Genomic DNA, 240,921 nt, shown 5'->3' with positions numbered 1-240,921 from the left:
ATAAGAAGGCAAAACTAAACTAAATAACTGCTCATTATAACCAAGGTATGCAACTCTGAAAACACACTAAAGCAGCAGAAAACCTTCCTGTCAGCTATGGGCAGGAAACCAAGGTTTAGAAATGCTCGACAAAAGTGGACAATGCAAGACTGGACAACATCTGATGAGTCGCAATTTTTCATGCGTGTAAAATTTGGTACAAGATGAAAGCATGGATCCATCCTGCCTTGTATCAACAAGGTGGTGTAATGTGTGGGGGATAATTACTTGCCACACTTTGAGCTGCTTAGTATCAACTGAGCATTATTTAAACACCACAGCTTTCCTAAATATTGTTGTCGGCCATGTCCATCCCTTTATAACCACAGTGCACTCTTCTTCTGATTACACCATGTCATCTTAAACTGGATTCTTGAACATAATGAGTTCACAATCCAATAAAGCGCCTTTGGGTTGTGGAGGAACAGGAGATCCTCATCATGGATGTGCGGCCAACAAGTCCGCAGCAACTGTGTGATGCTATCATGTCAACATGAACCAAACTCTCTGAGAATGTGCCATGAAGAGTTAATACATTTCTGAAGGATAAAGATGGTGTCCAACCCAGTACTATAGCAAGGTGCACCTGATTCAGTAAAGGACTAGATGTTACAATCCCTGAAATTCCATTGCTTTAAATGGCGAAAATCTCGAGGGATGGCTGTTATGAGGCAGCCCAGAAACTTTACCAGTGGTGCACATTGTTGTGTGCCTCAACTTTCGGTCTTTTACTTGAGCTAATCTGCCATTTTTTTCCTTGGTTAAGTTTAGGGATTAGAGATCTGATCTAGATGATCATATTCAAATTTGGGACACATCGTCAGTAGTGGACCTTGGATTCACCGGGTGTTTCGGCCATTATCACTAGAAACCCTCATCCAAGGAGGCCCTGCCAGGGTTGATCAGGCCCTGGAGAGTTATTTGTTTTCTACAGTTTATTTTCTTTGATCTATTCACTGCAACTGAGAAATAATATTTACCTCTTTAACATTTATGGAGCCTCACTTCTTCAAAGGGATTGAAAAGGTGATAGAGACAAGTAAGACAAAGGGGACAAGAGAGGAGAGAACAGAGAGGAGAACTGGAAGGGGGGCACTTAATCTGGCTTCCCACACCTCCCCGCCGGATCGGGCTGTACAAAGCTGTTTGCTCGATGTAAATTGATTTATTGGCAGACATGTACAGATAAAGAAATTTTTTTAGTAAAAAGGGAGGAAGAGAAAAACCTAGAAATGATACTATTATATGTTGAAAATGTTACAATTTTACTAGAAAATGTATTTAGTTTTATTTAGAGGTGAAATGTTTTTTTGCTGGAACGTCGGATTTTAGTTCCCTGCCCTCATGCTTGCCTTTAAGGATCAAACTTGATGGACTTGCCGCCGGTGCGTCGAGCTACCTGGGGGGCTCTTCAACTGGTGGGGGAGGTTGTCACATCTTGCAGGAGCTTTCCTCTCTTCAGGAACTCTCTCTGCAGGAGGGGGAGATACAGGAGAGGTGGAGGAAGATCTCAGCCTGGGCGTCTATTGTCTTATGTAGTCTGGAAGATGAGTGGATGGTGGGGTGGGTGCAGTTTTCTCTGTGGTGGGGTTGGGTGGACTGTCCCGGGCTCTGTGGGGCCGGGCGGCGCTGCTGCACTGGGCCCCGGTCTGGATGGGCCTGGGCCCCCTTTCCCTGGCGGGTCGGGGAGTATGGGGGTGCCTACTGGGGTCAGCGGGGGAGCTGACCCCAGGGAGGGGTCACTTCCCCCTCCCTTCCTTCCCTCCCCATCTCCAGCTGCCTCCCTCTTCCCGCTCCACCACAACCACCCACACATGCAGGGCCTTGGAGTAGGGGTGTGTCACCAGGGTGCAGACGAGGCTAGCTCCATGCCCTCCTGGGTTTTAAATGCACCTTAGAACACACATGCATCAACACTACAATGAGCGGGTGGAGGGAGGTTTGGAGTCTTCTCTCACCCCCGTTCTCTGTGGCCTGCTGGAGCGGGGGGGCTAGGAGGAGGAGTTGGCCGTCCGACTGCGGTCTGGAGTGTGGGGCCTCCCTGCTGCTGTGGAGTTGGGGCGGTCTGCCTCCCCCCACACACACCGCAGGGAAAAGGGTAACACCACCTGGGTCTGGGTGCAGTTCCCCCCTCCAGGGGCAAGGGTACCTAGACCCGGTTCGTAGAGTACGCTTGGGGAGTGTGATCGTGTGTACAGCGTCTCTTTATGTCTGTCTCCACGTTGGTTGAGTGTGGAGTAAGTGCATATGAGAGCATGAGGGTGGGAATGGATGTTTGTGTCTGTGTGTGCCTGTATGTCTGTGTCTATATGTCAGGTTGGGTGTCAGACGCCACCTCTCTGGGGACATCTCAGGCCCTCCAAGGTATGGAGGCCTATGTCCCCCTACCACCACTTCCCCTGCCAGTGGCGGATTCCCTCAGACATCGGTGCGTTGGCGGTTCTTTGTGTCCGGGGATGGGCGTCCAGGTACACACCGGCTCACTCCTTGGCGGCCGCTTGTCGGGGCCTGGAGCCTGGGGCTCGCTCGGGCCACTTCGGAGGTGGGGTGCCCCCGGCCTCTCGGCCTGGGGCTCGGTCACTCAGGCACAGCTGGCGGCCGGCGGAGCTCACGGGTGCGTCACTGCAACTCCCCCTGGCTTCTGCTCCGCGGCTGCTGAGTGAGCCCTCATCTGGGACTCTCCTCAGCTCTTACTGGGACAGTGGCGCGGCTGCCCCTCTGTTGGTCTTCCTTGATCTCTTGTGTTCTGGGGGCCTCTGAATGTCTGGAGTTTTGATCTCCTCCATACCTGCTTCACGCCCTGGAGGACGGGGCAGTGGCCCCCCCACACCCTCTAGCAGATCATTACATGAAGGAACCTTTTAAAAAAAACAAGCGCGTCCATGCTCACAGGTGGACACACGGGTGATCACACCCACAAACTACACCCTTTTTGGCTCCTACCTCAAAGCACACTGTGTTCTGTTGATCTTATGTGCTGCACAATAATGTTTAACATTTAGTATTTACTGTCATATTCCCATATATCATTGTGATGTTGTTTATTCTATTACTCTTGTTCTCTTCTGCTGGTTTTCTTTTTTCTTTCTCAGCAGGTGACCCAGGTTATCGATATATGCATTTTTTTTCTTTCTTTTTTTTTGCTGCCCATTCTGTTGGTTTTTGTTTTGTGCCCTTCTCCCCCGTCCCTCTTCTCAGCTGTTTCTCTTTCCCTCTTTCTTTCTCCCCTTCTTTCCCCCAGTCAAGTCTGTCCCGTATTCAGCAAGTGAAAATAAAATAAACAATAAAAGGTGAATCAAATGGACCATTACGGCAAGGCTGGGATGGTCAATTTGGTAAAGTAAATCCGTTGGGTATCTTTCTTCGCCTTTAGACAATAATTCTGATGGCAAAAGAGCCAAACGGGACAGGCAAAAAGAAAAAAAAAGAAAAAGAAAAAAAGATCAAACTTGATAAGAAAGATCTGTGATGCAGTGCTCCATCTAGTGGACCACTGATAGAGCTGCTGTGTCACTTTACTGTAGGCAGACTGCTCACGCCGAGACTGATCAACAAGTCAAATGCGCTTCTAAACATTTCTGAAGTTGCTCTTTCAGACTGAATTTCAAAATAAAAAACTAATAATTGGCATTTTTTAGTCTGTAGATGTCAGGTTTGCATATTTACAGAGCAGTCCCATAAGAAATAGTTTCTCCATTAATTATAACAACAGGTAAATGTTAAATTTCAGTCAGGTTTGGCTGGCATTTCGCCTGAGCTGTTGAAAGCCAACCACTGCTGTGCCAAATCTCCTGATGTCTGCATACATAGTGTAAGCACAATCCCTGGCCTAAAAATATACCCAGAACCTCTGGAGAGTAACTGAAAGTCAATATTATTGAGGCTTAGCAATGAGGCAATATTTGAATTTCAAATGAGTCTCAGACAGTAGAGAAAGGAAGCATTCAGTCACACAGACAGGAGTGCACACAGATGATGAAAAAGCGGGCACGTGACCCAGCGCTGTCAAATAGCCAGCGCATTATGCGTAAAGAGAAACACTGTTTCTGTGAGAGGAAATGGGATAATTGATCCAAATTAGGAGAGAGTGACCTAAAGCGAGGGCCAGTGAAAGGCAGAACATAAGCAGTGTTAATACGTCTCCAGGTCCATACAACGCTGTGACAGGAGCGAATGAATTTAAATTCAGCACCACCTCTTGAAGACACTTAATTTTTATGGTTTCCCAGTTATTTCAGTGTTTTAGTGCATCTTAAATCAGACCTATAATCAAATCAAAGTCCTCAAAATCACGAAACAAAATTGTAATCTTAATTGCTGGCTGTCTTCTCAGTGCATCCCCTATCCAACGCTTCACCCTTCCATATTTATTTTCCCTCGCTGACGGTGCGTTCCAACTCTGAGTGAGGGATTACACGCACGGCTTGGCCTACATCCTACAGCCTCTGCTGAGACTAGTGCTGCCACCCACCACAGGACTTCGGCTGCTCCGGGGGGCTACCAGCATGGCTGGGGTGTGGGTTCGCAAATGATCCAGGACGAGGCGCCATGCAGTGCCACCCTTTAAGCAGGCTCCTTAAAGAAAAGACCTCCGATAGGCTTGTAAAGAGTGCACATGTTGACACCAGCTGGATGACAGAGTTGCATAACTTAAACACACACACACACACACACACACACACACATTAGCTGCAACATGTGTATTCTGTTATACACAGTTATTTTCTGTCAGTCTCCTTTTGAACGTGAGCTGACTGCTGGTACACGGGCCAACCAGTTCATTCTTTCAAAAATTTAAACGTTCTCTATGAAATGTAAGTTTTTTAGGTCAAATTAGAATATGTGATGAAATCTTTCAAGGAATTTTACACATTCAGTCAACAAGCAACAAAAAACAAGAATAACCCATTATCATTTATTTGTTTTAGTTTCAAATGAGAGAAAAAACAAAATCAGATATCGAGTGAGTTGCAACATCTAAATGAACAAGCAGGTTGGGATAGGGGGTCAGTGGTTAGCACGGTCGACTCACAGAAAAAAGGTTCTGGGTTTGAACCCACTGACCTTTCTCTATGGAGTTTACATATCTGTGTGTGTGGGTTACCTCAGGGTGCTCTCTGACTTCCTCCCACAGACCAAAAACGTGCATGCTGTGTGACTGTGAGAGTGTGTGGTTGTCTGTCTCTCTGTGTTGGCCCCGTATTCCATCCTACGTCAACCCCCTCCCTCGTTACGACGTTAAACTGGAGGAACAGAAGAAAGCGAATCGCTGGAACAGATGAAATAACCTTTAATTTGTTGCTGATGAAAACAAGAAAAAAGAAAGTAACACAAAAACTATGATGAAATATATTGCCACTTTCGCCAACGAATAAAAATGAGATGAAAATGTTCTGCAGAGATGAGATCCAATCAGAAGTCATCTCCATGTGCAGTAAAGTTGATCTGCCCCCGAGACACGGTACATAATGTCAAAATGTCAACGCTTGGAAGCAAGAGAAAAGCAGCCATATGGACACGTTTCACATTTTATGTCAATAAATAAGACACTTTATTAACCACGTGGAGATGATCTCTAAAGGGCCCCAAAATGAGCAAAATAAAATGCCAAAATCCATAAAAATCCATGCAGCTGATCAAATAAACTTTAGATTCAAATTCTAATTCAAAAGACAGGGGTAGGTGAACACCGCTGGAAATCAACATGAAGCTTTACAGCTATTTTTTCTCCATTACTTCCTGTACAGGATGCCTGAAGCCTCGGCTAATTAATAGTGAGTTCAATATAATAAGAAGTGTAAGAGCAGCAAAAATAAAGTGTAAGATTTTTCAGTATGAGGGTTGCAGATAAGTACAGGGAGTGCAGAATTATTAGGCAAATGAGTATTTTGTCCACATCATCCTCTTCATGCATGTTGTCTTACTCCAAGCTGTATAGGCTCGAAAGCCTACTACCAATTAAGCATATTAGGTGATGTGCAACTCTGTAATGAGAAGGGGTGTGGTCTAATGACATCAACACCCTATATCAGGTGTGCATAATTATTAGGCAACGTCCTTTCCTTTGGCAAAATGGGTCAAAAGAAGGACTTGACAGGCTCAGAAAAGTCAAAAATACTGAGATATCTTGCAGAGGGATGCAGCAGTCTCAAAATTGCAAAGCTTCTGAAGCGTGATCATCGAACAATCAAGCGTTTCATTCAAAATAGTCAACAGGGTCGCAAGAAGCGTGTGGAAAAACCAAGGTGCAAAATAACTGCCCATGACCTGAGAAAAGTCAAGCGTGCAGCTGCCAAGATGCCACTTGCCACCAGTTTGGCCATATTTCAGAGCTGCAACATCACTGGAGTGCCCAAAAGCACAAGGTGTGCAATACTCAGAGACATGGCCAAGGTAAGAAAGGCTGAAAGACGACCACCACTGAACAAGACACACAAGCTGAAACGTCAAGACTGGGCCAAGAAATATCTCAAGACTGATTTTTCTAAGGTTTTATGGACTGATGAAATGAGACTGAGTCTTGATGGGCCAGATGGATGGGCTCGTGGCTGGATTGGTAAAGGGCAGAGAGCTCCAGTCCGACTCAGACGCCAGCAAGGTGGAGGTGGAGTACTGGTTTGGGCTGGTATCATCAAAGATGAGCTTGTGGGGCCTTTTCGGGTTGAGGATGGAGTCAAGCTCAACTCCCAGTCCTACTGCCAGTTTCTGGAAGACCACAGCAAATTCAAAAGTGTTAAATGTTTTGGTGTTAGTAGTCTTCTTGCAAAATTAGAGTTAATTTTACTCTAAGCAGAGTCACATTCTTTTAATGTAACTCTGAGGTGTAAAATGATAGTAGTTAAAATCGAGTGTTAAAAATGAGTGTTTCTCTGTCAAATCTGGAGGTGTTACAATGGAAACATTAACTCTTGACCTTAACTCTGAACTCCTACAGGGGCTATGACACCAATAGAGTAAATTCACAGACTCCGCCCCCCGCACGGCTCCAATCGAAGCTGAAATGAAGCCGTTTCAGAACATTTTGCTCTACATATTTGAGTTGTTTGCCATGCTTGGTAAGTCATTTTTTCAAAGATTGTTTCAATTATTTCTATTAGCTTTTACTTCTGTGGCTCTTTGGAGTTGAGACAAAGCTGTGTGAAAGGCATTAGCCATGTTGCTCGCTGATAGCATAATATTCTGTTTTAGCTAGCTGAAAGGTATTGTTTGCGGGCAAATACCACAGCATTGAAAAAAGCTTGCATGTGAATTTTCAGTCAAACTTTTGGTCAAATACACCTAAAACAATGTCTAGAATGTGAAATGTTGGTATAATGGTGCTACTTGAAGCCTGAAAACGATCGCCCATTAAAAAAAAATAAAAATAAAAACGAGCAAACAGCAGTAGCTGACGTCCTGACTCGATTCTACGTTAGCATAGATCCCTCCAGAGTTTGGTGCACACGGTTTAGGTAAAAATTAAAAAGGTTGAGGTTTTACATTTAGTTCAGTATTACCTGTTGCCTGTGTCCTTGTCTTTTGGGAAAATACTTTACACAAGTAATGGCTCAAAGAGGATTCCTTTTTTTTTTTTTTTTTTTTTTTTTACTGTGCTGCAATTGTTTACTGGATTATTTGTGCCATTTAATTAATGTCAACAAATTTTTATTCAATCTCCGCACAGGATATGCTTGTGAAGATGGAATATGGGGGAGAGCAGAAGTGCGCTGAAGTTCCACAAAGGGATGAATGAAGGACATGCATATTGTATTGAAGAAATAAGTGATGAGATGCTGTTATTTGCATTTACCATGTCAGACCTTTTGATAAACAAAATTCTAATGAAAGTGAGAACATGTACACTGTTGCATCTTTCAGAAAATGTTTTGAAATTGTGGTGCACAGTTCAGAATAAATGTTTTTCAAAAACCATTGCGTCTTTTTAGTAAATGTTTATTTCCAAAAATTTCTAGAAGTTCAGAACAGTAAAATTCCCGCTTTTTAGAATGAATTAGAAGATAACTCTTACGTAGTTAAACTAAAATACTCTTTGAGAGTTAATATATAAACTCTTAACACCAAGTGTTAAATTATCAACTCCAGACAGATTTGGTGTTTAACACTAAATCAGAGTTAACGTACCAACTCTCCAAAAAGAGTTAAATTAACACTCTCTGGTGTGGACCCATATAGACACTTTAATAGTGTTGAAATCAAATCCGACAGTGTTAATTTGGACATGCTGGATTTGCTGTGCACCTTCTTCAAGCAGTGGTACAGGAAGAAGTCTGCATCCTTCAAGAAAAACATGATTTTCATGCAGGACAATGCTCCATCACACGCGTCCAAGTACTCCACAGCGTGGCTGGCAAGAAAGGGTATAAAAGAAGACAAACTAATGACATGGCCACCTTGTTCACCTGATCTGAACCCCATTGAGAACCTGTGGTCCATCATCAAATGTGAGATTTACAAGGAGGGAAAACAGTACACCTCTCTGAACAGTGTCTGGGAGGCTGTGGTTGCTCCTGCACACAATGTTGATGGTGAACAGATCAAAACACTGACAGAATCCATGGATGGCAGGCTTTTGAGTGTCCTTGCAAAGAAAGGTGGCTATATTGGTCGCTGATTTGCTTTTGTTTTGTTTTTGAATGTCAGAAATGTATATTTGTGAATGTGGAGATGTTATATTGGTTTCACTGGTAAAAATAAATAATTGAAATGGGTATATATTTGTTTTTTGTTAAGTTGCCTAATAATTATGCACAGTAATAGTCACCTGCACACACAGATATCCCCCTAAAATAGCTAAAACTAAAAACAAACTAAAAACTACTTCCAAAAACATTCAGCTTTGATATTAATGAGTTTTTTGGGTTCATTGAGAACATGGTTGTTGTTCAATAATAAAATTATTCCTCAAAAATACAACTTGCCTAATAATCCTGCACTCCCTGTACAGTAAACACTGCTGGTTATTGGATATCTCTGTGGGGGAGGACTAACTGACCTTATTATATAAGATGCAGTGGTGAGTGTTGTAATTATCTCCAGTAATGAAGCTGTAAAAGTCTATGAGTATGGACTGTGGAGATAGGAGCGTGTCTATAAATGGCATCCGCTTGATGCCGAACTCTTTCTGTACAGCAGAGTCGTTGCAGAGCAGCAGATTCTGCATAAACCACTAAATTTACTCTTTTTTGTGTGTTTTATTTGATTTTTTTCCTAGCAAGTGGCTGAATCCTCACCAGAAATTAATTTTGATGAGAAGTGCTGAAACTGTGCACCCAGACAAGTGTGTCCTAATTAAAAAGTTTGCAAAGTTGTGAAGCTTTTTTTTTCTTCTTTTTTTCCAAAACGTCCATGAGTGCGGCCGTATTTCAAACTAGCTTTTTTTTTTTTTTTTAAATGGCACAAGTCTTATTGTACTACCAGAGAAGGTCCTCGGAGTTCAGCTGTAAATGTAAAACACGGCGCTATGATTCCCACACTCCTGCTTGATTGAAGAGATGTTGATTACAATCATCTCATCTCCTCTGGTTGATTTTAATTTGCACTCGGTGCATTTGACCCAATTTTGTTCTAATGAAGTTGGCATTTTCAGCAAAGTTCACATGCCTGAAATGCTTTGGCAGGGACAACTTTCTGGTTTGTGTCGGGAGGTTTTGTAGCTTTTTTTAAAAAGATTTTTACCACAAATTAACTGCTCAAACTTTCTAAATATCACCACTGTGCTTGTGCTTCTCATGACAACTTAACACCTCTCCCTCCTCAGCTGACGTCCACGTAATAACGACTTGATCCAGCATATGGGCACACAAACAGGGGCTTGTTCACGTTTTGTGTGACTGTGGTGCAAACCTCTAACCCACGCTGTTTGAGCGTTTTTTTTGTCATCAATAACCCCTATTTAGCAGATTTTCCACAATTACTCTTCCACGGGGTATAAGGTGACTGTCATCCAACATTGTGTAAGTAATATTCTGTCACAAGCATTCTCACAAGTTGTTTATAATGCTCTCTTAGTTCTTCCCACCTAATCTTGACGTTTCCTCTTCTCTCTTTGACCGCTGAGGCGTTTATTTTTTTCTTTTTATTGTGCCGAGAGGATGAAGTCTAAGCTCTTAATTGCAGGTGGTTGTGTGGGTACGATGTTCCCAATCCCAACCCCTTTTGTTCCCATCGCTGTGGGAGAAACAAAGGTTCCTATTTTTTCTTCTTTTTACTCCCTGCCTTGACTCTCAGAAGTAGTGTGGGGATGAAGAAAGGATTAAGTTAACATTTCTCATGACCTCTGAGGCCTGGGGTTGAAGAGGAAGCCGGCATAGCACTTACAATAAAATAAATAAAAAAACTGTGTGTGTACGTGAGAGTATACGCACACACACATCTGTCAAAATTGGCTGAAAAATTACCCAAAGATGGATACCTACAAATCTAACTCCCTTTAACATCATTTTATCTTTCACAACCTATTAGCGCGCTAAATGCTCACACATTCCCTCAAAACAGTAATCAAGTGCTAATATAATTCGGAGCAGTGCTGCTCTGGAAATCTCTCCCACTGAGACTGAATGAGTCATACCGCATGGCGAAGGCTGCTACAGTTAACTGTTGTTGTTCATTTGTTTCCCATTACAGAAGCTCCATTTTAGCTAATTAGTCTTGACAGTAACTTTTCCCTGCGGTGTTGATTAGATCTAATTAATGACTGCAGGCAAGATGGAGGACCGGTGCCCTGAAGGAGCCATTTTCGCACATCAATGGATAATTAAGGCTATTTTTTTTCTGAAACAAAGAAAAATTATTCTTATTTTTTTCTCATTGGCATCTAAAACTTTTAATCAATACTCTCGATAATCTACATATATTCTCAAATTACAGCATCATTTTTGAGCATTTTAAAAGGGTGCACAGCAGCACTATTGATTTTATGCAGTGTTGTGTCCCTGCAGTTGCACCTGTTTGCAAAGCACCGATTCCCCAACTTTGCTTCAAGAGGATGAATATGAAGCAGGCTGCAGAGGGACAAAGAAGAGCAAACACAAGCAAACTTCCTTTGGATTGAATTTAAATGAGCAAATGAATTTAAATCAGCTGCTGCAAGGTTACAGTGTTGTGACATGACTTTTTAAGGAAACCAAAGCTTCTTTGGACGTTTTGCTGTCAGGCTTTCTTTGACCTCAGCCCCTTTCTTTGACATTGCGTCACATGATCATAATCTTTCAGTTGTAGCTCATCCACAGCTGCCTTCCACCTCCCATCAGTTCAGTGAACATGGAGTGGAGAGCTGAAGGGGATTAGATCTGAGGCAAATGTCTCATAGGAAAACACCATGGCAAAGTATGCATGTTGCATGGGAGCAGATCGCCTGGACGATCTGATTAACAGTGTGAAAATGTTCCTTATCTGTGATTAAAACCTCCATACAAATGCAGCAACACCCAGGGAGAGAAGAACATGAGATTAGATGATTGCGGAGGATATGGATTTTGTCACGTATGTACAGCATCTGCCAACAATGTACAGCAACAATTTTTCAGATTTTCAGTTCTGATCACAACGTGATGTAAAAGGTTATCTTTGTGTGTGTGAAACCAAAGGAGAAGATGGAAAACCTATTTTACTATGTATACAATAGGACACTTTCCTGACAGATTCTCTCAACTTTTTCTAAAGCAGCCTTTCCAAAGTCAAGAGCGCCGCAGTCCACTTGAAAAACAGAAAATCTCATCGGGCCCACGCAATCTTAAATCTTCACTCTAACCAAAATACAAGCGATAGTGATGCACTTCCTTGAACATTTTATTCAAAAACCATAAACAACATGCTATAACCTGTGACCCACCTGCCACTGGGACATAAACTGCGTTTGCGTGGGTTTTCTCTGAGTACTCCGGCTTCCTCCCACAGTCCAAAGACATGCAATTAGTGGGGTTAATTTAATTGGGGTTTAATTGGTGAATCTAAAATTGCCCATAGATGTGAGTGTGTGTAAAATGGTTGCCCATCTCTCTGTATTATCTCTGTTACAGATTCCCAGTGGGGTACTGGATGGGTGGCCTAGTAGCTAGGCCACAGCCTCCCCACCCCGCAACCCTGATTAGGATAAGTGAAGAAAAACGGATATCTGGAATTATGTAATGTAGCTGGGAAATTTCAAACGGAATTTCTGTTATCTCTGTGACCCACCTGCAGTACCTCAGTACCCTTACTTTGGGAATCATTATCCTAAAGAATTGAATTCATGTTCATCAGTTAAATAAATCAGTTAAAGAAAATCATGTTGACTTATTTTTTAACCTAATCATAGCCAGTACTTGCTAACTCTAGCATGAGACCAAATGTTCACCATAGTCTTCATACTGTATAAAAAAAAATAGACGTAGTCACTGCAACAATACCTGTTGTGTTGTTGACAAGTATTTTGAAGCATCAAATTTTTTCAATGTTTGTTTTTTATAAGCCTGACATGACCATAGTGAGAGACCAGGAAGTTGTTAGTTAGCTAGTGCTGGCTAGCTAGTTAGCAAGGTATATTTGCAATCTACTATGATAGCAAACTGAATTCCTGCCTCTTAGCTAGCAAGAGACAGGCCTAAAACAAAATGTACTTATTCTACTTCTAGTCGAAGTTGTACAGTGAAAAAATACATATTGTTGTTAGAAAGCTAAAAATGTGACAAAATCACCTGCATACAATGATCACAAACAAAGAGATTCTTATGATAAAACATTTCTGTCCAGCTGGTAATGATGTTTAAAATTTCCCAATTGTTTGGGGACTCTGTAGAGGCCAACAGTGAGATTCTGCATGTAGAAACCCAGTAAATAGTTTCACAGGGTTTTCGATTATGAGCAATGATGATCTAACTATGGAAAGTAACATCAGGTGAGCGACAACATTGTGAAACAATGGTATATGTTCTATTAGAAACTACAAGTCTGTATGATATGAACCTCTGTGATATCAGTCCTATATCAAAAAACTGTAATCTTTGAATGTTGGAAGTCACTGTTAGTATGGAAATGTTTAAACCTGCAAAAATCAGGTTGTTTAATGAGCACTAGATATCAGAAAATACCATGTGGGACACTGGTGTAGCTCACTGGGTTGAACAGGCAATCCATATGTTGTAAATCTAGCACAGAGGCCTGAGTTTGAATCTGCCCTCAGGTTATTTTTTATATTTTTCCCCAGTCTTTCTTCCAGCTTTCCTATCTTCTCTCCACTCCCCTAGTTCAACACACAAAAAATATTACAAACACGCCTTTGTATTGATTACAATCGAGAACAAATGTTTTACTACACAACATGAACAGCAAATTATATATGAGCGCAATTATGGAACGCTGGTAGTAAACAAATAAACACAACTGTAATGAAACTGATTACATTTGAGAATGGTAGAAGTCATTCGCTGCAGAGTCTAGGATTTGCTGTGTGTTATGGAACAGTAGTTATTCCACCTTAAAATAAAGTATGTACACAGTATTGAGTGTTTGCCTTTTTTTTATAGTTATTTTTTTTAATCAAAATATGAATGACTGTGAAAAAAAAGGTTCTGGTCCCCACAACGCAAGCAATACAAGTAGACACACACGTATATCTGGGGTTACATGTGAGTACATTGATTGAAATAACCCGTTCCAAGCCTCTTTCAATGACCACCTGATTTAAGTGTTAACCTCTGGAGGCCCATTTCCACCACTAAAAAAAGAAAATGTATCCATAACTTGAAATTTTGAGTTATGTTTCTCAAAATTTCGACTTATTAACTTGAAATTTCAAGTCAGCGCTGCCAATCAGTAATCTACATGAATTACATCATTTCCTTGTTACCCAGAAGCTGAAGCCCTCAGCTATAAATGCTACAGCTAAGCTACCAGCATTACAGCCAGTCATGAATGCACAAATTACTAAGTATTTTCAGCGTGGCTTCACAAATGATAAAATCTTTGTGTTATTAGATGAATCACGTGGCGTTACTATCAGCAAAGGTACTCTTGGAAGTGCCAGTTTGTTGCCATACATTGGTAGCTCACGATCCGGTTTTGATTCCTCTGCGCTATATCCTTCCAGGTAACAAGAAAATGATGTCATTCACATAGATGACTGATTGACAGCGCTAACTTGAAATTTTGAGTTACTTTTCAAAATTTCGAGAAAGATAAGTATCTGTTGCCTCCCTAAGATGATGACCAGAGGGGCAACTGGTTTCCTGTTCAACAACGTGTGGCGCTGTGATAAAGAATAGAAAAAGGGACACACGTTGAGCTGATGCCAGTTTCACAACAGGAAGGTTTATTCTTCACAACAGCTTAGAACAGCTTCAGGTATCACCATACTAACTGCAAAGAAATGGCCTTATGTTTCAGTCCAGTTTACCATACATGGCCACAGTTCCATGAGCTAGAGACTGTATAAATCCCTCAATACAACTTTGACAAAACATAAACAAAATGTTGCTTAAATCCATTGATAATATCAGATCCACAATGTATCACAATAAACACATTTGTTTTACAAAGATAAACAAAACACAATAGTGTACTCTGTACTTCATTTTTAACTACATTTACAAACATCGTAAATTTACTCATTTTAATTCTTGTTCAGCACTAAATTATTTATGTGAAATGTATTTCCACTGTACTGACAATGTAACTTCTGTTTTTTTAAATATAGCTATTTTACTCTTTACAAGGAAATAATGTCTTTGACATAAAACAGACATATTCACTGTTCTGATACAACCTACAACTATATAGAGTGCAATGCTCCTTTAACAGCGTTCACTACTACTGTGCAGTCAGCATTGATCAAACAGTTTCCTTATAACACTTTATAAATGTCTTTGTATTAAACCACAAACTTGTTCTTATAACCACAAGATCAACCAGAAGAATAAAACGTAGTATGAAGCCCATTTATCAGAGTGCATAATACATCAAGAGTTCAGTCCAGAAATCTCTCACAGGTCAGATTAGCTTCCCCACACACACTCCGTATTCCACATTAGCCAAGTCCGCTAGCATTAGCATCATTTAGCCTGCAGCCTTAACCCACAATTCAGACACAACTCAGAATGAATCCATTTCTTTAGCGAGTTGCGCTCATTACCCACATAAACAACATCGTCCGTTTGTAAGGTCTGCAGTATACATTCATTTAAATGCATTTACTAACCTGTGATAAAGAATAGAAAAAGGGACACACGTTGAGCTGATGCCAGTTTCACAACAGGAAGGTTTATTCTTCCTCTGTGCCCCAAAACGCTACTCGATACCACTGCGCGTAATGCGCCCTCTAGCGGCTGGATGTAGGATAGCATCTTAAATGACAGGTACAAAGATACAATCACAACAAAACACAACAACAACTGGGCTGTTTTCCCCAGCTTAATTCTGATACTAGATTTTACTAGAAAGCTATTTTCAACTCTCTACATATCCATAACTCTAACTAAATTTTAAATTATGGATACTTTTTTTTCATTTTAGCGGCGTAAACAGGATTACATATTAACAAAAGATTAAGCCCAGAGTTAACTTTAAAACAAGACGGTGGTGTGGAAAGTAAGGGTTAACCAAAAGGTCTTCACTTCTCCACAATGACCTCACTCTGATCATCTAAAAGTCAAGCTGGTCCTCACTATGATATTTGGACTCTCATGTTTTTCACAGTAAAGACGAACTATAGCTATCATATTACATAATATTTCAAAAGACACTGATGAATAATTTCACATTAATTTTCATACTGACAGTGATTGAGATGACTATGCTTGATCTGATGCTAATAGAGAGAGGTCCTCATTTACAAATATTTTAGCATCTTTCATTGGCATAAATATCATAAACATATATATCAAACTAAAGAACATAGTGGAAAGCTTAGGAAGTAAAGAGACAAAGGTGTCCATCTGTCAGATGCCTCCATGCCAGACAGAAACATTGCTTTATAGAGGGTAATACCATCTAGTATGACCAAGTGGTAGCAGTGGTATAAGACTACTGTGCATTATGTGCTTTTGGGATAGTCCAGTTTCTTGTGTGGGGAAATGGCATTTCCTACTTTCAGCTTTGGGGCCAAGACAGGGCCAATGCCAACTGTTATAAGGTCAGGAGGTAAGAGGCAGTGTAAACCGTGGATAGGTCACCAATCTATCACAGGGCTAATAAAGAGAGAAAAATAACAAAAACAGCCAGTTTGGAATCACCAGTCAACCTAATGTTCTCTATGTCTTTGGGAGGAGGCCAGACTACCTGGAGGGGACCCATGCAGACAGTAGAAGAACATGCAATCAAACCCAACAACTTCTTTCTGCCAGGTGACAGAGCTAACCACCATACCAGTCAACTGATGCTAAATTTTGTCAAATAAGAGAAACGTTTTGAATCCATAATCCAAGTTCTTTTTGTTTATGAATGAAAAATTAACTTGCATCTGCCATCATTTTATAGATATGACATTAATAACCCGGCAAGTCGTGCACCAACATTTTTGCAAACCTTCTAAGCTGTTGTTCAGACTTGAGCTAGTGTGATTTTTTTCTTTTTAACAGACACCAGTTTTACTGTTACAGAATAAACTTACCCTTTCACTCCACTAATGCTTCCAATTTGAAAGAAAACCTCTATTTTCCTATGCTGGTGTAAGTCATAACCCAGAGCAGAGTACACTATTTCGCCAGCTCCATGTAGTGTATAATTGCATGGTTGAGGAGAGACATGGTGGTTCCTGATGAGCGTTGTACAGACTGGTGTAGGTGTGTCCCTGATGATTATCTCGAGGTACTCTGGAGTCTGATCACGGACTCCCCTACTTCCATCACCACCTGCTTGCAGAAATCCAAATAATTACTAGCGTGTTAATGTGGGTGGTGGTCCTTATCTGCAACCAATCGCACCGAAGCATGATGGAACTGCTGCTATTGCTCATGGCATTGCTCATTTCTTCCAAGAAGACGAGCAGAGCGAATCTCATTAAGGAGAGAGATTTCATGAAACGAATGTAAAAGCTTTGTTCAGTGACCATTAGTTGTTATTTTAAAGCTGAAGTTGTAGATTCATTTATGTGATTTTTAAAAATCCATTTCCTTTTTGTTGCATCAAATATTGACAAAAAGATTAAACCTACTCAGGCCTGACATGACAAGCTGATGATTCAGATCTTGAAGATGTGAAATAGTGACAGACGGAACAGATTCAATCATGAGCAATAGCCTTTAAATGACTCTTTCAGTATGATTCAAAGAGACGAAGACTTTTTCAGCCCATTTCTAAAATGGTTTGAAGATAGTTGTTAATGTGTATGTCTTGTTTATTCTTATAGGTTTATTCGTTTCATGCAGAATAGTGTTGCATGTAGTCTATTGAGTCTTGTTCAGCTTTCTCACTAAATACGACTTTGAACTGAGATGATTGAAATGATTTTTAGGGAACTATTTTATTTGGGTATCCTGGAGCGAGAGAGAGTTTCTCAGCAATAATCATATAATTAAAGAATCTGTAGATCCTTTAGGGGAACTATGTGGCCTTGGTTTGACTGACAGAAGGCTAGCTCAGTTTTCCCTTTTGGCAGATCTGGTCAATCCTGCTTCAGCGGTATCTCTCCACCTGTTTAAACCCTGCTCCTCCCACCACTTTAAATGCACAGCATGACACACATACAACTGTGAACCTTCCTCAAACACAGAGGAAACACTTGGGGATTACAACGTTAGTTTTTCAGAGTCAATCACCTAGAAAATAGAGCCCTGAATGGGTGCCCGAACCAATATACGGTCACTTAGGCACAGAGGGCTGACCAAAGAACACAGCCAAGTGGAAGGAATACAGGCATGCTGGGAGTTGAGAATGTAAATTAAAACATGCCCGAGGATTAAAAAAAGTGGAACAACCGTTCTCACGTTTCCAGATCCCCTCACAATAGCTGGCAAACTGACATAAGTTAATTGTTGCTCAGATATGCAGGGCAAGAAAGGAAAGTAGTAGTGAATAACTTGCCTATTATTCTTATTGTGCTGTGGTGTAATTTCACATTTCTTTAGCCAGAAATGATACGATACCCTCCACACATACGCACACACACAAATTCTCATTGTCGATGACTCTGCTTTACAATTCCTCTGAGCTGTGGATTATTCATGAGATTGGAATCTCTCGAGCATGTGTCACTTAGAAACTCACATTGCATACATACACTTCGTGACATTGCACATACTGACATGAATGGCAATTATTGTTCATCTGTGTTGAGCAGAATTTAGTCAAACATGGTCAAGGAACCCTCAGTACAAAGATGCTTACATTTCCCAAGGGCCTAAACAAAAAATCCCACCTCGTTATGCAGTGTGTGCTGGAAAATCTGACCATGATTAAACTAATGTGGATGTCTAATTGAGATTAGCATTGTTTTACTGTTGTTATCACATGCCTGTATTGACACTCCTATACACTGCTAAATTTGGGGAATGTACTGCAGTATGACTCCCACACTTCACTGCAGCCCATTAATAAGCATTCATGTGCATGGCAAAATCTGATTACCCGAGGCACTTAACTCCTTCTGTAAGTCTCTGGAATTTCACTGTGAGATCACGTTTGAATTCCTTCCAGTATAGGATTAAGTGCAATCTATTTTCTGCGCTGTCTACTTTTTTTTGGCACTATTAACCTCTACAGATTTGCTAGCATTGTGTATTTTTACAATAATTACTGTCTTTTAGCATATTTTTCAGTAGTGACTTGGTTCGCAAACTATATATTTATATTAAAGTGTCATTTCACTGTTTGTTGTTTGGTATTTTTACATGTTTGTTTTACTTAATACGTTGTAATGCATTTGATCTTGTCTTAGGATGTCGTCTTCCTATATTCATGTGCAAAAAAGGAGCCCCGTTTACTCAAACAATCCTTGTTTGGGAAATGTCTTTATTGCCTTATTAACAGAAGCTCGTCATTTAAAGTTTCACGTGGACTAAGGAGCGATCAGATTTCACAGTCAGGTAAATCCACCTGTGAAAAGTGAACAAAAGCTCTGCAACAACCTAGAAATTGTTAAACAATCTGGTTTGACAGGAGATTTTGGCAAGGACGATTATTTAGCTCTCGTTTAATGACTTTTAGTAGTTGTAAAACAATCTTTTTAAAAATCTTATAATATGTACTTTATTCACCTTGTTAAATTAGGCAGATACTTTTTTCATTACACTTTGCTGACGGTGGGTTATCCTCCTTTTGCCTTCAGAACACTTGTCGGCTACACATCCATGATGTAAATCTCCAGTTCCACCACATCCCAGAGCTGCTTTATTGGACTGAGATCTGTTTGAGTCCAGTGAAATCCACCCCGATACTTGTGGTCTGTGTTTAAGAGACAGGAAGCTTCCAGGGAGGTGCACGTCAGGTTATGCGCACGTAATAGGGTTTTGTGGTTACGACGTACCTTCACCACAGAGTTAACACAGAAGCATAAATCTCCTGTTGATGTTGCATTTCTATCAGCTGAAATCAGCCTGGCCGTTCTCCTCTGATCTCCGGCATGAGCAAGGCATCTTGACCCAGAGAACAGCTGCTCACTGGATTTTTTTCTCTGTTTTCTGATCATCTGTTAACCCTGGGAATGGTTGTGCAGGACAATCCCAGCAGTTTAGCAGTTTCTGAAATACTCAGACACGTCTGTCTGACCCCAAAAGCCATGCCACGTTTAAAGTCACCTTTCTTTTGGGGTGCCAGTTTAGCTCAGTTGGATGAGCAGGCAACCATATGCTGCGTGGCTGAGAGCGGCCGGCCCCGGTTTGAGTACCGCATGTGTTTTCCTGTCAGTCTTCACTGTATTTGCCTAATAAAACCAGTAAAAAGCAACAAAAATAACTGAAATTTCTGTTTGAAGACACAGTAAAGATGGCAGGTCATCTTTACTGTGTCTACATGCCTAAATACACTGAGTTGCTGCCATGTCATTGCCTGGTTAGATATTTGTATATGTATACTTGCATATCCGTGTATAAATATCTAATTCGATAGTATCAGCTATCAACGTTGAGATGTACAAAATTTATGTAGGAACAAAATGTAATTTTACTTTATTAGGAAACACAAGCAGCAGTGTGGAGCAGATTTTACTTTAAACCACTGAAAAAGTTGCTGAAAGTGGGACCAAAGCACTGCAAACGGTGTAATAGGTGAGAGTGCACTCAGCTCACTGTTGTGAATAGTATCACACTCTGCATTCAGGAGTTAGAGACAACTGTAGCGCTTACCAGCTATGTGGTATTTACCTGAAAATTCACCTGCATTTTTCTCTGTGGGCACAAATTGGCGTCTCCCTCCCTCGACGAAAATCCCACTTTGATGTTTTTCCCTGTTGTGTTTGGCCTTTGTTGCATGTGGACTGCCCATCTTTATTCTGTGCTAGCAGGGTAGCTGGGCTTCAGAAGCCTTTCAAACCACTATTTTCATGGTTTAAAGCTTTCATCTCATTTGCTGGTTGAGGAAATGTCACGCTGCTGTTGAGTAGGGTGTTGTTTTGTTGTGTGGGGGCAGGCTTGGCTTGTTTCCCTCACTGGGGGGTGAAAAGCGCCTGTCTTGCTGTAGGGAACCAGGCTGGCCTTAATCACACAAAGTCTACGGTCTGATTTTAACAAAATAGTATTTGGGATTAGATGTTGCAGTACAAGCAAATCACAGCTGGGGTAAAAGCAATTCTCCCATCAGGGGGCAGTCATCCCTTTGGGAGCTCTTGTACCCCCTGCCTGCCTGATAGGATCAAAGCCAGGTCTTGAGAGAAATTTGTCAAATTGTAAGGTGAAAACCAAATCCTGCTATTCAGAGTTAGAACAGTAAATAAGCTTTAGCTTGTCAGTGTAACAGGCTAAAAGATAATTACAACAGTTGTGTCTAGTATTGTTAGATAGGTTGGTATTTGGTGATTTTATCACTTACAGTTTTGAATAAACTCCATCTGCTCAGGAAGACGGTGAGATGTGGTACACACTTCCAAAACAAAGTTTTGTGTTTCTTTATTGTTTCTTTGTCAGCTTTTCTGTCATTGGGTGAATTTTACCCTCAATTTCATGTAGTCACTTAAGTCAGGAAATACTACTTAACGGACGGTAAAATGCAAATGCAACAGCTCTTAAAAAATTTAATGAGTACACACCACACCGAAGTTAATCTCTTGCCAAAGAGCTCATTATTATAGGAAGGGGCGCAGGCCTGACAAGAAACAGACAAAAGCAACACAACAGAGGTGCTTTAGCTTGAGTGGGACGCTCTGATGGTGCTGGGGTGACATCAGCAGCCTGTTAAGCTGTCTTTTGTATCCTTTCCCCCTCGTTCTTACCAGCAGGCTGTTTTCGCGTCCTAGCTTTAAACTCTGATCGCAAAATTAAAAGTTCCTCCGAAAGCCAGCACGCGTGACCTTGCCGTGACCTCGCGTTAAGGAAGAGACAACGAGATGTCTCGGTGACAGGTATACCAACCTGTTTCCCCAGGAGAGTGTTTATAGTCAGCTGGAGAGCTCTGCCACATGCACTTTGGAGGATGCTTGATTGTGTCCTGGATTGTGTCCACATTTTTGCTACACTTTTTTTCTGGTCTACAGAAACCAGATACTAGTTAAAATAAAGGCTAAAATACAGTAACTTGTCACAGTAACTTTCATACTTAATCGCAGTTAAGTAACATGTAAGTAAGTGCTAGCATTGCTTGCATAACAGCATTAACAATGCAGTAATCCTGCTTTTGATAAATATTGTGTTAATACTGCGCGTTAATAATAATGTAAATAATGTATTTTCGTATACTTATAGTTGCAGATACTTGAACTGAACCAATGAAACAGCAACAAAAACAAAGATTGAAATCAGTCGATGAAGTTGTTATTATTTTTTTGTTTTCTAATGTCATTTTGTACATGGGCCGAAAATCAGATTTTGTTGCAGTCCTGTTTGGTCTCAGCTTATCTGTGGCTGCATTACTATTTGTGTTTGGCTGTTTTCTGTCTTGACTCATTTATTTTTGTTTATATTTATTAATCTGTGTTTGTAACATTTTGGCAGAAGGCTGCAGAGGAAGAGTAGCCAACTGGCTTGCATTTTAAGAAAAGCTGATAATAAAAATAATCTATTGTTTCTTGTTAATGCAGGAAAATAGACGATTCAAGCATATTTTAATAGATCGGTACCCACTATACTAAAGCAGATCAACACTCACAACATGGATCACACTGCTGCTTGCAGTTTCCATATTAAAGGGATATTTAAAGAGTCACTATGTTTTTTTTATATACATTTTTTTATTTACAACTTTTTATAAAATTTACTATAAAAAAATCGTTCTATATAAAAAATATAGAACGATTAAAAAAAGGTTATTTAATTTCTAAATGAATACTAATGAAGAAAACTATCTAGATGTGAACACTGGAGCTGTTTTGTTTTTCAGCTTTCTCTGTCATCTGTAAAAAAACTAAGTATTCTGGGTAAACTAAGAGGCGCCTGTTAACAATCAGCCTGTGTTCTCTGGGTCACGGTGTTGTTTCAGTATTTACAGGTTATGTTTTTTAATGCATGACTAATAGTGTGTCGTTGTTTCACTTTAAACACTGCACATTCTGTTTTAATTCAATCAAAACATCCCAATCTGTCAAGTCATCCTTAACTTTCACATCAACAACAAAGTTCATTTGTGTTTCCCACAAGATAAAACCAACTGGTTCCCTTATTGGAACACAAAGCACTGATACATACCAGAGGCTCGTCTGAAAGGAAACACTGACTGCTAAATACCTTGTTGCCTAATCCTTCCTGTCTGACACTAAAGTTTCTCACCGACTGCAGACCAACAATGAAAACACATTAGTGTCTGCGCTCCTCATTGATTCTACATTTCTAGCTAACACAGCCGAGTTTTAATTAAGCACACCATTCATTTCACACACTTTGCAATCTACCAAAAGCTTTACGTAGTTTGCAAACAGTTTCACAACTTCAAATAAGTTAGAGGACTTTCTCACACCTCCTAAAGCTCAACGAGGAAGATCTTTACTAAAATGCGAACGATCACAACGATAAGCTGTGTGTCATGATCAGATAAATTCCCTTAAGCCTGTGAACTTATGGTTGCTTTTCTTAGACTCTGAAGCCCGCATTGATGTTGGAACTCCAGTTGTACAATTATACAACATCTAAACTGATAAAAGATTCCATTTATCTTCAGGTTTGTAGATGAGAAGGGGTAGGATCTTCAAAACGTTCCCCCCTAACATCAGTGCAGTCCCCCATTTGGAAGTGTTTTTGAAAATAGTGCTTTGTTCACACCTGTGGTCAGTGCTGTATTTTGTATTTTACCTTTATCAGAGTTTCATCTGCATGCAGCCAGCATTTTGCAGTCTATAGTTCTGAATAGACTCCAGTGCACATTGTTATCTCTGCCTCTGCCTCTGTACCTGACTCGCTGTGGTTCCCAGTGGCTTTGAACCATAAACAGGTGCTAGTCCGTGTACATGCACATCGCTATGATTTAATGCCAAATACACTAAATGTGATGGAAACAGTCTTACCTCAAAGAAGGGTCTTCACTTTGCCTATCATTTATGTAAAACACCAGTAAATAATTCCTCTATCCGGTCGTTCAGTGATGACGTGACGAATCCTACTTCCGGGCCTAAAGTAGTCTGCGTTTAATATGGCTTTTGTGTTGTTAACATGTTTAATGTTTTGTATTTTCTTTTATTTAATCTCAAAAAGCTCCTAAAACAGTCAGTGATCACTGTTGACCTCCCTCGGATTACCGCTAATCATTTATTTAAGCTCAGTTTTTAAAACCTTAGGATGTAACTACAGCCCAGCCCATGCAGCAGTATATGAATGACTAACCTCGTATTGTAGATGGATTATCTCAGTTGTTCTCCTGGCTGAAGTTTGGTCCTTTTACAGCATCCTGCCATGCGATTACATTTGTTCCTGACCACCGAGAACACTCACGTTAACTTTTATCGAGTGGAAAAAAAGTTAGCTTGTTTATATATGCTAACATAGCTGTGTCGCTAGCGGTCACGTAGCACATCATTATATACCAGCTAGCCCAACTTCAGTAACCCTACAAACATCACTGCTGTTTAGTTTTCTGTCTTCATTTATGTTGGAAGTGATAACAGAGCTGTACGTTTTAATTTGTTTCCAAAACCCCGCAGTCAGGACATGTTATATTGTATTTAGATAGAAGCTAGCGAGCTAACTTCCTGTTAACTTCTAACTCCGTTAAATGTCATAAATTCCGTTTTTCATGGATGCCTGGATGTTAAACTTAATTGTTACACCTGGTAGAGCAGAACGCTGATCATTTTATTAAAGATGAAAGACTTTAGACAGTTTTTCAACTCTCAGTAATGCCATAGTGATCGTTTGATATATGGACCTGCAGCGGAGTTTAGGCCCAGACACGGCTAGTGACGTCAGACTTAACGACCGGATAGTGATATTGGACAAGCTTGGCCCAGTGCTGAAGATTTCCTACTGTAAACGAATAAAAGTGATCATTTATCAGAGTGCAACAACAACTGAAATAAATAGCAGGCACTCATTTGGCAATCATGGAAGCGTGTAAAGTGTGACACATTAAAGTCTTTTGCCTGCCCTACTTACAGTAAGCCTAACTCTGTAAGTCCCAAAATAGCGGAACGAGCCAACTGTAGTAAAAATCACTACCAACAGCCAAGGTGTATGATTAATATGGCAGTTAAAATCGTTAATTTCCCAGAAAAAACAACAAAATCACTCTTTACTTTCTTAGGCTACGTCTACACTAATGTGTTTTTGTTTTCTCTCCGCTTTGGCCTCCCATCCACACTGAGACGGCGTTTTCGCTCATGGAAAACGCAGCGTTTTCAAAACGCTCTCGAAAACGCATTCATTTGAAAATGCTGTGGCAGTGTGGACAGCGAAAAGGCAGACTTTCTAAAGCGATGACGCATATTAGTCATATGATGCAGTCATGTGACCAATTAAACTAAGATAGCGGAGGGCATTATACAGCAGCTGTTTTGTTTGCTCTCAATTTTGACAGCCCTTTTAAAGATTAATATCACTCCGTACATGCTTCAGATAGATTTTCTTCAAATTCTTTAACTCTCACTCGCTTTTGCAACTTTGTACTTTTGTGTTCTCTCACAGCAACAACTCCACCTCATTGTTAGTCCATTTAAAAAACTCGGTGCTTTTCCTCAACATTTTGCCGTGACGTTTCAAAGAGCCGGAAAGTAAATAAGCGGCAGACAGACAGAAACGAGGCAGGTCGAATCTTCTTGTGTTTCACGAATGCGCAGTACTAGAACGTAAGCTTTTTCGGCTGTTTCAATGTGGATGCACAACTCTGTGAAAACAACTGAAAATGCTAGCGTGGACGCGGAGCGTTTTCAGATGAAAACGCCATTTTCAAATCTATCCGGGCTAGTGTGGACGTAGCATTATTATCAGTAGCAGCTAAAGTCCAAATATGGTCATTTGGACAAAGAAGCATGAGAAACATGAGACTTCTTTTATCTTTATACAATGCTGCATATAAAGAAATTATAATTATAAGAATTGAATTCATTTTTTATGATTAAGGAATATCCCCACATAATTACTTAGTTAGCTTCTTGTCTTCTTGTCAAGGCAGCCAGGACAGGACTTTCTTAAAAATATGTCATTCCTTCAGCTTATATTGACTTTCATCTGTAGACTTGTGGTGCACCTGTAGGTGACATCAGTTTAGAGGCTCCAGCTTTCACATAAATATCACTATAAAATCAAATCAGAGATCCATCCAGACAGCAGCCATTTAAAGTTGGGGCGACTTAATTTAACGTTTCTTCTACGATCAGCAAAGATCTCTTCTAGTGTCTCCATGGAGACTTCCACCAACTTGTTTAGATTAGTCACATGTGAAAAGTTTAAGACAGTGTATGTTTGCATACGTGCTTCTCTGCACCACCGTTTGATTTTATGCCAACTAACACGATGAGATAAAATAAGGCATTGTGATCTTTTTGTTCATCTGTAACAGATTTATCATGTCTCAGTGGTTTCCTTTGTGAGAAATGGATAGAGTTCATGTGAAACTTGAACAGCTTGAGCATGCTGGGTGTAAAGAAGGCAATGCAGGCTTCAAAATCTTTTCATTGAGGTTTAAACCACATGTAATGCTTAATTTATTTTACCAACTGTCCTGTTCACTATGGCTTTTCAGATGATTGGATATCGAATTGTTTTTTAATGCATGTACAGGAAATATGTAACAAAGCACGCTGGACATAGCTGGACATCATCCCCATGAACTAACATCTAGAAGCTTCTTCTCTTGTGGTTTCATTTTTCCTCTATTCTGAGTAGCAGCTCCCATCTGATCTTTTTACGGATGCCGGTTGCTATCAGAGACAATGTTAACAATTTCTAATCTGTTATTGTCTGTTTCTGAAAGCCCAGAATATTTTCCCATAGCACCCTGGCAGAGATGTACAGCACTGATGTCTCTCCCCGTGCTCGACGTTCATCTGATAGCACAATCACCTTCTTTCTGCTTCACCTCCTTTTTCCTTGTTTGTCGTTGTGTTCTCAACGCTCCCCTGCACTTTTAATATGCTTATTGCAAAGTGGACATGTTTAACATTGTTTCAGTATTCCCTGGTATTGCAACACTGAGACGCTTAGTTAGTGTTGCTTTTCAGGATCCGTGAGATTGCAGTAACAAGATTCATTCATTACAGCATTCATCATTAGAAGCTAGGCATGGTGGTGGAACTATTATGAATTGTGCTTAATTGGAGAAGTGAATCCTTATCAAACTAGTAAAACCAACAAGAGGAATGACTGACCCAAAGGTCATATCTGAATCCCACTGAAGTGTTGGACCAAATGGGAAGAGTACATTTTGCAAAGGAAGGATTTTTGCTTGGAAGAGTGGTCGGGTAAATGTTTTTTTTTATGATTGAAAAGTCAAAATTTCCTTGTAGCATGTTTATTTATATGAACTCAATCAAAAAGATTCAAACATTTGTTTGTCTAACACCAGTTTCCTTGCACTAATTATTCACACCTTTGCATATCATTAAATTTCTTGTCAGTCATCAATTTTTAATTTCTAAGTACGAATAATAGCTTTTGTTTACACAGAGGATGTTTACAGCTCCCTAATCTGATAGCAAAGGCATGTGAAGGCCCTCACAGCTGGAAGCAAATCCCTTCGACAAACAGAAATTACCCAGAATCCTTTCCCATTAGGACGACGAGAGATCCTTTCACTCGAGGCGCAGCAAACAACGCTTTGGAGGTCTGATTTGGAGGCGTGCAGGCTGAATTCCTTTTCAGTTCAGAGACAAGACAAACTATTGCAACTCTTCTGCCCAGCTTGAATGAGAGCTACTGTATATACATACAGAACTCTAGAGTCAACTTCGTGCACAGAACTTATAAAGTCTTCATAATCATGAAGCACTAATAGCGAGTTACTTGTGCACTCATGTTCTTGTTGATACGTTTTTCTTTAACATTCTATCAAATTTCACTTTTTTTTAAAATTAAAAAGCATTTGCAGAAACCCGATTCTTCAAATCCCTCTGAAAGGGTTTTTCCTCATCTGCCACTGAGTTATGCATTGTTGAGCTGCTGAGCACTCCTTGCAAGTGTATCACTGAGTAAAGAAGTGCCATTGACAGGAAACAAACAGAGAGTGTAGCCAGAGTAAGCACACTAGAACAAGGAGCTGTCTGGGTTCAATCCTAACCTGCTTAAGCTGCATTCACTGGCAGATGACCCGAACCTTTCAAGGTACTAATGTTCCCCAACACCCCACTACTACTACTACTGCACGCACACACACACACACACACACACACACACACACACACAGAACAATAACACTATAAAATGTATATACAAGCATTTGGAGTGAACCAGCATGGAAAAGTGAACCTGCATTTCCTTATGCAAACATCATGTTGATGCAGATGTAATATGCATGATTTAAAACATAGCCAGGGGGTTCACACACAACCCACCCACCCCGTTTCAAACACACACTAACACACACTCACACCCATGAGCAAACTTGACTGTCTTTGGCCCACTATTGTTCATTGGCACTGAAGCATTGCTGGGCTAAGTGAGGGGCCCTGATAGATACCTACCAGGCTCAGACCACCAATAAAGGTGTGAGAGAGGAGGAGACAAGGAGCAAATGGAGGAATATTGAATAGGGGACTAGAAGATGGTAGGAGATAAGAGCATGTAAACTCTGATGGGATAGGCATGGTGAAAAGAAGTGAAAAGAAAATCTATTGTTCCATGTATTCAAATGCACAGGTGTGTATACAAGTATAATATGGATGCTTCTCCTCGCTGCGTATATGTGAAATCAGATTCCGGTTATCTTTACAGAACAGAAACCCTGATCTGGGTTGTATGATTTTTGAGGTGCAACACAGGTATCATATGACATTTCATAGATTTTTTTTTTTCCTCTGTGAAAAAAGCAGCAGTGGAATATTTCAGCTCACTGCAATAAAGGCTGAAATAATTGTTTCTAAATGTAAAACAGTGAGGTTTGCTTGGTACTGGTTAGGTTAGCTTAGCAACTGTAAGCAGTGTGAAAATTTAAATAAAAAGGGAAATTAATATAAAAGGTATTATTGTTACCAGGGTGCAGTTATTATTCGCTGTACATTTAGCTGGAATCCTAGTTTTTGACCTCAGTACTTTGCTCTCAGACTGGAGGCTTACTTTCTAAATTTAACTCAGTTTTATTTATATAGCACCAAATCACAACAAATTCTTTGTGGTTCCCGGGGTAATTTAAAAGTAAAATAGGAGACAGGATCTTCAGCTTTCAGGCCTCTCTTTTGTGAAACCAGCTCCCACTTTAGAGTCAGGAGACAGAAACCCTCTCTACTTCAACATTGCCTTTTTGCTTAACATGGCAGATGGCTGTCCCTTCCCGAGCCTGGTTCTAATGGAGGTTTCTTCCTGTTAAAAGGGAGTTTTTTCTTCCCACTGTCGCCAAGTGCTTGCTCACAGGGTGTTGTCTGATTGTTGGGGTTTTTCTCTGTATTATTGTAGGCCTTATAGATTGTAATATATAAAGAAAATTCAATTAAATTGAATAGTTTTTGGTAGAGAGGGGAAAAAAATCCAGAATAAAAGGTATTTCCTAGGAGAACTGAACATCTAACTCTTTATATTGCTTTACTACAACCTAATTCTGAACAATTAAATAGTAGTTCTGACCAAGGTTATTACCAAACCTGCTTTTGTTTTGAAAATGATCTCTATCTATCCATCTGTCATAAAAGGACAAAAGTATGTCAGTCGCTGCCAAGAGCATGTCAAAACTGATGGTGAGATGACCCTAAGCTCAAAGAAAATGTTGTCCAACTGGAAGCCTACAAACTGTAACAGGGTGCACGGTGTGATGTCAAAAAGGAGTTAAAGGCACACACCTTTGATGTTGCGAGACGAAATCTGCATTTTCCTTGTCCACATGTAGACACAGAAACTGAGTTTCTGAAAACTTCGAGCTGGAAGATTTGAGTTGTAAAGTCTTTCAAAAGCTCCTTAGTCGCTTAAAACCTATGGGCAGGGTCTGAGAAACTAACCAATAATAACAACCCTAGGACTAAGACTAGAGCTCAGTCCCCAACCGTCAGGTGAGGTCAACCCTAGTCTCACACCCATTTTCCAGTAGTACCTACTCGGTTTACCACAGTTTTCAAGGTTTTCCATTAGGTCAGAGTGCCTGGTACCAGGTACTTTTTAGTAAAATGCGTCTTCGTCAGACTGCATGCCACCAATTGGCTGGTCAGTTGGTCACTCGATGAGTCACGAGAGCGTCTCGTTCACAAAAATCAAAACCACCATTTTTGAAACCCAGCAAACAGAGAGATTGCTACAAAAACCAACGCCGTGGTCCCCGAGTCTGACAAAAGCCACAGACCGAGCAGCAGGTATATCGTTGCCTTGACGTCTACCTTTGTTGTAGCTTTCATGTTGCATACTAATTACGTCATGGGACGCTCGCCTTCATTGCTACAACCACGCACATTAAGTGGTACTCGTTTGTAATGGAAAACCACTCAATCCGAGCCGCGCAGTGGTGATCCAAGTAGGTACTAATGGAAATGGTAGGGTAATGGTAGGTACTAGTTACTCATTTGCAATAGATTAATAATTTTGGTTAAGTTATTTTCACCCGCTGTTGGTGCCCTTGTGAACGATTGTGTAGCTGGAACAACTGCTGGCACATTCTGCACTTTTGTGCCACTTCAGCCGGGCATGCACTGTGCAGCTGGAGTTACACAAGTATGCGATCGTGTTGTTTTTTACACGATATCAACTGATATCAACTCAGATATTCCCGAGGGAGAGAGGGAGAGAGGGAGATGTGATAACAGGTAGAAAAGGTGAGACTTTCAAAACAACAACAACAGGAAAAAAAAACCCAAGAAAAAATACTCATTTACTTCCTGTTTCCTCTTTCCATACCAGCACTGATACAGAGGCTTTGTCTGACTGATGACATCAGTAATGACAATATCAGGTTTCATTCATTTAACAGTTTTTTGAGAATTACTTTGCAGCTATTGTTACAGGTCAAATAAAGTACCCAAAAAAATAGATATTGTTGGGTACCGCTATCAATTTCCAGGTATCGGTACCTGTATCAGTACTCTAAAAGCAAAAGGTACTCGACCCTACTTATGACATCACATGCTCATAAGGTAGCCACTTTACAGTCACAGAAAAGCCGCACCCTAAAACAAGCCCTGGGTTATCATCTGTTTTACACGAAATATGACCAAAACTTACAAAACAAGCAACAAGCAATATTAAAGAAGATTTGGAACAAGTGATTGAGACCATAAACTTATTAGGATAATGTTTACTGAAGTAAAAAATAAAGTGAGAGGTAGGATCATTTTCTCATAGACTTCTGTACAGTCGAACTCTGTTTTTACAACCAGTTGAGTCACCCCCTGCTGGCTTTTAAATATAAGGCAGGTTCACGTTTCAGGCTGGAGGCTTCATTTATTTTATTTTTTTAAATGGGCTAAATACCTGCAATCATATGTAATATTGTACTTTTAATATGGAACCATGAGTGATTTTGCAGAGTGATATAAGATTTATTTTGCAGCAGCTCTCCAAACATATTTCAGTGTGATTTTTCTTTTTGCACCTTGAAGTGAGCTATTAGTCTGATCTCCAGAGAGACTTGTGTCAGAATGTTTCCGTAGGATGCGGCGCTGGCAAAGGCGTAACTTATGCCCCAGGCGTTGTAAACACAGACACCAAGTCCAACAGCACAGCAACAGTCAACATCCCCTGGCACAAAAATAAAAACAGAGGCAACAGTCTTGAAAGCTCCACTAAAAGCAAAGTTGCCAGTTGAACTCCGCCGAGGCCACACACGTCACACGAATAAGTGTTTTTTTCCCCTTCGTTTTTTCTTCTTTTTATTTATTATTTTTTTACTTCCACGGGGCTTTAATACAAAAAAGTGTCAGTGGCATATAAGGCTAAAGTGAAGAGAAAGCTATGTTCACACAAAATAAGGGAACACACTTTCATTTTGAGAATGCGACACACAACAAGTTCAAGCAGTCTGAACATCACCGGCAACCGTTCGACCCAAAGTGGAGTGAAGCGGAAGTTGCTGTGCGCCACTTCGGCAACAAGGGCGTGAAGTGACACATGAGAAAACAAACACGTGAAGGTCGAGACCTTTCTTCTCCTGAAGGAGAGGGGAATTTGTTGTAACTCGAGTGCCGTGCGTTCAGAAACAATGCCGCTGTCTTAAAGCCGAATTCACGGAAACTCGGGCCGCGTCATGATCTCTCTGGTGATGTTGATTCATAGCTGGCAGCTGTAACACGACCTGATTTTCTTCCCTTTGTGCATTAAGACTCACAACCTGTGGACACGATCCAAGTATACAAAGTAGGATCTTTGAGGATATATGTTATTATATGGAAATTGTCAAGTCAGAACTTCCCTTTCTCAGAGCTTTACCCTCTTACCTCTCCACCCACACTCCCCCCACCCTACATCTCTCTGACAGTGGGAGACATAATCAGGTTTTGCTAGATTTGGGAGTAGATTAGCAGCCACCTTGCTTCAGATAAGAAGCTGCACTGATAAAGCCTGTCCTGGAAGGCACATGTCTGTGATGAAACACCATATCTGACAGGAGCAGATCTGTTAAGAACACAGTTAAGACACTGTCTACCCATATCTACTCTAACGGGACTTATCCCTGCCGATCTCTCCGTTCTGTGTTGGTGATGAGGTTGAAAATTTCCAAATACAGCCAGATGATCCATACAAATGTGAAACTAGACTAAAAAAGTTTTTTTAAAACAAGGCAGAGATAACAGCGGTGTATTCAAGTTTCTTGTGTGTAAGATTATGATTTAAACTACTTGGAGGAGGGGGAAAAAAAGAAACTCTTTCTTTTAGATGATGTGGTTTAAAGGCACTTTAAATAACCAGCCTGGCTTAGCCTCGTAATCCTGTGATCCGCAGACAAACAGAAGAGGCAGTAAATATAACACTACAGCTTTTATCCATAATCCAGTTTATGGAGGCTTTTACCCCTAAACCTAACCCTCCCCATTTCCTCCTCTGGGTAATTACAAAATAGGACTGGAACAGAGCCCTACAAAAAGCTCAAGATATAGTGACGTGCATTTACACAGGCATGATGCAGCGCCGCTTCCAGCCTCCATCCATGAAAAAGCTGTAAGTGGTCTGTATAAACCACCTAAGTGGTCTGTGCAGTGAAAGAATGAAGAAGAAGAAGAAGAAGAAGAAGAAGAAGAAGAAGAAGAAGAAGAAGAAGAAGAAGAAGAAGAAGAAGAAGAAGAAGAGAGAAGAAGCAGCCAGGTGGGAGCAGCTTAATGTGTCTGGATAAACTTGCCAGCCACAAATCCAAACATCAAATTCCACTTCACAGTGGATGAAATGATAAAGAAATAAAACCCAAAACAAGCAAAGAAAAAAACTGCATGTGCGTCCACACAGCATCTGCATCACCGGCATTTATTTATGCTTTAAGCACACTCACTCTGTGTTGATGGATGCATTTCAGATTACCTTCCTGTCCTGCACGGCTGGAGTGAGCGTGCACCAGCCCTTATCTATCGAGGCCCATAAGTAATGGAACATCTTTCTGCAAATAGCAGACTCACTTCTCAAAGCCTCATCTGCACAAATCATTATCTGGATGCTTTATTTATTCAGTTTACAAGACAAAGCCTGTATACAAGTCAGAGCCTTTGCACAATATGTCTGCACTTAGCTTTTACGCAAGCATGGCCGCTGTGCAGGTGTGCGTGTAGCTTTTCTCCCCGCACAGCAAAATAGCGTTCAGATAAGATCCATCACTTGGGAAACGACAAAGGAGGCAACTGTGTGAAGAAGACATGGGAAAAAAAAGAAAGTCCCAGTAACTCAGATAATTTAGTTTCAAAAACAGTTATCTTCTTTTATCAGCAAGTTGAAACACCTACGAGTCTCCATTTGTGATAACTAACATTAATCACCGTTAGTTATGTCTGCGATTTCCCATGCCAGTGTCGTGGTAGATCTGCCTCAAAGATGCACGTCAGGGAATCTTTATCTTAAATGAAAAGCCAGGGGACCAAGTGCTTCCATCCACAAGGTTATTGTTGGTTTTTCTTCTTTGATTCACATGCATTATTCAGATGGAGTCAAAACTACAGGCAGAGCAAGTCTGTAGACGATCAGGGGATGGTATCATGTGTGGCATTTGATTTATCATTTCACTCTGTTTGCGCAGATAAGTATGGACAAAGTAAGAGACACACCTTGAAGAAAGGCAGTTTAGCAGTAGTTTAGAGCAGGGATGTCAAAGTCGCGGGCCACATACGTCCCACACGGACCAACGTAAAGTCAGTGTTAAGTAGTTTAAACTCAGTGTAAGAAAACAAAGTCTTTCTCAGTTTTCTCTACATGAAGATCTTTTTGTGATTTCACAGAAAATATCCATCCAGCTGGTCAAGAAGGCTTAGCAGTGGCTATATTTCCTGAGGAGGCTGAGGAAATTTGGTATGTCGGCCAAGATCCTGCGCAGGTTCTACAGCTGCATTGTGGAGAGCACACCGACCAGCTGCATGACTGCATGGTACGGCAGCACTACTGCTACGGACCGCAAACGCCTGCAGAGAGTGATAACAGGACTCCGCTGCCCTCTCTGCAGAACATCTACCATTGCAGAGTCCAGAGGAGAGCTGCCTCCATCCTCAAAGACCCCACACCCCCAATGCGGACTGTTCACACGAAGGTTCAGAAGTGTGAAATCCAGAACATGCAGCCTCAACAACTCCTTCTTCCCCACTACCAGACTCTTGAACAGCTGACCCATTTTGAACAGTAATAATGTTGTTGTTTTTTTGCACATCAGGTCATCTTACATATTAAGCTATAGCTCTTCTGCACACATCTCTGTTTCAAATCTCCATATTTTGTCTCCTTTTCTGTCTTCACTTATTTGTACTATTTGTATTTATATGTTCTATTTCTATTGTGTATGTATTAATCGGCATCTGTGGTTGAACAGCAAAGAAAGGATTTCATTGCACAGAGAAATGCCGTTTCTTTTGTGACACATGACAATAAACACTTTGAATCTTGAATCTTTGTCAGTGGAAACTGTAAAATTTATGACAACACAGCTAAAAGGTTTTGTCACATTTTCTAAATCCTTCCAGTGGGCCGGATTGGACTTTTTGCCGGCCGAGTCTGGCCCCCCGAGCCTTATGTTTGTTTTGGACACACATAACATGACTGGATTCATTTCATAGAGTACTGAACTGAACAATAGGGTTCGCATCATGATACCCCCCCCCCCCCACACACACACACACATATTTGCTAATTTCTGCCTAACGATATTTTTTTTCCTCGTGGCGTTGCCCTTGGTGACTGACACTGCGCTTGTCACATTATGCTCAAGTTGCTTCTCTTGTCATAACGGCAAAGCAATCTGGTGCGTGTAACCGGATCCTGTTTGAATGCAGGGAAATGAATGAAACATGTGACAAGGTGTGATTAGGTATTCGCCAATCTCGCTGGGTGTTTGTTGACAGATGGGTCTTTTGTCAGAGTAATTTGTTCAACAGAACAACCAAGCAGATAATTACCTGTTTCTTTTGTGGCTATTAGGCCCATTGTTGTGTTGAGGGGGGGAAAAACATCCTAATAGTGAATATTCATCACACATTAGGGCAACCGAATGGAAGCTGGCCTGAGGCAACATGTTTTTCTTTCTTATTTTCTAATAATGCTTGTTTTGTAACACGCTGGCCTTGTTCGATCCACCTTCTGTGCCTACTACTTTATGTTATTATAACGTCTGTGCGAATTTGCATGTCATTTCAAACAGAGCGCAGTTTTGATTTTATTTCCAAAAAGAGAGTTTTTTTTTTATCTGGTCTTGATAAGCTTCAAGTTTTTATTGAAATTTTATTTGTCCTTTCACTCTATGGCCGCATGCAGTTGCAGATTAGACCCCCGCCCATTCATCCGGGATGCAAATAAACATGATAGGGCATTAAGAGGCTTGAGCGGAAAGGGGTGTGACTAAGGTGTTGTGTTTCAACTCAAACCACCTGGCGAGGAGACACTTAAGGCGCGCAGGTTCAGCGTGCTGGCGCATTACAGAGACACCAGTCGCTCAGAGAAGTCCAAAACACCTTAATGATTTCACCGTAAACAGTTTTGCAGGACTCGTAGACTTTTTTTTTTAACCCTCTCTTCTGAGCGATGGAAAATAGGATCCGACCCCTTGGTCTGACCGATCATACCTCCGGCCCGCTCGGTAGCCTGCCGGTACCCCCTTCCCTTCTGCGTCCTCCGCCTCTCTTCCTCCAGACTTGCAACCCCACGCTGGAGAGGGGATACCCCCGAACCCCGAAGTGTGCCAGGTGCAGGAACCACGGCGTGGTCTCTGCGCTCAAAGGCCACAAGCGGTTTTGTCGCTGGAGAGACTGCGTGTGCGCAAAGTGCACACTGATTGCAGAGAGGCAGCGGGTGATGGCCGCGCAGGTGGCGTTGAGGAGGCAGCAGGCTCAGGAAGAGAGCGAGGCCCGGGATCTTCGGCTCTTGTACCCCTGCACTGGGATCGGAGGGGAAGCGGGGATCCCTCAGAGATCGTCCATTAGCGCCGGGGTACCCGTATCTGCCAGCAGTACTCCTGCAGCTCCCTGTTTCGATGTTTTTGGGAGTGAGAATCAGAAAGACGGTGAGTTGAAATGTGAGACTGTATACTTTGTCTTCATAACTATTTTAATACACAACAATGTTCTTCTTTTTGGTTCCTCTGCAGCTTTGGTGAACTTTGATTACCCCGTGCGCATTTAATTTAAAAGCTGTTGTCCCTTTTCTTTCATCCTTAGTTACAGTTTCAGAGGACAAATTACGCAAATACAACTTTTACAACGGATTCATGGGCCGACCCCTGTTTGCACCCCATTCTCCACGGCTGCCCTCTCCAAGTGACAAGAAAGAGCTGTCTTCCAGCAAGGACAGCGGCGGAAATCAATCCCCTGCGATGGATCACCGCTCAGACCACACAGAGAGCCCGCAGAGGTCACTTCCCTCCTCGGATCCAGAGTCGGGGAGCGAGTCGGAGAAGCCCAATGAGTATCTGAGCCCGGACCGTGACCCCACCGACATCATGGCTAAGATCTTCCCCCATCAGAAACGGGACACTCTGGAGTCTATGGTGAGAACGTGCAAAGGTGACATTGTCAAATCCATTGAGCTGGCGTTGAACTCCAAAGAGAACAAAATTGACGCTGACAGCGCGCGCAGGCCTTCTGCGGGACTGCCCGGAGGGCTCGGTGCTCTGGGGGCCAAGTCTGCTTTCTCCCCGCTGCACATACCCGCGTCCCCAGGGGGAGACAGCCTGTACGGCCTCAGCCCTCGCCTGGGCGTCAGCCCCCTGCGGCTGGCCTATCCCTCCGCTAACGGCGGCATGGCAGGCTTCATGTCTCCATACATGACATCAGGACTGATGCCAGTGTTCCCACTGCGTCCACCCTTGGACTCTTATTCCCTCCCCGGCATGATCCGAGACCTGTCTTACATCCAAAGCAAGGAGTCTCTATGCAATGCTGGCCTGTACACACGGCTAAACAGCGAGACCAAATAAAAAAGGGACACATGGAAATAAATAAATAATAAAAAGTTAACTGTAGCTTTTAAATAACCGCTTTTCAAGTGCCTCGAACCACAATGGTGTACTAAAATCTGACGACTAAATGCTTTTTTTCTTAATGTAAATTTTGCAGATTGTTTATTATGAAGAGTTATCTTTTCTCGTTTTACACATTTTGTATTCATTTCGTGCAGATATATAAAATGATGAAGTGAGTCTTTTGTCGATGTGTTTTTTGTTTGTTTGTTTTTTTTAGCAGATAAAAAAAAGAAAATGGAAAAACAACTGCATGTGTGGCACTCAAAACTAACAAAAACCGGACTTTGTCCCACGATAAGTCTTCTGTTTCTTTCTTGTTTTTTTTTTTTTTTTAAACACTAGGAGGGGAGGAAGGAAATCTACTATCTTTTTTTTTTTTTTTTTTTTTTTTTTTTTTTTTTTCTTCCCTGTTTCGTTTCACACATTTTAGTTCAGGCTTATTTAAGTGCAGTAGTCGTAAATATGTTATATGTGGAAGTGACCTTGGTGATGTCTGCGCTTGTGAAGGAGCTCCAGCTGACTACAAAAGATGTCTGCTGGCTCTCTAAAAAAGGCTACACTTAAAGTGCTTCAACTTTACACTCCCATTTCTAAAATGTAAATAAAGCCGTAAGTGCAGTAAATCTTAATCAAATTCGTCCTCTTTTTCGCCTCAGCTGCCGTTCTCCCCTGCGATTGGTCGGTGGATGATCACACGAACCTTAAACTAGAAACCAATAGAAAGCCTCAGAAGCGCCACGAGACCGCGTGTTTCAGGAAGTCGGGACACGGCAGTTTGAGATGCTGGCGGTGCAGTGTTTGAAACAGCCTTGAGCGGGATTTTATGAGGCAGGAGGCGCTGACATGCGTGTCTACATTATTGTCGCTGCTGTGTTTTGGTGTGGTTATGTGGACTCGCGGAAAGTAAGAGGAATATCCTCGTCCTGTAAGTCCATTCTTCCCTTTTAGCTTCCAGCTAGGTAGCTGCCAAATATATACAGAAACAGCTACATGGTGCTGAAGCTTTGGCAGCTCCTGGTTTCAGACGCAGGCAGCACGTTACAAGCTGTGATAACAGAGTACACAGCATAATAATGGTACACAACATGAGTGTGTAGTAGCAACACAACACAAACCTGCTGTTTTACCCTCCCCAGAGGATCCGTGCTAAGACACTATAAGCGCTCACACTGATGCACAATGTTTGGCTACAATTCTGGTTGCACCTCAGAGCCAGCAGCGATTACAAAAGTGGGCGTTTGCTTTTATTTTGTAACAGATAAAAGGTTCTACAGGGAGAGGAAGTCGTTTCTGTGCATAGATGGGTCGAGAATGATCCCATTTGAGCAGGTGAACGACGATTACTGCGACTGTGAAGATGGCTCAGATGAACCAGGTAAAAGGTTAATCAGTGGGGCCAGCGGGCCTCTGTCTGTCAGTCTGTCTGGTCACTGTGACTCTGTTGGAAAATCAGTGTTTTACTTTAAAGACTTTTGAAGTTTTCTGCGCTCAGATCAGCTGCATGTGTTTTGGAGGGCAAAACACATGCAGCTGATCTGCAAAAAGCAGACGCCGATTTTAAAAGTGCATGCTTTTACATCCTGGGAAGTGTGAGGGGAAAAACTGTACACAACAAAAACATAGACTGTCAATACCGAAGACGTGCACTGCGTGGACAAAACAATAAACCATGTAAACAAGAAGCCATGAGAACAAGAACCCCCACCAAGGCAGCTCACTCTCTGGGAAGTATTTACTTTGTATTTTGTACATATTCATATTGTTTTCTATGTTATTTTTAAACATACTTCTAGAAGTCTGTAGTTAAGTAAAAGCAAGTGCAAAGTGCAGGCTTTTGTTGTTTGCCCTGCTGAAACCCATTTTAATATGCTTGGCGTAATTTTGATTGCAATACTAAAAAACTAAAAATTATACATTGTAATGTAGTCAAATTGTTATGTATTTAATGATTACAATCTACATAATTACAATCTATTATTGTGATGTAAATGGAAAAGTAAGAATAAATTTATTCAGCTAAAGTCAAATAGCATCTCTTGGCAACATGTTTTTGTCAGTCTGAAAACGTATTGTTATTTTAAATAGCTTTATATAGCATTATTATCACTTTACCTGCAGATTAATCTACTAACCTTTGAAGGAGAGGTCAGAGATCAAATGTGACATGATATTTTAAATTGTTAAATCCTACTTTATATGCTGACAACACCCAGCATTCTTGAAGAATCATAGTTTGTAGGTTATACTTTTTTTTTTCTTTCAGTTTTCGACCAATAAATCATTAAATTGATCTTGAAGACTTTGGTGGACGTAAACCAAGTTTTAATAGATTGTTAACATGACCCTGCCCTACATAGCTACAAAGTTTTTTCAGAATTATCTCAAAACTTTTCAAGCTATCGTGATATGCAAACTCTACCATACCCTCCTTAGCAAACATAGTTACTGGATATTTTGCAGGGTTTAAATATTAAAAGATAGATGGCATTTTCTCTTGTGTAGCAAAAACGGGAAAAGACAGAGGAGACACATCCCCGATTTCATTATGCAGTTGTGGCTTTTATCGTTATGCTTTAAATCAAAGTCACACATCATTTACAGTTTGTATGTGGGGCACAGGGCTGCGGCTAACCTCTGCCAACACTAACCAGATTTTGAAATTTTAAAAAGACACACACACAGAATAATGATTAAAAACAAAAAAAAAAACCCCATCAAGAATACAAATAAATGTTTAAAAGTTTGAATTTTTGGAAACAGTAATCAGGTGCAGTGGCTAATGTCTTTGCAAGCGTTGTGAACAGTTTAAGGTAAATTCATTTGTTTCTGCACATTAGTTTATAATGCAGTGCTGACCAGTTTTCCTTGCTCCATGTAGGCACTTCAGCCTGTCCTCATGGCCGATTCTACTGCACCAATCTGGGTTTTCGCCCGCACTACATCCCATCATCCAGAGTCAATGATGGCATCTGTGGTAAGGCTGTGGTTTAATATTGTGTCTTACTGTCGGCTGGTAGCCGCCTTTTCTGATTGGATGTCAACTTGCGGTCCTGGAAATCCCCTCTGAGTGGAAACTACTGCAGAGGCGGGTTGAGTAACTTGGCAGGTATTCATAGATTAAAGCCTACAGCCGTCATAGAGCACAGGGAACATTGTCCTATCACAGATACTGTATATCAGTTTTAATGTTTGGTTATGAAGATATGTTAATACTTTTATTTTCACATGTTGGACATATTATAGCTGAGGAGAATAAAGCCTGACTGATTTATTGTCAGGCTGATATTCTCTATTTGTCGTTGATTACTTTAGGCATTTAAAATAGATGATAAATGAAAATTAAAACAGTAAAGAACAGATGGGAGAAACGCCCTTCAGGCATGTTATGAATGTTGATGTTACATAGTTTATTCACCAGAGGGCACTGTGCAACTTTAGCATGCCTCAGACACAAACACTATGCTGAGGGGAAACAGGTAAGTACATAACTGAACAAAACAAACAGCGAAATCTCGTTATGTTTTATATGTCTGAAAGAAAAAAAATTGGAATATCGGATTTTCATATCACAAAATATCGGTCTCAAAAACACGGTCGAGCTGTGAATACAACAGATAAATGTTGGCAACCTCCATCATTAAATTCCTCTTATTTACTGATACATGGCTGATGTTAGTGAGTTTGGGTGATATATCAGTGTTACAGAAGGTCATCTACTATTAAGAAGGTTAGTGGTTTGATCCCTGGCTGCTCCAGTCTGCATGTCAAAGTGTCCTTGGGCAAGTTGCTCTCCGATGTGTTGTTAGAAAGGACATCTCTCTATTAGTCTGTTTACCATCCAGCTGTGGTCTTCCACTTACCTGACTGTTGGTCCCTGGTGGGTGGGGCTGAAAGTCTGTCCAATTTGAAAAATCATAGATAGACTTTTTTTTAACTCCCTAAAACTTAGCATTGTTATTGGTACCAAAGTAATGGTAAATGGCCTGTATGTGTATAGCGCTTTACTAGTCCTTAAGGACCCCAAAGCGCTTTACACATCCAGTCATCCACACATTCACACACTCGTGATAGCAAGCTACGTTGTAGCCACAGCCACCCTGGGGCGCACTGACAGAGGCGTGGCTGCCGGACACTGGCGCCACCGGGCCCTCAGACCACCACCAGTAGGCAACGGGTGAAGTGTCTTGCCCAAGGACACAACGACTGAGACTGACCAAGCCGGGTCTCGAACCGGCAACCTTCCGATTACAAGGCGAACTCCCAACTCTTGAGCCACGATCGCCCCATATGAGTTATCTCTCAAGTTTTTTTTCTACGTCTCTTTGTGTATTTTGTTAATGCAATAGCATCACAACCACGTAATCATAAACACGCTGTCAGGTCTTCATCAAAATAACTTAAAGTCCTGATTTTACCGAGTAAAAACTTGTTGTTTACTTTCCCTCTTGTGCATTTTGCAGACACGGGCAGGAATTTATGTTTTGCTCGATGTGCAGATGCTGACATGTGGATGTACGCACTCTCAGTCTTTTTTGTAGCACAAACAAACGATGTAGCTTCAACAAACAGAACATGGCTGCCTTCACACAAATGCAGATGCGTCCATACAGTCACTTCCCTCGCTCAGCTTTCCTTGAAAAACATCCTGCTTCTATTATTCTCAAGGCTTTCTTCCATTCTTTCTTGCCACATGCGCTGCCTAATCAGGTAGTTTTTCAGCCTCCCTTTCTTTTCCACTTTTGTTCTCCAGTAGCTCGCCACTTTGGATAAATTCAATACATTCTGCTGCTGACATCTCTGCTCTGTCACCAGCTCGTTCTGCAGCAGTAGCAATAGACGGCATGTAACCATCGCAGGAAATAAAGCTGAAGGAATGAAGCATGATAGAGCGGCAGGAGAATATTTCCCAAAGCCGCCCTCACCCTTTCCTCTTTCCTTTTATTCTGCTCCCACTTGTCTTCTTCTCATACCTTCTCTGCTTTGAATGGAGCCACTTAATAGCTAATTCATCATCGCTTTTCCTCTTTGACTGGTTGTTCAGAGACATTCATTGGCTTCCCTTTTTGGACTGTAATGCTCTCTTTCGATGGGTCACCAATGGGGTTCTGGATAATTGAGAGATTTCACACTGTGCCCACTCTCTTGGGTGAAACATCAGAGAAAGAGCCAGATCTGAGCACTTACAAAACACCATGCAGCTGATGTTATAAGTGGCTGAAATCAAGAGACCTTCTTCGAAGCGCAGAGAGATGTCACGCAGACCTAAAGATTTAATCTTCAACTTTAAGGACGAAGATTTCCTGGGTAGCTCAACATGAAAGAGAGTATACATTTGTCAGCATAATTAATTAAATTTTAATCGTGTGGCTTCTCGTGATTAAATGAACACGATGCTGTAAATGTGTGCTCGACCAGAAGAACACAAAGCAAAAGCCAGGAAAGCGCGCCCTAAATCATCGCTTTATGACCTGCCTGCTTATGCCAATCACAGCTGTTCCCTGCACCGCACAGCACGAGCTTTCCCAAATGCACTTGACCGCAGTGATATACTCTAGATAAAAGGCCATTACTGCAAAGCAACACAACTGTCATATTCAACTGCCTCAAAACACAACACAAGCTGCAGAATGATGAAAACCGAGAAAAACATTGCAACAGCTGCTAATGTGAATCATCCGGCTTCAGCTCAGACGTCGATACTTTATTATTATTATTGTTATTACTGTCATTACACAGAAATGTTTTGTTTTATGCAGTGTGTTGAAGTTTTAAAGGATAATCTGATAGAGCATGACTGATATGGGATTTTTAAAAAGCGCACCGATATTTGGTGATTTAAAAATCCGATATTTTGATGCACTGGTTAATTTTTTTTTTCTTTCACACACAATAAATGTAACAATATAATTACACATAACAATAGCACATTGTTATATGTAGCGATATTCCGTTGCACTGCTCGTCTTTGCTGGGATCGTCTGATTGTTTTTGGTCTTGCCTATAGAAAAGTTCCGGAGGTGCCCTCTTGTGGATAAGCTATGCAACTGCAACCCTTGTAACATTGTTGAAGGGCATTTCTTCTTTACTTTTTAAATTTGAATTTTGTGTCAAATGCTGATGCTTATATAAAGGCAAAGAGCTAATATTGACTCGTGATATTGCGTTGTCTGACACTCTGGGAGATACACTTCTTTGAGTTAGTGGTGGCAAAAACCTGCAATCCTCAAGGCACCACATGGGGCTGCATCCAAAATGAAGTCACTCTTGAAACAGTCTCATGTTAAAATAGGCAACTGAACTTAAGCAAGAAAGAAAAATTATATTTACATGCTGGTAGAAAAAAAGTTTTGCTCCATAAACATAATCTACACCCAATTGAAGTCGCTGAACTTGACCTTTCAACCACATTTATGGTGCTGGTGCTTTTTGGAGCTCTATTACTGGAGTTGTCTGAGCTATATTATCCAATAACATGCATTGCTGTGTCGTTAATTGAACTGACAGCCTATCCAAGATGTCTGTGCTTCAGCAAGTGAAATTCTATTTTATTTTTATGTTGCTTAGCAGTGTCTGCGCTGCACCCATACACTGAGCTGATGCACTTTTCTAACCAGCGTTTTCAGCCATGGTCACTTCTGGTTCCAAAAACCCCCCAACAGCTTTAAACCTGAGCTTCACAAAGCGCTGTCAGATGTCACAGTGGATACATCACCATGGTTTCTAGCCTTAGTGCTGTGCTAAGCTACAGTACTGTGCAGAAGTCTTCTGTCCTCCAGTATGTACAGAAGAGGTCAATTGAATAATTGGTATAATAGTGAGTGTTTGTCTGTAAAACTTAGTGCAGGCTCTGTTATGGGCTGTATTTCAGCCAGTTTTGTTGGGGATCAAAATCGATGGTATTATGAACACAGAAAAGTATCATCAGATGTTGATTCACTGTGCAATACCATCTGGAACAAGTCAGCTTCATATTTGAGCATGACAACGATCCCAAACGTGCTGCCAATGCAGTAAAACGAGTCATGGATTGGCCTCCCCAGAGTCTGGAGCTCAACATTATTGAAGAAGAGTGGGATCAGAAAACAGAATAAACAGCAGCCAACATCCAACGAGCTTTGAATGTCCTTTAAGAGGTCTAGAGAACTATTCCTGAAGACTACTTAAAGAAATTCCAAGAAAGCTGCCTAAGACGGTTCAGGGTGTGTTAAAGATGCCGTCGAAGTTTCTCTTGACTCACTACAAGAATTCATTGGCTTAAAGTTTCAGCTCAGTTTTCCTGTAGCATATTTGTGTTTATTGTTTGTTATCGTTTTAATGAAAAAAACTGTGTATTATATGTGGGAAAGCAAAATATTGCTTTTGCAGAAAGCATCTTGTATTTTTTTTGTTGTGTATGAGTTAAAAAAACAAACAAACTTTGATCTGTTGTGTAGTAATTGAGTAAGACATTGTAAACATCTCCGTTCTGACAATGTGGTATGCTTTTCCTGTTTTGGTCTGTGTGCATTGGATTGGTTTCTCCTGTGTGTCTTTGCCAGATTGCTGCGATGCTTCCGATGAATACAACAGCCACACTCGCTGCCAGAACACTTGCTGGTCAGTCGATTCAAAATTGAGATTCGGTATTTATGTATTAACACGTGTGCAGTTTGACTCGAAATATGTCGCCAGACGCCAGAGGGTCCAGTTATTTAAAAACAAATATCCTAATGTGAAAAGATATTCATGCGGTCTGATAAAAAACAGATCTTTGAGGGGAATTCACCATCATCTGAATAGAAAGCTGCTTATCGTAGCAGCAGTATGATGGACTCTGCAGTGAATCGGTTACTGTGCCACCAGGGGGCATGGTGTCACTGTGATTTAAAAACTCAGGGCTGTGTGTGCATCACAAAATTGTGTTGAAGAGTTCATCTGTTAAATGCAAATGTGACTCACGACCTTCTTGCAAATTTTTCCTCCTCCTCCTTTTTGCTTTAAACTGCTCCCACCACCCAGAGACTTTTTGTTCCTGGGAGATAATTTAGATAAGTTATAAATTACACGGCGCAAAGGTGGAAGGTCCCTGAATACAGATGTTTATAAGAATTCATTTTCCTGCCGCGATGTATTTATCATGTTTTTCTGAGCTGAGCTGCAAAGATGGACGATGCTGCGGCGCAGAAACGCAGCCCGCTGTGTATATGTCGCTAACCCACTTCTTTTGTTGACAGTCCTCTATTATTTCATTCACCGCGCCATTCGTCTCGAAGCCGCGTACAAGCAGAGTGTATCTCATTATGTTTTCACAAGGTCCGCACTCATATTGTGTTTGCCAGGCTTCAGAAACAATTTAGCTGAGCCGCGGAGCATCGGCCCCCATCTTATTTACTCTTCTATTTTCCCATTTGGATTCCTGCTGCATCGCAGGCCCTTAAAAATTGGATTGCGCCATCTCGGTGACCATAACAGGAGCGGCTGGCGTTTTCTCAGTAATGATGGGACTGTGCTTCCTCTCTTTCTCTCGCTCGCCTTTCCTCCAGGAATCTAGGACAGAGAGAGAGGGCGTACGTGGAGGGCCAGATGAGGACCTTGGATGAAGGTTTGCGACTCAAGCAGCAGCTGATTGAGGAGGGAGTGCTGCTCTGGAGGGAGAAACAGGTAAAAAAAAATTCTTGTAGAAGTTCCAGCTATTATACGGCATGTGTTTGAAAACCACCCGAAAAGTAGATCAGTTCGTGTTCACACTGGAACTAAGTCGTCGTCTAAGCACGGCCTCTACGTCAGGAGAAAACTTGGAGAACTTTTGTGATTTCGAGTTTAGAGGTTACAAAACTATTACAGAACTGATTAACAGGTTTGAAGCAGTCTTCCTCAAAGCAAAGAGTTAAATTAGTGATACAGCAGGGTAACATTACACTGAGTTGGTTTCTCTCACCTGTCTAGTTCAGCATCAAAGTGGAATTGGAGAATCACCTGTTAACCTAACATGCATGTCTTTGGACTGCTGGAGTGATTGGAGGGAAATTGCACATGCACACAAGAAGGCCCCCAGCTGGTGGCTTCAGCACCACCGTGAGTCTATAGGGTCCAATAGGAGGTGCATGACCCTCATAGGGCTTAAAATCTGCGACTCTCCACCAGTTGTTCTTAGAACTGAAGAAGCTTCTTGGATGAGAGGTGAAACATCTTCAAGGAAACTTAAACAAGAGTAGACACTTTTCTTTTCAAGCTCCATAGATTATGATGACCTGGATGACTGAGAACCTTCAGACGAGTCTAGAGACACATTTGTAAAGCGCTTTGAACCAACAGCTGGCTAAGATGAATGTGGTGGCTCTAATAAGAAAAGCTAGTGGATTATATCGTACAGGAAAGCAGTTCTGGTTAGGGGACTAAAGGTAAATGTACAGTGCTTGTAGTTAGGATATAAAGATACTTGGTTAAGTGTTGTTCTGCGTGTGCTGCCATACAGTGGCTTCTACAGCGTTTTTTAGCTAACAGTTGACGGAAAGGTTAATTTGCTTTCATATATGCTGCGCTCAGAGCATTGCTATTGAGCAGTGAGCAGCTTGTGATGCCGTTTTGATCATACATGTTCGCAGCACCTGCTGCTACAGGCGTCTGTTGTGCTCCCAGCACCAGTTTCCAGCACCAGCCTTAGCCTGCTGTGCAGGTACTTTTTGCCTTATCACAGTAAGAAGCTCGCTGCTTCCTAGCTGTCAAAAAAAAAAGCCCTGCTATTTTCCTCCCTCCATTATGTTACTTGGATCGTGTCGTTTTAGTTGATCAATTCATGTCATTTCCTGCTGAGTGGCCTCCAGTTTTAGCACAAGAGACATCACTATGCTATATAATGCGTCACGTCTCAGATTCGAATTCTAGTTCGTACTGTCATCTGTAACCCATAAACATCATCATGCTCTGCTCCTGCCACCTTACTTTGCATTTTATTGTGTCTCTTAAGGAATTCAGCTGTGACTATACTTCATTTGCCGTCGCTTTAAAGCAGTAAGGAGTAAATGGCTGGGTGTAAATCAGCACCAGTAAACAAGTACGTGAGCAATCAGGCCTTTTTTTTCTCTCTTTTTGACTCCTTTGCAGAACTTGGGGTCGAGCAGCGACTGCTTTACCGTTTTTCCTCTCCATTTGCACATTTACTTCAGCGAGCACTGAGCCAATTTAGAGACGGACTCCTGAAGTTTGGTGCAAATTATATGGTAAATTTGGCAGCTGCGGATCTCCGAGGACGCTTCAGTGGTCTCATTACTTAATGCATTAGTGGCCTTTAGAAACTACAAGTTACTTTCCAACACTGCAGCACCTACAGCTTTAAGTGTATTAGCGATTGAAATGGCAGCAACTGAGTGTTGTTCATCATCATTATTTGGATTTTGGACTCTTTGTTGATGCAGCACATTTACACTGTTCTGACTTTTTTCAGGGCTGCTATGAATCCTTGTTATTTCCTGCCCTGATTATTCATTTCTAAGGTATCTTGAAGGATACAGCTGTTTAAATCTTGCAGCGCTTATAAAAGATGTCAGGGAAAGAAAAGAGAAAGAAACCACTTGTTTACAGCACAGATTTGTCTGAAGGCCACTTTTTATCACACTCACATGTGCGAGCTCACACATGTCTGATTTGCCAGCTGGTGATCCCTGGGTTTTTACCCTGCACTCTGCTCTATTTTCCTTTCTTTCCTCCCCCCCCCCCCCCCCCCCCCCCCCTCCGTGTTCTTTTCGGTGGCAGCTGATTGGCAGATCGAGGCTGAAGTGTCACCCGGTCCTCCTAGCCCTGCCGCACTTTGCGATCCTCTTTTCTCAGCGTGTCTCTGTTGATATGGCAGGGTTACCTCCGGGGCCTCGTGTTGGAAACCTTACACAATGACTCAAAAATGAACCCTTCCTGTGGTTCAAGAGGAAACTGTTAAAGAAAACACTTGCGATCAAACTTTAACCAAAAAAAAAAAATCAAATTAGAAGCTGAGCGTGGCGTTGTAGCCTCACGTGCCACAGAACAAGCAGAAATGGGAATGCTGCTGTTAATTGAATACAAATTGGTATTCAATAAAACCCATTTCACGATGTTTGCTGTTTATTGGCCCACTCTTAAAAGTACATGTTAAAGCAGGAAATGAAGTGCAGCGTCAGCCGTTCCTTATCCTCAGAATCACTTTTCTCTACTTTTTTTGTTTTTAATTCTTTGAAGAATTTGCAACAGCGAGAAGCTTTATATTAGTTTCTGGTGTTTTCTACTTCTTTTCTTACACAATGGAAGAACTTTTGGCATGTTATGGGTGTTTTTTCCACAAGTAAATATGTTCTTGTACTCCTCATAATGGCGCCCATAAATCACCGCTGCAAGCTGAAGGTGTCTAAGCAAGCAGCATGGCCTAGAAAGGTAGTCATCCCTAGCTGAACCTCGCAGAATCCATCACTGCATTATGAGAGTCTCTGAGGACAGATTGGAAGGCAGAGTTGACACACACACATGTGCACACACACATGCACGCGAACAAGGAGCTGCTGCTCTTTCATATTAATTGGTCCATTACAGAGAGTGATGATAGGTTACGCTTGGTTGTCAAAAGCTGTCGTATTTGGTGTGACAGCAACACCTCCTGATGCAAGTGATTTAAATAGTCCATTGTGCAGGCCCGGCTGCTGCGGTACAAGTTTTTGTAAATACACGGTGTTGGTTGGTTCTCTTCCGGAGCTAGACGAGGAAACGGAAAGAGAGAACAGGGAAATTCTCGTGCTTCTGTTTGTCTGTCAGTTTATCTCTCAATAATAGTCTCTGTGCTTTGTTTATCATTAAGAATGTTATTATAATGATGTTAGCATATGTCTGCGTGTAGCCTATGGCCTCCTTAACTGGTGGGCCAATATCAGTGAAACTTTGCATGATCATAGTCACATGAATAGTGATTATTAACATTTATATGTTTTCAAAAAGATTTATTACAAATCCCAGTTCTTTTGATTTATGCATTCATCACCTGCCTGCAAATACAATGTTAGGTTAGTGCGTTTGTTTCATGTGCGACTGTCAACATATACTTCCAAAACATGTATCAGCTAAATACGGGATGAAGAACTTTACAAAGTGCCACGAGTCTGCTAGTGTCTATAATCACAGTGTACACAGGAATGAAATGGTTTTGAGTGCTAAACATCAACATCCACACATGCTTGCTTCAACAGTGCTAACATGCTGCTATCAAGCAGGTGGGAGGTTTTCTTATGGACATACAGCAGCTGCTCTGACATTAACCACTGGTTTGTGAAATCCTATTTCGATGCCTCGATAGAATTTGAGTTCTAACACATCACACTATAATTAGCTATAGAGAGCAAAAGGGCTATATGTACTAATCTATAAATATGTTAATTTCATTATTAAAGCTTTTAAGATGGTTGACTCAAATGCCCTCAAGTGGCCATTCAATGAACTGCGGTTTTTGGCATTTCTGCGTTGGCTTCGTTTTACTGCTCTGGAGGTTTATAATTGTATTTTCCATGCTACCATTAAAGGACTAAGCACGAAAACTGGATGGTGTTGGCATTCTCATTAGTTCTGTAGGTATTTGAAATGCTGAGCAAAATAAAACTTTGATTCGATGATGCTGCTAGATATGCATCGGTGGATCATCAACATTATTACAACTTATTCATGCTCACTCTGTGGTTGACGTTCAAGTCCGTGTCAAATTTGATTCCAACGCATCTGTTAGTTGCTGAAACATTTCACCTTAAACTGCAACTGTTGGTTCCATGTACCAAAAAGTTGAGTCTGTTCATCTGGACGTAGCGTTTTCAGTGGGAGAGTGGTTGAGTTAAACAGAAACAGCCTGTTTCCAAAATGTTTAGAGTCGATATCTGGAAACATTGTATAATAAAGTAATGAGCCAACCAAACGACAGAGAAATTAACATTACTTAAGAAACGGTCTCTGTTTTTTAAAAAGTGTGGCAGTACTGTGTAGGTTGTCCCAATCTGTAACAACAGTACAAGCCTAATACGAAATGTTGTAATGTCGCTTTACTTTTCTGGGCTTGTTTCTGTGCGTTGTCTTTCTGCAGCCACTATCCAATACTTAAGACTTATTAAACTGAACAATAGCCAAATTTATGAACATCACATATGAACGCTAATGTTCTTTGGGCTAGTGCAGCTTGCATGAAAGTTATATTTCCAAAGGACGTTGATTAAAAAAACCCCACAGTTAGATTCAAGATTGTAATCAATCAGATTTAAGACCAATGCAAACTGTTGCTGCTATCTTGCATGCTGACTGTAAGGTATAGTTATAAATAGCTATAAATTTGACAAAGTTGGCCATGTTTTTTCTATTTTCTGTTTTCATTTCATCTCATTAGGCCCAGCTCAGAGAGCTCCAGCAGGTGGCAGAAGACCTGCAGGTCAAGTTGGAGGAACACAGGAGGAAAAAACACGAAGCCGACCGACTCAAAGAGCAAACATTAAAGGCACTGGAAGCAGGGAACGGTGGTAAGGGTCGTGCCATTTTTAATCGGAGTCATTTAAATCTATTTGCTCCTTTCACCAAATTGCTTCAGTTTGTGGACAGTAGTTAGGCAATTTTAGCAGCTGCAGGGCAACTTTCATTTCATTTCAGCTCGATCTTGCATTGAGCAAAAGTAAATTGGCCTGAGAACCTCAGGTCACACGGTCAGGATGACAAATGGTAAAAGATAGGGAGGAGCTGGAAGGGTTAAATACAGATGCCTGTGTCGTTGAAATAAGCGGACTGGGAGAGGATTGCTGAGCAACAGCATATTGCATTTCCCCCAGCTCTCTTTTTAGGTTCCACAAGCCTTCGGAGAGAAGTTGCTTATGACTCACTGGAAAATTCCCTTATCACTGCAAGCACAAGCTGGCTCGGCATTTAAATGACGTTCAGACTTGTGTATGTGAACGTATTGAAAGTAGTGAGGCTGGATGGGAAACGGGCTCAGTCGTTTTTAGCTCTGTAGTCCACGTGGATTTAGAATCATTAAGTCTGTGTTGGGAAGGCAGGGCATGGAGACCGTTTGGGTTAAGTTCGCTTAATTTTAGATTTAGTTTTAGATTTCTAGCTTGTTGCAGCACAGATATTAAAACAGTCCTTCATGTTATGCCTCATAACACACAGAAATAGGATTTATTAATGTTTTAAACTTCTGTCTTATTCTTTGCTCATCCATATATCAAACAGCACACACCTAGATATTGTATAGTGCTGGTAATTGATTCTGCCTTGTGTGTTCAAAATAAAAGTTCTGATTGCAATAAAGGTCATTTGACTTTGGAGCTTCTCAGAGCGCACATCCATCATGGCTCCCAAGGTGTGCAAGCTGACCTTTGCTAGTCGTCACCCCCCCCCCACGTGTTCCCTGCGCCATCATCATTCACTTCCGTTACTGCTCATCTTCAAGTTTTTGCAACCATCAGTTTTCATTTCTGTGGTCGTGTTGGCAGGTGTTGTCTATGTTTTGTCATCCATCTGGGGTCTTATTTTGCAGTTTTAATAAATGTGTGAGTTCATGTGTGTGTATGGCTTCTTCAAAGTTCCAGTCTTTGTCCTGCTTATGACATTACTTGTTGGTGAATGTTCATTTATCTGCTAACAATAGGAGCTGAAAAATGTATTGATGTGACGGTGTATCTTATTGACTTTTTTCTCTTTCGCTGTGGTGTGGATTCACTGCTGCCAAATCCTGATATCTTTATTTAAAGATTGCAGGTGCTCTAGATGGATTCCCACAGCAGTTAAACTCCTTGAATCACTGCATTATGACTCATTGAGGTGGTGCTTATTAAATGAATGAGTGTAAGTGAACAGAAGTTAAACAACTCCGGCTAAAGAAGAAGGAACTCATGGAGGACAGTTAGGACAATGCATGCAACCAGCTCTATTTTCTCCTTTTTTAGTGGCATTTTTCAGATGTTGTAGCGACGTACTGCAGGATTACTGTATCGCAGTATAATTGTTATTATTATGGAATATCATGATAGTATTTGTATAATGAGTTAAGGCCTTTAAACACCGGATATGTAAATTCTGTAAATTCTTAATGCAGACGGTCACACCAACTATGTAATTCACATGACAAATTTGCGACATTTATTCTTTCGAACCAAGCTCGCTTTTTACAAATGATCAGATCTGGATAAACAGATCTGACCAGTCAAACCGCTGCATTTGGTAACAAGTGCGCCTGTAGCTCAAAATGAACACCACTACTGAATATAGAAATAATAAAATGGTTCAGTTTTACCTTAGACACTCTTGGACTCTTGAACAAGAGTTCAGAGTACAAAAGTGGCCATGATACAGTGTCAACTCCTGGACCAAACAATGAAATTTCCCCCCGTTGCTGCCTTCTTTTAAGAATTGGACATACCCAGAATCTCCGTTTCCTCCTTTTCTTGTTTAGAAACATTAGGACTAGCTCATCATCGCTTGGTGCAGACTTCATTTCTTTCACAGAGGGTTTCTTGAAGACAAATTTTTGCAAAAAATACAACATTTTGGCATGTATATACAGTGGGGCAAAAAAGTATTTAGTCAGCCACCGATTGTGCAAGTTCCCCCACTTAAAATGATGACAGAGGTCAGTAATTTGCACCAGAGGTACACTTCAACTGTGAGAGACAGAATGTGAAAAAAAAATCCATGAATTCACATGGTAGGATTTGTAAAGAATTTATTCGTAAATCAGGATGGAAAATAAGTATTTGGTCACCTCAAACAAGGAAAATCTCTGGCTCTCACAGACCTGTAACATCTTCTGTAAGAAGCTTTTCTGTCCCCCACTCGTTACCTGTATGAATGGCACCTGTTTGAACTCATCATCTGTATAAAAGACACCTGTCCACAGCCTCAAACAGTCAGACTCCAAACTCCGCCATGGCCAAGACCAAAGAGCTTTCGAAGGACACCAGGAAAAGTATTGTAGACCTGCACCAGACTGGGAAGAGTGAATCTACAATAGGCAAGCAGCTTGGTGTGAAAAAATCAACTGTGGGAGCAATCATCAGAAAATGGAAGACATACAAGACCACTGATAATCTCCCTCGATCTGGGGCTCCACGCAAGATCTCATCCCGTGGGGTCAAAATGATCATGAGAACGGTGAGCAAAGATCCCAGAACCACACGGGGGGACCTGGTGAATGACCTGCAGAGAGCTGGGACCAAAGTAACAAAGGTCACCATCAGTAACACACTACAACGGCAGGGAATCAAATCCCGCAGTGCCAGACGTGTTCCGCTGCTGAAGCCAGTGCATGTCCAGGCCCGTCTGAAGTTTGCCAGAGAGCACATGGATGATACAGCAGAGGATTGGGAGAATGTCATGTGGTCAGATGAAACCAAAGTAGAACTTTTTGGTATAAACTCAACTCGTCGTGTTTGGAGGACGAAGAATACTGAGTTGCATCCCAAGAACACCATACCTACTGTGAAGCATGGGGGTGGAAACATCATGCTATGGGGCTGTTTTTCTGCCAAGGGGACAGGACGACTGATCCGTGTTAAGGACAGAATGAATGGGGCCATGTATCGTGAGATTTTGAGCCAAAACCTCCTTCCATCAGTGAGAACTTTGAAGATGAAACGAGGCTGGGTCTTCCAACATGACAATGATCCAAAACACACCGCCCGGGCAACAAAGGAGTGGCTCTGTAAGAAGCATTTGAAAGTCCTGGAGTGGCCTAGCCAGTCTCCAGACCTCAACCCCATAGAAAATCTGTGGCGGGAGTTGAAAGTCCGTGTTTCTCGGCGACAGCCCCAAAACATCACTGCTCTCGAGAAGATCTGCATGGAGGAATGGGCCAAAATACCAGCTACTGTGTGTGCAAACCTGGTAAAGACCTATAGTAAACGTTTGACCTCTGTTATTGCCAACAAAGGTTATGTTACAAAGTATTGAGTTGTATTTTTGTTATTGACCAAATACTTATTTTCCACCCTGATTTACGAATAAATTCTTTACAAATCCTACCATGTGGATTCATGGATTTTTTTTTCACATTCTGTCTCTCACAGTTGAAGTGTACCTCTGGTGCAAATTACTGACCTCTGTCATCATTTTAAGTGGGGGAACTTGCACAATCGGTGGCTGACTAAATACTTTTTTGCCCCACTGTATGTCACACAACAAGTTTGGATCTGAAAAATCCAGAATTTCCTGTCATGTTTTTCCAACAGGCTCCGTGTGTGATGGCCTTCACTTTGTAATTTGCACTACTGATCTATAACTTGATGGCTATGATTTGGCTAAAACATAATTTCAGGAACCACCTGCCTTTAAAAACAACAAAAAAACAAACAAACAAACTCTAGGATGTAATTTAAGGGTCACCAGTTTTACTCCAGTTTCAAATTAAATCATTATTACTCATTGTTTTGTTTTTACAATTGTTACTTTTACAAACACATTTTCATTACATAGGGTTAATCTCAGGTCTACAGGAAAATTGCAAAACATAATGAACTAAATTACCACATTTTCTTTTATGTCACTGTAACTCTGCAGCATGTTTGTCAATAGTGTCACAGTTGTGAAATAATAATTAAGAAAGCCTCTTCAGTTAGTTACCTTAATTATGCATTTGAGTCGCAAGAAACAGTCGATAAAACAATTGCCTTAAACGACCTTTTAACGTTGTACTCGTGAGGACACGCATTGAGTTACAAACAAATATAGAAACATCACAACGAGACAGACACTTTTTTTCCACGAATATCTCGTCTTTCCATTTCTGACCTGTCAGTCGCATGAGTCAAAATAAGAATGAAAAGCCAGAAGAACAACCAGCTGAGCCTGCAAAGTAGAACTTAACAGTCTCTCCCTTTACAGCGCCTGTCGCTCAAACGTGTCTCCAGGGCTTCACGCGCAGTTATTGAGAAGTTTTAAAGGGCCAGGTTATTTGTACCCTCAAAGAAAATTAGTTTCTTGTGGCACATTGTGTGCGATACAGTGAAAGAAATATTGCAGGACTTTTTGCGGGTCTCAGACGTGACAGGACAACATTCTAAGTCGTATTGATTTCGATATGTGTGGTATATAGTTCATGCGTTTATTAGATTCTAAACAAGCACCGTGCATTTGCTATTTTCCTTCTTTTAAATTATCAAGTTAGTTTGTTAAGGAACTAAAACTCAGTCAATGAGTCCAACCTTCACATATGTCCCATTTTTATTAGGAATATGCTTGTTCATAGACACAGCTGGGTTACTCAGTGCTCTTCTTTTAGCAAAGCAGTGGGCTTGATTTTCCTTTTTTTTCCCATTTTGCCGAGCATGTTGGGAAATCAGGAGTAAATCCTCACTGAATAGCAAAGACTTTGTTATTCCCAGCTAATGAGAAAGGACGCTGATCGTGTGCGGTTGTTTTCTTTCCGTCTTAATGGCATCCATGATAAGCCTTGGGTTCACGTCGAGGTCTCCTCCCTGTTTAATGATGTTTGCTTGATATTAACTCCATCATATAGAGGCACAGTGTACGACTCGTGCTAGTTTTTCTCTTTTACTGTACATCCAGTAATGCAAAGCTACGCAGACTTGAAGTTCATCCATAGTTTGAGGGGATTTCCTCAAGTTCATTGGTAATCCACTGGTTGACCTGATTTCTCTAGCAGACCGCTTTGCAAACCACTTCCATTCTGCTCGTGTGCAGTTGTGGATGGCCTGTAGCATGAATACAGAGATTGCAGAATGCCAAGGCGGCCAAATAGGCTTAGTTTGCTGTCGTTATAGCACACCACACACATTTTCCACATGTAATTCAAAGAGTTCATCAAAGGCTGGTTATATTTAAAAAGTACACTCATACATTTTGGGTGTAAACAGTAAAACTCCAAATGGGGAAAATATTCTGGACCACGCAGTTCAACCCACTTTATAATTATATTGAAACAGAGTCGACTCAGATGTTTGATGTGTGGGCGTACCTGAATACATTAGTTGCTAAATACATCTTAAAAAAAAAATACACATAATGTGTTCAACAAGCGTAGCTATTTTTTACAGCGATTTGTACAGCTGCCATGAACATAAGGACGACCCAAACTTTTGTAACACGGATAATTTTAATAATCACTTTATCTAACAGTTATTTCTTCTGTTTATTTAACTTTTTTTTTTTTTAATTCAACCAATTCAATGTCGTTTTGTTTTTTCAAAATTGCTCTTCCACGTTTCGTCAATCTGGAGCAACGAAAGTGATCTTTGTAAGAGGCAAACATCCAAAGCTACTTACAGTTTTGCATCTTATAACTAAAATAGAGTGTTAGGATTGTTTTCAGAGAAGTTAGGATGGTGTAAATGTTGAATTTAAAAAAAAAAGTTTGCTGCTTTATCCAAAATATTATCGCCTCTACCATATCTGCTTAACATGAACATAGTATGCAGTGTTGGGAAGGTTACTTACTACAGATTACATGCCCCAAAATGTATTTTGTAACGTATTCCGTTACGTTACTCAATAAGAGTAACATATTCTGAATACTTTGGATTACTTAATATATTATCATGCTTTTTACAACTACATGAATTTATTTATTTGAATTTATTTATTTATTGCTGTGTGATTTATTGCTATTACTAAATGGATACTCGCCATACCAATACCAACTAGATTTTTAAATCCTAACATAAAATGAGTAACAGTAGGGTGGACATTAGGTAAGGCAGCACTTTTTGCAGCGATCTCATATAGAAAACTATTCCGCACGTATCTAAAACATGTCCGTGGCTCCGAACCATAATAAAAGGACCTCTGGCTAATATAGAGCATAGTATGTGTGTGATACAAGCTTATTGTCTTTATTCCTGAAGGCATCAAATAAAGATGGGATTCAGTATCCTTTATTTAATTTCTTTTAAGTGGACTTTGACTTGCTGTGTAAAAGTCTTGAGCCACCCCTCATTTCTTTGTATTTTAATTTCCTGTTATTTTTATTGAAGTTTCCTTGAGAAACAGTTGTTTTGACTTTACGAAGGTCTTTTAAAGCTTTACAGATTTATGAATCACTGAAGGATTAAAAAAGGCACCTAACTCAAGGGATAAACCAGTGTCGTGTCGACACATAGCAGACAGCTCATCAAAGAACCAAATGTAAATTGTATCTTTGTATCCAAATGTAAACACTTTGTTACCAACATCTCGTCAAAAACCTCATTATTTGTTCACATTTCTTTAGTTGAATTTCTGAAAAATGCAGTAAGTAGTATTAAAAACAGTAAAAAAAAAAACTAATTTTTTTAACAGCATCATTCATAAAGAACTGCTAGCCATAAACTTGGCTTATTGTATGAAGTATGAGGAAATGTAGGACTAGTATTTGCTTGTTAGAATTTTACAAATTTTGGTTTAGATACTGTATTTCCATGTGTGTTTGTACATATTTGAATAAACTGATATACTCTTTTCCCATTTTCCAAGCAAAATATAAAGAAATTGAGTGTCGCTCAAGAGTTTTGCACAGTACTGTATATGTAAGGAAATCTCTGTATAAAAATTGTTTGAAGGAGAAATAGACTATAAGCCCTTTAGCCATATATGATTACGCTTCCCTGTCTTTAATGTGCATTCACATGTAAATGCAAATACTAATAGTAGGTTAGAATAGGAAGAGATTAACTGAATCCAACAAAATATGTATTGTTGGAATATATTAATATAGAGAATGTCTGTATCTTTGTATATGAAGGATGTACTAAGCACTTAGAGTGTCTGCTATCTTGCCTCTGAGGATTCGAGTAGTTCCCCTGAGCTAACCTATATGGACCAGATCCAGTCATAAACATTGGCTGTATCATATTCTCTGGAAACCAGGGTCCATTATGAATTCAAAAGACTACAAGTTCTTGATCTTTATTTCTAATAAAACATGATTTGCACAAAGGAAAATAACAAAAATTCTTGTCTACCTGACTTTAGACTTTATAAAACTTATGTCTTCTTGAAATAATGCAGTAACACGTGTTGCAGTAGGCATTGTCTTCTTGTTCTGAACTCTAACAGAGCGCTTCATATCCCCGCTTATATGTCTTCTCTCCAGATAAGGAAACGCTTGATTGTCCTTGTAGAGCAAAACAAACAGTGTCAAACATAAAAGAGTTCAGAAGGTCCCATAAGGCTTGACATTTTCAGTCAAGCAGCAAAAGCCCAAACTGAAAACGGAGCTTCACTCTGAAATTCCATTAAATTTGATATATTTTTAAAGTATTCTTGTGGTAATTTAGTCCTAAAGCAGGACTGAGTGATGGTAGCTCTGCTAAGCTCTCCACAGAGAATGTAGACTAGTTTTATTCTTTCATCTTTATTAATTGTACCTTGTAATTTAAAAGTTGATTTTTCGAGTTACGAATACCCGAGCTTCCTTGCAGCACAATCATTTATCTCATTTGTAAAACCTGCGTGTCATATCAGTTTCAGGTTGTTAAAAAAATTCCTGGAAAAATCACTCACAGCCATGTGGGAACCTTGAAAAGAGTTCTGGGAATAAGGCAATTAGCTCAGCAACTGTAATCACAACCTTGATGAATTTATGAGCAAACTCTAATGAGTAAGATATTGATTTTGTACACTGCAACGCTCTCATTGTGCTGCAGTGTTTTTTCATTTTTTCATTCTGATGCTCACCGTTAAACGCACCGTTTAGCTTCAAATATTTATTTTCAGGTTTCTATCAGTATTTCCAGTCTTGTCATCCCATCGATAAAGCAAAAACAAAAAAAGATTCTACCTGCAGCGTTTGATCTATTTCCATTTCAAAGTATTTTTTTTTTTCATACAGAAAACTGTAATTTCCCTTCTTGGAAATCTTGCCTATGGTATATAAAAGACAGGACAATGTGTGTTTTCTTAGCCTTGGAGTGCAGCGCGAGCCTACAATAACAAAGCTCTGTGTGGATAACATGGTCTGTAGGCTAGGCGTAGATCTGCAGTCTCCCGCTGATATGTTCCATTTCCCTCTGTTCTCTTTGTGCCTCTCTTTTATTTTACGAGTGTGCCGTGATATTGCCCGAGCAACATGGGTGGATGACTGATGGTGTCCATTAGTAAACATAGTCCCCTATATGTGCCGTCGGCCTAAAGAGCCAATGTCTTGAACCTCTTTCCCCAATTTTTCTTTTTTTTTGTTTGTTCTCCCTCCTCCTCTCTCCTCTTTTATTTTCCCCATTCCTCTCGACTCTTCCTCTTACCTTTTACCAACCAACCCCCACCCCACCCACCGCCCTCCAATCCCCTGCATCCACTCTATCTTTTTTTTCTTCCCCTGCCTTCGTCTCCATCCATCCTCCTTATGGTTGTTTTTCATAGCTATGGCTCTGCAGTAGAGCGAGGGATGAGACCATTTCTCTTGCTCCTTTAGTGCGCTCACTTTTTTTTTTTTTTTTGCGAGACAGAGCGGCCAGAGGATGGGTTGAGAATGTCAAGCATTAGGTTGGGAATAGAGTGCTGTTCAAACAAAGGAATAAGCCACTAATATGACAGATGCTGTGTGTATTGCAGGAGAATATTAGCAAATCTTGTTTAACTCCCGGGGTTGAATACAGTCAACAAACAGAGGGTGGGGTGACGGGAATCTGGCTTCTCCGTAGACGTTTGCAGCTCCCGGTCATGTTTCGGGTGTCAAGGAGTGGCGTAGGATCTAGCATCTTTTAAAACTTTTAATCCCACAAACAGCATGCCTTAATAAATATGGATTTATTTTGGCAAAGATGGGTTTGAGAAAAGGGATCATTTTTTAAACCCCCCTGCATCACACACTTAACACAGTTGCTTTACTGTACACTGGGAAGAAATGGTAATTTCAAAATGAGCTTTTCTGTAATTAGTACAGAAAGATAATTGCGGCGGATGTGCAATTAGCATTATGTAAAGTGTTTTTCCCCAGACTTAGGGGCCAATCAGTTTACCCCTCGTACATTCTCTGCTCTGCCGATGACACGGGAGATGCTCAGTGCTGAACATAAGAGAACTTCCTCTCCTTTCCACTTGCAGTGAATGCGGATTCACAGAATGAATCGGTTGGGGTCACATGCTCGCTGGAAAAAGGGGGTTGAGGAAGTTTTTGCGTCTCCTTTTCATCTGCCTGTGTACATGAATGGAGAAGAGGGAAATCACTGTCATACCAGCCGTTACAGCACAAAGCCTCCTGATTGCATTCTGGACTCTGCCATGCTTTTTTCTTTTTTTTTCTTTTCCTACAGGGAAACCAAATGTTCTTGCACAGCGTGACTGACTCATTGCCTGATTGCCCTCCACACCCCCCCACACCCCATATTTTTTAAATCCAGCTCCATCCTTTTCTTCATTCCTGCCTCTCAGTTTGCATTCAGATGGAAGTGGTTGCTATTTAAACAATCTCATAATTCTACAGTAACACGTGATTTTTTTTATTTTATTTTTATTTTAGGTCTCATCAGACATCAGAACAGCTCCGTTACCAGCATTTTCCATTTATTGGACACCAATAAAGATGGCAGGTAAATAACTTGTATTCAGACTCTTTTGAGTCCTGTTTTTGTTTTCATGTTCTGGCCAGTGCTGCCCATTCTAGTGAGTCCAGAAACCTGCACTCATATGCGTATGAAGTGTCAGCCTTATAATGCTAACCCCACCCCACCCCCAAGCTAGAACCATATTCTATTAATACTTTGTTGATTACGCAGGCAAAGTTTTGCATAATAAAGATCCACTGATTCAGGTTTTGAAGGCTACCAGTGATGTTTTTATACTGAAATAGTTTTTCCTTGTTGGGTTCTGCTCTTGCCAGGGTGAATGGGCTTTTTGTCGCATTATTTCATTGCTAAGAAATCTAATACTACAAAAAAAAATATTATGTCGTCATCCAGCACTCTGCAGAAGTCTTCAGCCACCCCTTATTTCTTTATATATTGCTTCCAAGGAGCCAGACTTCAATGTAATTTGTTTAAAGTGACCTTGTGCAATATTTCTTCAGGCTTTCTGAAGAGCTATTAAACAGAAACTTGATATATTGGAATGGTGTGTGGTGTCTCCCTGCGACCTCCCCTGTACACTTAATGATGGGTTTTCACACCTCACGATTTATCAGTAAAGTCGTGGTTTGACTACCATTGCAATACTTTCTGGGTTTTTCCAAAAGAAGCTGCGTAGGCAGCGACTACAGTGACTAACTTCTAATGCAAACCCAGTTATCTTGTTCTATAAACAGGCCTGAAATATAACAGAAACCACTCAGTTCTGAAAAATATTTCAAGGCTTATTCATAAAGACTTCAGAAATAGGACAAATTCAGCAAAGACCTGATACAGGATGTGAGTGATGTATCTGGCCTTTCAACTGATCCAAAAGGCCATTCTTAAGGATGGGAAACAGGGTATGCCAGTTTACACAAGAACGGGACTGAAGATCCATTGCAACAGGTCTAACGGAGTGATGACTCTTGTCAATAGGTGTTGGGGATCTTGTCAAAATGTATGAAATTATGACCATGGAAAAGCATGGTTAGAGTTCGATACACCTTGTAAGACAATCTGGAAAGCATCTGATTCGCTATGGCTGCCAACACACTGCCAAAGCAGTAATACCATACCTGGATAGAAACACTATCAGTCATGGATTGGCCTCCCCCAGAACCCGGACCACTGCATTCTTGGAGCGGTGTGGGATCATCTAGCAGCCAAGATCCAAAGAAGAGCTTTGAATGTCCTTCAAGAAGTCTGGGGAAATAGTAATTTCTTGTAATTACAGAAAGGACAAGAAAGCTGCATAAGAGAGCTAAAGTTAAGTGCTGAATTTAAATCGTTTGTTACATTTTATCTTTTTTTCCTGACAAATGATCGCCTGTCTTTGAACATTGTTCTCTCCAAATTGATTGGTGACAAAAGCCAGTCATTAATTTACCGGCCACTAGCAGTCAAATGAAACTGTAACACAAAACACGAAATAACAACCACAAAAAAAAAAATACTGTTGAAGAAGTTCCTTTAAATTCCGGCAGACTGAATCGGAGAGTTTTAGGAAATATTATCATGTCAGATACCCTCAAGAGAAATTCTGCTAATGCAGCAGAGTGAAACCAAAACAACATGAAATATGATAAAGAGAATCCATAACACTGGATTAAAACTATAGGTTGTCACTCGCATTTATTCTGTCTTGCATTACTCGTGCTATAAAATAAATGGGTGTTCACATCAATATGAATATGGATTACACTCATTAGTTCCACCTTAACTTGTGGAGCAGTGAAGTCTCATCAGTCTGAGTCGAATGCGCGCATCTCATTCCCTGGAACTCCTACACCTATTTATTCTCCAGCAAGCCTCAAAAAGTATTTCTTCTCCTTATTTGCATTGTTCAATCTTCAAGTCTCAGCAGGCTCACTTGTTGCTCCGCTTTCCAATCTCCCGGCCTTCCTTGCATCTACACAGACGAACTAAGTTGCTGTCAGGATCGGCGTCTGACGGCGGCCAGCTTTAAAGGGAATGGCATCCGTTTTGCTGCCAGGGAAGATATGTAAATTTTTCTAGTGGCTTGCAGAAAAACGGAGTCCATGATATCCAATGAGCCTGTCCCCCTTCATGCTTTTTCTCCACAGCCATCCACACCCTCACATCCTCACTTTCCCACAACATGCTTGAAGTTAAAACAAAATCGATACTTCTTAAGCTAACTGGGCATATTCTTCCGGAAAGCAAGCTGGCCCAAGCATAGTAAACTGAAAGTGCTATAAAACATATGGCCGCATCGAGGACGAACTGCTTGTGCAGCGATTTTCTGGCAGAGCGCTATATGCCCACTTATGCATTCCTGCAATTGGATGCAAACCATTATTCAAGCCCTCCTGCCCACCCCCTCCCAGCCACAGTCCCTTCCTTCCCCGGCTCTGCCTCCATCCATCCACTCCATCCAAAGCACCGCCTCGCACTTAAACAAACACATTACTAAGCTGAAATATCTGCAAGTGTCGCTCATTTCTATCCAGCCATTGTCTCAGCCTGTCAGCATGTGGATTCGGTGAGCTGGCTATCTTGATGCAGGACGTGTCCTGATGCCCATTTGAATAAAGCAGGTGAAGGCTTTGCGCTTGTGTGCTACATCACCAGTCCTCCCCTCCCCGTGTGGCTCTGCGGCTCACATGCCCGAGTGTCAAGCTTGATTTAGTCGCCGTTTTATAATAAATGCAAATTTGCTGGTATACCTGACGCTTGCACGTTGCCGGGGACTTTGATCGAGATTAGCATGCACACTACAGGCTCTTTATCGTGCACAAAGCAGGGGGAAAAAAAGCTCTTGGCTTTGTCCCAAATGACACTTAGCGAAATGTTATCCCATTCTTAATCCACTTGATTGGAATTGCTAATTATCTTTAATGCAGATTCACAGATAATTGTTCTCTCATTTATACTGTGAGCTAATCTCATTTTTGTGTCACCAGTAATTGCTTCATGCAACCTGTTTTTTTTTTTTCTTCCTTTTTTTCCTTTAAAGTTTAGAATCTGCTCTGATGTGCATGAAGGAACCTGTCAGTGGTAGAGATGTCGCTGATTATCACCACAGTTTGTACTTAATACTAATATTAATTCTGTATAAATATTGCTACTGCGAGTTACGCAGCATGCATCTTTGCATGCAGCATTTCCAATATTTCGGTCACACCTCAAGTTTATATATCTGCAGTCTCACAGATTCATATTGCATTATAGGGGGGTAAATTATTCCCCCACACTTTGTTCATTAAGGTAGATTCTTGCCTTCCTCACGATTATTTCAACCCAAACCTTCCTGAGCACCACACACAAGTGCAACCCACTGTGCCAGCTGGCAAGCAGTTGGCAGCCCAGTGCAGGATTAACTGGTACCAGTATGCTGGCCTATAAATAGAGTCTACCAACTGCTTCAGGAAATGAACCATGATGGAGCCTCCCAAAGGCCCATGAACAGGTTGTGCTTTTTATCCCCTCCCCTCTGTCAGGATTCATCAGTGCATGTGTGTGAGTTACCAATATTTTTACTGTCTTTCTCAGGGAAACCTAGCAAAGCACCTGCTCTCAAGATCAGGTCTGCATCTGCCCTCAGTGATTGGGGGCAAAGCCGGTTTTCCTCACACCAAATTCTATTTATTTCTTTATTTTTTAGAGGCGTCATTGTGTGCAGCTCGACAATGCAGAGAGATCATTGCTTTTCTCCAGCACTTACCCCTAGCATTGATCCTCTGTAGTGGAACAAGCTATTTGCTTTGTATGTTTGCCTGCACGTCCGCTTTTGATGGACTCCTAGGATTGATCCTGGCCATGCAGTCATTATCTCCATTCAGTTTAGTGCTGGTTTACGTAAAACCTGAGGAAGGAAGACACCAGCGGTGAAGAATGGCCATAGAAAAAAGATCTAAATGCTGTAGGATAATAGGTGGCATGAGAGATTTTGACTGCACTGTGTGCTGCTTTATGTTTTGTGCAGTTTAAACTGCGATAGGGTAAAAGGAAAGAGAAGTGCTCAGCTCAGAGCAGAACATCCTTGATCGCAAAATGTATTGTTGGTTCAATGCAGTCGGTTTGTGTTACTGACTGGTTGTGCATCTGATCAAAAAGTTTAGTATTTGTTTCTTTTGTGCAAACTTTGAATCCCTGCCACAGGAAATGAGACTGAAATGTGACTCAGTGGGCCTCAGGTGCTTGTGAATGCTGTGCTGATGACATGTTATGTGGATCATGATGAAATCAACTTATTATACTGGGCAAAAAAACCAATATTGGGATAAATACTAAAATGCTTCCTGATTTTGTACCCTCTGCAGTTTGACAGTGGATGAAATCAAGGCTAAAGTGGTGCTTGTCCACGATGAGCAGCGTGTTCTCTCTGAGGGTGAAGCACTGGTAAGTTCATCTTTATTCATAGTTTATGCTACAACTCTGCAGGTAATATTTTTTAATGATTATTTGATGCTGGATGGGGAAACAGCCCAGTGCTACACCTGTGTAACTAAAAGTTTCTTGGTCGTCCACATCGTGTGCGGCTCTCCAAAGTTCCCTTCAACTGCCATTTCCTAATGACAGCTGGAAGCTTTTTGATATCTTTTTATAGCCTAGCCCAATCCTGGAAGCCTCAATTAGCTTTGCAGTTTCTTAGAGAAGCCCGTGGTTGTTGAGTGCTAACACAAGAGTTGAAGAGTGTGGAGGATTTATCAGCTCTGAATTGTCACCAGCTGATGATTCCCTTAATTAAGGCCAAATAAGTTAATGAGGGTCTGAGGCTTTTTATGTGAAACTGTTACCTTGGAATCTTTTGCCTAGTCTCACACCAAAGTATGCCACATTTATTGTTGGCAATAAAATTTTGTATTTTCAAAAATAAACTAGCTGGGTTTTTTTTGCTTTGTACCCGTTCTTTCTTTGTTGGAAAATAAAGCTTTTCTAACATGTATGACGTTTTAAAAGAAGTATCCTTTAACCTAAATACTAACTAAAACATTTTGTTGTCTAATCTGATTAAACAGTGAGTGAAAATGATGATAATAATAATAATAATGATAATAATATACAGGAAATTAACCCAAGTCTCATCAGAGCAGCTTTTATGACTTGTGCCACTGCCATCCATCCATCCAACCTCCTAATGCAGTCTTTGTTGGCTTTTCTGTGTGCACCGGGGTTGTCACAACACTGGAATTTCACACTCAATAGTGGCACCCAGGAGTATAATTTTTCATAGAAGTTAAGACATTAAAAAGCATCTTTTTTTGTATTCAGCTACAGTCCTGTTTATGTGTCTGGTGACTTCTCACCGTACTACTTCTGCTGATCAAACAGCCTTTTCTCAGCTTCAGTCAGGGACTTTAAGAGAAGTGTAATAATTTTCAAACACAAATAACTTTGTAATGCTGTGAAATTCACTTTATTGATTCTGCAGATGGGAGGAATTGATTACATTTGCTGCTTAGCTCCCAGTAGCAGTAGCAGTAGTAGTACCTACTACCTTAATAACAACAGATGACTTAATGTGCCAAGGTGTGCGGTGGCCAGGTTAATGTTTATGATAATGTTTTAATACTTTAGTGTTGTTGAAACAGGAAATTCCTCATAAAGATGAGGGTGTCAGTTTGTTTCAAGCAGTGTTCAGCTGCTAGTGAGGGGAGGGGCTGTGAGCTGTCTGTATGCAGGGTGCTGAGGTTGTGTGTCAGCTAGAGGCAAACACGGCACTGTTCAATATTGTTGCAAATGAGTATCCATTTGCAACAATATGTTGCAAATGGATACTTTTTTGTAACAATTAGTATCTGAGAGTGCAGGTAGACAGTCACAGGACATCTACGTAAGCCCCACCCTCTCATTTTATGATAAAACTAATGAGTACTTCACCGCATTGCAGGTGGGTTGAAACTTATGCACCTACTGGAGTTGTTTTTTATTCTTTGATATATTTATTATTGATTTATTGATTGATTTATTTTAATTTGGGGGAAAAAGTAACAGTGTGTTAAAAGTAATGTTTGAGGAAATGCTAACTGATCTAATCTAATTGATTTCTGTTATTATGATTGGTTTTAACATGCTTTATGCTACTTTCATTCATTTTTCAAGAAGTTATTTTAAAAAAAGTGGAAGTTATTGCATTTTAATTAGTAAACTTAAGTGGCACAAAAACACTTTACTCCTCAACATTACTGAAAACCATCATGAAAACACAGACAAACCCATAGCTTCCACACCGTGTCTACACCATCAACAACAGGACATTCTGCATATTTGCATCCAGATATTCTGCTGAATTACCGCTCGTCAATTTTGCTGCCAGAAGAGATTACCCTTTTAGTGCGCGTCAGACTACAGGACTTTATAGCAGATTTGCCTTTGATTCCTTTCCTTATCCCGACATTCAAATGTGAGTCCGGACCCCGTCAGTGCTGATGTTCGACCCATTATCTGGTACTTTGTAGGGTTTATAGAAGCATTCTTAAAGCCTACAAAAGTGCTTCTGGACTCATCGGGGCTGTCTTGATGTTTGATGTTTAATCGTTACAATCTTGATTGTTACACATATAATTGCTTCAGCATGTACACAGCAGACAGTGAAAATAACAGTGGCAAAGTGAAACAACAAGGTAGTCTTCATGTGCTTTGGGAAGACAGAGATGGAGCAAGCTGAACAACTTAGTAGAGACTCTCAAAGACTTTCAAGTTATTTCTAGAGCAGCTGACTGTAATGTGAAGCAACATAAGCGTTTTAGTCTTTGATGCTAATGTTGTGTTTGGATACTATTGCTAATTACTACCAATCTGAGCCAGTTGTCTTTGATGATTCATCAATGGATATGTGAATGTATATAATTTTGGGGTTGTGTATTTCTCTACGTCATTAAATCCATTACATATGAATAAATACATATATGAGGAAATATTATTCCATATCTCTAAACAGTATTGCTGGAGCGCCTTGAGGCAACTGTTGTTGTGATTTGGTGCTTGTGGCAGGACTTGACTTAAGCGGTCAAAGAAGAGCATGAGACTGATGCTGTCCAGTGTAGCAAGTGATTTATTCACCATTTTGTGACCCAAACAATATTTACAAAGAAACCAATAAAAAACTCAACTCTAAATTAACTCAGTTCAGCTAAATAAAACTGAAGTTAAATCAACGGAAATTAAGGTCAAACTGCGCACAGCTACACTGACCTGAACCTTTCTTCTCAAACACCTGAGTTCTGCTTAAATAGTCCACTTAACCAAACAATCTCTCCTCTGGACTATTCCATTCAGTAGGTAAGATGAACATGATTATATTCAAACCTCTACTGCTACTCTTTACTGGCAACATAAACTCTATGGTGTAATCAATACATATTACATCATTAAATCTATTTATCCCTAAACACTCTAAAATAAACTTTATGAAATTACAAGAATTCTTCCCCTTCTGCACTTGGTCTCATCCTGTGACCTCAGATGAACCCAGAAGCTATAAAGCAGGAAGTAAAACTACATTTCCTCCTTTTGTTTCTAGAAGACAGGTAGGTAAGGTTCTAAATAATACAAATTAACAGTTGAAATAAATAACATGTTAACTTAAACTTGTAGGAATTGATTTAAACCAAGATGTTATATTATATAATCTGTAAAAGTGCAAAACGTAAACAAACCCGGGATAGTAGATGTTTGCCTGTTGCAGATTACATGTGAAATATGGTTAAATCAAAACAAGAATGTTAACTAAGAATATGGACAAACGGTGTTGTCACCCACTTTGTCACAGTGCTACATAAATAAAACTGAATTGAACAAAATTGAATTGAATTTCCGCATCCGCCAGGGTCCACTCAAGTCTGAATGACAGAAATTTTATCCTAAGATGATGAGTGCAAGCGTCCATGGGGATGTCCGCGTGCCTGCTTGTTTTTTGTGCACTTACAACTTTGCGGACGCTCCAGGCTAGTGGACTAGTATAGGAAAGCAGGAATTACTTCTCAGCCAACATGTCTCCAGCTGTCCATTTCCATGTCTGCCACAGAGTATAATCTAGGCTTTCTTCCCCCCTCCATGCTCCTTGAAAGAGTCTGAAGTTATGCCACAGACCTCTACTCTCTTTCTGCAGTTCAAATCTCACCTCCAGTTCTCACTGACAAATACACAACCTTGCTTAACCTGCTCTCACCGATCTCTTTATCATCCATACTCTTGAAGCAGCCTGCTTTTTCTCATTGCACAGTGTTGCTAAAGTTCCAGCAAAACACATGTAGATACACACTCCGTGTTATTTGGGATTTGACAGAAAGAAAATCTGTGAATCTGTAAAGTTTCTTGTTATATGTATGACTCAGTTTTAAAAATGAGTTATTATTACTGACGTCATGCTGCAGACTGCCACATAAACAAAATGATTATGATTGGGGAATTTGCAATCGCACTCTCTCCGTTAGTTGGTTTAAAGATGGGAACCTTGACCATGATCACTCGCAGCCTTTGGTTGCTGTCTTCAAAGCAACTGTCAGGGTGTCGGGATGCCAGTAAAATGGCAATAAGATCAAATCAGTCTGCTATCAGTTTGTGATTGACTGGTTTCAAGTTGGTAATTATATGGAAACTGTTATATAGCAATTAACTGTAATAAATTGCAAATCTGTTGCTGTCTAAATACACAAAAGTCCATAATCATCATACTTCATAGTTACATTGACAGTCCAGCCAGAACTTCACAAATTAATAACAGAAATTCTGAAATTCCACCAGGAAGAGTGACATAGTTTCTGCAGGATAGCAAAGGCACTTATATAATACAATCAGCATGAAATCAGAATACAACCAGAATACAACCAGTTGGCAACTAGTTGCATCAAGTCCTCCATTGCAAATGTTGCAAATGTTGCAAACTGCACTGCAGTTATTTACAAACCTTCACCATTCTGTCGACGCAGCCAGCTGTTAAAATCAGTCTGAGTCAGACTGCAGCTACCTGCAATCAGTTGCCATTTGTGAAAGAATTCAATGGAGTCACAAGGCAATATCATTTTTTCTCTTTTGGTTGCAAGAAAGTAGTTGTGCTATTTTGTAAATGTGAATAAACTACAACAATATATTCGAATTATATCAATTAATAACATTTTGAAAAAGGTATAGGTAGTTTTCCAAAACACCTGGAGTAAGTACTGCATTTACTTGGGAGTACTTTCATCTGTGGATCAGTGCACAGCTGGTGCACTGGTGAGTATTTATAGCATCTGGACCGTAGGTAGGAATGTCAGACCTGTCAACCTGCCTACTGCATAAGAACACCATCGAACATATCCCTTTTATGTCTAAATAGTAGTTTAGTAGTTTTATCTTAGTATACTATATAGCGCTATCTCAAAATCAAATATTGATTTAATCTGCTGTTGCACTGTCTGCAAGTTTGCTATCTGGTTTCGATCAGCTGTGCGCTTCCCTGACTGGTTCGATGTTTTTCCCCCACTTATACAACAGGGTTCCTTCCACAGTCATTTGAATTCCGAACAGGAAGCGCACAGTGATTTTCCCTCAAGCTGCTGTGTGCGAGAACGCGGCTGTCTGCTTCACTCTAAACTTGTTGAGCCTCCCTCTTACCAGGCAGTACATACTAAAAATCTCTGGCTGTAAACAAAAATGGCCAACGCTTAAATTTTCCTCTGCCTTTTCCCTCCTGTAAATCATATGCACAATAATAAACAAACATGCAAATTACAATAAAAATAAAATCAAAGCACGTCTGCTGGGTTCTCCCACTGCAGGGCATGAGGAGTTGAGCCTTTGGGTAGGTTCTCACTAGGCCGAAAATGTGTTTACAGATATTTTCACAAATTAGTTTGTCTGTATTTAGTTGGAGTTGGACTGTCCTCCACTCCATAAGGGGTGACGGTGTGTATTTTTTGCTTTGGCTTGCTAATTTTAGCCTCTGTAAAATTCTACCGTATACGTTTGTTGTGTCGGCACGCAACGGAAAACAAACCCGTGCAGCTCCAGCGCTTTAACCAACATGAAGGACTCAAAAAAAATCTGTGCTCATTTGTTGTTGTTGGGTTTTTTTTCTCACGTTTTTCTCCCCTGCTTGCTAACGGGGAGACATTCCTAATGAATTCAGCTGCATCTGAAGAGGATGAATCAGTTTGAATATGCATGAATATGAAAATGTGTACTTAACTGCAACCACAACAAACCGTGATCAAACTGGGCAAATTAAGTAGGGTGCCATTGACAGTGGTTACCGGGCAATTTACACTAGAACTGACAAGCGGCCCCACGTTAGCACCTTAATCAAGGTCCAGGGGCAGCAACAGGTGTGCCTTTAAAAGTTAATTGCGTGTATTGGTGCGGGTTTACGTAAAAGGTGTTGTTTTTAAACCCTCTTATTGATTCTTTGGTGTTTCTGTCTTAGAAACACATTTTCTGGCGACTTTAACGTTGCCGTTACTTCACTATACAGCTTGTGCGTACTCTAAATGTGTTTCCTCACGACAAAGAAAGAAAGTAATAACACCAAAGTACCTGTTTTCCTCCCTCCATATGAACAAAGACAAAAGAAAACTTTCCTCCTTGTCGGTTCTCGGCTGTAACGTCTGAAGACCTTGATAAGTTTTCTCCTGTCGGGGCGGTATAGGTTTTTGGCACGCTTATTCAATTTGTGTCATTTTCACATCTTTTTATTTCCCCGCTTCTCCCCTTTCTCTTAAGAAGCTTTGGTCTCCACAGAAAATTCAACTTCCACTTCAGCGGCCCAGATAATTCAAGAACAGAGAGGATTTTCAGGAGAACAATTTGATGATCAAAGGAGGCGCTGAGCTCGGGAGGGAGAAGGGATATTTTGAAGTGGCTCTCTGTCGCTATTCTGTCATTATATTATAGCCGTCCACTCCTGTAAAAAAAAAAAAAAAAAGAGCTGATAATGTAGGTCCACTCGTGTTTGAAAGGTAATCATGCTGATGAAGGAGAATGTTTTTCGTTGTTAAATAAAAAAAAAAAGCAGCTGAGATTTATGTTGTGCTGTTGCTATTCTCTGAACGTCAGATGCAGCCGTCGTCTGAACAGAAATGATTTCAATACTCAAACCGAAACATTTGCACTAAATCAGACGGAACTGTTATTTCTTTGGGTATTACCTGTAGGACAATACATTTTCAGGAGCACCAGTGTGTAACCAAGCTTGGACTCCAGCAATGTGCTTGTGAACTAGAGCTAGAGGAAATTGCCTTCTCTCAAGCTATAGACATTTGTGCCGAGGTGAATTTCACTTATCCATCTACTACCCACTCGCTTCTCTTAAAGCCCCGTACTCAGTCTACCAGAAATGGAAAGAGATGGAGAAAATAACATGTTTTTCCTTTTCTTTTGAACATGAGGACAAAACCCCCCGGATTTAACGGGGGGGAGAAAAGTCAGTTGCTGTTTGGTGGTGATAAGAGAGAAAAGTTGAGGAAATTTCACATTTTTGTGTGTAGCTGGGAAAGGTCGGGGGTTTCCCCATAACGGCCTGCCTAGTGTGTATGGAAATCCTGCTTGTTTCACAGTTTTATAATATTGACCATGCCCTAGGGTTCCCTAGTAGACGAGCTGACAGTGCCTTGGTGGTAACGAGGCAGAAATTATGACGCTGTGGTGTAGTTGGGAGGTAGCAGTGCGTAGACAACCGGGGGCAACATTTAAGATGTCAGAGCTCTTTGGGTTACCTTCACTAAGTTTTTCAAGTAAGATTTTTATCTCTGTGGTTGTTTCATCATTTTAAAAATAATCATTAAATGTCTAGATTTAATTTTTAACATTTCAACATTTTCATTGAAGTCTAAACTTACCTTAATTAAGTTTTATCCATCTATCGATCTATCGATATGTTAGTACTGTCAGCGTTAATGTCATTAAATGATGTTAATGTAATTACCGCATTAATGGCGCTAACGCGTTAAGGAGCTAACCGCGCTAACACATTGACGTATGTATGTTTTTATATATATATATATATATATATATATGTATGTATGTATATATATATATGTATGTATGTATGTATATATGTATGTATGTATGTATATATGTATGTATGTATGTATATATGTATGTATGTATATATGTATGTATGTATATATATATGTGTATGTATATGTGTGTGTATGTATGTATGTATATATATATATATATATATATATATATATAACACGTTAATCTCGTTAAAATGATATATATATCCTGTTTATCCATAGAAATATCAAAAACATTCCTATGCTGTTCATCCAATCCCAACATTTTTCTGTCATGGTGGCAGCTTGACAACATCCCTCAGAGCCTAAAAGCACCTGCAAAGCAAAGCAAGCAGCCCTGACGTCACTTTACCTCCCCATCTTGGCAACAACACTCGGCTCTCTTGATGTTCACAACATCCACTGAAAACAAACACCGGATGCCGGTGTTGCGTTGTCATTCCACCCCTAGTCAGTCCCGAACCAAGGTCAGCCTCTCAGCTCGGCTCTTAACACCATCTGTTTGAGCTGGTTGACATTTGGCCCCGGCCAACGCTTAAATCTCACTTCAGAGGGGGCCCGGCATGTTTGCATTCTGTTTTTGTATTGTGTGTCAAGAGGGCAGATTTCACTTAGATTTCGTCTCAAATCCACAAGATAACATCTTATTAAATGTATGTTAGATGTTGGTGAAGTGAGAGACTGTGACATGTACTGAATACATGTTTAGGCTATTTAGGGTGTAATTGCTTTTGTCTTTTCATACAGTGCTAGGTGCAAATGGCTTATTACATCAGGGGTCTGCATATCATCGTGATGGTAATTTTTGCACATTTGGTCAAGTGAAGAGTCCCGAACAGGAAGAGCATATGAATACTTGTGAACAGGAAAGCAGAGTTTTATTTGCTCTGGGATGTCTTCCTGGCCACCAGAAGGGGGCAGCAGGCCTCTAAGTTGAGCAAGAGCTGATGGCAAAATGGAAAGTCACATTCACAGGTCATTTAATCTCTTTGTTTTGTCATGGGCTGGGCCTCTGGTGCTGTTTTCTTGCCTTGCTCCCTCCTCTTTCGAAAAGGAGAGAGATCCCTCCTGCTCAGAAAAATCTCATCTGCCTCCAAGAACTTCCTTTTTCATCCTTTTGGATGGTGGTTTCATAAGCTTGCAGTGATTCCAGGATTAAATGTGTGTGTTCAGAGGAGATTCTCGAATCTGGATGCGACTGTAAGGGAGCTTTTGTGTTTTTACAGTTTGTATTTAACTTTGTCAAAATGCCTTTTTTTGGGGGGAGCAATGTGTGCTCTTGCGTCACTGAGCACAACCTAGAAGTCTAATATCTGCAGACCTAAGCTGTGCTTAGGATTCCGCTCTTAGTTAAGTGTACAGTAACACTGTGGGTCTACATCCCTACAGTCATTGTATGCACAGGCTTACCATCCCATGCAGTGTTTGCTTGGGGATTATAAAGTTGTTAAGGTAAACCGTACGCGGCTTACGCTGCGTTATGGTGAAGCAAGCAATGTGTTCGTAGTAAACAAGCAGTTGAAGACAGGTTTTCCATTTCCGCTTGTGCATCCAAAACAGTACTTACAGTCCCGTGTTAAAAAGCCAGCTAGATGTATGAAGTCATACCGTAGCAGGCTGGTGTACACCTTTCCCCTCTCCGTACCGTTCATCATCTACCATCGAACACATCACGTTTTTTTGCTCCCCAGCTGGAGTGCTTTCAAGTTATATAATGTAAAATGACAAGCTGTAACCACAGGTGGACTGATATGTGGTTTGTAGAGCTGAGGTAGAGAAAACTTACCTCCTAGGAAAAGGAAAAAAGTGCTGTTATGTGTCATGTTCTTTTGAAATAGGAGGACAGCAAGGGTCTTCAAAGGAGGGTGGGATGTCGAATGATTTTAGTTGGTAACTGTGAAAGACTTTTTTTTTTTTATTTGTTTCAGGCTGCACACCTGGCACTTCTCAATCTCTTGCCTTGCCCTCTCCCTCTGCACCTTTAATCTCCTCCGCATTCGTCTTTTGTTATGTAACTGCCAAGATTGGATGTGCTCAAGGTCGCGCGGGTGATACAGGTAATGGAACCAGTGGGAGGTCAAAGGCAAGAGAGGGAAGGAGCAAAGTGAAGAGGCATCATTTTTGTGCAGATCCAACAAGTCTTGACAGAGGTGTCTTATATCAAGAGCTATCTGTGTGCCTGAGTCCATGTGTTTACCGCCTGCATCTGTTTGCCAGTTTGCTTTTTTTTAAACAATCAAATCAGTTTTTTCTCTCTCAAAATATAAAAACTAACAAAAGCAAAAGAAAAAAATTATGTGGTTTATGTTTATATATACAAAAAAAGAGAGTCAGATTTAAAATATTTGAATCACACAGCTGTGTTTGTATCACTTTGACTCCAACACTGGTACTGCTGTCTTACAAGCTGTACTGACAAACCAGCCTTAAAGCAAGCTCAAGGCAATCATTCGAATTTTTATCAGCCTTATCCACTTGACAAATACTATTAATGTTGCAGTTGCCAGTCAGCAGAGTACAAAGACAATAGACTTCTGTTTCCAACTGGATGATCTGTGCTTGTGTCTCCTATGTGAACACATTGATTACTGTATTTACTGTCTTTTACTGTGTTCAAGGTTTTTAAAAACTCTTTAAAATATCTTATTTACATATACTAATTTGCAATACTAATAAAAGGTCTTAGAAATTACCACATTGTCCTCAATTTCAGTTGCATCGCTGCAAGAATTTGCGGCACACAATGCTGTTATTTCTGCTCTGAGTATTTAAACTATGCAGTGCATCTGGATTGTTAACGCCTTGATTTTTGGTTCACCTAAACCTTCCCTGCTGTTTTTGTGTGTAAAAACGATGTCTGAAACAGTAGGCTGATAAGTTACATTAAGCCTTTAGTGACATAGGCTCGGAGACCAGTTGGTAACCCCTTGGTAACTGCCAGTTGCTCAAAAAAAAAAAGGATGTTCCCCATATTATCCAAATTGAACGTAGCTGAACGTTGGTTTGTGAAGGTTTTTGAAGCCTTTCCACTATAAAGAAAAAAATGGATGGACGAGTGGAACTGGCTTTGAAACTTGGCCAGCAAGTTAACAGTTTGTTAGCCAATGAGTGAGCAGTTTCATAACACAGATCCATTTGGGTATACAGTATGGTATGACCAAGATTTTCAATGTAGACATTTTTATTCAGCGTGATCCAAAAAAAGTAACTGAGCTCATAAATTCATCAGAAAAGTGTTTACAGAGGTCAAGTCAGAAAGCTGTTTCCCCATAGACTTCCTATAGCAACTGCAGCTGTCCCCATCTGGTGGCCCTAAATAATGCAGTTTAATGGCACTCTCTGCATTGACTTCAGGATTTGTTTGTTTTTTACCCTCTATGGTATCTGCTGACCAGTTGGTGAATAATTGCTGGAGGTCACTGGTTATCGCCAGTCAATAGGATGCTGCACCAAAAACAACCTTGTGATTTCTTTGGTCACTATCAAATTGCCACTGTCGAAGACACCAACTTGTCTGCAATCATTCGCTAGTTACTATCCAAGCTGTTGCAAAACTTGAAAAATAAAAGTTTGCAACACAAATGATAGAAAAATAGATAAATTGTGCCGTATCACTGCTACCAACGTATTTCAAAAGATGCAACTTTGAAAAGTATTGAAAGTTTTACTATTGCCTGTTGAGTAGTTTGCAAGTGTTTGCAGACAAGTCAGTGTCTTGCATGCAAACTACTGGCAAACAATGCAAGTGCATGGAAGTTTCTGGTGCAGCACCATATCCAAAAGTAAGTTAACACAACTGTATTTATATAGCATCTTTCAAGACAAAGATTAGGCCCCTTGGTGACGAGTTTCACATTAGCGATTACCAGCAACCACTCCCCAACTTGTTGCAAAATGCACATTTTATAAGGTGGATAAGGTTTTGAAAAGCAATGACGTTTTTGTTGTCATTTCACATTAAGACATTTGGGATCATTTTTTAAAATAAGCTCAATACTTGCAAGTGGATGGCATGGCTGTAGCAGGCAGGTCTTGAGAGCCAAGCTGATGCCAAAGCATCTCAAATGTGCAATAATTTTAGTGACTATTGAGAAGCAACCCCTCTGGTTGCAAAACGGCTTCTGGTTGTATGAAGTCTATGGGAAAACAGCCCTCGACTGCCCTACTCTTTAAACTCAGAAAACACTTTGCTAATGACTTTATGGTCGTTAGTTTCAAGCAGAGATGGGCAGCAAAGTAACGTGTTACTGTAATCCGATTACTTTTTTCAAGTAACGAGTAAAGTAAGGGATTACTATTGCAAAAAAGGTAATTAGATTACGGTTACTTTCCCATAAGCACGCCTGCGTTACTGCGTTACTAAAACAGTGTTTTTTTTGCGAGAATGTCTCATGACAGTGACGTAAGCGAGTGCGACGTTCGTGACAACAGCTGTGTGCAGATCAACAATGGATCACATATCGATTGTGGGAGAGAGTATGAGCGTGCAGCGTTTAAAGCGTGGAAGTACTGACCTTACTTTGAGTTTGATTCCATAAAAAGTGACAAAAACATTAGCGTCCATCATGCGTGGGAAGAAAACTTCTTTTTACAGCAAAAAAACCCCCTAAACTTCCAAACAAGCACCAAGTGCGCTACCACGTAATGGGAAATTCACAGAAAGTCGCGGATTCTTCCACTGACCGCAGCACACCTGCACCAGGGTAAACCTCCGCCTACGTCAGTCCTGCTTTACAGGTGAAAATAGAGCAACAGGACCGCTGAGTCTTTGACTTTATTTATTTTCTGCTGTGTTTTACTTGCATCTATTTGAAAGACTGAGTGTAAACACAAAAATATAATTATTTTATTTTATGTGCTGGAATGTGCAGAAAATAGGTTTAAATGTTAAACTAATTTATTCCAGTCAGAGAATGTTGCATATAATTGAATTTTTGCTTGATGCATAAAGTTAAAAGATTAAAACTGATAAAACAAGTTAAAAAAAAGAGACTTTTCCATTTGATTACATTTTGTATGATGGATTATGTAGAAAAAGTAGAATTGGGCTGAAAGATCTATCGCTTTATCACCTCTTCAGGTTGTAAATCGTGTTTTTAAAAAGTAACTAAGTAATTAATTACTTTTGAAAATAAGTAATCAGTAAAGTAACAGGATTACTTTTTGGGGGAAGTAATCAGGAATTAATTACTGATTACTTTTTTTCGAGTAACTTGACCAACACTGGTTTCAAGTCATGTTAAATAAAATGTAAAGATCATTTTGCAACTTTTGGTCATTATTGGAGTCACAAAGGCAGGTTATCCAAGACTTGCTAATGACAGTTTCAACTAGAGATGGCACGATACCACTTCTTTATGTCCGATACCGATACCGATATCATAAATTTGGATATCTGCCGATACCGATATGAATCCGATATAGTGTTTTTTAATCAACAAAACTGTTTTTTAAAATATCTTGCTGCATTTTGCAAGTCTGCAAGTTCATACTCAAGTTTAAAACAACAACTACACTAAAGCTATTCTGTTATACCTGTATACAAAAAAAATATTTCATAGTTCAGCAATACTGATCAATCTAATAAACTTAAACCTACACCATCCTCCCTATTCTGGTATTTTAAAGAGTACTTAGCGTAAATATTAAGCAACCTAAAAGAAATAAATAAAAAATAAGGAACCACCCCTCCACCTCATGATGCTTAATCGACGTAATCAACCTTAATTTGATGCAGTGTGAAAAAAAATGCATAGAAATCAATTATTTTTCAAGAAATATTAAATAGATTCAACATCTTTCTTCAACAAAATTGCAGACTGCACAGATGGTACCTTCCCAAAGTAAAAAGTACTATAGCTTACTAGGGTATATATTAGACTTAATAGTCACTATATACAGTAATTGACTTCTATTCATTTTACATCAAATTAAAACTTTGGGTGTCAGATAATTATTTATTAAAAGCTAGACATTTTAAATGAGAATAAGAAAGAAAAGTATGTCTTTGTGCCCCCTTTTCCCTGTTCATGCCCTATCGGCCCCCCTGGCTAAACTTTGCTAGATCCGCCCCTGCACAGTTACCAGCCGTCAGCTACGTAGAAAAAGATCCTCGAGTAGAAAGTAATAATAAATAAATTGTAACAACAGCTGATCAAGCTTAAACGTGCTGCTGTTGTTCAGCCGCTGGTTTCCTCTTTCTGGTGCAAAGTGGGCCAAAAACAAACAAGAGACACGGACTCGCGACAGAAAAGCCGATCAGCTGATCATTTAAGCAGTTTCACGATTGAAGTAGCAGCCGGAGAGCGAGAGGCAGTCGCTTGTTAAGCTTAACGTGGGAATGCTTTACAAACATTCAGAGATGGACTTACACACTTGCTTTACTTCTCTCGGGGATAACTTTGTCGGAGATGAAATGCCAGGTTGCTAGCCAAGCTCCACATGCTATCCAGACCACCGACAGGTCCCGCATGCCACCGCTGCTCTATCACGTGATGCATACTGCTCCGACTGCTAACGTTCTGAGGTGAGTTACAGCGTGTTGCAAGTTTTGTGAGATGCTTTCGTGATATTTAATGGATCGGATTACATTTTTTATTTTTCTCCGATATCCGATCCAGTAATTTAGGTCAGTATCGGACCGATACCGATACGTAATATCGGATCGGTCCATCTCTAGTTTCAACTCACAGTGTAGTGGGGAACATCATCGTGGCTACATTTATCTTTTCTATGGGCTATAGTTAGGTCCTGAATTTATTTTATGACGGTAACAATTTGATCTCAAGTCTTACATTTGACTTGCTTATACCTGCACATGATTTGATCCCAGACCATAAAAGAATGTTTTACCAGTAGGAGGATATGCTAAATAATAAGTAACATTGTAAAGGGTTAGCTAATGACAGAAAAGTGCCTTTGGACTTTCCCACTCCCAACTATAGCTGCTCTGGGTCATGTCGGCTGACTGTGTTCGAGGCTAGTAGTTAGTTGAGATACTACTTACATTATCAAACACTGGTGTGTTTGTGTGTAGTGCAACCACAGAAATGCCACAAGCTGAATAGTTTTCCACTCTTAGAAGAGCTCTGTGCTGGTTGCGGCAGTTAGTTACGTGGCTGTACATCCTGCCTCCAAATCACTTTCTGTTAAGTACAGGTTTAGGCTGGTTACCAACACTCGCTGTCAGCAAAGCACTAAGTACTGTACATGACAATGCATCTCAATTAGTGTGTTGCATTGTGCTTCACACTCAAAGCCACCCTGTAGGAAGCAGTACATAATATTGGGTTTGCATCAGGAGTAACTTATAACAGCTCTGTTAGTATGGCCTTAGGTGAGTGACAAGTAAAAATCAAAACTAATGTAAAGTTACAAACAGTAATGCTGCTTGTGCTGACAATTTCAATTTTCTGTAGGAGCGGTACTAATAGATTATTGTTTACTCTATTTAATTTGTAAAATATGTGTACACACACACACACACACACACACACACACACACACACACGCACGTAGAAAAATATTTAGTATACACATCCAGAAATGCATATACTATTATATATTGTACATTTATTTATTAGTTTCAGATGTAGCCATTCTTGTATTTTGCTTGTTTACATTATTGTACTTTGCACAACTCTGTTGCTTGTGAAGCTCGCACACAAGAATTTCACATCACATGTGCTGTACCAATGTACCTGCACATGTGATGTGACAATAAAAGTGATTTGATTTGATTTGATTTGAATACTTACTACAATCTTAGCTTTAAAGACCTAATTTGAAGACACAATTGATTTAATGGCTGCGTAGAAAAAAATCTGTGATAAGTTGTTTTTTTGGGTTTTTTTTACCAATCTATTTTAGAGATTGTAGACACAGGGATTTGGAAATGTGACTCATTCAAAGCAATCTATATTGTACAAACCTCAATAACTGTATATTTCACATTTTCTTTGAGTACCAATGTAGGAAAAAACCCTTCAATAACTAGTGCCCAAGGCTCTAAAATTACAGAACCTCCCTTTAATAAGAAAAGTTTCAATTTTAATATGCATTGCAATATTGTATATTAATGCAAAATCCATATAAAATAATGAGGTTAAATCCAGCGTGCGGTACTCCTTTACTTTAAGTTGTTCATGACAATTTACTTATCTTTATTAAGTAAAAAAAAACAGACTCCCAGGCAATTTAATGAGTATATAATTTCAGTGCACTGTATTTGCACTTAAATAAAGGATAGTATTGAATAATAAGCTCACTTTTAATGTTTTTTAAACACATTCTGCAGGTCATATAATCATAAAATAAACTGCACAGTTCTGCTTTTGTATTTCTACATATCAAGTCACATCAAATATCCTGTGCTCGAGACAGACCACTGGCTCCTGGAAGAACGTCTTGTTGAAGAACCTCATATCCTTTGTGGTGAAATTGTTGATGTGTTTTGTGTTTCCATGGTGACCCCGCCGCACAGCGCATAAGACAATAATGAAAGCTCTTAAAGGCCCCAGGGGCACCAGAATAGCTCACGTCCTCGATGTTTCAGCTACTGTGGCACTTGGAGGAGTTACACAACCTGACGTTCACCCTGAGAATGTTTCTTTCCCCCATCATCTTGGGGGTTTTTGAGACCGGCAAAGATTGGGCTCGCTAGCAAAGGGATGACACACGGAATGACAAAACTCCTGTGTCTGTCTGTCAGGCTCGGTCTTTATCCGACTGACATTTGCTGGCTCAGGCTCATCCAGGCTCTGGAGAAGCCAGGGATAAGAGTCAGACACAGATGGCTTTTTCCTTTGCAATTCTGTCTCACATAAGATTCAGAAGGGGTGGGGGTTGGGGGGGTGTTTCAAACCTTTCTCCTGTTTTTACAGACACTCAGAAATATAAGTCTTCACACACCGCAATGATTTTGATGTTGCCTCGCAGTGCTTTATGTTTCCTGCCTGCGCTGACCTGACCTATTGGTGATTAAGTCTTGATAGGACTGTAACTTCAGCGCAGGCATTTCTCGTCCTCTGAGTAAGTCAAAAGAACAATGCAAGAATGCCTTGTGCCATTTAAAACTGATGAGCCAAAGCCAGCGTGAGGGAGGAGAGGGGAGGTGTAGGTGTTAAATTGATTGGCGAGAGAAAAAAGCATCTGCTTTGCAATAGCTTAACAGTTGCCTCAGAAGCACGCCTGCTATTGTTTCCAAACAAGAATACCCACTTCTGTGTGCCGAGGAGTGTCGCCTTCAGAAGAAATGTGTGAGAGGGATAGAAATTGTTGCATAAGAAACATTTAGAGACATCTTTTTTTTTTCTTTTTTTTGCGGCTTTCCAGGACCTTGATCTATTTTCTCTCATCTACTTTTTCTATTCTGCAGACTGCTCAGCGTTAATATGTGGGCAGAAAACAAAATCTGCAGGATATGGGCTTGGTGTCAGCAGCTGATTCAATGACAGCGAGGCAAGAGGGTCCCAGGTGTAGTCATGACTCAGGTAGCACTCCAGGCTGATTGAAGGGGGCAAAGGAAGCAGCGGAGGGGGGTTGGGAGGGGTGCAACATGGAAGCTGGCGTCTTGCTTGACACGCTGCCTGAGTCCCAGACAGCAGGAAAAGCAAAGAGACAGGACGCCTGACCCCCTACGACCTTCACCAAAGTAGGACGGGGGGGACTCGGATTTTTGTTTCCCAACAGCAGTGGCACCAGTGCGCGCGTCTCTAGCTTCTGCATTTATTTCAGCGGTAAGCAAAATAAATGCTTATTTTTACAGCACTTTTCAGAACCGGGGTTACAAAGTGCCTCAGCAAGCAGCAAATGAAAACGTTCAAAGGCAAAAAGCATATTAATGCATAATTCAATCAAAGGAAAGCGAAAATTATGTAAAATAAAACTAGATCAGGGCACAGAACTTAAAATGCTCTGAGAAAAGTTTTAAAATGTTCAATAGATTTTCCTGACCTGGGGGAATGTTACAAAAACTTCATAACTTGTATAAAATGAAGTACTATGAAAACATAAGATAGGAAAAGTGTTATAAAAGCATCCTAACATCCTAAAAACTTGCTAGACTTTTCTAATTTTAGGATAATTGTTAAGCTGTCCTCTTCAGTGTTGGCTAAATTGTTGGCAGTCATCTGTCATCCTCACGGCTGCCGTCCGCAGGTTTAAATTATTCGCTGAGAGGCCCAAACGACATGTTTTGAGTACTCTACCCCGAAAGACTTAAAGATTTGGCAAAAGTGCCAGAAAATTTAGACAGAAACACATATTCCCCAACCAGTTGGCGAGTGGTTCTTGAAGGTTGCTGTCTGTTGCTGAATGCCTGGCAGTTGCTGGTTCGGTTACTAGCGGATAGCTGCGGTTCGAATGAAAGACACCAGCTTGTGTGCAAAATCACACTAATTACTTGACGAATGATAGTAAAACTTGAAATCGTCTGATGGAAGCTGAAAATGTAAGAATGTTCACCTTCCCATTAACCCCCGAAGACCCGAACTCTTTCATGGCATGCATTTTTAATTTCTCTTTGCTATTTGGGCTGATTGGGACCTGATGAATGTAAAAACAAAAAAATACGCGATTTCTTTATTTTTTATTTTTTACCTGATTTTTGTTTCTGAGAAAAACGAGATCCACATATGAGGACATTCGCTTTAAATTTCGATAGGACAGTGGCAGTATAACGTCCTCGTAAGTGGACATCAGGTCCTTGTAGAGAAAAATTTTGTATTTTGGTCTATACAACCCAAAATGTGATGTCCACATATGTGGACGCCAGGTCCTAGAAGGTTAAAAGTAGTGCTACAAACAACACATTCAACACGTCTAACATTTTTCAAGTTTAACTACCAATCATAACAAATAGTAACCAAAGGAATCTTTGGTGCAGTACCATATACTACTTTCACCTAGTGACAGTCAGCAAACTTTACAAACCATTCGCTGACTGGTTGGGAACAAACATTTTTCTCTAGTAATCTAGCTGGCCAATCTCTAGGCCTGTGTGTCTGAGAGCTAAGTAATATGAATGGTAGACATTGGAAAGGATTGCTATTAGCACTGAATTCATTATTTGATCCAAATTAATGTTAATGTTTGATTTGCTACACAGATAGTGGTATATTATAGTGGATATAAGTGTTAGAACAGTGGTTCTTAACCTGGGTTCGATCGAACCCTAGGGGTTCGGTGAGTCGGTCTCAGGGGTTCGGCAGAGCCTTCGCCATGACATGCATGGCTCATTTTGTGCACCAGTAAAAAAATCACATTTTATTTTTCACTAAAGAGGGGTTCAGTGAATGCGCATATGAAGCTGGTGGGGTTCGGTACCTCCAACAAGGTTAAGAACCACTGTGTTAGAATATTGTTAGAAAGTGTGTCAAATCTAACCTAACCTCTCATAATATGTTATTACATACATGTCAAACACAGGTCTATTTCCAGTCTGTGTATTACTTGTTGTTTACCAAGCTCAGTATATCTAGATGCCTGGCTGAAATGTTTACTGCATACAAATGCTCTCTCAGTTTCTTTTTATGATGAAAAATGAAGCTAAATTGCCGTCTACTCCTGTAATATTCCACGCTCATCTCATTGCTAGGACTCTGCCATTCTTTCAAGTCTAACTAGCTAATTAATGAAGCTGTCAATCACGCAAGGCATGCGAGAGCAAGCGAAGACCAGAATTTCATAACTGGATTTTTTCCCTTTTCTTTCCTCCTGAGAATTAAGTGTCAATGATGACAATTTCAACCCTTTTCTCCTAGAAATACTAATAATACCAATTTGTTTTCCCAATGACATTGCTGAGGGAAAACTGCAGCTTGAATTATGTTTCCTGGCAACATTTTCCTCCACAGTAGGAAGTGTTTCCGCTATGTGCGTTGATTGGTGGATGGCGGCTGCCAGGGGGCAGAATTTGACACCAAAGACTGAGGTTTGAATCTTTTTGTGTAGTTTAGACACAAAAGGCAAATTGTTTAAGAGAAAGGTGGTGACTTTGACAGAATTGTAATCACTAAACAAGTTGTGTCTTCCTCTGGGCTTGCTCTGTATTAAATGACAATCTTTCCTGAATGCGAGCCAAGTGCTGCTTTAAAGTGGTTCTGTATGGATATTTTGTGTCTCAGTTTGCACCTACATTCATTAACAGCAATATTTCTTCATTATATTTTGAAAAAGCTCCCGTCACATTTCATTCCGACCATATTTAATACCGACTTAATACTAAGTGCAATAATCCTTTCTGTCATCGTTGTATTTTTACTCAGTTGTATATAGTATTTGTATTTGTATTCTATTTTTATCTTATTGTATATTTATTTTATTTTATTCTACTGTATATAGTATTTTATTTTATTCTATTCTGTACAGCTGTGTACTGTATTTATTCTTATTGTATTCTAATTTTTGCCTCATAACTTTTGCACTGTCCACTTCCTGCTGTGACAAAACAAATTTCCCACGTGTGGGACTAATAAAGGTTATCTTATCTTATCTTATCTTATTTGCTGCCACAAATTTGTTGTAAGGCTAATTTTATTTAACTGAGTAAACTGTTGTGTTTTTGATTAACACATTAAAAAAATGCCTTCTGGATTTTGCTGATGTTCATAATTAGAAGTTGTCAACAGTTTTGAGCTTATTTTCCTGTAATATCAAACGTTATCAACGTGTGGTTTGTATTAAATGAAATGTTTTCAGTGGTGTGTAAGCACATGAGGAGTGAAAAGAGGGGAGTGGAGAAGAAATGCTCAGTGCACCATGGGAAGCCTTCAACAGCCTGAGCCTATAGAAGCATAACTAAAGGGTAGTTCAAACACATTTGAGTTAGACCTAACTATAAACTTTATCAAGAAGGAAAGTTTAAGGCTAATCTTAAAAGTAGAGTGTCTGCCTTCTGAACCCAAACTGGGAGAAGGTTCCACAGGAAAAAGCTGAAGGCTCTGCCTCCCATTCTACTTCTAGAAACTCGAGAAACCAGAAGTAAGCCTGCAGTCTGAGAGCAAAGTGCTTTATTGTGACAGTATGGTCCTATGAGATTTAAAGCTATGATGGGGCCAGATTTTTCAAGACTGTGTATGTGAGGAGTTAGTTGGTTTCACCTATGATTTGAAAGAGGAGTGAAAGAAGCCATCTGTGTCCACTGTGAACCACCATCTTTGAACATAGGCGTTGGTTACATCTATAACCCAGTTTTGAGATCCCTTCCCAGACGCCTTAATTCCCACTCATGTCCTGGGCCTTCTGACTTCAGGAAATCACATGACAGGGTGGGGCTAGGCTTCACAATGAGTTCACCCGAAACCTTGGCTGATTGTGACCTACACCCGTTTTCACACCTTGGCTCGTGTGATTAGGTAGAGGATCATTAGGAGGTCCTTTGTCCCTTTTGGGGGACACTCCTATAGGCCTTAAATCTGGGACTCTCCACCATTTGACCTTAGAACTGAAGAAGCTTCTCAGATGAGAGGTGTAATGTCTTCAAACAACTTAAAGAAGTCCAGACACTTTTCTTTCCAAGCTCCTTAATGACAGTAGCTAAATAATTGTTAGGTAGCTCCTTAGTCTGTACCCTGCGAATACCCCCGAGTATGCTACAGGTAATTGTGTTTCTTTCATAGATGTGTCAAAGGGCAGGTTTGAACCATTTCCTGACCTCATTCTCGCAACGCTGTCCAGAGTTCAAGTGCAAAAATGTAGAAAGTGAAGTATTCTGTGATCCCACCTCGGGAGCCATCTCCCGTACCTTTAATGTTCTGTTTGCTGTAAGAACATCACACCTTATTTGCAAATCAGTGTCGCCAATTAGCTGCAATATGTAAGCGGTTGTGAAAGAAAGGGTATGCCGAGTATTTCTTCCAGCTTGTTGTCGCATGTTTTATAACAGCGACTTAACACTGGACCCGATGTGACTCTTGTTGTCGCGCTTGTATAATCTCAGCAACCTGTGTTTTGTTACCCAGTGCATTTCTACATGTACCAGATGTGGCTGTTTGCTTGTGCACTTAAGTCAGGATCAGTATTGCTGTCACTCTGACTGTCTCCCTCCCCGCTTCTTTTCTCGTTTCTCACGCACTCCCTTCACTCCCTCTACAGAGTGACATTTATTAATTAAATATGGTGTACTGCCGCAGGATGTGCTTCCCTTTCCACTATCTCCAGACACTAATAATTACATTGGCATTTAGCTCCGTGATAAGCCGACCCTATGGCCTTTATGAAATGTTCCCCGGGCCCAGATACTGAGGAGAATATGGACTGATGTGATGCTATATATCGATCCATCTGCCCGTCTTTTTTTATCTTAAGAAAAGAGGAACTGTTCATTAACATGATTAAAGAATCTTACAACACCTTTTTTCTCTCCCTATGATTAAAGCTTGAAATCAGGCTTTGCTGGAAATATGCCTGGTGTAATTGCGTGCATAGGTGGGCTGATGATGACAAGTTAGTGCAGAAGAGAAATGCAATATTCCTGATGTAAAGAAAATACTTTTCTATAGCCTTAAAGTTTGAAGGTTATTTTTTTCATTGTGCAGTATAGACTTTAGGTCTTCAATTAAAAATTATTTTCATAATGAATATGGTTATTATTTTTTGGTCAATGTGAAGTGTTAGCAAGTAGAAAAGGGTCATGGAGACCATGCAACAAATACCTTGTCCTTTTTAATGCTCTCTGCCCGTAGAGGAGGGAGAAACAATTAATCGTGCAGGGTTGCCTCTTAGCCAATTGTGCTAGCATCTGTATTAGTTTTAGGCTATAATATTGCTAATGCTAACAATGTGCTTTACAGTAGTTTGCAAAGCTAGCTAAATTTAGCTTTTTAACAGCTAAGGGTGCTAAAATGAGCCACTAGCAAATACATTTAGTTAGCATTGCTATTGAGCGGAAGGATTTTATTTCATCTCTAGTGAGCACAGTTTCTAAATTGTAGATAATATGCGAGATAATCTGTGGACACTTTATTAGGTACAGCTAATAAAGTATAAATAGATTCAACAAGGTGCTGGAAACATTTGTTAGCAATTTTGGTCCATGTTAACATGATAGCATCACACAGTTTGTGACCCATTCAATTACACCACCATCACCAACCTGAAGCTTTTTTGTTCTTTACTCCAAAATCTGACTGAAGTGTCACCTGAATGTCGTAGTTGCAGTAAAAATCAAAGCTCATCAGTCCAGGCAATGTTTTTCCAATCGTCTGTTGTCCAGTTTTGGTTGAAAACAGCATATATCCTGTTCTTAGCTGACAGGCTTGTGGTGTGGTCTTCTGCTGCCATAGCCCATCTGCTTCATTGTTTGTTGTGGATTCAGAGGCGCTCTTCTGTGTATATATATACTGTGATATTACATTATTGATCAATACTTCAGTTTTAAATAGGGATGGGTACCGGTATGGTTCTGACATAAACGGTAGTAACTAGAGCTGGGCGATAGAACGATAACGATATGTATCGCGATATAACTTTTACTCGATAGAGAAATTAAGCTATCGCGATAGACCTCGCCGCTCTTGTCCTCTTAAAAAAAAAAAAAAAAAAGAAAAAAAAAAAAAGGTCAGCCGATCCAAATTCAGTAGCGCAGAGCTGAACCAATCACAGCCGCAGCGTCACGTCGCGTGACTTGCTACGTACAGCACAAGTGCCAAGCCGCACGTGTGTTTGTTTGGGAAGCAGCCAGCGGGTAATGGAGGAAATGAGTGTGCCGACTAGAAAAATCAACCGAGCGTGACCGAAGAGAAAACCGATGATGGTTCCAATGCCGGAGAGATTGTCGAACGGAAGAGCCATAGAAGTTCCGTAGTTTGAAGGTATTTCGGCTATTTCAAGTCTGACAAAAAACAGAGTAGCGTGCACTGTAAATTGTGCCGAAAGCAAGTCTGGAAATACAATAAACTGGTGCATGCGTCACACTGTGCGCCGCGTTATTGTTTCGGTGAAATGAATTTCTACAATACTGTTACTGTTAATTCTACTCTCTGCAGTGTTTAAATGCTTACATATACACACAGTTACTGTCCGTCCACACATACGACTCGGTTCTGCTTCTATGCCCCAGCTTTGTTTACTTTTTCCCACCGAGGCTTCTAGACTTCTGATTGGCCAACATTTCTGCACGGTTAGGAATCTAGCGCCACCTGCTGCTTTGGCATGTTCATAGCAGCGTTTTCCTTCATTTCTGCCTTTACGTGTGAACGGGATTATTTTTTAAAACGAAAACGGAAAATCTCCGTTTTCAAAAATACCCGTGTACGTGTGGACGTAGCCTCAGTGTCTGACTGGAAGCGCTAATTCGTCATTCGGCTTTTGTCAGACTAAAGTAACTGTTAAAACTGTTTGAAAAGCTAAGCTATACAACAAGGAGAGATTGAGAATTTCCTTTTAGTTCTCAGTTTATTTGATATTGACAAAAGTTAGTCAGTTTTGTCTGTTCTTCTGTAAAACAAATTAAGATTTATTTTTAGAATTAATATTTTGTTTCTAAGTGGAATTGACAATTTAGTCTGTTTCATTTGTTCTATTTTGAAACTTAAACGCTTTAGCGGCTGCCTTTTGTGTAGTTTGCAATATTTGCCTTTATTTATCTGAAAAAGTCTCATGTTCCTTAAGTACATCTACCCTGTTGAACTTATTATGGGAAATAAATATTTAAAAACAAGCTGCTGATTATTTCACATTTTACTTGTGAGCAACGGCACATTTAAATCTTACAAATATAGTTATTTGGCTTATATCGTGATAGATATCGTTATCGCCTGAAATGAAAAAAACATATCGTGATATGAAAAAATCTCATATCGCCCAGCTCTAGTAGTAACCAGACCGAAAAGCAGCGCACATTTTGGTGCTTTTTTTCCCTGAGATGTCATACACTTTGGATTCTAGCCAATCATTTTACCTTTGCAAGCGTAATAGGCGGGCCCAGGTATGTACGTTCTGCAAACTGAGCAGCCTGCAACAAGTGCTTTAAGCTGATAATGTGCAAAGGAGGTAACTCCTCGAATCTGATGAAACACCTGGCAACATATAGCATTTTGTTAAAAGCCGAGAAATGCACCGTATTTGATAGCTTGCTGCAAGACCTCACACCGAGCACATCTTCTGCGGGTGTCGTGCCTGTTATCGGACCCGGAGTTAGCAACATCCCCCAAAAACCCGAAGAGGAGCGTCCTGGCCCCTAGCCCTGCCAGTGTAGCAGAGATGATGACGGATGATGATGGCAGCAGCAGCCGTTCTTCTCTGCGTGAGTAGCTTAATGTGGTTCGTGTGTAATTTACCTTGAGTAGGCTAACCACGTTATTACATTAATGCATGTAAGGTGAACTAGCAAACACCGTCGTAATTACATGCGGCTGTCTTCTTGTTTGATGGCAGATATTCCCTTCACCCTGGCCAAAAAGGCTAAAATGACCAAAGAAAAAGAGGGAAACAGCTAAACATGAGAGGTTTTTGGACAAAGTTTGTGTTTTTTCCATTGTTTAAGCACTGCTTCCAGCCAAGAGGGATACCATATATGCCCCATAGCTGCAGAAAAGGCTAACATTGTTATCTTTTTACAAAAAAACAGCTGAACATGAGAGGTTTTTGGACAAAGTTTGTGTTCTCCATTCTTTAAGCACCGGTTTGAGCACCATTTAAGCACCGGCACCGTTTCAAAAGTACCGATTTGGTACTGGTATCGGATAAAACCTAAACGATACCCATCCCTAGTTTTAAAGTTGAGTATTTGAATCGTCTGTAATATCTAAAAAGAGAGATATATATAGGAGAGATTTTTTTTAAACCAAATTGCAGTCAATGACACTCTCGTGTTAATTGACTAAATTACAAATCAATGATTAACTTAGCACCATTTTTTAACCCAAACAATCAGGACTTTTAACTGGAAATGAAATAAATCTAAAATAGTTTGTCAGTGTAAAGAAGAAACTTTGCTTTGCACTGTTTTATCCCTCAATTTACATGTTCCAAGCTGAACGTACAGAAGTCTGATAACATTAAATTCAAGATCAACAGTTTGAATAAGCAAAGACATGACTGGAATGAACACAAAACTGTACTACATCAGTATGTCTCTAAAATATCCTGCCTCACAGAAGTTAGTCAAAAAGCTTTAGAGTATTAAGTTTGATTATCCTTTACCTAATTACTGTGCCTCAGGTGGTCTAATCAGCCTGGCACATTGCAGGATTATTATATGGCTTATCAGCTTCAGCTGTATCAATTGATGCTTAAGTAACAATTACTGTAAACAAGCATTTAGTTTTTAAAAAGCTCCCCTGAACTAGTTACATTTTAATAAGCTGTCAACAAATAGGCTGCCGTCTCTTCCCACAGTTGACTGCTATCACTCTCCCTTGATTCCCTTTCCATTTTCTTGGATTAACAGAGAGGATCACGCAGTGAATGTTGAAAATTTAAAAAAGAAATTCAGCCTGATATTGCGAAATTATTCATATTTGTGACTCATTTTCACCTTATCTTCCACACAACTGTGTTATTTCTCAAAAGGCGAGGCAATAACTTTTTCACAGTGTAGAATTTCCTTCCCCCCCCCTCTGCTGGGGTAGAATAATAGCGTAATTTCACAGAGCAGTGCGATGCAATCACTCAAGGTTTGCCTGAATAATCTCTGATCACCAAATTAACTTTGAATCCAGACTTACTTGTTCCAGTATGGTCAGAGCTGATTATTTCCGGGGAAGGTTTCAGTGAAACCCATCTGGGCTTCAGATTGAACGGCGAGACGGGAGGGGGGGGTGCACCCCTACACTGCAGTAACGGCTGAGATGACCGGTGTTCTCGATGCCTCGGGCAATTTGCTGCTCACTACTTTATTCCACGTTCCTGCTCATCTCTGTCGAATGGGATCACCAGCAATTATTCATAACGCCTGTAGTAACCAAAACAGAAAGTTGCATTTCGAGTGTCAAGAAGAAAGTACCCAAAAGGACAAGGAGCCCAAACAACCGACATGTATATAAGAGCCAACAGCAGGGATGTCAAATATAAGGCTCGGGGGCTAGAATTGGCCCAGCAAAGAATCCAGTCTGGCCTGCTGTGTGGCTTTGGAAAATTTGAAGTGATAAATAAACATTTAAATGACTGAAAAGTTCCAGTTCTTTAGAATCTATTGTAGAAATGTCTGTTTTTGTTATTGTTTTGTACAAAAACAACATTTTCTATGAATTAGCAAGCTGTTTTGTAGTGAATTCACAGTCTGTGCAATGAGCGATCAGGATTGTTTTTCTGTAATTTTACGTATTTATTGATTTTTTACAGTTAAAGCCAAAAGAGTCATGCTGGCAGATTTTGTTCATTTACTCCGGCACGATCTCATCATCTTGTATAAAAACTGTGACGTCCCGTTGAAATTGCACTTCTTAAATCTTATATTAACTCTGAGATTAAATGTGTGGTTAATCTTCCTTATGATCGAAAGGGGGAATTTCACTCGTCCAACCCACTTGAGATCAAAGTGATCTGTTATGTGGCCCACGATGTAAAATTAGTTTGACGTCCCTGGCATAGATTTTGGACTTTTAACTGTGTTTTCACAGGTTTAGGGAGCTCTCCCATTGCCATTCATACTGCATCAAAGTAATGAAGTAATAGATTAAATTACAGAAAAGTTCCTGTTTTTTCACTTTCTGCTGTAGAATTTTCAGATTCTCTCAATATATATAAAAAAAGTCATATTTCACACATTTATTTGTTTGTGTTGACAGATTTCCTTCATTTGCTGGAACTGCACTTCTTTATCTTATATTAATATATATCAGGGATTTTAAATGTGTAGTTAAACTTCTATACAGGAGTTTCACCAGTCCGGCCCGTTTAAGTTCAAAGTGGGCTGTTTGTGGCCCACGTCATAAAAAGAGTTTGTCACCCATGGGTCTACAGTGTGTCTCTCTCATTGAGGATATTTTAGAAGCAGTTTGATGTACATAACTAGTCCGCAGACACCGAGAGCTTCCGCTTACATACTTGACAAGCTGTTAGCGAGTTAAAGAGACAAACCCTGACATTCTTCCCCTGCTCCAAAGTCCCCACATCGTGCACTCGGCTAAACATGAACTCAGCCTGCATTTCCTTTAAAGCCTGCGGTTGTGGCCACGAAGCTGTTTTCATTCTGCAGACAGGGTGACCATCTTAGCTCAAGTCGCCCTCAGTGCTCTTTTAAACTCCAGCTTGCAGCCAAACTTCAGATGTGTCTTTTCTTGTCAGACTTTCTGCCCTTCACTGTATATGTGTGTGATTCCAAAAAAAAAAAAAAGTGTGTCTGTACACTCTTGTCACTTTGTGCTGCATTGGGAATTTCATTAAAAGTGGGCCTAAATATATATATGCTGTCACAAACACTGTCGTGCCTATCTGACATCTGCGATCACAAAAAAGAAAAAGCAAACAGCACAATGCAGCTGTGTGCTACATGTCACATTTAATTGACACTGCTTTTAAAACGATGGCTCCGAAGCAAGGATGTCTCATTTTGTTACATACCTGTTGCCCGACTCCTCTCTCTCCCCGCCTCCCCCGCCTGCGTCTCTAGTGGCAAGGGCTAAAAACACGCGAAAAGGAATCGAGGATGTACAGCCTGAGAAAAGAGAAAGAGGGGTTGGTCCTCTTAGAAGGCTGAGAAATCTCTAGAGCTCCCTCACTGCCTTGAGCTGTGTTTTTTTAGATTCAAAGCAAACCCACGTTGCATGCTGCACCTGCGCACTTGCCTTTGGGTAAATGAGGACACTGTTTTCCGTGACTGATAAAAGTTTGATGATCAAACACAGTTTTTTTAATGATAATTAAAACATTAAGTGGTATTGCTTACTGCTGAAAATTTCACCATGCTAACTGTGGAAGCTGGTGTGGCGCCTAACTTGTAAGTACTGCTTTGTCTGAACAACGTACTGTGTCTGTGTATTTGTTGCCGGGTACCCGACTGAGCAAAGGATAAAAGCCTAAATGAAGGGAGAGGGACTCGTACATGAGGCAAATAAACAAAAGTAGCTGCAGCTTTATTACCTGTGTGACTTTCTACTCATGCATGTGTACAATCCTCTATGCCTTATGTACTAATACGGCGTGGGAGTGGTAATATTTTCAGTTGTGTGGGTTCATGGTAATGGATGTCTCATCTTTTTGTTTGTGCTCTTTTCACATATTTGCAAGGTGATACATTTCATAACTTTGACTAGAAACCCAATATTCTCTTGCCAGGTAGATATAAATGGTATTTGTAGAACTGTGCTTCTGGGACCGGCTGGATCTATCAAATAACATAGCAAAGTATGTAACCATGTTATTTGAGCTCTTTTCTCTTGTAAGGCAATATCTTTGCATACTGATTCATCAGCCCGTGCGTTCGTTTGACTATATGAAGTGTGGAGCTTATTTCTCAGAACTGTTGGCGAATTTTCACATAACCATGAATCTTACATTTCTTTGTGCAGCTGTATTTGGTGGAGGGAAATGTAATGGGCGTCTCGCTATTACGTTTCAAGGTTACTCTGTCGTGATGACTAATGGAAAGGTGTTGAAGTGGAAAGATACTTTCCCTGAATTTGATTACGCGCTACGACGTGATGGCATATAGAGCGCGGATAAATGTTATGTGCATTCCTACTTTGATGCAATCATGGGGCTCATAAGTTGTTACTGGGAGCTACCGATGGCCTCTCACTCTTTGAGAACCCTGGATCCAGATGTTTCTACACGTGAACTTCTGAAAATGTCGAGACTCTCAGGTCAGAATATTCTACCTCACTTGTAGCTCATGCCTGTGTAGGAGAGAGGTCAGAGAGCATATTGTTTGACACAGTCCTGGAGAGTGAGAGGACGTCTGAGGATTGGAGAAGAAGTGTACTAGTACTGAGTTTAAAGAATAGGGTGATGTGCAGAGCTGTAGGAACTACAAAGAGATAAAGCTGATGAACCTTACCATGAAGATACGGGAAAGATTGTTGAAGCTAGGTTGCGAAAAAGGTCACGATGAGTGAGAAAGAGCACTAAAGGTGATGTTTGCTTTGAGAGAGTTGATGGAGAAGTATAGAAATGGTCAGAAGGAGCTGAGCTCTGTTTCTGTGGATGTGGAGAAAACATATGATCGAGTGCCAGGAACTGTGGTACTGCGTGAGGAGGTCACGAGTGGCAGAGAGGTATGTGAGGGTATTGCAGGACACGTATGAGGACAGGAGTGTGTGGTAAGAGTGACAGACAGGAGTCTCTGTGGACTATTATGTTTGCAGATTGCATTGTGATCTGTAGTGATAGTAGGAAGCAGGTGAAAGAGAGCCTGGAGAGGTGGAGGTATGCTGTGGAGATAAGAGGAATGAAAGTCAGTAGAAATGAGACAGAACGTGTGTGTTCATGAGAGGGAGACAGGTGTACCAGTGGTTGAGTTTAATTACCTAGGGTCAACCACCCAAAGCAATGTACTGCACACAAGAGAGGTGATGAAGAGAGGCACCCAGGGTGGAGATGAGTGTCAAGGATGATTTATGACAGAAGGATAGCAGGATAAAAGGGAAGATTTACAAGTTGGTAGTGAGACCTGATGTCGTGTGTTGTTTGGAGACGGAGGCACCGACAGAAAGACAGGAGGCCGAACTGAAGATGTTCAGATTTTTGGGAGCAAGCAGAATGGACAAGATTAGAAATGAGTACATTAGAGGGACAGTTTAGGCCAAGCAGTTTGGGGAAAAGGTTAGAGAAGCAACGCTGAGATGGACATGTGCAGAAGAGGGATAGTGGATATATTGAACTGCCAGGCAGGAGGAAAAGAGGAAGACCTCAGAGGAGGTTTGAGGATATAGTGACGGAGGACACGCAGAGAGTTGGTGTGACAGAGGAGGATGCTGAGGAAAAGGTGAGATGGAGCAAGATGATCTGCTGTGGTTACCTTTAAAGAGATTAACTGAAAGAAGAAGTAGAAGAAGACATGTTGCACACGATAGCAAATTTTTCTGTTCAACTGTGTTTAGTTCAGACAGGAGTACCACCTAGTGTGTGGACATCATTTTTCCTGTAAGAGGCAGGAAAAATGATGTCCCCACACTTGTCTAATTGTGTGCTGTGAATTAATCTGACTGCTAACTGCGCTATTCTTACATGTGCACACCTGGATATTAAGCAGATTTTGTACCAGGGATCTGGTAGCAGGTGCACCCCCTCCTACATGCTTTGCAGGAAACGCTTTCACGTAGATCAAATATAGTGTTTCCTGTGGTGAAAATGCTTCTGTAGAAGATCATTACCTGGTGTGTGCCAAGAAAGGGCAACTTCTGAAAATGGCAAAAGTCAGGCACTTGTGTTCCTGCACGTGTACACTTCGTCAGTACATCTGTTTGTCGTGGTTAATATGATGAGGTAACTGACAATATGAATATTATTGAAGCCAAAAAGTTGAGAGAAAAAAAAGACTTGCCAGGTTTCCTTTTCTTACACAATACTAATGTCTAGACAGCCCAATGCAGTTCTTACAAGAACCATTAACTAAAACCTTAACTAACTAACTAAGCTGTCAAGGCAAGGTTACTGTATGTTGTGTTAGCGAAGGACTGCTTCAGTTGAGCGCGTGGACAATTCTGTACTCTGCGTAGAGGCCACCCGGAACATCAGAAAGCCTCTACAGCACCAGACAAAGCTCGAAATTCAGCTCATTTCCTCCATAACAAACACATTTCAGTTTTCGCTCTGAAAACACCACCCAAGTGAGCTTTATGCCATTCACGTGTCCAGCGTGATTCACAGCCACCTGCCTTCCGTTCCACGAGTCCAGATCCGCAGTTGTGTTTATTAGCTTAGCTTAATTGTGCATAGCATCTAAAGGTCAGCGCCTGCTGTGATACATTGCTGCCAAAATGGCTTCCAGGGGACACTGTTTCAGATGAATAAACACTGAAAGCTGTACCAACTTCTCTGTCACCATCCTTTACCTCCCAATGTGCAGTGGCATCACATTCAGCTGTTTTCGGGCCCCGCACAAGGTCTTGTGACTGATGGGCACCCACTGGTATGCGCCGCCTCACTGACTTCCATTTCGGCAGGCAAAAGGCAGCAGATTAATTCGCCTGTCAATTTTTCCCCCCACCTTATTTTATTTATTTATTTATTTATTTATTTCTGCAGGAGTCTATGTTTATTGAGATAGGAGGAAGGATGCGTTTGTCCTCCAGTGAATTAAAACATGCAGTCTATATCTGTATAACTACAGCCTTCCTCATGATGAATGGTATTTGACTTCTATGAGTAGTAAACTTCTTCCATTTGGCTGTAAAAGCTGATTTAATGAGAGGGTGACTTGAATAGATAAGCAGATATGGCAGCGGGGATTATTGGGAGGTGAGCTGAATGGGAGATGGATGATGTGCAGTTTATTATCAGTTATGTAAGGCACTTTTTATAAGCCTATACCTGTGGGGCCACCAGGCACACTGCACAACAGATGCAAGATTACCAGCTTGTGTGCAACCTGAGGTCTGTCAGAATGCATATGTGCTTTAGGGGGAGATGTGCATATTTGCGGTGCCCGTCATATTGAATTTTTTATTTATTTATTAGGAACTTCATATACTGAGTGCTGGTAATGTGGGCTGTTTTCAACTAATTTATATGATACGGTTGCACATTGAATGTCTTTGGAAAGCTGTTTTCGGGTGCTCAGACTCATGTTTGTCACGCTTTGATTCACCTTTTTGATTTTCCTCTCACTCCCAGGCTTTGTTGGACAGAGGTCACAGGATGGATCTCTCCAAGTTTCAGAGCACACTCTGGGACGTCCTGACGAGAGGCGACACTGTCAAAGTAAGAGCTCTTTTTTTAAATTCTATCAGCCATCTTTTTTCTATCTTTCTTAATATATATATATTAGTGCTGTCAATAGAAATAAAAAAATTAACTAACTAATCTCTCAATTTTCTGTTATTAATTGCGATTAATCTCAATTACTTTATTAATAGCCTGGCTCCAATTACATTTTTTTATTCTTTATATTTTAAGTAATTATCGTTGTTCACCGAAGTCCAGTGGTCTCCGGTGAGAGCGACATTCCTTACTTGCACAAGCTTGCTGGACTGCTGAGCCCTCTGGTCCCCATACAAAGTGTGCAGTCTCGACACAATGGTTCCTCTCGAGGGCAGATTGTAACACTCATCTCCTGATGCAGCACGAATGACTTCTCTCAGTCCATCATCTTCTACTATGCTAACTGGTCGGCAGTTTTTAGCTATCCAAACAACCAAGGAATTGGTTACCTTTTCTCTCACATTTTTTGTTATTCGTCCACAAGCACCATACTCCTGAAGCGTAGACTGGCGAGGTCCCGTAGAGGTGGATTCAGTTGGGTGTTTTGCTCTCAGGTGATACGCCAGTGATGAACTGCTTCTGTGGTACTTGAATTCAGCGTTGCAAATTGTGCATCTTACTCTCGTTTTGTCCAACAAGCCATCAGGCAACTTCTTAAAGAGAAACTTTCCACCCAAAAGTCCGCCCTCGTCCATGCTTGCGTGTGTTAGCTAGTGTTAGCTAGATAGTAGCATGGTGTCACTTCTTCTTCTTCTTCTAATCATTTCTGTCAGGCCAAACGCCAGCATAGCACACTGTTGCCCCCTCCTCCAGAGGTCTTAGATTACAGGAAATTAATAAAAAAACAAAATCAGCGTTAAATTTTTTTAATGCATTAAACATTTCGCGTTGATCTTAACAATTAACGCGATAATTTTGACAGCACTAATATATATATATATTCTACCTTTTTATTGTGTATATTACGTCTCAGTTACACTAAAACTCAGCAGACTATATCTTTTTGGATGTGTTGTCTATGTGTTGAACTTCACATAGAAAACATCCCCTACACCGTGAAACTACCAACACCAGCCCGAACTGTTACAAGGGAGGATGGATCCATGCTTTTATGTTGTTTACATGAAATTCTGACACTACCAGCTGGATTTTGCAGCAGAAATTGAGACTCTTCTTACCAGATTACATTTTTTGTTCTATTTTCTAATTTTGGTGAGCATGTACAAACTGTAGCCTCAGTTTCCTGTTCTTAGCCAAGTGTGGTCTCGTGCTGCTGTAGCCCATCTGCGTCAAGGTATGATCTGTTCAGAGATTCTCTTCTGCATAACTTGGCTACGTGGTTATTTGTCACTTGACTGACTGTTGCCTTCCTATCAGCTCACAGGAACAAGGAGGACTCTAGAAATTCTCCTGCAGTACCCCTAAAACCCTGTAAAACTAATGGCACACAGCTCAGCTCCTTGGTTATGTTTCTTTAAAGGGGACAGCGCACATTAATTAACATAAGCACTTAAATTTGTCATGTAAATACACCAGATTTGGTCACACAGACAGGTTTAATCCTTGTTAATTAATGTTGGTGCTTTTAAATCATACAGTAGAGTGGGATTTTATACTTGTGCTAATGTGCTGATGTTATCATTCAGATGAATCATTACGGTGCTGAATGATGCCCTAACAGAGCTCCCAACTTAAGCTGTAAAGCCTTAACCTTGCTTTATTCCTGTATCAGTCTGGCTTCTTGTCACAACCTCTTCTGATGTAAGACACAGGTGAGATTTGGAGGCTCTGCAACCTTCAAAATTGTTGTGTGTTTTTACAGAAGTCCAATTCCAGCCTGACATAAAGGCATTGCAATAGTTTCTCCTAGTTTAGGACAAAACTGTCAAGGAGGCAAAATAGTGTGAGTCGCCTTTTAAGGTTCACCAAAGTAGTCGGACAGGGTACATTTACTCTGCCTCTTGTAGAGAAACCAGCGAACGCTGTGATTCCCCTGAAATTTACCGACTAATAAATGATGCATGACCGAGCCCTGACATCTGTCACTGGGCCCTCCCTTTATATACCTACTGTGGACTGCAAACTTCTCAAGCCTTTCTGTCTGTCCCATTTTTGCTCTTCTCCACACCCAAAACCCATTTCTACCTGCAAATTAAAAAACATTTTCCTACATTAACCGCATACTGTACACGTACACAGAAAAACAAAAGCATCATCTCCAGTGGCTGTGTGCAATAACCTCCAAGAAAAATGTGGAGACAAGAGAAAAAGCCCAGAAGATAATCAGAAAATGAGGAAAAATGGTGTTCCTTTAACCAAAATGTGTAAAAGCTTGATTACTCCAGAGTTATAAATGCAGCTGTCACACCACAAATTACCTCATAACTACTTCCTTTTTGAGTCGGTGCACATCCAGAGTCAATAAATTGCCAGTGTATTTCTTTTCAGAGCGCAGGTTTATAGACCGCATGTTTTCATCAGCGAGTTAAAGCCTAAAAGAAAATGTCCGCTCCTCTCCATCTCCTAAACCGAGGACGCGGAGAGTACCAGATACCATCCTTTCATTTCCTTTCCTCAGATAAAAAGATGAAGGGGGGATGATGGGGGACGAAAGTGAGGCATATCGCTGGGCAGTGGTGATTGAGTCCCTTCACTAAGCCACAGCGAGAATCTGCTCAAATAACCCACTCCACCGATAAGAAGCTAGTCATTTCCATAGACAACTCCCCCCCCCCAAAAAAAACAGTGGGGTTCAGATTACATGTCACCATCCGCCTGGCTTATCTCGGTGTTGCTCCATCACAGAATATGAATTATAAGGCAAACCCCTGCCTCGCCGCTTTTCATTAAAACACCATTGAAACACATACAGACTGAAAATGGATTCATTTTATTTGCAGGATTATTGCTAGCAGAAAAGTTGATGTGCCATAAAAGTTACCAGAACAGCCTTTTATTTTACCCCTGTAACAATTATCTGAATGTTAAAATCGACTCTATTATTATTACTGATAAAAGAAGGAATTCCATGGCTGATAACAAATGAATACATTTTTTATGCCAGCTAGGTGCGGTAACGCTTTATATGATGAAGCACTTTACCGAACAGCGAATAAACAACCCTGTCGCTCTGACAACGCATTCGTCTTTGTACACGTTATGCTTACTGAGACTGATGGTCATGTAGACGAGATTCACTTGGTGCTCAGGAAGCACTGAATTCCCAACTTCCCAACTTTGCGGTTCTATACTGTGGACGTGGAATGGCTGTAATATATGTGAGCTCCCATTCAATCAGTTTTGAGTCTGTCTATTTGTTTACTGTTCATTCTTTCGTTGGATCGCCATTAGCTTCAAACAAAACAAACCACGGCGCATCAATATAACCAGAAAAGGCAAAAACGAGCCGAACGTAAAGACCAGCTAGGCTAAGAGTGAAAAGGTTTCCTACCTCTTATACCTGCTTCTCTTTCTATTAAGTCCAATCCCTTCCTTTCACTATTATACAGCCACAATGCAGGCAAGCAGACATTGAGAGTCTTGCTTGGTAGAAGTGTCCAGATATGGCCCTCGAGCTATGCAGATGTTCATTTTTCTGTGAACCCTAAGATGCTGAAGATGACGAGTGTTTGTTACCTTTCACTGAATACAAAGAGCTACATAAACATTGAGATTTTAGTACTCTAGTGGGTATTATAATATTTATTCATGGCCACGGCCACAGAGCACGTGATAGCCAAAAGGTCGAGGCCATCCTACAAACTGTCGTTGTACCTATAAATACAACCGTATGTGGCGCACAAAAGCTTTTTGTGTGTGTGTGTTACTAAATGAGCACAAGCTGCTTTCTGTTCATTGTGCTTAGGTGCTAATGTGCTATTAGGTAGGAATGACTTTTTTTTTTTACTGTACTGTCCTCCTGTGCTACTGATTTACAGTTTAAGTGATTTCTTTCCTCTTTTTGAGATGCGAGAGGAACTCTTTATTGACCTCTCCACTGTTTTTTCTCAAAGTATTTTACTTGCTGTGACGTTGCGGATATCTGAAAAACCGCTACAAATGTGCGCGTGGACTGATTGTGATCTCGTAATGCATTTTCATGAAGATGCTTTGCCGTTGGAAGCTCACAGCTTCTGTATGCCACTTAAACATCAGTATGATACTTAGATTGTCAAGAGGTTGCGATCTACCTGTAATCATCTGAGTTTCCATATCGGCTCTTCAATATGCAATCAAGCCTCTCCGTCACAGCCATTACCTTCTAGCCATATGCTCAGTTTCAGCTGCTTACCGAAGCATTCGTGTTACAGTTACATAATGAATGTGGGCTTGGAGTGCAGATTCTCAGCTTTAATTTGAGGCTATTCGCTTCAAAATTGGAGAAAGTGTTAAGGAAATACAGCTAATTTAATATGAAGCTACCTTTTCCCCCCAAGGAACCAAAAGGTAATTGAACAATTGACTCAAAAGCTTTTTTATGGACATGTGTGGGCTATTCCTTTGATGTGTCTTCATCAATTAAGCAACTAAAAGGGCTGGCATTTGCATCTGGAAGCTGCTACTGTGAAGCCACAGCATGGGGTCCGAGAGGCTCTCGGGCCGTTCTCAGTCTGCAGAAGTGAAACCAAGCCTTTAGAAACAGCTCTTTAGGTGTGGCCAAAAAAACATACTGGTAAGCTGTAAGGGCAGCACTTATAAACAGGCATGAGTCTCTCATGGAAGCAACTGCATGGGCCCAGGAATCACTGTGCATGAACAGAGCTAACCACGACATCCACAAATCCAGGCTAAAGGCTCTGACATGCAAAAAACATGATCCAAAAGCACCACCATCCTATTACAACAGCATGGCTCCATAGTAGAAGACCCCGGGTGTCGAGTTGCTGACTAAAACCAGTTGTAGCAACATGAAATTAAAAATTTAAAAAAAGGAGATCAAGACCTACAGTAGGATCAGACGAGAATGGGACACAGTCCTCTCCTGTAAATCCAGCAGCTGGTCCGCTCAGTTCCCAGATGTTTGCAGACTGTTTGCCAGTAGAAGCGACGATGCTACAGAGTGGTAAACATGGCCCTGTCACAACTTTTTATAATATGTGTTGTTGCCGTTAAAGTTGAAATGAGTTTTTTATGAAAGTGGGACATTTGATATGTTTTCTATGTTCTGGTATTGAGAAAATGTGAGTTTATGAGATTTGCACATTATTAAATTTAGCTTTTATTTACATTTTAACCACAATCCTCAGACCTCCAAGATCCTGACTGCACGTCGGTGGAAGCAGATGAAGGGTCTACGGATGATGAGTGGTTAACAAAAGGGCCTGGGGAGGGGAGGGGCCAACAGCAGAGTTCACTGGGAACAGGAGAACCGCCAAAAAAACTTAAAAGATGAAAAAATACAGCAGGAAAAGCAGAGACGGTGGCTGCAGTGGACACTTCATAGTTTTTAACACTCGGTTCCACTTCAGCTGTTTCTATGTTATAGCTTCGATTTCCTCCACGGTTGGCTGACGGACCAACAACAGCACAAGCAAGAGTGGCCCACACACATCGGCATACTTTGTACCCCGCCTGCACCTGGCAGAGAGGCCGTCCCTGTGCTACCTCTGCTGGACCATAAATTCCGCTTTACACAGCGTGACAACTTTTTTGGAGCTGGGCTTGTACACAGAGCCCTGGGCAGCTTAACTCCATGAACCTGCTGCAGCTTTTTCTGCTAGTACTGGAACACGGACAACTGGGGTGTGATATCTGAAACTCCGAAACTCCGGCTTCAAGTTAAAAAGGAACACGGAGAGACGTGTGATCACGGCATGAGGTCCCTCAAACTGAAAACAGCAGCTTGGCTAAGCATCAGCAGAATACAGATAATTTTTTGTCGCTGTCCAGATACGTCTAAAACCCAACTACATATGTTACCCTTCTTTCATTTTCCTGAGACGCCCACATTGAAACTCCTGATCAGGAGAGGGGTGTGTTATACAATGTGCTACGTCAAAACTGACAGTCTTGACCTTATTACACACACACAAAGGGACCGTGTGCAGTTGTGTTGTATTGAAAGCGTTCGCAGCAGCTGCAGCAGCTAATGGCATGTTGTTATTCCACGCCATGCTTACGTCCCCTGCACAATGCTCATCCCGGCAACGGAGGTAGTCACAGATACAAAAGCCGTGACAGCACTTGCTGCGTCGAAAGCAAACACGGCTAATGAATCACCAACTCTCCTAAGCCTAATTAGGACCTAATTATTCAGTCTTTTTTTGTTTTTTTGTACATTTTTAAACGACGTTAACCTTCCCTCATTTGTCTTTTCATAGAATTGCAACATCACTGCTGGCCTTAGTTACAGTAAATAACATTTCAGGAGGAATTTGTGCAGCCCACTAAAAGCTCGCACATCAACTTTCTTACTTATTTGTTTTGTTTTCGTTGTATTTCTGGGTTTTGGATTTGAAAGAACACTTGTGTTTAAAGCTGGTGGTAACTGCAGTTCGATATCACTGATTTGACTGGCAGTAAATGTACAGTTTTTGAGTTGAAATATTTAAAAGCAATAAATCCTCAGTATGTAATTTACCCATAATAGACTAACAGTGCTTGTTTTCCCAGTGTGCCACATCTATCAAACATCACAATGCAAATAAAGAAAAAGAAGAATCAGTAGCAAAAGCTTTGGATATATAAAGATTACAGCAGAATTAGAAGACTATGTCGGGGACTGGGAGCTCAGGCTGTGGAGACTGATGTGCTGTTAAGGGTACATTTGTGTGAACATTTAATGGACCCCCTGCTGGTGTCCCCGTCGCACCCCATGTAAAAAAGCCTGAGCAAGCTTGACATCAAAAGCATTTGGGGGACTCTCCATCTATCTATAGTAGCACATTTTCCTCATCTCCCCGCCACCCCCTCCCCTCGCCACTCCTTTTTAAGCAAAAACAACTTTGGTGAATATTTCATGGGGTATATTGCCTCAGTTTCACAAGGAGAGTGGCACGCGATGACGACTGACAAGCCCCGCACGCCGGCGTCCGCTAGGAGACAGCCTTTCTTTTCGGTCTGCCTCCCCGACACTCCTACTTCTTCTTTTTTTCCTGCCTCACGTTTTCCTTCTGTCAGAGATACAACAGTTCTTTCAGCTGAGAGTCTGGCTCCTGATCATTTAGCTGTTTCTTTAAAATTTAGCATGACTACAGAACTTCTGCTGATCCATCTGACACTGTTAGCTAAAATGCCAACATATGGATAAAAATCTGTTTTTTTTTCCCTTCCCACAGGCTGAATCATTTATAGCACTAAATGATACGATTACCCGCCTTAAAGATTATAGAGAAACTTAACTGCTTCTTTCAGCAACTTACACATTTACATAAATGGCTACGTCATCAACCTTCACAGCCCCGTTTCTCCCTTCTGATTTCGAAAAAGCCGCACCGTTCTGTGAAATCTGAAACCATTAAATGATGCCTCTAGATTATCACATATATTGTTTCTTTTGGCTCTTACAAACTCCAGCACCAAGCTCTCAAAACCATATTTCTCAAGCTTCGCTGATCGCCGTTACCGTCATTGGAAGACACTTCATTTCCCTTCCCAACTTTCATTTTCATGGAGGGATGAGGAAAAAGGCCGCCTTTCTAACGCCGCTTAGACAGTATGCACACTTTTCTCCGCTCCCAGCTCTCTGATTTAATAAACACCGTGCTTGTGCTTGACTTACAGTAGCTTTCCGCCTTGCCCCGCTCAGCGTGATGAGCAGCTGAATGGTGTCACAGTTAAAAGGGGTGGCTCTGTTGCTCTGTTGTGACAACATTCGTTTGATGTTGAAGTGGTAGTTCTTGGCTGCCATGTTCTCCCCTTCTGCTCTTTTACTTTCTTGTTCCTGTTCTGTCTGGATCTCATCGCTGTCACGCTTTTGAGGAGCCAACTGGCATGACCTGAAAGTGCGAGTGCGTCGCACAAGCTGCTGTTTTTCTCAGCGCTGATAGCCATCACCTTCTGATATATACGTGCAGAGAAATGCGGGTTTAACTAACCTTAATAGTCTGTGTTATCTCACCTGGAGTCTCTGGATTCTGCACCGCGTTTTTCTTTTTAATAGTTCATCGCAGTAGCTTGTACACTGTATGCCGACACTATGTGCCACTTCCCAGAAGGCATGACTCACACAGTAAAAGGTGCAAAATGCACATCTGGAATCGTAATATTTCTCTCTGTCAAAGATAATTTCATCTCATGCAAAAACACAACTTAACGTGTGATAATAAGAACGTTCTCTCCCAGTGAAAGAAGATTTTGTTAGCAAGTGCCATTAAAATTAATCAAAAGATTGGCTTGTTAAAAAACCACCGTGACTCATTCTGTCACTAGTCTCGCTGCGAGCTCGAGATACAGAAGAGCGAAAGCGCCAGCAGACACGTATGGGATCGGAAAAAGAAAACCACTTAGGGCGTCTGTGTCCTTTGTTTGAGCAGCGTCGCAGGGGGGGGTGGTGCGAGGAAGAGTGGAGAAGGCAACCGGGGGGAAGAAGGGAAAAGAGAAGAAGTTTTTTCACGTCTGCCCAGCCTGAGGCCCAAAATATGTGGCACTTTCCTCGTCACCGCGTCACCAGCCATCCGTTCTCGCCTGTCATTATTTTACCTCTCGCAGAGGACACACGCTGTCTCTCAGACACACATATGGACTCTTCCACCAGCACACACTGCCTGTGCTGCCTTGATCTACTCTTAAATTCTGCCAGCATCAGATCCTAAAATGTGGCCAAGTTAAACAGAATGAACGGAAAGACAGAGCACTTTAATATTTTTGGTGCGGGTAAAGAAGTTCAGTCATCATTAAACTGTAGAATCTAGACCAGACTTTTCATGTTTGATAACGGTCAGTGGCAATTCCTACTGACAGGAAATGACATGTTTTGAACTTTAATGCACTGATCTAAGCAGGTTGACCTGGGCCATCTAAAACTTGGTCAGGAAAGCTATAAGGAGGTTGGATTACTTATTCTTGAAAACAGTGAGTTTGCATCAAATAGCATGATTTCGATATTTTACCATAAAGCACAAAATTGCTGCAACTTTCAACAAATTTCACCTTTGCCTTACCTGAACACACCTATACACCAGTAGCCAGCAATAGTTAGACTACCACAAAGCTGACAGGAGGCCTTTTATACTTTGATGAACCTCTCTTTATAGGTTCCATTCAATTCAATTCTATTATATTTATGTAGCACCAAATCACAGCATCTTAGGGTGCTTCATATTGTAAAGACACTACAGTACAGTTAAAACACCAACAATCAGACAACCCCCATGAGCAAGCGCTTGGTGACAGTGGGAAGGACAAACTCCCCTTTAACAGGAAGCAACCTCCGGCAGAACCAGCCATAGGTATAGGCAGCCATCTGCTTTGACTGGTATAAACAAAAAGCTTGCCAAAAGGTGGTGATGAAGAAACAATCAGTGCATCATGGGAAGCCCCCAGCAGCCTAGACCCATTGCAGCATAACTAAAGGCAGATACGGGATCACGTGATCCAACCCTAACTAGATGCTTTATCATAAAGAAGAGTCTTAAGCCTAACCTTGAAAGTAGAGAGGTTTACCACATCCACCTCAAAAGTGATTTAAATGAACTTCAGACCTTGACGATGCTTCTCTGTGAAAGTTGTGAATTTTCATTTCCACCTGGTGGAATGATGAATCACCATGAAAGAGGAAGTTATTGCTGAGGGGCCAAGAAAGCTTGAGAAGTTATGAAACTTGACACACACATCCGACGTGATGAAGACTTTCATATCTTATGGGTCGTGCTAGTGGATTTGGCAAATTGGTGCCACCCACAAAATTTCAGTAGCATCCCTGGTGCTGCGTTTAATCTAATCGTCAAATATTTGATCAAACTCAGCGCCACATAATGTCAACAGGGAATCAGCATCATTTAGGTTATAAACTGTGTATAAAATTAGCATTTTTGTTCCATGTATAATTTACAGCAACAGGACATCTGGTTACTGAGGGTTATGGTATGACACCTAGTGGGCACCGAAGTCATAAGGCAGCAGACTGAACAATAGTGTGAATCATGTGATTTCAGCAAATGTCACGATTGCAGCTTTTGCATTGAGTTCACTGTGCATAACTTGTTGGGTCAAAGTAAATGAAACGTGCTGATTTGATCTTCAGCTTTAAATGTGATACACAAATGTTTTCCATAGTAATTACAGAAACCAAACTAAATTCAGCGGGCATGATCTGCGAATTGTCATCTCAACAAATCTCCAGGCTTCTAGAGTCGCCTTTGCAAAGGATCTTTGCTGTATATCCTCATCCTTAGAGAAGAGGTTGCATTGGTTGTCATAGCCCAACCAGCAGAAATTTGGATTTGTTTTAAGACTGAAGCTACTTTCTCTAAGATTTGATTGCGCTTTTGATTTGACAAATCAGAAAATGCTCTATTTAGCAATCCATCTTCTTAGCTCATCTCACTGATGGACCACTGAGCTCGTACCATGGCTCATACCACCCACAATTCACAAGTCACTACTCTTAACACAGTTTAGTCAGCTAATGGATCTTCACCCAAACTGTGCTCAAGATTAAGATTGTTTCTTTTTATGCTTCACACAGGACGGTAATCTGTAAACTGTGATGTGCTGTGAGCCGACGTTCTTATTTTCTTCTTATGGTCCTTCTTTGTAAGACAACACATGAAAAACAACCGATTTTACCAGTAGAGTGCAATGACTTGAGTTCGGTTGGTCGGATGGTAAAATGGGTTTGCTGACTCTAAGTCGTGACAACGTCGATCCTCCTTTACTCCACACTGCTGATTCTACAAATGCCGCAGTCATGTTCACTTTGTGTTATCAACAGTGTCAAGAGGCAGAGGAGCTGTGCAAACACTGAGCCGTTGCCCCTCGGTTCCTGTGCAAAGATACACGTCGTGTCATAAACACTGCTGTCTCCACATTAATCCTAAACATGACTTCGGTACAGATGAAGCTGGTGTATTAAATTTCTCTAACAGCTTCCCTTTAAATCAACAGAAAGCTGTTGGGCTTTTATACTCGGTGAGTTGCGGCTTCACAGTCTGTGCAGTCTGTTATATTGGGCTTTGTGGCTATAACATATCCATCAAAACTTGGACCGAGGTGAAACTTTGACAATCTATCCATCAGCCACTCTGCTTCTCAGCCAGACAGTCAATGACCAGCTGTAAATGATCCTGTAAGCCACTGGCTGTTAAAACGCTCTCACTGCTACATTTTACAAGAAATGTATACCCGGTAGGAAACAGAAGGAAGAATATTAAGCATTGAACCAATGCTGAGAGATGGGCAATCCCACAGATGTGCACCGAGCACAAACACACACACGGTGAAGTCAAATAGACACAAAAGCATGTGAGAAAAAAAATCTTTATAATATGATACACTCACAGCGCACGAATGCTGCTGTGGGAACTCAGTGTAACACACACATAGAGGGAGGCTCTGTCTCTCCTAGTTGGCTGTCATGAATATAGGTCTGCCAAACTGAGCAACAACAACAACCAAAAAAAAAAGAAAAGAAAAGAAAAAACAGTGGAAGTATTACATAAGTTAGGATTCTCTGTGATTTGAACCTAACTCAGCGGTGCTGAGGCGGCTGTTTAAATTGCATCAGTTCCTCTGATGTAAATGTGTATAGCCTTCAACTCCCTCAGAGCTTTTAGTCATTTATTTTGATTAGGGCTGTATTTATAAGATAAGTCTCTTAAGTAAGTCGCCTGGGATAACGGGTTGGCGAGGATGGTGGTGGGGGAACAAAATGAAGTCTGTTTGATGATTATAAATTCCGAAATATCTGCTTGTCAATTAATTAGCTGCTTCCTGGGTATGTGTGCCCCTCTTTTCATTTACTGGGCCCAGCTCTCCATGGACAAATACCCGCGATGCACCCATTGTATGTCTAAGCAGTTACACGCATCTCCAGCAGCTGGGGAGCGGAGAATAAAGATCCTTCAAAGGCAGACAGTTTTCAAGAGCAAGCCTCTGTTTTCTTGTGCCGGCTGATTTCTGAGAGCAGCGTATTTGGCTGCTTGAAGGCTTTACTCTGCCAGTGTCTCACTCTCAGACACAAACAACTGGAGAATGATGTGGATGTGAAGAGATAGGTAGAATGAGAAGACTGCACTTGAAGTGAAGCTTCCATCATTTCTGCCTGTGGTAGTACCACATTACGTGCAGGAAACTTGTCTTGTTGAGGTCTTTGTGGTTAGGCGAACCTTGACCATTGTCACGAAGATACTGTATCTATTTATAACTCCGCGATACTAGCTGGATTTTTAAATGAATGGAAAAGGATAAAGGATTGAAATATATTTTATATATTCAATAAAAATAAAGCATACATGGATATATTCACTGGTCATCTAGACCAAGTTACTGACTAGCACAGTATGTTATGTTATTTACATTGCATACTGCATATTAGCAAGCTAGCATAAATTATTTTTGTCCCCACATAATATTTAATTGTAGTAACTAGCCAACATGTTTGGTATTGCGATTCTAAAATTTAAGCTCTCCTCACTTTTTGTATACTGAACCATTTTAAGAAATTAAATTCCAATTTATTTAGATAACACATTAAGGCATTAAGACCCTACAATAATACAGAGAAAACTGAAACAGTCAGACGACCCATATGAGCAAGGATTTGGTGACAGTAGGAAGGAAAAACTTCCTTTCAACAGGAAGAAACCTCCGGCAGAACCAGGCTCTGGGAGGGGCAGACATCTGCTGAGACAGGTTAGTGGTGAGGGGAGGGAGACAGGACAAAAGACACGCTGTGGGAGAGACCAAGAGATTAATAATAATTCATAATTAAATGCAGAGTGATGCATAAACACACAGGGAGTGAAAAAAGGTGAACGAAGAAGAATTAATAATTTAAAGCAGCTAGTTTGTGTTTTCAACTGTTACTCTTTAGAAATTGCATTTGTATGCAACTAAAAACAACATAATAGTGCTTGAATTATGTTTCCTGTTAGCATAATGAGAAAACTTTAATGAGTAATCTGTTTAGTGAGCTGTAAATGTGTTGATAATAAATGCATCAGCTCCTGTGTCCTTGAAACACCGATGCACTTCATTGGGATTTGTAGATTGGGGATTTTTAGCACATCCAGTCAAATGACTGGTCCATCCATCGACCTGTCCGTCCAAAGTTCACAGTTATTGGTCAGACTTTAATCAAACATGCGCACAATGGTTACCTAATGGATGTTCAAAGTGTCTCTCAACATCAGTGTTGCGTTTGTCATTTCATGGTGAGTTGGGTGAGCTACTACTTGGCTGACCTTGTGTTTTTTGTTTTTTTTTTTATCATTTCAGCTTTGTTTTTTGTATTTTTCCTTTTGTACTGGCATTTGTATGTTCACAGTTTGACAGCTCAGAGGCTTAAAAAAAGTAGGAAATGTTTGACCAGAACTGCAGTTTATCAAAAAGGTACTAGAGGCTGACTCTGAAAATGCACGATAAAATACCCAAAATATAGCATGGTAGAATAAATGGTTTTAATCCATCTGTTTTCAGGTTTGTTGACTGCTTATTAAGTTTAGCGTCAGGGAATGGGTCCATATTGCCCATAGATGCTAATGCAGAAGTCCCTCCCTGAATTCTGTCTAAAGGCCACCAGATGGTGATAGCTGTGGTTACAAAAATACTTCCGGTCCTATAGAAGTCGATGGTGAAACTGCTTTCTGAGTTGACACAAACCTGCTGAGTTTATGAAATCGGTCGATCATGTCAGGTCATTTAATCGAAAAGTTGTTTGAAGGATTGAAGGATTGATTGAATGAAGGATTATCTGTGGTGTGAAACGGCACACTCATTAGCTAACGAGTTGTCATCATAGTTGACATCATAGCACAATCAGCAGTTAGCCTAATATGCATGTGCTTGGACTGGACTGTGGGGGCGGGGCTTTAGCTATGCCAGACTAAACCTGTGCAGGGGAGAACATGCAAACTCCATGCAGAAAGGCCCTGCCAGTCAGAAGGTTCAAACCCAGAACCTGCTAGCGACAGTGAAGCTACAGTGCTAATTGTGCTAACACAGTGCTAACTGTGCTAACACATTGCTAACCAGTGCAGGTGTTGCTCATTGATGTTTGTGTCTATAGTGTCTATTGTATTTTTTTTTCCTTTTTTAATAAATGTCCTGTTTGGAACATTCTTTAAATGCAAGTGAAAGGCTGCTGGTTCAATTCCAAACCTTCTTTTGGGAAGGGTGTCTGTGTAAAAGTTTGCTAAATCAAACATGTGGAGCTATCTGCTGCGGTAACAAAGGAGTAGCTGAAATGCAATAAGCAGGGATCTATGTCTTAAGCCTTACCTTGTTAACCAAGGTCACAAGCATTAGCAAATAATTTAGCACTCCAGCATATTCTCTGAATATGGTCACTTTTGGCTCTAACAAAAAAAAAGATGGCAGTGGGATGAAAGCTGTTATCAAGGCTTCAAAATATAGGTTCCTGCGTCTGTCGATCCTGCTTTATGCTATCCCTGCTGATTTCTAACACATAAAATAGCATAATTTCAATCGAATAGGTTCAGTACAAATTCCCTGGCAGATTTGAAGATTTCAGAACCTGAGCTCACAAAGCTTCATGGGAGTAACGTTGTGTGTTGTTTCTTTAAAATGCTTGTCAAACAGAGTTACTCGGTGACATGTTCTCTTAAGGTTTTTTTCTTTTTTCCCTTTCTTGCATGACAATTTTCACATTTGTATTCAGTCCAATCTGTCAAAAATATTCGGAACTGCAAACACTGCATGCGATGTCACCGTGATCTTAAGCAGGTTTTTGTTCTCCTCAGAGGTGGTGAGTCACACTGCATTTGGCAACGCCTCTCACTCGCACAGTTGAGTTTACAGTCTGGTTTCCAGTGAAGGAAAAAAATGTGACAGCATGCAGCATGCGACAAGTCATCAAATCAGACCTATATTTCCTCCGTCCCATATGTGGGAATCTTGTCATATTTAGTCCTCCTCAACATCATGATAGCTCCAGAAAGAGTGCGTGTTTTGCAAAATGTTCTTTTTAATACAGAATGCCTACAAGCATCAACAACAGAATACAGCTCGACTGAAATAATCCACGTTTCCTAACCTCAGGTAGATTCCCAGCTACAGATAAACATAAATATTTTGAGATTTCATATTTTTCATATGTTTTGCTGCCACAGCTTAATACTCCAAAAATATTTATTCTGGGAGGGATTAGGCGATTACTGTATCTAAACCTACCTTGCGTGAGGTGAGGCTCCTCGACGCGGTTTGAATCTTTAGAAATGAACGTGGCATCTTTTAAAAGAAAATTAAAGACCCAAAATAGTTTTGGCTTTTTCCTGTTTTTCCCCTGCGATCTGAAAGCGAACACTTGCATCCAGACATGTTGTCTTTCATCATTAAACTGTCTTGCAGAGGCTCCCGGGAGCCTCTTTGAGCACAGAGAGGAACCATGTATTTTAAAACAAGTGTCTCCTCTCTCTGGTGGGAGGTGTATATTAGAGTCATGGACCTGAGTTGAAATGATCTTAAAAAAGAAAAAAAAATAGCTTCTCATGTCTTACACACGCACACATCCACGGGCGCCTTTGTTGTCGCTTTATACATTAACGCAGGTGATACCCAAGGTCTCACAAGTGTGCAGATCTTTGACCTTGTTTTCTCTCCCCTCTCTGCTTCCATTATGTGCTTGTAGATCAAAGACACGCAGGGTGCTCCAGGCAGTCTTTCCAGTGAAGATCCTCACTTAAAGGCAGCTGACAGAGGTGAGTTATTAAACCTTACCACTGCTCTAGTGACCTCGCCCCTTCCCCTCACAATTTAAAACCCCTCTTTTAAAGATTCACCACAAAGTAGCCACAAGATAATGTTCGTAGCAAGCCTCTCAGTGCTGCACATGCTTATGAGTTGATTTCTCAGAATACATTAATCTCTTTTTCTGTTAGATTTTTACCCTCCACACAAGAGCTGACAGGTTTGTTGGCCTATTTTAATTAATGCGATACTATTTTAACTGTGTATCCACAATGGATCAACTACAGGGTGTGTGTAATTGCATTGTGTTTAGAGGATTTGCACAGCTTCCCTGAAATTAAGGTGCAATCACAGATACTTGTTCATGGTAAAAAGGGCTCGACTAACGGAGAGGAGACACTTTTCAGACGACTGGATCACTTACAAATAAGTCAAATTAAAATTGACCTGAATAAGCATTCATTTAACCCTAGAACACTATCGCTATAAATCGTAACACCATTACTAACGCCAGGTGGTTTTTACCCAATATAATATACCCAAAAAGTACTTGGCATCAAAATATATCAAAATCTGACAACACATGACAAATTGGAGTGGTCTTCTTTTATTTTCAACTGTGCCATGTCTAACAAAATGAAGAAGAAGTGTCATGGGGGGGGGGCCTAAAAAATGCTCAAAAATTTCTGAAAAATTAGGAATTTGACAATAAAAAAAAATCCTAAACAAAAAAATAATGACACTGGAAAGTTGGTCTTTGGTCCACCCATTCCTGGGACATTTGAGCACAGTCTCGACACACGAACAGCTGCAGGAGAATGACCAGTCATGAGGAAATGACCGGTTGACTAAAATATTTTTTTCATCATATGAATTCCCCTGGAAATCACCACTTTGTGATATTTTGTCATAATCACTGCACTAAATAAGTATGACATGCAAATTCCAGGCCCACTCTTACTTACCTATTCCTTACATGCAGTAAATAGACGCAGGGTAGTAATGGCGTGGACACACTTCCTGTCCACTCCTGCAGGGTAGTCAGCGCACCTCCCTAAGGGGCTACTGCTTTCTGCTGCCACTGGTCTGGCCTCACCTGCAAGTGTGCCGCGGTAGGGATGTCAAGCACGCTACAGATCGGGACTTGAGATGCGGCAAGATCACCTGATTTTATACACTAACACTATCACTGGGTGAAATCCACCCAAAACCTACTTCATCCTCTATCACTATTGCCGGGTAAAAATCGCCCGAACACATGCCTGTAGGAGAAAGTGGGCTTTGGGTTAGGGAAACACCCACGCCTTCAAAGATGTCAAAGACAATGCTGAAGCTACACAAGGATCCATGACACAGACAAACAAAACATATTGAAAATCAAATATATTTGCTCGGGTGAAAATCACCCGATAGTGTCCTAGGGTTAAAAAAATATTATTTTTTTCACTATATATTTTTGACTAAACATTAAAATAAATTGCCTAAACAATGAGATGAATAATACACATGTACTGTAGCCACATAAATAAACTAATTATGCTCAAATTTATGTCAATTATATTAAAATGTGTTTCAACAGTGCATATAATAAAAGCCTGCACTTTGCACTTGTTTTTACAGCGTTACACACTTGTTAAAGTACATTTAAAAACTAAGCATTTAAAAAAGATCATGGTGTGCTCTGGAAAATTCATAATAACCACATTCTTCAAAGACAAAAATATTTATTTTTTCTGTTTGGTCTTGATTTTCTTGGAAGTCAAATGTGTGCTGCACGCGTTTCAGCAGCTTTAACCGAAATCGGTCCATGTCTGTAGCCGAAAACGTCACGATTGGTACGTTTTATAAATGTTAATAGAATCTGTGGCTGAAAAAATGAGGCCGATGTGGAAGTGCCAAAAATAAAAAAACAGGCACTTAAAGTCGGCTCCAAAAATGAGTCAACTCCCACTCTTGACGCTCTTGTTAAAATTGCCGACTTCAGAGCAGAAGTCAGGATGTTTGTGCCCTGGTAGAAAAAAAGGGTTGTGCTGTCTGTATCTAATTGTCAACTTCATAACACCTCGATAGGAGCACACAAACCTTCAACAGGATTTTAATCAGACAAAACACAAAAACGCGGGATCACCAATCGCAAACTTCCACCAGGGGTGAGAGTGTAACATTACAGCAGTGATGCACAGCCAATTAAAATCCTTCTAAAGCTGAACCAGGTGTGGGAGTCCAAATAGCGTCAGAACTAAGCCCCCAATATTTATCAGTTTTATGTCAAACACTGCAAACAGCGAGGCGCACACAACAGCAGCGATCGCAGACAATACAAATGCACCTCACAAGACAAACAAGGCCTTCATTTACATCAGGGTATTTAGTGGACTGTAAGCAGTAACTCCACAAAGCTTCATATATGGAGAATAACACGTCTGTCACATCTTTGTATACAAAGAAGGAAGTGATCAGTTTCAGAGGCTTGTAGTATAGATGAGTTACTAATAAGGAAGCCCAGATAATGTCTGGTAATGATGTAGTTAATATTGCCTGTGTCTATGACATAATTGCGCTTTGCTAACCCATCCTGCAAACATCTTTTTGCTCTACCAATTTAAAATAAACTTGTGGTTAATTCTACTAACACCCTCCACAGGAGAGAAATTTCAGTTTAAATGTAATTAATATCTTCACACTAATTAGCAGGTATCTGTGTCTGTGTGGTGCATCTTGTTAATAAAGCTAAGAGGCGTTATGTGATAACAGCATGGACTCCAATATGGTTTAAAAAAACAATCATAGCATAGGTCTGAGTGTCTTACACAGCGCCCCCAACAGGACAGATAAATAAGTGACAGCAATGTGGGTCCTGCCATCATTTATATACAGTATAGAATATGCATTTATATATTATGTTACTGTATGTAACATATTTATTTTATTTAAATAAAAAATCCAGGTTACCTTTAACAATATCTGTGTTACAATTTAATTATTTCAGTGGTTATTTTGCACTTTATCTAAAATCTTTGCACTGTTAGCTGTGCTGTGGACTCTTTTCAAACACATCACATATTGTTGAGGCAAATCTAGCTATCCAGAACGCCTTATTGCCTGAACAGGGGTATTATGGCACACCCAGAAGCTATTTTCTGAAAATAACAAACAGGTAATCCATGCATGCAAGAGCTTTGTTTACTATACCTCTTGCAACTATTACTTTGACCACAGTTTCAAACCAATCTAAGAGAGAATCTAGTGCATCTAGTCTATCCTCCCCCCCTTTACACTGCCAGCATATTATCCTGCTCCAGCTGCAGAGAAGAGACAGGCCAGAATATTTATGGCCAGTATAAAAATTGTGTGCATTCCCAGTCACCTACACCCCGTGATTTACAGTGCATTTGACAAACACACTGAATAAAAGAAAAAAGGGGGAAGAAAAGGAGTGTTCAATTTGTATAGGAGTTTAGAGCGTGTCTGTTGTGCATGCTCCCGACGGATTCTGCTGTTAGTACGTGTGTGTGCGCATGTGTCGTACCGGCTACGCACGACACATCTCCCGCTGCGTGAGAACATGTCGATCTGTCTGCCCGCGTTCCTGCGCGTGTATCTGTATGCCTGTGTGTATCCTTAATGTGTGTGTGTGTGCGCGCACGTACAAGAGCGAGCACCGAATCCGCCTGCTCTGAAACACCAGCAACAGATAACAGATGGTCCCCCTGCATTAGAAGTGTTTTATTTCCCTGCGGAAGCCAGATATGTCAAAAATAAGCATGTGCAACATTAGTCATTTGGAATATTCATGCCCCTGCCGTCCGATGGTTTCCTTTTCACAGCCAAAATACCACCAGCCCAATTCTCCCAAGGAAGTGAGAGGAATTAGGGGGAGAAATAAAAAAGCAGCCATCAGCTGAACCGATTGAGGTGGGTGTTGGACCTACATGTGGTTCAATGGAAGGTTTCTTTTTTTTCTTCCCTCGTGGTCGCTTCTTCAGCATGCCAGGGCTGTAATTAAAAAGGGGTTACAGTCTGTAGATGTGTTCATATGAAGAACCTCATTCACCCAGGCCCATTAGACACAGTTTTGTGAATATGCACACATGTCCATATGCTGGTCTGGCTGCGCACACACACACACACACACACACACACACACACACACACACACACACACACACACACACACACACACACGAAATAGTGATTTGCTCCCACATTAAACAGCCTAATCCAGCGGATTAGACTTCTTTTGCATTCCTTCGTTGCCTTCCTTCACGGACTCGTCTTTGGGAGTCGCCTCCTCTCCACTACTGTCCTTATCTTCCCATTTCTCTTCTCCACCTCCATCTCCAACTGTAGCTTCAGCCTCTTTAATCTCCACCTCCTCTCCTCCCTGGCTTTCTAGCCCCATCTCACACCACTAAGCGTGGCTCCCATCCTTCTCCTTGGTGGCAGACATGGGCATGAATCATTATCAGCCCTGATTAACCATACACGTAGTTGGCAGTCTGGGCCCCACCGGGGGCCAATGGCATGATTTTCCTTCCGCCGAAAACATGAATTTTGAGCAGCACTTTCTTACTCGCCACGGTCCCTCATGATCAGGGTTAATTCGTGGCAGCATGCGTGAATGGCGTAGAGAGGAGGCAGAAGAGAAGGAGGAGGAAAAGCTACCAAACAGTAGTGCACCGCTTATCTCAGAAATGAAATATAATTTATTCAGGAATATGCAAATCCAACAATCACTCTGCCTTGTTTACCGAAGGGACCTGCTGATTCAGAGTCTGAAAGAGAGCGAGAGAAACAATCCGAACCACAGACGCCAACATACAGTGGATGCACAAAGGCAGCCAACAGCCAGTCATTTTACCGGTTTTCTTTAGATTTAGAAAATTAGGGATGTCGGGCGATTTCTTGGTTCTTTCATAGCTGCTAAAACCATTAAATGTGTTCTGGTGAGGCTGGCTTGTTTACAGAGGAACTGAATATGTGCATTCTGCTCTGTGACATATACAGCATGAACTCAAAATACCCAGGTTACCATCATTTCCCAAGTTTTATTAGGAAATACATACAGTTTTAGTGTTGTTCTGTATCTATAGGCGAGAATACTGGGAACTATAAGCTGGCATATGGTCACATATAACCTTGATTACTTTTTGATTTGAGGTACGTCAAGATTTTTACAATTTTTTACAGTTCTACTGTTTTAGATATTTACAGTGCTTAACAAATCCATTAGATCACCACCCAATGTAAGCTTTGAGCCACCGTTGACCTAAATTAGAAATGACTAATATCTGTTTCTGTAACGGTTAACCCACCAGTATGTCCACGCTCTTTAATCAAAATGATAGTTTTATTGCTAAAATATTGTTACTGTTGTTAACTTATAGAAAAGGAGAAAAAAATGTTTTATTATTTTATTATTATTATTATGATGTCAAATCACAGTTATTTGCTTGAATTTCTAAATTTGTTTTGGTGGTTGAACATTATACTTGATTAATTTCTTAATTTTAGTGAGCGACCGATGATTTGGTCATAAATTCTTGAATTCAGTCATTTTAAATTTTAAACCTTTTTGACTTTTATCACAGGTGTATTAATACATTCATTAAGTGCTTTTCTCCAAACCAGGCCATTATTCACCATTTCTACCCTGGACAAAAACCCTCCACAAACCACTGATCTCTGTGAACGATGTTACAAAAATGTACTTTTGCCTAATTAAAGCTGAATATGAGAATAACTAAAGGCTATAAATCTATGAGTCAGTCATGTTTTTAAACCTGTTTTACAAATTCCTCCAAATCTACCAAATTCATTGCAACAGAACAGGAGAAAAACAAATCCAGCATCTGTTTTGAGCCGTAGTAATAGTAGGTGGCCTCTTCTGTGAGTGTGCTATGCTTGACAACCTTCCAGAAAATGGCACCAGATTTGTTTTTTTACAATAAATACCACAACCGGGGGCTTTAGGGGGACTGAGCTTAAACAGGTGAGATATTTGGCTATTTTTATCAAGAAGAAACTTTTTAATAAAGTATATTCAAGAAAGTCAAAGGAGCTTGCAAAGAAAAGCGTCTGGACTTCTTTAAGTTACTTGAAGACGTTTCACCTCTCATCCGAGAAGCTTCGCTTCTTCAGTTCTAAGGTCAAATGGTGGAGAGTCCCAGATATAAACCTAGTGGGACCTATCTGGGACTGTCCACCATTTGACCTTAGAACTGAAGAAGCTTCTCGGATGAGAGGTGAAACGTCTTCAAGTAACTTAAAGAAGTCCAGACGCTTTTCTTTGCAAGCTCCTTTGACTACGATGACCTGGATGACTGAGAACCTTCACAGATATATTCAAGAAAATTTTATTGCTTTGTCATTTGTGGCCAAACCTCAAATATTTGTCCTGGCTCTACTATTAGAGCACAGATGTATTACAATAATACCGATAGTTAAACTAATGCCCGTTGGATGGTAAACTATGCGTCATTTAGACACTTTCACAACCTACTCAGGGGATTTAATTAGCATCTTACATTTGCTTTTGCAATGCGCCGCCATTGTTTTCATTATGTTCTCGGTTACAGCCATGTCTCCTATCACTGAGACGTATTTATCCATTTAATTTTCTGTTCTTAGGGGATTTGTTTGTTTTATGTAATTCATTGGTAGGACATCACATGTTTAGCATAGTAACAAGGTGTGGACGTATTCCAGGGGGTTTCAAACTGAGAGCGTTCGATAAGTAGGTTATATGCTGTGTTGCTATATTAATATAACAAAGTAAGGAAGTAGACGGTCTGTCTAAACACCGGCGTAGAATAGAAAAGTAGAATAGGTTGTTTTTTGAATCTGTTCATTTATAATGGGAATACTGCGTGAGCGCTTTTTTTTGATCTGACGCTAAGATGGGAAGCAGTTAGATCTTAAAACAATTAATTTTTTTATTGGTAACTAAGCAGTACACTGTCTAATGTGTCACATGCAATTTGGCTCTTCATCATCGCTGGATTGTAGAAATGGGTGCGAGTCGCAGCCATTTCCTCCCTCCCTGCTGAGAGTCCAATTAGCATGGTTGTATTGATTTTTCTGCACTGCATTTCATGTACTTTTCCACGTAGGTCCCTACAGCTAGTATGAATGTATGGGAGACAACAATTATCCCCTATAACAGAATCTCCGAGGCCACAGAAAAGGGAGCAGAGCTCAGAAAATTGATCTCTTCAGGCTTGCGGAGCTGTAAAGTGGATGAGCAGACAAAAGCCACCACAACTGGTGATATCTTAAAGCTACAGTATGCAAGTTTTTCTTGTCGAACTTTGTAGTTATATTTCCAGGTTGTTCTGACTTTGACGCTGAGAAATGAGACCTGTATCACAGACAATGATTGTGCAAAATCCTTTAACATTTTACATAAACCACAGGATGTTTCATGTTGTTTATGTCAGCGGTCCCCAACCTTTTTTGCGCCACGGACCGGTTTATGTCTGACAATATTTTCACGGACCGGCCTTTAAGGTGTCGCGGATAAATACAGCAAAATAAAACCAGTACCGGTACCAAAAAAAAAAAAGATTTAATGATAAAAACCATTAAAAAATAACAATAAAAACCCTGAAAACCATTAATTTCACACCTGAGCCCGGTACCAAACGACTCATGGACTGGTGGCCTTGGGGGTTGGAGACCCAGGGGTTGGAGACCCGGGGGTTGGAGACCGCTGGTTTATGTAATCTAATGGACTGATGCTTATGTAGCACATCATTTATTGTATGCACACACTCACATGCCGATGGATCCACTGGGATCAGTTTTGGGACGCTTTGATTTGTTGACTAAACCTCTCTAATTGGTTGATGGCCCACCTGTTTTGTTTCAGCTCAGTGTGCGACTCCTCATGAAGTTTTGCTGCTGTTCTCTGCTCTCTGTTTCACCTCGTCTGTGTCTTTTGCTCTTCCTCTGCTCCAACGTGTTGACGGGAACTCATTAAGATACTCTAGCTGAAAGTTTCCCAACTAATCCAGAGCACCTTCTCTGGTACTTGACCTCTTGGTTTACAAATTAAGCAGTAAATGCACACATCGTAACAGTGTGGACAATCATATGTCTCCTTCCCCGTGGCTGCTAAACCTGTCAGTACGAGAATGAGGGCTGCCGGCACGATCATAGATCTGTGCATAGGCATTATTTTTATGGGAATAGCACTAGTATAGAATTTAGAGACACAGATGAGAATTTAGGGGTTTAATCAATCCCAGAAGAAGAACTTTAGTCTTTTTAAGACATTTGCACTTCTGAGTCTTAGGGTATTAGATCAGATTGGCTACACCTTCAGGGATTTTTACACGTGTGCCTGTGAACTATGAAGAACTTGCTAAAAAAAGAGAGAGAGAAAAGACCGAGAAATATAATCAGGTGTTGAACAGAGAATCCAGAGGCTTATCTGCCTTCTCTTAAACTTAGATGAGCAGAAATCCTTGTGCGTATCTTCTACAAGTAATTCAGAAAATTGTGAGTGGGCAGTCCCCATGTGTATTCTTTATAATTTTCTGATTTATAAAAGAGTTTTTAGTTTCTTGCAATTTTTAAAGCTTCAACACAAAACCACAGACATGCTTTATTGATTTTTTTTTTCCAGCAAGAAGTGCTGTCTAGGCTTCTCAGGGATATCTTTAGAAGCAGCACTTTCCTCTTATATGCACAGTATATCATGGTTATGTAATGTGTAAAGAGATATCGCTGTGCAAATATGCATTTCACATACGTGTGTACACAGTTAGTGAGTGCCACACTGCTACTGTTGCCCATTTGCTTCATTTTTTGATAGAGGAAGTCCTGCGACACATTTTTATTGTCTGAGTTGTAAGCAAGCAGCTATACCTTCATATTTTACATGCTATTCATGTCCCTTCTTCATCCTGCAGTTTGAATGACTAAAAGATCGTTTCGTTGTTTCTCGGTTGTGTCATGTCAACAATGTGATATTAATCGGCTGAAGTTATACATCCACCACCGTGCTATTTTTGCCACACGCACACACTCGCACGTTGCCCGAGAGGTCAGCAGCATAACAGGGTTCTTACTAGGTCGAATTGCTCGGAGGCAGAAGTTAATTTCCAACTCAACAGAGATAAATGGCTTTGTTTTGACCTCCCTTGTTCGCTGGCACAACAAAGACTCTTTGCTATTCTGGGAGAAAAGTACTGTAAATACCTGTAATTTAAAAGTGGCAGTTCATTATTTGGAGTATGAAATGATTTGATTTGGTAGCAGCGATTACCTGGATTTGGTATTGTGTGTCTTTCTGCTAAGCTTAGATAAATTTATATATATTTTTGTTTGTCTGAAATCATTTTCTTCAGTTTTCGGTACAATTTTGAACGATCACGGAGCAACAGAAGAACAAAGGAAAAAAGCTTATTACTATTAACAGCATCGCAGTTCTGTTTGGGGACTGCAAGTGCCTAAGGAGGGTAGATAACTGAATATGCTAATGACAGCATGTTATAATAGAGCAGATAAATACATTGCTTGATCATTTTCTTATAATGTTGTGCTTTTTTTCTGGAAAGGCTCGTTAAGAAGATACTTTTAAGCAATATACATGCATTTCAGTTTAAATATTGTCATTACTGTAGATTATCAGATTGCATGCATCCATACTTACATTTGCTATTTTTAGTGCACTCGTTTCACTCTCAGGTACGGCTACATTGAGTGCTATGAGAGTACCTGGATGCAGGCAAAAAATTTGAGAGCTAAACACTTCTCTGTTCTGTTCACCGTGTTGTACATGCAGCAGAAAAAGCGGCACCATCAGACTATTTCATTTATCTAATTTCAGGACAATACGTCATCAGCACTAGCTAGCTAGCAGTAGCAGATTTGCAGTTGAAACCTCATATTGACTATGATGTAAAGTGATTCAGTGGTTATGCATTTAAGTTAATATGTTTGTTCCAAAGCACAACATGTTGCAAATGTTCGCAAATTGCAGTAGCCAGCAATACAAGCACACTCATTCATTATAAATGTCTCTTTTATTAAGTGCCCTAATCGCTGTGTTCAGTTTGAGACAGTGCTACCTTTCCAAACATATGCACTACCCAAGTAAGGTCACAGTGGACTAAATGAAAATGCACTAAAATAAGTAACCAAACTGAGACATACTTGCCATCGTTGCTTAGCTATTATTAGGCACTTCTATAAGGGAGGGGTTTATTGATAGGTCAATTTAATAAAGTAGCGTAATTGAGATTTCAGATGCACGCAAACTCATGTCAAACCTTTGTGGACTCAATCTACTCCCTTCACTTTGATCTATTCAGTCAAGATTATCTCCCTCCAAAACGGTCTCGTCTCCCCGTGTGCAAGATATAATTGAGGTTGTTACATTGTTATATTGATTTGTTCAATTGAGATGGGTTCCCAGTATCTTTGTACGTGTGGTTTATATGAAATTGTAACATAATTTTTGGTTTTTCCTCGTTTCTGGCTGTCAGCATTTCTGCTCAACATTGTGTTGAAATATGTTTAGAAATCTGTCGAGGTCTGGTAATCTGGTAAGGTTTAGTTTAAGTTTATGTATATATATAAGATGTATTAGTCCACCACCAAATGTAAGGTTTATGCCACAGCTACCTTAAATTAGCAGTACTGGTAATTTAATTATGTATGTATTAGGGGTGCAACGATACACAAAATTCACGGTTCGGTTCGGTTCGATACTTTGGTGTCACGGTTCGATATTTTTTCGATACAAAAAATGTTCATGCCTTTTTAATTTGTCATTTATTAAAATTATAAATATATATTTTAACTCAAAAGTACAGTTTTTAAATTTAACCCTAACCCTTGTGCGTGTTTTTTATTTTGACAGCGAATGCGCACCTGCGGACCACTTATGTGCAGCCCTGGTTATTTAGCTTGTCATATTGCAGCAACAGAAATTCTTTTGTCCATGAAACCATAAAGCTGCACTTTCTTTTTGCCTTATAGTCTCATTTGTCATAACTTCTCCGTTTTGTGGTAAGCTTTTCTTTGGCTGTCACTTCTTCACCCTGACCTGTCTTATTTGGCTCAGCAGAACTAAAATATATATACTGCTACTTTTACACACGGACTCACATAAGCTCAGCGATTCTCTGCGCGATCAACCTCTCACATGTTTAAGCTGCGGGAGATTTCACTTGTCATGTTTGCATAGTAAGCTAACGATTAATAAGACGATGTCAGAGGAATTGGTGCACAAATTATCATCACTCACAGATCAGTGCTGTCGCTCTCTATACACAGTTCGCACGATTGCAAAGTGAAAGCAAAAAACAAGCGCAAATTCAAACGCGATTTCAATATGTCACATATTGACAGTGGCTCACCGATGCCAATGACATAATTACCCAGCTACATTTCTGAAAGAATGCAAAAGCATTGACATATATTTTTCCTTCCTACAATAGCCCGACGGGCAGGGCAGAGATAGATTTTGGTAGCCCGACTGAAAAAATCGCTAGCCCCAGGACGTCGGGCTAGCGATTTTGCGAGCCCTGTATCTGATTGAGGAATCACTCATCTTTGGAAAAGAGAGTTTATTACAGAGAAATGTAATAAACTCTCTTTTCTGGGCTATATTCTCAGCAGCATAAGGAGAATCATGTGCTAACAGCTGTCTAAATGACTCGGCTAAAGTTAGTAGCATGCTTGTTGTTTTTGTCTTTGCACTAGGATGACGTCGGCGTAAATGTGCAGTCATATTCGTTGTGTTCCCACTAGTGCTTTCAGGTTAATCTCGTTGAAATGACCTTAACGCCACAACACGGCAAATCTCCATTAATGAGCTACCGCCGATCGCCCCGTGCATGGGGCTAGACGGCCAACACGTTAACGAGCTAACTGCGCTAACACACTAGTTCCCACCCATGTAATTAAGCATTGCGTGGCACATCCAACATACTGTTTTACTTTAGTCCATGACCAAAATAATTCCAAACGCCAGATCTGAATGAGAGTGGGGGAGGTCCATCTTGCAAGGAGAGCTTAACTTCTGTCTTGCTAGCTTGCCCTGCGCTCTTCCTTCTGACTATGCTGTCTGTGTTGAGCGCTCAGTGGATCTGCGCTCGACAGTGCAGCCTAGGCGGAGTAGTCGAACGCAGATTCACTGAGCGCTCAACACAGACAGCATCGTCAGAAGGAAAATTGATAAAATAAATTACAAATGTTGTATTGTTCGATACATATGCGTACCGAACCGAAAGCACTGTATCAAACGGTTCAATATCGATACGAATATCGTTGCACCCCTAGTATGTATGTATATATGCATGTAGTACTTACTGTTACTATGGATGCCTGAAATGCATGCTACATTTAAAACAAAGGGTGCAAATTTTACACAAATCTTTTTTACACATACAAATCTTTTTTACGCACACACAAATCTTTTTTACACACACAAATTCTTTTTACACATACAAATCTTTTTTACGCACACACAAATCTTTTTTACACACACAAATTCTTTTTACACATACAAATCTTTTTTACGCACACACAAATCTTTTTTACAAGTACAAAATATTTATGACCACATTTTGAGCCCATACACATATTGTAAATGACTGTTGTGCTCTCAATTATCACCTTGCATTCTCCCTCACTGCCCACCACACTGCTTTAGCACTTATTAGGGGCACATACTTGAGGCTCAGCCACACAGTTCACCCTCAGCCCACATTTTGCTGGTAATGAGCTTGACGGAGGAGACAGAAGAAGACACAAATAGATCATTGAGTGGTGACCCTGCTGAATGCCAGCGTGGTGGCTTGTATTGATTTGTACTCTGAAAATATGGCAAAGATGAAACGATACACATTTTTAATTATCATGTGACCTTACTTCCTATTATTTCTGGAAGATTTTGTTGCTGCATAACTGGCGTCTGTTTCTTTGTTGGGTTTTGATGATCTGGTTAGCTCAGTCAGCAAAAGCATTGCATTGGAAGGCACCTTTTCATTCATGATGTCACATCATTATATGAATTGCCCAGCTTGAACATGAAACAACAACAACAGGCTTTCTTTTGCTCTTCTGCCAGTTTCCGTTCTGTTATTTATAATGTAAAAGCGAGTGCATACCCTTTTGTCACAGCAGCTAGTATACTGCATGGCACTGCATGCAAACACCCTTACTTCTATTCCTGCCATACAGGCAGCCAAACGCCACAGCAGCTCATAATGTTTGGTCATTTAAACTGACACTGAAAATAACCTCCCTGAAATATTACTGCTTGGCGACTGCTGCACTTTAGCGACAAACAATAGTTAAGCTAATGAGTGCTAACATTGGCTATCGTACATAGAAAAGAAAGCAGCAAGACTGCATATTTGAAAAACAGGAACAATTTTTAGCTTCTGTTTTTTTGTGTTTCCTCATTTGTTGATTAACAAATTAAGGTTGACAGCCATAATTAGTTGGATAAAAGTGTAAGGCACCTGGTCTCTAGGCGGCTAGTGAAAAATGTGTATTTCCCAGTTGGCTAGCGAGTGGTTGCTAGAGATTGCTTGCTGTTGCTAGGTGAAACTGGGTGCAACGATGTAAATAGGCTGCACTGAAAATCTTTAGTTTGCGTTTGGTCACGAGCCCATAGTTTGCATTGGAAGACGGCGTAAACACTCGCCAACTGCCTGCTAAGCGGTAGAGAAACTGTAAAGAGTGTGACATAAACCGCAAAAGGCTACTGCTCCTGTTCAAAGTAACCATGTCGATTTCAGTGATACGGCAAATCTTTTACTTTGAAAGTTGCTTCCAGTTTGCATCACACCTTTTCAGGTTTCACTGCTGCTCAGTCTAGCTAACAAGCAATTGTAGAGAGGTTAGCATCCTCCTAGGGCTGTGCAATATGACCAAAATCTCATATCCCGATATAAGACAATTATCGTCCCGACAACGATGTATATCACCAAAAGTTTACTTTTTCTGTAAAGTCTGTGAATCTTGGGCAACTCAACTTGCGTGAAGTGTTTTCAGCTGGGCGTCGTGTACCTGGAGCCAAGTGTTAGATAGGTTGAAACGGCTGCAATTTTCTTTGTGAGTATTTATTACATGGCGTGATGCGGGGAAAAGGCTGTTCTAAGGTTTATTTTTTAGCACCTGACAGCTCTTTTTAGCTTCTCGTCCATAAACACTCTGCATACTATTTCACTCGATTCCGTTTATTTTGAAAAATCTCAATAGCATCTGAAGCTTTATTGCGAAAGGTTTATGTGGGAAATAAACAAGTGGACGGTGGAGCCACGCAACGTGTTTTTCCGTCGTTGTTGCTAACGACAACGCATAAAAACAGTCGGTTGTCTGTCCGTAGTGTGGTTATATTAAATATAAGAGACAGAGAGAACTTTAAGAAATTCTAGAGTGACTATCGAAATGATGAAAAATATTGCTGTAAACGGTTTATTTTGCGACACCACGAAACAAACGATAGCGTAAAATGAAACGGTAGACGTTTTTATATCGTGATCCGAAATATATCGTTATATCGAACAGCCCTACGTTCTCAATGCAAACGACGGGCAACCACAGCAATCTGCTATCAACCAAAGCAATCACAAGGAGGTTTTTCATTTAGCTTCCTGTTTGTAATCAGCTTTTCCCCAGCAGACTAACAGTCTTAGGTGTGAGTGTTGTTTGAAGGAATTAAACTAATTTTACATTTTGCATGAAAATTGATGAAATTGACTTAAAACAGGCTTATGTTCGGACCTTAATAAAAGTTTATGTTCTCTATTTTAAAACTGAAATTCCATCCATCCATCCATCCATCTTCTTCTGCTTATCTGGGGCCAAGTCACTGAGGCAACAGTCTAAGCAGAGAACCCTAGACCTCTCTCCCCATCCATCTCTTCCAGCTTATCCGAGGAAACACAGAGGCGTTCCCAGCTGAGAGGCCTCCACCCAGTGGCACATGCCCGGAACACCTCACCTCACCAGGAGGGATCCTGGTCAGAAGCTTAAACAAATTGAATTGGTTTCTTTCGAAAAAGGAGAAATTAAAACTGAAATTACCTATTGGATATATACACAACCATCTTCTTCTGTTTTCTTCTGATCTACTACAGTGATATTCAACTTGACTGCGTGAGGCTTTCAAGTTCTGTTACAATGTATCCTGGCACCAGCCGACTGTAAAACAGTTCAAGAAACCGTTGGATGGATTTCATCTAAAGTCCCATGTTGCTTTAAAAACTGGGCTGTTGGCGGGATCTGTTATTCATTAGACGTGCCTGTCAGATGATATTGGATCAAAACTCACAGTTATTGAGGAATTAAAAAATCCAAGCATAGCACATCACGAAGACAGGTGGCTGCCAGCCTGTTAATGATACACAGAAACCATAAGTTGTCTCCCACACGGGATTGTGTGAGCTGCAGGATGCAGTTGGAACTGATGATGCTCTGCTGGCTTTGGTATGAATACACTGAGAAGATGCTGACCATACCAGCATGGCGTATTCTCCTTTGTGCTGTCTTTGCTCTACCTGTGCTTGCTATGATTAAGTTCTCAGCTGTTTAAGTAAGGTTCTGTGTTGTGAGGGCTGCAGTCTTGCGGTCTTAAGAGATGTGCTCGTTGTTCATACACAGGAAGATTTTCACAAGGAGGCAGCACAAATACTGAGCTGTGGGATTTACTTGTCAACTGCGTTTAAAACACGTGCGAGATAACAAACGGTGGATGCAATAATGGTTAAAAAATATATATATAATATATCTGCGGTATTTGGTCGCTGACAGCTTAATGCACTTCATCGTCTGAAAGCTAGCTAGGAAATAAATGGAGACAGTCGGATGAGTGCTTGTGATATTCAGCTTTCTCACTCCAGCCGATCATAGAGAAACGTTTGCTTCACCGTATGCTGGGAGTGCAACTTAAATTGCAACCTATTATGTCAGAATGCAGAGTTGTAATTGGCATTTCTTCACATTTCAACAAAAGTCTCGGTGTCCCTTTTAATGTCAGGAGAAACGGTGAAAGCAAAACTGAAAAACAAACAGTCTCATCTAACCTAAAAGGGAACAAAATGTGGCTCAGCATTAGCATTTGAAATCTGCAGTTCCTCACTCAGCTCCGAGCTTCTGTGTCTGAAAGTACAGAGCACAGTTTGGAGATTTAACTAAGCACGAGAACTCGGCTCAATTCCCAAAGCAGCCGCCAACCACCCAACTGCACAGCACTTTTGGAAAATAGACACACAGGTAACTGATTTCTCCGCTGACAATGCAACAGAAGAAAAAGCTTGCTCTATCATTCCAACCATCTGGAAGTCTGGCTCAGACTTGAGGCTGATGTGTAACTTTTAATTGGAGAGACAGTGGTGGGAGGCAGAAGAGTAGGAAGGAATGATCCCAGTGGATAGACAGGCAGCGCCTGCTGCCAGATGGACAACCTGAGTTTGCTGGTGTGTACACCATTTTATTGTCAGGCCAATGTGATCTGTGCTCTGTTTCTAAAGCGCTTGATGGAGAGCCATTGCTTAGTCCAGGGCATCCCAAGTGCTGCAAAATGATGTTATTTTCACTGGCAGGATTAGGCACAGGCAACGCTTGTTTTCTGTTTCCAAAAGAAAAAACATTAGGTGGAACTAACCGTTTACTGCATCCTTCGTACAAACCCATTAAGTTAGGTAAAAAATTTCAATTTCGATTTAAATCAGGGCCATCCTTATTTCCCATCTTCTACATCTCTGCATTATATACTGTCACAATGTTAAATAATGACTTCAGAGTGTCTACCAATAATCCTTATGAGCTCAGACTTCAGAGTGTACTATAATAAATGTGCTGTTTCAGACAGTGTTTTCTAACACTGAGAACAGAAATCTTTATTAATGGTCATCTCAGGCCAACTCCTCTGACTGTGAGCACAGCAGCTCCACCCACCTGGTTTTCAAACCTCAAGTTTTAAAGTGGCGACCAGTCAGAAGAAAGCTGGCTTAAGGATAGCAACATGGCTAATTACAGACAGAGGCTGAGCAGCTGCACACTATAGGATACACTATATGAACATGAGTTATGAGTTAATATAGTGTATATAGTGTACCTCTTTATCTTTGAATTCAGATGTTTACAGTCCCATTGGCGGGGCTCCGTAATGTAGTGGTTTATACAGTCGGCTAACAAGCGAAAGAGCCCCAGCTGTGTCAGGAAGGGCATCCAGTGTAAAAAATCTGCCAAATCAAACATGCGGAGCTACCCGCTGTCATGAAGCCTTGCTTTTCAGTCCCATTGCACAGGTGTATAAAATCAAGCACTTATCCATGCAGTAAAGAAGAACTCACTGAATTCGAGTGTGGTGCTGTGATAGGATGCCACATTGGACACAAATCAGTTCATTAAATGTCTTTCCTCCTAGATATTCCACGATCAGGTGTAAGTGATAATATTGCAGTATGTAGGAACCACGGCAACGAAGTGGCAGACCATAGAAAGCATCAGAGTCCTGAGGTGCATAGTGACTCAAAAACAATGTGCCGGCAGCTTCATGGCGTGGGGTTCAAACAACTCCTGTGGCTGTAATGTGTAGATGTCCCTGTATTTTCCCCATGTAGGGTTATATTAAACTGTGAGTCATGCAAAGCTACTCTAGTAGGATCCAGAAGTACCGTTTTGTTAGAAATGATTACAATTGGTTTCCTTTTAATGATGTAGAATTAATTGATAATTGATTGGGTTGCTATATGGAATATATGTGCCAGAGTCATGTAAGCATAATACAGTACAGTGTGTTTTTCATTATAAGATGATGCGGCTAAATTATAAAGATGGCATATAGTGGCAGAAATGTGGTTGCTCTCTAATTTATGTATGAGAGACAGAGTTTGGAAGGTGTGCTGTTGGTTTGTCAGTATGATCAGTTTTAGTTTTGCAAACTTCTCATTGTGAACCTGAGTATAAACAAGCAGTTGTGCAGCAGTGGGTGCCTTCACATTTATTCAGCCTCCATGCAAACCCTGCTGTGCATGAAGCTCCGACAAAAGTCGAAATGTTGAAATAACAAATCCTGTGCTGGGTGGCCGTGTTGTGCAGAGTTGTACTATATCAACTTTTCCAGCACTCTTGTTCCCCGCTATTTCAAAATATGTTAATTTTCATGAGTATTTGTAATACACTAAAGTAGGTGGCTTCCACATCCAAAACTACTAGCTGCCACCAGAGTTGTTATAGGTTTGTATTTTTCACTGGTTACTCATGGGTTTGTTTAGAGCTATTTCTTTTATTGCAGAAAAATGTGTAGATTTAATTTAGATTTCATCTTTCTGTATTATTATCTGAGTGGTCAGGGACATGATTTAGCAATTTCAGAACAGGTGTTACTGTAAACAAACAACTGACTCAGAGTTGTGTTTAGACTCCTGTACCAATGCCCAAAAATACTTGTAATTTTTACAAGGAAGACTAAAATCTGTGACATTATTTTCATTTTTTGTGTGTTTTTCAGTAAGTATTGTAAGCGAATACTTGCAATATTGTAGTGGTATGTTATACATTGGATATATTGGCTAGTGCTTGTTAAAAGTCAAAATGGCTAACTGTAACACTGTATACCAGTGTGAAAGGCATTTACACCAATATACTGGATTTTCATCTTTATAATGAAAGGCAGAAAACATCAGCCCTACCCTGTAACACACAATACGATACTATAAAATAGCTGTATAAAGTACAGTATCCATATGCAGATATTTTAATACCCTATTAAGAGCATTGCGAGTAAATATGTAAAATCTGTGCTACAGCAAAGAATGAGCTGCACAGTTATAAGGAAAGCTTGACGGCTGTTAGGGTGAAAATGAACTAAAAACAGTGTGAGCAGTGCCTGGTTCGAGAGTTTTGAAACCGACAGTCTGACATAAAATCAGAAAACGCTCTGGAGTCACCTGGCTCCTCGCACCCCTCCCTCTCTTGCTCCATTCACCAGGCTCCTCGAGCGTGTGTGTGTGTTTTTCTTCATTTCACACCTCCCTCACACTGCATATTCATTTTTCACTATTGCCTTTCCGCTACCACCCCACCCCCACTCCACGCCCAACCTCAAACCCCCTTGACGTGGGCATTCAATTTGTACTGTATGTTTCATTCCTGCTCATATTTAAATGTATTTCATGTCGGCTGCTTTTAATTAACTCGCTGTATATGCGGGGTGGGGGTGGGGGGTGCAGACAGACAGATAAAAACTCCTCACATCCACCAATGAGTTACACTGGCAATCATTTACCACTTAGACAGTAGTGAAGAAGCCCCCTGTTTGTTGCCCCGGCAACCGGTGCCTTGGTGATTGATTCCTCGCCAGTGTGGCATCGCTGCAGGGAATAGAGCGTGTGAGCTTAGCATGCTTGCTACATCTTTCTAATTAAAATGGGATTACAGAGTCATCGCCGTTGTATGTTCAAACAAATGCAAGGCTGTGAAAGAAATCAATTTTGGTAAATGTCAAGGCTGTTAAATACAACTATGGATAAACAAATGTAAGCGAGCTCAATGCACCGACTTGGACACTCTGAGTCTACGTGAAGGGTGTGTTTCCGTACGATTTGCATGTCGGGCTCGCGGTGATTGACAGTCCAGAAGTCGCGGCCTTGATTGACAGCGCCGGGATCACGTTAGGTAGCGCAAATCGACAAGACGCAACAATTAGTCTGCTAATCAGAAAATAGTCTCCAAATTGGAGCTTAATGTACACTTTAAATGAACAGCGCTTTCTTCGTGTAATTGGATTAGACAAGTCAATCATATCTGTGTAGTTTACACTGTAGTGTCTCAGAGCGCTGCGTATCGAGGGGGCAGCGCCGCTCCCCCTGCAAAGCATCGCTTCATTACTTCAGATTTTACCATGGCTGTTTGCACTTATGCCAATGGGACAGTGAAGCACTCCGATATTATGTTTCAAAACACGATTGTACTTACATGTGAATGAGAAATGAGATACTAGACACTGCGGCAGAGGTTGGGGAAATAAAAATTCAGTGTGCTGTGGCAGCATTTAAAATGCTTCTGCAGAACCGGTGGCTCCATTTTATTTATGAACAACAAAGCCTGTGTCGCTAATTGGCTATCCTAGTGCTACCTTTGCCTTCTTTTCTAAACACATACAAGAACTTGTTTCCTAGTTATGCCCCCTTGTAGCATGTTGTTCAAGGCCAAACTATGACTTCTTTTTTTCTTGTTGGTTTGTGTTATTGTTGTGACAATTGTGCGCTTGAGAATTCCGGTCTTTAGTTTGTAATTCATAAATTTTAGTGCGCTTTTGAACCCCGCGACAAACCCAGAGTGACTCTACATGTTCTCAGCGTAAAAAAAAGAGAGAAAAAGCAAGATAGAGTAAGCGCTAGTCAGCGAATGAGCAACTACAGATAGAACAGGAGTGTGACATACAGAGTAAAAGAAAAATGAGGTCTCGAGGTTTTCAAATTTCAATCACTACAATGTAGTTACTTAGGTGTAACTGGTGTAACACAGTGCCTTGGGCCTGTTCCCAAGCGGAGCTCTTTGGCACCGGCTGTGTGGGATGTGCCATTACAGCAAAGGTAATAATAGACCAGGGAATTTATAATGTGATGCTTTTTACGTGCCTATGAAAGAGTGCCTGAAAGCCCGAGACTGCTGGCAGGAAAAAAAAAATCATGTTTGGTTGTAAACAACGGAAAGCCTGTTATTGCCTGATATGTCATGCAGGTGAAACATATATTAAACCTCTCATGAAGGACCTCTGCAGCGGAACACATTTTAATTCTGCCCTTGTAGAAATGTGAAGCGGGTCTACCTGCAAAGCTGAGGTGTAGCACGAGTAAGGCATACCTCTACTATATCATCGCACCAAGCAGGGGTTTTTACAGGGCTCCCCGTGGCTAACAAACTACTCCCTGAAATGAAAGTGCAGTTACAGCCTTATGAGACACAGTGCTTGGATTAAGCATAAATCACACACCTTCTTCTGTTGCCCTTTCAATCTGCGCTCAGATTGGCCACCTGACTTTTGTGTGCTCAGCAAGCGCGCTAACTCATTCTTTTCCTTTGTGTTATGAGAGAAAAATGAGAACTTGGAGCAGAGGCAAGTTTTTGTTTTTGTGCGTGCAAACTAAAACCTATTTGTCTGAATAACATTCAGCATGCTACATATTTGATTCAGTTGGTTTAATACATGCACAAAGCTCTGATAAACATAATTGTCTTTCAACAGGAAATGGCTGATAAAAAAAAAACATGTAGCTGTAGGGCTGATTTACGCAGCCCTGTTTCTTAAACATGTAAATTAAAAAAACACAATGCAGTGATTTGGAAATAAGTCAAATCTAGCATTTATTTGGAAATATATAAAAAAGTAATATTTCAACCAAAAACTTATATTGTTTTGTTTTTTTGTCTGTTTGTGTTTTTTAAAATTGGCTAAAATTTAATGCTAGCTGTTTACCACCATGTTGCATCACCTCCTCTTTAATCAACACTGTAAGCTCTTGGGGACTAAAGAGCCCAGCTATTGTAGTTTTGAAAGCAAAATGTTTATGATTTAGCTTGATGAAGGATTTTAACAGTTTGTGTGGACTTATTTTCGGAGTCTAACATGTTAGCGCTGTAGGTTTAGCACCCAGATTTTTTATTTATTTAATTATGTATCACACTAAGTGTACCATGTGCAGAATGTGGCTTTTATCTGGCCTTCTTTCATAAAAGACATCATCTTTATGACTCGTTTGTATATGCGTTAGGTAAAAAAAAGCATCACTTTGGGGAAGAAAGGTGATTAAGTGACTCTGAATGTGATACGGTTGTTGGTCTGAGTAGTTCACAATATGCTGACCTTCTGGGATGGATTTTCCCACACAAAGAGAATGGTCGGTAAAAGTGAAAATATTCAGCGAGCAGCAGTTCCCTGGATAAAAACGCCTTGTTAATGTAAGAGGTTGATGATAGGAAGGCAACAGTAACTCAAATCACCACTTGATAAAACCAACGTATGCAGATGAGCATCTTTGAACACACAACATGTTGAACGTTGAAGTGGATGGGCTAGAGCAGCAGAAGACCACACCATGTGCCACTCTTGCCAGTTCACTACAATTCACACAGACTGATAAAATTGGAGAGTAGAAAATATAAAGGCCTGTATTAAGTTTTTCATTAAACATTTAAGTGATTCAGAGAAGGCTTGGGAGAAAGTGATGTGGTCAGATGAAACCAAAATCAAGCTATTTGGCGTCAACCCAACCCGACGTGTTAGGAGAAAGAGAAATGCTGACTATAACCCAGAGAACAGCATCCCCAAATTCAAGCACGAAGGTGGAAACGTTGTGCTTTGGGGCTGTTTTTCTGTTGGATGTACTTTAAAATATTGGACGAGAACCTCCTTCCCTCAGCCAGAACACTGAAGATGGGTCATGGATGGGTCTTCCAGCATGACAGTGAGCCAAAACATACCATCAAGGCAACAAAGGTGTGACTAAAGAAGGTCATGGAGTGTCCTAGCCCGTCTCCAAACCTCAATCCTATAGGAAATCTGTGGAGGGAGTTGAGCCAAGAAACCTGACGCATAAAGAGTTTCTGTAGACCAAAATCCTCAAGACCAACTACAAGAAACATCTCACTGCTTTGCTTGGGAAACAAGAGTTTCTCCACCAAGTACTAAGTCATGTTTTGTTTGGGGATCAAGTGCATATTTCACTCATTGACATGCAAAACAATTTATAACTTGTATGTAGTGTGTTTTTTGGTTAGTCTTTCTCTATGACGATATCATAATAACGACTTGTCAGTCCTTTGTAAGTGAGCAAACATACAAATTCAGATGGGTTTCAAAAAATAATTCCCCCCATGTACATATGATAGATGCTGGCTTTTGAATTTTGTACTGATAACAAGTAAGATAGACCCAGGGTGGTCACAGGACCTCAAAAAGTCTTAATATTGATTTAGGCAGCTCGGGCATGAGGCTGGCAGTACAAGATGATGAGGAGGATAAAGAAAAAGGCCTGGTTAGCCAACATGCTTGTTAGACTATTCAGCTGGGAGGTTTAAGAACTTGTTGGTTTGGAATACTAATTACATTTGGTTAACACAATTAAATAATGACATCAAACTTCACCAAATACGTTCATTTTAGATAGAATAATCCTTTAATTGTCCCAGAAGGGGAAATTTGGTTGTATCAGCAGCAAAAAAACACACATATACAAAAAAGAACGGGACAGAACAGAAAACATGATTGCAGACTCATTCATTTATTGTGTGGTTTTAAGACAAACTGTCCTTTAGTGTTTCTGCTGGCAATGACATGCACTGCAAAGCTACCTGTTTATAGTTACTGATTGAGTAAAAGCATGTGTTATGCGTGAATTAGAACAATTATCCTAGAAAGTGCCAAATGCAGTGCTACCTGCTAGTTAGCATAGTAGCGTGCTGATAGCGAGGCTGTAATGCCCGACAACAAAAAGATATATCACACACTGTAAGAGACTATCCTGCCAGCATTGTCAGAGTTGTGCCTTGAAATGAGCCCAATGCCATTCTACAGACTAAAGAGATTAAAAGAAAGGAAATAGTGACACATCTGTATAGTCACATCTTCCCCAGGATAACAGGAGACTGAATGACGGTTTATCCGGCTGGAGGAGAATGATAGTGTGTGTTTCTTTTCCCTTTTGGGGTGTTTGTTAAATATCACACATACGTGTGTGCGAACAGCGTCAGGTTCGCTCTCCTCTTGAGCAGAGAAGAAAACCATCTGGGATTGTGTTTGTGTTAAGCAAAGTGCAACGGTTTTCCTCTCCCTCATTCACACAGGCGCCTGGCATCATGCAGGGACTAATGTGGAATCTAAATCTGGACCTTGTTGATAGAAAATGGCAGGTCACACTGTTTGGCATGTGACTCTCACAAACCCCAGTGCAAGCAATGGTGCTAATAGATAATTGCCAGCATAATAGGAGGTGACATATTGCATGATGTCAGACTCGGAGCCGACGACTTTGCCTGCGGGTAGCTCCGCTTTACTTCAAAATCTCCACGTTTTAGATTTTAGGTTGTCAGATAAAACTGAAAAATGATGTGTTGTAATTTTTATAAAGCTTAGAGTGAATCTAGACTCACCATTACCTCCAGTGTAACAACTTAAACTGCAGTATGTACAAAACAGTGCATCACATGAGTATCAAACTTTCTCGCCTTTTCTGAATTTGTACCTGGATAGGACCAATTTATGTGCAAACCTCTTATATCTTTGCTCGCACACGCACGCACGCACGCACACACACGCTGACTCCTCTCTTACACACACACACACCCTCAACATAGCAGTTTGCTGTGGACTCACACTGCCTCCCTGCACCTCCCACTCATCCTACTGATTGGAGTTGTCAGGAGTCAGAGGGTCACAGTAGAGGATGTCAATAGGGCTCATTCACAGACACGGAGAAGCACATACGCACACTCAGACTGGCACACACACACACACACACACACACACACACACACACACACACACACACACACACACACAGATACACTGGAAAGCCATAAAGGAAAGAAGCAGACAAAATGACAGACAATAATACAGTCCTATCTTAAGCATGTATAAACACACCCCACAATCACCCCATTATGTCAATAGCTGTGTATCAGCTCCGTCTCCCACTCACTGAAGCCGTGCACGGCAATGCAAGTGAAGAGCATTCAATTTATATTCATTATTCACCAGTCAGCTGCCTTGATTTCAGTGATTGGATATACCCTCTGCCACCTCCCACCCCCTATTTCTTCTGTCCCATGGGAAGGGTTCTTGTGTGGCTAATTTAGTGTGTATGACTGCATGCCTGTGTGTTTAATGGTGCTTGGTGTGTCTCAGCAAGAGGGCTATTGGGATACATGATGACAACACAAATGATTGGATGGTTTTGTTCAGGACTTATCTGCAGAGAGAAGTGGTGTGTGACACTGCAGATTCTGGTATCGGTCCAATACCGAGTAACTTCAGGGCCGGTATCAATACTGAATTTCATACTGTTACTTTATCCGCCCACCTCTAATGGTGATACCAGCTTCTTAGATGACAGTCTAGGTTCTCTGTCATTCACATCATGGTAGTCGTGATAGCTTGAAAAAAAGGCAGATGGGCTTCTCTAGCGCCTCTCAGCCAAGAGACTTCTTCACTTCCAGAACAACTTGTGGACAGTCTCAGGTAAAAGCAAACAAACAAAATAAAACGCTAGTGGTCCAGCTGCCTTCTTTTCATGCTTTGAAGACATTTCATGAAAATGTCCAGGGACCAGGTTTTCCCTCATGCAGAAGTAGAGCTGGGCGATAGAACGATAACGATATGTATCGCTTTTACTCGATAGAGAAATTAAGCTATCGCGATAGACCTCGCCGCTCTTGTCCTCTTAAAAAAAAAAAAAAAAAAAAGGTCAGCCAATCCAAATTAAGTAGCGCAGAGCCGAACCAATCACAGCCGCAGCGTCACGTCGCGTGACTTGTTACGTACAGCACAAGTGCCAAGGCGCACGTGTGTTTGTTTGGGAATGGAGCCAGCGCATAATGGAGGAAATGAGTGTGCCGACTAGAAAAATCAACCGAGCGTGACCGAAGAGAAAACAGATGATGGTTCCAATGCCGGAGAGATTGTCGAACGGAAGAGCCATAGAAGCTCCGTAGTGTGAAGGTATTTCGGCTATTTCAAGTCTGACAAAAAACAGAGTAGCTGCACTGTAAATTGTGCCGAAAGCAAGTCTGGAAATACAATAAACTGGTGCATGCGTCACACTGCACCACGTTATTGTTTCGGTGAAATGAATTTCTACAATACTGTTAATTCTACTCTCTGCAGTGTTTAAATGCTTACATATACACACAGTTACTGTCCCTCCACACATATGACTCGGTTCTGCTTCTATGCCCCAGCTTTGTTTACTTTTTCCCACCGAGGCTTCTAGACTTCTGATTGGCCAACATTTCTGCACGGTTAGGATTCTAGCGCCACCTGCTGCTTTGGCATGTTCATAGCAGCGTTTTCTTTCATTTCTCCCTTTATGTGTGGACGGGATTAATTTTTAAAACGAAAACGGAAAATCTACGAAAAAGTAACTGTTAAAACTGTTTGAAAAGCTCAGCTATACAACAAGGAGAGATTGAGAATTTCCTTTTAGTTCTCAGTTTATTTGATATTGACAAAAGTTAGTCAGTTTTGTCTGTTCTTCTGTAAAACAAACTAAGATTTATTTTTAGAATTAATACTTTGTTTCTAAGTGGAATTGACAATTTAGTCTGTTTCGTTTGTTCTATTTTGAAACTTAAACGCTTTAGCGGCTGCCTTTTGTGTAGTTTGCAATATTTGCCTTTATTTATCTGAAAAAGTCTCATGTTCCTTAAGTACATCTACCCTGTTGAACTTATTATGGGAAATAAATATTTAAATAAAAACAAGCTGCTGATTATTTCACATTTTACTTGTGAGCAACGGCACATTTAAATCTTACAAATATAGTTATTTGGCTTATATCGTGATAGATATCGTTATCGCCTGAAATGAAAAAAACATATCGTGATGTGAAAAAATCTCATATCGCCCAGCTCTATGCAGAAGTAATCTCGTTTGAGAAAATCGATGCCTTATTTTCTGAAGTACTTGAAGGAAAGAGGGTGAACACACAGTCAATGTTGTACTATGTATGATTATCCCATTTTTAAGTTTAACCTCCTACAAAGAGTTTTTAAAAAAACCTTTTAAGTCTGCTCGCTCCTCCACACTATGGTGAGTTTATTGCCTAAATGAGACAAGAAGCAGGCAGGCAAGAGGAAAATAGATAATTGTTAGACATAGGACAAAATAATATTACCACAACATACCTGACACTGAGTGTCAACACAATGAAACTAATTCCACCACCAATTTGACTGACCAGACTTACCACTGCGGACACAGAAATGCAGTAAAATACACTTCCTGCTTTTTGGCTACTTTCCTGTCTTGAATTGAAGAAGCTTCTCGGATGAGAGGTGAAATGTCTTCAAGTAGGGCTGCTCGATTATGGCAAAAATGATAATCACGATTATTTTCACTGAAATTGAGATCTCGATTTTTTGACGATATTTATTTAACCCTTTAAGACCTACCATAGAACCAAGTCCGCCAGAGCTTATATTATTTTTTTTACATGCTGTAGGGCCATTTTTGGGAGCATTTCAAGTTGCTATACATCAATACAACTGTTATAGCCCATATTTTAATAATATGTATGCATTAAGTCCATAGTAATTACATTAATTGCAAAAAAGTGCAATAAACTACAAAAAAATTGAAAATCGTTTTTGTTTTTTTTACATATATTTCTACTTGGGGAAATTTAAGAGGCTTATCCCTCAAAACTTTAAATACAAAAAAAAAATAGTTTCCCACCACAGGAAATTTATTTTTAGTGTCTTCATAGTTTTATTTTGGAGATACAGCAATTTTTATATACTGCAAGAAAAACAAAAAACAATCCTATGATGCAAATTTGCAAAGAAAACAGCAGGTGCATCAAAATAAAATATTTCCAGCAGTGCAATTTGAGTTCTAAGCACCCCAGAAACTATTCAGAAAAGTATAGAGTCAAACATGACTTATAAAAACATGTCATGTTTGACTCTATACTTTTCTGAATAGTTTCTGGAATGCTTAGAACTCGAATAGGCTTTTAAGGCCTACAAGTAAAAAACTACATTTTCTGCGAAAATGACGTCACTTCCGGTTCCGGACAGGAAATGGCGGACATGCGATAGTTCCAGTTGACGTCTTTTTCAATGTGGGAAGTGTTACAAACAGCTGATCGGATCGGCAAAGTGTGTTTCTGGAATATTATGTTTTTGTTGCTGCAAGCGCTGTTTATGCAATTTTTCCAAAGCTTTATGTGGAAGGAAACCGTGACCCAGGACAAGCTGATGGCATAAGATGTAAATACAACTCCTCTGGTTTCATATGCAAAACAAATTATTGCGCTAGCTTACGCGGTTCCGGTTCTACAGGGATTTAAAGGGTTAACAATAACAATGTATTGAATAATGACTTTAAAAAATAATATAAGATAGTGTGCAAATATTGATAACAGTGCAAATGTTTGCAATATAAAAAATAAATGAAAAATGTAAACATCTATGTTTAGTGAACTTTGCAGTGTTGCTCTGTGGTGCAGCTATGACACCGTAGCAAAGTTTACACACTGTCTACTTGATCCACGTCTAACTCCGCCAACCCATAATGTTTCCACACCACTGAAGTTTTTTTTTTTACCTCTCTTTTCAACCAACGGCAGTCACTCTCCTCTCCAAATAACTTCTGCTTAGCTTTCCGAGCTTCCCTCGGGTCCTCTTAATTGTTGTGATGCGTGTTCGAAATGCAGAGAGGTGCGCTCGATTTGCCACACGGAGCAGCGCGAGAGTAAAGCACGAGGGAGGGGCTAATAATCGGCTCAGTCATTTTTAATGATCGTTGAAAGCCCAGATCGTAATCGTGATTAAAATTCGATTAATTGAGCAGCCCTATCTTCAAGCAACTTAAAGAAGTCCAGATGCTTTTCTTTACAAGCTCCTTTGACTACGATGACCTGGATGACTGAGAAGCTTCACAGACACTTACCTTTCTTATTTAGTTATGCTCATATTGTGCTGCATCTAGATAAATGACTCACACTGCATTACATGTAATAAAACAGCTGTATTGGATACCATTGTTATCCAATGCGGCATTTTGCGTAAATCATGTGAATGCATGCATTGGTTTTGATTTACTGACAGCTTGTAGTCCAAGTGATTAAATATTTATTCATGAAAATGATAGACAAACAAAACTGGTGTCATTTTAAATTGAATTTAAAGAAAAGGTTCTTAAATCCCCTTTTCTTGCACCTCTTAGGTGCGAGAAAAACAGTATTTCAGAAGACAGTTTTCTTGAATTACCTTCAGGAAAACGGTGAATATGCCAGCATGCAGCATCTCAGTAACAAGATGCTCATCAGAAAGCATCAACCGCAGCACAGCCCGGCTCAAAGTAAGAGATGATTGCTTGATGAGACACTGGCTTGGCTATCTTTATCTGTAACCATAAGCAGAGACAACCACACGCAGAAGCTCACAGGCAGTTTGCGCCCAAATTGTTTTGGGCACCTGTCATCCTCTATTATAATTAGCAAGTGGACGTCTAAATAATTGCCATCAGGGCTGTGGCTGCTGTATCATTGTTGCCCCATCCCTCGCCTTCAGTTGCAGTATTATTTAAAGGGCCGGGACGCCTTCGCAAAGCACTGCCTTGAGCAAAGTCTTAAGCTGTGTACTCAGTCAGAGACAGCATCTGGAGCACTGAAAATAATTAAGTGACACAAGAGGGTTTGGTGTTGGCTTCACCATTTGTTTTGTCCACACTTGTCCCTCACACACACACACACACACACACACACACACACACACACACACACACACACACACATACAGGCAGCTTTTGATCATAATTGTGACACTGCCAGGAGAGAAGGAGGTAACACGCTCATCCCACTGGGGTTTGAGGACGGTTGTAAAAGTAAATGAGGCAGATGGGTCTGTGTTGGAAAAAAGGGAAAAAGCCCCTTTGAGGAATAAAGATAGAATAGTTAAGCTAAAGCACTTGTGTATTTTGAAACTGATGACTGGCGCGGTTACAGAGACTTAACATGATGCAAAAGTTTAGCAATTACATAATCCCGCATTAGCGTACAAGCCTAGGACTTTCTACTTTTACTGTTTGGCTCATAAATCAATAAAGTGTAGCCTGAAAGTTCTCCAACACTGATCTGAAAGCTGGCCGGTGTATGTCCATCCTGCAAAAATATCCATTTCTGCTCCTGCTGATGAAAATGCAGGTGCAGTGTTATCATCCTCTCATTGTGTGCTTTTGTGAGAGTGTGTCAAAAGCGAGCTCGCTGCTATAAAGAGCTGCGCTTCGGGGCTGGTGAGAGCTATCCCGGAGTGTATCGCCAGCCGTTGCGTGACGACTTGACTCACACTTGTCGTTCTTCCCTCTTCCTCTTTCCCCCTGATTAGACCGACCGATGCAGCGTGCAGCTAGCTGCGTGTCAGGGCCGCACACACACATGCAGTAGCACACATATAAATGCATATAGCTTATTTGCAAGAAGCTGTCGCCTGCAGGAAGACCATAGGTCACCGGGCTTGTCTGCGTCTACTCCCTCCCCCTCCTCGGGCACATTGGAGCTGGTGGAGCTGCTGCTCGGCAGCGCCCTCGCTGTGCTGATAGTGGCCTCGCTTGGATTAGACAGTCATTGATGCTCAGTTTAGTCCAACAGCAGCTGCTGCCTCTCCAAACCAGCCACTTTCCAGAAAAACATCTCCCGGGCTTCTTAATGCCAATCCCCCATCCCCTACCAGAAAAACGCACACTAACACCCCCCCTTCCCCCATACTCGCTGTTATTCTACAGGCTACCTCTGTCACACTTACAGCTTCTCTTTGTTGTTGCCTCAGTTGTCTCAGTTGTGTGCGCGCGCATGGTTTGCCTCCCCTCCCCGCTCGCCTTTTCGTTCACAGATTTGTCTGACATGTCCTGAAAAAGTCCCCTTTGGAGGGACGTTATCACAGCACCGCTTGGAGTGCAGTTGTGTCTCCAGAAATGACTCCCTTTAAGGACAGGATGGCATTTTTTGCTGTTGTTTTTGTTTATGTCAGACGCAGCCTAAATGTTCAGGTCACATGTGGTGTGACTCCAGAAGTGTCTAGACTCTTTATCTGCAGTGACATTATATTGTGAGTGTAGTTCAGCGAGTTGCGCGGTCTGTTTTCCTTGGCGTGTGCTCAGCGAGAACTCTCCATGGTGCTGACGTAGACGGTTGCAAACTGGCGCTGTCCGTGGTGCTATCACTACCCGGCCTGTTTCAGTCGGTCTTTGCTGAGCTGTAAGCTGACTGCGTTCGCTCTTGTGGGCGCCGACCTTTGTGCTACTTCATCTGTTTCTCACAGAGCCGCAGTGCGATCCGCAGTGCTAATGCTGCTTGTTCGGGGCCACTCTGCCGATTGAGCTGCCCAGTAGCCACTTACAGCAAGCAGAGTCTATGTCTGCCACAGATTATAAACTGCTAACTGCCACTCTGGATGCCTTTTTTTTTTTTTTTGCACCCAGCTCATATCCTGCCAGTTAAATGGGTATCAGTTAGCAGATTTGCCACTGCTCTAGCTCCCACACTCAATCTTCATGCAGGAACAGTGGTGTTTTCCTGAGGTGTCAGTGGGATTTTCTTTGTTCGGTACTTCGGCTCACTGCGGGCCGCGGCAGGGGGAGTGCCGCTGACAGTCTAGCAGGGCGCTGCGGTTTCGGTTGACCACATTTCTGCACCATCTCCTCCTGTGTGCTCCGAGCAAGTGTGGAGCACACAGATCACTGGAGTCCTCTATTTTTTCTTTATGTGGTTGAGTTTTCTCCAAAACTACACAAAACTTCTTTTCTCCTTAGTTCAGATTAATACTTGTGTTTTTGACTGGCATTAATTTACAGCATTAGTCATCTTAGGGCACTTTACATTACATAATCTGATGGAGGAGGGGAAAAAAAGGAAGATTCCCTTTTAAGCAAGCACTCGTGTTATCTTTATTAAATCTGGAAAAACCACTAAGTGCAATATCTCTCTTTCGAGGGCACATTGACTCATAATCCTAATGTAATACATATTTCAATATGTTTAAAAAAAAGCCTTTGCTGTGACAGGCAAATGATTTTTATGAACACAAGTGAGTACATTTCCATTATTTTCACTGGTTCCACTATTATAGCGTGCTGTGGGTCACTGGGTAGTTTTTCCAAGTGGTTTTGGCATACTAAAACAGCAGCTGTTGCTCTCCTGCTCTGGGTGGATAATAACTTTGCTGTGCTTTCTCTGCCTAAAACTGAACCCTAACCTAGTTTCATATTTATTGAAATAAATATAAAATATATAAATAAATAAACACGAAATTCTGTTTGTTCCCAGCCATCAATAATGGGGCAGCTATTACTGTCACACCTTCACCTCAGCCAGGCCCTGCCTGAAAAAGGTAACCTTAATGTAAATGCATCATTTTGCGCTGCAGCTGTAATTGTGGATATAAATAACAATGTGCTAAAAATGTCGGCGTTTGCCTGCAGTGGAAACAAACATTTTTGTTCAAAACATGCTAATTTGTTACCCCAGGCCCCAGACACCCAGATGTAACTTTAGTCTCCAGCAGTGTTCGCTCCATGGCTATGACATTGCACTCTGAAATAGATATGAAACTATCAAAGCATATACAATCACCATCTATCAGACAGCCGACCATTCGTGCTTACATCCACACCAACAGTCAATTCAATTCAATTCAATTTTATTTATATAGCGCCAAATCACAACAAAAGTCGCCTCAAGGCGCTTCATAGATACAGAGAAAAACCCAACATTCATATGACCCCCTATGAGCAAGCACTTTGGCGACAGTGGGAAGGAAAAACTCCCTTTTAACAGGAAGAAACCTCCGGCAGAACCAGGCTCAGGGAGGGGCGCGGCCATCTGCTGCGACCGGTTGGAGTGAGAGAAGGAAGACAGGATAAAAGACATGCTGTAGAAGAGAGACAGAGGTTAATAACAGATATGATTCAATGCAGAGAGGTCTATTAATACATAGTGAGTGAGAAAGGTGACTGGAAAGGAAAAACTCAATGCATCATGGGAATCCCCGGCAGCCTACGTCTATTGCAGCATAACTAAGGGAGGATTCAGGGTCACCTGGTCCATCCCTAACTATATGCTTTAGCAAAAAGGAAAGTTTTAAGCCTAATCTTGAAAGTAGAGATAGTGTCTGTCTCCCGAATCCAAACTGGAAGCTAGTTCCACAGAAGAGGGCCCTGAAAACTGAAGGCTCTCCCTCCCATTCTACTTTTAAATACTCTAGGAACAACAAGTAGGCCCGCAGAGCGAGAGCGAAGTGCTCTAATAGGTCAATCCGGTCGTTAAGTCTGACGTCACTAGCCGTGTCTGGGCCTAAACTCCGCTGCAGGTCCACATATCAAACGATCACTATGGCATTACTGAGTTGAAAAACTGTCTAAAGTCTTTCATCTTTAATAAAATGATCAGCGTTCTGCTCTACCAGGTGTAAAAATTGAGTTTAACATCCAGGCATCCATGAAAACGGAATTTATGACATTTAACGGAGTTAGAAGTTAGCAGGGAGTTAGCTCGCTAGCTTCTATCTAAATACAATATAGCATGTCCTGACTGCGGGGTTTTGGAAACAAATTAAAACGTACAGCTCTGCTATCACTTCCAACATAAATGAAGACAGAAAACTAAACAGCAGTGACGTTTGTAGGGTTACTGAAGTTGGGCTAGCTGGTATATAATTTTGTGCTACGTGACCGCTAGCGACACAGCTATGTTAGCATAATATAAACAAGCTAACTTTTTTCTCCACTCGATAAAAGTTAACGTGAGTGTTCTCGGTGGTCAGGAACAAATGTAATCGCATGGCAGGATGCTGTAAAAGGACCAAACTTCAGCCAGGAGAACAACTGAGATAATCCATCCACAATACGAGGTTAGTCATTCATATACTGCTGCATGGGCTGGGCTGTAGCTACATCCTAAGGTTTTAAAAACTGAGCTTAAATAAATGATTAGCGGTAATAAAAGCCAAGGGAGGTCAACAGTGATCACTGACTGTTTTAGGAGCTTTTTGAGATTAAATAGAAGAAAATACAAAACATTAAACATGTTAACAACACAAAAGCCATATTAAACGCAGACTACTTTAGGCCCGGAAGTAGGATTCGTCACGTCATCACTTAACGACCGGATTAAGAATCACCAGTTAAGCTAAAAAGCATCCACACAGAGCGACCTCAGCTGCTCAGTGGATTCAAACCCAGAGCCACTGCTCCACCACTGACCCTGCTTTATTTGATCTCATCTATATGACCTCAAACACTTCATGTCATCACAAATGTTTAACCGAGCTTGTAAACAACCCAGATCTTGATGTGGTTGATCTTAGCTTACATCAAGACACTAACTTTATTAAATGTGTGTCATGTTGTTGCTCTATATCCCAGATTGATGGTAGTGGAGATGCTGCTAAGACAAGGTGGTCTACCTTGCACTGTGGCAATACTCTCGGTGAGCCATCCTCCTTCACCTCCTCCTTTCAATTCAATTACAGTTCAATTCAATTCAGTTTCATTTATATAGCAGCAAATCACAGCAGCAGTTGCCCCAAGGTGCTTTATATGATAAGGTAAAGACCCCACAATAACAGAGAGAAAACACCAACAAACTAATGACCACCTATGAGCAAACACTTGTCGAGAGAGGGAAGGAAAAACGTCCTTTTTAACAGAAAGAAACCTCTGGCAGAATCATGCTCGGGCTCAAACTTTGTATCCACCAAGTGACCCAACCAAAAACTTGGAACAACCACAATCTCAGAGAGAGCTTTCCACACGACCTGCGAAAACTCAACAATCACCCGTTACGTGACCTCAAATGCGTGGAGAGGCTTTTCTGACATCCTCAGGGCGCGTGAAGTCACAGCTCTTCGATCCAGGGTGCTATTTTTGTCAACTTGTTTAGATGTTCGCCCTTAGTAGCTGTAGTAAACAAATTAGCTTAACATATAAGAGTACTGTGAGGCAGGGTTCACTTTGATCTAATTTAGCAAGGTTGCATCTACAGATATGAGGGCGTCGCTAAAAATAGCAAACTTTCACGGGCGCGATAAAAGAGAGAGGAATATGAGCGTGTTTGGACCACATACCTACTGAAATCTAGAAGACTGTGTTCTTATTAAACACTAACAATACCCGCCAAGCGCTCTTCTTTAGGTTCGTTATTTAACATTAATCGCGTGTTAGAGCCACGGGCATAACAGCTCTTTATATAAATTGCACTCCTACACTTCAGTCTCCCACGTGCGAACACTTCACAGTGTCCCTCGGTCCACGCTGGGGTGACCAGTTATTTTATTTTCATTTTTTTAAAGCCAATGCGTCTCAGCACTCTCAGCAAATGAATTGGCTTGTGAGGCAGCTGAGGTTCAGTTTGTGAGAGAGCAGAGGGCTGATCTTAATTTAAGGGTCTGTTCAGCACTTCCTATATTAGATGTGAAATGTTAAACAGAATCAGAGGGGAGGATGGGTTGCCTTCGCGGCGACCTCTGACCCCAACCGAGGTTGACGCGTCCTTGAGGCGTAATTGTCTCACCTCGAGTGCTCGATCGACACGAGAGAGGAGCGGGGTGGAAAAAGTGCACCGGGCTTCCTTTCTGCCATAGAATGAGTTACTACTGCGTTTTTTTCCTCTTCTTCCATTAAGCTGTCGAGAGGTTGAAACGATTTGCCTCTCACCCCTCGCTCGGCCTCGCCCGTGCGTTTTCATAGCCACGGGAGCAATGTATTGGACTGCAACCGTTCGAGGGATGCACAAAATTAGCCCGTTTTCACTTATCAAATGTTGGAAGTCTGATTTGAGCAGCTGCCAGCTTTCTGTCTCTCGCGTTGTCTGAAATAGATTTTTTTTTGTGTGCTTTCCCAGCTCCTGAAGCTAACCGCGTTTGGCACCATACCAAGATGATCCTGGGTAAAGATATTTTATGAGATGGTGCAGACAAGTGCTCTCCAGTGTGCAGCCCCAGTTATGTCGAGAGCTCTCTTTTGTCTGCTCGTACTTACTTGTCCGTTACACATTTACTCCATTCCCTGCATTTCCCGCCTATTCACGTGACACGACTGTTTAAGTAAACATCCAAACGTCAGCCGTTTGCATTTTTGACGCGATTTGGATGCTTGTTGATGTTTCTGCTCACATTTCGGTGAGCAGAAACTTGTGAAAGCCCAGGTTAATGTGTGTGCGGAGTGGATAAAAAGACCCAACATCGCCAGGTCCTGAATATTCCTACGACTGCACAGCCACCTATTGAAGCGTTTTCCCTCAACAGACGGTGATTATCACTTGCAAAACCATCAAACGGGTGCATGTTGATTTGTACATGGGAGTCGCATGCTTCCTGCTATTACAGTATGTTGCAAGATGACAGAGTTACCCCGGAAGGGGACCAAGTCATGAGCAGAGGAGACACAGAAGTAGGTCAGCTCCTAGGCGTTTGTTACATCATACATATTCATAAACAGCACCCAGTTGTTACAGAGCGAACTCACTCCACACAGGCTGTTTATTCTGTTCATTGGGCCCCCTTCTCCATTTAAATGTTAAACAGTGATTACGCATCGCCGTGATTATGGGAGCGCCAGACCCTGATTGCTGCATTTAAATGCACTTAAGCGCTATTATACGAACGCTATACTATCAATATCTCGTATTGTAAAACGTGCTGTGCATTTAACATTTTTCTCGCTCATAGTTGGGTGAGAAGATTGACCCCACTGTCGTGGTTTTAGCTGAATATGAAGCTGTTAACCGGACGCTTTCCTCATTTCTGGTTCTGCAGTTTTACAGTGACAGAAAAAAAAAGTCCTCTTTTTGGTGATAAACTTGTTTGGTTTGACAGTGAATGCTCTAAAACTACCAGGAAAGATTGACTGCTTAGCTGATGCGAGCCATTAAACTAGGCAATGCAAAACCTGCTTCCACTTCAAGCTGTCCAGGACTGTTAATCCAAAAACCTTTATGATTTTAAAGGAGACCCCTTCTGCTCATTCCCAGCTCTTTATTTTTACTTTTGAGTATCCTCCTGGCTCGTACTGATTCATTGCTCAGAAAGAGCCAGGAGTGGAAAAACTGCTGTAAACTGAGTGTTTAGAGCAGCGTGAAGCTTTTGGCTCAAAGGGCTACTTTGCCCATGTTAACCATCAGCAACCACCATTGTAGCAGAATACGTATACAAATATATGACAGGAAACGCAGCAGGCCTATTTGAATGCATTAATTGTACAGTTGTACATTTTAACCATTTCACTCGTGCGTAATACTGATTGTGAGAGCAATGCTGTCTAATAAGGCTGTGCAATTAATGGGCTTTTGATTTCAATTAAAATTTCTGCCTTCCACCAATTAAGGCAATATAATCAAGACAGAGCAATTATTGTCCCACAGTCTGTTATGGAGTACTTTTTACACACTTCCTTTCTCATATCCATAAAAATCAAAATTGACTCCCTGCCAGGCTGTGCTAGGTTTACTTCACATTCATTTACTTTATTTATGCAGTTGAAGTGTAATAAAAGTTTAAGGAAATGCGCTAAATTATAAGGACAATTTTGTTATTTTGAAAAGGTTTAATAGCTAACAATCTCATTATGACCCAAATAATTGTACAGTAATTATGATTTTTGCCGTATTTGAGCAGACTTGACATTTAAATGCCTCTTGGCTTACCTGGTTTTGTACCTTTGTTTGATTCTTCTACTTATAACTTAGAGACTTTTAGGTTACTGTGATTTAATCTAAGTGTTATTGGTCTCATCTGTCAAACAAGGTCATTGCCTTTTCTGTATATGGACTGATTGTGCTTACTTAACTCACAACAACTCACATATTAACTATGATACACTAGGTGTTAATAATAAACTGCTGCAATCGTCTTAGCACTAACTCGTGCACAGTGTTTACGGTTACATTAAAGCTGTAAGTCGATCTGATCCATTTATATTACATATTACATATTGTTTAGGTACAGCAGATAATGCAGCTTTACAGTTAAACATCTGACTGCCTCTCAGTCATCAATCTGCAGTGTTGGCTTCAGTCGTTTGGTATGATGACAGCTGGCCAGTGAATGGATCCATTCTTAATTTTAGTACGTGCTCGCCGTGACGCTGCGCCTGTCCTTCAACCACTGCGGAGGAAAAAAAAGAGAGGTGCAGGAGAGTGTGGGAGAATGAATACAAACTGAGTCAGTCACAAGGCTATGAATTGCACTGATAGTTCAAAACATGATGCTATTTCTGCCAGCTACTGTTATTCACTCAACCCTAATACAATCAGACACTCCAACACAACGATTATGCAGGGGGCGAGACTGACCTCTTCTCAACTCTCAGCAGCCTGTGCTGCAGTTTCACAATCATTTGTGGGATTTGGACGGATAAAGAGAGAGAAATATAACGTTTAAAAGTGCGTTTCACTTAAACTTATAGTTAAAGGCTTACAAATGTTAGCTCTGCACGCTCTGTGCGCGATTAAAATGCAAACATTTGTTCAGGTTTTTTTTTTTTTTAATTAAGCCATGCCTCTCTTATTACCTTTGTTGAATTAACTTTGATAACATTTTCACTTCAAGGAAAACAGAGTAATTTGCTCCTCTAGACGCTCGCGTTCAATTCCAGCAGGTGGCTATTAGTGCTATCACAGCCCAGCTGACGGTATCTGAAAGGTCTCTTGTTCATTGTTACAACCTGCCATAAACATTTCATTACAGGGATCCTCAACCTATATTTTCATCCTCCCCTCTCTGCAGTCAGAACGAGTTCTTTACCCGAGCAGAGAAAACCGAGAAAAATGGAGCTCGGAGAGAGGGGGAGGTAGCGAGGGTGACAGGAAGACTCTCAGGAGCTCAAGCTGAAAATATTGAAGGCGAGGAGAATGTTAAAGTCAAAATGAAAATACAAAAAAAAAGGGTGGGGGTTGGGGTGGGGGTTGGATGATAGATGGCGGGGAGCAAAAGAGGTTATAAAGGAAAGTAAAAAGGAATCAATGCCAGAGCTTAAGCATGCTGCCAGTCTTTATTTTAAAGAGCAGACTTTTACAGACAACAAACTCCTACATTCCTGCCTGTTAGCCGAGATAATCTCGCTGAAGGTGCCGGCTGCTCGCGCGAGCGCGGGGTTCAAGGGTGGCCTCGCTGCAGCGCCTTTGTTTTGTTGAGCCCGGCTGCAGCTCGCATGCTGCACCGGCTTCTTTTCTTAGAGCTGCAGGAGAAACGCCTTGCCTATTGATCCGCTCACATGTAAACAAAAAATCTCCGTTCTTCTGGGCTCAAGGTACGAATACACGGGAGAGTTTGGTCGGAAGACTATACTATGCAGTGCGTTCCTCCTCTTCTATTTGTGTACACGGCCTCTGTGATTTAACAGCCCCTCTTGACAGCTCCTAGTGAAGTACAGCACACTTGCTGAAGTGGAAAAATGTCAGTCACCGGTCAGTTTAGCTTCGATTTGTATGTTTTTCTATTGCAGAGAAAGCTTTTTTCCCCCTTTTTCTTACACATTTGTACCCATGCGTTGCAATTCCTAAATTCAGACTTGCACTTATGATGCAATTACACCCATGTGATCATGTGACTGCTGATCTAATCATTGCAATAATTAAACCTGAGGTCTTTTCTGCGTACTGTACGCTGGCTTCAGGTGATGTCGGGCCTGACGGGTGCAGAAACCGTTCAGTAGGCTTTGTGCTCCCTGTGTTTTCTGCTCTGGGTGCTTCTGTACGCCTGGCTGCTTTTCCCCTCCTCTCTCCATATACAACTGGGCTGCGGCAAGGGGGTCAAATGTCACCCTCTCGGGATTCTGCGTCTCCTTTTGTCATTGCTGAGCTTGATGATTGCTGCGCGTGTTTGTATGAGAGAGAGAGAAACAGGGCAAGAGATTGTGAGAGTAGGAGCAGGCTGAGAGACCGCGCTTTGTGTGTGAGGCTGCGATTTTCTGAAAGAGTCCGAGGGGTTTGGGGGTGAGTCAAAGTGAGATCTCCCCATCGTGGTGCTATAAAAATAGCCATTACAGCATGGTAAATCACAGCTTGCCTCTTAGACACATCACATCTGTACTAGGTTTGGCAAGAAATAGGTGCTGAGGGAATTATGTGTGTAGGGGTGGGTGGATGTGTGTGTGTGGGGTGGGGTGAGGTGAGGTGTGTGGAGGGGGGGGGTCTTCATGGGCAACCAGCTGAGACCACATGCAAGGAACATCCTAATTGGTATTCAGGCCAGGGCTGTCACAGCTTCTCACACGCGGTCCTCACTGCATACACATTCCTTTCTGTTGCCACGGCGCCGGGCCCCAGAGAGTTCCTTCGACGTCAGAGACGAACCCGTCCACTCACAGAAACCCCAGTAAATCCCCGTGTCCATCAGCACTAGTCAAACGGGAGTCTTGTCACTTCTATTGTCTGCCATCTTATCTCCTTTTCAGCTCTTCAGCCCCTTTTGTTCATGCTCAGTCAGAGACACTATGGTTTACTAATTAAATGATTCCCTTACACTTTCACTGGGGTGTCAGCGCCTCCTTAAACAGACACCCCCCCCCCCCCTCCCAAAACGTAGTTGGTGGCTTAAATCAAGTATTTTATATGCACATCACACGTTTGTTCAAGGCTTTTGGAAGCTATGAAATATTATTTCTGTATTTCTACAATTTGGGAACAATATGTTTTGGGTATTTTTAATAAAAATTTTAAACTTTTGAGATGTTGTCATGGTGCCCATCAGCCCATCGTCACGTTATTTTGGGTTTTACCGACCGTTTTATGAAAGGATCCGACTGGAACTGAAACCACGTCCTGATAAATTCACTTGTAGCTCGAAGCCAGTGAGCAGGTGTCACTTCACATTAACATACCTGCCTACTTTCAAAGTCTCTGAGTGTTTTTGGAGGAGGGCAGGTGGTGTCGAGGAGTTGCGGACGTGTGGTGTGTTTGTGTGTGTCTGTGTGCGAGTTGCACTTTCTTTCACTCTAAGTGTTGCAGTGCAACTAAAAGAAGTTTGTTGTTGTCTGCAGTTATTTTAGTTATTTTATTATCGTAGCATGAAAGTAGAAGTTATTTGATACATTTTCACAAATTTTCCAAACAGCCCATTTCTTTTCCACAAGAAAAGGAGGTTGGTGGCACGTTGAAATCTCTTTTTGGTACTTTTGATAGTGTCTCTGGTCTTTTCAGTGTTGAACTTTTGGTTCCAGTTCACTTTGTATAGATTATTAAACACTGGCTCTCTTCTACAGTGTGTCTTTGTCCTGTCCAGATCGACAAAGGATGAAGATAAACTGTGCCAGAGGCTTCATCCTGTAAAAAGGGAGATTTTCCTTCCCACTGTCACCAAGTACTTGCAGGAGGTGGTCTGATTGTTGGGATTTCTCACGATTATTGTGGGGTCTTTTCCTTAGAATATAAAGCACCTTGAGGCAACTGTTGTCATTGTTTGCACAACATAAATAAAACTTGTCTCAGTTTTGCATCAGTAATTGATGGATGAATTTCCTCCAACCTCAAAACTCTCACTTCCAATCGCATTCTTCCTATGAAGGATAAACCAGTGTTATTCCCTGAGCTATTCAAGCAAAACGGTCCTTGAAAAGGGGAGAGAAGATCTTTTCAGGGAAAAGATGGGCTTTGTTTCAACAACATCCTAACTGGAGCCTAAGAAGATGAAGTTGGGTTCTTGGAGATATTTGAGGCTGATGTTGCATTTCCTCGTGGCTCTTGAGAGAGTTCTGGAAACCTTCCCAAAAAGGCTTAGAGCAATCAGCGTGTCTTTATACAAAGACAGACATCTTTAAACATGTGACTAAGCTATCATTTCCATGGGAGGCTACAAACTCTTAGGGGCAGTTGACAAATAGTGACCTCAGACAAGGTTATGTCATAGTCTGTTTCATCTTGATACGTTTCTATATGTGGTATGTGTATTTTAGCTCCTTATTTTTGAGTAGTAATTCAATTTCTATGTCTGCCTGCTGAACAGAATTCGCTTTTTCTTTACTGAGTCCATTGTGCTTGTGTGTGAAGTTGTATGTGTTACCTGTGGTATTTTCCCTTTTCTATTTTGTTTCCAGGGAAACAAAAATGTAATCCAGCCTGACAAATGTGAAATAGTATTTTTGCACCAACAAGGTGATTCCCAGGTGTTCAACCAGAATGGCATGTTGTGCATTATGTCCATAAAAAAGTTTGAGGCAGACAGAAGGAGAAGTAGTAGGCTTAAAAACCTCTCTACAGTAGTTGAACAGTATCTGAAAGTCATGTCCTTAGAGAAAAAGAAAGATAGCAGACACAGCAGATAAGAGATGGGTATTGTATTATCCCTTGTTTTCTGAATTCCTGTTTTGATATAGTTTTGCTATCACATACTTAGTTGTGAGAAAAAAACTGATGTGACATGGAAGAGTGGATCTGAATTAGAAACCATTTGCTCATTGACTAAGGAGATGTGTTTGACATGCCACGATCAAGATATATAAAATATATTTAAGTTTTCTTTTCAGTATGACACAGAATTAATGACTAAGACTATCAACTGAACAGGAACCTTTTGCAGGGGTCAAATCAGAAAGCCATATTCCCATAGATTTCTATCAGATTGAAGTATTTCCAACCATAATTGTCGCCATCATGGGAAAAATGAAGCCCATTGGATTCATTTTTCCACCTAGAAAGCTATGTCAGTGTCTTTTTACTGCCTGTGATCTGGTCCAACAGTTAATCCATCTACTGTTCACTGAAGCCTCATCAGAAATGGTGTCAGTGGAAGGGTGGCCATCAAATTATGTCCTTAATTTTAAACTTTGCCAATATCTCTTTTATCCAATAAAGTTCAGTTATTTTTGTACAGCAAAATGAGATTTTCAACCATACAGAATTATCACTAAAAGCTGCACTCTGATATGGGGTCAAGTTGGCAGTTACTGTAGTGGTGCATGTTTGTATTATTCCCAGAGTATTTTAATGTATTTAAGAAAATACTAATATTTTGCGTCCCTGTGTCCATACAATATTGGTAGGCAAAATATCGTGATGCTATACTGTGTTGATTTCCCCCCCCACTTTTACGATGATGCCTTCAGAGGTGTGTAAATGTCAATTATTTAACCAGTGCTCCACACAACAGGATGTTTTGATCATGGTCACGGCAGAACCTGAGTGTCTTTCAGGTTGATTTTTTGTGTGTGTTACAAAGTAAAGTCACTAATACCTGCAAGGTGCAAATTACAATAAATAAGTTAACAATAAAAAGTTATATCAGTGTCATTAAATGTTTATCTCCCACTATTGTTTTGACAGTTCTCTTTTGTGCACTATGTTTTACCAGGTCACATATTGGAAATGTAACATTCAAAGAACAAAAGGTTTCTTATTTAAACTTTACAATTATCCTAAAAGATAATGTGAAAAAAACCCTCAAATTTCAGAATACAAAACAGTAACCTAAATCCAGATTGCGCCGATGTTTTGGGCAAAATTATGATATGCACTGAAACCCAGAGGAAGGTATTGTCTATCCAGTTCTATTTCAACATGTCTCATACCTTTCTTTAACACATGGCTGCTTTCGGTGAAAAACACCTGAAAAACTGACAGAAAGAAAATCTAAGCTATTCACTAGTGAGGATGCTGAAGCATTTTGCTGCAAAGTAACAGTAACATGATTGAAAGGAGAACTCCGGAATGTGAATGTGGAATTAGACATACACCACTGTGAGTAAGTGGTAACAAATACATTAATTAATTATATTTTTATAGAGAGATCAGCCACTTTAGGCAGATACAAACATGTTGTTTTTCATGAGTTGAATTATACTTCATCCTGATTCTGTTAACACTCATTTTTCCAGAAATTCTTGTCATACTTGGAACATTTTGGTATGATAAAGTGAGCTACCTTTGCTGCTCTAACACTCCCTCTGACTTCTCTTTCCTCCCTGTCTCAGTTAGCACAATGTGAAGAGCCTAATAAGCCTGCCTGTTGGCACTTAGCGCACCTGAAAATAGCATTTCCCTGTTTACGCGCAGCACTGCTCTTCTCACAGTCTTAGATCCACCAAGAGCCCACTGTTTGGCAACACACAGCTGCTGAGATGCAACAACTCTGCATTGTTAATTTGTCTGACCTTTTGTTTTATCTAGCTGCAGAGTGGGAGGCGACCAATCTGAAGAAAGTGGAAGAAGCTTACGAGACAGTCAACATGGAAATAAGGTGAGGCTAAAAAAGAAAGCAACAGAGGCAGAGGTTAGCGCCTACTGCGGCATACGTGTGGCTAAATCCTCAACATTTTGCACTTTTTGCAGATGAGGCATTTGCCTCTCACAGTTTTTGTTTTTTGATCGCAAGCAGGAGCGTGACTGTAATTTCACCAAGCCTTAAAATAGACTCCATCCTTCTGTGCTAACATAGTATGGAAAGAAGCACTGTGGTGAATATGCACTGTGTGATACCTAAGGCTAATGCTAATGAAGAAAAACAAACACTATTGGCTGTCTTCTGTACTCTGCTGGGTGGTCTTCTTCTGACTTAGTGTGAGCAGAAGAGTCTCCGTCTGGCTGGGAATTACCCACAACCCTCTCTGGCTTTTTAAAGAGAGAAATTGCAACTACTTTTTAGTAAAGAAAAAAACGATTTTATAGGATTCATTCTGCTCCTCGCTCTTCTGTCATGCTTACAACAGCTGAGGAGTAAAATCCACGCACAGTTTCTTTTGCTCCCTCTCAGATGTTTTCACAGAGCCAGCCAGCCAGCAATTGCTGATAAGTAGCTTCTGTGGCCCTTAGGCCCCCAAACTGTTCATTACAGTAGGGAGAGAGGAGTGCCAACTACAGAGGTGGCACTTACCAAAAGGTCAGCCTTTTTTCCCCTCAACCAAACACTTGCTTGAGAGAGAGGAGGAGGAGGGTGGATGCAGGGGGACAGGAGCTGGCATGACTTCATTTGTTCTAATTATTCATTGTCCACCTTGCTTTAATTGCCTCTAGCCAAATTACTCACTGTCATTTGTGTTTGAGGACTCGGATGTGCTTTTCTCCCCCGTGTCCCGGCCTTGTGCATTTTTCTCGTTCATACCTTTTAGAAGTCACATGATATCGAGGTCTACTTCTAATTAGTCCATACATTTTGCGCTGAAGAGAGCAATTTCCACAAAAATTGACTCTGCGCGTGAATGTTACGACCCCTGCCCCACCGAGAATCACACGCGCACACGGTTACGCAACCCACAACGCTTTCCTGACCCCGAATCGTCCCCCTACCCCCTGCCTTATCAACCTCAAGCGGAACAATCACCCTCCCTAAACATTTGTTAACCCCATTAGCAATTCTGGGTTATGAATATGGAAATGAGGGCCTGTGTGCTGTTAGAGATAGGGCTCACTTGCCTTATTTGCGATTAGCGAAGAAGAGCAGCCCTTACTGGCTCGGATAATTAGAGACACTGCATAGAAATGGGCTTTAACGGGCCACCTCATCAGCACAATATCTGAGACGTTAGTCGCTAGAAGGAGCAAGGAAAATAAAGCTACTTTGTCAGCACAGTTGTGAGTCATGCAGAAGTTATTAAAGCAGCCTGTCAGGGAGTGACAACAAATTGAATTGAAGAGTGTTGTCTTAAAACATAAAAAGGATTCTGTTCAGGTTTAGTTGAAAATTTTTTTTTCATGGATTTCTTCTTAAATGATTTGCTTAAAAATACCATGAGTTTTGTTGTCTTTCCTGATGGAACTGAGGAACTTTATGTAATCTGTATTGTAACTTCCAAAACTAGCTTCAGATGTGCTTCTGATCTGTGTTTCTGTTTATTTTGGTTTCCTCAGTGACTTACAGAAGAAGTTGGCCATAGACTACGGAACAGACTGGGAATTTCTGTTTTTGAACGGCCAGTGTTACAAGCTGAAAGTATATGAGTAAGTACTGACAGACCTGGAGTGCTTCTGCCTTTTCTTGAACAGTCATGTGAAAAACCAAGTGCAGCCTAATGTCATCTTGCTTTATCAGTCTCTCACATTGTCGTGGAGGGATTTTGCCCCACTCTTCCTTACAGAGTTGCTTCAGTTGTTCTTTGAGTTTTGCGGGCGTTAGTTAGCATTTGACCTTAAAACACTTTGGTATTCAGAGGACTTCACGGTCGACTCTGTGAGTGCAAGATGTCCCGGTCCTGTGGCTGCAAAACAAACCCAACTCATCACACCTCCACCGCCGTGCTTTACAGTCGGTATGAGGTGTTTGTGCTGTTATGCTGTGTTTAGTTCCTAACGTGGTGCTGCACATTATGGCCAAACATCTCCACTTTGGTCTCGTGTGTATTGTTTTTATATTGGAGTCTTTGGGGCCCCAGCTGCCAATGGGTTGAAGGTGGATTTTAGATTTTGTCTAGTAACTTTTTAAACCGTGTGCCTTCTTTTTTATTGTTGGAGGCCTTGGATCAGGGTGAACTGAAAGCATCAGTGACATAGAGTATATGACTCACGTATTGGTCTTTTATATGACCATGCTCTAATGTATGAAAACCAGACTTGGTGCATAGATCCGTGCAACCTTTTACAAAGCACAAAATGTGCACCGTGCAACCATTTTTAATTGTAATAACGTTTCCTGCCAACGAAACGAAGAATCGTTTTATCTGGTAACAGAAAAACAAACTAGCTGTCGTTTCATCCTAAGGCTTGAGCCTCAAGCTTTATTTTATCAGTGTCGACACCAAACGTGGCATCCCATCCTATGGTTGTCCTGTCAGTGCTTGTAACATTTTGTAACACGATTGAAACAAGGTGTCATTGCACCTGTGCCGGTTGTATCTGTTTGGCCTCTGCAGTTAAAAAGCTCAAAGCAAACGCTACATATTAAAAATCACGTTTCGTTGTTGCAGCGCACTTGTCACGATTAAAGGCTGTTACTTGAAACATTAAAGCCTTTAACACTTTGTTTTTATTACTTGTGTTTTACCTCTGTGCCTCAAGTTGAGCGTAAACTCCCTGGATGTGGAAGTCAGTCTGTTTTCAAGAGAACTCGCAAAAATCAACTTCTTGTCTTGCACAACTGTATTAAAACAAATTGTGTCTATAAGGAATGTGAACCATCTCGTAAAGATCCACCATTTAAGATTGATAATTTGTGAGCTCCAAGTCACCCTGGAGAAGCCAAGCAGCTAAATCAACTAAATTTAATCAACAGAATGAGCTTCTTTTACTCTCTCCTGCTGCATCCCTATGGCCCCTGCTGGGGTAGAATCTGTTCTCCTCAGGATTGCTTGCCAGCTGGAGCTTTAGAAGTCTGTGGGTGGTTGCAATTTTGAAAGAAAATTATCTGAGATCTGCACTAAGAGATCTGCACTGCGAATACATTTTCAGACATCCTTGGAATCAGTGGTTTTCCCATGCCCTTATTCACCAGTGTGATTTGTTTGCTTAGTTTGCCATTTAGGAGGCAAAATCTGAAAAGCAAAGATGAACTTCTTGCATGTACGCCAGAAGAAGATTCGTCTCAGGGTTTTTACATTACATGATAGTTTTACATAACAATATTTCACACTGCTTGAAAAAATGGTTTAATTTCACGCTAAAGGGATGGGAAGGTGGCTCCTATATTATTTATTGAGCTTTACCACCGGAGATCCAAAAGAGCCTAAATGACCAAAAGACCAGCCCGAATAAAAAAAGACCAATTTTTTGATTGATGTTTTGTTTCCGTTACAATATTATACTTTAATGTATAATATTGTAACGGAAACAAAACATTAATCAAAAAATAGTTAAAACAAATTACAACATTGTATAAAAATGACAATCATCAACTCAAACACTTGGTTCTAATTAAACAGAAATTTCTATGAACTTGTAAGAACTGTGTAGGACATGAATCAGTCTGTGTCAGATTCTGAATCTGAAATTTCCACTGAAGTCACGGGTAAGTGGAACCAAGATCGAGGCAGTTTGCTGTTTGAAGTTTGCAAAGACGGCTACATTGTGCCAGTGGTAGTTCACTCTTTGCAACATAGTACGTTGTTCTAAACAGATCTTTCAGGTTTATTTTTAGTCTGTTATTTGCAGTTGGTGTTTGTTCTGGGAAAGATATTGCAGACTGAGCAATAATGCATTTCTAATGGGGGCCTTTCTTAAAATGACTGGTCCCAGTAACAAAGGCGCTTGTCGACTCAGGAATCGAGGGAAAACCAACAACACACCCGGCAGAACATTATGTTATTTACACGGGTGCACATAAGTGGTCCGCATGTGCGCATTCGCTGTCAAAATAAAAGACGCGCACCAGATAAGAAGTGCAGCGCGCGTTTGCGTCCATATAAAGGCTGTTTTTGTCCTAGAGTGGGATTTTCACGGCATATTCTGCACCACATCTCTGTGCGTTCATCATTTGTTTGAAGCCAGCTCACCTCCTGCAACCACTTGTCTGAGAATACGTGCTTCTTTTGTGGTTCGGACTCCTTCTGACATTTCTTTGGAGGTGGAGGAACACCAAAGTAATTGCTTAAAGGAGCTTCTTCGACATCTTTAAGAGTTCTAAATAAATGTCTGTCCTCCTCCAGAAAATCTTATGTACGCAAACGCGTGTTGCAACTTCTTATCTGGTGCGCGTTTTTTATTTTGACAGCGAATGCGCACCTGCAGACCACTTATGTGCAGCCCTGGTTATTTAGCTCGTCATATTGCAGCCACAGAAATTCTTTTGTCCATGAAACCATAAAGCTGCACTTTCTTTTTGCCTTATAGTCTGATTTGTCATAACTTCTCCGTTTTGTGGTAAGCTTTTCTTTGGCTGTCACTTCTTCACCCTGACCTGTCTTATTTGGCTCAGCAGAACTAAAATATATATCCTGCTGCTTTTACACACGCACTCACATAAGCTCAGCGATTCTCTGCGCGATCAACCTCTCACATGTTTAAGCTGCGGGAGATTTCACTTGTCATGTTTGCATAGTAAGGTAACAATTGATAAGACGATGTCAGAGGAATTGGTGCACAAATTATCGTCACTCACCAATCAGTACTGTCGCTCTCTATACACAGTTCGCACGATTGCAAAGTGAAAGCAAAAAAACAAGCGCAAATTCAAACGCGACTTCAATATGTCACATATTGACAGTGGCTCACCGATGCCAATGACATAATTACCCAGCTACATTTCCGAAAGAATGCAAAAGCATTGACATATATTTTTCCTTCCTGCGATAGCCTGACGGGAAGGGCAGAGAGAGATTTTGGTAGCCCGACTGGAAAAATCGCTAGCCCCAGGGCGATTTTGCGAGCCCTGAAGACATACGTGAAACAAGCCATGGGAGTTTATGGAATAGGCGATTATCAGTCACATAACACCCAAAGGCTGTATGGATGGTATCATTTTTTAGTTGCATAAAACAGCAAAGGTTGAAGGAACAAATGAATAATGTGTGTATTTCTTCAAATTAATCTCTAGTTGCCTTTTAGTAATTCTACGATCACTCAGCTTAACTGATTATACTGTTTGCTGCAGCTAAAATAACATAAAAAAATGTAAATTAATTAATAAATAAGATCATCCACTTCATGGAAGCCGCTAATGCTACTATGCTAGTAGCATTAGCTAATTACCTAAATTACCTAAATTTTACTTGCTGTATCCTCAAGTCACAGCATTAGTTATTTTTCTTATTAAACGTACATTTTGAAACCTGTCATGTTTGTTATGCCTAACGTCGACTTTGCTGAAGTAAAATAAATGTTCCATGTTCCATGTTGTACTGTATTGGGTGTAACTAGCTCTCATCTCCAACTAAAGATCATTATTTTATGCGTCTTTGACAAACATCAGCCTGCGACCTGTAGTGTATCATATGTAGCCATCAAATTCATGTTATATCTTTGAACTATTCTCATTAAATATATATCATCTGCTAACATTGAAACGCCTCAGTGCCATTATCAGTGGCAAAATTATCAGTACCGGTAAAATAATTTCTGCTCCCACAGCCAAAAGAAAGATGGGACGGATTATTTTTGCTCATATTTTGACTCCAATTCTTTGCACATTTATCAAGTTAGCCTATTTCTCTCAGTCTCACACCTTCAGCCTTTTGCACAGAAACCCACAGTATGCTCTCCCTGGCCTATTGGCATCTTACATTCTGTTATTTTTCATCCTTGAAACCACCGAAGAGCACAATATCTACTTGCGTCAACTCAGTTGACCTACCAGCACCCTCTCTCCAATGTACCAGTTCCCCTCCCTGCCCCTCTTTATCCTTGCTGTTTGCCTTGAACTGTGATCCTGAAAAGACATGACATTGACAGACACATAAACCAACAGCTTTCTATAACTCTCCCTCCCATGCCCTCAAGTAGCAAAGCTACAATTCCTCTCCAATGATGGAGCAGAATAACACACTTCTCTTTCCCGCTTCTTGATCGTCAGTTGAAACGGTCTTACAAGCGCCCTCCCTGGTGTTCAGATCTCTCACATTTGATTAAATTGCTCCATCCTTTCTTGAGTGGCAGCCAATATCGAAGATAAGTGCCCGAAGCCATAAAAGTTTGCTGTGCTGAAATGTTGCCTGTCTTTAATATGACTAATAGCTGTGCATTATTTAAATGGATGGGATCCAGTTGGTGCTTGGGCGGGGTTTGTGTAGGGAGATGATAGCAGTTGATGAGACGACCCCATTGAGACTAAACTGTATAAACTGGATTTGGTCACGCTCGTATGTTGCATTCAGAGCTTGTTATTAAAAGTGAGTCTCATCTGTATTGGAAGGTGCCAGCTGAGATTTCTGCTTTCGTCTTTGTAAACGTGGGCCCTCTTTTCTTCCTTTTTTCCTGAGACCTCTGCATCGTCGCCGCCTTGCCTCATGATGGTGTGAATCGCTTGTGCAAACTAGGGCTTGAAGGCCTTTCATGTTTGTCCCTATGGGAGAAAAAAATATATAATTACTTTGATTTCAAAGTAGGAGAGAAAAGAAAACAGTCTTTTGTTGTGAAACACTTTCAAGTGGAATGATTAACTGTGAGATTGGAAGCTAAATGCTGTGTAGTAGCACTCTCCACATTGCCTTCTCATCAGTTTCTCTAAAGACTCTAAACAAAACGAATAAAAGCTTACAAAGAGAACTTATTCTTGCTGCATTATCATTTAATGGCCTTTATTGCTGCACTCCCAAGCCCCTCTCTCCATACCTGAGGCTCCTCTTTTTATATTACATCACATTCAAAGTACTGTACTGAAGCTTACCTCCAGAAATTTAGCCATTAAAAAAATCCACGTATTTTCCCCTGAAATGGTCTTTAGGGTGCTGTCGGAGGCCTTATCACAAGCCGGGAATTTAAAACGCGAGCTTCTGCCAGCGAATCCAAAATAAGCCTGGCAATTCAGTCAACACAGCCTGGCACAGCATGAAGGGAGACACCCCATAATGAGTTCTCAGAGGCGGAGTCCCTACCTACAGCAGAGCCTAATATTCCTCCTGTGGATTTGTTGACACTCCTCAAAGCAACTTAAATCGAAGGCCCGTGATTTATGCAAGACTGTCAGGTCAGATTGACTCAGCCTCCGCTCTTGTGTCATTAGAAAGTACAGCTCTTCAGTGAGTCATGCCTGCCACTGTTGTTCAGCTTTGACAGAGAAAGAGAGAAGGATAACGCAGCACAAGTGACACTTCCAACTGTCTGCAGAACATCACATGGCCTTAACAGTTCGCCGGGTTCTTCCAGTGAAGAAAGGGAATTCACCAGGATAGCCTAGAGGGAGCTGTTTTAAATTGGATCTAAACCATGGCAATGCGGGTGGTGTGGAGTCCTAGATGTGTCTGCTGAGCGTAACATGGAAATGAAGAGCCATATAGATTTATGAAGTAGATTTCATAGCGTCTTAGCACAAATATTGTCTATTTGCAAATTGGGTTTGACAGGACCAGTGGGCTTTTTTAGACAGTAAACTATTTGCCGTCTGCCAGTGGACGTCAGTGAGATGCTAGAAACAGAAAAGCTAATTTCAGAAAGCGTTTTTGCTGCAAATCATTTGCCAGTCATTCACTGTACCGGTCTTTAACATGAAGCATGGCAGCCTGTTGCTCTTCTAGCAGATACACTGAAGAAACAAAAACTACATGAAAACCTTGTTTGTCCCGGCTTATAAAGGGGGCAGAAAGGCAAAAGTTGCAGCTAACCTAATTGGGATCTTGTTAAAATGTGCTTGTGCTGCCACAGCTGCATAAGCAGGTCCATGCCTTGGAGCACGAGCACTTCGTCAGACCCTTAGCTTTTAAATGATGATAGATGTGCCACAGATGCTGTTGTTACATTAAAGCATGAAATTTAACATCACTCTTAGGGAGCTGCTCATGCGGTTAATTAACTTCAAAAGGTCACGTTTGTCCAACTGTCAATAACTACGGAGGCAGAAGGATTGCTCTCGTCTGCTTAAAGATTTGCATTATGCAGTGTCAGAGATGATAGCATTTTAAAGCTTATATCTTTAAGCAGACAGCTGAAGAACTCTTCTTAATATACAATCATCAGCCAGGTTGAACGTGGCATAATTGTTGGTACCAGATGAGCTGGTTTGAGTATCTCAGAAGCTGCAGATCTACTGGGATTTTCCCCACAAAACCATCTCTAGAGTTTACAGGAATTGGTCTGAAGGGAAAACGTCCTGGAGAAAATGCCTTGTTGACGTCAGAGGCCAAAGGAGAATGTTTTGAGTTAGCAGGAAGGCAACAGTCGCTCAAATAACCACTGGTTACACTAAGGTGCAGAATAGCATCTCTGAATGCACAGTACCTTGTAGCTTGAGGCAGATGGGCCACAGCAGCAGCAGATGACACTCAGGACACTGAGGCTATAGTTTGCTGGCTAAACAAACGAGGACTCAAATGACCTCCACAGTCACCAGATCTGAAATCAGTAGAGCAGCTTTGTGATGTGGAGGAACAGGAGATTCTCATCATGGATGCAACTGTGCAGCAACTGTGTGATACTATCAAGTCAATATGGACCACAATCTCTAGCACCTTGTTGAATCTGTGCCGTGAAGCATTAGAGCAGCTCTGAAGGGAAAAAGGTGTTCTACCTGATACTAGCTGTGTGCATCAGAACAGTATTTGAAGATGTTTGGGGTGTTACTCCCTTCAGTTATAGGAAGTGTTATATTCCTTTAGCTTGTTTTGGGTTTTCACTGTGCATCTTTACAGTTTTTACAGTCTCTCAGCTGATATAACCATACAGCTATTTTCACTAAAAAGCTCTAAAAACTGTACACCGTTCATCCATTATCACCGAGCACGAAAACAAACTCAGCAAGTATCTGATGACTATACCCCGAGCTTTTAGCAGATATTAAATAAGGCTGTTTTATCCCAGAAGAGCAGACCAAAACAAACCTAAAAGCTTGTCTTCCTTTGCTTTGTTCGGGATGTTGAGTTTGGTTTCGTCAGATGGCCAAAAGCACACATTCAAATAAATATATCTGTTTGATGATATTTCTGTAAGTTTGGAGAAGATGTAGTCTTCTGAATCCTAGAAGCCATGCTGAGAAAAAAAAAGCCAACTTATTTTGCTGTTGAATCACCGCCTCGCTTGCTCAATTGTGATCAACAAAGACTTCCTGTAAGCATCTGAACACACTTGGAGATTCTGCCCAGTCCACAGCAGGGGTGGCCATCTGAAGAAGCAAGAGTTTTCTGTAGGTCCATAAACCTGTGAGCTGGCAGCAGGACCGAGTGTGTCTGGTGTGGTCATAAAATTGTCACACCTTGTCAGCCTTCAGGTTGCCAATCTATGGCCAGTGAACTGGACGATGAGTGTGTGTGGGCTGGTCGTCTTTAAAAAGTCAGGATCAACTTCTTGGAGACTTTTGGTTAAGCCCACTTAAAAAAAAGAGGACTTCCTGTTTTTACTGAAAGCAGACTGAAGTGAAGTTAATCTCCTTTATGAGATCATTATCATTATACGATACAATAACATATAACATGTATGATAGGTTTTGCCTTGTGATTGCTTTGCAAGCTGTGCTTGCTGTTGCACTGGCATTGAACTTACATCAGAGTGCATAATACTCAAAAACATGAAGAGTTGCTACCAACACATAGCAAACCGAGCAGACCTATAAATACACAGGGCGGTGCAGTGTTTTCAGATTTCAGGGTATTTCAGGCAAACGCTAACAAAATATTAAGTTGTTATCCAAACCTCGTAAACATGAAGCAATAATTTTGAGTAAAACAGAAGAGAAATATATAAAATCAAAGGTTTATTAATTCAAATACTTAATTGTTAAGGTTGGTAATGTTGCTTTTTATAAATTGAGTCGATACCCATCAAGTCAATTTAACTTGACCATATTCTATTACATGTAGCATTTTACATTGTGCCTGTCTAACAAAATTACATGGAAATTTTCCATTAATTAAATTATTTAAAGTCAGCTTTTATTTACCTACTTTTTGTTAGTGTGTGTCACATTCCTGTGGATACTCCATTGTTAGTTAGACAACCTCACATTCTTTTAATTTGGAGAACCACAGCCTGAGCACTGAACAGCACATAAATATGTCACACGGAATAACTTGTTGGAAAATGAGTTTTTCCCCAGCTGTTTAGTTTGTACTGTAAATATTCAAGTGTGAGAGAGAGCTTCCCAAGGAATGGTTTAGCCCCCTACTGGTTCTTTTTTATTGTAAATTTAAAGTAGCTGATAAGTAGGCAGAACAGTGAAATCCTTCCTGGCGTATGTATTGGCACCCTTACGAGAAAAGTGCAATTATTCTCTGCAGGACTGGAAACTATGATTTAAACTAAAACTGACAATGAAAACTTTAATACATTTAACAGGGAGACCCAGGATAGGATTAAGCATTACATAAGAATCAATAAAACCCAAAAGAGAGACAACAAAGTGTCTTGGTGTATAAAAATTACAATCTCTCTGTAAAGCAGTGTTTATCTTCCAGTCATTCTAAAGCTGTGTCTCATTTGCAGTTCCTGCTGTGGCAACCTGAACCTCCTAGCAAGATCAACTGAGTTTATCTTATCTAATCAAATCTAATATGATCCAATTCAGTGACTGTAAGAACTCCTGTGAAAATGTAATTTCCATCCTACACAAATATTTTTCCTTCGGATGATGCATTACAATGAGTTGTTTCGACTCTAACGGTTGGGGTTGCAGCTTGCTTGAGAAATGGCTGTCTCTCACTAGCTCCACAAAAATATGATATTTCCAGTGTTACACGTGAATCCTAAAGTACAGCTCACACTTGGACTGTTTCGAGTTTCGAGGCCAAGGTTTCTGTTTTGGGGTTTGTGGAAAACTCTGTTGTTTCTGATAGTCTATAGTCGTATTAGTGGTTATACACAAATTAACACATTTTTAAGTCCATCTTTTTATTTCCTATTCAAAGTGATATTTAAAGTTCAATTTATAATGCATTTTTTATCTTAAATGGAAGATTAAATCCAGTCCTTGGACAAATCTAAGACTTTAATGGTTTGCTTTTAGTAGAATTTCCCCAGGATAGCCTCTTTTTCCCGAGCTGCTAAGGACAGATAGTAAAAGGAGCCATAAAGTTGAAAAACTAAGTACACCCTAACTCCCTCTGTAGGAATTACTGCTAATCCTAATTGCTGTTAATCCAGTGCACTTGATTAACTGATTAGCAGTAAGTGTGCACAGCTCTATAAAAGCAGACGTTCTGACGGTTTGTTGAAAGAAAGCCTCGTCTCTTTAAAAAGAACATGTACTTAGATTTGTAAAGTTGTAAACAATGTCCCTTGGACAGATGAGACCAAAGTCGATGTGTTTGTCTATCATACACAACATTATGTTTGGTGAAAATCGAAAACATCATACCAGCACCAACCAACACCTCATGCTAGCCATCAAGCATGGGGTTGGAGGTGTGATGATTTGGGCTTGTTTTGCAACCACAGGATCTGTGCACCTTACAGTCCCTGAGGCGACCATGCACTCCACTGAGTAATAAAGTATTCTAGATTCAACTGTCTGATAGCTAAAACTTGGCCCAAGCCCAGCAGCACATCTACAACACAATAGCTAAAAAAGAAAAGAATCAAGGTGCCACAATGGAACCGTCAAAGTCAAGACCTCAACCTGGTGGAAATGCTGCGGTGGGATCTCGAAGAGAGCTGAACATGAACAAACTCGTGTAAATGAACTGAAGCAACATTGTGAAGAAGAGTTAGCCAAAAAGCCACAATGATGTGACAGACTGGTAAAGTCATGCAAAATCTATTGCTGCTAAGGGTGCTTCTACAAGCTTTTGAACCATGGGGTGTGGCTAGTGTTATGGCCTGTCTAGGGGTGGCCAGACCATAACATTAGGGCCATAACATTAGGGTGATCCATCCCCGTCTGATCCCAAGCAGCACATCACACAACAAGTACAATTTGTTGGTGACTTATTTACAGTGAGTGAATTTTAACAAAGGACAGGAGTGGACCATAGCTTTGGGGTGGACCTAATGCCAAAGCAACAAACAAAAGGAGCCCCTCTAAAGGATGTACCAAACTTACCTACAAAAAGAATCAAAGCAAATGACAATGACTTATCTCCCTAACTAACAAAAACATGAGAAAATGATAATCAAATAAAAAAGGTAGTCCACTCCTACATGAAACAGCGCTGGACAGGTAACATAAAGTCTGCCGGGTGAGGTAAGCCGAGGATGAATGACTGGCCGTCCATGACGGTGTCATCATATAAGCCATCTCCAGGTCGTTAGCCAATCAATCCGTCCCTTGGATCCACCAATCACAGAGAGTCACCTGCACACTCAGATATGAAACAACAGTACGACAACAGTCGTAACACTAGTTTTACATGTGACTGTAGAGAGTACACAGAAACAAGCCTCTGGGGTTTGTCTCCTGTCACATACTTTAATACATGAAAAATGACCTGCTCTTCACCTGCATTACAATGCAAAGCATGTTGCAATGTTCAAATGGGCATTGGAAAATTGTTTTGAGACAGACTTCAACTGGAAAAAAGAGAAACAAGTGCACCAACTGTGAAAAGAAGCTTCTTCTTCACACTCTTTGACATTTAGGGCTGAAATTACTGAAGACTTTGTATTTGCTTTGATAGTTCTGACCTTCTGGCCTTGAGCAGTTTTTGTTCAGAAATGGGGTTGAGACTTTCGTCCACATGACCCATTTAATGTGCGTTGAGAACGGGAAAGGTCTGGTATGAATCGGGCTGAATTATTGAACCGGATCTAGAGTTGAGATACTTGTAAGTGAGAGGGATATTTAACAGCCAGAGGAAACACATCTTAACTTTTCACCCTGAAAAAACACGTTATGCTGTTCAAATACACAGACACAAACTGTTAATGGAAATTGTAAATCGTCCATTTGAAAACTGCTTTATTTTAAATGTCAGATGATGAAATAAAATTATAGAAAGCAGAGTTATTTTAAAGAAGAAGAGTTATCATTATGGTGTTATTTCATTTCACAGTTAAACCAAAGGTAATATGGTAAAAATATACTGTGACCAAACCTTTGTGATGCAAACACTTATAGCTTATTATACGTGTTAGATCCTTTATTAATCATTTGCAGGAAATGAAATTGTCACAGCTTCAATACAGACAATAGACACAATATGAATTCCTAATATAGTTAAAAATACATAAATGAATAAAATATGCAATAACTAACATGTGCAAACATGGATACAATCATTATTTTTACTATTACTGTGTAGCGGGTTATGAATGGCATTTTACCCACTGCACATTGCTGGTAATGTGCATTTTAAGACAGAAAGAGAAAGTATGTTGGGAAGAAGTGGGTTATATTTTAAGACTGAGCTTATTGACTAGCCGTTTTCTAGATGGAGATTTTGACCTTTTTCCTGTTGTATCTTTAACTTTGTAACTTTAAGTTGTTGACTTTGACTATTGGAACTGGACATGTTCAGCATGCTGAACATCCAGCAATTGTGTTTACATGCTATGTGTGATACGAATAAACCATACGAGTGCAAACTACGCTCATTTGTTTTTAGTGCACCCTTTAAACATGAACCTTATTGTGCATAAGGGAGGCTTTAGATGAAGTGAGCCTGAGTGTTGTGAGAACAGATGTTTCACAGTCGCTCTCTAAGCCTCTGATTGTAGGCTTGGTTTTTATTTTCACTTTTAATGTGGGAACTCTAATTATCACCTTAAGTCATGTTAAAGTAGATTTACTAACACATTTTGGTGTTGAGAACAGTTTTTTACACAGTTGAGGAGGAAAAGTGAAATAATTATTAAATAAGACTAGTTCTACACCTACGTAGGCTCTTTTGTTTTCTGGTAGCAGAGTATATTTGTTTGTGTGTGTGTGTGTGTGTGTGTGTGTGTGTCTATATAAACATAAATCTATACATTCTATCCTATATTGTCAGTTTAATGGTAATTTAATAGAAACCAAGAATTAACAGAAGGCAGCATAGCAGACATGGATACATGCCTGACTGTTTCACAGGCCTGTATCCAGGACTAAAGAAAAGTCAGCTCAGTTGCACCAAAATACCTCCAAAGGATAAAACAGGTGCTGTGAAGCCAGTTAAATGTTAGAAATAATATCAACACTTCACGCAAAGTCCAGCCCCCTAAGAGTAGGCAAACAATGAAAGAGATAGGGGGATACTGCCCAAGATGAAATACAGAGAATCCATAAATACATCAAGAAGATGGGCACCAGGGACGAACTGCCAAGAGAGTGCCTCAGGCAGCAAAAACCAGAGAATGATGAGGATGAAGATGATGTATTGTAAAAGACCAAGCCCATTCATTGGATCTATCATTGGCGTAATAGAGGAACTGGTTGACCTCAAGAAATCCTACCAGGAACTTCAAAAGTCCAGCCTGAAGGACATCATGGAGTTTCTGATCAGGACAGCGAGAGAAAAAGCCCTAAGCAGAAGGGTCTCACTTTGCAGGCTGTGCAAATGGGGTCATGAGACCATTTACACAGTGCAGCAATGTAAAGGATGTGAGTCAGGACAGCGTACTCGGAAAATGGAGTCGCACTGTGACATACCTACAAAAGAACAACCAAGGTTTCAGAGCTGGTGGCGAGCCAACCAGATATGGTGATGGTTGACAAGGAAAAAGACAGCAGTTGTGATTGATATGGCAATACCAGCTGACTGTAATGTCAGGATGAAGGAGCATGAGAAAATATGAAAGGTGTCACTGCCTAAAGGGACAAGTTAAACAGATATGGAAGGTGAAGATGAAAGTGGTCCCAGTCTTAATAGGAACATTAAGGCCTGTGACCTCCAAACCTGGTTCTAGCATATTCAGGTTACGGCTCAGTCTGACTCCACTCCTAGAATTGGACATACATCCCAGATCTCTGGTAGAGGTCTTAAGTTCGAGGAAGACCATAAATACTGCTAAGCTACAATTATTGCCTATTATTGTGGAGGTCCACCATATACCACCAGAGCAGCTCTTATCCATCAGGGCATGGACAGAGAATGCCTGGAGGTGTCCTGTGGTTTGTGGTAGCGGATGCTTTGGGTCCTCTGTATGGCCGAATCTGGCTTTTTGAGCCACATCTTTCCCATTTTAAATTGGATTGGGATCTGGGGAGTTGAGGCCAGGTCAGCACCTTGGGCTTTGTGTTGTGTTCCTCAAGCAGTTTCTGAGCACTTTTTGTGATGTAGTGGTGTTTTTTTGGCTGCAGCCATCAGGAAGTGCTTGTTTCTGTCAATGTGAGTGCCTCATTGAGACTTTATAGTTGCATCCAATGTAATACAAACGTAGTTAAATGTAGTTATATCTACATGTGATTGTTTTACCCTCAGAACACCTTAATGCACGGGTGTCGAACTCCAGGCCTCAAGGGCCGGTGTCCTGCAGCTTTTAGATGTGTCCTTGGTCCAACACAGCTGATTTAAATGGCTAAATGTCCTCCTCAACATGTCTTGAAGTTCTCCAGAGGCCTGGTAATGAACTGATCACTTGATTCAGGTGTGTTGACCCAGGGTGATATCTAAAACCTGCAGGCCTGGAGTTCGACACCCCTGCCTTAATGTTTCAGAAATTTTGAGAAGAGACTTTTTTATGCTGTTCCCTTTTTGTATAAGTCAGCCTTCAACTATTTTGAGAGGAAAATGGCAGCAATGATAATAAAGTGACATCTTCAGACATGGAAGGAGAATGTAGCTCTAAATGATCTGCCAGGGGCTATTTGCCTCATTAGCCTCAGTGATAGCTCTAAAAACTAAATTGGCTTCAATTTTGAGCTAATACTTCCTTCTTTTTTTTTCTCTTTAAATCGAGGTAAGGCATCTAAGCAAAAGAGGCTCTTACATTCTCTGTTTTATGTTTCTTCAGGGTAACTTATGTGGCAGAGGTTTACACTATGCATTCACCTTCCCAGAAGAAAAAGTCTCTACTTCAAAAGTGGCTTTAGTATGACTCTTTGGGCTGCCAGGATTACAGTGTGGAGAAACGATGTGATCGCAATGCTCTTTTTGAAAATATATGAGCCCGGAAATTGAATTTTAAATAGTCCTAATATTAGCTACAATACTGGAATCTGACTCCATAATTGTGCTTGAGAGCTGATGAGATGAAATTTAGGATAAAAATAAAACTCTCTCCATGGTAGCAATTTGAAACTTTTACTGTAGGAAAGAGACCCAAACACTGCAGAACCCTTTTTTTTAACAACCGAGACATAAATCAAATGGCCTCTCTCCCACCTTCATCTCTGGTAGCAGGTGCTCTCATATTAGATGCTGTCCTGGGGAGAGAGAAAAAACACGATAGCAAGAAAATGAAATAGCTCATAAGGTAAGAATAGGCCTCTACTTACAATATAATGAAAATATAATACAATATAATGGTGAGGTAAAATAGTTCCAAAGCAGTTTAATTAGTCAAATCAATTAAACATAAGTCACAGTTGGAATCTTAACATTAAAGTGTTACACAAACATCATGTGCATACTTGCTTATTTAAAGTATATATGCTATGTGTTTGCCGTATACTGTTTGCACATTTTTATCTGCACTTTTGTGAAACTATTATTTGAATATTGGACTCTGGCTAAAGGAGCTGTCAAAGTGATATCATGAAACGTATTAAAAATCAATCATGACAGTCATCAATAATGCACATATGTTAAATGCTGGAATTTTACTCATTTTTAGTCATAATGATTTGCTGTCGAATAAAAGGCAATAACTCTCCAGTTAAAAGGCAGCAGAATTAGAAGATTTGTGCAATGCTGTGAAAAACTACCCATGATTCAGTAGCTTGTAGAGCCACCTTTAGCAACAATAACTTCTTTACCAGTCTCTCCCATCATTGTGGTTAAGTTTTGACACATTTTACAATTTTGCTTCACTTCAGTGAGGTTTAGCTGTTGGAGAGATGGCCTCACATTTGACTGTAGAATACTTTGGTGTACAGAGGAGTGCATGGTCAACTCAATGACTGCAAGGTCTCGAGGTCCTGTGGCTGCAAAACAAGCCCAAATCATCACACCTCCACCACCGTGTTTGATAGTTGGTATGAGGTGTTGTATACGGTGCTGTTCATTATGGCCAAACATCTCCACTTTGCTCTCATCTATCCAAAGGATGTTGTTCCAGAAGTCTTGTGCGTTCTTCACCTTCCTAACAAGCCACACTTGTTCAGTCTTTTTTTAACTGTACTGTCATGAAGTTTAACATTTAACATGATAACTGAGGATTGTAGAGTTTGAGATATAGCTCTTGGGTTTTTTGTAGTTTCTGTGCAGCCTTACTTTTGGGTGAATTCGCTGAGACTTCCACAGCTGGGAATTGTTTTAAGACATCAGAATGCTACAGTCAGAACTTTGGCTTTACAGATCAGCCATGATCGGTTAATCAGGATTATTTGATTAGCAGTACCCGGCTGCTACTTACCCTCTAAAGTTCTATGGAAGCTGTAAGGTTGTAGTTAGTTAGACTTAGACTTAGTTAGACTTAAACAGAGAGGAATTTACTAATGCAAATTTGGTGCAGGAAATAGGGAATTTTCCAGGTGCCCATCTACTCTATTTGAAACTATACACTATATACACTATACACAACTATATGTGGTGTTTGTGCGGTACTGTAGCATTATATTATATAGCAGGTAAATATATTCTATGTCACCCTTTAGAATTGATGTTGAGATCAGCTGGGGGAGAGAGGTGCATTTGTAACTACAACCTGCACCAAAGACACTTCAACAATGTGAAGACTTGTTGACAAAGCGGCTTAAAGCTGGAGCCGCTGGTTAATTGACAGGCAGGATAGACTGCCTCTATGACTTTACAATAGGGTCAGATTGAATTGTGGACTGTGAATAAAAACAAAATATGTAATTCTGCATGAACATTCATGTGTGTGAATGTGATTGAAAAAAAGATTTTGACTGACCTTAAGTTTCTAAGAGTGAAAAGTTTCTACTGTACAGCTCGTGAGCCAACATGTACATGTTTTTGGTCCTGGGAAATACTCTGCGTACTACACTATACTCTATCTGCTTTGGGACTGAGAGATCAATCAATCAATACAGTCTTGCTGGCTTAGTTTATAAAATGTATCAGTCAAGAGCAAAATAGCTTAACGTTTAAGAAGTTAGGTTGCACTGTAATCTGAGATTTATGCAGGGCAAATACTCAGGTGTATGCTGTAGCTTTCAGACGTATTTCCATCATTGAAGCTTTCAAGCTGGGCTAGCAGAGTGCCCATGTGTCAAGTCTTTGTTCTTAACTAAGCTGTAGCTGACTGCCTGCTGTTCATTCATATCTTCTTACCTAATTTATGTCTAAGTGGTTTAAAGCCATTTTACCTATAACTCAAAGCAGTTTTTCTAAATTGATAATCAGTTATGAAAAAAGTGCGCTACATCTGTTACATCAGTCTGTCCTGAATTTAAGTAGAGATTGAAATTGGATTCATTTTTTTTCAAGGTTATCACGACGCAATATTGACTCACCTCTGTGAAAACCTTGGGGCCAGTAAAACAGAAAAAAAACTAAAATAATTATCTCCCAAAGTAGTCAGCATGTCAATTTTCTTTATTTTTTCTGTTCGGATGAGGCAGATATTATTTGAAAGTCTTGCTTATATTAGTTTCTTTCTCTTTCTATTATGTATTATTTGATTAATTATTTCATTTGTGACTGTCAGCAATTGTAATTTTGCAGTCTCTGGAAAAAGTCAAAGTAATGATTCCCTGTTCCTTTCTGTCTCTCTTGATTACTCACTTAGACAATGATACGACTGTTATTTTGGCTAAAATAAGAAATGGCACATATTACATATTCTGAACAACATTGTTTGTCTTCATATTTTGCTTGCAGGGAGCCAGAGTTTTGTTTTAATGTCTTAAAGTGCTCTTGAGAACTAGTTCTTTGGGCAATCCTAGTTTTTCAAGTTTTTCTTTGGACATTGGCTGTTTTTTTCCCTCATTTTCAGTCCAGTCCATTTTTTATTGTTTGTTTAGACATTTAATAGATAATAATTACCTATTAATCATTAAAGGCTGCTGACTTATGGGATTAAAAGACAAGTTAACAAGATAAGATAACTTGTTATTGCACAGTCATACTGTGCACCTGTGGAAACAACAACAAACGAATTTTTCAAAAATATTTTGCATTTCTTTAGTTGCATCTATGAAAAATTCTAAAGGTAACACAGTTTTACAGACATACAGTAACAGGATGATTCCCAAAGAGCTGTTAGTTAAATGCTTGACACATCATGGCATGCATGGTGTGCAGTTTGTCCTTAAAATGTTTGAGGAACTTGAATAAGTGGAAGCAAAAGAAGAAGCAGCTGGACTAAAAAAGAAACAATCTACAGCAAATAAACGATATCTGACAGTCATAGCCCTGAGAAACAGGAAATATAAATCCACCAAACACTTGACATTACTTTATAAATGCCATCTGTCAAACATGGTGGAGGCTCTGTCGTGGTTTAGGGCTGCATTTCAGCCAGGATTGCTGGAGATCTCATCGAAATTAATAGAATTATTAGTGCAGAAAAGTACCGTCACATATTGAGAAACCTAAGATAACATCGGGAAAGAATCTGACTGGCAAGAGCTTCTTTCTTTGACATGACAATAACCTCAAACACACTGCCAGTGCAGTAAAAGCATAACTGGATAGAAAAACACACAATGGAGCACTATCAGTCATGGGCTGGCATCCCAAGAGCCCGGACCTCAACATTATTGAAGCAGTGTGGGATCATCTTGACAAAGAATGGAACAAAAGGCGGCTGACATCCAGAGAAAAAAAATTTGAGAGAAAGCTACGAGAAAGCTTGAGTTCAGGCAGTGTTGAATAATAAAATTGGTCACACCAAGTATTGACTTTCAATCTCGTTACAATTTTACAAACTCCTATTTGCATTTTTCTGTGCACGCACGTCTCAGTAAACCACAGCATCTATGTCTCGTTTTTCTAACAAAATATGAAGAAATGAGGGAATGCTCAAGACTTTGCACTGTCCTGTGTGATGACAAAATATTGTGAATTTTAAAATATTATCAACAACATTAGGATGACTCAAGTAAATAAAGCTATCTAGAGCATAACCTGTTACACAACTGCAGAAACACATTCTATTTACTGTGACCTAAGGTTGCTGTATGCTATCAAGATGAATAGTGTTGGTTTCCCTTAAAGTTTGCTAATAAACAATTAGCCACACCACTTTATATTGCCGAATCACCTTTGACTCCTGGCATGCCAGCAGAGTGTACACAGTGTTACCTGTAGCTAGTGTTGATGTTGCTGTGTTGCAGTGTCACCTCTAGTGAACTCCACCCACACCATCACATAGCAGTCTAGTGGGAGAAGTGCTTAATTGCTGTCTTTCTCTCCCTTCACTTTCGCTCTTCTCTGGATCTCAGTGGACTGAGGAATAAATATGCTCACCTTTTTTCCTGCGTATCCCCAGTGAGAACTAGTTGAGGGATTGTCTCGGAACGCTAATTAACATTTGATTGTTAAAGGTTGTTTCCAGTTTCTAACAATGTTGCTTTTTTCATACTTTTGATGTTTGTTATGAATATGCTCACCGACTTAACTGACACAACAATGTCGAAATATACGAAAAAGTCTGGTGTAATCCAGCATTTCCTGGTGGTGCACGGGTGTCAGACCTCGTTTTAGTCCAAGTATTTTTTTCCTACTGTTAAAAAAAGTTCAATTAGATAAAACACATATTTTTGAGGCATCTGGAAGAAAAAACAAAGCTAGTGAAGCCCTATTAGCTTAATTGTTCCCCTTCAATCATTTAGCAAAAATGACATGAAAATAAGGCGCATATTTAACAGAACACAATTTACAGTGGCACTTAAAGTTCTCCATTTAGGTTACACAGGTAGTTTGTAAACATTTCAGTGTTTTCTAAATAATTCCAAGCATATATATTATTATTGAATTTCTTTAAAACTCTTTCTGTGAAATATAGAGACCAGTCGGCGACCTTCCGGAAACCACTGGTTGCTAGCTAGAAATGTGTACTCCCCAAGCACTTGGTGAGTGGTTGCCAGAGGTTGCTCCGTGAAAGAGGTATTTGGTGCTGCACCAAATACCTCCCACCTGGACAGTAGTTGATTAATGGTTGCAAATCGGCTCCTTCCTTGCAAACTACAGCTAGCTGCGGCAATCTGCTGGTAACCATAGTAGCCATAGGCAGGTTTTTGGTGTACCCATCGTGCAAACAACCTGACACTCAATAATGCACTTAGTCATGTCCCTAACAATAGAACCGGCAAGTTTAAAGTAGTTGTCCAGATGAACAGACAATCACATACAAAGGTTCACTAATTTATTAGTGTGATGGTTGGAATATCTTAATTCGTCCACCATTAAGACTAATCTTTGTGATTGTGTGTTATATGTAAATTGAGTTAAACTGGGGAGAATTTCAATACAGAACTAGTTTTTCTTTATGAAATCAACAGATTTATGAGTGAACTGAGCCTGCTGATCCGGTGAAGCATGAAATAAAGCCTGAGGGGCTAAGTGGTTGCATCTAAGATATTTATTCTGTAAATGTGTACCTTCAGGCCCTAGAACACCTGCCAAAGTTTGACACAGTGTTACCAACTTATTGTGGCTAGTGCCAGAGCTGCATTGGAACAAGGTCGTAGATCGAGCGGTGGGCGTTGGAGTTCAGGCCCTTAATGGGAGGATCAGTCTTGTCGTTTCTGATTTTCTGCTTCTAATCATTTTCAAAGATTTATTTAGTCACCTATCGTGTTCTCCCTTTGCTTCTCTCTTTCTTTTGCATCCTCCACTCAGAGTCTCCCGTGTTGCACGTCATCATCTGTCATATTCGAGGCCTGTGCAGTTGGTGATTCATATGCAGAGCGTCACCACCAGCACACTTTGATTCCCTCCTACTCTCTTTTGCGCACTTTTATTCTTTTTATCCTTCTGTCTTGCCCTTCCCTCTGTCTTTGTTCTCCTGGCTCCTTCTTAGTCTTATATTTCCAGCACTGTCAGTCTCTTCTCCTCAAAGCCTTTGTCACTGCCCATCCATCTCACGAATACTTCCTCCTTCATGTCACACTGTGCTCATTTGCTTAGGATAGCCAGAGACAGTTTGTGTAAATGTGCCTCTTCGACCTTTCTGCTATGTCCCATTTATATAACATGGGAAAATGTGAAGTGTCTGTCTTGCAGACAGGCAGCTAATCAACCTGCAGCACAGTCTGCTCGGCATTTCTAATCTCTAATCAATTTTTTTTTACCCAGCGACACATTTTCTGTGTTGCTATGCCTGCTTTGTTTTCTTGCAGGCTGCCACACGGAGAAGAGCATCCAAGGTCAAATCACAGTGTCCTCACACACAAATAGCCTGGCCGTATTTTTATTTCTTTTGGCACAGTGATGGCGTGTCAGCAAAAGTGTACAGGGATAGATGGCTTTGCCTTGAGGGTAAGAGAGGGAGAAAAGAGGTACGGACATAGAGGGGTACTCCCTTCTGGGACTCATTTGATAGCGTTTTCATTTCGTACTTTTCCACCGCCACCCCCTTCTTTGTGCTCACTGTGCTTCTGTCTATCAGGTGCCATCTGTTTCAGAGTTCAGATGAGGATGTTTGTTGTTGCTGAAACACCTGCTTTACAAACTTAATGAATCTCCTGGCTTGTAGAAGGAACAATGAAGCCAATGTCGAGAGGGAATTCAAATTTATTAATTATTATTTTATTTAGCATGGGAAGCTACTTGGCACATATCACATTGTCCTATTTGGCAATCAGTTTTGCTTTTATCGGATCATGATAGAAACCAGTTACATGAGGTCCTCATTGAACTTAATTCAGTTGTAGGTCTCCTGCTGACTTTTCATGTGACTTCGGAGCTGAATATTCTGGGTGTAGATTCTGGGAAGCAGAGCCTACACCCATATTAGATACAACTTTGGGATAATCACATGCTAATGTTTAATATGAGCGTGCAAACAAAGCATTCAGCTACAGCACTTATGACAACTATGTAAATAAAAATTTAATAAATTAGTCCACAACTCTTTTAAACATATTTCTTTAATTTTAAAATATAAAGTGGCAACATATTTAATGTTGCATTTGTGATTTTTAAATATATTGTGATAATAACAATGCTATTGACCCATTACAGGGTTCTGTATACACAGCAGGAAAGAGTGGATCAAGAAGACGTCCGAATAAACAATCAGTGGTTAAAGTTAGAATGTCAAATACTGATTGGTTAATAGTGAAAGTCAAGATGTGGGTTTTGAACAGCACAAAGAAATACTTTGTGTTGGTCATACATAGTCATGGGGAAAAAAAAATATAGACCTTTGTTAGAGCAGCCGGGTGCTGATAATCATTCCACTTGCTTGATTATTAGTGTGACCATAAGAGCAGATGATTTAGCAGTTTGCTTGTTCTCCCTTAAAACAACAAAGCTACATCTGAACAAACCACGAGACGTGGAACAATGTCGTTCGGAGAGATAAAACCAAAGTGGAGATGTCCAGCCAAAAACCAAACCACGGCACAAACACCTCATATTGACTGTAAAGCATGATGGTGGAGGTGTGATGATTTGGGTGGTTTTGCAGCTGCAGGACTTGAGCTTCTTACAGTCTGCAATGCAATAATAAGTATTGTAGCGTCAGATGTGAGGTCGTGTGTCCAATAGTTCAAGCTTGGCCCAGACTGGATCATGCAGCAGAGCAATGATCCCAAGCAAAGAAGCCATTAGAAGGAATTGAACATTAATTATTGATCTGCAGAACTCAATTATGCTATTTGGTGGTTAGATGCTGATGGCCCATCACAGCAGAATGAAATCCCAGAAGTGATAGGAATTAGAGCAGGACTGTCTAGACCCTGATGGTATTAAGGGATCACATGGAGGCTTTGGTGGAGGTGGGTTGGACAAAAGAGTCTGCAAGGAAGAATGAAAGACAAACAGTGGGATTTAAAGGATGCAGAGTGAAGGCTGATTGGTTTAAAGGAGGCGAGCAGAAAGATGATTGGGCTACAATTGGCCGTGAGTCCTGCAGCGTGAATAGACTAGCAGCTAAATACCTGGAAAGCAGACAGTTTTTATTATTCTGCGTAAGAAAGGTGCCAATGAATGAAATGCACTCTAGGCATTATTGTTGAATGTCATTATTTTGCATCCTAGCTTACAAAGGTGAGCTAGGAAGCTACATAAGGCTAAATCGAGGTTAACATTTTCATCAAAGTTTGTGTTGTAACTCTTAAGGATTAAATTAATTTCAAACTCAATCACAAAACATTGTTTCCTTCACTAAGTCTGACCTCTTGTTGACTCACTCTTGATCCTGCTGTGCATATAGACCCTTATAAATAAATCTCATTTAATGTAAATCTTGAGTGTTGTGTGCTTCCCTTTATGCAGAGGTCCCTGTGTCAGCCAAGAAATAAAAAATGAGGCAATATTTTGCAACACAAAGTATTATCACTACTGCATGAATGCACCATAAATGTACCAAATTCCATTGCAGTCAATCCAAGAGTTGTTGAGACATGTGGGGCTGCATTTCTTGCCGACATCATAGTAATGCTGCAGATGCTCGTTATTTTTTCTCCTTATGTTTGTGAAATACAGGGCAGACATGAAAGGATGAATGACTAAATAAAAGTCTCAAAAATGAGCCGTATTTAGTTCAATCCGCAAGCAAGTGTAAATAAGAGCAAATGAACTCGACAGCCAATCACTTACCTCTTTTCTGCCCCGCTGTCTCTGATGTTCATCGTTTTCATTTCTTTCATCTTCCTATTCTCGCACACGGTTCTTCGTCGCCCTTACACTTCCCAGCCCACGTCTATTTATTTTTTTTACACCATAGCCATTTTCGTTCCCTCCACCCTCCCTCACTCATTGTCTCTCCTCTTGTTTCGACTGTGGGCATCCTCTCATAACAGCCACTGTAATAGTTCGGATGTCAAGGAAGCAAACCAGGCCGGCTTTTCTCCTGTAAGTTTCACCATGATTGTCTTTGATCAGTTTGTTAGTAGATTAGTGATGATAGTGGCATCTTTTGTCACTGGTGGGAGCCATTGAGCCAGGACAGACTAGACAAGATAGCTTTGATTTAGTTGACTTCTAGAGTATTGACTATAACTTGCTTTAAATTCTGCTTGTGTCAGCTATGGGAATTATTTTGTCAAGTTTTTCAGAGTAACCATAACTTTGAAATATCGTTATGTAACTGTAATTCTTTTGTTGCATCCAGAGAGGTTTAGTCTCCACCAGCTACTGGAGTACATGCTAAATGTTCAACTAAACTTGGCACAAAAGTTTGGTCAATGGTTTCTTTGTTTTAACAACACTTCTTGGCAATAAATGTTATACGGTTGGAAGACCTGTTTATTTCCCCTTGAATGGTGCCACATAAGGAAAATGCATTTGTGGGTTGAGCAGCAGGGTTGAGTATGTTGGCTGTGCCCATGAACAACTTGCCAAATTAGATATATGCACCCTCAAGGGCTTCATGAGGGTAACTGTCCACTGAGGTGGGCCCCCGAGAATTGCATTCCCTATGGGACTTTGTTTCATTTCACACTGCAAGTGAGTATGCTAATGCCAGCATATTAGCTAGCTGGCAGTATGTACAGCAGCAGCTATGTACAGCTATGTAAGTGAGATAACACCGGGTTCAGAGTTCTGTACTTTTTGTGTGCGGTTTCAGCAAAACAATTTAACTGGAAATGGACGTGTGGCTAATGGCACTGACTTTGTGCTCTTTTAAAATAACATCTCACTATTTTCTCTACATTGCTAAATATACAATGTTATATACGGTAACAGTGTGCTGGGTTTTTGTTGTTTGTCTGAAGTTGGACTGATGGCAGCTTATAGTTGAAATGTTTTTGTCCATTGTTAGTAGACACTGTGAAGTATATTATAAAAAGAGCACCTGTACTGTCTTTTATACAAGGATACAAGGACTTACTAACCTTTGACAGCTCCTGCTGCTGCTCCTGATAACCTCCAAAAACCTGACTTACAGATAATTTGTGCTGATATTACCATCATCAACAAAAGATATTCTTTGGTTGCTGTGGTCTTTTACTGTTTTATAATCTTTGTTCATCTTCATCTATCCCACGTAGTTCACAGAAAATGCTGCCATTTGTTTTTTTCCTTTGATAAGTCAAAATAAACCCTTAATAAAGCCTGGACTTTACTAGAAAACCTCTAGATCTTTAGAGCTATTTTTTGCATAAAATGTAACATCGTCCAGAGTGCTTTCAAAATGTCCTTGCTAATTTCTTTTGTATATATGGTGGTTGCCGGTGTTGCATCAATATCTTTGCTTATGCCATGATAGTACATCACTCAAAGGTTCCTTTTGTCCTAAGGAGTATTTGCCCTGATGTAGAATGGTCCTGAGAACTGTGATGGTTACTAACTTGAACTTTTATCTGGGACCAGCTAAAATCTACAGTTTAGTGAGTACGTTTTGGTTTTCATTTTGTCTCTGCAGGTATACTTATACCCTGTGCCCATTCAATCAAGTTACACAAAAGAGCACGGCAGGAGTAGAGGTCTCATTAGGGTAAGTACCTCAATCACTGTTTCTTTTGTGCACACAGTTAAAATCCCAATCACTGACCAGCCGGGGTATTTCTGCGATCAGGTGGGAAAAAATTAAAGACAGTTTATAGAACGACATCTTTCCAAAGCGCTTAGCAGTACTCTGAGTACTGTGGCCTGAGATTCTATAGCAGAGCATAGTCAATATTTTAATATGAAGCCACAAAGCACTTCTAGTACAATTCACATACATTTTCCCTCCCCTGGGCTTTCATCATGCACTAAAAGCCAAGAAGGGCATTTTGTCTTATTTATACCAATTAGATAAATTCAGTGACAGCATTGTTCATTTCACGATTCGACCTGAAACAAATCCCACCCCTGCACTCCCCAGAAAGCTCTTTAATCATTGTTACAGTGCTCATATGAAGTTACCCTAAGACCAATATTTGCACTATTGATTCTTTTTTATTGTTATTCAATCTCTGTTAGCTTCGTATGACCTTTAATCAGTCACTAACAGATCTTTATTATATTTTTAATACTTTTTGATCAATGACAAAACGGAGCAGCTTTCATAGACTGGTGGGGTTATATTTCCTCAGCCTCCAAGGGTTTCAATTTCATCAAAAGGTTTACATTCTGGTCTTTTACCTTACCCTTGGGGAATGTCTTTGTCAACTGTTGGACACAGGTGTGCATCAAGAAGGCCGTGTGCTATGAAAGAAGCCACTCAGTCCCCACTGAAATGCACCTTTAATTGTCATAAACGTTTTTATTTTGATTCTTTGGAGATCTATCTGCTGTTAAGCAGTATATACCAGTGAAATATCTACTGCTTGATTGTATTTTTATCTTGCATGTGACTTTAAACGCTGGCTGTTATTCAGTCATTAGTTTTGCTTCGGCGACCACATCACCTCACCTTTCTCTTCACCGTAACATCTCTGTCAAAAACAAGAAGAAAAAAGAAAGCATACATCAAACGGATGGTTTTTTCCTGTTTATTTACTTACTTTTTCTTCTCTTATGAATTTTTTATTTAAGGTGATAATTATGGGATGTCGCCTCACTGTCCTTTTCCACTCTCTCATTAGCCTTGGCTGTCCGTCACCTGACACTTTTATAGGCTGCAATTATGGAAAACCTATTCCATCCACACTGACACCTATGCAAAAAGCTTTTATGATCCACGTCAGCTCCTTCCCTAAGAGGAAGACCGAGTTGCGCTGGTGTTTTTTTCCACTCAGCGACCACACAGACTAACAACTTGTTTTGCGGACGGATAATAAAAAGGTCTAAAATGGCCGTGGAAAATTTGCGACACGGAGTCAAAACATTTTGTCTGCTTTGAGATGCGATGCCATTAGGGCCCAACTTGAAGTAAGACTCGAGATAATTTAATTGCAATTATTCTTCCGTGCAGATACAGTGGGGGTTTTTTCCCTTTCAGGTGGAAAATTAATTGGAATCTAAAGCAGAGCTGTTTTCTTCTTCTTCTTTTCTTTTTTTCCACCATCAACTCCCACACTATGCTCACTTTTGGAGCGTAAAGTGCAATGCTTCACCATGTTTTTAGCGCAGGAAAGAGGAAGAACAGAATGCTAACTGTGAGTAATGTGACCCCAGCGCTTCTGCCTGCCTGTCACTCATCATGGTATGGAAGGGCAGAAGGACTAAACGAAATCAATGGTCAAACACGCCAAAATCTCTGCCAAACAGGACTCGAGGGACAGATTTCAAATGTATATTTATTTATTTTTTCCCCACATTCCAGCGTTTTTTCACACTGATGACTAAGACTAAACACAATGTTGGATTTTTCCATAGAAGTCAGAGAAAAATAATAATGCTAGCTTAATATAAGTTGTTATCACATGTACCTCATTGGTATTTTCTAGGTGTAGGCGGGCTGTGCGGCTCTATATGATGTACTATACTGTTTCCAGAGTGCGTGTAGTGAAGGTGGACTGCTTTCAGCTGAGGCAAGGGGGAGGGGAGGCACATGAATCATAGCTCGCATGGTGGGTATAAAGTTCATTTTTTTATCCAGACAGACCATCAGTCAGGCCTTGCAGGATGTGGCCGAGCCTCCTGATATCAATCTGCATGGAGGCCTCCTCTTTCTCCCTAGAGGGGGTGAGGAGGGAGAGGGGAGTGCTTTGATTTAAACGGCAGCATTTATCACACCTGCTCCAGCATCCTAAAGGACAACCATGTGAGACAGAAGAGGTGGCGGTGGTGTCAGAGAAACAGCATTACCATGCGCGGCCTCCCACTGGAAGCGTGGCTGCCCTGGCGATGACATTGCTAATACTCGCTCGTACGATTTTCTGACTAATTTGGATTAGTCGTGTTACGTTTCCGCGGCATTAAATTGATGGCGCCGCTGCCGAATTTCGATTACGGCTCACGGCCTGCACAGTTTGCGAAGTGTGTCACGGCTCATAAAAGTTGAAATTGTACCCTGAGCCTTAACCTTCCTTCATGCTTGGTTTTGCAGCATAGCTTGGCGTTAGACCATTAACTACACAAATGTTTGCGAGGAACAATAAATCAACCTGGCAACGCTTTCTTTTGCAGCTGCTCGCTCTTATATTGTGGCCACACACTGCCAAAGATTTCATAAGGCACAGCAGTCACTCTGTGCTTCCAATTATCTGTAAACGCAGATATTATACAACACATATTCACCTCTTGAATTCCAATATCTCTGTTTTCCATTTAGCTTTCGGCCTCGGCGTCACAAGCGCTTCCTGAAATGGCTATTGTAACACTAACATCAGCCATGATAATGATAATAGAATAGGAGAAAATGCTTGCATTGCTACAAACACTATCCCAACGTGACAGCGTCGTCCATCTTCATAATGTCCCCGCGGTACCCACCCCCGCCCTCCTCCTCAAAGGGCAGACATGCTAGGTACATTGACAAGACAGCAAATGCAGAGCTGCTAAATGCTTCTGGAAAAGTCCAAACAGAGACGCACGCGGGCAGATCTCTTGCTACCTCTGTGCTTATGTGAGGTATTGCAAGCACTGCCGTTACAATTTGTTTGATGGAGAAACACCACATGCAGAGAATTAATACTGTGTTAACAAACAGAACATTGATCATATTGTCACCAGCATGTCACATTAATTTCCAAAAAGCCAATGTGGTATTGAGATCACTCCTTACAACGTGGGAGGAAATTTGGACCGTTCTTCCTTAGAGAACTGCTTCAGTTTAGCCATATTCTTAGTGTGTCTGGTGTGAATGGCTGGATGTCTGGGCTCTGACTGGACCGCTCCAAAACACAGATTTTCTTTGTTGAAAATAATTGTGTGCTAGAGTTGCTTTAATGTTTAAGGTTATTGTCCTGCTGTGTCATCCAGTTAGTGCTGACCCAAGGCCCCAGTCGCACGGGTCACGGGGGAAAATACAGGATTAAACACCGCCACCTTGCCAGCAAGCTGTTTATTCGACCAGTAGACAAATTATATAACGTGTTATACAATAAATACATGTCCGGTAAAGCGCAGTGTGACTGACTTTTTAGCTAACGTAAGCTAAAGTGGCAGTGTCTGTTTTTGTTTTTGACGCTGTCGCTGGTACGAGATTCCGGAATGGCACCACTTACCTCAACATCCAGCTGTGAAAGCTGCATCAACCTGAGCCAAAAAGTGATCGAGCTGGAACAAAGGATATCCACGCTATACCAAATCCAGGGGGCTGAATGCAAACTTGACACGATCCTCCTTGGCAAAGCTCAAACCACCGCTACTAGCGCTGAGCTAGCCGACACAGTGCACCATCCAGCTGCTGTGTCCCAAGATCCCGCCAACAGTCAACACAGGCTCTCAACTTGCGTCGCTGGTGCTTCTGCCAAGGACGAGAACTCCTGGTTTCAGCTAGGGGCCAGACCCAAGGCTCTGGTCAGCTCCACTCCACTCCAACCAGCGCCATGGACCATGGTTGAGACGCGCGGTGGCTGCAGAGGGGGCAGGAGGATCCGTCTCTCGCACCCTCACCCCTCCGGTGCGGTAGTATTGGAGAATAAATTCAATGTCCTGGATCCTGTGGACTTTCCTCCTCTGACTGCTAGCCCTCGCCATCCCGCTGTGTCGCTGAGGTCTACGCCATCTCCACCACTACGCCCCCGGAGCCGCGGCGGGCAACCCGACGCTGTGGTGCAAACTCACCGCAGAGAGCTGTGCTTTACCCCGGCTCCTCGGAGAAGAGGACCCACGGCGCGGCTACCTGGGAGTCACTCACGCAGTCCGGCTGGCGCATCTCCATCTGAACACCCCCGGTGTCGCGGCGCGGGCGTCTCAGATGGCCAACAGCCCCCGGTGGCACTTCCTCTCTCCACGCTGGTCCTCGGGGATTCCATCGTCAGGAACGTGCGGATAAGGGGGGCGCTCACGCTGTCGTTCCCGGGAGCCACTGTTGTTGACATAGTGGACAGAATTCCCAACATTCTGGCATCCCACCCACAGGTTAACCGGCTCATCATCCACATCGGCACCAATGACATCCCCAAACAGCAATCTGAGCTGCTGAAGTTGGACTTCCTCGAACTCTTCAGCCTCCTTGGTCAGTTGCAGGTGAGTGCTTTTATCTCTGGGCCCACCCCCACCTGTGGCAGAGGGATAGGCCGTTTCAGCCGGCTGCTCAGCCTTAACACCTGGCTTTCCTCTGCCTGTATCTCCCACGGCGTGGGTTTTATTAACAACTTTGATGCCTTCTGGGAGAGGAGGCATCTTTTTGGGGCAGACGGGCTCCACCTCAACGCCTGGGGACGCCGTTTGCTGTCCGCCAATTTGGCATTTGGCGTACAGCACTCCCGCACATCGCCACTGTCTGCCACTGACTGATGTTCCCCTGGTCCCAGCTCCTATATTTGTTCCACTTTTAACAGTAATACACAAAACTCTGGACTAGGACCTTTCTCTCCCACAGTCAACACAAAACCCGTCATAATCACAAACAGAGAGCGACAGAATTATTATTAAATCCAGTAACTCCAAAAACATTAATAACCTCCGGCCTCTTCAAAAATATCAACATCCATTCAACTCTATTGTCAATAATCCACCAGTCTCAATCAGTATGGCACTTTTAAATGTACGCTCTCTGTCGAACAAGTCTTTTATTATTAATGATTTAATTTTAGATAATAAATGTGACTGTTTATTTTTAACTGAAACATGGCTGGGTTCGGATGCACCAGTTGTTCTCACTGAGGCCTCCCCACCAAATTTTACTTTCTCTTTTTCTATTAGAAGTGGTAAGAGAGGTGGTGGGACTGCATCTTTAACCAACAACACACTCACCACCAAACACATTTTATTTGATCATTTTACCACTTTCGAATTCCACACTATTGTTTTCAGCAGCCCTCCAGTTTTATCTGTCACAATTTATAGACCACCTAAAGACAGCGCTGCTTTAATCAAGGAATTCTCAGAATTTTTAACAAACATACATTCAAACTATAATATGATAATTTTAACCGGTGATTTTAACCTGCACATAGATAATCCTTCTGACCCTGCATCAAAATAATTCTTAAACATTCTTCACTGTTTGGATTTTACCCAGCACGTCACGCAGCCGACTCACAACAGAGGACACACTCTGGACCTGGTCATCACCCATGGGCTGTCCACCAGCGTGTCCTCTGTTGTTGACTTGGCTGTCTCTGACCACTACTGTGTGTTTTTTAACATCACCGGTTTTATTCAGCGGAAGACCTCGGTGCGAACTGTGAGGAGGCGCTATCTAACCTCTGAAGTGGCTGCAAATTTTACCAGGGTTTTAGACGAATGCCCCCCTGTGATTTTACCTGCACCCTGCGATTTGATTTTTAGTTATTTTAACAGCAAACTGAAGAAAAGCCTTGACTCCGTTGCTCCACTCACCACCAAAAAGATTAACGTAAAACATGCATCACCCTGGAGAAACGAAGAAGTCAAAAAACTCAAAAGAAATTGCAGGGCAGCAGAAAGGAGATGGAGGAAAAATAAAAATAATATCAACCATCAAATATTTTCCGAGCAATTTAAAATGTACAATAATACATTAAGGAAGTCAAGAAATTCATACTTCGCCAAAATAATCAGTATTAACAAAAATAATCCCAAGGTCCTCTTTTCCACCATAGATCATTTATTTAACCCTGATTTTAACAGCTCCCAAAGAACCCCCACAGACTCGCTCTGTGAGCAGTTTGCAGACCACTTCAGGGGAAAGATCAGCGCCATCAGATCTGATATTTTATCTAATCGCGATATGATTGTAAACACATCTGAGGGCTCGATTGTACCTGAGGAGACACTGGACAGCTTTGTCCTGGTTAATGCTGAGAACCTTCAGAAGGTTTTCTCCACAGTGAGACCCACCACATGTCTTTTAGATCCAATCCCCTCTTCACTCTTTAAAACACTTTATGGATTTTTTGAGGCTGAGCTTTTATACATGATGAATTGCTCTCTTCAGTTGGGTGTCTTCCCTGCTGCCTTTAAAACGGCGGTGGTGAGGCCCCTTCTGAAGAAGAGCAATTTGGATTGTAATGATTTTAATAACTACAGACCTGTATCCAACTTACCATTTTTAAGTAAAGTCTTAGAAAAACTTGTTTTTACTCAGATTACTGATTTTCTCAATGATAGACAGATCCTGGAGATATTCCAGTCTGGATTTAGGGTGAACCACAGCACAGAGACGGCTCTCCTAAAGGTTTTAAATGATCTTAGATGTAACTGGGACGCCCAAAAGCTCTCAGTCCTGGTGCTGCTGGATCTAAGCGCAGCCTTTGATACAGTAGACCACGCTATTCTTTTAAACAGACTAAAACACATGGTGGGCCTCTCTGGTGCTGTACACAACTGGTTCACTTCCTATCTCTCTGACAGATCTTTTATGGTGAGTATGGATACATGCTCCTCTAAGATCCATAAAATGACATGTGGTGTGCCTCAAGGGTCGGTTCTAGGCCCTGTACTTTTTAATTTGTATATGTTGCCTCTCGGCAGTGTCATCAGGAGGCATGGAGTGAACTTCCACAGTTACGCTGATGACACGCAGCTGTACATCTCCGTGTCTCCTGATGACACCAGACCAATGGATGCCCTTTTTAACTGTATCTTGGATATAAGATCTTGGATGGCAGAAAACTTTTTACAGCTTAACCAGGACAAGACTGAAGTTTTAATTGTCGGTCCTGAGGCTCAGAGAGAGAAACTCTTGTCTAAATTAGAGGCATTTTCACTATGTCCTTCACTACAAGTGAAAAACCTGGGTGTTATTTTTGACTCTGAGCTTGGTTTTATCCCACATGTTAAACATGTAACCAAAATTGGATTTTATCATCTAAAAAATATAGCCAGAGTCCGCCCTATTCTCTCTCGGGCCAACACGGAGATGCTGATGCATGCTTTTATTACCAGTCGCATTGATTACTGTAATGCCCTGCTCTCTGGTCTTCCTAAGAAGAATATTTCAACTTTACAACTCTTGCAAAACTCGGCAGCTCGTGTGCTGACGAAGACCAGAGGGCGGGCCCACATTACACCGGTTTTAGAATCGCTGCATTGGCTCCCCGTGTGTTTCAGGATCGATTTTAAAGTTCTTTTATTGGTTTTTAAATGTCTTAATGGTCTTGGGCCTTCTTATCTCTCAGATCTGCTTTTACCATACGAACCCTCGCGGACCCTGAGGTCCTCTGGTACTGGCCTTTTGATTGTCCCTAAAGTCAGGACACATACTCATGGAGAGGCAGCTTTTCAGTGGTATGGTCCTCGTCTGTGGAACAGCCTGCCGGAGGAGCTCAGGGCCGCAGAGAACGTACATGTTTTTAAGAACAGGCTCAAGACCCACCTTTTTATTTTAGCTTTTACTTAGCGTTTATTTATTTTTTATGCTTATTTATTCTATCCTGTTATTTTATTATTAATTTAGGATTTACCTAATATTTTTTTGATTTTATTCTTATTCATTTTTTAATCTTCTTACTCTATTTATATTTATATTTATATTGTATCCTGTTCTTATTTATTTTATCATTTTACCCTGTATATATCGTATTGCGTCATATCTCCAGTGTTTCCTCGGAGGGCGCTCTCTGCACCGGGGCTGTTATTGACCGTGGCTGCTGGGTCTCTGGGGTCCTCTCAGCCTGGCTGGGGGGCTCCTTGGCCTCCCTCCTGCTGTGTGCCCAGCCCGGAGGCTGCGGTCTGTGACCGGCTCCCGGTGCAGACGGCTCTCTGTTATAATGTTTCCTCACTTGGCTCATGCGAGCCCAGCCCAATTTTTACTCTTTAAGTGTGTGCGTGTGTGTATGTGTGTGTGGGTGGGGGTGGGGGGATATATGTGTATTGAGAGTGTGGGGAGTGAGTTGGAGGGTGGGGTGGGCTGCTTTTAACTATGTAAAGCACTTTGTGCTACATTTTTTCTGTATGAAAAGTGCTTTATAAATAAAGATTGATTGATTGATTGAAAATTGCGTATTCCCAACCAGTTGGCGAGTAGTTGCGGGTTCTGCACCAAAAATCTCTTAGTGATTGCTGTGGTCATTAGCAGATTGCAGAAGTCATCTATACTGAGCACAGAAGATGTGTGCAAGCAGTCTGAGACACTCTCACTCACAGGCTCTGGGCCTGTGTCACTGAGGCCTAAGTAAACCAGGTAGTTTAGTTTTCCCTCAGTGATGAGCTATTTGGTGCCTCAGGTGGTCAGCAGGTTATCTACCTATATGAAGGTCGGTGGATTGATCCATGTGTCGAAGTATCCGTGGGCAAGATACCGAACCCTGAGTGGACTGAGTACGTTTATCTGAGTGCGTTTGTTAGATAGCAGATCAAATAATGTGACGGGGCGAATCAGACTCGTAGTAGAATGTGCTTTGAGCGCTCAAATTGAGTAGAAAGGCGCTAATTAAGTTCATTTACCATTTTTAAGTCAGTCTGCCCCACTGCTCCAGGCGGCTGCCCCTCCCTGGTTCTACCGGAGGTTTCTTCCTGTTAAAAGGGAGTTTTTCCTTCCCACTGTCACCTAGTGCTTCCTTATAAGGGGTCATCTCATTGTTCAGCTTCTGTCTCTCTATGATTGTAGGGTCTTTACCTTACAGTATAAAGTGACACGAGGCGATTTTTGTTGTTATTTGACGATATAAAAATTAAAATGGATTTGGGAAACTAGCAGCTTCTTTTGTTGTTTTCTAATTTCATGCTGCTGATAAAACTGGAATCAGGACCAAAGATTCCTTCAAGCTTTAGCCTTTTACTGCATTAAACATATTTAACTTTTAAAAGAGTTTCCACAAAGTGCTTTGTCAACATTTAAGCAGTTAGCCTAATGTTTAAACCCCCCTGTTTTTCTTTATATCCACAACAGTTACAGAAAACCCATCTCTGGAAGGTATGCCGTCATCACAATGTCAGGCTGTAATAAATCAGAAATATTTATGAAGGTGCCTTTAAACTCGCACTAGGCTAACCACATGGAAACAGATTGAGCTGTAGTGGTACCAACAAACACAAACTAATTTCTTAACATTAAACAATTTGCGCCAAAAGATTCTAAACAATGTAAAAAAAACCACAAATCCTAGTAAAGATTTGAAACGTGTGGCCACACAAAACCAAAAGAGGAAGAAAATGCATTAAGGGAGTGACGGTGTCTTATTAATAAAGATGCGTTTTCCTGCAGACAGAGGAGGATGGGATGATTTAAATGTATCTGCGAAGGAGGACGGGATCAGTCGAGGGGTCATCCAATGAGTTTTTGTTTTGGGACTCCGGGGAAATCAGGTGGCCACGCAGTCAGGGTCATGGGGGCCAGCGTATGTTGCCCCGCAAAGTTCAAGGAGCTGGGCCTTCTATTGTGCCGGGGTCAGACCGCTCTACACTCATCATCATTGAAAGCACACGAGGAGGGAGGGAACAAAAAAGCATTGCAGGGGCCGGCGAGCAGCTTGCTTGCTCACCCTTTGCCCTTGGAAACACGCTGTGTTTGACAGTCCAAGCTTGGAATGCGCCCAACATCCAAAGCTGAAAACAGGATAGACAAAACAAGAATAATAATAACTCCTAGACACGCTGCTGGGCGACTATAAGCAGACAAGCCATAAAAGAACAGTGGAAGACTACAAAGGGAAGATTTACACCACACCTATGACTCAGGCTCACACTTTCAAAATAGGGAAATGTAATAAGGAAAGGTTATAAATGTTGCACTATATGAATATTATGATTGAAGCCGATGCATGGGCTGTAGAGGTAGGCGCAGATTGTGCTAGTGTGCTATCGAGTCAAGGGAGAAAAAGAAAGAGTATTGTGAAACGGGGGGAAGAGAAAAAAAAAGGCTATTAGTGTTGTCAGTTACTCCTGCTGGTTCATATCGCTCAGTATTCAAACCCACAGGTCTCCCTTGAACTGCTTTATTGAACAGTAGATTTTCAAACAGAAAACAGTGGAGAAGTGAGGTAGCCTAGCAACATTGAAACCACAGTGAATGACTGTGTATGCCCACTGCGAAGGAGCCAGGCAGTTGAAATGACAGCGCAGAGCAACCCCAGAGAGAGTGGGATGTGCTGGCCACCGTGAAAAATACAAATAGGGTGGCTGTTTGTGCCGGTATGCGGCAGACGTACGTATGCCGCTTCCAGAGTGGCGTTTTCTCGGGCTAGCGTTTTCTCACACCTGTGGCTAGGCTCACTTACGTGACCCCATGTTGACCACATGACCACACAAAAGATCACCAGAACGTTATGGAGGAAAATCTTCCCAGATACTGACAAAAAAAATGCAGCTATTCAAATGCCTTCAGGCACTAGTTTGAGCAAATTTATTAGCACAAACCTAAGAAAGGAGAGGCCACTCTTTTCATACGACCATGGTAATATGAAACATGCTCAGTGGATCGATAAGAGTCGGTTCTTCATGAATACAGCTGAAAAGCGCCACGTCTTTTTAGAAGCATTAAAAAGTAATGAGGTCCTGATGGAAAACATATCGCTCCGTTCTCATTTTTAGATTGATTACTATTCACTCGTAGTTTTCTGCAGCGCTGCACACGCATAAACAGGAGAAAAGCACCGTCGCTAATTATCTCGATAGGTGGCCATTTCATTGCACAGCAATCATGAGGGAGTTTTAAGATTATTACTGTAAAACCACTTGAGCACTAGCAGATTACAAATGAGCACAAAGCAACTGAACATCGACCCGAGACAGGAGCGATGCACATCGTCGTCTCCCGACGAAATAACCTTACTTGGATTGGTGGCTACGAATGAAAATATGATCTAATAATGTGTCATTTTCAGGGTGCTATTAGCTGATTTTTTGGAAAGTTTTTTTTTTTTTAAAGATTTCACAAATCTGTGTAACGTGTTCGTGAGAAATGTTAGGATTCAGAATTTTAGTGACTCTAATTGAATTTTTAACGTTACCTCCAACAAAAAGGCTGCAGAGGAGCAGCATGCACATAGACATAACCTACATCCTCCACATCTATAATAACCACACACATCCTCATGGCCACGCAAAGCCAGAACCATGAAATATTAGACAGAAAAGTCTAATTTTTTGAAACTTGTCTTTATTCAACCAACTGAAAATGTGTATTTAAAAATAATCATTTCTACTACATTTACTGCTTTATTGTACTCTTTATTTACATTTTATGTGGGGAAAAAAATCACACTGATGATGTAGAGGTCTCAACGCTCACAAAAACTCATCTACCAAATATGATACACTTGACGTTAATGGGTTTAAGATGCTGTTTATATGTTTAACGCACTCAATATTCACTCTCTTTCCCACTGCCACGGCCCCTCAGCTCACCCATGTCCTTGTTCTGTTGAACTGGTGACATTTAACTGGCTAGGTCTCATGGGAATTTTTAAGCCTCCACCTAGACATACTCTCTCTCTCTGTATGTATATATGGAGGACAACAAAAATGAATCAACATTATTATAAATGCAGCAGTTTCACAGCTCCAGCCCTTTGGCAGTACTGAACCCAGTGTAAACTGTAAAGGCTGCTTTCCCCAAGATTACATTTTGTATAATTTGCATTGTTACAAATTGTGTTGCTTACATCAACAGTTTAATTTTGGGAGGCAGTGGGTGGGCTAGATCAATAGGATATCCGTACAGCACAAACACACATTGTCGCCACAGACTAATAAACACAAATAACTCTTATAAAAACGGCCTTTCAGCCGCTTTGCTTCGTTCAAGTCGCGGATTCCCTCTTAAATTTTGGCTCGATATAGACTTGGCATTATGCATAAAACGATATTTTCTGACTAATGTTATGGCATAGTGTTTAGTCCTTCAACACCCACCGTGCTGCTGCAGGTGGTTCGCTTATATGCGAGCAAATATAACTTGTTTATTGTTAGAACTTAGCGGCATTACAATGTCTCCGTACGCTCGACATCGCACCTGGGTTATATTTACAGCAGGCCGATCCTTTTGAAGAACTCTCACCTTTTTCTAGAGCTAATATTTCCCCTTTTTTAAAAATTATTTGCAAAGTTTCTTGTTGCAAGCGAGTTCAGCGTTAATGCATAATAGTCGACCCGTCACGTGGAAAGTAGGCGCGCTGCATATCCACGCGTGGCAAAAAGACTAATGACTGTTGCTCCGCTCTTCTATATTTTTATGCGCTCACTTAATGAGTGCAGGGATGCTCCCTTTCATGTGTTCATATCAAAGCCAATCCCTTAATTGTTTTGATAGGCAGTTGTGGAGGAGAGAGAGAGAGAGCGGGTAAAAAAAAAAAAAAAAAAAAAAAGTATTTATTTTAATTATTTATTTGTTTCATCTTATCTAAGCCATAATGATTTAACCTACAGAGCAGCGACAGTTCCACTGGAACAAGTGCATAATTATACATTTAAGTGTTCTACTTAATGTGCTCGTTTTCAAGCTGTCAAGGTCATTCGCTGGAGTGCCATTAGTGAGGAGAGGGGCCCTCTTTACCTGGAAACATGGCAGCCCGCAGGATCATACAATAGTACACTAGTGCAGCCCACTCTGACAGCCAGGCAGATACAGGAATTCATTTATATAACACCCTCACTGATATAAGAAATGAAAGACCTATATATAAATATATATATCTGTTCCTAATGTTTTTATGATATATGGTCCCTGCACTTAACAGCCCACGCGCTATCAAGGGGTAATGACTCTTGTGTGTCTGAGGAGAGGGTTAAAGTGATGGGGAGTGGGGAGCTGACACTGTGAACCCCCGATGGCCTTTCTGCTGGGTAGTCATGGCAACATCTAGCCCAGTCGTTAATGAGGCACAAGTGAGCTGTTAACAGAATACTGATTTGGGTTTGACATCAGCCCTGATTCATATCTGTCAGGAGGTGTTGATGAAATATGCACCCCGACTCTGCTTCATAACCGCACATAAAATGGCCTCGGCGTGCCGTCTGTGCGGCGAATGCAAAACGCAACTCGCCGCGCCTGTCGTGTTTTACAATTCCACAGCGATGACGTGGGTCAGCGCGCTCCACCTTAGGAGAAGTGTGCGGCAGAACAAAGAAGCGTGTCTTCACGTAGCCCGCGTGCTGAAGGTGAGTTCGTTCGTACGCCGTTACGCGTAACGATGCATCTCAGTCCGGTTCTGAAAACTTGCATCGCAAATATGCTTGAAAAAAGGCAATGTGTCTTCTTTGTGTGTCAGTCATGTGAAACAAATGGAAAGCAAAGCCCTGACTGAGCATGTGCCCTTCACAGGTTCCTTTGCCTATGAATTATTTATTAAGGTGCTGGGCACCGTGGGTGGTCGGAGGGTGAGAGGAGTGTCAGTGACTGGCACAGTAATGACAGTGCATGGGCTCATCTCAGAAGGCTGCTCTCTGATTGGTGACCTGACATGAGGAAGTAAAGGTTATAGCAATGCCTGCTGCTGCTTCTGCTGATTTGCTACGAGATGAAACCTTTTCTTTTTCCCCTCTTTTCCATTTTATGGCGCCGTTTCGCAAAATCCAAATTAAACCACCAGCGTCCAAATTACTCTCTCTACCTGCCGGTGCCCTGGCCCCTCTCATGCTGTAAATGATTACGGCATTAACTGCATAGTGAGGGGACTAACGTGCTGCTCCAGACCCCGTGTTAAAGCAGCAAAAAGCATAGCTGTGAGGTATAATTCATTTGCTGCGGCAGCTAATGAGTGGATGCTACAGTGGGAAGGTGACAGTAATAAGCGCAGACATTACACCATCTTAACATAGGTACTGTATTTCATTAGTACTGCAGGTGGTGAGGATTCAGTGTAAGGAGCCGGTTGTTGAAGAAGTTTTTATGAGTAATTTGACGCTGAGCTGGCATATCTGATGTGACAGTTCCTGTCGCTTCATGGCTGCAAATGAATAGAGCGCTTCTGAAGGAGCGGGCTTGATGTCGATGCTCTCTGTAACAGAAACTGATGGGAGTCGCCTCTGAAGCCGTTTATCTGTCGGTAAATTGGCGTGACGGTTGTGTTTTAATTCGACTGTTTCTTGTTGCCAGACACGCTTGCAGTGAGATGTAATTGCTACCTGATTGTTTAATGTCTCTGCTGCGTTTTTGTAGCTTGTCCTTTGAGTAAATGTAAAAGTAAACACGTCCTTTTTTAGGTGTCTTTGTGTTCACTTTGTTTTTAATGAACTACAATCTTTCACTAACCTCGACTAAGCCCAGTGAGAACCTAAAATAGCCGCGAATATTTGTGGCTTCAAGCACGTGGTCATTAAATACTCTTCATTCTGAAACACTGCAGATTCAATCAAGACTTTCTCGTTCTGTCGGTAGTGAAAGTCATCATGTTTAATCACGGCGCTCACATGAAAGCCATTTGTAGAAGAGAGGATTGCATTTTGAAGAATACCAGTATGAGTTTTTTATTGAAAACTCATACTTATTTTGTCTTAAGAGAAAAAAAGTGATTGAACTTCCACTTATCAAAGTAAAGTCTAAACTGGAGAGTCTAACGAGAGATTTAACCGACTGTTGAATTTGGTTTTAGTCATTTGCTGGAAACTTGCACTATGTGCCCTTTAACTGTTATAACCAATGGTATTTAAGCATGCGTCCTTTGTATGACTGTGTGGGTTCTCCCCGGGTACTTCCTCCCACAGTCCAAAGACATGCACTTAGTGGGGTTAGGTTAATTGGAAACACTAAATTGCCCATAAGTATGAATGGGGGAGTGAATGTGAGTGCGATTGGTTGTCTCCGTCTATATGTTAGCCCTGCGACCTCTCCAAGTGTACCCCGATTCTCGCCATAAGACAGCTGGGATAGGCTGAAAAGGATAAGCGGAAGCGAATGGATGGATGGGTAGACAAAAACAGAATTCTAAAAGTCTCTATTTAGTATGACCGCACCTTCACACAACTTGTTGTTGTTTCTGCCTTTTTTTCGGTTCTCTGTCAAGATGATCCTACACTGCCTTAATAATGATGTAACATGTTATGATTAAAGTTTCACGTATGTCGCGATAGAGAAGGAGGGTTACTTTCTTTTTCATTTAACTGTATGTGAAGCATAGTTTGGTTTTAATGCATTGGTTGAAGCTTCGTGTCACTGACTTCAGCTTTCTAATGTCTACATAGATACAAAGAAACCTCTGTAGGCAAAAATAGTTGAGGAAAGATTCTAAAAGAGGCCACCGTGGTCTTCTCTTCCTGATGGTCCTCTCCAGTGAAGGCCTGGTCACACACCGACATGCCCATTAAGGCATGCAAAAATACACTTCTGGCCCAGATTCTCCCCCCGCTCGGTATCTGCAGGGTGTTTCAGCACCAGAGTAGAGTTGTCCAAAATGATAATTGCTTCTGAAAGGCTGATTTGTGGCTGTATCAGAGGGGGTAACTCTCCTGTCATTGTTGAGCGAGATTAGCCGTGGATCTTCGGGATTTATCACTCGAGGCATACGGATTAGCACTGCGATGAAGTTTAAAACAGAATCGCTGGCGACCACATCATTTTTGAGAAATAAGAGGAGCTTATATCAGCTCAAGTCATTATCAGAAGAAGAAAAGGGGCCTAATCAGCTCTTTTAATGCTAATTACTCTTCACGAGGATTAGATTATATATATTAAAACAAAAACAAAAAAACTGCTCTGACAGCTATAAAGTATTGTTTCAAATTCCTGAAGTGACAGTTTGGATAATCAACAACATATTGTAGTCCCACCCCCATCGTTTCTAATATATACATATAAACACACACAGCAGGCCTGTTTGTGGGCACTGGATTAAATGAAATCACAACTCCACCTGCTTTTCAGTATATCAATAGATATCACACCTTAGTGGAGACCAAATTAAATGAAATTGGCTCCCTAATGTGCACGGGTAAGAGGCATGTCTGGATTCTCCGAGGCTTACCATCTCACCAGCAATGCAAACTAGATGTATGGATAATAGTTTTAGCTGGCCGGATACGCTGCTATTACAGGTTTATCTTTGATGGAAGGTGCCTTTTATAGCATTAAGAGAGGCCAGACAAAGAAAGGATTGTAACGCAGATATCTGGAAATAAGATTGTGGACGTTTTAAGCCTGAAAAAGAGCATGGCTTCAATATCTTCCATCATTAATCATTAAAAAGGAAGTCTGGCTTTGTGGACCCTCGTTTCCTGTGGTTGGAAATGGATTTCTACCCTCCGCTGGCAGCGCTAATCTATTTACATACTCAAAATATGTTCATCCACGCTATTCTTCTAAAACCAGAAAAAGACGTCTGGTTTTTTTGTTTGTTTCTCGTCGCTGTTTGAATAGTAATGTTTGGAATCTCTGTAGCTCTGTTCAAACAGGTGCAGTAGATCAGCCAACAAGAAAATACATATAGTAAAGCAGATCATTTAAGGAGACTGACCCTGCTGCTACAAGTGTGAGCGAGCATGATTTGTGTCATGGCTGCAGCTTAAAGCCAAACTGTGACAAATTGGATGAGAAAATGAAGTTGTCACTGAGCCAGAGGGGTCAATTTGCACATTTGGGTTCAGCTATATTGTCTGTCACGGGGTCAGAGTAACATATAGTAATGTTTATGCACCCTGGTGTCTTGAAATTAAGCTTCTTTACACAGGTGTGAACACCTGGCAGTGCACTAGTCTGTTGATAAGTGTGGAATGGCTTTATAAAACGGCCTGCCAATACCGACTGCGAGTAGGTATTATTACGGGGAATGATCTGTCAATAAGATTCCATCTCCCGACTGGAACACTGGATTGTGTTGGCTATATCTCAGCAATAACTCAAGCCTAATTGACGGGGGCCTATGCCGCCTCCTGGGGCACGAGAGAGCTGACAGAGTGAGAATGGAGATTAAGGAAGGAAGTGAAAGAAGGTGAGGCGAGGGAATGAGCTGTGTGTGCGTGTTAGGGGGGTTGGGGGGCTGGAGGAGGTCGCGATGGATGAGCCGGCGCAGAAGTGATGCGCAAGGGATCGCCGGTCAAGAGCAGGAGCGCTGTCGCTTTCTCCACTTGGCATGTCTGCCGGCCCTGACAGCAATCCATTCGAGGGCCTCCTGATGCTAACTGAGTGCTAAAACCCAATCAAACAGGCTCGAAGGAAACAGGCGAGGCGCTCGGTCCCGAGCCGGCTCCCACTTGTGTGAGCAATTCACCTTCGACTGACCCATTCGGGCGTCTTAAATAAGCCATGCGCATCAAGGAGAGCAGAAAAGTCACACTCGGGGACCTGAAGACGGCCGTGTGTCCGTACGAGCAGGAGAGTGTTTTTGAAATCAGATCACTCCATATTTTCTCTTGTCAAGGTCAAAGGTTTGTTTCTTGGAAACAACTTAAACACCCAGAATAGAGAGTCCTTTATTTGTTTACAGCCTCTCATTATGACTATAATAACAATTATTATTATTTCATGTGTGTCGTTTAAGATTTATGGTAACTTGGGTCAAAAACGAAAAAACTAACAAATTTTTGTTGTTGTTGAGCTTAAGAGCAATGCACTTTACTCAATGTCAAGCTGTCAGCGTAATATCCTACTGAGATCAATTAGGACCACCAATAAAAATATTATAATAGGTCATGAAATAAAGCAGATTAGCCTTCATAATACTAAACGCAATACTCAGAGCAGCTCTTGCTATGTTAATCCCCTGCGTCAGTGCAAGCACATTGATCAAGGGCTGGGTCCTTGTGACAGGATTGGTGACAGATGCACTTGTGCAAATTAAAACGATACTTTGAATTTATAGCTTTTTGCAGCTCTTTATCTTGGCTGATTAATAGAAGACCAACAAGCCATTAGAGGGGGGAGGGGCTGCAGGTTTATTTTTCCCCATTTGCTGTGTGTTTTCCGGAAAGTGAGGCAAAGATTGATTCTATTACTCGTGCTTTGTCTTGACAGGAAAATAGTTCCTAGCTGGAACAAGAAGGCAAGAGATCAGAGCAAGACATATTTCAATAAAATCTTCAGTCAGTCATGCACCGAGACTCCCCCTCCACCCCCTCAACAGGATTACAATCTTTTTTTTAAAAAATCAGTGCTTACCACCAGCGCCGCTACAGTTGACACCACCTCAAAGAAGCTGCTCGAGCTCAACAAAAGATCAGAGGAAGTTAGCCAGTAAAAACATAATGAAATGGCATCTGTCACTACTGTGTTGGATGGAGTCCACTGGCACCCTGGTTTGCTTTGGTTTTCATAACTCCCCTTGAAATGTTTGGTGAGAATGTAATTAGCTAGCACTGGGCAGGCACAGCCTCATTCGAGATAGGCTTCTCTGTTTTCCTCTTCTCCTTCCCTCCTGCACACAGTATTAATTCTGACAAAACGGTAATTAATATTTCCCCTCCATTGTTGAACAGGAGAGGGGATGTGATTGCCTGTGCCAGGAACCAAACAAGGGCACTGCCAGGCTGCCCATCTTGCCAGCTTTTTATTTTCGCTGAGAGAAAGTGTTTTTCAATAAGCCAACTGAGTGGTGTTCACAAAAAAGGAAAAAAGTTGTGTTTTTTTTGGCGGAGTTGGTCCTGGTTAACTCTTAAAAGACCATTTTTAAGACACACATGCACAAACTTAAAGGTGCATTAAGTCGTTTTTTTAGGTTATTTAATAGAAAAAATAATATTATATTCAAATATACATTGATTAGTGTTTGATGTGTTCTCAAAAACATCTATTAAAAATACATACAAGTGGGCGCTCTTTTGAAGACGCTGTCATGTTGCCCCGTCATCTTGAACACAGTGGCCGAGGTGGACATTGCCCTTCCACCCATTTGTGTTTTACCTATGTGACTAGAGGTGGTCAAATATGTAATATTCGAAATGCAGAGGGGAACTCGAAGGTGTCCACTTGTAGTGGAGGAACATTCACTGAACCTTCAAAATATGAGGAATCTTACTTGTGTTTTACTTTTATGGAGAAGAGGTCCGCTTCGCCAAAGAAGGAAAAACACGAAGGAAAAAGACAACGTCACTGGCATCAAAATGTCAACCGCTTCCTCTTCACCTCAGGCCTCATCTCCTGAACTGAAGTTCGAGTTCTAACACAAAAAATGTGCTTATTACCAAATTAGATAAATCAGATTACTCCTGTGACCCTCCCATCTCTGGACAGCTGAAAAGCAAGCTGACTAAACAGCAGCCAGCTAAGTTTACCAAGCATCATTCACTAAGATCCAGCGTTAGATCCATTTCAAAAACCGTTTCAGCAACGCTAGCTAACAGCGACAATAACAGCAGCGCTTACTGACAGAAAAGCCCACGATATCTTCAGTATCAATATCATCAGACAGAAGTAAGCGTCACTGACTCATTGAGTCGTATCAATCATTATAGACACGGCTGTTTTTGACCCGGCATAGGCAGCTGAGGTAAACAGTGGACTGACAGCCTACCTAGGAAGCAGTAGACTCTGTGGTGGAGCCAGACTCTTTATTATTGGAATACAGTCACTACTGATGAGCAGTGGCCAAAGCTGTAGACTCGGGAGCAGTGTTGGGCAAGTTACTTTGAAAAGGTAATTAATTATAGTTGCTAGTTACTTCTTCAAAAAAGTAACTGAGTTAGTAACTGTTACAAGATTCTAAAAGTAATTAATTACTTGAAAAGTAACTATTGTGTTACTTAAAAAAAAAAGTCTAACCCTCTGGGGTCCAGGGTATAATTGGCCATTTTTAACTACTTTAAAAACTATTTACTTTGCTTTGTTTGGTATCATTCTTTTCAGCACAACCTCACGTGTCTGAATTTACAGTTATGTTTTCATTTTGATGTACTGTATTAACACAATTGATCTAAAATCAGACAAAAACTTAAAATCTGAGTAGAAAAAGTTCTATTTTTCACTGTAACAACCACAAATATGTTTATTGAATCATATTTTATAACTATAACTAACTAATAGAAATTGACAATTTTAAAATCATATGCACAAGTTTTGTAAACAAAGTTATTTGCAGCCATTCACCTTTTACCCTCTTTTTTTATAACCATTTCAAACTATTTAGATAACAATCAGCTGTTCTGCATTCAATAAGATGCCACAAATTATTTGTGCCACTCCGAATATTTCTGTCCACTCGCTCTCTCTCTCTCTTGCCGTCACCCCTAAAACTTCCCGCTCTTCCTAAACAGCCAAATCTCCCGACGTGGCCTATCAACACAATTTAAAAACTGGTATATATCACCTTGTTGCTTTGTCATCTTGAAGTGGTCATGTGATTGGCTTACCATGACTACTTTATTCTTCCTCAGTCCAACAGCAGCACTCATGTGATTGTTTTGCCCCCTTAGCTCCAGGCTAAGGGGGCAGTGATCGTGATTACCGTCCGCGGGAGCGCGCGCAGCTGCTTAAAGCTGTAGCGCCCAGATTACTTCCAGCGACTTCCGTGCAACTGATATAAGGTGCAGTAAGCTGAACACAGCTTCAGCCGTCTGTTTGTTGAAAAACAGTAACGCAACTGCACCGCATTTTCTAGTTAGTAACGGTAACGGCGTTGTAACGATAGTAATAAGTTAGATTACTCGTTACTGAAAAAAGTAACGTCGTTATTCCCATCACTGCTCGGGAGGGTGAAAACATAAAATACTGCAAAATATTTAATTGATGTTTTTTTAAATTCCCGATTTATTGTAAAGTGTTGATATTATTCAAATATAGTTTGTACTAAAAATGTGTTTTTACACGATGTGCCTGTTGGATACATGGGGTACAATCTAAATAATTCTCTCTCTCGGCTGACTAAAACATGTTTGTCCTGCAGCAGCCACCGTAACGACAATAATGCACTTAAATTTGAAGGAGAAAGCAAACAGAACTCTGTTGAATGCAATCGGCGATGCACTGACATCTAGTGGTGACATTTTACACACTGTACCTGTAAGTAAAATAACATATATTATGTCTTACGTCATTTCATTTTTAACATTTTTCAGGATGTGGGGGATGTGGACAGGAAAGCCAAAGAACCACTACAGTCAGATGGTCTATGAGAATGGAGAGCCCTGCTGGCAAGGAGGTTCACGCAGTACTACAGTAAGCACAACAAACTGTATATATCTTTAATCATCCTTTACAGCCCAAACCCTCTTACAGTAATGAGAGCACCAAGAGGCAGACATGAATAACAGATATTCAAATGAACAAATGGTATACGCACACACTGACAGACTGTCAGACAAGCAGATGGAAGGATGAAGGCTGTGCACAACTCATTATAACTCCACCCAAAATAAAAGATGGGATAGAGAGCCTATTTTATTTGAATTCAGTTGGAGAATAATTTAGTAATTACACTAATGTTTCCTCTTGTTTTATAAGCAGGGTACCAGGAGCAGAGCTACCACCCTGCACATGCAGGCAAGGCTGCAAATCTTATTGTAGTTCTAGGGAAAGCAACAAGATGAACACTTGACTCGACGCCAAGTCAGAGCGGGGTAAATGGACACTGCACTAAGAGAAAACTAAAGGAAACAGGCAAACTGAGCTCCTTCTGTTAACCAGGAAATAAAATGAGATCTGTGTCCCGGTCTGCCTCATCCCGGGCATGAGCATTTCAACAATCAGGATCGAGTCAATCAGTCCTCATGGCGTGCTCAGCAGCCTGGCAAAAATATGTTATGTCCAGAGCCAAGTGATTGAAAGTGACTTACCCCCCCCGACACGCACACTCTTTGTCAGTCTGCACTGGTTTTCATGGTTAATGTTGCTGCTCCGTTTGCATTCTTCTGCAGCATTCTCCTCTTCGACATATTCCCAGCATCATGCCCTCTCTCAGCCAGTCTTTATGACATCCATTTGCATTTGTGTGTGAGAAATTTGCTCAGTTAAAAATAAAGGACATTTAATCATCTGGTTTTCTGTGCCTGGCCCCCTCTTCAAATCAGTCCAATAAATGTCATTTGCAAATGCATGTACTCATGCCATCCAGGCCCCCCTTTGAAAACACTAAATTGAAGTCCTTTGATACGACCCCCTAACTCTGCGCAGACGGCATAAATAAAGTCTTGTCAGAAGTAGACGCTCATTATATTTGAAAGGCTGAACCTCAGCTTTGGGTAGCACACTCTTTCATTGCAGCGTACCATCATGTATGCTGGAGAAGAGGCGCCAGTGATGTATTTTGTTTTGCTGGTGGATATTGGGGTAATCCAAATTCAAGCGGTGCACAGTTTATCTTGTGTGTCTGTGGGGAAAGGTGAACTCAACTCTTTCAGTTATTAATTCTGTGTCGGTGGTCATTAAGCACGAGCTACAGCTACCACAGCCGGATCTAAACCAGCTCCGTTCATTGACTCATTCATGGATAATTCCAGATTAATACATTTGCGATCTGCTTTTTGCGGCACTGACTGTGATTTTGACAGTATTGTAGTCACAGAATGAACTGCTGAACTCTGAGTGTGGGTTAGCGTTGCTAAATACGTGGGTAATAAACCCCTGAACAGGTGACCAAACCACTTGTTTTAAGAGTTTGAAGAGAAAACCTAAGCCAACAAGAACACAACAGCAGTCACCTCAAGGCTATTTATATTAGAAGGCAAAGACCCTACAATAATATAGACAAAAACCCTGACAATCACATGACCCCCGTGACCTCTGGCAGAACCAGGGTCAGGGAGGGGCGGCTATCTGCCCCAACTGGTTGGGGAGGAGAAGAGGGAGCCAGGACAAAAGACACACTGTAGGAAAAAGCCAGAGATTAATAAACACTAATGATTAAATCCAGAGTGGTGTATAAACACAGTGACTGAAGAAGAACCAGTGCATCATGGGAAGCTCCTAGCAGTCCAGGCTTATTGCAGCAAAACTACAGTAAGGATTCAGGGTCACCCGATCCAGCTCTAACTATGAGTTTTATCAAAAAGGAAAAGCACAGAGGGTGTTTTTCCTCCAGAATAATATTTTTAGTATATTTAATGGGAGTTTGCAAAATTTAACTTTCATACTATGAAGCTTTTGCAGATTACAGGCCCTGCATGTACTTAAGCATGGTTTGAAATTTTAGTGCTTTTATTTGACTTATTTTTCTCAGCATTTTTGAGCACTCGTAAGTACAGCGCTGACATTTTCAGGGCTGAATAACACATTTAATCTCTGTTAGAAACTGCAACCCATTCAATTGAGGGTTCAGAGCACAGGGAGACTGGGCAAAACAAGCTGTGGTAGAGAGAAAACATTTAATGAGAAGCAGCAGTGATGTAAAAACATATGGGGAGTGAAGAAGAAATGCTCAGTGCATGATCAGCAGCCCCCACCAGCCTACCTGCAGCATACCATAGGGATAGTTTAGGGTCACCTGTTCTGGCCCTAGCTGTAAGCTTTACATTCACCGAGGAAAGTTTTCAGTGAAGAAAACTGTAAAACTTTCAAGGGTCATATCCCCACAGAGGAGAACTAGCTGACCAAAACAAGTCATAGCATATGATGAAGAATACATCGGTATGCAGACTGGAGCAGCGAGGGATCGAACCACCAAACCTTCATTTGATCGATAACCTGCTCTACGTCCTGAGCTATAGCTGCCCCGGTGACTAATCACGTGTTGTGGCGTCACTGTAAAATGTACGGTTTAGGGGCTTCCAGACAATTAATGCAGAATCCGATCTGTCTTGCTCTGTGGTCCCTTTTATGGGCCAAAGTCTAAAATCTATGGATCTGGATTTCCCACAGTGCTGCATAACTGCCTGTTAATCAACCAATTCTTCCACACTTCCTCGTAAGATGTGTTTTCTACTACTGCTGTCTTACATTATTACATGTAGTGTATCAAAGGATAAATCGCCACCAAGACTGAGCTATCGCTCCTTCACCTGCAAATTAAAACCAGACCGCTAATACTCATGGACAAGCGTGACAGAAAAGACTTTGTCTCATCAAGCAGCGCACACCCACTTAATATCTCAGTGCAACAAGATACTAAGTGACATAACAAAAGACTATTTTAGTCTCCCTACGGGACAAAGCCAAATCACCACTTCTACTAGCCTGAAACTTCTGCACAACAATACCTGCCAGGTTCCCATCTCTGCCTCTTCAGGTGCTTTTGTTCGCCAAAGGGATTGTCTGTTCAGGGTGCTGAATGATGAGAGGGGTTGCCATGGAAACCACTCCCAAGTAAAAGAAGTTGTTTTCCCCTCCGCTCTCTTGCAGGGGGCGTCAAAGTCACCTATTAAAGTCGTGACAGCAGTAATCGCATCCTCCCCCTGTCCTGTTCGCTCGCGGGGACGACAGCGGCGGTGTCCCATAAATCCACGCTCGCTCTTACTCACAGAAACACTTTGCTTCACGCAAAGTCACAACAAGTCAGCGGTTCCTTCTGTATAATTTTGTCATTTGTAGCAAGCCCCACTTCTTCGCAAAACTTTAAGAGAAGTTGTAAAACAAGTGGCAGGTCAACTTTAATCAGCTCCCTTTGTGTGATCAAACTGCCACGGCTCTTGACTCAGGCTAACAATGGCTCTTCTCAACCTCAACTTCTCTTTCTTTGTGCTTTTCTAGGTCACACTGACATGCGGAACGGAGACAGCCTTGCGATCAGTGAAAGAGCCCAGCAAATGCCAGTACATCATGGACTTTCAGACTCCTGTGGCCTGTCAGCCGGTGCTAAAGCAGCAGGGTATACACAGTGAACTGTGACCCATTCCCTTACTGGCCTAGCCCAGAATAACTTGGACCCCTTCCTCTCTTCTGCTGGCCCGCGGTGACAGGCTGGGGTCCTGAGGGTCCCCTCTGACATCTGTGTTGTCAGAACATATATACTTCCAAGGCAGTCTGGCTAAGGTCAGAGTCTGGTTTTCAGTAGCCACTTTAGTTTCCATTGATTGTTACAGTGCTGCTTTCTTGCTGTTACACTTTAATATCTAAATAGAGCATTTACTGAATGATTTAGTTAACGCAACGTGTTCAACATTACTGTGTATTCCCTGTAAGTGTTTGCACTCAATGCTCAGCAATAAGCAATATTACTGTGTAAATAATGGGAGAAAGTGAAACCCAATCTATTGTAGGGTCTAAACACATTTCTGCTAATGTAATTGCCGTTTTAAATAACTGCTCAGTAATATGCACAAATAAAAGGACTGTGTCCTTGCTCTTCATTATAATGACTGCCTTATAAAAATAGCCTTCCTTAACATCGAGGATATGTTGTATGTTTCTTATGTTGAGCAAATGAAACTTATAAATAAATCAGATGATCTTCCCAGAAGGAGCTGCATGTTCAGCCGTTTCCTGGTGCAGTTTAGCATAAAGCTAAATGATTCTGTGAAAACTACAAAACAAAAAAAAACAAAAGAGTTGTCGCTCTGGTTGACATTTTTCCTCATTGCAGTAAACATGTACTTTATAATTTATAGTCCCTTTACTGTAACAATTCAGTACCAAATGTGTGTTGTTCCACAGATGAAAACAGTTCCCAATAAATGTATCTTACTACTCCTGAAACCAACAATACCCAGCTCTTATAGGCTTCAGTCACACAGGCCTAGAGACTGGTTGGCAACCTCCGAGCAACCTCTGATCACTTATAGAAGATTGTGTATTCCACATTTGCTTTGGTGGACACCAACTTGTTTACAAACACTCACCAACTACTTGCCAAGCGGTAGCGAAACTTGGACTACGTCCACATGTATGCAAGTATTTTTGAAAACAGCTGTTTCTATGCATTTGGGCCTTTCGTCCACACGTAAACGGCGTTTTCGATCACTGAAGACCGAGATTTTTATAAATTCCTGCCAGGATTGAGATTTTAGAAAACTCGTTTTTTGCGTTTACTTGTGGACGAGGAAAACTGAGATTTAGTCACGCTACGTCAAAGGTGTGCGCCTTTTATGATGACGCTGTGCGTACATGAGATGAATTTCTACATTGGCGGATATGAACAAAACACTGTTGCTGTTAATCTTACTATCTGCAGTTTTTACACTCTTACATATACACACACAGTTACTGCCCCTCCATTTAGAAAGACTCCATCTTTGTTTCCTCTTCTAGACTTCTGATTGGCCAACCTTTCTACACAGTTAGGATTATACCACCACCTGTTGCTTTGTTATGTCCTTGACAGCTTTTGACTTCGTTTTTTATTTTTACATGTAAACAAAAACAGAAAATCTCAGTTTACAAAAATACCCGTGTACGTATTTTTGGATGCACAAACTAAAAATGGAAACTCTTCACTTTCAAAGTAAAAGTTGTGCCTTTCTGCCGAAACCAGCACATTTCAACTTTGACATAAAGGCAAACAGTCTCCGTTTCCACTTTGTGTTGCACATTTCATAGTGTCAGTACCAACTAGCAAATAGTTGTGTGTTTGCAACCAAGTCGGTATCTTCCATGCTGCTGGCGACCACAGCGACCCAATAAATTGTGAGGTGGTTTTAGTTGCAGCACCGTGCACCTCTTTGTTGCCATTTTTGCCTAGCGACAGCAAGCAACCTCCAGCAACCGTTTGCCAACCATCTATTTTTACAATGCTGGAATGTTTCTAACCACAAAAACATGAGAACAAAAGAGGTCCAGTCCAAGTTCAGTGAGTACAAAACAGTTTTTACAGATTAGCGTTGCCTCCAACGAGTGTGGAAGTCAATATTTAAGAAAGTATTAAGAGGTGATTTAAATAATTATTGGCTACAGTTTCTACTCAGTATGAACAATGAACTGAAGTCAGCCATATCCTCCAAGCAGTGTACATTCCAGTATTTTTTTAACTGAAGACTGACATAATCATAAAACATAATAAAAAACCTTGCCAATAAAAATAGTGGCATCGCTATGTTTTTTTTCCCTCCTAACTGGCTCACTTGAAAACTCATTTCTTAAACACACAGGAGTATATTCTCCAACTGCATTTATTACATTAGCCACACATCTTTCTGTATATTTACATTTTCATTTATTATCGTAGGATTTATTTTTTTTACTGAACGTAGCGCGGCTCGTTTTCAAAGGAGTCCACCGTCCTCAGCGGTCTGCATCGTACAGGGTGTGCTGTCTGTGATGTTGTTATGTAACAGATTGTGGAGTTTCTGCAGCGGAGCCCTCTGCTCATTAAGGGGGAGCTAAATCAGCTGTCAGGTATCCAATAGGCTGCCTGATATATTCCTACCCTGCTGGGGCAGCTAGGTGGCTGTTTGCCTGCTAGCAATGCAATAGCCTCAGGCTCTGTAGCCCAGGGACTGTTGCTTTTTATTTATCCGGCGTCGGCTCCCATCCGCACACACTGGTTGATGGCGAATCAAACTATTTGCTTTCAGCTTCAGTTTTCAGAATAGCTGTCAATTTTATTGAAGGTGCAAAACAAGTCAGACAAAGGACATTTCTGCCAGAACTTCTCAAAGCCAGTAAAATATGTAACACACATATGCACACTCTGCATTCAGAGTGGAACTAAACACATTATGTTAATACAGCTCAATCTGACAGCTCACAGTAAAATTATTGTATTCTCCTTAGCCTCAAAAAGCCAAATTAAATGATCAGCTAAACTGGCCATAAAAAGAGAATATCAAAACATTAATGGTTGGCATGGTGTTACAATAGCTAGCACCATCAGCTCATAGCAAGATCATGGGTTCGAATCCACCTGCTGGGGCACTGAGTACTTCCCAAAGACCAAAAACATGATTTGTCCACCTCTCGCCCCATCACACCTGGAAAGGCTCCAGCCCCACTGTGACCCTCAACTGGATAAAATAGGATGGATGGATAATCCACTGTGTGTCCCTACAATCTCCAGGAAACAACACAGTGTTTGAGGATTTTAATCTGTTCCCTTACTTCAAATATGCAACAGATGCCAAAGCTGATGTCAGCATAACAACATTCAGCCTTCACAGGCTCCCAAGTCTGGCAGCAGCTGGAAATACTGCCAATCACCCAGACAGTGTCAAGAGCAGCCCTCTGTCTGCTACTGCAGGAGTCAACATTTCATTTCTGGCATCTGGAGAAAAACTTTATATTGCGGCATCGCCATATGGTGATCATGTGATTGGGTGTCATCAACAACTTTTCCACGGATAAAACCTGTTCTCACAAAGGAACAGATTTGACAATCTGCAGGGTATTAACAACTCCCCACTTTGCTGAATGATCATCATGTGGTAAATTACTTGCGTGCTTCACCCCACACAGCGTGGGTGGGAAACACATTGGAAGATTGCGGTTTAAATGGACAGTTATTAAAAAAAGGAAAAAAAGCTAGCACTGTGTGTTTCTGTACTGTTTTTTTTATTTTTTTTATAGCCGAACAGCCAATGATGTGCTGCAGCAGATCAGAAAAGGGAAGGAGGGAGTAGTGGGAAGGACTCAGTAGGGAAGCTGAGCACACACAGACACTTGCTAGCACATACTTACACACCTCCATTCAGCACATTTGCACATGAAGGGGCAGGGATGGAAAGTCTTTCCAGTTGAGTGTGGGCGTATTTGTGTGTTGACTCCAAATTGCTAAAAGGACCCAGAGGCTTTATATTGCATTAAATCTCCGACTCAGCTTTGTAGAAACTAGTTCAAGGTACCTTGTTCTCTGGAGTGGGAGACAGCGGGGCTCTTGCCTGACTGACTGACTGGTGACTGACTGGTTGACTGACGCCCACCACAACCCAGCACCGCTTTCACTCTTTTGGAGATTGTTTTTAAGCTTCCTCCTTTGAAGGGAGGCCAGTTATACCCTCGGGGCCGAGAGTGAAAAAAAGGGCCTTGGCGTTGAGTCGGCGTGCGATAGTCACATCCAGCTCCCTCGTGTCCGCATTTACTCCAGTCTATTCAGTCACGATACTGACGCTTCACCGTCAGCCTCTAGCCTACAGATTTTGCACAAACAAAGGTGTTTGTGAGAGTACAGTGAATACAGTTTGTGTGTTCAGGTGTGCACTTCCTGATACAACTCAAAGCTCTGACACGATACTGTTTTACTTCCAAACAAGTCTGTGCGATCATTTCTTCTTTAGAATAGATGCATTTAATCGATTAATTTGATGAATTTAATCTGCCATTCATTACTGTACATTCTTCTTAAATCAGTTTTTACATAATCCTGCAAGAAAATAAATACTCTTCTTTTGTGGTTCAAAGGTATGAGCAGCATTAAGAAACCTCAGATACTTGTTTTCTGCCCACTGCATATATGTAAGTTCTGTTGCAAACCAGCTGGATCCTCATTGGCACATTTGTCACAGGAATATCGGTATGTTGTCCAGTATGTGCTGCTAATTTTTTGAAAATATAAAAAATTATATAATATAAAAATATCAGTTCTGAAAAAGATGCTTTGTCCCATAGAGCTCCTCTATTGTTTTCATAGTATCACAGCTGAGGGGATGATGGTGCAGGGCCTTCACATTAAGTTGCTAACTAGTTTGGCATTGGACTGTTAAACAGTGTGCTTTATATGCATAAACTTGTTTAACCTCCTAGGACCCGAATTCTTCCACGGCATGCATTTTTAATTTCTCTTTGATATTTGGACATATTGGGGCCCGATGAATGTAAAAACAAAGAATTACCAGATTTTTTTTTTTACCTTATTTTTGTTTTCAAGAAAAATAAGAGTCCCAAATGAGGGTATTCGTCTAAAATTTTGATAGAACAGTAGCAGTATAATGTCCTCGTAAGTGGATATCAGGCCCTTGTAGAGCAAAATTTAGTATTTTGGTCTAAATAACCCAAAATGTGACGTCCACATATGTGGACGCCAGGTCCGAGGAGGTTAAAGAACTGGATTTAAATATCCAGATCTTGATATATCAAGATATACGTCAGGATCTGGTTGTCTTGTGTGTACTTTGTCCTGTCTTCCTCCCTGAGCCTGGTTCTGCCTGATGTTTCTTCATGTTAAAAGGGAGTTTTCCCTTCCCACTGTCGCCATGTGCTCCTAATAGGAGGTTGTCTCATTTTTTATTTTTTTATTTTTTTTCTTTGAGGGAGGGGGGGGGGTGTTTGTCAGGGCCTTTAGCTTACACTATAAAGCAGCTTGGGGCAACTGTTTTTGTGATTTGGTGCTATATTAATAAAATTTAATTGAAAAAATGTGTATTTCCTTGACTGGTTAGTCAGAGGTTATAATTGGTGAATAATTGGTTGGAAACTCCAGCAAACACTCCCCAACCAGTTGGCAGTTAACAGGGAGTCACTGACAGGTCTCTAGGCACGTGTCACTGAGCCTTCAGCTGTTGATTTCACAGCACTCATTCTCGCAGTGCGTATTTGTCCCCAGCTGCCTGTTGGTCAGCAGGCAGTTGCAGACTATGTTAATAAGCTAGTCACTAGTTTATATCCCCTGCTGTTGGGTGGTAGGCAGATAAAATAAGCACAGTTGTGTAGAGTGCTCTGCTGAGGACACAATAAAGATGCAGGCCATTAAAAGGTTGAAAAAGGGATACTGAGCTCAGCAAAGTTGTCTGCGTTTGTCTTAGCTGCTTTCACATCAGTCATTCCATCACTAACGTTAAACTTCTGACTATCAGCTCCAGCCTGAACCTGTAATGATAATGCTAGCACGAGCACAAGTATTGAAAAGTCTTTCCTTTTGGTAATGAGCCGACTCATTAAAATGTTCTAAATAAGCTTCTGGTCACGGCAGATCAAATAAGGCTGGAACAGCAGAACTCACTGGGTTCAGTAGGTTTATTACTTATGAAATCTACCTTTCATTTGTAAGACGCAGAATGTCTTCCCCTTTCAGAACGTTACAGTCTAACGTTACTTTTGCTCCTCTGTGCCTTAATTGGCAATTGGGAGAAGCTAAGGGTGACTTCTAGTCAGACTTTTTTTTTATTTTTACTGCACAGTGTTTGAGAAAAACAATAACTGCACTGACACTGTAAGAAATGCAGTGAGAGAATTAGAGATGCAGATGAACAAAGACTAATATTGACGGAGGGTGGGGCAGAGAAGGGGGAGGAGGAAGATACGCAGTCAAATAAACAGCAGTAAAAATAAAAATGACAGCGACCCGGACGATGCTTCAGGGAAAACTGCTCTTTCAGAGGAGGAGACAAACTACACGAGTAGCAAATAGTAATGGGAGGAGCAGAGAGAGAGAGAGATGTGAAGCTGGTGGAGGAGGGAGGGGGTTATAAGCAGCGCTGTCTATCTGGTGGAGGGTGAATGTTTCTGTGTTTGTGCTCTCACGTCGGCGAGCGAGGCTCAACACTTCCCCTGTGGAGTGGATGAGTGTAAGCGTGTCGCGGTTGGAGGCTGGAAGGCCGAGCTGTGATAGCATGTGGTTACCAGGAGCCTCCCGCAGTTGGCTGCTCCCACTTAGAGGAGAGGAGGCTGGTGGAGAGGAAGTTCAGGGCCTGGGAAGCCAAAAATGCATGGTTGCCTTTTCCTAACTCACATAGAATCATCATTTTCAATAAAAGTGCATTAGCGAAAGCTGCCACACAACGTGAGTGTTTTCACCCAATGAACAACAACCCAGCTCAACAGAGCCTGTCCTCCCAAAGTGCAGCTTCATTATTGAAAGGAACCTAAACTTGCAAAGAGGAACACGTCAGCGCTGTGACAGCATATATCAAACAAAGACAGGCAGAAAGGAATGAACACACATTACAAATTGAAATTAACCGACAGGGATATCGCAGAGTTAGCGGTGTTTGGAGCGACTCCTAATTTACATAAAACTTAATAATGTCACACCTTTGTTGCCGTGTTTGCAACAGGGATTTAGTTTATTCAAAGAGTAATCAGGGAGCAGAAACTAAACGTGGCTTTTTTGAATGAGTGAATTTTAATCTTTTTGTTGTTGTTTTGTTATCACAGACCCATTTTATCTCCGCTCTCAGGTTGTTGCTTTTCTTTCCACAGTTTATTCGAGCAGTGGGGAGAGATCACAGGAGGTAACAGAACAAAAAAACAACAAAAGCACATGATCGGTGGTTTACATTGTGCCAGATTGGGTATAAATAAGTCAAAAAGGAACCTTGTAATCTTTGGAGTACCTGTGTATTTATAGCCTACATTAGCAAACCTAAATGACAGAGTGTCAACCACAGAGCGACGAACGGGTGTGAAATCTGACAAACTGGAGCGATGACGGGTGAAATAAGCATTAAATGATTCAAAGTGGACAGGTGCTGACTAATCTTAAGTTTGAGGCAATCGCTGTATACAGCGTGCGCCACAGGAAATCAGATAATCAGATGGAGCACTATGAGCAAGCACTTGGTGACAGTGGGGAGGAAAAACACCCTTTTCACAGGAAGAAACTGAAGCCACACCCACCTGCTGTCAAAGTCGTGTGTTGTCAGCAGTGTTGGGACTAACGCGTTATTAAGTAATGCGTTACAGTAACTACGTTATTATTGTGGTAACGAGCACGGTAACTAGTTATTATGCCAAAATCAGGAACGCGTTAGTCGTTACTGGGATTTAGATAGGGTCGTTACTCGTTACTTCGTGTGGTGGCTATCGTGGAGCTTCCACAGATTCAGTAACATTAGCAAGTGGTGGAGGGCAGCAGGTGGATGAAGGAAAGGGGACGCAGAAGGAAAAGAGACCCGAGGCAGCCGCCGGTCCAAGTGTGAACTGAACTTCAGGTAAGAAGTTATGACCTGCAGTCTCTCTGGGTCAGATATAAACCAAGTTTAGGTGGAGTTTATTTTCGTTATTCTGACTTTTTCCGTACTGCGTGCTAGCTAGCATGACGGAGTTTCTATACAGCTGGGTGGTGCTATGAAGTTAATGATGTTGAACTTTATTTTGTTCATAAGGTTAATTATTAGAGTTGCCAACTGTCCCGTAAAAAACGGAATCGTCTCGTATTCAGAGAAAATATTACGCGTTTCTTATTGAGCTGTAAAGGAACAGTTTGTCCCGGACTTCAGCTACAATGAAAAAGACACAAAGCTGGAGTTATTCTGTGTCTTTGCTGCACAGCTGCCTCCTCTTCTCTCATTCTCTCACCCTCCCTCTCCTGTTTCTACTTCAATCATGAAACTGATCAATGATCAGCTGATCGGCTTTTCTCTCTTGTTTATTTATCGCCCACTTTGCGCCAGAAAGAGGAAACCAGCGGATGTCGCGCTAAACAACAGCAGCACGTTAGATCAGTTGTTGTTAGAATTTATTTAATATTAATTTCTAGTATCAGCTGATGTTTGCTGGAGCCACAGCTGTAAAGCTGCTGGTCATGATGTCGGTTTGGTTATGTGATGAGAGGGAAACATGAAGATGAAACCAGGAGATGTCCTTACTGAATCACCAGAGCTGTGATGGAGAAACAGGTTTACCTTTTAGGTGACATGAATGAGTTGAAGGGAAGTTATGAACTGTTTCTGAGAGACAAATAACACCAGGATCCTTTTTTAGGTAGCTGACAGCTGGTAACTGTGCAGGGGCGGGACTAGCAAAGTGTTGCCAGGGGGCCAGGTAGGGCATTAACAGGGAGAGGTGGGCACAAAGAAATACTTTTCTTTCTTATTCTCATTTAAAATGTCTCACTTTTAAAAAATTATTATCTGAATCTTACAACAAACGATTGATAGATTGATGCATATATACCATCAGAACAGTGTACATCACTGTCACAACAGCGTTTGTTTTCATTCAAAGGCTTTAAGATTTTTGCTATAATGGTGGGCCGGTCTCTAGTCAAAATGCCCGGGCCAATTTTCTGTCCCAGTCCAGCCCTGTATGCAGCTCATCTGCAGTCTGGTGTTACCTACATCTTCCTATTCCGAAGTCAGAATTTCCGAGTTCTGAGTACAATCAAAAGCACCACGACTGCAGTTTTTGTGTTGGATGTAAAAAGCAGGCTAGAATCATGCGGCGGTCAACGACGGTCCAGGCGTGGGATTTCTCTCGTGGAAATGTGCACATTATTTTTTCCTTTCTATTGGTAGGTGGCACAGTGCACTGTGGCAAGTAAGCAAGCTAGAAGACTGGCAATCTTGCTGGGTATCCAGTTACGGAAGCAACACATTAACAAGAGAATTCTGAGTAAAACCAAAGTTACTTTCCCTAGTAACTAGTTACTCTGAAAGTAACGAGTAATTTGAAGTAACTGAGTTACTTTTGATAGAACTAGTAATGTAACTAAGTTACTAATTTAAAGTAACTTACCCAACACTGGTTGTCAGTTATCCCACCTTCTTTCATGTTGTAGCTGGTTGCAGGTTGAGATTGTGGGTTGTGCGACAGTCACACTCTCATATTTATTCCTCACTACGCCACATGTTCGATCGCATCAATCATTTGCCTCAAACTTAAGACGAGTCTCACGCAGCACCTGCCCACTTTGAATTATTTAATACTTATTTCGCCTGTCATTGCTCCACTTTGTCAGACAACACAGCCGCTCATCGCGCTCTGGTTGCCACTCTCACTGCTGCACTCTATGATTTAAGTTTGCTAATGCAGGCAATTTAAAGCACAGGTACTCCATACATTACAAAGTTCCTTTTTACTTATTTATACCCAATCTGGCACAACGTAGACCACAGATCATGTGCTTTTTGACTATGTTGAAAAAGCAGCGGGGGGTTTTTTCCCCCTGGAATTTTAATGTTGCTTTTCTGGAAATTACCACGTCCGGTTTTGTTGATTTGTCTCCAGTGTTCCAGTGAATACTGCATCACTTTCTCAGCACACGGCCATCATGTGTCTCCACTTCAGCTACTACGCTGATATACAGCAGTGTGATATCAGTGCTGTTTGCAGTGCAACCGTTCTTTATTGGACCGTACAATAATTAAAGAAATGTCAGTGAGGTATCTGCACGCGCACAGACAGTGCGAGATGGACCTGTCGCAGATGATGGTTAGAATGAGTTCTGGTCCTGCGCCAACAGCGCCGCATAAATTAAACTGGTGACAGCCTGGAACTTGATCGACGGTGGCAATCCAGACACTTTCCCTTGCCCTTCTGCGGCTGCTTCTCCCTCTGCAAATTGTTGTTTTTCCCCTCTTGTACCCCCATTAGGATGACAGATGAGAAGAGCTGCAGAGGGGATGGTTAATCTTTCAGGGGGAGAAACACCAGTGAGAGGAGGGAGGTAGAGACCGGTGTGCCCTGTACATAAATAAACAGGATGTAAGCAGGAAAACGTGTGGAGGGAAGAAAAATTACAGCAGATAAAGGACGGAAGGCCGAGACGAGAGGGAAAAGGCAAAGATGGGAGGAGGCCTAAATGAAGAGGTAAGAAAGTGGCTGAAGCAGACCGACGTGAATGAAAAGCAGAATCAGGGATGGAGGGAGCGAGAAGAGAGAAACTGGGATGTAGGGAGACAGAGAGCAGCGGGATCCTGGTGGGCGAGGGGAGGGGATTCTGGAGGGCTATATTGAGCTCAGTTTCTCCACAGGAGCAGCTTAATGAGCACAGAGTTTGTAAGTAATTATTGGTTATCAACCTGATAACAGTCATTGCTCCATTTTGTGTTGCAGCTTCCACATATTTATACAATTATGGCAATTATTAACAAAGCTACATTCGTGCGCTACTTTGCATTTCATACATATAGTGTGACCATTGATTTTTTTAATGCTGCGTAACACAGGTGACCGGGGAAAGTGTAAATGCATTCCTCTGCGCTCCACGAGGAGCCAGCTTAAGTTTTAAAAACAAAGTCTTTAGGAAGGAAACTTCTGCGGGCGCTTTTGAGTTTGCGTCGGAGCAACGGTCAGCGCTGGATGTTAGCATGCTGCAGGCAGGGCTTCAAAGGAAAGGGGACATAGAAGAAAAGTCCAGGTCGGGAGCCGAGTGTGCACAGCAGTCTTTGCTGTGGAGGAAAGTCATTCATTTTAAGGGCTGCAGCAGAGTACCTGCTAGCTTCTCATTAGCAGGTGAGACACACCAATAGGATTTGGGGAAGCGGACGGATGGCTGGCCAGAAAGACAGATGGCTCTCCACTCCATTACCCAGGGACGCAGCTCTGCCCCGGACACCATGCTTTCCACTGCTCACGCGCTCTGGATTGTAGGAAGTAGGAAGAAAAGGGCACTTGACTCTTTTAAAGAGAGTATAAAAGAGGCAGAAAGCAGCACAGCGTTGCATTGGGGGTGCAGTCTACAAATCAAGAGACGTGAACACACTGACTGTGTAGCCTCGGGATTTATAGCCTGAACAACACCCTGAGTTTTTGTTAATGAAATTGGTGTCTTTAAATAATAGAGCTAGCTCCCCCCCCACTCTTTCCTTTCTTTGGAAGTGCTGAATTTAAATTTCAAATGAGTGCTGAGGGGGAAAGGAGACACGATAGCTGTTGAGCTGAAAAGGCAAAGAATTCAGCGGCTGCTGTTCCAGACTGTGTTGATTCAGTCATCAATTACAGCGGCAGCAGTCGCGATAAATAAAAGTCAACAACTGACTAACTGCAAAGCCCCTACGTTGGCACTCATCCAGCAACCAGTGCAACATATTGAGTTACAGACCTTACAGTATCCGCCTGCCTGTGTACACACGTCATTGATCTCTATAAGTTCTTCTTCAAAGTCTACACGTTTGATCAAAGGTAGCGGAGGGTGGATGGCATTTTTCGAAAGCGCAAAGACCAACGATACACCTGAGGAAGAATGGAAAAGGGGGGTGTCTCCTCTGCCGTGACAGATCTGGATCAAAAGTACCTATTGCAGAATCAAAGTCAGCGCCATCAATATTTCATCATAGGAGAACCCGCCGGTCGTTGTGCAACCTTACCTTCCCAGTGTTTTCCCCCTCTGTCCTTATCGCTGCTCTGCTGCTCTTACTGTAGGATACAGGAGACCCTTAAGAAGTCATATTTTCCCAGATTTTGCCTTTACCTGCATTATAAACACTACATCATGCTTCGTTTCGCGTGCTGACAGTGAGATTTCAAGTTCTTCAATTATTCTTCATGTTGTGCTTTAAAAGGGTAAAGTAAGTTATTTTTTGAGGTTATTTCATAGAAAATGAAAGAATATTGTATTCATAAATACACAAAGATGAATTGATTCTAAGTTTATGAAAACGCATTTATGAGAAGCCGCCATGTTGCTCCACCATACATTGGTCGAGATGGACATCGCCTAATCGCGTTTTATGCATGTGGCTAGAGATCGGCCACATGTGTAGAGACCACAAATACCGGATTTTGCGGACCATAAGGCGCATTAAGAAAAACAAAACAGTCAGATAAGTCAAACTTTACTCATTCTTCTTGCTTCCTCCACTTCCGTACCATTCATTCATCAATGTTGAATTCTCTCATAGCTGCTCTATTCCCATGTTGTTGCAGTATATTAATGACTAAACTCGTATTGGGGACGGATTATCTCAGTTGTTCTCCTGACTGAAGTTTGGTCCGTTTACAGTCCCCTGCCATGCAATTGAATTTGTCCCTGCTTCACTGTGTTTATATTATGCTAACATAGCTGTGTCGCTAGCGATCACGTAGCACATTATACACCAGCTAGTCCAACTTCAGTAACCCTACAAACGTCACTGCTGTTTAGTTTTCTGTCTTCAATTATGTTGGAAGTGATAGCAGAGCTGAATGTTTGAATTTTTTTCAGAAATCTCTCAGTCAGAACATGCTATATCATGTTTAAGTGGGAACTAGCGAGCTAACTTCTAACTCCGATAAATGTAATAAATTCTGTTTTCATGGATGCCTGGATGTTAAACTTAATTGTTACACCTGGTAAAGCAGCAATGCTGATCATTTTATTAAAGATGAAAGAATTTAGACAGTTTTTAACTCTCAGTGGTGCTGCAGTGTTTGTTTGACTTTGGGTCCTGAAGCGGACTAAAAGATTTGACAGATTTTTGAGCGCCGTGTACCACAAAATCGGTTCAAGATCAGTAAGCACAACCAGAATTCATACATAAGGCGCACCAGATTATAAGGTGCGTTCAAAAAGGATTTTGAACGCACCTATAGTGCAGAAAATACAGTATCACTTTCAAGCTATATGACTATTTGTACATGAATATCTTCATCATTTCTCTGTTATGCCTCCCTCATTACCACCTCATCCTCTTCCTCCTCACATCACGTCTCATCTCCTGAGTTGAACTCAGGGCTCTAACGCACGAAAACATGCATAAACATGCTTATTTGTCTCCAATTTCGCACTTCTTGTCAGCAGAGTGGACGTGCGGCCCTCTCGTCTCCAGACAGCTGATAATGAGCCAGCTAAACAACAACAGCTGGTTAAAAGCTAACATTATGCCAGGTAATGTTCAGACTCAAGTGTCCTAAAAATCACACTTTCCCTCCAATAAACAGTTTGATTACATTCTCACATTATATGTTTTCACTAAATGTCCACTAAAAGTCCAACAATGGGACACTTCAAAGGAAGTCTCGCCGTCCTCTGCTCACAGCAGCGCTTACTGTACCTTTAACGAGCCATCAATGGAGAAATGAACAAAGCTATGTAGTGTAATGCAGCTGATGGGAAAAGTCAGTATTTTAGCAATAAGCTAACCTAAACTGGACACATTTTATAAGTGAATTTCATTTGGTATCTCAGGCATAGATTTTGCTTGAACACGGGAAATTTTGAGGATTTGATTTCTCAGGTTTTGGAGAATTCATGTTGCCTCCATTTTTGCCCAGACTTGTAATGGAAAAATGAAAACCACAAATGTACAGAAATAAAATGCAACAAAGTTCTTAGAGAGTCAGGATTGTGATTTTCTCAACTTTCGTATTTAATATCATCTCCGAGCTCACGTACAGGCATGATTCTGTCTTTTTTTGTGCCTGGTTCTCTTTGATATCAGCTTCGTTAAATGTGCATGTTCACAGTGTCCCCCGTGTTCCCTCTTAAATCTACACCCATGGTTGCTCTTATAATGCGCACCATACCGAGACGACCAATTTTAAAAAGATGGTAAGATCCATCATCTGGGAACTGAATGTATTTTTATAGAAGTTGAGATATTTCACATTATCAGTGGAAAACGTGATATAGGATTCAATCGCAGGTGACTGGTGACACTGGTCATCGGACATGGATGTGCAAAAATAGATAATAAGGAGAGAGTGGACAGTACTGAAGCAGCAGAGGCTGTGATATCCCAACTCTAAAGCTCTGGTGTGGATCCTACAATATCTTGTCTTTGATTTTTGCTGCCTGCTTAAACGTCTTCCTTACTCCATCCTCCCAGATGACCAAGAAGCCTCTTACAGTTACAGATATGTTCAGATGTACACTACTAAGAAGAAATAGTTGTGCAAAGTAGGTGAACTGCCATTTTAATTATGTGACACTGGAAACATCCCAAAGGTTGTTATATTTAGAGCTATTATTAAAGGCTGCAAACATCGTTTCTGCAGTATGTTGCAAAAAAAAAATAATTTCTAAGCCGAGAAAAGGTTTTAAATGACCTTTGTGTGTAAGCTCAAAGTGGTAATTACAAACTAGGCAAACCCAGCCCCTTGACCTGAAAAATCCAAGAACTTGCCCAAAGTTGATTAACCAAACCTCCATTATAAAGCCCACTAAAGTCTCCAGGTTCAGACTCATTAAGGCCAAACATCTGAGCCAACAGCTCCAAATGGGGGGGGGGAAACCGTGCACGCTATTCATCGTAGCTTCGCTGTGTACACACACAAAAAATTAAACTTATGAGAAATCTATGCAAATACAACTCCGACAAGTTCAACTTCAGCTAGACGGTGTGTCGTATTCATGAGCACAACCCCAATGTGTCAGAATTAGGATTCCTCTCCAATCCCAAAACAGGCAGGCGGCAACATTCACGCTGTGCAGAAACTAGGCTACATTGTGCTTAGCATGGCACCACATTGACTAATACAGGAAGAGGTTAAGTTAATGCATTCAGACGCGAGAGAGAGGGAGAGAAAAAGAGTCACCCCAACCTTACAAAACACGCGCTCACAAACAGTATTAAGAGAGGGGAGGGAAATGAAACTTTGCATTATTTTTAGAAGGGAAATTATGTCTGTGCATCTTTGTAATTATAAAGCAATTCAGCGCTGACTGATAGACCTCGGGTTGACTTCCCCCCCCTTTCACTCCTCTCCACTCTCGCTAGCTTATCTTTTTCCACCACAACTGCACAGACTCCTACATGCATTTTAATATGGTAATTATCAGGCGAAGTTCTAAACACTAACCAAAAGGAAAAGCTGGCGAAAGCATTTAAAATGGGATTCAGCCACCAGTTTCCTATATCGACACAACACATGCTTCTCTCACTTCCTGATTAGGAGGATTTATTCGGGGTATTTTTAGCTCCCCATGTCTTTTGTGTGCTATTTACAGTATTTCTGCTGGCGTCACTTGGCTGATTCGCAAATGCTATAAAGTTACTCAACGAATAAGAGAGATTCATTATTTAAAAATGATATAGTTTAAGCCTTAAAAGCACAGGCCAACTTACACAATGGAGACTAAATGTTGTTACAGTAAAGAATACTCTTGGAAAGCTGAGTTTGCAGATTGTTATTTGCTTTTCTGTTTCTTTTTTTATTCCCATGTACCGCATCTGCTGGGGAACAAAAAAAAAAAAAAAAAAAAAATGTTTGACATCCTTGGTCCCAAAGTTGTTTTTTTGCCAGCTAAAATAAATGGCTACAGAAGGAGAGAGAAAGAGTGAGAGTTGGGGGAGGCGAGAACCTCCCAGCGGACCCGTCTGTCCCCAGGCAAGTTTTTCTCCGGTTTGATGGAGCTCAACATACACGGGTGTTCTCATGGAGGCAAAGTTAAGGGGAAGCAACAACTACGTTGCCCTGGGTGACAACATCTTAGCTCGCAGTTTACCAAAACTCGATTGTAGGGGGGAGGGAAACTGAAGTTTTTTTCCCCACTTCATCTGAGAGGTGTGCTAGTACTTTTAAGGTTCGTGATGGAGTGACATGGGTTTGCTGTCAGCCGCGGTCTCACTCCATCTTCTGCATTTGTATCCAGTTATTCCAAGAGGAGAAACCTGGAGGAGGACGGTGGTTGTGTATTGGGTGGTTAAAAAGTCAAATGGTAAGACACAACACATTGTACCGGAGTCTAGCTTGCAGGTTTGGTGAGTAAACGCCGGTGTCGTCCTGCATCACCCTCAGAATTCAAGTCAGTGTTGAAACCTCTGAGGTGTGACTGAGAAAAGACAGTGAGGTATGTGCCATGTGTCAAATCGATGTCAAATGTGAGCGTGCCTCTCCAAGAATAGGAGCCAACTCTGACATCGACTCACTTACTTACATAATATCAGCCCAATAGTTGCCTGAACTTGCAGACGTAGAGTGTGAATGTTGCTGCTTTTGCCATGTAACGCGTTTCACTACCTGACAGCATCCAATCCACCCGGGAGAGCTTACAATGAGCCTCTTCGAAAACAGCTTCCAATCACAAATCGGATTTAAACCCTGCAGACAAACCCGAGATCCTTTAATGTTTCTGTTTTTATTTTAAACCATCATCACTCCAAGGAAAGCATTTTCAGAAAGACATTTCTGGCATTCACCTCAGACGCTATCATTTCATTATAGAAATTCATTTTCTTTTTTCCATTAGCATCCACATTTCTCTTACAGGACTTCATCTGCGATATGCCTCCAGACAAAAAGTACTTTAATGTTTTTGAGTCACCCCTCATTTCTTTAGATTTTGTTAGGAAAATGGGAAATGGGGAAAGTGTTTTATTGGAAAGTGCAAACATACATAGAAATACAGCATATAAGACTAAAACTGTTTTTACAATTTCGACAAACTTGAAAGTCAATATTTGGTATGACGGCCATTAATCTTCAACACAGCCTGAACTCTGAGGCAGCTTTCTTGACATTTCTTTTAATAGTCTTCAGGAATAGTTCTCCAGGCTTCTTGGAGGACATTTACAGCTCTTCTATGGATGTTTCTACCTTTTTTTCTATTGAGATGATCCCACACTGCTTCAATAATGTCGAGGTCCGGGCTCTGACGTGGCCGTGACATGCTTTTCTATCCAGGTATGACTTTACTGCCTTGGCGGTGTTTGGGATCATTGTCATGCTGAAAAATGAAGCTACTGCCAGTCAGACGATTTCTAGATGTATTTCATTGTGGATTAAAAAACTGAAAGCACTTTTCTTTGTTCATAATTCCACCAATTTTGATAAGATCTCCAACCCTACTGGCTGAAATGCAATCCTGAACCAGGACAGACCCTCCTGTGTGTTTTACAGATGACTGCAGACAATCACTTGCCTCCGTACTTACTGAAAACCCCCAGTCATTGATTTTTAGTCCAATTCTTGTGTGATTTGGCGTACCTCTGCCTTTTCTCCCCGTTTCCCTTTCTTAAGAAAGGCTTCTTGACAGCCACTCTTCCACTGAGACCATTTCTGATGAGGCTTCAGTAATAGTAGATGGATCAACTGAAGGGTCAGATGCATCTTCACAGGTCCTGTGCAAATACTTTTTAGGACTGCCACTTCTTTTCTCCTCCTCTTGTTCAGTCTCCTCATTTTTCTTAGGGACACACTGCACACCATGATTAAGTCATGCTAGGTTTTTGGCTAATCTCTCTTTGGGCAATGTCTGTTATGTATGGATATAATACCAGCCCATGCCTTGAGTGAGGTGCCTTTTTATATTTCAGTGATACATTTGTCAGTCTTCAGTGGCTTAACAAATAGGAAGGGAGGGAGTGGGGATCCTGAAAATGAGGGAACAAGCACTCAAAGAAAAATCTTCAGAAAACCTGGAAAACTAGCCTGAAAAACAAAGTCTCCTTGAAAGCAAACATTTCTTTATATTTTTGCTTGCAAGGAGCAAAAATGTTTCCCTGCACTTTTGCACCATCCACAACAAGTAGACAGCCCCCTATGAACAAGGTCTTCAGCGAAAGTGGGAAGGAAAATCTCCTTCTAACAGGGTGGAAACCTCCAGCAGAACCAGGCTCAGGGAGAGAGGCGGCCCCATCTGTTGGGGTGAAGGGATGAAGACAGGACAAAGACACGGTGGAAGCGAGCCGCAGATCAGTAATGACTAATGATTAAATGGTGAGTGCTTCAGAAAGGTTGGGAGTCACTGAGTGTTTGGGCCGTCAGCTGGAGCGGTCAGGTTGATCCCCAACTGGTTCAGTTATGATTAGTTCGGTCCAGCATCCCCGCTTTGATCAAGTTGCAGCAATATGATATTTTTCTCTAAAAGCAGCACCTCAGAGCTAAAAACAATTACAATTACTCCAGCTTCAAGACAGCTAAATCAGCCGTATCTGTACTTGATTTTTGTTTTGCCAGCAGGTACTGCAGCTTCCTCCCTTTCACCGTTTTATTTTCTCTCTATAAAGCGATAAATCCTTCTCATGATTTGTCCTTTTGTCTGTCACTCTACATCGCTTCCTCCCTCCTGGGTTAGCTTTGCAGCCTAGCCTGTGGGCCCAGAGATGTTGTATTAATTAACTCGCCTCACTGCACTCTCATCAAGCTGCCGGTAATAGGCCCCGCTCCAAGTTTCCCTCCCGGAGCGCACCAAGATGGCAGCATCCGTAAACAACTTCAAATTTACGGTACTGCAGTCACAGCGCCGAAGCTCCTGCTACTCCTTACAGTTCGGGTGGGGGTGGCGGGGCAGCATGAAGCGTGCAATTCAAACAGAGCCCCGCTCCGCGCGCTGCTGTGTGGTTTAATATGTAAATGCATTTTCGTTAGACTCAAACTGCCATCGCAGTCATCTATTTTTCCTCCACCTCTCTGACGTCTGTGATTTGCAATCGCTGCTCGGAACAAAGTGCAATCTTTTTTAATGTGCACAGCAGTACGGAGATGTGCCTATTGCTCAGCGGTAGAGAAGTCATAAACAACTTTGTATACCTTTTATGTGGCATGATTAAAATGGGAGCAAATCTTTGTCAATATTAACATGCTTTGACAAGCAGCCATGCAAATGACTCTGCTCCGCAGAGAGGATGCAGGCTGTAATGAGGTAACGACTACAGTGGGTTACTGTAGCTGGGATGTCAGCAGCGTTTGAGCCAAACTGCTGAGGAAACTCAAGGTGAGAAATACAACCTACAAACCCAGAAGATTCCCAGCCTTACTCTAGATTTGAATACATGATACAGTCTACGTTTAATAAGGTATTTGTTTTATTTTTCTGGTTGCTAGCACAGCTTACCAGCATAAAGAATTCACCTCTTTGCTTATGTTTTGCCTAGAAAATATGTTTGCCTGAGTATACATTATAAATAGTAACTGTTTAATACAGACTGAGTGGACGTGTCTGCTGTGGCTGTCTCTTTATCTCCATATACTGAAGTTAAGCTGCACTTACGCAACAAACACAAAGTAACTAAATACACGGCAGATATAAAAAGGACTATGAGGAGACATGAAATGACACCACATTGGTAACACATTAAACATGTTACCAAAGTGACCAAACACACAAGCATGCAAAAGAGCTACAGGTATAAACCATAAGCTGCACAGCCGCCACAGAAAGCTGCAAAGAAATGCAAAACCACCTTAAAGAGACACAAAACAACCACAAAATGAAACACACAAGACACAAAATGATTGTGATGCAAAGGGAATATCAAAGAATACAAAGACAAGTCCAAATACAAAACCACCACTACAGAGATGCAAAATATTACAGCCAGAAAGAAACAAAATAACCACAAAAGTTGTATACGATGTGGCTTTTACACGTCTCTTCCCGGGCTAGCTCTTCTTTTCAGTGCCGAGCATCCTCGCGCCGAAGCAGACATTAGTTGGTCAGGAGCATCTTAGTGAAATGCAATAAGCGAAGAAACCGAGAGTGACTCACGCTATCAGCACAGCGAAACAGCAGCGCTTCATTGTGAAGGCCAAGCACAGAAATACACCAACCTAGCATCATCCATAAACAATGATTCGAGTTTTTTTCTTTTCCTTTTTCTGTGGACGTAGCTGCTTCTGCCTGTTTTCTCTCTTAGTGGCAGCAGTGGGCGAAAATAACCCTCAGAGAGACACACCCAGAAGCGAGTCAAATCAAACATCATTATTCTCTGGGTAAATATTGTGAAGAGATCTCATCTCCACTGGCTGCAGAGGAAATGAGGGACGAGGCGCTATTCCTGGTGTGCTCTGGTCAACCCTAAATCAGGCCTTATTACAGCAGAACAGACACTGGTGAAGCAGCCAGCAGCTAATTCGCCCTCTGCCTACCACATGTAAACAAAATGATGCAAACCTGGCATCGTATAAATGTATGGACACATTGTAAACACGCAAAAAGCATCCAGATGGGCAGTGCACAAAGTGACCTCTGCGATAAACGCAAACACATTGAGCTTTCATCAAGCCCTCATTGCAACACACCCACAGTGTTGTTGAGTTTCCAAAACCCCATCCTTGACCTTGAAAATTGCCTTTTTAACATGGTTTATGGGGAAATAAATTGAGCACTGCACAAGTGAAAGACAAAATGAAATGAGGAAACCTGACACTCGCATGCAACAGAAGGGGCTATGCATTGCCCAAAACTGTCATTCGCTTTATTGCCTGCAGTTGCTGTGCAAGTGGTAGAAAATAGCAAAAACTGCAGCAGCTTTTCACTCTGCTTTGCTGCGATGAGAGAAACTGACACTCATGTTGAATCCAGCCGCGGCCGGAGAGCGTTAGCCTGCGACACACCGACGGGTTTAGTGGCTGATTAAAGGAGATGATGCCATCACTGGTTGTAACTCCGTTGGCAGCAGTTACAAAACATGATTAAAAAGGTTTCTGTTCTTGGACTAGAGCAGCAATTTTCCAAGATTCACATTCCAAAATGAGTGTGCATATCCTGGATAAGCACCCTCCATCCTCCCTAATAGACAGATTGGGTTTGTCTTTATGGTCAAAAATTCACACCAACTGCTTACATTCAACCAGAACCTCACAAGTCTGAAACAAATTCCTCCACAAATAGTGACGCAGTTGCTCCAGGACCGTGATTTAACTGCAAAATGACAGATACTCAGTAACATAGCTCTTCTTTGATAACCAGAACCGACTAGTTATCAACTAGTGACCAAGTCACATCAAGTCACCAAGAGACATGTTGCAGACGAGATGCACTCATCAGGGCATACTATTGATTGCAACTCGTTGGTAAATTGTGTTTATAAATAAGTCCACAATTATTTGCAAACCCCTCACCAATCAGTCTGAGAGCAATTGGAGTCAGGTTGCAACTGGAGACAGGTTGACTTGCAAACAAAATTCATTGCAATCACCAGCCAACTGCCTGTTTTTCGTAGTTGCAAGGTTGTTGTGCTATTTTTACTTTAATGTAACATAGGGGCGGGCGGTATAAACGGTATACGGTAGAAACTATATAAATCTGGCCAACGGTAGAGCTTTTGACTATACCGCGATAGCGCATGTTGACGTTGTCATCAAGCGGCGCCTGTTTTGGTTGAAAGCATTGCAGCGGCTGCCGACAGTATCATCTGCAAATAATGCCGGGCAACAATAATGGCTACGAGACGAAACACTTTTGGAATATGGGGAAAGCCAAAAACGGCGCTTCCCCCACTTCCGAACCATTGATTTATTAATGCTGAATTCTCTCACAGCTGCTCTATTCCCATGTTGTTGCAGTATATGAATGACTAACCTCGTATTGTGGATGGATTATCTCAGTTGTTCTCCTGACTGAAGTTTGGTCCGTTTATAGCATCCTTCCATGCAATTGCATTTGTCCCTAACCACCAGAAACCCTCACGTTAACTTTTATCCAGTGGAAAAAGGTTAGCGTTCATCCTTCAGCTTCACTATGCTGATGTTATGCTAATGTAGCTGTTTTGCTAGCAATCACCTAGTACATCATTATATACCCGCTAGTCCAACTTCAGTAACCCTACAAACGTCACTGCTGTTTAGTTTTCTGTCTTCATTTATGTTGGAAGTCATAGCAGAGCTGTACGTTTTAATTTTTTCAGAAATCTCTCAGTCAGAACATGCTATATCATGTTTAGGTGGAAGCTAGCGAGCTAACTTCCTGCTAACTTCTAACTCCGATGAATTTAATAAATTCTGTTTTCATGGATGCCTGGATATTAAACTTAATTGTTACACCTGGTAAAGCAGCAACGCTGATCATTTTATTAAAGATGAAAGAATTTAAATAGTTTTTAACTCTCAGTGATGCCGCAGTGTTTGTTTGACTTTGGGACCTGAAGCAGACGGCGTTTTGGACCCATATTACTCCGCAAGGCTCCTGAGTACAGCAGCTGCAATGCTCCAGCGGTGCGCGTTCATAGCTTACCAAAGTCATACAAAATCATTATTTGACAGATTTCTGTGCGCCGTGTACTACATAAAATCGGTTTGAGGTCAGTAAGCACAACCAGAATTCATACATAAGGCACACTGTCGATTTTTGAGAAAATTAAAGGATTTTAAGAGTACCTTATAGTGTGTAAAATACGTTACACAGAAGAAAAGAATATATTGCGATATATATCGTTACCGCACATGCTTCAAACTATACCGTGATATGGATTTTAGGCCATATCTCCCAGCCCTAATGTAACATTTAAATAACAGGAAGTCGGAGCTTCTGTCTCCTAGATAGGTGTATGGGCGACAAGCAGGGTACTTCCTGGACAGGTCGCCAGTCTGTCGCAGGGCTCATACAGAGACTCGAGTAGAAAATAAAATGTTAGAAACCAAACATTTATGGCAGATTAAGCTTTTGACTCACAGGTATGACTTTTACATACACCAACATCATTTGAAGCTTTGGCGACATTTAATATCCACCACCGTAACTGTAGCATATGAGTAACAAACCCCTTTGTCAGTGCGCCCCAGGGCAGCTGTGGCTACAATGTAGCTTGCCATCGCCAGTGTGTGAATGTGTGTGTGAATGGGTGAATGACTGAATGTAGTGTGAAGCGCTTTGGGGTCCTTACGGACTGGAAAAGCGCTATACAAATGCAGGCCATTTACCATTTACTTTTTTCCATCACTGTAGAAAACCACTCGTCAATACCAAGCAGCGACAGAACAGCCTCCGTCCCTGACAGAGGGGTTGGAGTCCACAGTTCCTTTCGAGCTGAAACTCATCTTTGATTTCCAGAGTCAACAGTGAGAGGCATGGATTTCCTCTGTGTTCTCCTCAGACTATTGGCGAGAGCTGAGAAAGAAAGAAAAGGCAGACAGGAGAAGAAGCTATGGCTTGTCGATTGCCGTTCTTGCGGCAGCGGCTTGCCACAGCCGCTATTCTTGGGGCTTGTTTTGCGTGGGGGTTGAGAGAGAGAGAGAAGAGATTTTACCACGGCGCTGCGAAATGAGAAATGACACGGTTTCCCCAAACGTGGCGCCTCATCGGCCTCTTATGGATTAGTTAAGGCTGTTATTCTAATCTGCACCCCCTTTCTTTGCTGCCTCATTATGGAACAGAGGTGCCAAGGACTCATAGGGAGAATAACATGGAGCCCTGTTACGAGTCGTTATGGAAGATAGATGATGTCTTCTTGATGGAAGTCGCTGCTGATCTGACGAGGCTGCAGGGAAGCCAAGCTCCAACCATTTGTGATGTAAGAACTTAAATCCAATCACTGAACATGTTTGACCGTGGACTGCAAGAAATATGGAGACAGCAGAACAAGATCCTATACTGAGTCAAATGCCTTTGAAGTCTGACAAATGGAAATATGATGAAAAAGAAATATCCAACACTGTATATTATACAATGAAAACCACACTGCATTACAGTTTGTGGCAGCTAGAATGGGGCATTTCTGAGTGTAGTGTACTGGAAAAAAGGGTCTTATTTCCTCTGACCTTCAACATTTAATTAATTTCAAGCCAGACAAAAATGCTACTCCAACTCCATTTCACTGTTTTCAACTTTGCAGTTGACTCATTTGAATTTGTGCACAATCAAACAAGCACCGCTGATCACCACTTATCCTCTTAAACAGGCAGCTGCAACATGCCTAACCCTTCCTAACCATTTGTTAACAAGAATATTTCAGGAAGTGCTTAATGGAGGAACCTCACGCGCAGAGAAGGTACTCGTAATTATCTGTGACACGGGGCCATTAAGGATCATATACAAGCCACATAAAGCACCACTATTCAACCACTCCACCCCAATCAGATTAAAGGCCTTTTCAGTTAACATGTTCAAGAGCATTTCATCCACGGAAGAAAGACGATGACAAAAAAATAAATAAAAAATAAAAAATTGAGGGAACAAGTGGATCGGAGGAAATGAGACGGATGAGAAATTCTTTTTAGCCGGGAGGGTCGAGCAGTGAGGTTTGTGCGTGTGTAATGTCAAGGATGGCACAACAAGATCAGTGGTTGCCAGGACCTGAATCAGATTTGCTTCCAACTACCAGGATTGGCAGCAAATTATTTGTGGCCTCTCACAAAAACAGGTGATTTAGGATACATTGATGCATTGCCTTTTGCTCCCTTTCCTCATTTAAATACAGCAGAGACCATGTGTTAAAAGTATAAGATGATTTGCTGTGGTGACATGATGTTGAGAGACTACAATAAATCGAACTGGTTTAAAAGTAAGGCGTCATTCACAGGCATAGAGATCCTTAGGCGGGGGTGCGGGGCAACCACCAGCCACTGGGGAAAAATGTGTCCCTAACTGGTAGACGAGTAGTTCGTCAGGAAGTCCGCAGCTGCTAGCTGCTTGCAAAGAGGATGGTGCACTAAAACCACCTTATGATCGCTGTGGTCACTAAAAGATTGCCAACCTGTCTGCAAACACTTGCTGACCCAACAGTCAAGAGAAAATTTCAAAGAGTGGCACAGACCAGAACTGGGGACTGTCTTCAAAGTTTATATTCTGCCTCACTGCTGCAGAGAACATATTTAAACAGGCATAACTTATTCTTTGAAAGCAAAGAGTCTCCATTTATGGTTTGCGTGACACTTTTCAGTTTCACCTCTGCGCAGTGTAGCTGTGAGTTTGTGGACAAGTCAGCATCTTCTATGCAAACTACAGTTGACTGTGGCAATCTGCTAGCATCATGCACCTCTCTTCAGCTACAGTAGCGTCTACCAGCAACCTTCAGAAACCACTCGCCATCTAGTCAGGGAATACACTTTCCCCCAGCAACCTGCGCTTGCCAGGGGATCACATAGGCCTGCGTGATTGGAGCCCCAAAGAGAGAGTGGAACTAAACATTTGCAACTGAAGGCAACCTGTTGGTTTTCGATAATCAGAACCAGAATAGTTTTGATTGCTTCTCTTCTCCTCTTAACTGGACAGCATCTCAATTTTACATGTCCAGAGATTATTAAGCTTTCAAATTTTATTAGTTACTGCAATGATTTTGCAGTTATCCAGAATATTTTGTCACTTATAACCAGAGATGGGCAGTAACGCGTTACTTGTAACGATTACCGATTACTTTTTCCAGGTAACGAGTAAAGTAAGGGATTACTATCGCAAAAACGGTAGATTACCGTTACTTTCCCGTAGGAACGCTGCGTTACTAAAACCGTGATATTTTTTGCGAGAATGTCTCATGACAGTGAGGTAAGCGAGTGCGACGTTCGTGACAACAGCTGTGTGCAGATCAACAGTGGATCATATATCGAGTGCAGGAGAGAGTATGAGCGTGCAGCGTTTAAAGCGTGGAAGTACTGACCTTACTTTGAGTTTGATTCCATAAAAAGTGACAAAAACATTAGCGTCCGTTGTGCGTGGGAAGAAAACTTCTTTTTACAGCGAAAAAAACCCCCTAAACTTCCAAGCAAGCACCGAGTGCGCAACGACGTAATGGGAAACTCAGAGAAACTCACGGATTCTTCAACTGACCGCGGCACACCTGCACCAGTGTAAACCTCACCCCACTCCTGCTTTACAGGTGAAAATAGAGCAACAGGACAGCTAGTCTTTGACTTTATTTTTCTGCTGTGTTTTACTTGCATCTATTTGAAAGACTGAGTGTAAACACAAAAAAATATTTTATTTTATGTGCTGGAATGTGCAGAAAATAGGTTTAAATGTTAAACTAATTTATTCCAGTCAGAGAATGGTGCATATAATTAAATTTTTGCTTGATGCATAAAGTTAAAAGATTAAAACTAATAAAACAAGTTTTAAAAAGAGACTTTTCCATTTGATTACATTTTGTATGATGGATTATGTAGAAAAAGTAGAATTGGGCTGAAAGATCTATCGCTTTATCACCTCTTCAGGTTGTAAATCGTGTTTTTAAAAAGTAACTAAGTAATTAATTACTTTTGAAAATAAGTAATCCGTAAAGTAATAGGATTACCTTTTGGGGGAAGTAATCAGTAATTAGTTACTGATTACTTTTTTCAAGTAACTTGACCAACGCTGGTTTTAACTTCCAATTTTCCAAATTTATCTGTATGAAAAAGTAACTCCCACCATAAACCAAGGGAGAAAAGCATGTGTGAAAAAGCAACTTATAAATGAGCACAACTAAAAACCTGGTGAGCCATAAATCAGACGGGCAGACAGACCACATGCAAATGTGTTTATGTGCAGCTTGCTGACATCAGCAGCAGCTCTGGCCAAAACCCAAAAACAGAGTTTTACTTCTCTCGTTTCATTACATACCAGGCTAGGCTTCACAAGTCCAAGGTGAGCAGTTGCAAGGGTACGAGCAGTAACCAGGTGTCGAGACGCTGAGAGAGAGCATGTGTGTGACTATTTTCTTCATCAACACCGTCTGAAATGTAGGCTGAAGTATAGGGGACACATCGCTGGAGCTCTACTCTTTATGCACTAGACTTGTGGGACTGCAGGTCAAAGCTGCACCACATTAGAGCTGGACATCAAGGGTAAAGAGGATAAAGGGTTTTTTTTATACCCTAGAAAGCAAAGACCAGGCACACACAGCATCAAGCACATTTCTCCTTAGGCTAATTACCCCTGATGATGGGCTAACCCTGGGCATCCCACAGGGCACTGCTGCAGTTTGGGTTTTTTGTGAGGGAAAGGCTTAATTCATTTGGAAAAATAGAAACTGTATCCAATAATTACAGACTCAGCTGTCTGATCAAGTGTCAAATATTTGAACCTTAATGAAATACTATTACAATATTCTTGAAGAAGACAGAACTGACATCATGCAGCAATATTCAGAGCCTTTGAAAAGCTGATAAGAGAATTAAATACACTCCTACATTTATCACACCTTTAAATCTATAAAATGAGTATTGTGTTATTTAAACCTTGGAGGCTGTGCTGTTCTCTTTGCAGCTCAACTGTGTGGTATCAGTTTGCCAGGAGCTAAAAGAGCCACGATTTAGAGAAAACCTGAAATTATTTGAAATAAATGTTTCCAATGTAAGGAAAATCACTGCTAATGACTTTAAAGATAAAAATTGTCTCCAATAAATAAAATAATAACAAAATAGCCTTACAGCATCTGCAGGTAATCTCGATGCATGCATCTACAATCAGAGAAATTTAACTGGAATGGGATTCATACCAGTGGAACAACTTTGCATTCCAAAAATTATGAACGTACAAAGACCGGGGATCTTGGAGTATTTGTCCCTGAACAGACAAATCAAAGATAAAGCTGTACAAAGAGTGTGTGTGACAGCCACAGAGACTAGTATCCACTGACTAACATCTGCATGTCATCAGACGCTTGATGATCAAGCCACCTGCCGCAAAGTTCAATTGAACCTGAAGTGGAAGCTTTTAGTGGGATAATGATGCCAAGCACCAAAGATTGGCTCAGAAAGAGGAAATAGTTATATGGAGTGGGCCAATCAAAGCCCAGATTTGATTTGATTACATGTGGATGCAGAAAACTTTAAAATCACAACTCTGGAATCTTTTTGAATTTAATTTACATGGAGAATTGAAGAATTGAGACAAAACGGCTACAAAAGGTTATTTCAGCTCAAATGTGGCTCCTACATGGAATATTTAACCCAATACTATTATTTTTAATAAATGATATTAAAAATATCAAATCATTCTTGCAGTTGTGTTCAAATGCATTACCTTCATTTGCAATGTTCTTCCAAAGCTGATTGGAAGAACGCATCACAAGGTTCATAAAAATATCCGTGAGGTCCAAATTGCGTTCAAATACTACAGATCTATAAAAACAACGGAGACATCGCCGTGCTCCAACAAACTACAGCTTTTGTTTTTTGAAATGCTTCGGTAAACAAAACCCTGCACGCTGGTCCAGTTTGTACACTTTGTTTTTCTGTAATAAAGTAGGACTTAGTGAAATTCTTTCACTGCACTTTATTCAGGCTGGCCTATGGAAGTACATCTAATGAAAGTCCATGAATAATAGCTTCATTGTGCATTCATGTGGCGCTGGAATATTCCCATGAATTTTCTCAAGTAGACTAAACTACTTTTGGTAAGAGATGCAGCGATGTTGATGTCGTACACAAAACATGGCTACAAGCAGCTGATTTTTGCACACACGAACGCAAAGTGAAAAATCATCTTTCCAACTCGGGAAAACTCAAGTTATCCAAGAAAGAGTTTAACAGCAGAGGAAACATCAGCAGCTCAAGTTCGTTTATCTCTTTATAGTCTTGAGTAGTTTTTAATTTTGCAGTGAACCGTCCATTAAAACCATGAAACTCACAAGCTTCAGTGCATCAGTCAAGCAATCTAGTTGTGTAAGCTAAAGGTGCTAACTGCTAACCTGAAGGCTTCAGGAGGAGGAGTCAAAAACACATTGATCATGTTCATGTTTTATACACAGCATGATTAGAAGATTGCAAGGACCGTCAGAGGATAACACGGTATCCCCGTCAAAGTCAAAAAGCTAATTTTTAGTCCTTTGTGCTTCATCTTGCGATCTGAATGAAATCTTTGAATGAGCATTCAAAGAGAAGTCGATGCAATTTTCTGCACCTGCCAAAACACTGCTGATTCAGTGCACAGCTGGAGGAAACCCACTGAAAATGCATTTCTTTATGTCAAACAACTAAAAGCACAACGTGCTATAAACTCACACCAACTCGTCTGTGACGCCCGTTAACTGCTGAAGCCTAATCCTGTTTTCACTAGCAGCATGTAATCACTGCACACAGTTCAAAATCATTTGTAGTGCCACGATAAGACCAGTTTCAGCTGCGAGAAGAGCCGCTAACATGTCAGATAAAAACCAAGCACGCCGTCGCTCAGCCAAAGCTCCCTCACACATCATCCGTTTCCAGCAAAGATCCACAAACCAGAGAAGTGTCATGAAATCTTAATATTGACACTGCTTTTAAAACAAAACAAAAAAAAAAAAAAAACACGACTCCTTTCAGGGAAAGACATTTCTGCTCGCGCACGCAGGCTAATGGAACCGTAAATATCGGAGGGGAAGCTTTATAAGGAGCTCAAAGAGCAGCCTTCTTATCTGCTGGAGCCAAACAGAGAGCTAGAATGACTACATGATTGAGCATGCCATAAATATTGTTTTCATTAAACTGAGCAGTGTGCTGAAACCCCACTCCCCCCAAAAAACAGTGGATACTTCAGAAATGCTTTCTTTACAAAAGGGGGAAGAGAGAAGAAAAAAAAAAGCAACTGGCTTATAAAGCAGCTCCCATCTACGTCCTTGCAGTGCCCCTAAAATGACAGTCGGGCAGTGTGAGGTGGCTGCTCTGTAGGGAAGCGCACTTCAAAGCAGGCCATTTCATCAGCGACCGTCAGCCTCAAGTGGAGCATGAGATAAAAAATAAAAAGGAAGGGGAGAAAGAAAAAGAAATCAATACTCTAGACCAGGCTTCTTCCTTCAAGCCTTGCGCTGCTCTTTGTGTTGGAACATTCAAGTCAGCACCTGAACTGTGCCCCAATTATACCTCAACCTCCTGCAGAAGAAACCTGAAAATAGATTAGCATTTTTTTTTTTTTAAACACATTTGAAGTTCAGCACTTTCAAATATTGTATCTAAACTACTCCAACCTCAGTACTACAGTGCAGTGAAAAGCTAAGAAGGTACAGCTACAGTGGCAACCCCTCCTCACACCCCAAAATTTCCAAAGTGAAGCAGTTGGGTGGGTTAAAAGTGTCGTCTCATGATCGTAAGGTTTCAGTAAAAGGTGGCCACTTTATTAGGTTCACTTTCAATTGCTTTAAAATGCACACGTTAACACAGCCTGCTAAAGTTTGATGCCAGACAGGTTGGTCTGGATATTTCAGAAACTGCTCTACTGGTTTCCCAACACCGCCATCTAAGGTTTAGAGAAATGTCCAAAAAGGAAAATATTGTAGTGGAGACCAGAAGAAAACAGCAAGACTGCTTTGCACTAATAGGAGGGCAACTACATCGAATAACCGCTCGTTACAACCAAGTTCTGCAGAAGAGCATCTGTGAATGAACATGTTGAATCTTGGAGCAGATTACTACAGTAGCAGGACACTGTCATCCCAGAACAGGAAACTGGGGCTACAACTCACACAAGCTTATACAGTTGGATGATAGAAGATTGTAAATGCGCGAGTCGGGGTCAGACTTGAACATGAAAGCATGGATCCATCCGGGCTTGCATGAGCAGTTCAGGCTGCTGCTGGACATTTTTGTGGCACAGCCCTTTGTACCAGTCGAGCTTGTTTGAGACGGTGGATGAACTGAGGCGCTGCACCAAGGACGAGTACTAAATAGGGAAGACTGAGCCGTTAATAACAGGTCCACTTTAAGGCTACTTCATTCCAAAATAAATCCTGTCCAATTTAATTTAGAAAAGATGAACCCTACCATTTCACTGCCAGTAAAGTTTGAGTCACCGGGCATTTAAACATTCTGCAAATTATTTGGCTTTCTCGTGTACGTGGAGAGAATTACTACAGAAGCAGAGAGCATTAAAAGCCCGGAAATCTGCCCATCAGCAGGGAAGTGCATCATATCATTTAAACAAAGTTAAAAACTGCATATTGCTTTTTTTTAAGGAAGCCTAAGTACTGAAACATTTGAGCAACTGTCAAGTGAAAAGCAAAGCAATTAGACTGGCTAGTTAATGGGGGGTCGTTTCCAGCTTAAAGCACAACAGTTTAAAACTAAACATTTCGGCATGTAGTTAATAAAACTCAGTTTCCTGTCAGACAGGAAACAGGAATGATCCAATCACAAAGCTTCATTGCCCTTCAACTTATTTATTGATGTACTGAACATGGAAAAAAAAAATAAATCCAAAAGTATCCAAACACAAAGTAAAGAACATGTACATCCTTTTAAATACTTAACAAAAAGATTCTATTCCAAAAATGCTGTGAACCAAGTCAGACTATACAACTTCAAATAAATAATCACTCTCATATTAAGAATTGAGAAAAGAGGGATGGGAGGAAACATTTCCTCATGCCAGACCTGCAGCACAGTTTCCCAAAACCAAAAAAAAAAAAAAAATAAATAGAGAAAAAAATAAAATAGAGAAAAAAAAATAAAAAACATCAAGCGGTTACATAAAGGAAAAACAAAACTTATTCTCAGCAGTGGCAGGTCAGGCATGACAAATGTTGTCTCTTCCCTACAGCA

The 240,921-nt window shown here is 41.1% G+C and overlaps 2 protein-coding genes across 3 annotated transcripts; both read left to right on the top strand.

The window, feature by feature from the left end:
• Positions 1-35,651: 35,651 nt before the first annotated feature.
• On the top strand, positions 35,652-37,460 carry LOC113018665 (doublesex- and mab-3-related transcription factor A1). Its single transcript, XM_026161960.1, has 2 exons — positions 35,652-36,327; positions 36,482-37,460. Exons 1-2 carry the CDS (start codon positions 35,850-35,852, stop codon positions 37,237-37,239), a joined length of 1,236 nt encoding a protein of 411 aa, XP_026017745.1. The 5' UTR covers positions 35,652-35,849; the 3' UTR covers positions 37,240-37,460.
• Positions 37,461-37,699: 239 nt separating this feature from the next.
• Positions 37,700-210,538, top strand: LOC113018664 (glucosidase 2 subunit beta-like). Of its 2 annotated transcripts, none has more exons than XM_026161957.1 (15): positions 37,700-38,209; positions 38,543-38,659; positions 40,163-40,258; positions 44,823-44,880; positions 45,807-45,924; positions 50,645-50,774; positions 60,698-60,767; positions 65,066-65,144; positions 97,463-97,549; positions 113,298-113,367; positions 157,201-157,270; positions 158,878-158,967; positions 184,054-184,125; positions 205,512-205,611; positions 209,077-210,538. In XM_026161957.1, the coding sequence occupies exons 1-15, from the start codon at positions 38,128-38,130 to the stop codon at positions 209,212-209,214; spliced, it is 1,377 nt and encodes a 458-aa protein (XP_026017742.1). In that variant the 5' UTR covers positions 37,700-38,127; the 3' UTR covers positions 209,215-210,538. The 2 variants fall into 2 exon arrangements, with proteins under 2 accessions (XP_026017742.1, XP_026017743.1); XM_026161958.1 differs by lacking the exon at positions 209,077-210,538 and adding an exon at positions 205,897-207,122.
• Positions 210,539-240,921: the final 30,383 nt, after the last annotated feature.

This window comes from Astatotilapia calliptera, chromosome 3, assembly GCF_900246225.1.
Source record: "Astatotilapia calliptera chromosome 3, fAstCal1.2, whole genome shotgun sequence".
NCBI classification, from domain to species: Eukaryota; Metazoa; Chordata; class Actinopteri; order Cichliformes; family Cichlidae; genus Astatotilapia; species Astatotilapia calliptera.
The sequence above is the reverse complement of the archived record's forward strand: the minus strand, read 5'-3'. Positions and strand labels throughout refer to the sequence as shown.

Bases quoted from the DNA above. Each gene is read 5' to 3' on its own strand.
- LOC113018665 (XM_026161960.1), top strand. From the start codon at position 35,850: ATGGAAAATAGGATCCGACCCCTTGGTCTGACCGATCATACCTCCGGC. The intron at 36,328-36,481 runs GTGAGTTGAAAT...TTTCATCCTTAG, and splicing joins GAGTGAGAATCAGAAAGACG to TTACAGTTTCAGAGGACAAA.
- LOC113018664 (XM_026161957.1), top strand. From the start codon at position 38,128: ATGCGTGTCTACATTATTGTCGCTGCTGTGTTTTGGTGTGGTTATGTG. The intron at 50,775-60,697 runs GTAAGGGTCGTG...TTTTTATTTTAG, and splicing joins ACTGGAAGCAGGGAACGGTG to GTCTCATCAGACATCAGAAC. The intron at 184,126-205,511 runs GTAAGTACCTCA...AACATTTTTCAG, and splicing joins GGAGTAGAGGTCTCATTAGG to GATGTGGGGGATGTGGACAG.